General features: G+C 44.5%; 2 protein-coding genes and 2 long non-coding RNA genes across 7 annotated transcripts; 2 read left to right on the top strand and 2 right to left on the bottom strand.

Moving 5' to 3' along the window:
- Window positions 1–1,431: 1,431 nt before the first annotated feature.
- LOC148534569 (uncharacterized) lies at window positions 1,432–105,692 on the bottom strand. The gene is made up of 4 exons (XR_015877649.1): window positions 105,605–105,692; window positions 78,358–78,526; window positions 51,822–51,929; window positions 1,432–1,813 (listed from the first exon to the last, which is right to left on the bottom strand). It is a non-coding gene; the product is annotated as an uncharacterized LOC148534569 (long non-coding RNA).
- An 8,005-nt stretch (window positions 105,693–113,697) lies between these two features.
- TVP23A (trans-golgi network vesicle protein 23 homolog A) lies at window positions 113,698–165,557 on the top strand. Of its 4 annotated transcripts, none has more exons than XM_088466769.1 (7): window positions 113,698–113,745; window positions 127,729–127,808; window positions 137,277–137,421; window positions 150,867–150,956; window positions 151,491–151,619; window positions 159,538–159,666; window positions 161,907–163,221. In XM_088466769.1, the coding sequence occupies exons 1-7, from the start codon at window positions 113,728–113,730 to the stop codon at window positions 161,940–161,942; spliced, it is 627 nt and encodes a 208-aa protein (XP_088322895.1). In that variant the 5' UTR covers window positions 113,698–113,727; the 3' UTR covers window positions 161,943–163,221. The 4 variants fall into 4 exon arrangements, with proteins under 4 accessions (XP_088322895.1, XP_088322896.1, XP_088322897.1 ...); XM_088466770.1 differs by lacking the exon at window positions 113,698–113,745 and adding an exon at window positions 121,428–121,546; XM_088466771.1 differs by lacking the exons at window positions 113,698–113,745; window positions 161,907–163,221 and adding exons at window positions 121,579–121,627; window positions 165,420–165,557.
- NUBP1 (NUBP iron-sulfur cluster assembly factor 1, cytosolic) lies at window positions 165,139–242,657 on the bottom strand. The gene is made up of 11 exons (XM_088466767.1): window positions 242,518–242,657; window positions 242,340–242,444; window positions 240,728–240,861; window positions 195,972–196,040; window positions 194,107–194,139; window positions 189,141–189,231; window positions 183,627–183,781; window positions 180,858–180,968; window positions 174,694–174,796; window positions 168,209–168,292; window positions 165,139–166,497 (listed from the first exon to the last, which is right to left on the bottom strand). Exons 1-11 carry the CDS (start codon window positions 242,546–242,548, stop codon window positions 166,466–166,468), a joined length of 948 nt encoding a protein of 315 aa, XP_088322893.1. The 5' UTR covers window positions 242,549–242,657; the 3' UTR covers window positions 165,139–166,465.
- Window positions 222,877–234,873, top strand: LOC148534567 (uncharacterized). Its single transcript, XR_015877648.1, has 3 exons — window positions 222,877–223,093; window positions 225,938–226,133; window positions 234,636–234,873. It is a non-coding gene; the product is annotated as an uncharacterized LOC148534567 (long non-coding RNA).
- Window positions 242,658–288,358: the final 45,701 nt, after the last annotated feature.

Raw genomic sequence — 288,358 nt, 5'->3', positions numbered from 1 at the left:
AAGTTGGAGAGAAGTTGGCTGGTCTGATCAAAAAGTTGGTTTAGTGTGTGGGGCAGTGTTTTAATTGAACAGACAAGTTGGACGGTTGGTCAGTTGGGAAGTTGGAGGAAAGTTGGTCTGGTGTATGGCCAGCTTAAGTAGGCAGCTTTCAAAGATAACAGTGTCCATAGTAAGCAGAAATGCATTAGATAGAGTCCCAGATTGTAATGGTTAATGCAGGTAAAACTGAGGCGTTAAAAGTAATGACCTGGACTGTGCTGACAAGTGTAGGTACCCTAGGATCTGGGTACAGCAGAATGCATAGGTGAATGCAGTATACTTGCAAATAAACACAGACACTAAGAGAATTCAGGCTTCTTGCAAGTAACACAGGCACTAGAAGAATGCAGGATATTTGTAGATAACGCAGAGCCTATGCAACAGAAATGAGCAAACCTTAGGGTATAATGGCAGGATGCAGTGAAAAATGCAAAACTCAGAGCACAGAATACCAGTTGTAGTCAGAAACTAGGGTACTGAAGCAGGAGTCTGCCACGGTCATCTGACATGGTGTTTCTGACATAATGAACTGGCTCAGAAGGAAGTGAGCAGCCCCATAAATCAGGCGGCCATTTTCCAGATCTGACCGGAACTGCCGATTGGAAATGTCAATCGGTGGCCATCGATGATCGCCGATCCATTGAGGAATCTTATAAAATCTTCATATTAATTAGGCAATTATCCCAGGCTGCAGGATCAAAGACAGACCAAGGGACTAGACAGGATGGAATTTGCTGGATGCCCTACAGGAGAAGGAGGCCCCACTGGAAGGAGTGTAGTAATGCAAGTGACAGAGACAAGTTATTCTCACCTATTGCCCATCACCACCTTAAGAAAAGACAGCAGTTGTAGCTCTCGCATGGTACCGGGTATAGAAGAATTACCCTGTAATGAATAGCTGTTCTTGATGAGATGGCTAAAACTGCTGCCCATGTATTTGTCTAACTGCTTGTTGACCACAAGCTCATACATTTCCGCTCACAACTTATTGTACCCAGGTGGAGGCGGAGGATAAGGACTTGCTATTGCCATTGACATATGGAGGCGTGAGCTCAAACACTAAAGAAATACATTACCGCTCACTGCTTATTGTACCCGGGCGGAGGCGGAGGATACAGGCTTGCTACTGCTGTTGACATATGGCAGCATGAGATCTGATGCTGAAGAAAGTCATCCCTGGCTATTCAAGGCTGTTCTCTTTGCTCATTGAGCATTACATAAACCAAGGTCAGGGTTTGGTGTATCTAATCTCATCAAGCAGAGCTATTCATTACTAGAGATGAGTGGGTCCGGTTCTCTGAAAACCGGACCCACCTGAACATAGGGGATCTGAGTAGGATTCGAGTCAGACTCTAGTTTTCCCGCCTGACTCAAAATCCAAAGTGAGGCAAAACGTCGTCCTCCGGCTGTCAGATTCTTGCCAGATTTTGTATTGTATATAAGTCCCTCCCTGCAGTGATCGGTGCCATTTGCTTGCTGACTCCTAGGCTGTGCGGCTGTGCTGTGCTGTGTTCCATTGAGGGAGGGCAGTGTTGTCAAATCCATGGGTGTGCAGGGGTGTGCTGTGCTCTGTCAATGGGGCTGTGTTGCCCATCCAGGGATTTGCTGTGCTGGGCTGTGTTGCCCAATCCAGGCAGGGTGTGCTATGCTCAATCCAGGGAGCTGTGTTGCCCATTCAGGGGTTTGCTGTACTGTCCATCAAGGGTGTGCTGTCCAGGGTTGTGCTGTCCATCCAGTGTGCTGTCCATCCAGGGGTGTGCTGTCCGTCCACGGGCTGTAAAAAAAAGTAAAAAATTAAATAAAATAATGAGTAAAAAAAAGTTACAAATATTTTATTTTGTGCTGTACTCCACACTGTGGTGCTGTTTACTGTACCCCCCCATGTATCCAAAGCACTGTGACTCTGCTGACCATATTGTGAGTGACACTGTAGGTTCATGATACTGCAGTGTAAAATTCATAAAAAGCATTGTGACGCTGTCAGTCAGTAATACAGCAGTGTAATATTCATAAAAATATTGTGACACTGTAGGTTATTGATACTGCAGTGTAATATTTAAAATTGGCACAAATTGATGTGTGTTCTGTACCCCACTTCGTTCATGTTTGTAGATATGGAGAATGATCAGTTGAGAGGAGAACAGGAACCACATACTAGTGCTGCAGCTGCAGCCAGTGCCACCAGTCATGATGATACTAGCCTGTCTATGTCATCTACTAAAGCCAATGCCCAAGGGCATACAGGGCTTGGGTCAGGGCACCTAAAATCAAAGAAGCAATCTTTTACAGTGGTAAAGAAAAAAAACAACAAAGGGAAAGTTATCTTTAGAAAGACATAAAATTGGCAATATGCCTTTTACCAAACTAAGTGGCAAGGAAAGGCTAAGGCCTTATTTATGACTGGTGGTTCTGCCTCTTATGATGATGTAAGCCCTTCTATCTGTAAACATTAAAAAAAATCAAAATCGTTAAGGCACTGGAACTAACTACGTGCTTACAAATGTCACAAATTCCTGAGGAGAGTCTAAGTGTGTCGGCAGCTGCCATCTGTGAGCCTGAATGTTCCAATATTGTATTCAAAGAGGAGCCTTCTTCCACTACTTGTGTGTCCTCTGCAAATGTGGGGATGAGCAGCACAAGTGAACATGCTGACATAGAAATCGAGGATGCTTCTGTGGAAGTGCACCAGTATAAGGAGGATATTTGTGTAGCTGATGCTAATAAGGATGTTGATGATGATGATGTTGATGAAGAGGATTTGGTTTGTGTAAATCAGGTACCAGTGGAAACAGTTGTTGCCCATTATAAGGAATAGCCCATTGTCATGCTTGGGCATAACAAAAAAACCCCCACTTCTTATGTGTGGAATAATTTCTACCGAAATCCAGACAACAATTGTCAAGCCATTTGTACCCTTTGTAAAGCCAGAGTAAATAAAGGTAGGGACCATAACTATCTAGTTACCTCCTTCCTGTTACGTCATCTGCAGCGCATCCATCAAAAAAGTGTTTGCAAAATTCAGAAATTTTGGCTAAAAAAGTAACAACAAGCAGACCAGTGTCAGCTAGCTACCTTCTCTCTGCTAGATCCAGGCACCTGCCATCTTCACCACCAATACCTTCATCACCAATATCCTCAATCATGAAGCGATTGGTTTGTTTTAGGCCCCCACTAAACAAGCTTCCCATGTGCAGCTGACCTTTTCAATGATCTCTACATTTACAAACTAGCTTTACAGAGGCAAGATGTTGTCGCCATCATCATCCGATTCCTCACCCTCATCAGTGTGTACATCATCTTCACACAATATTAATTTGTCCCTGCTGGAATCCACCATTACAAGTGCCTCTGTAATTTTTTTACTTAACTGGCGGTAAAGGTCTTCCTCGTAGAATTTGTAGTTCATTTTGATGGACATCATCTTTTCCACATTTTGAAGAAGTAGCCTTCTGCGCTAATCGCTGACAAGGTTCCTGGTAGTGTAGACTCTTTTTGAGTACACACTGGAGGGTGGACAGGCTAATGAAAGCAAAGCCATTTTGTGAAAGGGCCTCCAAATTGCCTTTTTTTTCTTACCAGTAGTCAAACGGACTGTCTGACAGGCCTATTTGGATGCTATCATTAAAAATTTTAAAATAGTCCTCAAGCATTCTTTGAATGGTGACCATATCAGATGGAGTCATGGTGGAGGTCTCATTAATTGTAGACAATTCTTTTAGACTCGACCAGATGTCAAAACTTGGTTGTGTTGACTCCTTTGCATCACCAGTGGGTCTTTTGGGAAAGTTTAGTTTTTTCTTGGCAGATGCACTTGCTGAAGAAATTGAAGGAGAAGCCATTGCTGCATCACGTGCCACTTGAGCTGATAATTGCTTAACAACAGCTCTTTGCATCTCTTCTTATCTGTGTTTGTTGGGAAGACACGGCATATGACTTAAACCCAGGATCGAGCACAGGCTCCAAAATGTATTGAAAGATTCTGGCAACCCTTGGATCCTGGTGAAGCGAATAAAAGACATGATCTACAAGTCCGACATACTTAGTGGAATCGCCTCATTTCAGCTCCTCCTTCAGTTTCTCAACCTGATTTTCCAACAATATAATTAGGGGAATTACCTGACTCAAGCTGGCAATGTCTGATTTCACTTCACAGGTGACTCCACTGTGTCATGACCCTGTCTAGTTGTCACCTTTTTGCCTTGGGACTTACCCCTGTCAGCTTCCCCATGGATCTGTGTGTGTAATTTGCCTGGAGGATTTGCTCTGATTATTGCACCTGGTCTCTCCTCTGTCTGTGAGCACTGCTAGCCCTGATTGGAATCACAGGTGTGGTTCTCATTCTCAGAGCTGCAGAGATGAATACTCCCTCTGCATGTTGTGCCTTCCACCACTCAGAATGCTACTACCAGACCACCTGTCCGTATCCACCAATTGCTGCCAGACCCATGGTATATATATCCTCTCCTGATAGCATTCTGGGCCTGAACATCTCGTCTTCCTGTGGTGTATGGTTCATGCATTCAAGTCTGTCCCTGTAACCTGCTACAGCAATCCCTGGCGCTATCCAGAAAACCTGTTTCAGCTGTACCTGGCAATCCAGTAAATCTGCTGGCGGCAACCCCCGGTGCTTCCAGAAAACCTGTTACAGCCAAGCCTGGCAATCCAGTAAGCCTGCTGACAGCAATCTCTGGTGCATCCCGAAATCCTGCTACAGTAATACCTGGCATCCAGACGTCCTGTTACAGCAATACCTGGCCTGTGCTCTGCTGCTAGTCCTACTCCTGGTTGGTCCCTGGCACTCTGTAAACCTGCATCGTGTTACCCTGCCTTGCTTCCTGCTGTGGATCAACTCCTGCCCCTGTTACCTACCTATTCCCTCCCTGAACCTAAAATTCCCAAACCTACCCATTCCTTCCTGAAACCTGTTATTTCCAATTATCCTGTCCAGCCTGCAAATTCCCAAACCTACCCATTCCTTCCTGAAACCTGTTATTTCCAATTATCCTGTCCAGCCTGCAAATTCCCAAACCTACCCAATCCTTCCTGAAACCTGTTATTTCCAATTATCCTGTCCAGCCTGCAAATTCCCAAACCTACCCATTCCTTCCTGAAACCTGTTATTTCCAATTATCCTGTCCAGCCTGCACCTGAGTTCTAGCCTTTGTCATAGTAATTCCAGATTACCCTGTTTAGCCCTCGTCTCAGCATTACCTGACTTCCCTTCAGCCATTGTCACATTCCAGTCCTGAGTCAAGTTCCAAGCTCAACAGTTCAGTCCACGTCATTCCAGTACTGAGTCAAGTTCCAAGCTCATCAGTTCAGTCCACGTTGTTCCAGTCCAGAGTCAAGTTCCAAGCTCATCAGTTCAATTCAACAAGTCTTCCTGCCGGTCCCAGTCCGGTCCCTCCAGTTCCTGTCATTTATCATCAAAGGCAGTTTTCACTGCTACCCAAGTCTTGTAAATAGAGCTATTTACATTATCTGTGATTCCAGTCATGCTGGCCTCCGTTGAAATCCGATCACCACCTGAGACAGGTAACTCGCAGACACCAATCATGACACACTGAGCTTGAGTAAGGTACATTCCCCCTCCTCTTCCTATTTCATAGTTCGCTGTGTAGCTTTGGATGGCTTTTTGCTGTTCCTCCATCTGCTAAAACATATAAAGGCTGGAGTTCCACCTAGTAACTACCTCTTGCTTCAGCTGGTGGCAGGGCAAATTCAACATTTCGTGTAGGTTCTGCAATTTTCTACATGCGCCTGCTGAATGGCGAAAATGTCCAGAAATTTTTCAGGCCACAGAGAGCATCTCCTGCACGGCCCTGTCAATTTGAAAAAAAATTTGCACCAGCAAGTTGATTGCGTGAGCAAAACATGGGACATGCTGGAATTCACCAAGCTGTATATTGGCGGTGTTATCAGAAATCACAAATCCTGAGGAGAGTCCAATCGGCATAAACCATTTTGCAATGACTTCCCTGAGTTTTTCTAAAAGGTTGTCAGCAGTAATCCTCTTAGTGAAACCGATGATACACAGAGTAGCCTGCCTCTGAATGAGCTGCTGTTTCTTAGATGTTGGTGCTGCTGTTGGTGCCACTGAAAGCAATACACCCACCCAGTGGGCTGTTACAGTCATGTAATCCTGTGTTTGCTCTGTTCTGCTTGTCCACATATCTGTGGTTAAGTGGACAGTGGGTACAATGGGATTTTGGAGGGCACTAATTAATTTTTTTTAACTTCCCTGTGCATGCTGGGAATTGATTTTCTAATGAAGTGGAATCTAGATGGGATTTGGTAGTGGGGACACAGGAACTCAATTAACTGTCTAAAACCCACTGCATTATTGGCAGATATTGGACACACATCTAATACCAGCTTAGATGTTATGGCATCAGTGATCCACTGTGCAACTGGGTGATTGCTGTCATACTTGCTCCCCCTTGCAAATGATTGTTTAACAGTCAATTGTTTTTTAAACTACTACTAGTAGTCTTCCTGGTCCCCTTCTGGGATGAAGATCCTCTCCCAGCAGCAGGCATAGTGCTCAAGGATTCTTCTGGGGCAAAGACTGGTGTGAATGATTTAAATATATGTTTTATAATTCTTGTAAATGCCTCCCTTCCCCCCTTATAAATTTGCTTTGGAATAAAAATGTTTAATTAAGTTTACTACGAATGAACCCTTCCTTTCCCTGCCTTTAACTACATACATACTGCAGCTCCCTCAGGCCTCTTGAATAATAAAAACATTTGTTTCCTGATGTGCCATGTTGGAAGTTGAACTGCCACATGTTTGTGCCACCCACTGCTGCTGCTTAGCTTAGTCAGCCAGCTACCTTGGAGCAAATTATGGGCCTAATCTGGATGAAAACAATATTGTGAGCTGTGAGGTGGTCAAAATTGACTGGAAACTGAAGGAACAAAAAAAAAAACAAATTGTGTGATTTTAACAGTTTTTATCAATTTAAAAAAAAAAAATACAGATCCAAAACCAAAACCAAACACGCAAGGCAAGGTTTGGAAAAACCAAATCCAGATCCAAAACACGAAGGAGATACAGATCCAAAACCAATACCAAAACACGGGGGTCGGCGCACATCCATATTCATTACAGGGTAATTCTTCTATACCAGGACAATAGTGTTACTTCATATTGCTGGGTCCTGCACATTAAAATCTATCCATGTGGCAAATGGAGAACTTAACCACCTGGGCATTCCATCTGGTAAATATATAATATTTGTGAAACAACTCTTTTATAGCTTGGAGCCAAAGGTTTGAATTAGTTGTTCCTGTTAAAGGTAGTGGGCCTGATAAAGAGATGGATGCCAGGGGCAATGCAATGTGGTGACAGCGGTGGGCACGGGGCGGTGTGCGTGCTCTCCCATTATAAAAAAAGGGATGGAGGGCAGAAATTTAAAGTTTGCAGGGGGGCACCGAACACCCTAGCACCGGCCCTGATGTATGCAGTGCTGATATTTACACAGATTGAGCGATTGTTTGCTATTGCACATGCATGTAAGTGTTTGGGGAGGTAATGGGAAGTGGTTAGAAAAATGCAGGTGTGTTAGACTGTTTAAACACTTTCTTCTGGGCATCCATAAATTAGCAGGAAAGTTCTGTGTGTCTGGAGACCCGCTGTCTCTGCGGCATCTTAGACTTATTAAGAAGGCTGATGGTTGCTTGATTTGCATTTGATGTTTCCAGTTTTGTGTGACACTGGCGTATGTGAGATGCTTTCAGTGGGCGTCTCTAAGCTGTGGGTGGCGAGGGAGTTATTAGCATATTTTTGTAATTGCGATCCATGAGAAATCACAGATGCGATGGCATTTGCGTTAATCTCTGAATCAGGCCCAGTGTCATCACTTAAGATATAAGTGGTCAAACACCCTCTTATCCAAACATGAAATATGGGCTGCAATTGGCAAATATGGGATGGCCAACAAAACATTGATAATCAATAATCAAATGATTTATTAGTTAGATTAATGGCATCATAATACAACTCACTATTGTAATGGATAAACTAAATTTAAAAATAACACAATTGATTTTGCTATTGTAAACTACAATGGTTAGAGCAATAATTAAAAATACAATAATTAAAACATTATTTAAAAACACAGTATCACAAGTTATAAATCAGGAATAAAAATAAAGCATAAAAGAAAAGAAAATTCTCACTTAAAACTGGGACACGTTTCACAGCACCTGGCCACTTCCTCAGGCAGTGTTGTCCTTGATAAAGGACCCAGTGAGGTCCGAAATGCGTTGGAGAAGTAGGAGAGATTGGAGTCACGCCGAAAACACCCCACTGCTAAGCCCACACTACACCTGGCGGCTGACGTAACATCTGAGCGCCACACGTGGAGCCGAGACCCGGAAGGGAAGCACCCCGTGTAACAGGGAGAAGATCGCTAACTTCGGAGATCCTCAGGTATAGTAAGGGACAGATAGGGCAGGAGTGTTTATAAGGACTGTTACTTGCGGAGTATACTGGGAACCACCGCCAAGCCACCAACCCTACACTTAGGGGTCTATTTACTAAGCAGTGTTAAGAGACAGGGTGAAAAGTGATAGCCAATCAGCTCCCAACTGTCATCTCACAGGCTGTGTTTGAAAACTGACAGTTGGGGAGCTGATTGGCTAGCACCTTATCACTTTCTTATCACTTTTCACTCTGTCTCCTAACACTGCTTAGTAAATAGATCCCTAGTCTTAAAAGACTATAAACATATGTATATGTCATTTGTTTGTTTGTCTGCTCATTAGGCAATTTCAATTTACAAGTGCTTAAAAACCATTTAAGTGTTGTATGTATTTCATCCTCAGAATGTCAACATTTCACATGGAGGCACTAAGATGTCAACAATATGCACATGTCGACATTCTGAAAATGTTGACATGGTGACTGTCGACATGTCAAACCATGTCAACATTGTAGTGTTGGCTACTGTCGAACCATCTGACCAGATACCCAAATGGGAGATCTTAAAATATATTAATAATGTACAACAGGTATGTGGTATCATGTTAATTTATAACTGATTGTATTTGTCATTCTACGTGACCTTGAAAGCAGTAGTGCTACCATAAAATTTCCTTGAAAATAATTATTTAGCATTTAATTAGGAGTTGTGTATGTACTTTGTTGCGCTATAAAACAATAAATATAATACTGTAACACTGCCAAAATCATGCTATGGTGTAATTATGCCATTTATGCCAAGCATATATTGCTATTGAGATGAACGAATGATATGCGAAATATCAATTTAAATTTTGCTACATCTGTAGCATATTTTGCTAGCTCAACCACTGTTCATCTGAATGGAGAGCCTCAGGGTTACTAAAGTTTATTCTGCGGTTCCCACCATTGACTTAAATGGAGGGAGCCGTTCATTGGCTGAGAGAGACGGGGCCTGAAGTCTGGATTTGAGGGCTTTGTCCTAGTATTCACATCGGAACAGCTTTACCCCGAGGGTCACACATTTGGGAGTTATGTCCCATTCAATGCTGTTCTGCAATGCAGAGCAGCATTAAATGGAATTAGCATGAAAAGCCGGTTATCGGGATGCCTCCTGCCAGAATACCGACAGCAGCATCCCGATGGTTGGTATCCCGACAGGGGTCGGGTAAGTATACTTACTCTTCCCCCTAACCCTAATCTTCCCTTCTGGTAGCTTAACCCTAACCCACCTCACCCCACACCATAACCCTTCCCATTAGTTCCTGAACCTAAGTCCCCCTCCTTCGTGCCTAAACCTAACCCTCCCCACTTAGTGCCTAAACCTAACAACCCCAGTGGTGCCTGACCCTAACCCTCCCCACTAGGGGTGCCTAACCCTAACCTCCTCCTCAAAAACCTAATGCTAACCCCACTAACTGGTCCATCTGTGTTCCGGTGTCAGGATTAAGATAGGTATCGGCATTTCGACACCTATCTTAACTCTCTTGTCAGGATATCAGCAACGGTATTTAGATCGGCGGCTTTGCACCCGCCTGTCAGTTGACTACATCCCCATTAAAAAGGTGCCGCATGTTCCAATGTCTTTTATAGTAACTACTTAGAAAAATAGGCCTTCAGCTTTCATGCAATGGTATCCATTTGGATGTTTTTTTCACACCTCTCTACATTTAAAAATCCTAAATAGAGATGTCATGTGACACACATTAGGGCACTGAACACTCCACCAGAGATGTGTCTAGTGTCTCTGAAAAAATAATGGATCAATTTTTGTTGTAGGCACTGAACTCATCCCACAGATATGGAATGATGAAACACAAAGGGATTTCTACATAGCAACAACTAACATTGGCAATTTGAATATTTTAAAAACATGCCGAGGAAAGAATTACCAAAGAGTACATTCTGTTAAATGATAGGTAGAAGCTGATTGGTTGCTACTCTTTAGACAATTTGATACATTTCCCCCTAAATTCTGTACCACACAAATATGCTCAAACAACAGGCTACTTTTGTAAGCAGCCAATTGACAGACAAGTATGTTTATGGACTGTGTGGAAACCAGAGCACCTGGAGGAAACCCACAGAATCAGAGGAGAACATTAAGAGGAAAGAATTACCAAAGAGTAGAGGAGGTTCTGTGGGTTATGACTTGCATAAGTCAGGAAAGCAGGATGATTCTGCACAAGATCTGGTTGTGAATAGTTTAAACCAGAGAAAAATGTAGTAAACCAACAATAAGTGGGTATTTAGTCCCTATATTTGGTGTAAGTTGTCCCTCTAAGGTTGGTGGTATGCCCAGAATCAAATGTACCAAACATGTAATTCCAAAGAGATGAAAAAGAAAGACGCTTTTGTGGGGCCAGTACCAGATTAAGGTCCACATGAGCCTGGAGCTGAAATTGATTGACAAAGGGCCTACAATGTGCTGCCACAGTGGTGTGACCAGCACAGCAGGGGAGTAGCTAGTGATGGGAAGGGGTGTATATATATATATATATATGTGTATACATATATATATATACATATATATAGACAAAATTTTATATATATACACCCATATACATACATATATATACACACACATACACAGTGTGTATATAGATATATATACATATTAATATATATATATACATATACACACAGATCTGCATATAGATAGCATGTAATATGGGGTATTGAAATGAGGATTCCAGATAGGCAGGTACTTGGTAAAGCAGTGTCTTTTTAATGGTAGCAGACACTGCACCTTCGCATACGTGAGGTTAGGCATGGACACACAAAAATTAAGCAAACAACATAAAAGTAAATGTCTCAGCACTCCTTGTGCTAATGTCTGTGGACCTCCAGGTCCTGGCACCCTAATGCTAACCACCACCCTCAGCCTATGGCCTGGCTAGCTTATCCAGCATCATTAGCAACGAGCATCAGGTATGTGAGAGTTTTAAACCCTTCTTGTGCTCCAGTAATTATTCCAGCTGGGTCTGTGTAAATGTGAAGACCTGGAATTCCACACCACCACTGCCAATGCAGAACACAAAGGTTTCAATGCAGCCTCCCTTGGAGGGGGCTGATTCCACTAGAATGTGGGCAATTCAGGTGAGAGACTACCCCTCTCACCACACATCCCCCCCTTTTGCTTTTCCAAGCTTGGGGAAGTGCACGTATTCCTTGGTGACAGCCGACACCCTTCTTCTTGCAGACACTGGGTTGTACTTTTCCCCGCCACTCCATGGACAATGTATCTCTCAAAGAGCCAGTGCAACATCCCAGTGATCTAGCGACAAGTACAGGGTCTGGACTTTCTTCTTGCCAGGGTTTGGGCAAGTTGACATGGTATATCTGCTCTGCATGTTTCCTTCCTGGCTGTCTTGACACGGTAATTTACCGGTCCTACAAGTTCCACCACTTTGTAAGGCCCATGCCAATGGGCAAACAACTTACTTTCTTGTGTCTGCACCAACACTAGAACTTTGTCCCCTGGATGAAACTTTCTAATCTGAGCTGTGGTATCATAGGCTCATTTTTAATGCGCTTGGGCCTCTATAAGGTTTACTCGAACAATGGCCCCTATTTTATACAGTCGTTCATATAATTTTCTAATGAACTCCACAACGTTTGGTTCCTCTAGTTTCTGCTGTTCCCAGCCTTCCTTCAAGATGTCTAGGATGCCTCTTGGTTGCCTTCCAAAGAGGAACTCAAAAGGGCTAAACCCGGTTGAGGATTGGGGTACCTCACGTATGGCAAACAAGAGGTAAAGGAGTACTTCATCCCACTCCCGTTTATTAGCCACGACAGCCCAGCTTATCATAGACTTTAAGGTCCTGTTAAATCTTTCCACCAACCCATCCGTCTGTGGGTGGTTTAGTGAGGTATGCAGTCGTACTATTCCCAACTTCATACACAGTTCTGCCAGTACTTGGGACATAATGGAGGCCCCTGATCTGTAAGGATTTCTTTAGGGAACCCAAGATGAGAAAAGAGGAGCTTATATAGCATAAACACAAAACAATGACCTTGGCGCTGATATCTGTCTTGTGTATCCACAATAGTTTGTCTATATGCTTAAATTGTTAACCATATCTATATATTCTCCAATTGATTAACCAGCTGCAAGTCTAATATTGAGGGTGTGTGAACTCCCAATACAAAACCAAATACTATTCACCGGAAAAAAACTGCACTAATTAATTAAACCTATTGGATTGTGAGATGGCAGAAGAACACACAGCAGTCAGGGCTCCAGATAATTAATTCTTAATTTAATCACATATAAAGAGTTAAAATATACAACATATTCACTGCAGTATATAGTATTGATAATAATAATTAGGCTAATAGTTAACTGTGGTCTTTATATCATACAGTGATAACAATTTGTATCAGAGTTAGGATTAGTATTAATCTTTAGACTAATTTCCCGCAAAAAAGCCTGATAATAAAAAGATAATGAGTTTAATTTGTGTCTTCTTTTGTAGAAAGAACTCATATAGCTCTTCTGTATATTAATATTAATCCATTTAGAATTGTGTTCATATAGGAAATCCTTGAGAAATGGTTTGTAAAGAGTCACATGCAATGCAGTCTATAATTCTCAGTTAATGGATATGACCGGAGATGTAATGGACAAATACCTCGTACATTGTCACAGACTTAAGCCGCACTGGATGAACCTGGTCACCAAAGTCTCTTTAGACGACAGCCTGAGACGAATTGCGCTGCACCAGCAGCCTCGCTTATTCCCTTGTACTCCAAATGATCTGGCCGCTTGTGTCCACCGGAGCCAGACACAGACACAGTGATATTTTGATGGGTAAATATTATATGTGTCCAATAACACTCCACTGTGTATTTGTCACAGGTATGGGTGCTGACGATATCGGGGTCTACTGACGTGTTTCACCCTTAGCATATGAGGGCTTTATGAAAGAGTGACAGTAGTTTGAACTGGTTGTTCTTATATAGCACCACCAAGGAAAAATGATTGGAGCATCTGTTAATGATCATTAGTCTTATCAGGTGAGCTTTCATAAGCTGTTGTTAAATACTATATTAGTCCAAGCATGAGACTAAAAACTCTGGATAGTAATGTGCTCCTGAGGAAGGATATATTGTCTGAAACGCGTTGATGTTGGGGGATTACACCTGTGGTTGGTAAAGTGTTTTTTTTCCGTTTTTGGACCAATATTCCATCTGAGCATTTGCACTTTACTATCCTGGGTTTTTAGTAAAGTGTTTTAGCTTAAGGTCCATACTCCATAGGAACAACCACCAACCATTTTTTGATTGTTTTATTACTTTTAAGTACGTCATGGTTATGGAATAAACATCATCTGATTATCAAGAACAAAAGGAGTGTTTGGTTGATGACTTTGAAGGAATGCTGGTGCCTATACCTTTTTGTGAATGACGCAAGGTGCTTTAAGGTGAGCCTTGTTCCTTAAGACAAGTGTATGAATGATGAACTGAAGAACTGAAGTCCCATGGTGGAGTGGTGTATAAAGAAACCTTTTAAGGAATATATGGTATTGTAATTTGGTTACAGTTACAGTTTATCGCTGGGAAAGAAAACATTTTGAGGGAGACTACACTGTAAAAGAACATTCAAGAAATTTGCTTCTAGTATTGGTATTAAGACTGCGCTTAGGGAAATACTCCAAATTCTTCTTGTATATGACTATTTAGGATTGGTGTTCCTAGGAGTAGGACCAAGCTGCGGTCTAGGGCGCAAGTCATTTCCACCTTTTTTGTTATGTTAGGATAGGCTACATAGCAGTCTGTGCACAGGGAACACAGTGACATTGGTGTGAGTGGTGGGTGAAGGTGCTAAAATACACTGGCCCCCCACAGTAAAAAAACAAACCCACAACAATGGCCCCCACAGTAAAACAAATACCCACAATGGCCACACACTCTAGTTGCCCCCAGCCCCCCACAGAAGACTTACCTGACCTGTCGGCAGCACTGCAGAGTAGAGTTTCCAGTCCCTCCCTCTTCCTCAACCAAGGCAGCAATAGCCAGAGCAGCACTACAGCCTCAGAGATGCAGAGGCTGCCTGAGGGGTTGAGTCTAGTTCCCGGATGCCACATGCTCTCCTGGTGTCCTACTGCCACATCCACTCCAGGGGCCCCACTGTCGCATCCACTCCAGGGGCCCCGCTGTTGCTTCCACTCCTGGGGTCCCAATGCCACATCCTCTCCTGGCCCCAGGAGTCTTCGGGTGGCTGCGTCATCTATGATATCACACCACTGATTGCCATAGCACAGCACTGCCCGGACCGAAAGGTAGAACTGCTGTTGCCGCAAGTCACCCCTGTTTCCCTGCTCTGGTGGCCAGTGTCAACAGGGGCTCGCCCACCCCTGGAAATGGCCCTGTCTGTTCCACAGTGCCCCTCCCAACACTATAATAACACCCTCCTGATATCAGCAACTTTGATATGCAGATTGTATTTATTTAAAAGAATAGTGTAAAAATGTTATTCATTTAAAAAAAACAGATTCAAAGAATAAAGCATAATTTTATTTAGATTAATCTGTTGCTGCCATTAGGAGATGGCGACAGTACAGGGCTACAGGCATTGTGGATGGTAGTACAAGTACTGCATCAGTACTATTATTTGGAAATCTCATATTTGCCCCAGGGCACTGTGGATACTTTGTAGTGCCTTAAAAATAAAATATGATAATTAATAAGACATTAATATTATGAATACCTAATGATCTATACACCCTAATTGTCGCTATTTAGCATTGTAAGTCGCACAAGAAATAATTGCTTTCCAGACTTTAATTGTGGTTCCAAAGCACAAAAAGATATTATTCACCAAAAAGCAGATAGTTACACGCTGTGATCTAAATACAATTAGCGCAAACAAATAATACAATCACAAGGTACAGTCGATACATACGCATGTGCTCTGGATCCACATCCCGGCATCAACTATGAAACCTCCGTCAACAGAAAAGATGACTAACTACCAGATCCAAGGTGCTTGCTTATGTACCCTTGCAGAGATAGGCAATACAATAGAACGAGTTGGCATAATCCCATTGGTTCTTCCTCTTGCTTCTTCTGTAACGATGCAGTCCATAGGCCAGTTTGTACAGTATGGGTCCAGCCCTCTCTTTGTGTGTGTTTCCCTGCTGAAGAACAAGTCTAAACTGGCTAATAAACATTACATTACAGAGTACATTTCAATGCCTAACTCTCTATGATTCATAATTTGCAGACACATGTTGCGATCTCCCTGCCGATGGAACCAGAGATCTGCAAATAAACAGTGGTTTAGAATAGCACCAAACACGGTCTGCTTATCGTGTACTAAACCTGAGATCTTAAATACAGTCGCTTCATTACATAATTAATAATGAATAAAACCTTGAATATTAACCTTAATGCTAGGGAACTGTTGAATCGTAAATAAACCTTTAGTACATTCCTGCCTATAAACCTCTAAGATTCACCTGCCTAGAACCTCTAAGACAAAACCTGCCTATACCTTCTAAAACCATAAGGTGTCGCTAATTAGCGCTGTGTTTAATTATACCATTAATAAAACTCTAAGACAGTTGAATAGCGGTCCAACGCGCTAAAGATTATTATTCAGGTAAAAGTACAGATGTTACCACGCTATGATCTAACAATGAGCGCAAACTAAATTGTACAAACATTAGGTCATAAGGTACAGTCAATACATACGCGTGCGCTCTGGGACCAGATACCGACATCAGTAATGAAACCTTCGTCGAAACAGCATAACAGGAACACCGCAGACTGGCATCCCGTTTCAGAGCACTCACATATATACCCGTACTGAGATAAGCAATCCAATAGAATACGTTGGCAGGTTCTCATTGGTTCCTTTTCTTGCTTCTTCCGTTACGGTACAATTCATAGGTCAGTGCAAAGACTCAACCCAGCCTCTAACAGCCTGATTGTGTTCACCTTCCCGCTGCATAATAAATCTAATCTAACTATGGCATACAACATTTCAAGAAGTTATTCTTTCTAACATTCATATTTCATAGCCGCATGTTCTGATCTCCTCACCGATGCCACCGGAACGCTGTGGGAACAGAGTAGATCAGTACGGCACCAATCACGGTCCAATTGCCATTTACTAAACCATAGTTACAGAAAACATTCATTTCTTTATATGCTGACATTGCGATTAAACCAAATAATAATAATTCCTTTCGTGCTGCTGGACCATTGCTTTTAAATGTGTATGTGGGGAGAAATTACATTAAATTGTGTTGTGCGTTTGAGGGTCTGTGGGGCACTTAGCGACCAGCACTAAGTTGGAAAGGCTTCTGTGTATGTGTGTGAGCATGTGTATGTGTATGTGTTGCAAAGTTATTTTATGTCTGCTAAACACCGTCGGTAGGTGTTTGGGGAAGATTGTGAAAAGGCTGTTCGTGCTACTTTTTAGCAACTTTGCTACTTTTCAAATATAAGTCTGTGGTGATTTTAATGTGTTGGAAAGTTATTTTATGTCTGCTAAACACCGTCGGTAGGTGTTTGGGGAAGATTGTGAAAAAGCTGTTCGTGCTACTTTTTAGCAACTTTGCGTTGTGAGTAGCAAAATTGCTACGTTTAGCAATTTTGCACTGTGGATTGTGTACTATGTATTTTTGACAAAATGGTGCTTGTGTAAGCTTTCTTTTCTAAAATGGAGTCTTGCTGCCATTCACAAGATGGTGTCTTGCGGCCAGTCGCAAAATGGCGTCGTCGCGATTAAATTTTAAACTGAACTTGTCTCAGCCAATTATTCAGCTTCGACAGAACCTTTCTATGTAAGTGTGCAATGTGTAAGGATATTAAAAAAAGATGCTAGTTAGCATTGTGCATCTACGTGTTTGTGGAGTACACCATGGTACGTGTTTTGCAGGATTGTTCATATTATATGTTTTAGTAAATGTATGTACTTATATAATGAGGACTTTTAGCATTGTTCTATTACGTGGGAAACGCACTACGCTAAATAATAACATCGCCGTATGTACTGATATTGTGTGATTCCCTAAAATGGCATTGGGCGGCCATTCACAAAATGGCGTCGTGCAGATTTTAATTTTAACAGATTCTGTCTCAGCCAATTATCTGGCTTCGACAATATCAACATGATTAAGCTTTTACAAACCTGTCTATATTGCACGTGGCACCCACTTAACTTGGTGAGTGGAGACATACTGTACCTCGCAACTTCCTGCAAATCAGGACGAACATGCTGACTTGTGGGACAGTGTGACAGGCTTGCAAATCAATACCCTCCTATTGAAATCTGGACTGTTTTGAGGCATGTTGATTATATGCATACTTGCCGAGTTTCCTGGGCAGTCAGGTCGGCCAAGTTGGGGCGTGGCATGCACGGTGGTGGGCCGTCCGGTGGGGGGGTAGGCAAGATGATTACATGTAATATAACATACATGTCACTGCATAGGAAAAGTGAAAGAGGATTTGTCTTATTTTTAATGCTTCATAATAAAAATTCTACCTAACTAAACTTCTACAAGTAGCTCTATATAACATATAAAGTTATAAGCTATCAGCTTTGAAGTAGTTTGTTGTTCATTGTATTTTTTCCTGACATTTCCTGGGGCAAAGTTTTCCCTTCGGCACTTACTATTTATCTTGGTTATAGTCTAACACATGACCTGCATATTACAGCTACCTGCCAAGTGATAGCTGCATATACTCAATAAATAGAGATGAGCATACAGTATTTTACCGCTGTGATTTTTACAGCTCTCCCGATAAGAGCTGTCCTTTGCAAATGAGTGGCTTCCAGGTCTATGACCCAGAAGTCCCTTTTGAGTCCTTCTGCACATGTGGATCCCTGTCACATCTATTTGCAATTAGATCGCCATAGGGTAACGCCATCTTCAGAGAATCCAAGCCCTGGAATGTATCGCATATGAGAAGTGCGATCAAACCCCGAAGATGCATCACATTTCTGACATTGCTGCTTCCCGATCCCTACTTAGAATAGCGTGCGATGGACTGAGCACATGTTGCTACACCCACGTCCCCTATTGTGCAGATCCTCCGGGGGTTGAGGGCACACCACCATCGATGCAACATCAGACACACATCAACTCATCAAGTAAGTCTTGAGCGACTCAGATTCCGGGTCAACTTTCTCTCTAAAATGGCCGCTGAGACTATGGTTCTGTAATTGGGAACAGAGCCGCGAGCACAGACAGACCTTTGGAACTCCCATAACACGTCCACAGTCCGACCTCCACTTCCACGACTCCACCCAGGAACACCCATGGATTGCAGTGGTCTGCTCAGGACCTTGTGATCACGGAGACATTGCGAATGCCAGGTAAAACTAAAGCTTGCACATGCTCAGTGAGACTTTCCTCTCTGTTTTGCGCATGCGCATTAGCAAAAAATTGCTAAACTGTGTAACAAGCCCTATGAGCAGTTATGCATGTTTTAATGTGCATGTCCCCTTTATACACTATGTACTGTTTGTACACAAAAGTATGTACACTATTCAAAGACTGTAGGAGAAATTTACTTCCACTTTCGAGATGAGTTTGTCAGGCACTGTGTTCTGCTGAAATGGTTGCTAAACAATGAAAAATTATAAATAGGCACATCAATTGCATGCCTGGCCCTAGGCAAAGCTAAACAATACCGCCCCTGTCTTTCAGAGATTCTTTATTCTTGTGGTAGGGTAGGGCAGCCTCAGCTTCTAGTGTCCAGCACCCTAGGCAGCTACCTAATGGTAGTGCCAGCCCTGACAGCATGTTTGTGACTAATGTTGTTTACCAAATGCTGCTATGGTTGTAAAGGCATTAGAGATAGTTATACAAAGCTCACATGATACAAATGGATAAACACCTTAGTATTGCATGAGTGCACCTGGATGGTCTGCCAAGCACAGTTTAGGGTGAAAACATATTCTTTGCTCGTGTGGACCTAGGCTTGAGAGGTGGTGGAAAGTTGTTGTAGCCATGTCATGCTATGTCACGGCCCGTTCTGACCCTGGCGGGCCTGGAACTGATTCCAACTCCACCAATCAGAAAGGGTTATTTTAAAAAAAGGTACCGCCAGCAAGCTAATCATGGCTCACCGGTAGCCTGGGAACAAATGCTTGTGGTGAGCCAATCCGGGATTGCCGGATCAGAGCTCCGCCCCTCATGCTGTTTTATATTGGATGGCTTGCGGTGGCTGAGAGCAGTACAATGGTGGAGGAGGAGAAGGTGGCCCCAGCCTGACAGACAGAAAAAGGAAGACACCAGAGAAGTCGTGGCACATGGAGTACATGGCGTAGGAGACACGGCAACCAAGAAAGACACTGAGGAAGTCACTTGAAGTCTTGAGAAAGCCAAACCCAATATAAAGAGCTAATACCGGCCAATGCCGTCTAAGTGAAGATTGAGGTACCAGCCCCAAAAGTCCTGAGGCAGTGGAGTGAGCTGCATCTCAGGTGAAGACCCAGAGAGCGACTGTGGGGGACCAGTTCATCTAAAGCCTGCAGGACCCGTAGGACTATACCAGTTTCCCATTAGACCACTTTAGACCATCAGGATAGTGGAGGGTAAGGAACATGGAAGGGCACTTGGCCCTATAGTAGTCTAATCAGCCCCACTTCTTAGGAAGGTATTAGGCGAATGGTGCTAGAGGGCACTAGGCCATATAGGTATCTTATTAGCCCCACTGACAGGCATTAGGCCAATGGCATGGAAGGGTATTAGGCCCTATAAACAGTTTATTAGTCCCACTGGTAGGTGGATATTAGGCCCGAGGCACAGGTGGGCTCTATTCCCCATGATAGTATTCTACCTCCATGACTAAGTGGGCACTAGGCCTGGGGCATCCTTGGGTGGTTAGCACAAGAGGACTGGACAAACTGAATATCCCAGCAGCTCTTGGTGTGGAGCAACTTGTTCAGCTCCCACATCAAGTTGAGCACTGGGTGTCTTCATTGTGGTGAAGGAGCTGTTAGGGAAGGTTTACAAAGAAAATCCAGCCAGCATATGAATACGATGTTCACATAGCAATGATTGTGTATGACAATGTATGCTGGTTTATGCTGGTCACTTGTTCTTATCATTGGGCAAAGGGAGAGGCATGGAGGTGGAAAATGGACAGACATTGAGGGGAAAAGGGGAGAGACATGGAGGGACAAATGGAGAGACATGAAGAGGCAAAGGGAGAGACATGGAGGGGGCAAAGGGAAAGACATGGAAGGGGAAAAGTGTCACGCTTGCATTTGTTTGTGGAACCAGGTGGGGTAGATGTCTTTTTGAGTAGCAGGAGGTGTATATGCAAAGCTGGTAGGCCTAGGGAGACCTCTGGACATGTGAATAGATGCTATCCTGACCGGGCATCAAACCCCGGTCTCGGCAGAGAGATGCCGGATCGTACCCACTAGACCACCATGGACGTCAGTGTTGTAGATGGTATGATGTATGTAGCAGAGAAGACTGTAGCAGTAAATTTACCAGGCTGAACTGGGTTGTTCCTTGATATTAATAAAAGTACTCTTCTTACTTGGGTCTGTAGTCCAGGACACTTAAATGGCAGGGCAGATCTTGATAGGAGTATTTACCAGGCTTGGACTCAGTTTTCCCTGAAGTCTGGGAGCACTCTAGGATGACAGGACCGGATACAGACCGAACACTGGAATGGATGGTAGCTGTGGAATAACCTGGCACGGAACCAGGGAGCAGGAATGACTGATATACCTGAGCAGACAGATGGACGCTTTGCACAGGTGTAGCACGGATTCAGCACACTGGAACAAGCTGGAATTACCTGTGCAACTTGAGATGCTGATTGCACAGGAGTAGAATGGCATAGAAAGTTAGTGCAGCTGAAACAAACAGAACTGCACCAGCAGGATAACAATGACAGTAAACGGAGCACAGTTAAGCTTCACTCAGTAGGGACTGAGCTAGACATTGTACTGGCAATGACTGACAGCAAGCAGCTAGAATATATATTCCGGGGTTAGCCAGGATTGAACAAGCAGCGTCAGATGGCCCCGGCTGATTCAGACTGGTTAAAAATTGCTTTCAGACTTTGATTGTGGTTCCAAAGCACAAAAAGATATTATTCACCAAAAAGCAGATGATTACATGCTGTGATCTAAATACAATTAGCACAAACAAATTATACAGTCACAAGGTACAGTCATTACATACGCATGCGCTCTGGATCCAGAGCCCGGCATCAAAGATGAAACCTCCGTCAACAGCAAAGAAAAGATGACTGACTAGCTAGATTCAGAGAGCTTGCATATATACCCTTACAGAGATAGGCAATACAATAGAACAAGTTGGCATGATTCCATTGGTTTTTCTTCCTGGTTCTTCTGTTACAGTACAGTTCATAGGTCAGTTCGTATGATCACAGTCCAGCCTCCAACAGCTCTTTGTGTCCATTTTCCCACTGAATAACAAGTCTAAACTGGCTGCATTACAGAGTACATTTTAATGCCTAACTCTCTATGATCCATAATTTGCAGACGCATGTTGCGATTTCCTCACCGATGGAACCGGAAGTCTGCAAATAAACAGTAGTTTAGAACAGCACCAAACACGGTCTACTTATCATGTACTAAACCTGAGATCTTAAATACAGTCGCTTTATTACATACTTAATAATGAATAAGACCTTGAATGTAAACTTTAATGCTACGGAACCTTTTTACGTAAGTGTGTAGTGTATAAGTATAAGGATATTAAGAAAAGACGCTAGTTAGCATTGTGCGTATACGTGTATGTGAAGTACACCATGGTACATGTTTTTCAGGGTTGGTCATATTATATGTTTATATAAATGTATGCATTTATATAATGAGGACTTTTAACATTGTTCCATGCGTGGAAATCGCATGATGCTAAATAATAGCATCGCCATATGTACTTATGTGTGAGACTCGCTAAAATGGTGCTAGGCGGCCATTCGCAAAATGGCGTCTTGTTGCCATTTGCAAAATGGCGTCGTACAGATTTTAATTTGAACAGATTCTGTCTCAGCCAATTATCCAGCTTCGACAGTCCACCCTTTGATAGCAAACATTATGCTATCACACTCTGATTTAAAAAAATTAGTTTAGGCTTACACTATGACAAATTATTTAATGTTATATTATGGGATGGAACAAGGTGGTTCTTAAACCATCAATAATGTGTCTCTAGGAGGGGACATAAAACTACCCTTATATGCACACTGCGGATCTTGGGAGATCATGGGAAAGATGTGGGGATGCACCAATCCTATAAAGGAAGTCTAGAAGGGGAATAGGGACTTACATTATTTAAGATGTTTAAAACTAAAATTTCATAATACATTTCATGCATGTCTAAATCTTATACATCATCTGATGGTACCTTCTAGTTCTGGGTTGTAATGCCTACATTTACCTCAGTAATCATATTGTTACTTCTAACCACCATCATAATCTCATTCCTTCGATTTACCTTATCTTTACATTTTCCAGATTTCAACACAGTAGGAACACACCTGACACATTAGCCATTTACTAAGATGACAACCAATATAAGGATAAGGTTATATAAGGATGAGTTTACCTATGCTAGCAATCATTCCCTGGACCCACTCTCCTAGACCAGAGAACCATTTCACTGGGTTCAACCAAGAAACCTATTCCTCTACCTTCTCCTCTACTTCAGCCACTGAAGCATTATGGTTCTTTTGAAACTCTCATTTTAACTGCAGAATTTCATCCATCTTCCGGTCTATCACCTCCGTGGGGTCACTGGTATTGTTTGCAATGTATGTGCAACACTTTACACCAAATTGGGTGGCTAAGGTCACACAGTACCCTCCAGTGACAGCTGTTAAATAATTTGAAACTAAACTGTGTTGCACCAGTTCTTTCTTGTAGTCCTGTAACTCCTTACCTGTGTACCTAAATGTGTCATCATACATCTCAGTGATATTATCTATTAATTTAGCAAGGTCTTGGATATATCTAAAATTTAGTGTACCCCGAGCGATCCTGGTGGGATCCAATGCGACTAAAACTTGAAAGCCAGTTGTCTCACTAATTAACTGTGTGGCTTTATGTACATCACCAGGTATCATATTCCTTTTGTCTCTGTGTTCATACTGTGTGTGAAGATATGGTGATGGTGTAAGATATGGTGAGGGTGTGTTATTATGAATTCAAAGCATTTTACCATGTGTAAGGGTCATAACCTCTGGAAGTACTCTTCCCAGATAACAAATCTTCAGAACTCGGATAGAGCCACTTATACGCTTTCCTTCCACATATAAAGTATACATCATCGGGGAGAACATAAGGAATAGAATGCATCATGATCATCCAACACATTTGCATCACAAATGATCCTATCTCAGGTTCTCCCATCTGGCTAACACACGTTTCTGGTTGTATAACCCTGGCACAGTACCCTTCTGGTACTCTGCCAACAATTTCTTTGATGTTACTTAATGTATACCGATACCGGAAGTGTCTTCCATTTAGCCTAATTGTGCATAACAGTTCAAAATTTATAGGCTCATAATCAGCTCTTAGTGAGAAAGTCATTGTCTGGTTACTCCCAGTCATCTCCAACCTCCTGGTTTATTGAAGTTGATGATGTTCAAACACAAAAGTGATTTATCTACTTGGTACAGGTGGAATTTGAAATGAGGTGGTTTGGTGTTAAGAAATTTTCCATCCAGTGTCTTTCCTTGTTGCAGTTCTAAAACCTCAGAGACATTTAATGGAAATGGCACTAACCCTACATTATGCTGTCCCTGGGGCACATGAGAACACACCCAACAGTCAGTCTGGTTTAAAACTTTGCCCACCATAGTATGATAATCCTCTATAGGATACCCACCCCAATACTGCTTATACTTAGGTTGGCACTGCTGGATGCAATTTTCATCAACTAAGGACCCACAAAACTCACAATTACAATAATCCCGAGACAATAGACCTTAACACTGTCTCCGAGTTTCCAACATAACAGATCTCTTAACAATTACTGTACTGGGTTTGCCAGATACTCCCCCAGTTGGTTTAGCACTCCTTCTCCCAACTCCACTCTATTGATATCATCATCAGCTCCCCTCTCCGTCCTCTGTCCTCCATCACAGAAACCAGAGATCCCGAAACAACCCAAGATAATGAGAACTTCTGGGAGAAAACACAAAGATAACCACAGCAGACCAATTCATTGCTGAAAACAAGGATCTACAAATTTCTTTTAACTCAGGAATCTCACTGTAACCTTTAACAGGTCTACATTATCTGCCTCGATTCCATCTTGTCTCTCCACTGGTTGGTTGACCTTCTTACAGTGAGTGGAATGGACCCAGGTATCTCTCCCCGCCACTTTCAATTAAGTTGTATTCATCAGCAACACCTGATACGGACCTTCCCACCAATCTGTCAAACAACCTGAATGCAAGAAATTTCTGATCGTAACAAATTCTCCAGGTTCAACAATTTCAGTTTCTGCTGTTGCTGTTTTAGCTGTTTACTCATTGTTATAAGATACCTTACAGTTACCTCATTGTTACCTTTCAAATCTTCCTCAGACTTATAATAAAATGAGGCTGTCTACCAAACAGTATTTCAAAGGGGGACAGATTGAGAGGGGGTCTAGGAGTTGTCCTGATACTATGAAGGACAAGTGGTAGTGCTTTTGGCCAACCCAGTCCAGTTTCCGCCATGATTTTACTTAATTTATTTTTAATAGTCCCGTTCATCCTCTCCACCTTGGCACTGGCTTGCGGTCGTTAGGGGGTGTGAAGTTTACTATTAATACCCATCAACTTACACATGTTTTGGAAGACATCACCTGTGAAATGAGTACCTCTATCACTTTCAATAATTCTAGGGATACTGTATCTGCATACAAACTCCTGAACTATTTTCTTAGCAGTAAACGCAGCAGTATTAGTGACAGCGTGCACACTAATACATGCTTGCGATTCCTGCAGGGTGGTAATTGGATGAAATCAATTTGTATTACCTGAAAAGGTCCGTCGGTCGGAGGAATGTGGGATAGTTTGGTAGGGATCGTTTTCCAAATGTTTTTCCTCCGCAGGTCAAACAGGACATTGCTCTCTTTTTCGCTTGGGAAGAAAAACCTGGAGTACACCAGTATGCTCTCACCAATTTGCACATACCTTGCTGTCCCAAGTGAGTCAGACCATGAGCTGACTCAGCCAAGCTTGGGTAGTATGCCTTGGGGGCCACTGGCTTACCTTGTCCATCTCTCCAGAGTCCAGAGGACTCTTGCCCACATCCCTTGGACCTCCAGACTGCCTTTTCTTGAATGGAACACAAATTTTGCATCTCAATTAATTTCAACATGTCAATCGTTTGAAACATCATTTGGTTAATTAGCACATTCACTTTTAACCTTGCTGCCCATTTGGCAGCTTTGTCTGCCCTGTTGTTGCCCAGTGACACCGGATCATCCTCACATGTATGGGCTTTACACTTAATTACTGCCACTGCCTTAGGCAATTGGATCGCTGTCAGTAGTCCTTTTATATGTCTGAAATGTGCGATTGGGGTGCCTGCTGCTGTCATAAAATTTCTCAGATGCCATAGAGCACTGAAATCATGTACCACCCCAAAAGCGTACCTAGGGTCAGTGTAAATATTAGCAGATTTACCTTCTGCTAATTCACACGCTCTTCATAATGCCACCAGCTCCGCCACTTGGGCCGAGTGAGGTGGGCCTAAAGGTTCGGCCTCTATGATGTCTTCGTCATCTATCACAGCATAACCTGTACATAACTCTCCAGTGTCAGTTTGTCTATGACAACTCCCATCCGTGTAAAATGTCACATGTACATTTTCTAAAGGTGTATCCCGTATGTCAGGTCTTGCAGTAAAGGTCTGATTCAGATATTCCATACAATCATGTGCATCAATATACCTGCAGAACTCACCTTCCGCCAGTGACTCACCTCTCTCCCCCCTTTGTGTATCCTGTTGCACATATGGTAAATATGTTGATGGATTTAACGTACTACACCATTTAATGGTGATGTTTGCAGGTGCTATTAAAGCTAGTTCCCACTTTGTGAACCTAGCTGAGGAAACATGTCTGGTTTGGGCAGAATTTAGCAAAGCAGATACAGCATGGGGAGTACAGACAATCATATCATGGCCTAATACTACATCCTCATTCTTACTGACCAATAGAGCAGTTGCTGCTACACTTCTAAAACACGTTGGGAATGATCTTGCCACAGTGTCCAATTGTGCTCTGTAGTATGCTACGGGCCTACTGGCATCACCATGTTTTTGTGTGAGGACACCTGCTGCACAACCATTAGCTTCCGTACAGCATAAATCAAAAGGTTTTTCATAATCAGGTATTCCCAATGCAGGTGCTCTTGTCAGACTATCCTTAAGGTTAAGGAAAGCCTGCTCTGTTTCCTCTGTGTGTATGACACGATCGGGCTTTGAGGACGAGACTAAGGGCCTGATTCAGAGCCAGACGCTCTGACCAGAGCGCTCGCTCTGAATCAGGGCCCTCCTACCTAAACTTGGAGCGGCCTCCTGGCCGCTCGCATAGCTGTGGGTGACCACCCACAGCAAATGCTAACGGGCAAAAAAATGGTCGCGATGGTCAAGGCCATCGTGACCATCGGGCTTGCGACGAAACCCTGCAGTAGGGTCTCGGTGACCGCAAGCCCTGGAGTGATTTTGGCTCTATCAGAGCCAAAATCACTCCAGTGGGGCCGGACCCAGACAGTAGGCATTCCCATGGGAACGCCTCCATCTGGCAGCCACGCCCCTGGCACGCCCTCCAAAGGGGGCGTGCTGTCAATCAACATCGACAGCACACCCCCTTTGGTGCGAGACCTGGAGCAACGGCTTCCCCGTCGCTAGCCGGGTCTCGTGCATGCTCACGACAGAGCAGCCTCCATCGTGCGCATGCGCACTAGGGCACCATCGACCCGCTTGCGAGCGCTCAGCACTCGCGAGCGGGTCTGAATCAGGCCCTAAGTCCTGTAATGGCAAAGCCAAAATAGAAAAACCTGGGATCCACATTCTGCAGTATCCACACATTCCCTAGAAGGTAAAGATTTGCTGTTGGTTCTGCGGCAAGTGTCATTGTCTGTATGGCTTGGATTCTGTCATTGGTCATATGTTGTAACCCCTGGGTTAGGCAATGTCCCAAATATTTAACCCTGGACTGGCATGGCTGTAGTTTGTCCTTAGCAACCTTGTGTCCTGTTTGCGAGAGATGAAGCCATAAAAGTTTAGTATCATTTAAACATGACATAAACGAATCAGAACACAACAATAAATCGTCCACATATTGTATTAGAACAGATCCATTGGCAGGTTGAAAAGATTGTAAACAGTCGTGTAAGGCCTGGGAGAAGATACTGGGGCTGTCTATGAAGCTCTGGGGCAATCGTGTCCATGTGTATTGTACACCCCTGTATGTAAAAGCAAATATGTACTGACAGTCAGGATGAAGAGGTACAGAGAAGAAAGCAGAACTGAGGTCAATGACAGTAAAATGGGCTGCATTTGGTGGGATCTGCATAAGAATGACAGATGGATTTGGCACTACAGGGATTTGGCTCTCTACTACCTTATTAACCCCTCTAAGGTCTTGTACCAGCCTATAACCCCTCCCACCACTTTTCTTCACATTAAAGATGGGACTGTTGGCTACACTCGCTGTACGGATTAAAATTCCCTGTTGTAATAACCGCTCAATTATGGGATAAACCCGTCTCTACCGCCTGTTTTAATGGGTACTGGGGAATTTTTGGAGCTTGCCTACCGCTTTTTAGACTTACCATTACGGGAGCTCCATTTGCCATTAATCCAGTGTCCTGTCCATCCTTGGTCCAAAGTGAACCTGGCATTTGGGGTAACATTTGATCTACCTGAGATGGATTTTTACCTGAACCGGTAGAGTGATAAATTAACCTTTGGGGAGTGTCCAACATATCCCTCACCTCATGTGCCACTCTTTCTGGGATATCTAAGAATTTACCATCAGGGGTACAATATATGACACATCCCATCTTACATAACAAATCCCTTCCCAGTAGGTTAGTAGGAGCCGCTGCTGCCAGGAGAAAAGAATGCCTGGTATGCAATGGCCAGATAGTAACCTCTGTGGACTTGGTTAAAGGATAATGTTGTACTTTACCCTTTACACCTATTGCTGGTACTGTCTCGCTGGTCACCTGTAAATCAGCTGGAGATTTTATCACTGATCTGGTCGCCCGTGTCTACAAGAAAAGGATGTTTAGTACCAGCTACATCAACCATCATCACCGGTTCTTCCCTAGTACTGCCAGTTAACCTGACTAGCTGTAGACTACAGGTATGACCTGACCCCTAGCGTTGATTCTCACTCTCCAATACAGCATTTAAGGCCACAATTGGAGTTGGTGACTGTGGGAAATTTCCTGCATTCTGCATATATATCCCTTATGTGGAACTTCTTCACCTTAAAGTTCCTACTTACATGTCCCACTTGGTTGCAGTTAAAGCACCTTCGTGAGTGGGGTGGGTGAAAAGGTTGCTATGTGGGTTGAGTGGTAGAGAAAGATTGTGGGTGTGGATAGGGATTTTGAGGGTAATATGGTGGCTGTGGATAGTTTGGGTTTTGTGTCTGTGTGTGATAAGTGGGGTAGGGCTGTGTTTGTGGCTGAACAGGATTTGTGAGGGCGTTTAGCTGTGCAGGTGTATATGTATCTGGTGGCTGTGATGTTATATTCATTCCTTCTAGAGCTTGAGTGCTAACAGCCATTAGCTTCTCCCTATGGGTCTGTATCTTCTTGAGGATGTTTTTATCATGCTCAATAGCGGACTCACTGAGTGTGTCTACAGTAACTCCCCTCCAGCCAGGAAGAGAGGTTTGGACTCGGGTCTTTAGATTGTCTTTAAGACCATCCATAAGTACCGTGATGACCATTTCCCTGTAATGGGTGCTATCTTTAATATCTTCTATCCCAGTGTACTGGGTGATAGCCTGCAGAGCTCGGGTACAGTAATCCTCTGCAGACTCACTCTCTTTTTGTTTTATGGTAAAAATTTTACTCCAGTTAACTACTACCGGAAAATATACACTCAATTGAGTTATTATGCGGGTAATGTTACCTTGGTTATCCTCGTCTGTTAAGGAACCATCTCCATCCAATACACAATCCATGATAAACTTTTTCACGTCGGTATTGTGTGGAATACACGCCCTTAACACCACTCCCCAATCTTTATTGGTTGGCTCGTGAGCATTACCCAAATTTTTCACACATCTTTGGCATTTTGCTAATTCCTTCTTAGGTTCAGGGAAATCAGTCATTATGGAATTTAGCTCAGCTCTTGTCCAAGGACAATGCATTGCTACATCCCTTGTGGGCACCACACCATTTGCATCCAGATTCTCATTGGGAACAGTTATTGTCCAGATGGGATGGAGACTAGCCACACTGTTACCTTTGACTTTGTTACCAGGCTGGGGATTCAGGGCCTGATTCAGAGCCGCTCGTTCGCTCCGAGCGATGTTCGCACAACTGCGCATGCGTATGGGTTGTAATACGCATGCGCGAACCATTCATTGCGGTCGGAAATTGTGTGCTCGCAAAATAGCGAATGCCTGCTAATTTGAGTGACAGAATGAGGTGTTTGTGGGTGGTAACAGAAGGTGCTTGAAAACGGGGAGTGGAGAACCGAACGCAGGCGTGCCAAACGGTCAAAACGGGCGTTTTAAGGGTGTGCATAATTAACAAAGCAGCGTCATCGACCACGTCACTTGGTTGTCTTTTAGCCTGAACTGCTCGCATGATTGCGGTAGGAAAATCCAACCACAAGCACTGCGAGCATTTCATACGCCTTTTCGATGTACTCGATTAATCTAATAAATAGCGGAGATGACGTAAGATGCGAGCGGCCAGGGGACGTTTAATAAAAAATAGCGAGCGCATGTTTCGTTCGCTCGTTCAGACATAGAGGCGTCAACAGACCGCAAAGAGCGAGCGCTCAATTTAAATATCCGGACCCTTTTTCTGAACGAGTGAGCGCAAATAGCGTCCGGCTCTGAATCAGGCCCTCAGTGTATTACTGCTACGTATAGGGTTAACAACTTCCTCTACGGGTGCAGTGGATGTTATCACTTCCTGTACTACCACTGATGAAGATGGGGCCACCACCCGTGCTCGTTGTGATGGGGCATCTAACATTTGTACGGCATGGGAAATGGCAGACATAACAACAGGTTCATCATCCGTATCATAAACATTTTCCTTATAATTACTCAAGAGAGGGTACAGATTACATGTCAAATTTTTATGAGTTTTTACATCGACTGTACCTCCACCCTCATCCGCATAGGATGGTGGTGGTGTGCGTGAACCACTGACATTACCTTCCGCAACACTACCTTGCTGCACGTGTGCGCTACTTTGTGGCGTGCGTGCAACGCTTTTTAGCGCTGCGTGCGCACTCTCCTGCATCGTGCTCGCGATGCTAGTTTGCGTCGCGTGCACACCCTTAAGCCACGTATCCCCCTCGTGCTGCCATAACTTTAAACAATCGTTATATTTTATCTTTTTCATTCGAGAGTGCACCATACAGATGCTATCTCGGACATTGTTCAATACCTCCTTATCAAAGCTGCCAATTCTGGGAAACTGTTTCACACTCTTTCTCGTCATTTTAGACCATACATCACAGTACCTAGTTGCATAAGCACCGTACCTAGTATGCATAATATGCCGTGCCGATCCAATAGGCATTTCCAAAAGCAGCATATCATCTAACATCTCTACCGTTTGCTTGGCTCCCATCATGGGAAAATAACACTAAACTTTTCAATAGAGATTTAAATCGGTGAAAGAATGTCAAGGCTACTTTCACTTACCTGTGTGTAAGATATTAACAGGATGCGCCCACACAACTATGGAAGAATAACCACGCACCTAAGCCCTTTTTGAGTACTTTGCACAGCTAGCATGTAAGCATTCCAATAACACTTAAGCTGGCCACACACTAGACCAACTTACATCCAACCAGCCAACTTGTTGATTGGTTTGAATGAAAATCTGGTAAGGAATGAAAGCAAATGACAATCAGCAATTTGCTCCCAAACGCCGGAAAATTAACAAAAACTGTTGTTTGTTAAATGTTTGATCTAAACAATTTGTTCAAACTTGTCAGACAACCATTTATCTGTTTTCTGGCATTTAGGAGCAAATTGCTGATCATCATTTACTCCTATTCCTTACCAGATTTTCATTCCAACCAATCAACAAGTTGGCTGGTTGGATGTAAGTTGGTCTAGTGTGTGGCCAGCCTTACTCTTTTCAGTGATTTCATCCACCACTACTCATTTCACAATCACAATATGCACAACTGTGCGATTCAGTCACAATGCCCAATAACCCTAACTGATCACTGGATGCTGCAATCACACTGAGAGCCGATACCTACAACACGACAACAACTACACCTGCTATGTGTATATCTACTACCGAGCCACTAGGCCGACACCTGGCGCCTAGCCCCTAAGGGTCCTACGATACCCCTAGCTAGGGAACATGTTACCCCTACAAACACACATTCACTGTTACACACCCTTTTCCTGCGCAGAAAAATAAACGTTTTCCCAGATTATGTCAACACCGACTAAGATATTTACAACAATGCTATCATGCTATCAATATCACAATGCAATCTCAACGGCTTTGTTTAAACATGCGGCAGCAATACAGGAAATATGTATACGCTATTGTGCGACTAGTCGCATACACAATAATGCGACTGCTACACAAAACGTATTATTATCCTTACACTATTGTGCGGCTTCCCCTTTTAACATGAAATTTTATCAACAAAGTAAAACAAACTTTTCCTTCCTTGTCCTGGGTTCTAATCAGCGCTCCTTGAACTCACACAATAACGGGTAGTGTTCTCTCAGCAACAAAGTGGTAGCAGGTATTCGAAGGCACAATGCGTTCTTTCCTGCGTATGGCGCCTCCACACTTTTGCTGAGAGATCGATGACCGCGTTTTAACGTGCGACCGGTAGAGTGATTTCACTCTACGAGCCCCCAACTATCGATTCCTACCTATCTATACACTCTAAATTGTCGTTATTTAGCGTTATAAGTCGCACAAGAAATAATTGCTTTCAGACTTTGATTGTGGTTCCAAAGCAAAAAAAGATATTACCAAAAAGCAGATAGTTAGACGCTGTGATCTAAATACAATTAGCGCACACAAATTATACAGTCACAAGTTACAGTCGTTACGTACGCATGCGCTCTGGATCCAGATCCCGGCATCAAAGATGAAACCTCCGTCAACAGCAAAGAAAAGATGACTGACTAGCTAGATTCAGAGAGCTTGTATATATACCCTTACAGAGATAAGCAATACAATAGAACAAGTTGGCATGATTCCATTGGTTCTTTTTCCTGTTTCTCCTGTTACAGTACAGTTCATAGGTCAGTTCGTATGATCACAGTCCAACCTCCAACAGCTCTTTGTGTCCATTTTCCCACTGAATAACAAGTCTAAACTGGCTGCATTACAGAGTACATTTTAATGCCTAACTCTCTATGATCCATAATTTGCAGACGCATGTTGCGATTTCCTCACCGATGGAACCGGAAGTCTGCAAATAAACAGTAGTTTAGAATAGCACCAAACATGGTCTGCTTATCATGTACTAAACCTGAGATCTTAAATACAGTCGCTTTATTACATACTTAATAATGAATAAAACCTTGAATATAAACCTTAATGCTAGGGAACCTTTTTATGTAATTGTGTAGTGTATAAGTATAAGGATATTAAGAAAAGACGCTAGTTAGCGTTGTGCATATACGTGTTTGTGAAGTACACCGTGGTACGTGTTTTGCAGGGTTGGTCATATTATATGTTTATATAAATGTATGCATTTATATAATGAGGACTTTTAACATTGTTCTATTGCGTGGGAATCGCACAACGCTAAATAATAGCATCGCCATATGTACTTATGTGTGAGATTCGCTAAAATGGCGCTGGGTGGCCATTCGCAAAATGGTGTCTTGTTGCCATTCGCAAAATGGCGTCGTGCAGATTTTAATTTTTAACAGATTCTGGGCCTGATTCAGACCCGCTCGCGAGTGCTGGCAAGCGGGTCGATGATGGCCCAGTGTGCATGCGCTCGACAGACCCGGCTCCGTCGTGCGCATGCGCGAGACCCAGATAGCGACGGGCAAGCCGTCGCTATGGGTCTCGCTACAAAGGGGGCGTGCTGTCGATGGTGAGCGACAGCACGCCCCCTTTGGTGGGCGTGCCGGGGGCGTGGCTGGCCAAAGTCATTCCCATGGGAATGCCTACCTCCTGGGGCCGGCCTCTCTGACATCACAAGTGATGTCAGTGGGAGTGCTTTTGGCTCTGATAGAGCCAAAAGCACTCCAGGGCTTGTGGCAACGAGACCCTACCACAAGGGTCTCGTCGCAAGCCCGATGGTCGCGATGGTCTTGACCATTGCGACCATCTTCCTGGCCGCTCGCTATAGCTGTGGGTGGTCACCCACAGCTATACGAGCGGCCAGGAGGCCGCTCTAAAATCAAGAAGGACGGCCCTGATTCAGAGCGAGCGCTATGTCAGAGCATCCGGCTCTGAATCAGGGCCTCTGTCTCAGCCAATTATCCAGCTTCGACATCATCATGTCTTCAGGCTCCATGGACTTCCAGTAGACATCATCTTGGATTGTGGTACAGTTTTGGAGATGCTTCTGTGCCGATCTGGGTATCAACATCAGCCTGTCCTAAAAATACCATCCACAGTCCAACGGTCAGATGGAGCAGGCCAATCAGTCATTGGAGCAGTTCCTCTGCTGCTTCATTTCCAAATGTCAAGATGATTGGGTTCCACTTCTGCCCTTTGCGGAATTCGCATACAACAATTCCTGCCATTCTGCATCCTCCATCTCTCCATTTTATTGCACCTGTGGGACACATTTTAGGAGTAGTTAATTTGAGCCTTCTGCTATGGGAACTCATGTCTCTTCTTCTGTGTCAAGGCTACGGTCAGTATGGAAGAAGGTACATCAGGCTCTCCTTCAAGCATCTGGACGATCTAAGGCACGGGCAGACAAGCATCGGAGATCGTGTAATTTCAGATTCGGTGATCTGGTGTGGCTATCTTCCAGGAATATCAATCTGTGCCAGATGTCACAGAAATTGGGGCCAAAGTTCATCGTGACATTTTGCATCATTGCCCAGATCAATCCCGTAGCCTTCAGGCTGAAGTTACCAAAGACCCTTAGAATCAACAGCACATTTCATTGTTCTCTCCTCAAACCAGTGTTCTTTTCTTCCAGGATTACTTCTAGACATCCAGTCAGACCTCCACCAGTTCTCGTCCAGGGGCATCAAGAGTTTGTGGTGATTCTGGACTCTAGATTTTCTCATGGACATCTTCAGTTCATGGTCCACTGGAAAGGATATGGACCAGAGAAGTGTTCTTGGGTTCCAGAAAGATCTCTGCATGCACCCACCTGGCAGAGAAGATTCTTTGAGAACTTTCCGAACAAACCAGGCTCTAGGGGTTCCTTAACCCCTCATCAAGGGGGGGGGATACTGTCACAAGCCACCATGCTGCCAATGCTGTGTGGGGTGGATGCCGGACAAGCGTTTACTGAAGGCTCCTCCTTCCTCCTGTTAGAAGCTGTGGTTAGCAGCATATTGTTTGCAGTTCCAGTTCTGGTTGCTGCTGAGCCTCTGCACTAATTACTGCCTGTCTGTGTGCACTATCAGGTGCACACTGATTGATTCTCCTGTCTGAGCACAGCCCAGGTGCTCAGTAATCTGTCATTAGGAAGACTTGCTCTGGGTGGGCCCTGTTTCTGTTAAATTCCAGCCAGCCTTTCACTTCTTGCCGGTGATAGAGTTTCTCATACTTCCAGTTGTTCTAGTCTCCTGTTTTCCAGTCGAGTTCCAGAGCCAGCCTATTGTTTTTATCTTCTGCCATTTGTCCTATGCAGGTGGCGAAGTATGCATTCCACCTGCTTGTGCTGCTTGTGTCATCTAGGCGGCACGGTGCACTTCCTCCACCTAAAGCATCAGTCTGTGTCCAGCGCCAGTGTCAACCTGGCAACATTGGCCGCAACTCAGTGTCCAAGTGCGCAATCCAGCGCACCATCACCAGTGTCATCCAGGTGACACTGGTAGCAATTCAGCATCCTCAGTGTGCAATCCAGTGCACCGTCGCCAGTGTCATCCTGGCGGCACCGGTAGCAACTCTGCATCCTCCTGCCAAGTCATTCTGCCCTCAAGGCAACAACCAGCCCAGAGGCTGCTACCGGCCCAAAGGGTGCATCACCACTCATAGGCCCTCAGGCCTCAACCAGCCCAGAGGCTGCTACCGGCCCAAAGGCTGCATCTCAACTCATAGGTCAACAGGCCTCAACCAGCCCAGAGGCTGCTACCAGCCCAAAGGCTGCATCACTACTTTTAGGCCCTCAGGCCTCAACCAGCCCAGAGGCTGATACCGGCCCAAAGGCTGGATCACTACTTTTAGGCCCTCGGGCCTCAACCAGTCCAGAGGCTGCTACCAGCCCAAAGGCTGCATCACAACTTATAGGCCCACAGGTCTTAACTAGCCCAGAGGCTGCGACAGGCCCCAAAGGCCACATCACAGTTATACGGCCGCATCTTTCCAAGATACTCCAGCCCTCAAAGCTGTGCAGGACTTTTCCCCACTAGTGACCCCTGTGTCTACACTCTCTGTGTTTCTCAGAGCAAGTCCACAACTGGATCTCTAGTAACACTCAGTACACCCCTGTGTCTACATTCCCTGTGTTTCTCAGAGCATGTCTGCGTCTGCATCTCTACCAATTTTCAGTACATTCCTGTGTCTACATTCTCTGTGTTTCTCAGAGTAAGTCTGCAACTGGATCTCTAGCTATACTCAGTGCACCTCTATGTCTACACTCTCTGTGTTTCTCAGAGCAAGTCTGCGTCTAGATCTCTAACAATTCTCAGTACACCCGGTGTCTACATTCCCTGTGTTCCTTGGAGCAAGTCTGCATCTGGATCATCTCCAGTATCTATCTCAATTCTAGTGTTTCCTATTGTTAATACATTTCTAGGGTTCCCAGGGCTAACTCTTTCTAATATAGTTTCCGGTCTACCTGCCAATCCCAGGTACCTGTCCAGAGGGCTGCGACCTGCTCACTTGGTGTAGCGAAACCCAAATCCCAACTGGAGAGGTCACTGGTGAAGACTACCAAGTGAGTTAGACTCCGCGCATTTGGGCAGTTCTAGCCAAACCTGGGTTTGGCCATAATAGTTGTTCCCTCGCCACCCTAACTCCCTGGTTCTTGTCCTCATCTGAGGAACTTCCTGAACGGATCGTGACATCCTAAGGGTACTTTAGACTGAGAAAATTGGGAACCACTGCACTAGAGTGAAGATGCTTGTCACACGTTTTCTTGCAGTATGCCCCGTGTCAGTGCTGCTTTGCTTGCTATTAATTTTTCCAGGCAGGTGCATACATAGGGCCTGATTCAGACTCACTCGCAAGCGCTTGAGGGCTCGCAAGCGGGTTGATGGTAAGCTCTGCGCATGCCCCGGAGTGAAAGAGAAATTCTCTTGCTCTGTGGCTCACTACAAAAGGGGCGGCTGTCGATGTTGATCGACAGCTTGCCCCATTTTGTAGGCGTGGCGGGAGGGTAGCTTCACAAACGGAGGCGTTCCCATACGAACACCTGCCGTTTGTGGGCGGCCCCACTGACATCACCAGTGATGTCAGTGGGAGAGCTTCCGGCTCTATTAGAGCCAGAAGCTCTCTGGGGCTTGCGGCCGCGAGACTGCATGCCCGATGGTCAAGACCATCGCAACCATCATCCTGGCCACTCGCAATAGCTGTGGGTGGTCACCCACAGCTATGCGAATGCCAGGAGGCCGCACTAAAAATAAAACGCCCTGATTCAGAGCAAATGCTCTTTCAGAGCGTCCGACTCTGAATCAGGCCCATAGTGCAGACAAAACTGATACCTATCCATGCCACAAGGACTAAAATCCTCTCTCCGTAAGGCTTGGGTTCCCCTGGTGAGCATTGTTAATTTTGACAAGGATTTTAAACAGAGCTCGAAATGAGAATTTAGAGGTGTGGGTATGGAAAATTTAATCCACCCCTCCTCTATTTACTCCCCCCCACCCTCCTCTATTTACTCCCCCCCCACTCTCACCCAACACACTACAGCTTCTTCCCTGCCAGACCTCTGACCTGAGGACTGTCCTCCAGGGTCTCCTCGATGGACAGCTTGTCTGTCCTGAGCATGGCTAAGGCTACTTGGAGGGAAGCATGAACTGACAGAAGATGTCCACAGTCCCACCTCTGAACCTTTTGTTTTAGTCTTAGGGCCTGTTTCAGCAAGGAACGCAGTTACTAATACGCATGCAATTGGCTGATTATTGCGTACTGCGCATGCATCGCAGTGCGCGAACTAGCCATTGTGATCAGGACTGCGATCGCAGTGACTACGCAGTGACCATCTCAGAGTGATTGACAGGAAGTGTCTTTTGTGGGTGTTGACAGTGGGTGGTCAGATGAACGCAAGCGTGCCCGTGCATTTGAACGCCGTTGCAGGGGCATGTATAAATTAGCCACTGCGATACCCTACGCAGCCTGAGGCCTGACATTCATGCGTGGAAGTTAGCAATTTCTGAGTATGGTCAGGGCTTGTGCAAGTGTGCGTGAGGCTGCAATGATACTCGATTGTACCAATGGTTTTGCAGACTTGCTAAACATTATGGATGTGTGTAAGGTAAAGTTGGCGTCCTTATGTTGTGCAGTGGAGGCATCGCGATCGCAAATATTACCATACTATCGCAGTTGAACTGCGGGCGTAATCATTATTGCATTTGCAGTTACGTTCCGTAGTGAATCAAGCCCTTAGTCACTTATTTAAAATTGTAGTTGGTTTAATGTCACATTTTAGTCTTTTTGTTTTGTTTCAGTCAAGATTTAGGACCTCATTCAGAGTCTCTCGCAAGCGGCCTATGTTGAGGTGCCCACTTGCACACGTCATCTCCAGGAAGTGTAGTAAAACATTGGTACATCGAGCACCATCGGTAGCGATCGCAGCGCTTGTGGTTGCGTTACCCTGCCGCAAGCACTGCGAGTACTTCAGTGTAAAAAACAAGCATGTGACGTGTACTATGATGCTGCCTGTTAATTATGCACGCCTTAAAAACGGCTTTGAAACACTTAGGCACGCCTGTGTTCGCACCTCAACTCCCCCCGTTATTAGTGTCCTGCCCCTGTTACCACCCACAAACGTCCTCTCCTGTCACTCATTTCACTGGGCTGTCTTTGCTGGGCAAGCGAGTGGGCTGCGCTCGCACAGAGTAGTTCGTGCATGCGCAGAACAAAGCGTGCACATGTGCGTTCGCAAACCATCGGCCTGCTTGTGAGCGCACAACGCTTGCGAGAGACTCTGAATGAGGTCCTTAGTCAGTGTACCTCATTTTTCATTTTAGTATAATTTTAGTCAATGTTTTAGTCATTATTTTTGCCAATAGTTTTATGATACTGTAATGGATTTTACTGAAAACCTTTCCCATTGAACTTGAAGTCAGCATACCTTAATTATGTGTTTAGTAATCTAGGCTCAGTAGGCTGAGTAAGAATGTGTTACATACTGACTTACTGTAGTACTGCTCCCATATATTGTATACAAATTAATGGTTTAAGGCCCTCATTCAGAGCCGTACGCTCTGAGCAGAGCGCACGCTCTGAATGAGGGCCGGGCTCCATTTTCATGGAGCGTCCTCCTGGACGCTCGTATAGCTGTGGGTCACCACCCACAGGCTATACGAGCGTGCATTGTGATGGCCGCGATGGTCGAGACCATCGCGACCATCGAATTTGCGAGCCGGAGCCTGCGGTTGAAAGCCTCAACCTCTATCAGAGCCAAAATCACTCCCACTGACATCACTAGTGATGTCAGTGGGCCGGCTTCTGACGGGAGGCGTTCCCGTGGGAACGCCCCCGTCAGGGAGGCACGCCCCCGGCACGCCCACCAAAGGGGGCGTGCTGTCAATCAACATTGACAGCACGCCCCCTTTGATCGGACACAACGAGCGAAGGACTTTCCTTCGCTCGTCGCGTCTGGCGCATGCGCACGACGGAGCTCCCTCCGTCGTGCGCATGCTCAGTCCATAACATCGACCCACTTGCGAGCGGACAGCCGCTCGCGAGTGGGTCTGAATCAGGCCCTAAGTTTGTTAGAACAAGTGCAATACACTCATATTTCCTTCACATGGGTCATATTTATTTTCTGCATATATCTAGAACACATACTTGTACTTTAAAAATGTAAAGTAATGGTGCATACACACGGTCAGATTTTTCCTTCAGATATGAACGATAACGATTTAAAAATCGTTCAGTCGTTCATATCTGAAGGAAAATCGTTCATATCTGACATGCCTGAACGATGGACGATCAACGATGCGCGTTCCCGATGGTCAGATAACGATTTCTGATATCTGATGTGTTTGCAGTCAGACTTGGACGATTCCATTCATTTTAATGCAGTCAAAAATCGTTCAATCGTTCAAAACTTTGGTAAAATCGTTCAAATCGTTTAATCGTTCAATCGTTCATCTGACAAATCTGACAAATCTGACCGTGTGTATGCTCCATTACTCTACTTCAAAAATAGAATTTAGACCAGTGTTAATATTGACAAGGATTTTATGATTGAGTTTTAGTCTTAGGCGCTTATTTAAAATTAAACACAGATTTCGTCATCATTTTTGTTTGTTTATATTATTGCTATTGTTACAATTTAGTCCTCAAAAAATGAAGCTGACAATTACTTTTAGGCAAAGTTTTCGACAAAATTAACACTGCTGGAGAGGTGTATATTTCTCATCAAAATTAAACTTCCGATTACTTTAGAATCAGGACTGCTGAGCAGAATCTCATGCCCGATGTAGCCGCCTCTTGCACTCAGACAGTCTGTTCAGAAGAAACCTAGAGAGCTGTTACTGTGCCAGCCATCCCCTCAGCTGCACATATAACTTTGACAAAATCTGGTGCTGCACATGAATTCTTGGTAGTTGGGGGTGGAGAGGGGGGGGGGCTGTTACTGTGCAGACCACTCCTCTAGGGAATCAAAGCAATACCTTTCCCAATCCATATTCTGGATAAGTTGGAGTCATGGATGGGCAGGATGGGTCCAGAGTTCATCCTCATCTACTGTAATTGTCATCACAAGCTCCCACCAGTGCAACTGGAAGGTCCAATATGCTCCCCATTAAATGTATAAATGCCTTCCCGGGAGGCCGGGAGCAGCACCCGATTTTCTGGAGGCTCTCGACCAATTCGGGAGGGTAGGCAAGTATGTAATAGGGTCATCTGCAACAAGGGGTATTTTGATTTGAGGCTCGTAACGTGTGTGTTAGTTGAATACATACAGTAGCTCCAGCAATGTCTTCTAGTACATATCGATCAGACAAAGCATGATTTTACATCTGGCAACTCTCATTTTATTTATTATTAAATGAGCTATGCCATGAAAAATGTGTTTTCTAACATTTAAAACAAGGTGATAGGCTATAAGAATAATCAGTACTCCCTCATCTTTGCGGCCCCCTGCGCAAAGATGAGGAAGTACTGGTTGCACTACTTACGTATCTTCACTAGTCAGTGAAGATACGTAAGCAGCGTAAAGATCAGCCAGTGTCCAACGTCATTCCCTACCATCCAAATGGCCATGGAGGGGAAAGATATCCCTATGGCGAGCGAAGCGAGCCACCGTGCCCGCAGCGTGGCGAGAGAAGTGAGCCCGCAAGGGTCCGAATGGTATTTCCTCATTTTTACGCTACTTACATATCTTCACTGACTAGTGAAGATACGTTAGTAGCGTAAGCGGCGCCTCCAGCAGGGAGCCGCAAAGATGAGGAAGTACCGAATAATCTTGCTATGTACTATTTATTTTTGTTTTGTTTCTGCACACTGCTTTTGATGAATAATTATTCTTCAGTGTCTTGGAGTACAATGGCAACAACAATCATATGGCACATGATGCAGTGAGCAAAGAGGCTTTGGAACACTCCTCTGAACTCTTTTTCCACAATGATAACATGCCCCTCCTTCTTCCCCTTCTGTCTACATGTCATTTGTTGACAGTCTGAGAGCCACTGTGTGTGTAGCAAGCTGTGTCTTTGTCTGGCAGCAGGATAATGTGTTTTGTATCTACTTACTGTGACTTCATCACCTTATTATCTCCCCTCTACCATCACATGACATGCTGTAGACCTTTAGCAACCATTATCATTTGCCCTCCACAGAGGTTTTGAAAAGAAGATAATGATTAGAAGATACTTCACTTTCTATATAAAGAAAAAAAACTTTATGTGGGTTTGTTGCTTTAAGATTAAAATACAACTCACATATCTTAATGCTGACAAATATTACAGCAAAAATAGTATTTAAGAGGTTAATTGGGCATAGGAAAACAAATGTTCATGTAGAGGTGGATGTCATCAGTGGAGAATCTGGACTAGTCCTTGTCGCGGCTCCAACCATGACATTTTGTGACATCATCACATTGCGCCTTGCGATGGGTCTGCAGAACTTCGGGGGGTTTAACCTCCCCAATTGGGAGTGCGGGATATCTCTCAACATTCTGGGAGTATCCTATGCATTTCGGAAGGATAAGCAACTATTCTCTAAATGAACAAAGAGAATAGTTGCTTATCTGGTTCATATAGAGAATAGTGGCTTATCCTTCTGGAATGCCTAGTATACGCCTAGAATGTTGCAAATATATCACAAATCTTATGTAAGTGCTTGTATCTAGCAATGACCTTTTATCCAAATTCTTCATCTTGGGGATGCTGGGTAAACACAGAGGTTCTATCCACTTGAAGGTAAAGAGTATGTGAGTTAGGTACTATATCTGCCCTGTGTTTAGGAAAAAAGTCCCCGTTATTATCAATGGGGATTACGCCCCGACCCATATGTACCAAACTTTAAAAGTGAAGCTTTTCAGAGTTTAATCCCATTGGTTTACAGCATTCTCAGATGGCGCAAATAACTTTATACCAATGGAGGCATATTTGGAGGTGAGGGATCTTATGATCCCATTCTTATGATCTTAAGGTCTGTTACAAGTTTATACCTTATTGTTGCCAACTGCATGTGGATATAAACAGGAGGAATTTGCATCCATTTTGTATCTGCATCAGCCACACCAAGAGTATCATTAGTAGCCCAGAGATAAGGGACAATATATTCCCATCTCAAGGGTACTCGCTATTAAAGACAGAACAAAACATGCATACCGTGTGTATGTATTATCACAAGAAAATTAACATATATAATAAATAATTGGTAGACAATCTGGTGTGTTGTTCACATGTTCAATTGAAATTATGACATATCTGTTGATTTCTGCTGTTTCAATGCACCATTTTACTTATATCTGAGTGCACAGGAAACAGGGTAGACAACACTGTACATATGTTATCATTCATCTGGCATTTTTGTGCCAAATGGTGCGAGACACTTTGCGCGACTTCAATGACACACCATGGATAGCTAGTTCTGGACTCTGTAGCATCTTTTTCCTACTGCAGCCGCACACCAGCAGACTTGTAGTGTACTGGTGACTTAGTATTTGCAGTTTTCTCACAATCATGGCAGTGTAAATTCACACGATACTGCATGGCGCAGCTTACTCATATCAGTCCTGGTCCCTTTTTTTTTTCCCCCCCCATATTAGCATCTTTTATGCACAGCTATAGCATGCAAATCAACCAGTAGTGTACAGGGTATACGGACAGTGTTCTTTTGTAGCATTGGCAGTGTGAAAAAGACGCCAATTGAGTAAGTTATTGTTGAAAAAACGCATTGGGCGGCTTAGTCGCATTTTCTTGGTGCCCCAAATGGGGTTACTTGGCGCGATTTGATGGTACATGTATGTCGACACATCTGTATTGTTTGTTTTCTCTTCTCTTGCAACAGGGTGACAACTCAAGAAAAGCTGTACTATAGTAACTAATATTATATCTCACATGATACATCAACCAAATGCTCAAGGGCTCATTGTAATAAAATTGACATAACTTCATGTAATAAACATAACCTATATCACAGGTCTGTTTGCATTCAGTAATTTATGTGGGCACCGCCTTGGTCACGTTGTTTTCTAGATAGAGCTTATCTGGTACATTACGATTATTTAATGGGGATTTCCAAATCCTTTCTAATTACATCATTCTCAGCAATATTTTGTTCACACATTGGATGAATAGAAACAGTTGGTTAGGTATTCCCCTTTTTGTGTTTATGAAGGTTCTACAAACAAAACTTTGCACAATACTGTTTTGTATGCTTATTTCTGAGAAATGTAATCAATATTTTAATCACTTATCAAGCTGTTTTTTGCATAAAATTATGCATATAGGCCCTGATTCAGAGCCGGACGCTCTGACCAGAGCGCTCGCTCTGAATCAGGGCCCACCTCCATTAAAATGGAGCGTCCTCTAGGACGCTCGTATAGCTGTGGGTCACCGCCCGCAGCATATACAAGCATCCAACAAGATGGTCGCGATGGTCTTGACCATCGCGACCATCGGACTTGCGAGTGAAACCCTGTGGTCGGGTTTCTCAACCGCAAGGCCAGGAGTGATTTTGGCTCTATCAGAGCCAAAATCACTCCCACTGAACATCACTAGTGGTCAGTGGGGCCGGCTTCAGACGGTAGGCGTTCCCATAGGAACGCCTCCGTCTGGCAGGCACGCCCCCGGAACGTCCACCAAAGGGGGCGTGCTGTCAATCAACATCGACAGCACGCCCCCTTTGGTGCGAGACCCGGAGCGATGGAAAGTCCTTCGCTCGCCGGGTCTCGCGCATGCGCACGACGGAGCTCCCTCCGTCGTGCGCATGCGCAGTGGGGAACATCGACCCACTTGCGAGCGGACTGCCGCTCGTGAGTGGGTCTGAATGACCCCCATACTGCAGTTTCTGCATAATTTTATGTATTGTTCCTATGTACTAATAGAACAATGCAGGAGATTTCACAGTAATCTCTGTTAAAGTGCTAATTAGCACTGCAGACCGCAGTCCCCATTATTATAAATGGGGACTACGATCTGACCCCCTATGTACTAAACTCCAAAAAGCAAAGCTTTTCTGAGTTTAGCCTTGGTAGTTTACACCATCTTCAGAATATACTGTTTGCCTATGTGCACTCCAGGGGCAGGAGAGAGATCTTTCGATCCCCCCGCAGCCCCCAGCCCGCTCCGGACGATGACGCTGTGCACATGTGCAGTGTCAGCTTCCCTTGGGGAAGTCTTTAACTTCTGTGAAAGACTTCTACAATTTGCTGGAGATATAACTCGTGGGGACAGCAGTTACTGCAACTGCTGTGCTTGCGAGTTACCCTTTGTACATAGTTGGGATATTTTCATAAAAAATTACAATATCCCCGGCGATATGGATAGATAATAATCATGACTGGTCTGTGATTATTAGTACATAGACCCCTTAGACTTGTCATCAAACGTAACTCTTCATGGGTAATTACTTCTACAGTTTTATTCACTTGGAAAATTCATTACATGCAACATTGTAATATTTCTCATCTTAGTGTGTTACCGTTTGGTCTAGAGATTTTAGTAAATTAGTAGCTAGAAATCTGTTGTGATTCCATGCATCTTCATCTATATAATTCCAGCTAAGTTTGTAGGTTTACACACACAGGTACTGTACATGACCATTTCTGTATTCGCCTTCTCTGACATTATGAGGGACAATGATTAGGGATTGGAGAAGTGGCCCGGGAAGCTAGCTATACAAGACGTGCTTGCACATAGCTCCTTACACTTAAAACTCTACCCAGAATCTTACCAAAATTGGGAGCTTCGGAAGTGCCCGAGATTGTGACCTACCTTTGCGCCATTAGGTCTGACACTCCGCCACCAACTGATGCCAACGCCAGCAGCAATAGAAACTATCAAATAATTACCACATACTTTTCATACCTCTGCCCTCCAAACAAGAGAGTATATGAAGTGTCAGATCCACCAAGTAAATTATGTGGTGTTTATTAATGATTATCTCATCAATGGGGGCTCTGTGGTACTAATCTTAAACTGCCCACACACATAGCGATATTTTACCCGATCTGGCCGAACGACAGATCGTGTAAAATATGGCCAAATCGTGAGGAAATCGTGATTCCCCACTCACTATCATGATGCGATGCGCGTCCCCGCTGGTCGTACATCGCATCTTCAGATCTGCCGTGCAGTAGGGCAGATCTGACAATCTAGGAGGCGATGCACTGTAAAAGTCTGACTGCAGGAGAGATCGTTTGAAGATTGGACACCAAATTGTGTGCAGATCGTGTGGAGATCGTGTGCAGAGCTGCCGGGGAGAGTTTCAAGGGAAATCGTACATAAATCGTACACATCGGCTGATCGTGTGCACATCGGTATGTGTGTGGGACCTTTAGTCAATAAGCGAGCCAGGTTTCTGGCCTGCAAACCTGCGGATACACCACCAAAGAAAAAATTGTCATCAGTGCTTGAACCCACTCTTTGCTGGGGCCCAGTGCCACAACCAGCAATGTCTACGTAGTGACAAGTTATGCAGTTTTATGAACTTACATTCATTATGTTGATAATTCACATCCAATTATTACACAAGTCCTACCTTACATAGTATCATAAACTTTGTTCACCAGTTAGTTGTCTTGAAAGAGTTCTACAGTTACTGTATGAAGTTACTAAATGTACTGTTTTGCGTAAAGTTTATCTTGCTATAATACAGATGTTTAGTCTGCTGCCGTCAGTATGGCATATTTACCTTTAATCTTCCTCACATTGTTGAATTACAGGTAAAATAATTATTCCAATGATATTATTGTTTTATAGTCATTTGGGTAAAGATGCACAAAACCACTCCAGGATAACATGGGAGTCCAGCGACCCCTGCTGGTCATACAATTTATGTTAACCGAACCACACAATCCACAGCAGCCCTCACCTCCCTTTCACATATTTAGCAGCTTATCATTTTGAAACTCCTCAAACTATTAACAGAACACCTACCATCTAGGTGCAACTAGGAACCCCTTGCCCTGTATTATCTTTATCCTCTTACAATACCCAAAATAATCTCAAATACTGTCAGTATAAGACCTGATACTATCAAACCTAACAAGTAAGTAGCCCTCATTGCAACCTTTCACTTGGTATATATATATATATATATATATATATATATATATATATATTCAATATTTATTGAACAAATATAGAACTTGTGTTGTCTTAAAACTAGGGGTGAGCGGGTTCGGATTTCTGAAATCCAAACCCCCCCGAGCCCCCCCGATCCGAGGCAGATCCGAGTCAGGCTCGACTTTTCCCGCCTGACTCGGATCTGAAATCGAGGCAAAACGTCATCATCCCGCCTTCCGAGTCTCGCGGGTTTTGGAACCTATATAAGGTACCCGCGTCGGCGCCATTTTCTCACTCGGCTGTGGACAGTGAAGAGGGAGGGTGGGAGTTAGGGCTGGCTGGGCTGTGTAGTGTAGTGTAGTGTAGTGCAGAGTAGTGTTGTGCTGTGCTGTGCTGCGCTGTGCTGCTGTTGTCCACTACTTCAAAGTCCATAGGGGCTGGCTGTGTTGTGTTGTGCTGCTGTTGTTAATAGGGGCTGTGTCCACTACTTCAAAGTCCATAGGGGCTGGCTGGACTGTGTTGTGCAGTCAATTCTCCATAGGGGCTGTGTCCACTCCAAAGTCCTGTGCAGTGTCCCAGTCCTAAAGGGGTGCTGTAGTGTTGTCCAGGGGGTGCTCTGTCCATCAGGGGTGCTCCCCCCAAGTGCTAAAAAAATAATATTTTTTGTGTGTTTCTGAATTGTGTGCGCAGTAGCCGCACGTGCATCAACAAAGTAGTGCCAAGCGTGCGCCTGTGTCATAAGTAAAGGGCCGGCTGGCTTGACCGTTAAAGGGTGCTGTAACCCCCAAAGTACACTCCAGTCCAAACCCAAAAAAAAAATATTTTCTGTGTTTGTGAATTGTGTGCGCAGTAGCCGCACGTGCATCAACAAAGTAGTGCCAAGCGTGCGCCTGTGTCATAAGTAAAGGGCCGGCTGGCTTGACCGTTAAAGGGTGCTGTAACCCCCAAAGTACACTCCAGTCCAAACCAAAAAAAAAAAATATTTTCTGTGTTTGTGAATTGTGTGCGCAGTAGCCGCACGTGCATCAACAAAGTAGTGCCAAGCGTGCGCCTGTGTCATAAGTAAAGGGCCGGCTGGCTTGACCGTTAAAGGGTGCTGTAGCCCCCAAAGTACACTCCAAACCAAAAAAATATATATTTTCTGTGTTTGTGAATTGTGTGCGCAGTAGCCGCACGTGCATCAACAAAGTAGTGCCAAGCGTGCGCTTGTGTCATAAGTAAAGGGCCGGCTGGCTTGACCGTTAAAGGGTGCTGTAACCCCGAAAGTACACTGCAGTCCAAACCAAAAAAAAAATTATTTTCTGTGTTTGTGAATTGTGTGCGCAATAGCCGCACGTGCATCAACAAAGTAGTGCCAAGCGTGCGCCTCTGTCATAAGTAAAGGGCCGGCTGGCTTGACCGTTAAAGGGTGCTGTAACCCCCAAAGTACACTCCAGTCCAAACCAAAAAAAAAATTATTTTCTGTGTTTGTGAATTGTGTGCGCAGTAGCCGCACGTGCATCAACAAAGGAACAGCGCCAAGCGTGCGCCTGTGTCCCATAAGTAAAGAGCCGGCTGGCTCATTTCTTAAAGGCTGGTGTAACCCACAAAGTGCACTACTCTCCAGCAAAAATAAAAAAATATTTTCTGTGTTTAGCTGCACGTATATATCAAATCGATATAACATAAATGGAGGACCAAACTTTCTCCGATAAAAATAAAATAGAGAAAGATCAAGAACCACTTCCTCCTAGTGCTGAAGCTGCTGCCACTAGTCATGACATAGACGATAACATGCCATCAACGTCGTCTGCCAAATCCCGTCTAGATTCCACTTCACTAGGCAGGCGATACCAAGACTGTACAGAAACGTCAGAAAAAGTGTCCTCAGTGTCCTGAAAAATGCCGTTGTACCCAATGTCCACTTAACCATGGACATGTGGACAAGTGGAACAGGGCAGACTAAGGACTATATGACTGTGACAGCCCACTGGGTAGATGTATCACCTTACGCAGCAACAGCAGCAGCGTCACCAGTCACAGCATCTCAGAAACGCCAGCTCGTTCCAAGGCAGGCTACGCTGTGTATAACCGGTTTCAGTAAGAGGCACACCGCCGACAACCTCTTAGAGAAACTGAGGGAAATCATCGCCCAGTGGCTTACCCCACTTAGACTCTCCTGGGGATTTGTGATATCTGACAACGCCACCAATATTGTGCGGGCATTACATCTGGGCAAATTCCAGCACGTCCCATGTTTTGCTCACACAATAAACTTGGTGGTGCAGAATTTTCTGAAAAGCGACAGGGGCGTGCAGGAGACGCTTTGGGTGGCCCAAAAAATTTCTGGCCACTTTCGCCATTCAGCGACTGCGTGCCGAAGACTGGAGCGCCAGCAAACACTCTTGAACCTGCCCCGCCATCACCTGAAGCAAGAGGTTGTGACGCGGTGGAACTCAACCCTCTATATGCTTCAGAGGATGGAGGAGCAGCAAAAGGCCATTCAAGCCTATACATCCACCTATGACATAGGCAAAGGAGGGGGTATGCACCTGACTCAAGCGCAGTGGAGAATGATTTCCGTGTTGTGCAAGGTTCTCCAGCCCTTCGAACTTGCCACACGTGAAGTCAGTTCAGACACTGCCAGCTTGAGTCAGGTCATTCCCCTCATCAGACTTTTGCAGAAGCAGCTGGAGAAATTGAAGGAGGAGCTAAGACGGAGCGATTCCGCTCGGCATGTGGGACTTGTGGATGAAGCCCTTCATTCGCTTTGCCAGGATTCCAGGGTGGTCAATCTGTTGAAATCAGACCACTACATTTTGGCCACCGTGCTCGATCCTAGGTTTAAAGCCTATGTGGTGTCTCTCTTTCCGGCCGACACAAGCCTGCAGAGGTGCAAAGACCTGCTGGTGAACACACTGTCAGCTGAAGCGGAACGTGACACGTCAACAGCTCCTTCTTCATTTTCTCCCGCAACTGGGGCTGCCAGGAAAAAACAGCTATCCTAAGCAACCCGCTGGCGGTGATGCAGGGCAGGCAGGACCAAGTTTGGACATCTGGTCCGGACTGAAGGACCTGGCAACAATTTCTGACATGTCTACTGTCACTACAGGCGTAGGAGGTTGCTTCCACAGAATGTGGAGAAGATGATGTTCATCAAAATTAATTATCAGCTCTTCCAGGGAGACCAGCCTCCAGAACGTACAGAGGGACCTGTGGTGGTGGATTCAAGTGGGGACGAGTTAATACTTTGTGAGGAAGAGTATGTACACACTGAAGAGGGTGAGGAATCGGTGGATGAGGAGGATGAGGATGACATCTTGCCTCCGTAGAGCCAGTTTGTGCAGGGACAGATTAATTGCCAGCTTGTTTTGTGGGGGCCCAAACGAACCAATCATTTCAGCCACAGTCGTGTGGCAGACCCTGGCGCTGAAATGATTGGTTTGTTAAAGTGTGCATGTCCTGTTTATACAACATAAGGGTGGGTGGGAGGGCCCAAGGACAATTCCATCTTGCACCTCTTTTTTTTCTTTGCATTATGTACAGTTTGGGGCCTAGTTTTTCAAACTGCCATCCTGTCTGCCACTGCAGTATCACGCCTAGATGGATCACGTGTTTGTGCCGCCCACTCGTGTCGGTTAGCATAGTCATCCAGCTACCTCGGTGCAACCTTTTGGACATAAAAACACTATTGTGAGGTGTGAGGTGTTCAGAATAGACTGGAAATGAGTGGAAATTAAGGTTATTGAGGTTAATAATAGCATAGGAGCAGAAAAACCTACAAATTCTGTGATTTTAGCTGTTTTTATGATTTTTTTCAAAAAAATACAGATCCAAAACACAAAACCCAGAACCCAAAACACGGAAGGGTGGTTTTGGCAAAACCAATCCAGATCCAAAACACGAAGAAAGATCCAGATCCAAAACACAAAACAAGAAAAGTGGTCGTGCACACCCTTACTTAAAACCACTCAGCCAACAGATTCCGAATGATTCTCATAGCAAATTAAGACATAGGGGGACATTTTTCAATCTTTCTAAAGGGTGGAGACATGAACAAGTGGAAAAGTTGTCCATAGCTCTTTAGAAGGTTTGATACATTTTCAATAAGTATTCTTTTCCAGCATATAACAATGCTCACCCAAAACCGCCACTCACATATACTCTTATCCTGATCTCCCCAGGTTTAACTTTATCGTCTACACTCTATTAACAATTTAGTCTCTGCACTCTTTTAAAATCCATGCTAAATAGTTACCATATTTAAGGCAAATAAACCGTGCCTCTTACTGAGAACTCACTCATGCCGTCATCATGAAACAACCCCTACCATTGGGTATGTCTGTACTCTAAATTATCCTGAGGTGTAGCGAAAAATATGGACTGCAACTTAATGGAGCTTACAGTTCTGACTGTTAATTACCATTCCCCACATACCCCTTAGGAAGCATGTACTCTACCTACAACATAACTCCATCCAGATTGCACTCAGGGCTCAATTCAGACCCGCTCGCTAGATTCGCTCGCACGCAGTCAACAGCTGCCAAAGTATGCAAATCTGGCGATCGCACGGCAAGACATTAACACGCCCACTATGTCTTGGCGTGTGACCGCGGTGTGTATTTAGACACCCACCATCCTGTCCTATGATGCCCGCTTTTCCTTAGTGATACACGTCATCTCCAGGAAGTGTATGCAACAATCGGTAACATCAAGAAACACCCGAACCATATGCAGCACTTGTGGCTGACCATACCCTACCGCAAGCACTGCGAGTGCTTCAGTGTGTAATTCAGCCATGTGAGGTGTATTATGATGCTGCGTCGTAGTTATGCATGCCTTTCAAATGGCGTTAAGATGCACAGACACGCCTGCGTTTGCACCACCACTCCCCCGTTTCCATCAACAAACACCTGTCACCACCCACAAACGGCTCGTCCTGTCACTCAATCTAGCAGGGCGTCTATGTACAAGGGGTGAGTACTTTGCGATCGCATGGACTGCTTCACGCACGTGCATTGCGTCATATACGCAGGCGGCATTCAATATAACATGTCCAAGACACAGCAATTGGTATTTCAACGTTTTGAGACTATTTTATTGTCTAGTCATCAGGATGAACATAGTTACATATACACTGACCTTATAACACCCTCCACCGTCACCACGTGTACTGCCGGGGAGCGGGAACCTCCGAGAGACGCTCTGATGTGACTTCATCATCTGCAGCCCGCTACCGTAGCAACAGATCTAAACAAAAATAGTGCCATATTTACTAACAGTAAGTGTCAAAATCGAGCGTATCACTGGGTGGGAGCAGGCACAAAGGAACGTGGACAATATAAACGTGGTCGTTACTAACGGAGATGCATGCAGTTTCATGATGGCCATACTTATTATTCTCAACATTTGCCCTCCACCAATGATTCTGATGGATAGACAACAAGAAATGCAGGGACAAAAGCAGCGTCGGGAATATACAAGAAGGTGTGGTCAGAGGAAAAGACAGAGGGATGGGACGTCAGACCCCCACTGCCGCGGAGATGATAGTATTCAATATTTCCTCGCATACGTTGACTGACACCAAAATGAAGATGTTGAGCAGGGGTCTATCGTTTGTCCCTACGGCTCAGTTTAATGATCTACAATGGGAGGTTGAGAAGTAAAAACTTGCTCGCCAGTTGAAGCTGCATGAATACTATAAAGGGGCTAAAGCTAGTGTGAGGACTGGAGAGCAAACGGGTACTCAGATTCCTAGTCAGCTGAAGAAATTGCAGAAAAAGAGCTCATTTGAACCAAACTCTAACAACTCATCTATACAAACATTTGCTTGGATGCTAGATACCACTGGTATTGAGTCCTTGAAAAATACAGTATATGACACTAAATTTGCATCTTATAATAATTTTAATAAATTAGAACGTGAAGCCCTGCGGGATTTGTCTAGGTATACTGATATTATAATTCTCCCCGCTGATATTGTTTATTAGACCCGATGAAAGTGCCACATTAATAAAAAGGGCACTGAAACGTTGTCACTCATGCCGTTGATCCTGTGAATATTGTGAGCCAGGAGTGCACCATCATCTGGTGAAGTACATAAAAAACAAAGTGGTTGGTTTTTTACAGACAGACCTCAGTACATTTCTAGATGAGGGCCTACATAGATCCAATAAAACTAATAAGTAATCTTCCCATGCCAGCACCAAAGTGCTTAATAAGTACAGCACCAGAGAGAACTAGGCATATTTAGCATTTGGTGGGTTCTCTATCCATCTACCAGCATCTACACATTAATTTCCTGTACATACAACACTTACTTCAGGACATAAATAATCGGTTGTTTACCAGCAATTACTGAACTCCACCATTTTGGGAAGGCATAACTCAGGATAGGGGGTGAATTTAGACTTGGGGTTTGTTTTATTAGGTAGCTATTGTTCCAGGGTACATGCTTTTTTTGGTTCAGGTAAATTAGAAAGCTACAGTTTTTAAACTATTATCTCAAGAATTTTACCATTGAATAGATAGGAAATTTCAACTTGTGTACTCACTGTGGCTTCACTTGGGTGCACAAAGATGGCCGTCGTTTGTGGGCTTTAGTGGCGGTGGGCTCGGGGGAAGCGGCCGTTAGCTGCAGCGGGACCCGGGGGAAAGGCAAGGTGTGGGTAGCGGGAGTTAGCAGCGGTCCGGACCCGGGGGCGGTAGCGGTCCATACCGGTGGCGGTTGCTGGTGGCAGTGCGGGCGGCGGTTGTGCAGGCGTTGGGACCTGGGGTAGGTAGCAGCACACAGATGCAGGCTCAGATCTGGAAAATCCGTGATACCTGCTTCTGTGTTTAAAAAAATTCCTGTATATATATTAAAAAAAAATGGCGTGGTGCAGTCCCCAAAAAACAACCAGTACCAGGCTTTGGAGACCCAGTACTGGTTGTGCTAAATACAGGGGACAAATGACATAGGGGTCCCCAGTATTAAGCACAACCAGCACCAGGCTTTTTAGAACCAGTCCTGGTTGCAAAAATACGGGGAACAAATGATGTAGGGGTCCCCTTTATTCAGCGCAACAAGCACAGGGTTCTGAGCTGGTCCTGGTTCTGGAAATACAGAGGGAAAAAATGCGTAGTGTCCCCCTGTATTTACCAGAATCAGCACTGGACCCTTTTTAGCGGGGGGGGGGGGGTGATGCCACAGCCAGGGGAGCCCTCTCACCGGGCCCCCCAGCCGAAGCATCATCCCTGACTGCTAGTCAGCCCAGGCTGGGGATCCCTGGGGAGCTGGGGACCCCCCAATAAAAGGGCCCCCCTCTCCAGGGCACCCCAGTCCCAGGCTGATAGCCCGGGGCTATCCTGTGGCTCCCCTGGCCGGTGGGTGCTGGGTTGATTGCATAAAGTGTGGTGGAAAGAAAGAATTAAAATATTGTCTTTTGCAGTTCCCAGCAAGCCTCCCCCACATGCTGGTACTTGGAGAACCATAAGTATCAGCATGCGGGGCATTACGGGCATGCTGGTACCTGTATTTCCACAGCAAAAGCAATATTAAAAAAAACACACAACACACACACCGTAGAAAAGTAAAATTGGATTAAAACTTACATGCACACACTATCTCACATACTCACCTATGTATCCCTGTAGCCAATCTGTCCTCTTCTCCAGTAGGTTATTCAATGGCGTACCTGTAATAAAAAATCCATACTCACCTCCTTCTATGCGTGGATCTGTCCTTTTTGTTCCAAAGTAGGCAATCCAGAGTCTTGTAAAAAAAAAAACCCAGCAAAAACACGGACCCTCGTACATTAGTAGTGTCTAAGGACACCACTACCGGAATGAACGCTCCGTCATGAGATTTCAGTACAGAAATCCCAGTGTGGAGCACTTATTGGCTGAGAGAGGCGAGCCTTCCGCCTCTCAGCCAATGAGCGATTCTCACCATTGACTTCAATGGTGAGAACCACGCATACCCATTTAAAAAATTGCACCTCAATTCAAAGATGGCCGCTGCAAACCAATCACGGCATGCAGCGTCATCACCCCGCCCCCTCAGCTGGCTTATATAAAGCCAGCGCAAGGTGCCGTCCAGTCAGTCCATCAGCTGGGTAGCTGGAGAGAAGACCATCCGAAGCATGATGATGCCGTGGAAGCCCTGGACGGGCGGCGGCCATGCAAAAGAGCTTAAAGGCCAACGCCCGTCCAGGTAAAGACGCCATGGAAGCCCTGGGGAAAGCGGCAGCCATGTAAAAGAACTTAAAGGCTGCTGCACCCCAGGTGAAGGCGCAGAAAAATAAAATATTAAAACAAACTCTTTGTTTTATTTTAATATTTCTTTTGCAGGGGTACTATAGGTACCAGCGGGCCCTTATTGCCCCACCTGCTGGTACCTGTGGTTCTCCAAGTACCAGTTTGCCGGGATGCCTACTGGGACTTGTAGTACTACTGCAAAAGACAATATTTAAATTTTCATATGCACCAGACTACACAATCAACCCGGCACCAACTGCCAAGGGGCCTGGGCCTGGGGTGCCCTGGAGAGGGGGACCCCAGCTCTCTAGGGATCTCTGGCCTGGGCTGACTAGCAGTCAGGGGTAATGCTTCGGCCCGGTGAAAGGGCTCCCCTGGCTGTCGCATCACACCCCTGCTAGAAAGGGTCCAGTGCTGGTTCTGATAAATACAGGGGGACCCTATGCATTTTTTAACCCCTGTATTTCCAGAACCACGACCGGCTCAGAGCCCAGTGCTGGTTGCGCTGAATATGGGGGACCCCCTACCTCATTTCTCCTCCATATTTTGGCAACCAGGACTGGTTCTGAAAAGCCTGGTGCTGGTTGTGCTTAATACTGAGGACCTCTACATCATTTGTCCGCTGTATTTAGCACAACCAGTACTGGGTCTCCAAAGCCCGGTGCTGATTGTCCTTTGGGGGGTGGGGCCACGCCATATTTTTTTGCTTTTTACACAGGGTTTTTTTAAACACAGGAGCACAGACGTTTCTCACTGATACCCTCTATGCTTCTGTGTTTATTTATATACAGATGCAGATATCATGGATCTTTCAGAACCGAGTCTGCATCTGTCCGCTGCTATCTCCCCTGGGTCCTGCCACCTGCACCACCGCCTTCGCTAATGCCCCCGGGTCCTGGCCACAGCTAACGCCAGCTACCCCCCTGGGTTCTGGTAATAACTTACGGCTGCTTCCTTTCCCCGAGCCCACCGCCACTACCGCCCACAGTGACATGCCATCTTGGTGCACCCAAGTGATGCCACAGTAAGTACACCTGATGGACTTAGGCTGCGCAGAAGTCGTATCTCTATAATGGCAGATTCGTGAGATAATAGTTTAAAAACTGTAACTTTCTCAATTACCTAAACCCCAAAAGCACCTACCATTGAACAATAGCTACCTAAGAAAACAAGCCCCAAGTATAAATTCGCCCCCTACCATGAGTTATGCCTTCCCAAAAATCACCCATAGAGAACAGCAGAAAAGTGGTACCAATTGGAAATTTAGATTACTCCCAAGTCCTTATTTTTTCTATTTTTGCCCTGAAATTTGGCATGCAGCACTGAGCGACAGTTCTACCAGCCCATGCCAAATTTCAGCTCTGTACCTCCAATAGCTTTTGAGATGTAGACCCTTAAACACCATGCCTCCCCTCAGGATTTCTCTATGAAAAAAATCTGTTTTTTTTCGAGGGGACCCCTACATCGTTTGTCCCCCGTATTTTGGTAACCAGGACTGGCTCTGACTAGCCTGGTGTTGGTTGTGCTTTACACAGATAACCCCTACGTTGTTTCTTCCTTGTGTTTAGCACAACCAGCACTGGGGCTCCAAAGCCTGATGCTGGTTGTGCTGTGGGGGCACGTCATTTTTTTTTAATATTACACATTCATTTTTTTAAAACAAATCATGGATCTCACTGATACATCCATGCATCTGTGTCTTATTGATTTGATTTTCTCAGGTGCATGCCCAGCACCAGCACCAGTGAGTCCCTCTGTTTCCCACTGATGATTCTGTGCATGGCCCTGTTGCTGCCACTGCCCCACACACCTGCAGCCTGCCCCCACAGCCATCTCGCCATCTGCACCCTTAAAACACCTACTGTGTGCTGTCTGCTCCTCTACCCATGTTAGTGTACCTATTTGTTGTCCTTCTGCCCTGCAGGTGGCCCGATTTGCTCATCAAAACCCTAATGGTTAATAAATGATAAAAAAGTAATGAAATTCTATAGACAAAAAACCTTACGGTTTCATATGTCCCTTTAAGGCTTCTTAGACATGATCTGAAATTTCACAAAACCTACTGAATTTGTGCCACTCAAACTAAACAAAGCAATGAAATTACGATCATTAAGGCTGATGCCTTAATGGACATGTTCTTTGTGCAATACAGATATGGGCCCTGATTCAGAGCCGGACGCTCTGACCAGAGCGCTCGCTCTGAATCAGGGCCCACCTCCATTAAATTGGAGCGTCCTCCTGGATGCTCGTATAGCTGTGGGTCACCACCCACAGCATATACGAGCGTCCAACAAGATGGTCGCGATGGTCTTGACCATCGCGACCATCGGACTTGCGAGTGAAACTCTGTGGTCGGGTTTCTCAACCGCAAGGCCAGGAGTGATTTTGGCTCTATCAGAGCCAAAATCACTCCCACTGACATCACTAGTGATGTTAGTGGGGCCGGCTTCAGACGGTAGGCGTTCCCATAGGAACGCCTCCATCTGGCAGGCACGCCCCCGGCACGCCCACCAAAGGGGGCGTGCTGTCAATCAACATCGACAGCACGCCCCCTTTGGTGCGAGACCCGGAGTGATGGAAAGTCCTTCGCTCGCCAGGTCTCGCGCATGCGCACGACGCAGCTCCCTCCGTCGTGCGCATGCGCAGTGGGGAACATCGACCCACTTGCGAGCGTACTGCCGCTCGCGAGTGGGTCTGAATGACCCCCCGGTATGCCATTACACCCTGTGGTTAACTGCAGATTCAGCACTCTCACAAAGTGAGATTGCTGTCACACACAAAATGGTGGAGCTGCTAATTCACAGAATTGTGTGCTCATTAGAATACACACATGCAGTCAATACAACTGAGGTCTGAGCAGAAGATAGAGCTGCACAGATGGGATAACAGTGGAGTGGATGAGGGAAGAGACAGAGCGGTGTGCATGGGGACATATAGGCGTGGAGAGGGGGTGAAGATTAAGCAGCACTGATGGGAAAAAGCCAAAGTGATGCAGATGGGTGAAAAACAGTAGTGCAGATGGGGGCACAAAGTAATGCAGATTTGTGGAAAACAGTGGTGTGGATGCAGAGGACACAGAGTGGCATGGTTTGGGAAAACACAGCGACATGGATGGGGTACAGAGTGGCATGGGTGCGGGAAGACAGGGCAGTGCAAAAACAGATTGGTATGGATGAGGGAATACAGATTAGCACAATTGTAGAACACACATCAGTAGAGATTGGGGAAGACATATTGGTGCAGATAGGGGGGGGAGACAGATTCCCACGGTTTGGGGGGAGGCAGAGTGGTGCAGATACAGGAATAAAGAGTGGCACAGATGAGGGAAAGACAAAGTGGTGTGACTAGGTGGAAGGTGGTGGTGCAGATGGAAGGAAACAGAGTGGCACGAATGCAGTAAGACAGGAAAGAACGGATGGGGAAAGACAGATTAGTGCGGATGAGGGAATAAAGAACTAGCACAGTTAGACCACACAGCAGTAGGGATTGGGGAAGATAGAGCAGAATGGAGTTGCATATAGTGTACATGCATAGACAGCAGTGGCAGTTCTAGGGGCGGGCTTACAGGGCCATCGCCCGGAGTGCCGGCCCCTAGAGGGAGCCACTGAGTCCCCAGAAGGAAAAAAAAAAAGCAACGCCGGTCTCCCCCCCGCTAGCCACTGCAGGGTGGCTCCATTTGCCAGGTGCCCACTGAGATTTGTTACCCGGGCACCTGGCTGCCTCCCTGCAGAGGCAGCCAAAAGCCGGAGCTCAATCCTGAGCTCTGGCTTCCGGCTCCAGCAGAGAGCACTATGGGAGGGATGTCATGATGTCTCTCCCATAGATCCAAGGAGCAGGAGCTCACTCCTGAGCTCGGGCGCCCACAGAGAGCACTATGGGATGGACGTCATGACATCTCTCCCATAGATCCATGGAGCCAGAGCTCACTCCTGAGCTCCGGCTCCCGCAGAGAGCACAATGGGATGGACGTCATGACGTCTCTCCCATAGATCCATGGAGCCACGGCTCAAGGTAAGTATTGTGTTTGTATTTTAATTGTATTTTTTTTTTCAGAAGCACCAGCACTGGGGACATGTCTATAGGGGGCATTACTACTGGGGTGATTACTATAGGGGCATTACTACTGGGGAGATTACTATAGGGGGCATTACTACTGGGGACACTACTAATGGGGCACTACTTTAGGGGCAATTACTACAGGAGGCACTACTATAGGGGACATTACTACTGAGGGCACTACTAATGGGGGCATTACAACTGTGGGCACTACTATAGAGGGCATTACTGCTGTGGGCACTACTATTGGGGGCATTACCAATGAGGGCCCTACTATAGGGGACATTACCAATGGGGGCACTACTACTGGGGCATTACTACTGTGGGCATTGCCAATGGGGGCATTACCACTGCAGGCACTACTAATGAGGACACTGCATGGGGGGCACCACTACTGGGCCATTGTGTAAGGGGCACCACTGCTGTGGGCATTGTATAAGGGACACTACTACTGTGGGCCTTGTGTATAAGGGGCACCACTATGTGTCATAACATGAATAAGGGACTACTGTGTGGCGTAATTTGAATTGGGGAAAATGCATTATAAAGGGAATTACTGCATGTGGCATAATGTATTATACAGGGCATTACTGCATATGGCATAATGTGTTGTACAGGTTATTACTGCGTATAGCATAATGTGTTATGCAGGGTATTACTGCATGTGGCATAATGTATTATAAAGACCAGTACTGTGTGTTGCATAATGTGTTATAAAGGGCAATACTGCGTATGGCATAATGTGTTATACGGGGCATTACTGCGTGTGGCATAATGTGTTATAAAGGCCATTACTGCGTGTGACATAATGTGTTATACAGAGCATTACATCATGTGGCAAAATGTGTTGTAAAGAGCATTACTGCGTACGGCATAATGTGTTATGAAGGGCATTACTGTGTATGGCATAATGTGTTATGAAGGGCATTATTGTGTAAGACATACTATGTAAGGCGCATTACTGCACATGGCAATTATTTACCACGAGGGGAGAGCTTGGCGGAAGCCCAGCACCTTCGTAAGTGCAGGGCACGCTTCACAGTGTGATGAATTGGGGATGTTCCGCAATGACACGCCACCTTTCCGGAAGCGTGCGCGCAGAGGAACACCATCTAAAAAAAGTTCTTTAATTTGGGGGTAGGGGGGGGCGCAACTGGCAACTTTCATCCTGAGCTCCACATGGTCTAGAATCGGCACTGATAGACAGAGTATGATAGTTTTAGCAATTAGTGACCTGAATGTGTATTCTGAATGAAATGGATGTTTGGAGTAAGAAGTATGTTGGAGCCCAGTGGGACTGTTGTGGTGAATGAATGGGATGATTGTGGGCACCCAGTGGGATGTGTGTGCCACATAACTGCTCAGACCTCAGCTGCATAGACTGCATGTGTGTATTTATATGTGTGCATGTCTGTATAATGAGCACACAATTCTGTCAATTAGCAGTTCCACCATTTTGTGAGTGACAGCAATCTCACTCTGTGAGAGTGCTGAATCTGTAGTTAACCACAGGGTGTGATGGTATACCATATCTGTATTGTGCAAGGAACACGTCCATTAAGGCATCAGCCTTAATGATCGTAATTTCATTGCTTTTTTTAGTTTGAGTGGCACAAATTCAGTAGGTTTTGTGAAATTTCAGATCATGTCTAAGAAGCCTTAATGGGACATGTGAAACCGTAAGGTTCTTTGTCTATGGAATATATATATACAGTGTATATATATATATATATATATATATATATATATACACACATAGTTAAAGAAGATGGCACTCACCAATATAAATGCAGCTTATTTATTCCAAAGTATCAATCTAGGCTTACATACAGGCAGCGACGTTTCGGTCCCCAAACGGACCTTTTTCAAGCAATCAAGCCTTTACTTGCATAGTGGCAACCGAGTACAGCTCCCCTTAGAGTAAGATCCTACTTACCTGGTGCTCGCCTATCCCTTAAATGCTGTCCTCATGGTGCTCTTGCCGCTCACAGACCGCGTGCGTTCCACCCGGTGGAACGCATCACTCGGAAGCCACTCCACTTCCGGTCATGTGATATCCAGCTAACAATGCTGGATTAATCCATACGCGGTGGAACGCATCACCCGGAAGTCTCATTACTTCCAATCAGGTGATCAGCGTACATAGGGGCAAGTTGGATTACATGTAGTTCACAGACTACAACACAGGGCAGCTACTAGCCACACCCACTTGACTATCCAATAACTAACAAATACTAAGGCAGAATATAAATACAAAAACGCCCATAGAGGGATACATAATACATAATGTATCATACATAATCAGAATACATACCAAGGGGTAGCTATGAGGAACAGCGATTCCAGGGATAAGCGGGCATCAGAAACCTTGTAATGCTTATCAAGTATCTACTGAACAATGAACAGATAATACAATTTACACAACAAACTAACATTTATATATATAAAAAAAGATTTGACTATGTGAAGGAAGAAAAAACACACATACAAAGTACATTTAGTGGAGTACTGTATTAGCCCAAAAGAATATTTTCAAGAACTTTTATAAGAATTCCTTTGATAATTTTATCATATAATGGCTATTATGGGATCAAAAATATAGCCTATAATGTCAATGTGATAAATAGGAACGGAGAGTATTGTGCTCATTCAGTCCCCTAGGTGAAATTGTATCCAGTCTATATATCCAACGTGCCTCCAGTCTATGTAGCATAAGTTCACGATCACCTCCTCTTGGAGGAGGAGGGACCCAATCAATCAATCAATCGACGTCTCAGGGCTGATAGCTGGTGATTGTTTCTCTGCCAGTGTCTAGCTACTGGTTTATCGGATGTCCCTGATGCAATAGCTGTACGTATCGAGCTTCTATGGTTCGCCATCCGTTCTCTAAAATTCCGGGTAGTAAGGCCCATGTATGCAAGCCCACATGGACATGTAATCATATAAATGACGTGATCCAATGTGCAATAGAGGTTGTGCAAAATTTTAATCGGTTTGCCACTATGTGGGTGTGAAAATGTCACACCCATCACCATCGAGCGACAAGTCACACAATTAGGACATCTGAAACAGCCCTTCCTAGTTGACTTCAACCAGTTATCACTAAGTGCATCATCAGGCTGGCTGAGCGGTCGCATCAACAGTTGTTTTAGGTTAGGGCCCCGCCTGTAGGCCATCAGAGGTGGGTGCTGCATGTTTTTCTTCAGTATAGGATCTGATGCCAATATAGGCCAATTCTACCTAATCGATTTATTTATCTTATTAGACTTATTGTCATATCTGCTGGTATAGATCATCCTTTTAAAGTTATTACGTTCATCTACCACCGGCCCGGTTGTAAACTTGGATCGTGCTTTTAGAAAGCATCTCTGAATGGTGGACTTAGTGTATCCACGTTCCAAGAAGCGCATTTTCATATCCAGGATCTGTCTCTCTGCAGTCTCTTCCTCAGAGTTTAATCTCAAGACCCTTAGGAACTGTGAGATCGGTAAGCTCTCCTTTAATCTCCTTTAATCTCACTTTTCTGAAGAGTGTTGTACAGAGTTTACCATCTTTCTTGTATATAGTCACATCCAAAAAATTAATGTGATCCTCATTGATGTTTGCAGTAAATCTAATTGGGCTTGATAGTACATTAAGGTCATTTACCATCATCCAGAATCTTTCCTCTGTATCACCCCATATCATAAAAATATTGTCAATGGAACAACTATAATGCAAAATTACATGACCAAATTTGGGTAAGATATTGATACTCTCATAGTTGTGCATATAAATATTTGCATATGCGGGCGCCAAATTACTACCCATTGCTGTCCCCGAGCACTGCTTATAGTACTTTTTTCCATACAAAAAGTGGTTCTCACTCAGTACTAACTCCAATAGTTCCAACAAAAATTCAACAGGTGGTTTTTTTTGTCCTGAGCCATTTCACGTAGTAAATTAAATTGATTGATGGTATAGGAGATGGGATCTTTTTGGCTACATTAGATGTGACATCTCTATATACTGTCATACCACATGAGGAAGGTATGACAGTAGTAAGTGAAATATGGGGTGATTTACTGCAAACATCAATGAGGATCACATAAATTTTTTGGATGTGACTATATACAAGAAAGATGGTAAACTCTGTACAACACTTTTCAGAAAAAAAACGGGCCGCAATATGTTACTTTTTGCAACCAGTCATCATCCCCCGAGATTAAAGGAGAGTTTACCAATCTCACAGTTCCTAAGGGTCTTGAGATTAAACTCTGAGGAACAGACTGCAGAGAGACAGATCCTGGATATGAAAACGCGCTTCTTGGAACGTGGATACACTAAGTCCACCATTCAGAGATGCTTGCTAAAAGCACGATCCAAGTTTACAATCGGGCCTGTGGTTGATGAACATAATAACTTTAAAAGGATGATCTATACCAGCAGATATGACAATAAGTCTAATTAGATAAATAAATCGATTAGACAGAATTGGCCTATATTGGCATCAGATCCTATACTGAAGAAGAACATGCAGCACCCACCTATGATGGCCTACAGGCGGGGCCCTAACCTAAAACAACTTTTGATGCGACTGCTCAGCCAGCCTGATGATGCATTTAGTGATAACTGGTTGAAGTCAACTAGGAAGGGCTGTTTCAGATGTCCTAATTGTGTGCCTTGTCGCTCGATGGTGACGGGTGCGACATTTCCACACCCACATAGTGGCAAACCGATTTAAATTTTGCACAACCTCTATTGCACATTGGATCACGTCATTTATATGATTACATGTCCATGTGGGCTTGCATACGTGGGCCTTACTACCCGGAATTTTAGAGAACGGATGGCGAACCATAGAAGCTCGATACGTACAGCTATTGCATCAGGGACATCCGATAAACCAGTAGCTAGACACTGGCAGAGAAACAATCACCAGCTATCAGCCCTGAGATGTCGATTGATTGATTGGGTCCCTCCTCCTCCAAGAGGAGGTGATCGTGAACTTATGCTACATAGACTGGAGGCACGTTGGATATATAGACTGGATATGATTTCACCTAGGGGACTGAATGAGCACAATGCTCTCCGTTCCTATTTATCACATTGACATTATAGGCTATATTTTTGATCCCATAATAGCCATTATATGATAAAATTCTCAAAGGAATTCTTAGAAAAGTTCTTAAAAATATTATTTTGGGCTAATACAGTACTCCACTAAATGTAATTTGTATGTGTAGGTTTTTTCCTTCACATAGTCAAATCTTTTTTTATATATATAAATGTTAGTTTGTTGTGTAAATTGTATTATCTGTTCATTGTTTAGTAGATACTTGATAAGCATTACAAGGGTCCTGATGCCCGCTTATCCCTGGAATCGCTGTTCCTCATAGCTACCCCTTGGTATTTATTCTGATTATGTATGATGCATTATGTATTATGTATCCCTCTATGGGCGTTTTTGTATTTATATTCTGCCTTAGTATTTGTTAGTTATTGGATAGTCAAGTGGGTGTGGCTAGTAGCTGCCCTGTGTTGTAGTCTGTGAACTACATGTAATCCAATTTACCCCTATGTACGCTGATCACCTGATTGGAAGTAATGAGACTTCCGGGTGATGCGTTCCACCGCGTATGGATTAATCCAGCATTGTTAGCTGGATATCACATGACCGGAAGTGGAGTGGCTTCCGAGTGATGCGATCCACCGGGTGGAACGCACGCGATCTGTGAGCGGCAAGAGCACCATGAGGACGGCATTTAAGGGCTAGGCGGGCACCAGGTAAGTAGGATCTTACTCTAAGGGGAGCTGTACTCGGTTGCCACTATGCAAGAAAAGGCTTGATTGCTTTAAAAAGGTCCGTTTGGGGACCGAAACGTCGCTGCCTGTATGTAAGCCTAGATTGATACTTTGGAATAAATAAGCTGCATTTATATTGGTGAGTGCCATCTTCCTTAACTATATATCTGCTGATGAACCCTGGACCCAGGAGGAACAGCTGGTGTGCACCCCATCGCTGTATTGGTGTTTGGTGTGAGTGCTGGACAGTGGACTTATATATATATATATACATACACAGTCAGGTGCACAAATATTGGGACATTGACAGAATTTTCATATTTTGGCCTCTATTCACCACCACAATGGCTTTGAAATGAAACAAACAAGATGTGCTTTAACTGCAGACTTTCAGATTTAATTTGAGGGTAATTACATCCAAATCAGGTGAACAGTGTAGGAATTACAACGGTTTCTATATGTGCCTCCCACTTTTTAAGGGGCCAAAAGTAATGGGACAAACTAAACAATCCTAAATCTAACTTTCACTTTTTAATACTTTGTTGCAGATCCTTTGCAGGCAATTACAGCCTGAAGTCTGGAACGCATAGACATCACCAGACGCTGGGTTTCATCCCTGGTGATGCTCTGCCAGGCCTCTACTGCAAATGTCTTCAGTTCCTGCTTGTTCTTGGGGCATTTTCCATTCAGTTTTGTCTTCGTGAAGTGAAATGCATGCTCAATCGGATTCAGGTCAGGGGATTGGCTTGGCCATTGCATAACATTCCACTTTTTAGCCTTAAAAAACTCTTTGGTTGCTTTTGCAGTATGCTTCAGGTCATTGTCCATCTGCACTGTGAAGCGCCATCCAATGAGTTCTGAAGCATTTGACTGAATATGAGCATATAATATTGCCCAAAACACTTCAGAATTCATTCTGCTGCTTTTGTCAGCAGTCACATCATCAATAAATACAAGGGAACCAGTTCCATTGGCAGCCATACATGCCCACGCCATGACACTACCACCACCATTCTTCACTGATGAGGTGGTATGTTTTGGATCATGAGCAGTTCATTTCCTTCTCCATACTCTTCTCTTCCCATCACTCTGATACAAGTTGATATTTGTCTCATCTGTCCATAGGATGTTGTTCCAGAACTGTAATGGCTTTTTTAGATGTTGTTTGGCAAACTCTAATCTGGACTTCCTGTTTTTGTGGCTCACCAATGGTTTACATCTTGTGGTAAACCCTCTATATTCACTCTTGTGAAGTCTTCTCTTGATTGTTGACTTTGACACATATACACCTACCTCCTGGAGAGTATTTTTGATTAGGCCAACTGTTGTGAAGGGGTTTTTCTTTACCAGGAAAAAAATTCTTCTGTCATCCACAACAGTTGTTTCCCGTGGTCTTCCGGGTCTTTTGGTGTTGCTGAGCTCTCCGATGCGTTCTTTTAAGAATGTTCCAAACAGTTGATTTGGCCACACCTAATGTTTTTGCTATCTCTCTGATGGGTTTGTTTTGATTTTTCAGCCTAATGATGGCTTGCTTCACTGATAGTGACAGCTCTTTGGATCTCATATTGAGAGTCGACAGCAACTGATTCCAAATGCAAATGTCACATCTAGAATCAACTCCAGACCTTTTACCTGCTTAATTGATAATGAAATAACGAGGGAATAGCCCACACCTGTCCATGAAATAGCTTTTGAGTTGATAGTCCCATTACTTTTGGCCCCTTAAAAAGTGGGAGGCACATATAGAAACCGTAATTCCTACACCGTCACCTGATTTGGATGTAATTACCCTCAAATTAAATCTGAAAGTCTGCAGTTAAAGCACATCTTGTTTGTTTCATTTCAAAGCCATTGTGGTGGTGAATAGAGGCCAAAATATGAAAATTCTGTCAATGTCCAAATATTTATGGACCTGACTGTATATATATATATATATAACGCTGGGAACAGAGCAGCACTCAGAGGCGTTCAACTTCGTGAATCAGATGGTGATGTTTCAATGATCACGAAGTTGATTCACGACGTTGAAAGCCTCTGAGTGCCGCTCTGTTCCCAGAATTGTACATGGAAGCTTTTGCTTTCTAGAGAATGCACCGGAGCAAATATACCCTATGGGCACCGGAGTGCCGGATATTGCAGTCTCTCATATATATATATGTATGTGTGTGTGTGTAGAGAAAACAGAGGGCGCATGCATTAGTGAATTGTAAAAAACACTTTACTGTACTTATATGCTCACGGACATCATAAGGTGCGTACACACCTAGCAGATATAACCTAAGATTGAGTGATCTGCAGATATATGTAGATGATGGTCGTTCATATACACTGAACAACCATCTTCTTCCAGGCATCCGCAGGTCCTGCTGGCTGGGGGGGCGGGTCCACAGCTGACGCTGCATGTGTACGGGTGGTCGGCAGACCGCACGTACACACTTGCTCATGGACAGATATGTCTGTCCATTGGCTGTGCAGCACAGCTGGTGCGATATGTCTGTGAATGACATTGATCATAGACATATCGCTGGTACACACTGGCCGACTGGCACCAGTGTGTACCCAGCTTTAGATAGGAATAACAGGTAAATTGCAAGCTCCTGGCTTGGTATACAGCTCTGATACCATCAGATAACATCAGCAAGCAGACACCGCTTCAGGCTTGATCTTAATAGCAGCTTGTAAAAGTCTGGCAGAGTCTCCGGCCACTGTGAACGGCATGCGACATCACAATGTCAGCGGTCCCATTTGCCATGCGCAACTAGTTTCATCACCAGCAGACTTCAACAGGGTGTGTGAAGATTTAGCAATGATGTCTATTATACCCTCATGACTAATTAGCATATCAATCGCAATTAGCAAATATCACATACAGCATTAATACAGAAAGGTAACACATAAAGAACAGTTGTTACACAGTCTGCAACATATAAGCTACATTTGTTACAAAATAACAATTCTCAAGAAAACAACAATACAATAATATAAAATTAAAAGGTTCTTCATATTAAAAATCACTAAATAAAATAGTATACAAAATTAGAGCAATTCAAATAACCAAAGAATTGTTAAAACAAAAACAATATAAAAAAATGTGTGTCCCTGGCATTGTGAATAGGCATCGTAGATCAAATCAACCTGCAGTAAAATTTCGACCTATCGTGCACGATGTGACACACATCGTATGCTGTTTTGCTTGTTGAAAGATACGATGTACAACTTCTTAAAAAATCCCTGGCCACTCCCCTCCTCCATTTTGTGACAGACGACGTTGGAAAAGAGGCCAGGAAGCAACATCGTCAAGACCGTCTGTGGTGAGCTTTTGACTGTTGAGAAGTGAGTATATACATTGCCTGTACTATACAGTACAACCTCATCGTACACCCTGCAAACCAAACCCCTGGCACAGCAATGTTTATACCACTGACCCACCAATGTTTATACCACTGACCCACCAATGTTTATACCCCTGGCACAGCAATGTTCATACTACTGACCCACCAATGTTTATACCCCTGGCACAGCAATGTTTATACCACTGACCCACCAATGTTTATACCCCTGGCACAGCAATGTTTATACCACTGACGCACCAAAGTTTATAAGATATACATTGGTTTATTGCTTCTAACCCTTAACAACCTTGTCTAGCTTACTTAACTTAAACTAAGTAGAAAAAGGAGGCGGGTTTAACCCCCTATTGTTCCTCAGCACACTGAATAGTACCTGCAACAATATATGAAGACTATATGGTCATAGAAATCAGAGATATTAGTTGCATGCATTTGCAAATACATGGGAAGCTGCTAGGCCACGTCACGGCTTCTCTGTCTCTAGCAGTCCCTAACACTAAGGGGTTCACATCCGGGGCGCAGTGCACCCCGAAAAATGTCCATCCCTGGACCCCCCCAGGGCATCACACGAAAAATGGAAAAAGAGTGACAGTGCAGTGTAAAGTATAGCTGTGTAAGACTAATTAATGAGTGTTGGAAAAAGGGGTTAAAATATATGTGAATGATTACATGAAAAAAATACAAACATAATATGTGATGTAAAAAGCAACTATGTGTATTAAGTGGTGATGCCATGAGGGGGCCCAGCCAGACCAGCCCCGGGGGTCTTATGCCCGAACGCTCACCCCAAATGTAAATTATACCAATTATAAGGCCTCATGATAAAGGCACATATAAATTTTGACAAATGTAAGGCCTCCTGATAAAGGCACATACATAAATGCATCCACATTGAGAGCCAGCTTACCTGGGAGTCACCCCTGGGAACTCCAACTAGCACTACTAGAACCAGCATGCCATACTAATGCTGGCTCCTTCATGCCACTCATACCAAACAAACAAAAAATGGCAGCTGCTCAATCAATCTAGCAGCACTAATCAGGTGCATGAAAGGGAGGGGTCATACTAAGTAGAAAAAGGAGGGGGGTTTAACCCCCTATTGTTCCTCAGCACACTGAATAGTACCTGCAACAATATATGAAGACTATATGGTCATAGAAATCAAAGATATTAGTTGCATGCATTTGCAAATACATGGGAAGCTGCTAGGCCACGTCACAGCTTCTCTGTCTCTAGCAGTCCCTAACAATAAGGGGTTCACATCCGGGGCGCAGTGCACCCCAAAAAACATCCAGCCCTGGACCCCCCCAGGGTATCACACGAAAAATGGAAAAAGAGTGACAGTGCAGTGTAAAGTATAGCTGTGTAAGACTAATTAATGAGTGTTGGAAAGGGGTTAAAATATATGCGAATGATTACATGAAAAAAATACAAACATAATATGTGATGTAAAAAGCAACTATGTGTATTAAGTGGTGATGCCATGAGGGGGCCCAGCCAGACCAGCCCTGGGGGTCTTACGCCAGAACGCTCACCCCAAATGTAAATTATACCAATTATAAGGCCTCATGATAAAGGCACATATAAATTTTGTCAAATGTAAGGCCTCCTGATAAAGGCACATACATAAATGCATCCACATTGAGAGCCAGCTTACCTGGGAGTCACCCCTGGGAACTCCAACTAGCACTACTAGAACCAGCATGCCATACTAATGCTGGCTCCTTCATGCCACTCATACCAAACAAACAAAAAATGGCAGCTGCTCAATCAATCTAGCAGCACTAATCAGGTGCATGAAAGGGAGGGGGTCATACTAAGTAGAAAAAGGAGGGGGGTTTAACCCCCTACTGTTCCTCAGCACACTGAGTAGTACCTGCAACAATATATGAAGACTATATGGTCATAGAAATCAGAGATATTAGTTGCATGCATTTGCAAATACATGGGAAGCTGCTAGGCCACGTCACGGCTTCTCTGTCTCTAGCAGTCCCTAACAATAAGGGGTTCACATCCGGGGCGCAATGCACCCCCCGAAAAACGACCAGCCCTGGACCCCTCCAGGGCATCACACGAAGAATGGAAAAAGAGTGACAGTGCAGTGTAAAGTATAGCTGTGTAAGACTAATTAATGAGTGTTGGAAAAAGGGGTTAAAATATATGTTTGTTAACTTAAACTAATAAATAACGACACAGACAACAAGATCTTGGCTAAAAGGTCACAGCTTTTATTTATAATTAATTAATTAACCTAACCAGGGTGGCAAAGAGACGCTGCAGACTCAGTTCTAGCTTTTACATTGCTCAAATTCTCGGGGAATGACTGAAACGTCCCCCCTCTAGACGCACTAATGCTACGAGGGTCCCACTTCCCTCCTGGGCCAATCCGAGACACTTTCGTACAAAAACGCCCGGGTCCCCCCGCAAAGAGCAGGACAAATTCGCCAGGTTCATCGAGGGCAAGTGCCCCCACAATGTATCTTGCGCCACATAAAGCCACTGAGCTGCAGCGTACTCCCGCCATGCTGCGCCTCCCCTAAATTGGGAAGGAAAGGTTAGTGTAACATAACAAAACACAGTAACGGGTGGGATGGTGAGTTTCAAAGATCCAGAAAAAAGAGGCAGTCTACATGCAAAGAAGCCAATATATACTGATCATCTGACCACTCCCTCAAGCAATATCATTGGCTCACCTCACCAGCTGACCAGACAGCCTTATACTCTGCCCAGCAACAAGGCTGTCATCAGCAAAAAACGTAGTATTCTTATTTATTCTCACGCTTATCCAGCCTTCGCCTACTATACCCATGGCACAGCAATGTTTATACCACCGACGCACCAATGTTGCATATTAATGTACTATGAAAATGTACAGACACTGATTTTTATATTTTTTATGAACACATTAAAAACAGAATAAATTGTCTTGAACACATTAAAAACAGAATAAATTGTCTTGAATACATTAAAAATAGAATAAATTGTCTAAAATAACCCAACTGGTTAAACTTTAAAAATATGTATTAAAACAGTTTATGTTCTGTTTTCTACAGAAATTACAAGTGCTGGAGAGCGTCAATTTGTTACCGGATTGTGTCAAAAGTAAAGATTACAGGAACAAGATCAAGAGAGTTGCTGCAATTGACGAGCTGGTAACATTGAGTTTTCCATAGCACGATGAGGCCTGTCCAAAATGGGTAAAGGCAAAAATCCTAAACCTGCAAACAGTCTATGTGAAGGAGCATAAAAAAGAGCAGGATTCGTAGGTATCTGGAGCGGGGGCAGATGACGTGTATACAAGTGCCATGTAATACTACCACCTACTAATGTTCATCCATGAACAGGAGCCGCAGAAAGCCTCACAAACGCTCATGGTAGAGAGTGTCCCCATGGAGCAGGATGTGGTCAACACAGAGACTGGTCAACCGTCCTCTTTGGATGTGGTAAGTATACATATACACCATGACATTTGTTTTTAAATTGTTCAGGAGTCCATTATTGTTCATATGTGTTTAGTGGATACTGGGCCTGATTCAAAGGCGCTCACAAAAAGTGAGCGCTCGCACTGAATCAGAGCGGCCGCTATTTTTTTTACCCGGCCTCCTGGGCGCTCGCTAAGCTGTGGGTGACCACCCACAGCTTTTGCAAGCGGCCAGGTGATGGTTGCGATGGTCATGACCATCAGGCTTGCGACGAGACACTTGTGGTAGGGTCTCATCCACCGCAAGCACCCAGTGAGCTTCCTGCTCTAATAGAGCAGGAAGCTCACTACTCACATCACGAGTGATGTCAGTAGGGCCGCCCACAAACGGCAGGCGTTTCTTCAGGAATGCCTCCGTTTGACCAGCCACCCCCCCCTCCTCGCCTACAAAACGGGGCGAGCTGATGATCAACATCGACAGCCGCCCCGTTTGTAGCGAGCCCTGGAGCGAGTGAATTTATCACTTACACCGGGGTTCGCGTACATGCATTGCGCATGCCGCACGTGCGCAATGCCCCACCATTGACCCACTTGCGAGTGGGTCTGAATGAGGCCCACTGTCCTCCTGCCATGGTACTGCCCCCACTCCATTAAAGTAGGCCAGGTATTGCTCCCGGGACTGTTTAGCCCGCGCACTCCCTGTAGTCTTCATTACTGTGGGTGTGGCCACAGAAAGCATTTGCTCAATCTCGTGTGGTTTTTCCTGGTCGTTGTCGGCCATCCTTGTGTCTAATGTCTGCTGTTGATTTGAGCTGTTTTTTCTTAAGAAATTGTGTAGGACACAGCAGGCCATGACAACAGAATCAATTTTGTCCACACGAAGGTTTATAGCCGTATGGAATATCCTGAAATGGCTACTGAGAATCCCAAACGCATTTTCAACTATTCGCCATGCCCTGGATAGGCGGTAGTTCAAAATGCGCTTGTCTTTTGTCATGCCCCTTTGTCCATACGGCTTCAGTAAGTGCTCATGTCTCATCTGCCACAAAAACATTGTTCAGGCCATGCTTGGTAACCTCTGTTGATGGCAAATTCAGTCATAAAATAAAGTTTGCTTGAATGACCCACCATCTGAAGCATGCCCATTTTTGCCCACATCTACAAAAATAAATTCCTAATTTGAATTTACCACCATCATAAGCACTATACTAAAAAAAACCCTTATAATTATAATAAAAGGAGCCGCTGTGGGCAGGCGGGGTAATGTGGATATGGTTGCCAGTTATAGCTCCTCCGCAGTTGGGGAAATTCCACCGATGTTCAAATTCTTCAGCAATGGTCTGCCACTCCTCCACTGTTGTTGGGAACTGGAATAAAAAAGAAAAAACAAAATTAGACTTAACAGTATATCAACATTAATCTTTTCTCTCTCTTCTTCTACAGTCTGTTACGCCTGACTTTGACCGGAGTTTTAGCCCGCAAATACCCCAGCGAAGTGAGAGCAAGGTCGAAGCCAGTCAGCCTGCTGCAAAGCACAGAAGATACCAGCGCAAGACCCAACCGCAGCCAGATGCACTGTTGCGACAAGTCGAGCTGGCCCTCGCAAAACCCCCTGACATGTTTGACAACCTGGGCACACATATTTCCAGCAGTTTAAGGGCTATGGAGGAACAACAACAGCTCCATGCAGAGAGGCTCATTTACGATATTGTTGTCCGGGGGAAATTCAAACAGCTGGGTAGGACAACAAGGCTGACCAATGAGCCTCTGCCCCTGACAACGGTCCAGCCATGCTATGGGTCATCCTAATCCCATTCCTACCTGCCACCAAGCTACCAGGCCACACAACAGGGGCCAACCCCATCCCACCCTACACCCCATCCCACTTACCTTACTACCAAATCCACCAACCCCTTCACATCCTCCTCTGATGTTCTTTACAGAGCCATGTTGGTGGAGGATGACGAGCCACTCCAATTTTTACATTTTTTAAATGATACTAAATTTAAAAAATCAACAAGTTTTATCTCTCCCAATTGCTTCTGCATGGTATATGATGCCAATTGGACTGGGTCACTAAATGCATGTCACAAGGACAGATTGTGGAATGCCGGGGCCTCAATCTGGACTTGCACAATGTGCTTCTTGGCCTATTCAATCCGTCATTTGACACATCGTATACCATGCAGCTGCCTAGCTATTGGGAGAGATAAAACTTGTTGATATACCAATTATTTTACATTACTTAAAATATGTTGAGTCCAGAAAAGGATAAAACAGTTTTAGGAAGGTTTTTGCCTTCAGTATCAACAAGTTTTATCTCTCTAAAATAGCTACTGCATGTTATATATGGTGCAGATGATGCGGATTGGACAGGGTCACTAAACAAATGGCGCAAGGACAGATTGGGGAATGCCGGATCCTCAATCTGGACATGCACCATGTGCTTCTTGGCCTATTAAATCCGTTGTTTGACACACAGCTGCGTAGCTATTGGGAGAGATAAAACTTGTTGATATAGCAGTTTTTTACATTTAAAACCATGTTGGTTTTGGTAAACATCAAAAGGAAGCCATGCTGGTTTCGCTTTTAAGTAAAAATACATTTTATTGATATTTACAGCCATGTTGGTTGATTTTTTCCCTCAGTGTGAAAAAGATTAAATAAAAAAAAAACATTTTCTTTCACCAGAAAAAAAAATGCGTAGTGTTGTTACTCACCTTAAAGTAGTGGAACTTCAGGACATTCACAATGGCATCACAGGTGTCCAGGATGATGCGGCCCAAAGCCTGGGCGGAAATGAGGGTCCCAAACTTCAGGTCTTCAAAGGATCTTCCTGAAGCCAGGTACCTCAGGGTAGCCACCCCCTCCCTTTCATGCACCTGAAGAGTACTGCCAGATTGATTTGAGCAGCTGCCATTTTCTGTTTGTAGCCACCAACCTCTCCTCTGCCGGATGGACCCTCCTCATGTTGGTGTCCTGCCTCTGGATATAGGGGGTCACCAGATGCAGCAACTCCTGGAACGTGGCTTCATCCATACGCAGGTAGTTGCGGTAATCATTCGGGTTGTTCTCCCTAATCTCCATCAGGAGGGGCATATAAAAGCGAGTCTCCCTCCTCCTCTTCTCAGCTCCATCACCTTTCAGCCTCAGATAGCCATAGGCTAGCAGAAGCTTATAGCGATTGGAATCCATCTCAAAACCACTTTGTAGAGCCAGGCAAAACAAAGTAGAGCACACTAGCAAAGTACAACACTCAGCAGGTATAAAACCAAGCCTCACTAGTCACAGAGCAGAGTGTGCACAGACCTAAAATGGAGGCTGCCTTTTATAACCCCTAGATAAGACCTCCCTTATTGAGATTCCAGCAGATGCATCGTGAGGTTGTTTACTGCAAACGATGGGTCTTTGATGATTTGCAATCATATACAACACATCTATATCGTATGCTCATTTGTACAATCACTCCATTTGTTGGCACAAATCGTAAAGAATTTCAAGGGAAGAATCTCAAGGGAAATCGTACACAACATCGGAACGTTTGAAAATTGCACCGTGTATGGGCCGCTTAAGACGCTCCCTACAGGAATAATCACTTGCTGCTAACTGTTTCAGTGACTTGATCCCAGGACATTCTAAAATATATATTTACATTTTACCCATTATATTTTTTTATTGGGTCTTTCAGTCTAGTACTGTTCTATTATTACACAGCTGATATGAGATATTGATATATATACATGTTTTACTGTTTTTATTTCTTATTAAACATTCTATGTAATTGTAACTGCTTTGAGTGAATTTACTTGCAACTTCCAGACTCTGTGGTTGTTATTTTTTCTTTTTTAGACAATTAGAAGCAGCCACAGCGAGCCAATCATGGCTCGCTGCGTCATAGCTCTGCCTGGGGCATCTGATGTCAGATGCTGCAGAGCTTTCAGTACAGCGTAGGCGGTCAATAGAATAGAATGTCGCTTGAAGAGCTCTGGTGGCTGCATAACAGGCCAGAAAATGGCTTCGCTGGCCAGGACAGGTCAGCTGCTGAAGAAATAAGATGAGGACCGGAGAGTGCTGCAGGTGGTGTGAAACAAAGAGTTAAACAAAGCACCCCATTGCAGCCTCTCCAAACTTACTGGTAGGCGGCCTTGGCCATTGGTACTTTACCACTCCCCTTCCCTAGATCACCAGGTATTGGGCATTAGGCCTGTAGGTGCAATCGAGCAACAGGCCTGTGGATATTAGGTGGGCAAATTGCCTGGGCTACAAGTAAAAGTAACTGAGCATTAAGCCCAGGTCTCTTTATGCGCCCTAAAGTAGGCAGGCAATGGCCTGAGCCCCTGGTGAGTGGCTGGGCAATAGGCTACACTACTATGTTGCATAATGTTTATAATGAATACTACTGTGTGGCATAATGTGTATAAGGGGTACTACTGTGTGGCATAATGTGAATCACATCCCACCAGACCCCCAGCACCCCATCCCTTCCTTCTCCAGCCTACCCCTCCCTTTCCATCCTACCAAGTCTGACCTCTCTTTCACCAGTGTCTGGAGATGAAGTCATGCCCCTCATCTGGACCACCCCCTTCCACTTACTCCCTTGACCATATCCATTCCCACCTCCTCTGCTACTTCTCTCCTGTTGCCTGTTCCCATCTTGCTCATCTCTTCAATCTCTCTATCTTATCAGACACGGTCCCCTCAGCATTCAAGCATGCCCTTGTTTCCCCCATTCTTAAAAACCCACTCTTGATCCTAACACTCTCTCTAATTACTGACACATTTCTCTCCTCCCTTTTGACAAACTCCTTGAGCGGATTGTCTACAAAGACCTTACTGCCTTTCTCTTCTCCCACTCCCTGCTTGACCCTCTTCAGTCTGGCTTTCTTCCTATCTACTCCCCATAAACTGCCCTCATGAAACTCAGCAATGACTTCCTTGCTGCCAAATCCAAGGGCTGCTACGCTCTGCTTATTCTCCTCAACCTCTCTGCTGCTTTTGACACAGTGGATCAGTCTCTCCTCCTGAAAATCCTTCACTTGCTCAGTCTACGTGATACTGCCCTCTCCTGGCTGTCCTCCTGCCTCTCTGATCTTTCTTTCATCTTCTCCTTTCGTGACTCTACCCCCCCCACACTTCCACTACCAGTTGGGGTCCCCCAAGGTTCTGTTCTTGGACCTCTCCTTTTCTCCCTCTATACGACCTTTTCAGTTGAGCTCATCAGCTCTTTTAGCCTCCATTATCATCTCTGTGCTGCTAATACTCAGATCTACCACTCCTTCCCTGTCCGCTCCCCCCTCCTCAATTGTATCTTTAACTGTCTCTCTGCCATTTCATCTTGCATGTCCCAGCACTTTATTAAACTCAACATGTCTAAGACTAAGCTGATCATCTTCCCTCCCTCCCGCATAACCTAATTTCCCACAATTTCATTAACTATTAATGGCACAAACATCTCCTTTAACACACAAGTGTGCTGTATTAGAGTTATCCTTGACTCATCCATCTCTTTCAAACCACAAATCCAGTACCTCCATCTCACAAATATCTCCATGATCAGACCTTTTCTCATCCCAGAGGCAACTAATACCCTAATCCACTCACTGGCCATCTCAAGATTGGACTACTGTAACCTCCTACTTTCTGGCCTCCCTGCCTCCCATCTCTCTCCACTCCAATCTGTCCTCAATGCTGCTGTCCAACTCATCTTTCTCTCCAAATGCACTACATCTGCCTCCCCTCTCCTACAAGCCCTACCCTTGCTCCCCTTCCCCTTCAGAACCCAATTCAATCTTCTCATACTCACAAGCTCTCACCAAATCGTCTCCCACTTACATCTCTGACCTTATCTCCTTTCACACTCCCACCCGCCCACTTCACTCCACAAATACATGTCACCTCTCCAGGCGACTGATTACTTCCTCCCACTCCTTTCTCCAAGATATTGCATGTGTTGCTCCCCACCTTTGGAATTCTCTCTTTCTCTCTATCAGACTCTCCACCTCTATACTAATCTTCAAATGGGCTCTCAATACCCACTTATTTATCAAAGCTTCCCAGCTCTCATCCTAACCCACTGCACTATGCTCCTTCCTCTTTGTCTCTCCCCTCTGTGTCACCCTTGTTTGTCTGCCCTTTCTATTTAGAATGCAAGCTCTCAAGAGCAGGGCCCTCTTTCCTTACATGCTTCTCCTTCCCTTACATATACTATAATATACACCTAACCCCCACAGCAGCCCTTAACACTTGGTTGCTGACTCCCTGCTACTTATTTAAGTGTTATGATTGCTAGTGCTGAAATGTTTCTAATCCATGTCCTTACCTGCAGTGTTTTGTACTGTTAGTAACTGTTTTCTTTGTCAATGACACATGGATGTTAATATGCCGTTTTGATTATTAATACACATTGAATTACATGTTCCATTGGAGTGCCGCCTTCCTTTATTGTGTGCTGGGTATACACCCATGCCAGAAGGATCTTGTGCTATATTTTTTTAGGAGGGCACCCATACTGTTTTTCTTATTGTCCTGAGTGCCGGGCTCACTCTTGTATATATATATATATATATATATATAAATATATATAAACATCCAAGAACCGGCACTCAATTGGCAGCTGGCACCAGCTATAATTTGCTTGGGTGCCTTCCTCCAGGGCAACGAAGCTACCATGTAATATCCAGAAAAATGGACAGGCGGCACTCCAAGGCTAGTGAATGAAGCAGGTGTATTTCAAATTGATGTTTCGGGGTAATTCACCCCTTCATCAGGACATACATTGGTGAAATAAACAGTGTGAATAAATAGTATACTAATGCTAATCAGGACTTACCCGTCCACCCGCAGGTCACCGGCGTCCAGCACATGCCGCGCCTCCACTCCCGGAAATGACATCTCACCGGATGTGATGTCATTCGAGATAGACCCGGGGGAGCAAGGGTTCCCTGGTGTCAGCGTTTCCATAGAGACGGATGTGCGCACAGTCCTTCCGGGCTGCGCTGCTACAAAAGAAAACAAAGTGTTGCATTAATAATCAAACTCGTGTCACATACATGAAAACAACTGAAAAACAAGTGAGTACATATTTTCACAATATACTGACACCATTGTCATCACAACACTTCTGATGCTCTATAAACATATTAATCAAAAAATCAAATTACATATACAACACATATTGAACCATATTAAATACATAAACAAACAGGTGCTGGTTGTGCTCAGATTCATAAAATATTTATGAACTGTTTGTGACCAAAACATTTTTTTTATTAAAAACCATAAAAATATATCAAATATTAAAAAGTACTCTACCAAAACAAACATCACAAATAATGCACCATGGATGTGTAAATATAAATCTGTGTATGTTTAACGCAAACTACATGTTACCACTATAACAATGCTGAATTCTACGCTGATTACCTATATTTAATCTATAATCTATAATATTGTGCCCATTCATCATTGTCATAAGTATCATAGAATCACTTGCACAATTACTGGTTTAATGAATCACGAATGCCTGATGTACAACTACTCATCAATATATAAATTTTGAAGCTGAACGATATAGACTCACTGTAGTGAGTCTGTGATACATATGTAATATATGATAAATAAATACATACATAATGATCACAAAGCAGTGTCAACACATGCTACAGAAAGCAACTAAAACTCAAAGATTCTTTGAGACCTCTGGGACTCACTGTATCCAAACAGAAAATCCAATTACTTTCCAAATTTAATAATTCCTTCGACCTGTCACCCCTCCGTAAAGATGGGGGTACATGGTCGATCACACGATATCTCAACATGGCCATATTATGTCTAGCTACTGCAAAGTGTCTGGTTACTGCTTGTTCACTAGTCCCTGACACTAATGCAGCACGGATGGCTGCCCTGTGTTGTGCCATCCTCTCTTTAAATTGCCTATCTGTCTTGCCCACGTAGTGCAAACCACATGGGCAAGACAGAAGGTACACGACAAATGTGGATGTACATGTCAAAGGATGTTTAATGGTAAATGTTTTACCTGAATATGGGTGTGAAAATGTGTTCCCAGAGATCATATACGTGCATGTAGCACACCCAATACACCTATAACACCCGCCTTTTTTCCGAAAACCAGAGGTTGTGTGCCAATTAGTAATATCTGTGTGAACTACTAGATCCTTAATGTTGGAGCCCCTTGCAAAGCTTGGCATGATTTTAACATCCTTTAAGCTCTGTAAATCTGGATCTCTAGTAACCAAGGGCCAAAGTTCTTTAGCTCTTTTGCTAGTATAATGGCTTTTATTATTATATTTATTGACCCAAGGTAACACTTTATGTTTCTTATCTGTGATTATTTCTGGCTTGCAATAATTCTACCCGTTTAATATTCTTAGCTTTAAGCATAGCTTGTTGCAATAATTTTTTAGGGTATCCTCTGGCCAAAAATGTTTGAAACATTAACTTCAATTGTGTATCTCTTTCATGCACATCGCTGGTGATCCTACATACTCTCACAAATTGTGAGTATGGAAGACCGGCGATAGTGGATCTAGGATGAAAGCTGTCATATTTAAGAATAGTGTTGCGATCTGTAGGTTTAGAATATAATCTAGTGTGCAACATGCCTGCCTCTATTGAAATGTTGACATCCAAAAAATTAATGTCCGTTGGACTCGTCACCAAAGCAAGTTTAGCTGGACAATCTGAAATGTTATGTTCATTAATCACTGCGACCACAACCTCAGATGAACCATGCCACAAAATCAGAATATCATCTATATATCGATAATATTTGTACACCCTGCTGCTCACTTTTGTATCAGAAAAAAAAAATCCCATTCAATTTTATACACGTATGTATTAGCGTAAGACGGAGCTACGCAAGATCCCATTGCGCAGCCCGTTAGTTGTACAAAAATTTTTCCATCATAAATGAAAAAATTATGCAACAAGGTGAACTCCAATAAATCGATAAAGAACTCAATGAGCCATATTCAATTAGAGGCAAAGTTTTCGCCTGTCCGACTGTTCGCTTCATTCGCCTGTTTCAGAGGCGAATTTATTCCGTGCTCGGCCCCGCTTTTCGCCTAATTCAATTGCAAAACAGGCGAACACGGAAATAGGCGAATACGGAACAGGTGAAAAGTACTGAAAGAATCGGGGAAATCAGTCTGTACCCTAGAAACAGATGCACTAACATAGGGAATCACTATAGATGTGTCCTAATAGCCCTAATAAAACTATTTTGCGTACTTAAGTTGTGTAAATTGCTTGCTATTAGCATTTTTGTAAAAGTGGTGAAGAATGGCATAAAGCTGTATTTTTTGGTGAAAATAAGTAGTCCTGTCAAATTTGGGGTGCTTGAAAATAGGTGCTAGCATGTTTTTATGTCTCTAAAATGAACTTTTAAAAACCGTGAAAAATCCACCTGCTGCATGCACCTACAATCCCCAAAACACCTGACCCATACTTGTGGACCCCCAAGAAGTATTTTTTGCTACTTTTAATGTTTATCCCCCCACTTTTTAAATTTACACCCCAAAAATGACATGTCTTTTTTGGGGTGTTCTTAGGTTTTAGTTTCTGTTTTTTTTTGCGTATTTGTCCTTTGGGGGGCTGTCCCAAGGGGTCTGAGTTGTTTCCCCACGTTTGCACCCCAAAATAAAGATTTTGCATTTCTTTTCACCAGCTATTGATTGGAGAATCATTTTTGGAGAATTGTTTCCACTTAGGCGAAATTGTCCTGGAATTGAATTTGGCGAATTTTTTTTAGGCGAATTTTTCACAAAAAAACAGGCGAATATGGCTTTTCACCTCTAATTAAATTCCCCTCAATATCTGGACCTATGTATTTGGGATTGCCTGTGATAAGCCGTCTGACAGCTCCCAGTCCTCTACTGTGTATTCCCCAGAGTAGAGGACTGGGAGCTGTCAGACGGCTTATCACATTTCTGGTCGTCTGGAAAACCTGGAAACTATGCAGCATCAAATGGCTCAATTTCTGCAAGAGATGTCTAAGCGACAGGATAATTTGCAAACTTCCTTATCCACCCTGAAGTACCAGCAAATACATCCGCTTCAGCGTCTGGGAATACAGGAGGTAGGTAATCTCCCCACTTACATCTCCCTATGCCAAGCAAATTTGATGGCAATCCTAAACTCTTTCGTGGATTCCTAAATCAGTGTGATATACACTTCACTTTACAGCCTGATAACTTTTTAACTGCAAGAACCAAAGTGGCTTACATCGTCTCTCTGCTATCCGGCCTAGCCTTGGATTGGGCTTCACCACTCTGGGAGCGTTCAGATCCACTGCTGGATAACTACGCAGGCTTTGTGTCTTCATTTAGGAGGATTTTTGATGAACCTGGACGTACTGTATCAGCATCATCTAGCATCATGACATTGAGGCAAGGAATCCGCCCTGTCAGCCAATATGCAGTGCAGTTTCAAGTCTTGGCATCAGAGCTCAGATGGAATGAGGAAGCCCTCACCTCAGCCTTTTGGCATGGCCTGTCAGATCGACTAAAGGATGACCTGGTCACCCGTGAGCTTCCTACTAACCTAAACGACATGATTTCACTTTGTAATAAAATTGACCTGCGCTTCAGAGAACGTCAGGCTGAAAAGCACAGAACTGACCGGCAAAGGTCATTTACCCTTTCCTTTCCTACCCGTCCTATTCCTTCTCCTACAGATGAAGAGCCAATGCAGGTGAATCATACCCACCTGTCCAAAGAAGAACGTCAGAGAAGAGTACAGAAAAACCTCTGTCTGTACTGCGGAGAGTCAGGTCACCTGGTGGTCTCTTGCCCCCGTAAACCGGGAAATGCCAAATCCTAACTGACCCTGGGGACATCAAGTTAGGAGTTATGAGCCCGTCCCCAAATACTAAAGATTTGAAAATTACCTTAGCTTTGGATCTCAAACCTAAACCTGTTTTTGCTACTGCTCTACTTGACTCTGGAGCAGCCAGATATTTCATGACTTCCAGTTTAATCGACAAACTACAGATTCCTTGTACATCTCTCAATCACGTGATTTCCCTGACCTCTGTAGATGGACGTCCTCTAACTAATGGAATAGTCACCAAAGAGACTCAACCAGTACTAGTCCGAATTGGGGCACCTCATTCTGAGTTTTTACCGTTCTTAGTGATACCAGAGGCTTCTCAAGAAATCATCCTAGGTCTACCCTGGTTATGCCAGCACAATCCCAGGATAGACTGGTGTTCCATGCAGATTCTTTCGTGGGGTACAGACTGTCAGAAATCCTGTCTTCCAAAAATACGACCTGTAAGAAAGAAAGCTCCATTAATATCCTCAGCCATTCCTAAGGAATACCAGATGTTTGCTGATGTGTTTTCTGAGTAACAAGCAAATGTCTTACCTCCTCACAGAGAATGGGATTGTCCAATCGATCTAATACCTGACAAGATACCTCCTCATGGTCGTACCTATCCGTTCTCCTTGCCTGAGACTCAAGCCATGTCCGAATAAATCTGGGACAACCTGGCGAAGGGTTTTATTCGTCCTTCCACCTCACCTGCTGGAGCTGGGTTCTTTTTCGTTGGCAAGAAGGATGGTGGTCTGAGACCTTGTATAGATTACCGGGGTCTTAATGACATAACAGTAAAGAATCGATACCCTCTTTCCCTCATTACAGAGTTGTTCGATAGGGTAAAGGGCTCCATCATATTTTCAAAGCTAGATCTAAGGGGGGTTATAATCTCATCCGTATTCGTGCTGGTGATGAATTGAAGACCGCCTTTAATACCGGGGATGGACATTTCGAATACTTGGTGATGCCCTTTGGATTATGCAACGCCCCTGCTGTTTTTCAGAGTTTAGTTAATGAGATTTTTCGGGACCTGTTATACGTCTCGGTTGTTGTCTACCTGGACAATATACTAATTTTTTCGTCTTCTGTAGTTAAACATCAAGAACATGTGAAGGAAGTTTTAACTCGTTTGAGAAAGAACCACCTTTACTGCAAGTTCGAGAAATGTGTCTTCAGTGTACCCAGTGTGCCTTTCCTTGGCTATGTCATCTCTGGTTCCAGTCTGGAAATGGATCCCAAGAAGGTACAGGTGATTTTGGATTGGACCCGACCTCAGACTTTGAAAGCCATCCAGAGATTGCTGGGGTTCGCCAACTACTATAGACGCTTCATCAAGGGATTTTCGTCATTACTGGCTCCCATTACAGCCCTGACCCGTAAAGGTGCCAATCCTGCCCTATGATCACCTGAGGCAGTGTCTACCTTCCAGCTCTTAAAACAATCCTTTATTTCTGCTCCAGTCCTTCAACAGCCAGATCTGGATAGGCCTTTTTTATTGGAAGTGGACGCATCATCAGAAGCTGTGGGAGCAGTCCTATCCGAGCGTTATGAGGACAATCGAGTTCATCCCTGTGGGTTTTTCTCCAAGAAATTCTCGCCTGCCGAAAGAAATTACACCATAGGTGAACAAGAACTCCTGGCAGTGAAGTTGGCATTAAAAGAATGGAGATACCTTCTGGAAGGAGCAAAGTTTCCCTTCACTGTGTTTACTGACCATAGAAACCTTTTTCTCAAGAATCTTCAATGTGTAAGTCCTCTTCTGGCCCGATGGGCAATATTTTTTGCCAGGTTCCAGTTCACCCTGACCTTCCGGTCTGGGTCACTTAATCAAAAGGCAGATGCCCTATCTAGGTCTCTCCTCTGTGACGACAAATTATAGAATCAACACAATACCCCTGTCTTGTAGTCAAGAGTGTTCGCCACCTTATAGGTCCAGCCTCCTACTGGGAAATCTTTCGTGGCCCCGGAGTTAAGGAAGCAGCTCCTCACTTGGGCACTCAGGCACCTGGAAGTCCTTGGAGTTTTTAAAAAGAAACTATTGGTGGCCACCCATGAAAGCGGACATATTGGAATTCAGATCTTCATGCTCCTCTTGTGCCCAGCATAAATCTTCTCGACAGGCTCTGGCTGATGAATTGTTGCCACTACCCACTCCATTACGTCCATGGATGCATCTCTCCATGGACTTCATCACAGATCTGCCAAACTCTCAAGGGTTCACTACTATCTGGGTCATAGTGGACCGATTCTCAAAGATGGCCCATTACATACCCCTAAAGAAACTGCCTACTGCTCCTGACTTGGCTCACCTATTCGTTCAACACATATTCCATCTCCATGGTCTTCCTGTTGAGATAGTCTCTGACCGTGGTGTTCAGTTAACTGCAAAGTTTAGGAGGGCCTTATGTTCTGTACTTCAAGTGAAACAAAATATTTCCATGGCTTACCACCCGCAAAGCAATTGCTCCACTGAGAGGGTTAATCAAGACCTAGAGACCTTCCTGAGGATTTTTATGACATTGTCTCAAGATAATTGGGCTGCATTGCTGCCATGGGTTGAGTTCGCACATAATGCCTCCTACCACTCTTCAACAAATCAAACTCCATTTCAGATCGTTTATGGTCTTCACCCCGTTCCTGAATTTCAAAGTCTGCATGTCTTTGATGTCCCAGTGTAGAAGACACGGTGTGGGATTTTGCTGCCATCTGGACTCAAGTGCATGCTGACTCGGTGAAGGCGTCCTCCCGTTATAAAATCCAGGCCAATAAAAAGTGTAGGAAGTTACCATGCATGCATGTTGGAGAACAAGTCTGGTTGTCCACCCGGAACATTCATCTTCGAGTCCCATCTATGAAATTTGCCCCAGGCTTCAGCGGTCCCTTCACCATCATAGAAGTCATTAACCCTGTGGCTTATCGCCTACAGTTGCCCCATACCTGAAAATCCCCAACTACCGTCACATTTCCTTACTCAAACCCCTGGTGCTGAACAAGTTCCACAGAGTCGTGCCTGCTTCTCCCCAAGTCCAGACGGAAAGAGGAGTCGAGTTTGAGGTCTCCCAGGTCCTGGATTCCCGTCTACACAGAGGTCGTTTGCAATATCTGCTGGATTGGAGGGGTTATGGTCCAGAGGAGCGCTGTTGGACCGATGCCCGAGACGTCCATGCTCTAGCACTCATCAGTAAGTTTCATTCTGCCCATCCGGAGAAGCCTGGGGAGTGTCCTGAGGCCACCCAAAAAGGGGGGGTACTGTCACAGCCAGGGTTTCTCGGCATGGTGGTCGGCGGGTATTACCTGTGAGGTCACTATGGCGGGGGGTGTCTGGCAGTGGTGCTGGTGTTTGGCGAGGGGCTTTGGCTGCACGTGGTTCTGTGTGGGCACATTGTCATTCAGGGTTGATAAGGCCTGGCGGTGTTTCCATTCCATTTGACATGGGCGCCGCCAACTTGCCTTCTGATCACGTTATTCAACTGCCCAATCCTGGTGAGTCATGTGTTCCCTCCAGCCAGTCATAGTGCGGCACGGGGTATTTAGGAAGGTCCAGAGCCTTCCTTCATTGCCAGTGCAACGTGTATCTCAGCCTAGCTGAGAGGGAGTTCTCTGTGCTCACCTCTTGTTACCTGTGTAAACGCTACCTGCCAGCCTGCTTGTCAACTCCTAAAACCTGCTGGACTACCCTGCATCCTCCACTACCTTTTCCCCTGCCTGAGTGCCTGAGCCTGCTGACACCCTGCACCCTGCCTCCATTTCACTCCCAGCTGGACTCATTACCTCTGCCTGTATTTATTTCACTTCCAGCTGGACTCATCACCACTGCCTGTATTTATTTCACTCCCAGCTGGACTCATCACCACTGCCTGTATTTATTTCAGCTCACTAACCTGCATACCGGACTGTTCTAAACCTGGACTTTTTGCTTTTGCCATTCCCATGTCTTCTAAGCCACTCATTAAAATTCTACCTTTTTATTTAATCTGCTTCAGTGTTTGCTCCTGTCACCACCCCGGGCCCACAACTAAACCAGAACATTACAGTAACATGTAGCAGTAACATATTAATATAAACTGAAAAAGATATCAAAGCAGAACTGAGAAAAAAAAAAGAAAGAATACATTTTTAAAACAAAACAATTAGGTTGTTGACTGCAACAGTGTCTAAGCTCTTTTGATAATAAGTGGTTGCTTCTGTGAAGCCAAGAAAGTGCGGGAATGGTGATAAATAGGCTGGGTGCCTCCTTGCCCTATTCTGTCCCTGTTCTCTTAATGCTGCAGTCGATGTCCTCATTACACTGCTACAGTACCCCTAGTATTTGTGCTGTCTGATATGCAGGATCTGGGAGACACTGGAACCCATCGTTGCTATAGATGCATGTCCCATAAGCTGCTGAGTGATTGATGCCTCACATTATGATTTGCTGCAGCCCTGAAATAAGGAAATGGAGAAGTTCTTATGGCAAATAAATGATTATAGTGTTTATGAAATTGTGGAAACAGAAGGGGAGCAAATAATGCTGCAGACTCCAGTTCACATTCTAATTTATTCCTCCTGGACACTCTATAGACTTAAACAGCCTCCGTACAAGGGGAGAGATAGTAGGGGTACTGTATTCTGAGAAGTATTATATATGCCAAGATCCCTTTCTGCAGGGGGTGCCAACCACCGGCCTGATTCTGAGGTTGACGAGGACACGGCTGAGTGTTTTGCCGCAGTCACATCTGTGTTTTATGCTACCTCTGCCTCTGCTTTTCAAATAGCTGAGACGCCCACTTGCAGTGTCTTAGGACACTGGATTTCCGTCACTGTGCCTAGTTAGATGCACCATCAGTCACACATTGGTCGCACCATCGAAACTTACACCAGCTTCGTCCGCATATGGCCTCCTGTGTGAGCGTCTTTGAACACAGCAGATTTTCAGCAACATGCCCGCTACATGCGCTGCTTGGCTTCACCACCCCTTTACCTTTCAGGAATGCCCACTAATAGTCTCAGACCATGTGTCCGAATCTGTGCTGCGTCTCTGTGCGCAGACAATCGGTATGCATGCGTGGTTCGACTCAGCCAGTTGGATGATGCGCAGGCTTAAAACAACACCAATTTGCCTGAGACATCGCCACTGCGCCCACTGGACCCATCTGGACTATTCCACCTTCTGGCTCCTTTATGTTTCAGCATGAGCAAGCTAGAGTGGGATTCTCCTATCACTGCTTAATAAGCTGGTAACTTTGCAGTCTACTGACCAGGTAATGATGATGTATGACCTATGGGAAAGTAAAGACTAAAACTATGAAATCACTGTCATTAAATTAATAAATGAAGAAAAAATGACAGACAGGAACTTATAGTAGTAATAGAAAGTAAGATTATCCCATTGCTGGAAAAAAAAGCAGATATAGACTATGGACCTAATAAAAGTATAGTTTCTCTTAACGTCTCGCCTGTTTTTCAAACAAAGATAACAGCGATAAGAGTTTAGGTCAATCAATTTACAGTCTATATAACTCTGTGGATGCAGTCAAAACATTGACAATCTCGACATTCATAATGCCATCACAACAATGCTGAAAGTTATGTAGACACTGGTTTTTTTTTCAATATCTATTTATTTATCGCTAATAAAAATGAAACATTGAAACAGATAGCATCATAACAGAAAATAAAAACAATACAAGACTAAGGTCAACATATTAGAGTCCAGGAAATAACCAATAGTTGACAAAGGGAAACAAAAAGATTTATCCAAATATCAGTCCAGCTGATCATATATAGGACCAAAGTAAAAATCTGTGATATGAACCCGGGAACATAATACAGTAAATCAATATATATTTTATTAGCAATTGAATTGACAAATTAAAATAAACAACTCAGTAATAGTAAAACATAATAATATATGGTCACACAGAAACAATATTACTAACTTAAAATAAAATGGCGGGGGGAAGGGGGAAGGAATGACAGGGAAGGTCTGAGGGTTAAAGGAGGGAGAGCACGTATCATAGATATGATCCCTATAAAAGTTCTCGTAATATTTCAGTGTACTTTCAAAGGGAAAGTGGGTATAACAATCACATTAAATGAGCGTTAAAAAGGAAATAGGAATATCAAGAGGTATTATTCACTGTAGGCATTGATATAAATACCACTCAGTAGACTCAAAAATGTTATTAATATGGGTTTGAGTAGCAATGTCGAGGTGGGAAATGTAAATGCTCCACTTTTTCTGAAATCTTAACACTCGCTTCTCAACAGCTGGAATGGTTGACCGATGATCAAAACATAAAATCTGCAGTAACATGCGTTTGCCAGTCATCAGAAAAGGAGAAGTTTGATAGTCCAGTTCAACAAAATGGCCTTCTTGGCAATCGTCACTCCTACCTGCCCCAGGTGATTTTAATTGGTATTGGTCCTGTGCATTGCAGTACACACATGTAATGGGCACTATTACAGGTAAGTCCTAGATACATTTATACAATGTGTCAGTATTAGGGATGTTAGAGACATACCTGATGAGGTCACCGTGATGAGGTAGGTGGACAAACATCTTTGGCCAAACATGTACTAAGAACCTCTATAGAAAACCATGTTAATTGATATTTAATTATATATATTTTTGATATTTATTATTCTTAGTACTTAGAGTGTGTATCTGCTTCCCCCCTTTTTTCTGCATTAGAACTACAGGTCTCAGCATGGTAGCACCTCTTATTATGTTGAAATTAGGATGTGCAGCCCATCCCCCTCCTTTTTTCCAATCGTCACTATTGTTGTGAGTATCAGGATCAAATCCCTTTATATGTGGGGATCTAAGCTACAGACATCAATATTGGCACGTAATAAAGCCAAAGGATCCCTAATAAGATGGAGTGAGAATGTACTATTAATAAAGTATACTATTTTATCCAAAATTTACTAAATTGTGAAAGAAGTCCGCTTTAGAGGCTCCACATTTCAAACATTTTCCTGATTCTTCTAACACTATATGAGCTCTTTGACTTTGAGGGATATACCCTCTATTAAGTACTTTAAAATGTATTTCTTGCAACCTTGCAGATTATCAGTGGCGTCACAAGGTGGGTGCGGGGGGTGCGGCCTGCACCCGGGTGTCACCCGCCGAGGGGTGACACCAAGGTGCAGGCTCCCCTCAGTGACAGGAGCCGGGTGCTGCACTATAGCATTAAGTGCAGCACTCGGCTCCTGTCAGTGAGGGAGCCGGCACTGCCCATGCCCGCACCTCCTGCACCCCCCACCGGCACCACCCCATTGATACATAATGTATCATACATTTTGTTTACCACAGCCACGGGCCGGGTTTGCACCGTGAAGCCACACCCCTCCCGAAGGTCCGACCTGCGAGGCCATGCCCCGACACAACCCCTCCCGAAGGCCACGCCCCCATTTCGGCGGGTGCAGTGCGCATGGCGTCCCTCCCCGCACCGGGTGTCACTGCGGGGAGGGATGCCACTGCAGATTGTAATAGCTTTATAGTAGTGTCATAGTACTTAAATAAATGGTCAGAAGATTCCAGGTTAGGGATTACTTGTGACCATCTCAAAGCACAATTACTTCAAAGTTTCTCTGTCTTAACAGTTTGCAAATCTGTCATTAAAAGCTTAGTGTGGTAAGCATTAGAGGTCATTGAAGAAAATAGAGAACTTAAGGCATTCTCTGTCTCCGGATGCAACATAGGAGATGGCAAAGTTTGGATAAAATGCCTTATCTGTAATTACATATAAAAATTAGTGTTGGGTAAGTTAAATTTAGTTTTAATTTCCTGGAATGGTAGAAGTTTACCACCAGGATCAAAAACATCCCTGATAGCTGCCAATCCTCTATCACGCCAGCTAAGAAAGCTGGTGTTCTCAAGGCCTGGGCTAAAAGATTTATTATCCCAAAAGGTATTGTATTTAGAACTCTGAGGATTACGTCCAAGTCTGCGATTAATTGCCAACCAAGCCTTATATGTATCATAAAACATAATATTTTCCAGCATCTGTGGATGAAGTAATGATTTAGGCGTGTGTAAAAGACCACTGGGAGAGAAAGGAGCAAACAGATCCCTCTCTAAGTATATTGCTGAATAAGAGTCACAACCTAAACACCAATCTATAATATATCTAAAATGTATCGCATTAGAGAAATCAAATATATTGGGGACACCTAATCCCTCATTTTGTCTAGTGTGTTGTAGTTTAACTAGGGCTACTCTAGGTTTCCCTTTTTGCCATCAAACATTAATAATTTAGAGCAGAGCTTTATGTCTTTTTGAGATATAGCTATGGATAGCATTTGTATTAAATATGACAATTTAGGGAAAATTATGCTTTTGAGTAGAGCAATGCACACCATTAATGATAATGGAAGATTTAACCAGTCATTTAACATTTTAGTTACTTTGGCTTACAATGGGGTATCATTTGCAGCATATAATTTAGATGTGGAAGATGTAATAAAGATTCCAAGATACTTGAGACTAACTTTCGCATGTATAAATTGTGTACAAATCAAGGGCAAAGCAGAAGCTTGAGAAGGATGACGCCAGAGCCGTAACTAGCCAATTTGGTGCCCTAGGCAAGATTTCGGCTGGTGCCCCCTAGTGCATATATCTAAAGATGTACAGTATAGATAGATATTATATTGTTTAAGACCAGCCATAAGGAAATAAGGAAATGTTATATATAAAAGACGGGGGTCAAGTCCCCGAAGCATTGGCAATAAAGGACTTTTATACTTGATTTGCACAAGCCTGGTGAGTGCCGCATTTTTGTTGTTCCACATATATATATATATAATTATATATATATATATATATATATACACACACACACAATATTACATGATACTATTGGCTGCTTCATGAGCTGTGGAATACTACCTCTATCTTTCATTCAGATAAGCTACTTTTTAATATCAAATCATTTGATTGTCATTTATGTTATATATGTCTGAACTTTTATATTAACTTTTTTGGTACGCTATTTACTATATTTTTATTATTGTACTTTAATAAATTGCTTTATTTTTATTTAACTTATTGTACTAGCACTTTTTTGTAATACTCACCTGTCAGGAGCAATTCTAATAATGTTATGAATTTTATATATTATTATTTAATTATGCATGTTCACCTGGCATATACCTAAATCACTAGAAGTATTCAGATTGCAGAATTTATTTAATACACTTAGCCAACTTGTCGCCCAATTGTCAATTTACACTTTACATATATATATATATATATATATATGGTCTGGACTTGATTCTAGGTGTGACATTTGCATTTGCATTTGGAATCAGTTGCTATCGACTCTCAATTTGAGATCCAAAGAGCTGTCACTATCAGTGAAGCAAGCCATCATTTGGCTGAAAAATCAAAACAAACCCATCAGAGAGATAGCAATAACATTAGGTGTGGCCAAATCAACTGTTTGGAACATTCTTAAAAAGAAAGAGCGCACCGGAGAGCTCAGCAACACCAAAAGACCTGGAAGACCACAGAAAACAACTGTTGTGGTTGACAGAAGAATTATTTCCATGGTGAACAAAAACCCCTTCACAACAGTTGGCCAAATCAAGAACACTCTCCAGGAGGTAGGTGTATATGTGTCAAAGTCAACAATCAGGAGAAGACTTCACAAGAGTGAATATAGAGGGTTCACCACAAGATTTAAGCCATTGGTGAGCCACAAAAACAGAAAGACCAGATTAGAGTTTGCCAAACAACATCTAAAAAAGCCATTACAATTCTGGAACAACATCCTATGGACAGATGAGACAAAGATCAACTTGTACCACAGTGATGGTAAGAGAAGAGTATGGAGAAGGAAAGGAACTGCTCATGATCCAAAACATACCACCTCATCAGTGAAGCATGGTGGTGGTAGTGTCATGGCGTGGGCATGTATGGCTACCAATGGAACTGGTTCCCTTGTATTTATTGATGATGTGACTACTGACAAAAGCAGCAGAATTAATTCTGAAGTGTTTTGGGCAATATTATATGCTCATATTCAGTCAAATGTTTCAGAACTCATTGGGCGGCGCTTCACAGTGCAGATGGACAATGACCTGAAGCATACTGCAAAAGCAACCAAAGAGTTTTTTAAGGCTAAAAAGTGGAATGTTATGCAATGGCCAAGTCAATCCCCTGACCTGAATCTGACTGAGCATGCATTTCACTTGATGAAGACAAAACTGAAGGGAAAATGCCCCAAGAACAAGCAGGAACTGAAGACATTTGCAGTAGAGGCCTGGCAGAGCATTACCAGGGATGAAACCCAGCGTCTGGTGATGTCTATGCGTTCCAGACTTCAGGCTGTAATTGCCTGCAAAGGATTTGCAACAAAGTATTAAAAAGTGAAAGTTAGATTTAGGATTGTTTAGTTTGTCCCATTACTTTTGGCCCCTTAAAAAGTGGGAGGCACATATAGAAACCATTGTAATTCCTACACCGTTCACCTGATTTGGATGTAATTACCCTCAAATTAAATCTGAAAGTCTGCAGTTAAAGCACATCTTGTTTGTTTCATTTCAAAGCCATTGTGGTGGTGAATAGAGGCCAAAATATGAAAATTCTGTCAATGTTCCAATATTTATGGACCTGACTGTATATATTAGTCCTGGAGCACATACACTAACCCTCAAGGGTAGAAATACAAGATAGGGGGAGGATGGGGGGTGGAAACAAAGGCATATTGGGAAACAGAAGGACAGTTTAGAGCACAGTAAAGGAACATCAAATGAGACATAGATACCTATAAACATAGGGATGGACAGAGACAGGTAGTGATAGAATCATATACACTGGGAGAGGGGGTATACAAACACATACCTACTTATTTAATGATAGCAGCACGGGGAGAAGGTGGAACAGAGATGTCCAGGAAGTGCATGACTGCAGTGCAAAACAAGGCAGCTGCCAGCCTACCATGATCCTCACAGGAATCCCAGGGGGAGTTGTCAGCAGACTGCTGATGCATGCCCCAGGAAAGTGAACACCCGGCCAGCAGAGAGAGGTCAGGGGGCATAGCATGTGTACCTTACATCGACCAGAAGAGCTGTTCTACTTTCCCTACCCATACATTCACACATATCCCACACACCACTTACCTGGTTCTGGAGATTATGGTGGGCAGTCATGGCCACAGAAAGGAGGGGTAGAGAAGTTTGAAGAAGACTGGTCACACAAGATGGGCACTGGGAGGAGAGGGTGAGATAGAGAGAGCAGGTGCCGGTTTGTAATGGAGTTCAGCTCGTTGGTGGTTGGTCTCATGGGAGGGGCCAGCGGCAGCCATTGAAGCTTAGTACTGGCTAATAAGGGATGGCCCCAGTAATCCTGGACTGCGCGAACTGCCAGTAGGGTGGGCAAGCGGGGAGTGAGCGGGTATTAGGCAGCCGGTGACAGCCATCAGCCAGGCTGTAATAGGAATTTTTTTTTTAATGTCCAACAGCACTGCGGACATATTATGACCTGGCTGTCAGTGACTGTCATCACAGTCACTTGATCAGACACACTGACCGCTGTGCTGCCTGATCGGAGCTGAGCTCCGAACGCGGTTGCTGCACATGGGGGGGGATGCAGAGCCATGGAATGCACTCAGGCATTCCAGATGCCCTAGGCATTTGCTTAGAATGCCTATGCCTAGGGCCGGCTCTGGATGACCCAATGAACAAAGTTCAGAATTGTGGAAATTAATTTTGTATCCTGAAAAGGATCCAAAATGGGAGATAATATCAATGATTGTAGGAATGGAGAGCTCTGGGTTAGATATGAAAAGCATCATATCATCTGCGAAGAGGGCCACTTTGGTTTCCACAGTACCAGCCCTAATTCCTGAGAATTTCTGATATTCTCTCATAGTTATAGCTAAGGGTTCCAGAGCCAAAGTGAACAAAAGTGGGGACAATGGGCAGCCCTTGTGTTGTACCTCTGCAAATGAGGAATGGTTGGGATAGGTACCCATTACTAGCCACATTTGTGGTAGAGCCAGTATAAAGAGTAGAGAGTATCTGTCAAATGATAGGAGGACAGAATCAGCTGAGTCCCCAGAGGATTCCAGTTTCTGTACAAAAGACAGAACTCTTCTTATATTCACTACAGAGTGTCTACCCATGATAAAGCCTGTTTGGTCCATATGGATTATAGAGGACAAGAGCCTTTTAAGTATGTCTGCCAAATTTTAGAAAGGACTTTATATTCGGTATTGAGTATGGGTATGGGCCTATACGAACCTGGCTGCTCCGGGTCTCTTCCAGGTTTCGGAAGTACTCTAAGTATGGCTGCATTAAAATACCGGGGTAAAGTATGTTCTTTCAAAATAGTGTTATATACCGCCAACAGAGACTCTCCGCATCTAGATAGCAAAATTTTAAGGTCTTCCTCTGTGAATCCGTCAGGACCTGGGGACTTATTGGGTTCAAGTAATTTGACTATTTTGGTTAGCTCTTCTAAGGTGAAAGGAACTCCCAGGAGGTCAGATTGTTCAGAAGTGAGTTGAGGTAATTTTAAGTGTTTACAGAAGGCTTCTTTTTCTGTGTGGTCAACTGGGCAATCATCATATAGATCTGTATAAAAAGAGCTAAATATCTCAGAAATCTGTGTACCTGAGTGAATCCAAGATCCATCTGGCTTTTGTAATGATTGAATAATATTTGGAAACCTAGATCCCCATAGTAAGTTGGATAATAATCGGCCTGTTTTATTTCCTAGTTTCTGAAAACGATAGTCTCTAGCATATTGAGATCTGTTGTGGCATTGGGACACTGGCCCTGATTCAGACCCGGACGCTAAGCCACAATCGCTTGCTTCCAAAAGGGGCCGGGGATGCAAATTCCACGATCGCATTGTGTGGCGTAAGGACGCCATCTATGTCTTAGAGAACGATGGCAGTGAGCAGACGCAGGTGTATAAAGACGCCCTCTTTCCTTTCTTAACACAAGTAATCTCCAGCAAGTGTATGATTAATCAGTAACATTGAGAGCCATCGGAGTTGTTTGCAGTGTTTGAGATAGACCCTATCCCGCTGCAACCACTGCGATCAGTGCTGACTGAAATACAACCAGGTGAAGTGTACAATGATGCCTCCATGCTAATTATGCACACCCTTTAAACGCCGTTTTGACACTCAGACATGCCTGCGTTCGCATCACCACTCCCCCGTTCACAAGCACCTTCCCCTGTTGTCACCCACAAACAGCACTGTCAGTCACTCAAGGTAGCGCTCAGTCTTTGTGCTACGAGCACACGATTCCCGATAGCAGTGACTGGCTCGCGCACGTGCACTGCAATGCATGCGCACAATGCGAACCATCGACAGCTACGAGCGAACGCTTCTTAGCGCCCGGGTCTGAATCAGGTCCACTATGTTATCAAAAAATTATTTCTTATTGAGATAAAGATTTTTATGCTCAATAGTAGGGGAAGATTTATAGATTTGATATGCATCAGTTAGGTCATGTTGGGCACTAAGGCCCTCATTCAGAGCCGGACGCTCTGAGCAGAGCGCTCGCTCTGAATGAGGGCCGTCCTCCATAAAAATGGAGCGTCCTCCTGGACGCTCGTATAGCTGTGGGTCACCACCCACAGCACATACGAGCGTGCAGGATGATGGTCGCGATGGTCTTGACCATCGCCAGTGCGACCAGAAGCCTGTGGTCGGGGTTTTCGACCACAAGCCCTGGAGTGATTTTGGCTCTATCAGAGCCAAAATCACTCCCACTGACATCACTAGTGATGTCAGTGGGCCGGCTTCTGACGGTAGGCGTTCCCTTGGGAACGCCCCCGTCTGGGAGGCACGCCCCTGGCACGCCCACCAAAGGGGGCGTGCTGTCAATCAACATCGACAGCACGCCCCCTTTGATCAGACACAACGAGCGAAGGAAAGTCCTTCGCTCGTCGCGTCTGGCGCATGCGCACGACGGAGCTCCCTCCATCGTGCGCATGCTCAGTGCACACCATCGACCCACTTGCGAGCGGACCGCCGCTCGCGAGTGGGTCTGAATCAGGCCCTAAGATCATTTTTGTTGTAATTTTTATTTTATTACTTAATATATGAGATTATTTCCCCTCTCAATACAGCCTTAGAGGCCTGCCAGAAAATTTGTGGCTTGGTTTGGGCACAATCCATATTATTAAATAAATAAGATTGCCAAATTGATTCCAGCATGGACCAAAATTTCAATGAGGTAGCTAGATAATTAGGGAATCTCCTTTGTAAGTAAAGACCCCTGGGCCTGATTCAGAGCCGCTCGCACGATGTGTATGCAAATTGCTTAGGCAGTGCAATCGCACAGCAATGCATTATCACACCCGGTATTTCTTAGAGCACGATCCACCCACCAGCCTGTTTTAAGACGCCCACTTTTGTACGTCATGTCATGGAAGTGTATGTAACCATCGGTACATCGGATGCTATCGCAGCGCTTGAGGTTGACCATACCCTGCCATAAGCACTTCAGTGTAAAAACAAGCCAGGTGACGTGTACTATGATGCTGTCTTATTATTATGCAAACCTCTAAAACGCTGTTGAGATGCTCAGGCACGCCTGCGTTTGCACCTCTACATTTTTAAGGGCCAGCCCCTGTTACCACGAACCTACAAACGGCTTCCCCTGTCATTCACTCTGCTGGGCTGTCTATGTGCAGCGAGTGAATGCATTGTGAACTTTCGCTAAGGTATGCACATGTATACGCATGCGCACAATGCATACACACTGCATACCATTGACAGCAGCGAGAGTATGCATCTTAGTGAATTGGTCTGAATCAGGCCCCCTGTCCACAGAATCAGATATAGAGGGCCTGATTCAGACCCGCTCGCGAGCGCTGAGGGGGAAGAGACTGACACACACACTGGGGGGGAAAAGAGGCTGACACACATGCTGGGGGGGAAAAGAGGCTGACACACATGCTGGGGGGGAAAGAGGCTGACACACATGCTGGGGGTGGGGGGGGGGAAAGGGCTGACACCCACTGGGGGGGAGGAGGCTGACACATGCTGGGGGGGAAGCGGCTGACACACACGCTGGGGGGGAAGAAGCTGACACACACGCTGGGGGGGAAAGAGGCTGACACACACACGATGGGGGGGAAAGAGGCTGACACACACACGATGGGGGGGAAAGAGGCTGACATGCTTGGGGAGAAAGAGGCTGACACACACTGGGGCTGGGGGGAAAGAGGCTGACATGCTGGGTGGGAAAGAGGCTGACACGCTGAGGCTGGGACATGCTGGGGGGGGGGAGAACAAGGCAGAGACACGCTGGGGATGGAGGAAAAATGAGCCCGAGACGCTGGGACTAGGACACACACTGGGGCTGGGGGTGGGATGAGGCTGACACGCTGGGGCTGGGGGGGAAACAGGCTGACACACGCTGGGGCTGGGGGGAAAGAGGCTGACACGCTGGGGCTGGGACATGCTGGGGGGAAGAACGAGGCAGAGACATGCTGGGGATGGAGTGAGAATGAGGCTGACGGACTGGGGGAGAGAATGAGGCTAACACACTGGGGCTGGGACACATGCTGGGGCTGGGGGAGAGAATGAGGCTGACACACTGGGGCTTGACAGACTGGATTTACTGACTGGGGGCAGTGAGGGGTGGTGAAAAAACAAGGCAGGGCAGCAGGACAGACACTGGATTTAATTACTGGGGTGGAGTGAGGGGTGGTGAAAATCTTTTGTGGTGCGGGGTGCCAGGAAAGGGGGGGGGGCAAAGCATGTTCTTGCACCTGGGCCCACCACTCTCTAGTTCTGCCACTGCACAGGCCTCCTGGCCCCCAATGGCTTGCTTAGCTTCACTGGGCTCTCTGGCTGCCACAGTCCCACATAGACTGTTTCCAACAGTAGCCTGACTGTTCTGCCTTCTCATCAGCCCACACCTGAGCTCTCTCCACAGGGCACCCACACATAATCTGCTGCTCACCAACTCCATCTCTGGTGATATTGCCACATATCCCCCTCCCCAACTTGAAACCCCTGGGTTCAGCAACATGGGACGAGGCATTCTCATGATAATGTCCCTCTTCACTCTCCACATGAGGGAAATCCACCGCATCCACGGTCATACAAACTCTTGTGATCTCTGGGGGTCTCATCCCCCAAGTTCCAGAGTTAATTTTTCTCCTTACTTTTTTCCTCACTTTATGGTACCAATGGTGACACTTGTTTTCTTTATGCAGTACTTGAGGCTCACCCTTGGGTACTACATCAGACATTAAGAACTTGAAGTAACTTTTTCCAAAGCGACATACTTCATCTTTACTCTTGGCACCTACATCAAAATCAAGCAAGTTATTTTCCTCAGAATCTAATGATTCAGACCAAGAACAGCTTCTTTCTTGCTTATTTTTCATAGAACAACGGTTCCTGTTGCTTAAACCTCTAAAAGGCACACCTTTCGCCCAACTTCTGCTTGTCACATCTTTAACCTTCATCCTTAAAACCGTGTATTGGCTACTGGCATACTTCACTGATAGCTCCTCTTCTTTCAAGGGGCCAACAGTATCCTGAGAGTAATCAGCATCACAACTTCTGGATCTTGGCTTTATGTCAACAGACCATGTACTGGCACTGCCACCGTCAGATTCCAGACTCTCATGTCCATGTAAGATACCTGAGTGATTACTCCATTGATCCAAAGACTTTAATTCACAGCTTTGATGGCTATCTGCCACTTCATTAAGGCATATATCATTTGCATTTTCTTATGCTCCCACTTTTTGAGCCTTGAAAATAAGATGAACAATTTAAACATGTTCCACCAGCATAGGTTGAAGTTCACTCTCCACAGAGGTCTTTATTTTCAAATACTGTCTACCTGGACTACTTGTTTCAAGCTTTATCATGTGAGACCACTCCACTTCCCCATAGACAAATTCAGCAGCATTGCAAATTCCATCCTGCTTGCATGTAGGCATTGTTTCACAAACATGAGTATTATTCTTCACAAGACTCTCAGAATTAACTTTCTCTAAGAGTCTGCTTCCCACAGCAATACTGTGTAACTGAGTCACATTCTCATCACTCGGCAACAAGAGAGTCTCATCCTTTGAAGCCATCATTATCTCTGTAGACTTCTGTACATCCTGTACTTTTGCTTCACAGGTCATGCGATCACCATCTGTATACGTCAGCTCTTTATTATCAACTTCAGACACAGTTTTGCAATCTGGACCTGTGTCCCTTTTGGAGGACTACATACACTCAGCTATCACTGTAAGCTGAAAGTCACTGCAATGAACCTCATCCACTTAACAAGATGGACCTTTAGGGAATTTCCCAACTCTGATACTTCTGTCCCTTCTTGTATACTGGTATCATTAATGAGGACATCTCTATGGTCCCACTGCTCATCACTCAAAACACTCTGCATGCCAGCCTTTTCAGGATCAACCTGTAACAATTGCTGCTTATTTTTATGTACTTCTGCCACACCGAGTTCAGCGAAGACATCAGACGCCATTTTGGGTCCTGAATCCAACTTCAGAACGTTATTTAACTTATTTTCCTCTTCTGATTTTCCCACTACCATGTGGAACTTTTTCTGAGCCATGGGCAGGGCCATTTACACGCAATTTGGCTCCCAATGCAAAAGTTAAAAATGTGCCCCCACCCCCCCTAGACAGTTTACAGTATTTTTCCTCCTTGTAGTAATGCCCCTTACACATTATACCACACACCGTAATGCCCATTACACATTATGCCACACACTGTAATGCCTATTACCAAAGTGCCACTTACATATTTGCCCCTTGACACCATGTTATGCCCCACAGTAAGGCTTCTAATTACTTTTAAATTACCTGCTCATTGTCAGGGGTCTTATACAGTGCCCCCAGTAGTTCCCCTTATACAGTGCCCTCAGTAGTGGTCCCCCTATGCAGTGCCCCTTATATAGTGCCCCAGGTAGTGGTCCCCCTATGCAGTGCCCCTTATCTAATGCCCCCAGTAGTAGTCCCCCTTATATAGTGCCCTAGTACTAACCCCCCAGCAGTGCCCCCATTAGTAGCGGCCCCAGCAGAGCCTCCATTAGTAGTCCTCCCCCAGCAATGCCCCCAACCTATGCAGTGCCCCCAGTAGTAGTGCCCCACCTATGCAGTGCCCCCATCAGTAATCCCCACCTATGCAGTGCCCCAGCAGTAATCCCCACCTATGCAGTGCCCTCAGTTGTGGTCCCACCAGTGCAGTGCCCCCAGTAGTGGTCCCACCAGTGCAGTGCCTCCAGTAGTAGTCCCCCCCAGCAGTGTCCCAGTAGTAGTGCCCCCCAGTAATAGTCCCCCTCAGCAGTGCCCCCAGTAGTAGACCCCCCCAGCAGTGCCCCCAGTAGTAGACCCCCCAGCAGTGCCCCAAGTAGTCCCCCCACAGCAGTGCCCCCAGTAGTAGTCCTCCCCCGCACCAACAATGCCCCCCAGCAGTAGTCCCCAGCAGTTCCCCCAGTAGCAGTCCCACCCAGCAGTGCCCCCAGTAGTAGTCATCCCCCCCCAGCAATAGTCCCCCCCCAGCAGCAGTCCCACTCAGCAGTGCCCCCAGGAGTAGTAGTCGTCCCCCCCCCCGGCCAGACAGACACACAAAACAAAAACAAAAAAACACTTACTTAGATCCCCGATCCGACATCTGCTCCTCCGTCCGGCGACCTCCCAGACTGGCCCGCTCTGCATGACGCCTCTCCCATCACCCACTGCGGGAGCCGGAAGATGGCAGCCTTTCTTCGGCAGTGGGCACAGCAGCCGATGAGAGTCTGTCTGACTCTCATCGGCTGCTAAAACAAACACACAGCTGCCGGCGCCGGCAGCTGTGTGTTTGTTATACTAATAGTGTAGTGCAGACTGCACTTATGTGCGGTCCACACTACCGCCCTGCCTGGATAACTAACAGATGCTAGAGGTCCAGTAGGACCTCTAGCATATGTCTCCTCCTAGGCGGCGGCCATTTTTGGAAGGCCGTTTTCTGCAGATTTCATGCGGATGGCTAGTCCGCATGGAATCTGCAGCCACTGTGCCCCACAAGCCTCCATGCCCCCAAGCCACTGCGGGGTCTGCGTGGGCGGTAGTTACGCCACTGGCTTTGTGGCTTCTTGAAGAGCTGCGGTAGCCAGCAGCAAGGCCTTCACCACGTCATCCATGTTGTCGTAAAGGGGTAAGAGTGAAGCAAAATTTGACTTGCCTAATAATCATCGGATGACACCTTAATGAGGAACACGGGACAATAGTCTTTTCAGTGACAACAAATTGGGTGTCTGTCACTTTAATGTTTAAATGCTTTTTTTTTTTTTTTTTTAGCACACAGTTTTTAACTTGCAACACTTGCCTTTCAAATTTATACACTTCACAACATAACACAGTAACTGCTTTGGTTGTCACTTTCACCAACTTTGATTGCAATGAACAGCGTATAACAAGTCTCTTTCCCTTTAATTGCAAAAGAAAAAGTCCAAGACACAGAATAGCACACCTTGAAATTAACGAGCAGGTCCTACGCATTCAGCAGACTAAACCACTTTTTCTTGAAGGTTTTCAACATTAGAGGTTACACACCTTTCTCCTCACAGACACAGTATATACTGCATGACTGGTCATTTCAATAAATTTGCACACCTTTAAACCATGATTTACAGGCATGCATACAACTTTTCCATGAAATACTTCAACAGACTAACTTTTTCTCTTTAGCAGAAAATACACTTGCAACTTCACTTTTGCTAAACACTTCAATACTTCTGTTTCTGGCAAACTTTGCATCTCCCATAAGCCAACAAATCTCCAGCAACTTGTGTAACACTTATTTCTCTTACTTTCAAGGAAAAGTGCACACTTGCAGACAATTGTTTTTTGTTTAAACAACACTTCGCAACAGACTTCTCTTCACTCACCACCTTGACAAGCATTCCATCATGCAGGTGCAGTGAGCCTCCTTTGGCTTTCTAGGAGAGTCCAATTATGTAGTGCAATAAGCATCCATATTTCCATTTGTACTCCACATTTTCTGTACTTGCTGTAATCCACTTTTGCACAGATCTGTCTCGTGTAGAACTTTCTTGCGTAGAATCCGGGTGCCCGCATTCTCCACCACATGTGATAACTTGGGGTAATTAGCTTGGTAGATTGGTGTCAGTGGTGCAGTGATTAGGAGCAGAATTAGAGTCCACACATTGCATTCCAGTAAAATAAATGAAAATGGTGCTTTACTTCCAGCATGGTAATCAGGAAACAGAAATAAAAAATAACAAACAACCTAGCCCTCTCTTAGGGCACTAGCTAACTTCTTGAACCCTCTCTATCAAGGTGCAGCTAGTCTGCCAATAAAGTCTCTGCCTGCTTCTCTTCAGGTCTATTGCCGGCTCCAACCTGGCTTGGCAGCCACAGCTATACAAACACCATTAGTCTTGGTGGCCTTCCCTGTGTCCTCCAGGTATACAGTAGGCCCTGGTTTCCTCAGCCTGCAGCCCAGCTGCTTCAATGTTACACAGTCTGAGAGGTTTATGGTCTCCACCTGGCCTCCTGCAAGGGCCAGACACAGGCCCAGGGGCGGAACTAGTGGCGGTGAAGCTGGTGCCTTGCACCGGAGCCCGCTGTTGTGCAAGGGCCCATGGCCGCCTGCATCTGACAGCACTGCTGCCCGCCAACCTGGTTCCCATTAAATGGTTGGAGCCGGAGCAGACCCGTTTGGCCGCTCAGGCTCCAACAAGACAGACACTCGCCATGGCCCGGCCCCTTGTTATGACACAGCGCACGTGACGCCATGACATCAAGTGCGCTGTGTCATAACAAGGGGTCGGGCTGCTGGAAGGGATCGAGAGGAGCTGAAGGGCCAAATACAGGCCTCCTGGCCCCCAATGGCTTGTGTAGCTTCACTGGGCTCTCTGGCTGCCACAGTCCCACATAGACTGTTTCCAACAGCAGCTTGACTGTTCTGCCTTCTCGTCAGCCCACACCTGTGCTCTCTCCACAAGGCACCCACAGGTGTGTCACAACTCAGTATTTCTACCTTGTGTGGGAGGATCTCTCCAACCCCACACAGAAGCTGCTGCTCACCAACACCATCTCTGGTGATACTGCCACACTGCATCAACAACAGGCCGTTGTAAAGTAACATATAGTCGATACGAGAGAGAGAGCCGTGTGCTGCTGATAGGCATGTGTATTCTCTCTCAATGGGGTGAAGGGTTCTCAATATATCTAAAAGATCTAATTGTTTCATGAACAAGGGGACATCCAATCTAGGAGGCTTAGAGATCTGTGTAACAGAGGATTGTTTATCCAGTGTTGAGGATTATATATTAAAATAACCCTTAATATCAGTACAGAGTCAGACAAGGCCTGTAATTTCCTAATCACTTGCAGAAAAGAAGTACTACTATATATTGAGAGCATATATATTACAAATTGTGTATCTGGTGTTTTGAATAGTTACATCTGCAATTAGGAATCTCCCTCCAGCAGGGGCTGGCTGGCAACTTTCAGCCTGGGGGGCAGACACAAACAAAAGGCCAGCTTTTCTACCAGTGCGTGCAACAGAGAAATGGGTGTGGTTTAAATAGCTATTGCAATTTGTGACAAACTGTTATGTAAAAGAGCTACGGATACATCACCTACCAGCCCGGGATCAGTATGATTTTCTAATCCCGACAGCGGAAGCCCGGCAGGGGTGAATTTTCCGACTGCTAATTAAGGCAAGTATAACTAATCTAATTCCCTACCCTAACCCTCCTTTAGGGGTGCCTAACACCCCTCTTAGTGCCTAAACCTAACCCCCCTTCCCCGCAGCCTAACCCTAAGTCTCTTGGGGGGGGTGCCTAACCCTAACCCCCCCTTCCCCTAGCCTAGCCCTAACTTCCGGGGGGTGCCTAACCCTAAGTCCCCCCGGGAGCCCCTAACCTAACCCTCCCCCCCCCGCGGCTGTCCGGCTTACCTTCGATAGGTATGCCGGATGTTGGGCTCCCGGCGTAGGTCTAATGACAGGCGTCGGGATTTCGACACCTGTCATTTGAACCTTGCCAGGATTAGACAGTCGGGATGCCAACGGTCAGCATTTAGACCGTCGGCATTCCGACTGCATCCCACTAGCCCCATCTCACCAATGCTGAGACTATTCTAGTGACCGATAAACAATACATGAACCATTCTAATTACTGATATACAATGCAGGGGCCGTTCCAATCCATATGCAAAAAAACTAATATTACTGAATGTACATGATTTTTATTTTCACCTATATGCATTATGCAAATGTCTCAGTCACAGGAGTTTGTACTGAGACGCCCACTAGCGGTACCTGAAAACCATTGCTTGTATACAAAGATGCACCATCAGTCATACCATCCATCTTCTGAGCAACCCTATGGTCGCTCAGAATGTCCGTCACAACTAAGCACACACCGGAGCCTTCACTGTGTACAAATTCACAATCACAGGTATGGCTTAGACACATCTGCTTCTGCCTCGCCACCCCCCCGGTACCTCTCACAACCGATCCATCCATCACACTGCATCCAAGTCCTCACTGCGACCGTCGCTGGTAATATCACTGTGTGCATGTGCAGTGTGACGCATAGACATGTGCTGTATAACAGGAATTGCTCAATCAGGCCCTATGTAGCATATTATGCCAAATACCTTTACCCTGCAAACCCTGCCTTCATTATCAATATATAGCCTACAGTAGCACACACAGTAACACTACTGACATTATTTCTAAAATCAGAGGTAACATTTATCTGATAGAATATGTGGCCTACAGTAAAAAGTTAAGACTTCAAGAGCATTACAAGTCTCAGCAAAACAACCCCACACACACATACTGTATATCATATACACATAAGCAAGCACTGCCCCCACACACATATATGCATATCATACACATAAGCAAGCACTCCTCTTTCTCCCTGATACACACACACATACATATCATACACACATAAGCAAGCACTCCTCTTTCTCCCTGATACACACACACACACATACACATCATACACACATAAGCAAGCACTCCTCTTTCTCCCTGATACACACACACACACACACACACACACATAATACACACATAAACAAGCATTCCCCTTCCTCCCCCCACACACACACACATATCATACACATATGAGCAGACCCCCCCCACCCTCACACACACTATATATATATATATATATATATATATATATATATATATATATATATATATATATATATATATATATAAACTATATCATGCACAAGTAGACAAGTACTACCCCTCTCACAACAAGCCACTTACCTGTGTTACATGATGCTAATGTAGGCACTGCAGGCAGCCATGGCTACAGAGAGGAGCAGTGAATAGGAGGAGACATGGGTACTGGGAGGAGTCGGGAGAGGATGGAGTGGAACAGAGAAGGGAGCAGGAGAGGAGGGGCCAGACTGAAGGAGCTCAGGTCATTGGTGGCTGGCCCTAAGGGAGGGGCCAGCCACTTTAAAGCCCGGACAGCAGCAGCAGATGAGCTTTGTACTAGTGTAGAATAGACCAGGCAGGGAACTGCTGCTTGTGACTCAGACAGCTCTGCTCCGCCCCCAAAACACTGCATCTCTCTGGTCACACACTCGGAGCAGCCGGGAGTGTAATATACATGTCTCCCGACTGCAGTCTCTCTGCGCAAGCGCAGCGCGACTGCAGCCCACACGGACGGAAAAAATGTACCAGCCTGGGGGGCAGGTGGCACCCTGCTCCCCGGCCCAGCCCGCCACTGCCCTCCACGATCGGAGTAGGAGGAATGTAGTGTGTAAGATAAACGCCGGTGTAAAAGTACCACAACACCTCTTGCCTTAGAAAAAATATTTGCTGAGGCAATTACCTTATATTGTAACATATTAAGCTTAAGTATTTCTGGTTCTAGTAAATGGGTATCCTGCAACATGACTAAATCCACCTTATGTTTACAAAGATATGTGAACACTCTTTTGCGTTTTACTGGAGAGTGGAAGTCCCCAATGTTCCAGGAGCCTAATTTAATAGATGACATTCATAGAGAGCAGGGGTGGGGAAGCTTTTTTCTGTTGAGGGCCATTTTGATATATATAACATTATTAGCGGGCCTGGTTTAGACCATGCCTCCTCCGCATGACATCACATGGGGGTGGGGCCCACAATCGCGGGTGATTACAGCAATGCCCGGATCATCCTGAGGATGATCCAGGGAGTTGTAAGGGCAGCGGTGTGACCATCTGAAGCATCCTAAGGATACTCCAGATAGCACTGCTGCATAGATTCTGGCTGCAGTGTGCCATTCTAGGCACCCTGCTAGCCAAATGAGGCTAGCAGAAAAAAGTTCTAAGGGCCAGACCAAATGATACAGAGGATCTTATAAGGCCCCCGGGCAGAAGGTTCCCCATCCCTGATATAGAGAATTGGTGATAATAGACAATACCATGGTAGTTATCATAAATCCACCTAAGACCAAAATGATCTGTAAATCCAGGACTACGCTGGAGAACGATTGTAATAGTATCTGAGAGGAAAAAGCAAGGGAAAAAGGGGAAGGGAGGGGAAAAAAAAAAAAAAAAGGACAACATACACATAGAAAAACAAACATTTGAAGGGGTAAAAGTCCCCATAGCTACTACGTAGAAGAACCAAATTGTAGTGATAACTCAATAAATCTCCTAGCCCACTGCGGCTAGTTACTGTATATAAAAACATATTCCTTATATAACATACTTTTAATAGAGTAAAGATGCACATCCAGTAGGCGATATCAATGAGCGATTGCACGATTATGACATCATAATCATGCAATCACTCATTAATCATGCACAAATCATGCACTACAATGTTGGAAACGACCAGCGATGCGTTCTCCCTCTGGTCGTTTCTGACATCAATCATTGCCCGAACATGCCAGTCAATCTGCCGATAAGGACAGATTGACCATGTTCGGGGATGAGGGAGGGTGCCTACACTGAACGACTAATCATTCAGTGTAGGCACTGCATGAGATGGGGAACGATGGTACGATTACGATGTTGTAATCGTACTGTCGTTACCCCATCGCCTAGTGGAAGTGCGCCTTTAGGATCCAAAGAATAATTACAAAATGGATAAATATATAAAGCTTCCAGAAAACCAGATACTTCTTAAGTCTAATTTTGCAAATACAAACAAACTTACGATGGCTCAGAATGACATTGAGCCATAAACATTATACATTCAAAATACATGAGAGTATCTCGCAAATCGGAGAAAAAAGGTATATAGGCATCAAACTGCATCTTTAGGAAAGATCATTACCATGACCCGGAGAAGATGACGGCAATGAATGTCTTTCATCAGAGATAAAGGCTCTGATAAAGGCATCTGCAGCCGAGGAAAATTCTTTATAGGAGGACCCATCGAATAAACATATAGCCGCGCAGGGTACAGGAGTGCGAATTTGCGACCGTCTTTAATAAGCTGAGAGCATACAGGTGTGAATTCCTTGCGCGCTCTGGTAACCTCAACTGAGTAGCCTTGAAAAATAAAAAGGTGCACCTCTTCCCAAACCAAGTTACGTTTACGTCTGGATTCCGACCATAGGGCTTCTTTGTGTGTGAAATTTAAACATTTGAAAATGACCACACGGGGTCTATTATTGGTGCCTTCTTTAATCTGTCCTAGACAATGACAAAATCGATAACAAGATCTATACATACTGTATGTCATGGAGATCTAATAAATCAGGGCGCGTGTCGTAAAAAATGAAAAAGAGCAGGAGCTTTCACAGATTCTGGCAGACCGACTATCCTCAGATTATTCCTCCATTACCTATTTTCAAGGTCATCAACTTTATTGCTTAATTGGAAGTTTATCTTTTCCAAATTGGTATATTGCTTTTTAAGTTCCTGTATATCATGAAAGTTAACACTGATTTTGTATTCCATAGTATCTATTTCCTTCTCCAGCTTTAACACACGTGTTTTAACTTCTGCAATCGCCTGGGTGAAAATGGCTGCCTGGTCTTTTAACATGGGACCCATTGTGTCTTTAATAGCGTGCACTACTGCGGTATATGTGACTGGAGTGTCAGCCTCTAAAGCAGTGTGAGCAGCTGTGTTATTACTGGAGTGCAGTGAGCTATCCTCCATATCAGCATCATGGCTCCTTGAGGACTGATTACTTGCCTGCAATTCAGCTGCGGCGGCCATGTTCGATTCCCGACGCTTTTCAGAGCGTTGTTGAATATGTCTGCCCAGCATCAGTGGGGAGAAATAATTCTCCATACAGTGGTGCCCAAATGATCATGGAAGCTGTAGAAGGTAAGGAAGGTGTCGTGGACGGCGGTATGCGGGTGTATAGTCACGTTGGCAACTGAGCTCCGGCGATCAGCTTCCACTTACATGAAAGCTGGAAGCGGAAGTCATGTCGACACTGTTATATATATGTTGACAGGTAAAATGTCAACCTTGTCAGAATAAGGGTTAGGCTGCGGACTGGAGGGGTGGGGTTAGGCTGCGGGTGGCAGGGTTAGGCTGCGGGGAAGGTTAAGGTTAGGCTTCATGGGGGATTAGGGTTAGGCACTAGAGGGAGGGTTAGGCTGCGGGGGAGGGTTAGGCTTCATGGGGGTTAGGGTTAGGCAGTAGAGGCAGGGTTAGGGTTAGGCTGCGGAATGGAGGGTTAGGCTACAGGGGAGGTTTGGGTTAGGCACTAGAGGGAGGATTACACAGCTGCAGGAGAGGGTTATGGTTAGGCTTCATGGGGGGGTTATGGTTAGGCACAAGAGGCAGGGTTAGGGGTAGGCTGTGGTGGGAGGGTTAAGTTACGGGGGAGGTTAGGGTTAGGCACTGGCGAAAGGGTTAGGGCTCAGGACAGGGGAGAAATACTCACCAGAATCCTGGAGGATTACAGCTCTGACCCGGAAGTCCCAGTCACATGAGCACTGGAATCAGGAAGCCACGATGGACTTGTACATCGCTAGGCCACCAGGGGCGATATGTTGACATTCTAACATGTCAACATTTCTAACATGTTTACATGATGAATGTCAACATTATGGCTGTGGACATATCATACCATAGATGCATATAAATGTAATGATTTCTTGGAAAAAAATACAAACAGGTTACTTGATGTTGCCACTAAAAAAAAGAACTTCACAATGTTAATACCAGGCATAAAGCTGTACAGAAAAGCACAGGCTGGTGGCCTGATGACAGTAAAGAAACCATCTGGTGAATAAAGAACATGCATTGATCCTAAACAACTGAATAAAACCCAGAAAATGAATCATTAGCTGATGCCTAAAATATTTGCCAGATAAGTCCTATAGAGCCCTATAGTCAGGGCTACAAAGCGAGCGGAGAAACCTGCATATGTGCTTTCTACTGTATCCCTCTTCCATTGTTAAATGTTATGATGCTGGTTTAGCCTTTAAAAATTTTGCCACTTTAAAAATATGGGGAAACTTACATCCCCACAGCAGATGAAGATCTCAAGTTATATACAATATATAATAACTATTGCTGTTTTTTACAGCACCTGGAATACCGAATGTAGGTTAGCTGGGCGTTGCGAGCTGTTAGCCATGGGGGGGTTAGGTTTAGGCACCCCCAGGAGGGACTTAGGGTTAGGCACCCCCCAGGAGGGTTAGGAGGGGGTTAGGCAGGGGTTAGGCATTACTGGGGGAGGTTGGGGTTAGGCACCCCCACGGGAGGGTTAGGTTTAGGGTGCGGGGAGGGGGGGTTAGGGTTAGGTACCATGGGGGGGACTTAGGGTTAGGCACCACCCTCAGAGTCTTAAGCACCCCCAAAGGAGGGTTAGGGGGGGAGAGGCGAGGGTTAAATATACTTACCCACCGGCATCAGGATTTTGATGTGTCTGGCTTCCAGGGTCGGGATACCCAACTCGTTACAATACGGTGAGGGGAATCGGTATGCATTACCGCCGGACGTCAGCCCGGCAGATGAAATACCGACGCCGGAAAGCTGGCAGATGAAGATCCTGACAGGGGAGGTAAGTAGGCTATCCCTAACCTTCTCCGCCACATGACCCTAACCTCCCCCCCTAGTGGCTAACCCTAACCTCCCCTACCGCACCCTAAACCTAACACTCCCGAGGGGGGTGCATAACCCTAACTTCCGACTGGGGGTGCCTGACCCTAAACCCCCCTTCCCCTAGCCTAACCTTCCCGGAGGGGTGCCTAACCCTAAGTCCCCCCAGGAGACCCTAAACTTAACCCTCCGCCCGCGGCTCTCCGCTCCCGACGCCTGGCTTACCTACATATAGCATGCCGGGCGTCGGGATTTCCGCGTGGGGCTAATGATAGGCGGCGGTATTTAGATGCCTAACATTAGTCCCATGCCGGGATTTCACTGTGTGGAAGCTGGCGGTCGGCATTTCGACTGCTGGCTTCCTTAATACATGCCTGGTGAGGTACTACTCAAAGCTTGATCCGAGATCTCTAATGATCCAGCTGTTAGAACTAGAAAATGTATTTTATTGTTGTTTGCACCTGCATCCTCCTAGTCACAAGGACTGGCTGACTGTGTAAACTCAGCACTTCCTTCTTTCGCTGTGTAATTAAGCGTTTACTTTGTGAACACTCACAAGATCCTTATTGTTCAGATTTTCTGCCAGGCTTAGCTTGCCTTTGTTTACTGGGTTAGCAACTCTGAACAATTTCCACCTGCTCCTGAATTATGAGAATCATATTCTAGTAATTCTAAGTAAAATACATATATGGCCACTAAATCCATTAGCCTTTGGGGTTGTCAATCATTCATATATAGGGATATTCAATATGGAGCGAAAACTAAATTTCTGCGATGTTTTCGCTCGGATTGCGTCATTTTCGCCGCTTTTACTTTTACACCGTATTCAATTTGAAAACTTTTCGCCGATGCGAAAAGTATATTGCATTCGACCCTGCGAAAAAGTATCACCAAGGAATGGGTGGCGAAAAAAAGTGCAGAATTGGGGTTTTGGGGTGCAACATTTCGGAAACCACCCTGCAACCTTCAGACAGTCCCCCAAAGGTAAACTGTGTCAAAAAATAAAAAAAAAAACACCTCAGAAGACCCCAAAACGAGCACTTTCATTTTGGGGGCAAAAAAAAAAATTGGGGGGTGCAAAGTTAAAAACTAGCGAACTACAATCTAGGGGGGTACCCAAGTATGCCCCAAGTGTTTTTTTCATTGCAGGTGTTTGCGGCAGGTGGATTTTTCACATTTTTTAAAACTTCTCTGTAGCAACTATTAAATATGCTCATCCCCATTTTCAAGTACCCACAATTTGCGGGGACTACTTATTTTTAGCAAAAAAACCTTCTAAATACTATTCTTCAGCACCTTTCCAAATCCCCAAAATAGCAGCTATCGAGCCAGTTTAAAGACCCCAAAAACCTTCAGCAGGGCTAATCGGGGGTATCCAGAGTGATCCCCCATGTCATAGCATCATTTTGGGGGTGTTGGGGTGATTTCCCCAAAAATCAGCGAAGTTTTCGGTGATTTCACTTTCCCCGGGTGCCGTTTTCGACGATTTCAAATTGAATACAGGTATAAGCGTCGGCACGCGCGATACTTTTTCGCCGGCAAAAGCTCCGATGTGTGGCGAAAACTTCGACACGCATAGACGGTGAAGTTTACATTTCAAATCGAATACCCCTCATAGAGTAGCATTACAGTTGAATCTGCTTGGATATTAGAAAAAAAACTTCCAGCTGTTGGTAGCCAGCTTTATTTGCCTCTAAACTGTCCCAATTCGGTGGGACAGTCTTAATTTGAGGGACTGTCCCACCATCCCACAGTCAGCTATTTTCCATAGTGAATTCATACAGAATGAAGGTAGATATCCAATGCATGGAGCAATTCAAAGGTGTTATAGGAGGAGGAGAGGGAGCGGCATAGCACTAACATGACATGACCGTCCCTAACATGACATGACCATGCACCTTTATCTGCGGAGGCATTACCATGACTAGCTTTGGAGTTTTTCCAATGTGATTTTATTATATGTAGTGTACACAAAGCACTTTTCTTTCTCACAACACACATTTTATTCTCTTACTTCCCAACACTCTTTCACTACCATGTCTTACCTTGCTTTGGCTTCCAATGGCTTCACAGCAGTATCATTACTAGGGTTGATGGCAGGGTAAATAAACAATGGGACTACTGGAAGACTGTTCTTTAATATTCTAGCTGAATTCTTACTGTCATGATTGGTGTCTGCGAGTTACCTGTCTCAGGCGGTGATCGGGTTTCAACGGAGGCCGGCATGACTGGAATCACAGAGAATGTAAATAGCTCTATTTACAAGACTTGGGTAGCAGTGAAAACTGCCTTTGATGATAAATGACAGGAACTGGAGGGACCGGACTGGGACCGGCAGGAAGACTTGTTGAATTGAACTGATGAACTGAGAACTTGACTCTGGACTGGAGCAACGTGTACTGAACTGATGAGCTTGGAACTTGACTCAGGACTGGAATGTAGCAATGGCTGAAGGGAAGTCAGGTAATGCTGAGACGAGGCTAAACAGGGTAATCTGGAATTACTATGACAAAGGCTAGAACTCAGGTGCAGGCTGGATTGGATAATAGGAAATAAGAGGTTTCAGGAAGGAATGGGTAGGTTTGGGGATTTGCAGGCTGGACAGGATAATTGGAAATAACAGGTTTCAGGAAGGATTGGGTAGGTTTGGGAATTTGCAGGCTGGACAGGATAATTGGAAATAACAGGTTTCAGGAAGGATTGGGTAGGTTTGGGAATTTTAGGTTCAGGGAGGGGAGTAGGTAGGTAAAAGGGGCAGGAGTTGATCCACAGCAGGAAGCAAGGCAGGGTGACACGATGCAGGTTTACAGAGTGCCAGGGACCAACCAGGAGTAGGACTAACAGCAGAGCACAGGCCAGGTATGCTGTTACAGGACGTCTGGATGCCAGGTATTACTGTAGCAGGTTTTCGGGATGCACCAGAGGTTGCTGTCAGCAGGCTTACTGGATTGCCAGGTTTGGCTGTAACAGGTTTTCTGGAAGCACCGGGGGTTGCTGCCAGCAGATTTACTGGCTTGCCAGGTACAGCTGAAACAGGTTTTCTGGATAGCGCCAGGGATTGCTGTAGCAGGCTTCAGGGACAGACTTGAATGCATGAACCATACACCACAGGAAGACGAGATGTTCAGGCCCAGAATGCTATCAGGAGAGGATATATATACCATGGGTCTGGCAGCAATTGGTGGATACGGACAGGTGGTCTGGTAGTAGCATTCTGAGTGGTGGAAGGCACAACATGCAGAGGGAGTATTCATCTCTGCAGCTCTAAGAATCAGAACCACACCTGTCATTCCAATCAGGGCTAGCAGTGCTCACAGACAGAGGAGAGACCAGGTGCAATAATCAGAGCAAATCCTCCAGGCAAATTACACACACAGCTCCATGGGGGAGCTGACAGGGGTAAGTCCCAAGGCAAAAGGTGACAACTAGACAGGGTCATGACACTTACATTAAGCCACAAAATAAACACACACTGAAAACACAAATGGAGAAAACACAAGAACAAGGCAAAACATTAATAAGAAAGTGATGAACTCTACGTGCACATATACACATTGTTGTGTAATGAATATGGACAAAATCCAGAACTAATTGTGAAGTCACAGGAATATACAAACTTCTGTTAGTCCTCATTCCCAAAGCCCAGGACTTCCAAAATTCTTTAATTGCTTCCCTACATCTTATCTGCACATCACCTTTATTTGTATTTCCATTCCTATTTTTGCTGACAGATGATGCAACCCTGTGTCTCCCTCTATACTGAGTAGCAGTGAATCGCATCATCCTTACTCCACCACTGCTCAAAGGTACAATTGTTACATTGAACAGCAGGGGCTGGTGCCATGGTGATGCAATTCTGACCCCTCCAAGGTAAAAGATGGTGGAGTATGACAGAATCAATAAAGTCTGGCCCAGGTAATTTAATATACACTACCCTCCAATTGTTCCCAGTTTTTATTGAAATATAAGCAATTCAATTACAGTGAATAACCTGAAATGATACGAAGGTAAGCGGTAAGCTGCTAGGGTTTAAAAAACAGTTTAGATTAGCAAAATCTAAAAATAATGTTGATTTCAGAATGATAAAAAAAAGGCCCTTTTCCGGGAACAAGTAATGGGTTAATACCTTACAGCTGTCCTGCAGCAATGAAAAAGAGGCTTGACTAGCCAGGAAGCACTGCCAGTGGACTGTTGAAGTCCTTAAGGTCTTATGAACAGATGAATCAAAATTTTAAATCTTAAGCTGACGTACACGGTGCGATGTGCACCGTGCGACGCGATGGGGGATCCGACGTCCGACATATCGGGCGGTCCCCACAAACGGTGCGATCAGGTAACCGACCGCCAGACAGGCCGGCTCCTCCCTTCCCCACCCGCATAGCGCTGCATGGGATCGTATATAGCATCCCCAAGATCGACTGAATCTGCAGTAAGATCTGGGGGTGCGAAGTATGACCCCACGCACCGTTTCATACTTCGCACCCCCAGATCTTAGTGCTTTGTCCCATATCATGCCCATACACGGTACGATAGAGCAGCCAAATCGTACCAATCCATCGGATCGGCTGCTTTATCTTAACGTGTATGGGCACCTTTAGGTTCATCACAGGTTTTTGCATGCTGTCGAGTAGGCGATTGGATGGTTCCTCAGTGTGTGGGGTTTATTTACTAAAAAAAGCCACAGCGTGTCAGTGGCAAACGCAGGATTTTGAAAGGGGGGTTTCCAAATCCTTGGTTACCGAACCAATGAAAATACATCTAGCCACAAATAAATAGATAGACAGATAGACAGACAGATAGAAAGATAGATAGATAAATAGATAGATAGAACCAGCTTACACAGGATTTAGGACCACTACAGTAAAATATACCACTCAGCCTAAGACGGGGTACACACACACTGACTGACACAGACACACACACATCTCTGTCACTAAAAAACATGAATGCAGCAGGCAAATAAATACAGCCAGCATGATTTATTAAATACCCCCCTCCGCCCAGTAGTGGTCCCCCCTTTGCAGTGCCCCCAGTAGTAGTCCCCTTTATGTAGTAGCCCCAGTAGTACCCCTTATATAGTGCCCCCAGTAGTGGTCCCCCCTACGCAGTACCCCCAGTAGTGCCCCTTATATAGTACCCCCAGTAGTAGTCACCCCTTTGCAGTTCCCCCAGTAGTGCCCCTTATATAGTGCCCCCAGTAGTGGTCCCCCCTTTCCGGGCCGGATTAACGGGGGGGCGAAAGGGGCGATTGCCCTTGGCCCCCACATCGGATGGGCCCCCACACCCATCAGGGTTAAAGTGAACCGGAGGAGACGGAACCAGTTCCTCCAGCCAACCTAACCCCGCCGCTGCAGGGAGGCACCATTTGCCATGACATCTCTCCCATGGTGCAGAGGAGCAGCCGAGCGACGTGGATGGCAGCGGGAGCGGCAGCAGGGCTTAAGGCAAGTATTAGCTCTTTTTTTTTTAGTGCAAGCAGCTTTTGTACTGGAGGCATTACTCAGGGGGGGCATTACTACTCTAGGGGGGCATTACTACTGGGGGCATTACTCAGGGGGGGAGGCATTAGTACTGGGGGGGCATTACTACTAGTAGCATTACCCGGGGGGCATTACTATTGGGGGCACCACTTTTGGGGGCATTACTATTGGGGGCTCTACTACTTGATGGCGGGGTATTACTACTGGGGCACTACTACAGAGGGAGCATTACTATTAGGGGCATTAATGCAGGGGCATTACTACTGGGGGCATTTATACAGAGGGTACTACTACAGGGGGCATTACTTCTGGGGCCACTACCACAGGGGGCATGACTAATGGGGGCATTACGACTGGGGGAACAACTACAGCTGTATTACTACGGACGACATTTATACAGGGGGCATTACTATTGGGCACAAACAGGGGGTATGACTACTGGGGGGCATTACTATTGGGGGCACAACTACAGTGGTATTACTACTTGGGGTATTTATACAGGGGGTATTACTATTGGGGACAGTACCACAGGGGGCATTTCTACTTGGGGCATGACTACAGGAGGCATGACTACTGAGGGCACTACTAATGGGAGAATTACATAGGGGGCACCACTCCTGGGGGCACTACTACTGGGTGCACTGCATAAAGGGCACACTACTGTGGGCACTGACACTACTGAGGTCCCCATTGCGCATACCCCCAGTTTGTCACATTTAATAGGGGCCCCTACATGTTTGTTACTTAAGGGCCCCCACAGACCTTAATTGGGTGCTGCCCACTATACAGTGCCCCCAGTAGTAGTCCCCCCTATACAGTGCCCCTTATATAGTGTCCCAAGTAGTAGTCCCCCTATTCAGTGCCCCCAGAAGGGCCACCCCCTATTCTGTAACCCCAGTAGCAGCCCCCCTATACAGTGCCCCCAGTAGTGGCCACCCCCACTATACAGTGCCCCCAGTAGTGGCCACCCCCACTATACAGTGCCCCCAGTAGCTACCCCTTATACAGTGCCCCCAGTAGGGCCCCCCTATGCAGTGCCAGTGTCAATGCCTGTGCCCCTTACATATACACACACAAACAAAAAAAATAAACTTACCTGAAAATAAACTTACTAGCCGGCTCCTTCCATGGACACAGCAGCCAAGGAGAGTCTGTCTGATTCTCATTGGCTGCTAAAACAAACACACTGCCCCCGGGAAGTATAAGCGCACTACCCGGTGCTGGCGGCGGTGTGTTTGTTAGTGGGAATTGGTATGAAATACCGCCGGCCGATTCCCGGCAGCGCCTGCACGACAGTAGCAGAGTTCCCGGCAGCGGAAGCACGACAGCGCTGGAAATCCCGATCGTGGATAGGTAAGTACTAACTAACCTAACCCCCTAACCCTCCTTAGGGGTGCCTAACCCTAACCTCCCCCCCAAGTGCCTAACCCTAATCCCCCCTCTAAGTGCCTACCCCTAACCCCCCCTTCCCTGCTGCTTAAACATAAGTACCCCGGGGGGGTGCCTAACCCTAAGTTTCCCCCGGAAGCCCTAAACCTAACCCCCCCCACGGCTGTCTGCTCGCGGCGCCCGGCATCCCTTCGATCGGGATGCTGGGCGCCGGCCTCCCGGCGTTGGGGAAATGTCAGGCGTCTACATCTAGACGCCCGGCATTTCACCCTCGTCGGGATATGACATTAAGGCAGCCGGCTTCCCGATTGTATACCTGTTAGTGTGTAGTGCGGACCGCACTCACTGCGGTCCACACTACACTTAGTGATCGGTGGGAAGGGGGGGTTTCTGGGTACTCAGAACCCCCCCTCCGTGTGTGCCTGCGTGTTTCAGCCTGAAATTTAAAAGGACAATGCCTTCAACAGCAAAATACCCAGACTTGCACATCATGACTGGGACCTTGAATCAAAATGCAGTAGCCTCTGGTGTATGCCTAGTTGGTCATGGGTTCATTCCTCGTACAGGAAGATAATGACCCATAGCATATCTCCAGACATTAATTTGAATCTGCGCAGACGGAGCTTTATAGAGAGACATTATCTTGTTGATGAAAGCTTCGCCCAGTTCTAAGCGCTCCAATATCATTGCCATAAAACTCCAATCCACCCGATCTAAAGTTTTTTCAGCGTCCGTAGAGAGTAAAACCATAGGTGTGTGTGAGGAAGTGGCATGATGTATTAAATCTAGTAGTATTGTCCTTGGCTTCATGACCTGGGACAGACCCCACTTGATCAGAGTGGATAATGCTTGGGAGGAGAGTCTCATTTTTTAACCAAGTACTGAATCACATTGATCTTCAAATACTCTTACAGGTTATTATTTTATACAGGAATATGGTTGCTCTATATCATATACTGCCTTAATTGTGTTGCATACTAAAATTGTTCCTAGATTTACATACATGATATATTGCACTATGATGATGACAATCTTTTTTGAAGACCATGGGAATTGATGAGCTGCTATTTATGTTTGGTATTACCGTGGTGACTGCTGCTTACTTTCATTAAGGATTTTTTTCCTTTGGAATTTGATATAACTTTATCCTATATATTTTCACCAGGGGATAGTATTGCATTATTTCTTAAGAAAGAAATTGATTATTTTTGCATACAACTTGATTGACTATATAATATTTGTCAACTGTTCCCGATTGGATTTAATATGATTCTTATCATACACATAAATCTGTAGTTATTTAAAGTATACATCTGATGAGTCTGAACCATACACTGTATGTATTATTTCAACAATTATGGGACCAAAAAATTATTCTTAACGATATACCACTGATTTGTGCCATTGTTTGTTTGTGTGTTGTTGTTCCATTGTAATATATGTGAGCTCTTTCTTTTTATCTTTGATATATTTCATTAATAGTTAAGTTTTAGCATATATTGAAATTTACTGATTTAATGTGTTGACTTAGTGCCCCACAAATTAGAGTACTGTCTCTTTCTCCTTACTCCTTATTACTAAATGGGACCAGCATATTGTGGATCCCTACATCAAAGTCAAATCTCCTATCATCTCTTTATTAAATTAAATATCTGGTTTGTTCCTAAAGTACTTTGTTTAGCCTCATTTAGGACTCAAATTGATCATGATAGTGAGGAGATAACAAGACTGTTTTTAGCAAATTCTTCACTTTGTATTTGTGAATATATTTGTTACATTGTTTGTAGTGCATCTACAAAAGAGTTTTTCCACCAAAGTGCAACATTGAAGTACAAAATGGTGCCCAAAGGCCACCACCACAGACCTGGAGCAAAACACACATATTCCTGCAAAGTGAAAATGACAGCGCATCTCTTCGCACAAAAAAGTACTTCCGTAAAAATTCCACGTTCAAACATTTCTTTTTCAATAATCAGTTTCTGCAAAGTGAAATCTCAAGGCCCCCATACATCAGCAATCTGAAAACCACAATTGAACAATTTGAAGATTTATTGCCCGATTTTAGGATTTCCCAATCGAGTAATCTGCGCCCATACACTACAGTTCTTTTTCAGTGATTTGCAGATCGATTGCAGCAAACACAGATCTGGCAATCTTGAAAGGCCCATCATTTTGATAGAAACTGTCTGCAAATCTGCTGATCATGTCCATACACTAGCAATCTACAGCCCCAATCCATCTGTGAAATCCAACATGTTGGACAATCTGATTAAACAATACCAATCACTTTTTGGTTGCAATCTGCGATCTGTGAAGCCCATACATTGCAGATTTTTATACACAATCGATTGCAAATTGCACGATTGCTGCAATCCATCTCTGATGTATGGGGGCCTTAACTTGTGCGCAGCTCCACACAACTAGGTACAGCAAGTAGCTGCAGCCTATGCCCAGGGGCGTTTTAAGAGAGGAGGTGGCCCGTGTGCAGACTCAGTGTGGGCTCCCTCCTCTCTCTAGCTATGCCACTGCCGACACGGCAGCAATCTGTAAACCACAATTAAACAATTTGAAGATTTATTGCCTGATCTTAAAGTCCCCCATACATCAGAGATGGATTGGAGCAATCGTGCAATTTGCAATCGATTGTGTATAAAAATCTGCAATGTATGGGCTTCACAGATCGTAGATTGCAAACAAAAAGTGATTGGAATTGTTTAATCAGATTGTCCAACATGTTGGATTTCACAGATCGATTGGGGCTGTAGATTGCTAGTGTATGGACATGATCAGATTTGCAGACCGTTTCTAGCAAAATGATGGGCCTTTCAAGATTGCCAGATCTGTGTTTGCTGCAATCGATCTGCAAATCACTGAAAAAGATCTGTAGTGTATGGGCGCAGATTGCTCGATTGGGAAATCCTAAGATCGGGCAATAAATCTTCAAATTGTTCAATTGTGGTTTTCAGATTGCTGATGTATGGGGGCCTTTAATCTAGGCAACCTAAGGCTCTCCAGTTTAGTTGTTGTGGAAGTGAACTAAAATTCCCAGGATGCCCTAAAGATAGTCTACAATTTAAATTCAACAGATTTTGCTCAGCCTCTACCTCTTAACTACACATAGGGCCGTATTCAATTAGATGCGAAAAGCCTGTTTCTGCGGAAAAGTATCGCCGGTGACGTCATTTCGCCAGGCGAAAACGTATCCCTGTATTCAATTCCAAAGACTTTTCGCAGGTGCGGAAAGTCAATGCATTGGAATAAGTGAAAAAGTTTTGCATATGAGAGCTGTCGAAAAAAAGTGCAGAATTGGAGTTTTGGGGTGCAAACTTGTGGAATCCACCCTGCACACTTGGGACAGCCCCCCAAAGGTAAACTGTGTCAAAAAAAATTCAAAAAGCTTAAAAACACCCCAAAAAATTAGTTTGAAAAAGGGGGTGAAAAGGTACAAAGTTCGGGGACAAACTTAAAAACTAGCAAAATAGACTCCAGGAGGTCCCCAAGGATGCCCCAGGTGTTTTTAAGTTTGCAGGTACTTGCGGCAGGTGGATTTTTTCGTTTTTTTGTAAAACTTCACTTTAGCAACTTTAAAATATGGTAGCACCCATTTTCACATACCCCAAATTTGCTGGGAGTACTTATTTTCTGCAAAAAAATTGCTAAATGTTATTCTTCACCACTTCTGCAAAGACGCTAATTAGAAGCTATTGAGAGCATTTAAGTACCCCAAATACCATCAGCAGGCCTATTCGGGGGTATCTATAGAGATCCCCAATGTCAGTGCATCTTTTGGGGGGTGTCAGGCTTAAATCCCCAAATATGACAGCAATTTTCGCATCGTCTGAATTCGCCGATTTGTGTTTGAATACGGGGATAAGCGGGGACGAGCGCAATACTTTTTCGCATGGAAAACCAGCGATGCCGGCAAAAAGTCCAGCATGCGAAAAGTATGGGACTTTTTGCACCTAATTGAGTATGCCCCATAGTCTACAATTTAAGTTTAACAGATTTTGCTCAGTCTTCCACCTCTTCACTACACATAGAAGTTGATGCCATTTCATTTTGTGACTACTGTGGATAATAAATAGCAGTAATTTAGTATAGCCCTTTACTAATATGGCCGCGTCTGACTTCACAACAGTCTTCTGGTCTGGACTTGACAGCGATGATTTACCAATCACATACTAAGTTACTCCTCCAATCACAGAGCATGTTTCATAGCAACTGAGTCCCGGCCGTAATTGCATGGCAACATGACAGAAGCAGCAAGAGGGGGCTGTGTCTGTGACTGTGATTGTTGAGCTGCAGCTGGAGGACCAAAGAGGATGAAGCAGGTATATCTCATTGTCCCTCTTTCCCTGCCAGCACCCGGCACAGGCTCCATCTGCATGAGGGTGTGCTTTGAGGAAGGCTGGGTATATAGTAGATGGCATTATCTTATACACAGCACTGAGATGCAATCACCTGTATTTATTACTATATACATTCCCCTAAGTCTATAGCCTTTATTCCTATATGCCTATCACTGAGCCTGTAGCATTTATTCCTATATGCCTCTCAGTGAGCCTATAGCATTTATTCCTATATGCCTATCACTGAGCCTATAGCATTTATTCCTATATGCCTTTCACTGTGCCTATAGCATTTATTCCTATATGCCTTTCACTGTGCCTATAGCATTTATTCCTATATGCTTATCGCTGAGCCTATAGCATTTATTCCTATATGCTTATCGTTGAGCCTATAGCATTTATTCCTATATGCTTATCACTGAGCCTGTAGCATTTATTCCTATATGCCTTTCACTGTGCCTATAGCATTTATCCCTATATGCCTTTCACTGTGCCTATAGCATTTATCCCTATATGCCTTTCACTGAGCCTATAGCATTTATTCCTATATGCCTTTCACTGAGCCTGTAGCATTTATCCCTATATGCCTATCACTGAGCCTATAGCATTTATCCCTATATGCCTATCACTGAGCCTGTAGCATTTATCCCTATATGCCTATCACTGAGCCTGTAGCATTTATCCCTATATGCCTTTCACTGAGCCTATAGGATTTATTCCTATATGCCTATCACTGAGCCTGTATTCCTGTATGCCTATCACTGAACCTATAGCATTTATTCCTGTATGCCTATCACTGAGCCTGTAGCATTTATCCCTGTATGCCTATCACTGAGCCTGTAGCATTTATTCCTATATGCCTATCACTGAGCCTGTAGCATTTATTCCTATATGCCTTTCACTGAGCCTGTAGCATTTATTCCTATATGACTTTCACTGAGCCTGTAGCATTTATTCCTATATGCCTATCACTGAGCCTGTAGCATTTATTCCTATATGCCTATCACTGAGCCTGTAGCATTTATTCCTATATGCCTATCACTGAGCCTGTAGCATTTATTCCTATATGCCTTTCACTGAGCCTGTAGCATTTATTCCTATATGCCTTTCACTGAGCCTGTAGCATTTATTCCTATATGCCTTTCACTGAGCCTGTAGCATTTATTCCTATATGCCTATCACTGAGCCTGTAGCATTTATTCCTATATGCCTATCACTGAGCCTGTAGCATTTATTCCTATATGCCTTTCACTGAGCCTGTAGCATTTATTCCTATATGCCTTTCACTGAGCCTGTAGCATTTATTCCTATATGCCTTTCACTGAGCCTGTAGCATTTATTCCTATATGCCTTTCACTGAGCCTGTAGCATTTATTCCTATATGCCTTTCACTGAGCCTGTAGCATTTATTCCTATATGCCTATCACTGAGCCTGTAGCATTTATTCCTATATGCCTTTCACTGAGCCTGTAGCATTTATTCCTATATGCCTTTCACTGAGCCTGTAGCATTTATTCCTATATGCCTATCACTGAGCCTGTAGCATTTATTCCTATATGCCTTTCACTGAGCCTGTAGCATTTATTCCTATATGCCTTTCACTGAGCCTGTAGCATTTATTCCTATATGCCTTTCACTGAGCCTGTAGCATTTATTCCTATATGCCTATCACTGAGCCTGTAGCATTTATTCCTATATGCCTATCACTGAGCCTGTAGCATTTATTCCTATATGCCTTTCACTGAGCCTGTAGCATTTATTCCTATATGCCTTTCACTGAGCCTGTAGCATTTATTCCTATATGCCTTTCACTGAGCCTGTAGCATTTATTCCTATATGCCTATCACTGAGCCTGTAGCATTTATTCCTATATGCCTATCACTGAGCCTGTAGCATTTATTCCTATATGCCTATCACTGAGCCTGTAGCATTTATTCCTATATGCCTATCACTGAGCCTGTAGCATTTATTCCTATGTCTTTCACTGAGCCTATAGCATTTATTCCTATATGCCTATCACTGAGCCTGTAGCATTTATTCCTATATGCCTATCACTGAGCCTATAGCATTTATTCCTATATGCCTTTCACTGAGCCTGTAGCATTTATTCCTATATGCCTTTCACTGAGCCTGTAGCATTTATTCCTATGTCTTTCACTGAGCCTGTAGCATTTATTCCTATATGCCTATCACTGAGCCTGTAGCATTGATTCCTATATGCCTTTCACTGAGCCTGTAGCATTGATTCCTATATGACTTTCACTGAGCCTATAGCATTTATTCCTATATGCCTTTCACTGAGCCTATAGCATTTATTCCTATGTCTTTCACTGAGCCTGTAGCATTTAATCACTGAGCCTGTAGCATTGATTCCTATATGCCTTTCACTGAGCCTGTAGCATTTATTCCTATATGACTTTTACTGAGCCTATAGCATTTATTCCTATATGCCTTTCACTGAGCCTATAGCATTTATTCCTATGTCTTTCACTGAGCCTGTAGCATTTATTCCTATATGCCTATCACTGAGCCTGTAGCATTTATTCCTATATGCCTTTCACTGAGCCTGTAGCATTTATTCCTGTATGCCTATAGCGCGTATGGTATGCAGTCGGGATTTCGACGGTCTAAACGCCGACCGTCGACATCCCGACTGTCTAATGACAGACGTCGAAATCCCGACACCTGTCATTTTACCTACGCCGGGAGCCCCACGCCCGGCATCCCAATTGAAGGTAAGCCGTGCGCGGACAGGAGGGGAAGGGTTAGGTTAGGGGCTCTCGGGGGGGATTTAGGGTTAGGCCCCCCCCCCCCGGGAGGGTTAGACTAGGGGAAAGGGGTTTAGGGTTAGGCACTTACAGGGGGGATTAGGCACCACTAAGGGAGGGTTAGGTTAGTGAATAGGAAAATACTTACCTGTCGGGATTAGAACCGCTGGTCTTCCAGCGTCGGCATTAGAACCACCGGGCATGCGTCCGGCGGTAAATCATACCAATCCCGCGCGTATTCCTATAACTGAGCCCATAGCATTTATTCCTATATGCCTATCACTGAGCCTGTAGCATTTATCCCTATATGCCTATCACTGAGCCTGTAGCATTTATCCCTATATGCCTATCACTGAGCCTGTAGCATTTATCCCTACATGCCTATCACTGAGCCTGTAGCATTTATCCCTATATGCCTATCATTGAGCCTGTAGCATTTATCCCTATATGCCTATCACTGAGCCTGTAGCATTTATCCCTATATGCCTATCACTGAGCCTGTAGCATTTATCCCTATATGCCTATCACTGAGCCTGTAGCTTTAATCCCTATATGCCTATCACTGAGCCTGTAGCATTTATTCCTATATGCCTATCACTGAGCCTGTAGCATTTATTCCTATATGCCTATCACTGAGCCTGTAGCATTTATTGCTATATGCCTAACACTGAGCCTATAGCATTTATTCCTATACCTAACACTGAGCCTATAGCATTTATTCCTATACCTATCACGGAACTCCTAGAGGTGATGGTAGGATCTAGCTGCAGTACAGAAATTTGATGTGTATAGAGAAGATTCCTTAAACTCCAACCGGAGCAGCCAGGTAGCAGGAAAGTTGGAGTTGTTGCCTAAAGAAAATGTAATTATATCATCCATATCCATATAATAATCTAGGGCAGGGCTTGACAAATGTTTCTAAAATCTAGGAGACAGGATGAAATTGTAGGAGCCAGACCACCGTCTCCCCCCCAAAATTACATGAGTGAGTAAGGAGCACAGCTCTGTGTTATTATTTATTAACAGTTTCTTATATAGCACAGCATATTCCGTTGCGCTTTACAATTGGAACATTAATAGAACAAAACCGGGTAATAGACAGATATATAGGTAGGAAGGCCCTGCTCGCAAGCTTGCAACTGTTATACACACTATACTAGTCCACAAAATGGTCACAGTTGAATGGATACAGTAAAATGGAGGCTCCGCCACTGCCCTGCACAGCTCCCCTGCCCCACCCTCCAGTAATAATGGACCACATTTCACATAAAACAATGGTGCCAGAAAGCACAACAAAACCCCCCTCCCCTAATGGTCACACCACTATTCCTCTGAAGCCGCTCCGCAAACCCTGGCCACGCATACACCCTACTACCGGAGAGCTCTATGCAGCCGGAGATAGGAGACAGTAGACAGCCGGGGACGTACAGGAGGATCAGCGTAGACTGGGACAGACAACAGGGATCAGAGCAGGCCAGGTTGGAGAGGAGTGGTCAGTGCAGGCCGGGACGGACAGGCACAGCAGTCACTCCTGTGCATGATATGAACACCGCAATACTATAGACACAAATCTCCGCCGGAGCTGTTGAGGATTGCTTCCTCCCTCACTGCAAAATCTAGTAGCCAGACAGCAAAATCTAGTAGCCATGGCGACCTTGCCTCCGGGATTTGTCAAGCCCTGATCTAGGGGGTATATTTACTAAAGGTCGATTTTAATCGATTAACATCGATGTTGTGTTACTGGGGCTAAATCACAGAGGGCACAGTACCTTATGAGAGGGAGCGGTTGAACAGATGGGCAAGATGGGAACAGGCAACAGAAGAGAGGGTGACGGGAGGGCAGATAGGGTCAAGGGAGGAAGTGGAAGGGGGGGAAGAGGACCGGATGAGGGCCATGACTACTTCTCCACATACTCGGGAGAAAGAAAAAACTATTGACAGGCAGAGGCATTTAAGGGGCGATGCAGGGACGGCCGGCGTTCCCGGAAACGGGGCCGTGTCCGACTTGTTTTCCAGGAGTGGCAATGCCAGGGGCAGTGTTGACAGACACAGTTTTGTGGCCTCGCAAGCCGGCCAGCCTAAGTAAGCTGAGGCTTACTCAGCTGGCTGGCCGGCTGCCCAGCGCCGTACACCATTGCGACCAATGTTCGTGATTGTTTCCCAGCCTGTAAAGCATTCTGAAAATATTCATGTGTGGGGTTGCTTCTCAGCCAAGGGAGTGGCTCACTCACAATTTTGCCTAAGAACACAGCCATGAATAAAGAATGGTACCAAAACATCCTCCAAGAGCAACTCCTCCCAACCATCCAAGAACAGTTTGGTGACGAGCAATGCCTTTTCCAGCATGATGGAGCGCCTTGCCATAAGGCAAAAGTGATAACTAAGTGGCTCGGGGAACAAAGCATCGAAATTTTGGGTCCATGGCCAGGAAACTCCCCAGACCTTAATCCCATTGAGAACTTGTGGTCAATCCTTAAGAGGCGGGTGGACAAATAAAAACCCACAAATTCTGGCAAACTCCAAGCATTGATTAGGCAAGAATGGATCGCCATCAGTCAGTATGTGGCCCAGAAGTTGATTGACAGCATGCCATGGCAAATTGCAGAGGTCTTGAGAAGGGTCATCACTGCAAATGGGACACCTTGATAAAGGCTTATGAGCTGAAACGCGTTGGTTACCTGTGGGAGCCTACCATTACCTGATCATCCTGAGAGGGACCTGTCATTAAACAGGGAAAGGTGAATTGTTTTTGGGGAAGCAAAAAATAAACCCTATTGCTTTCATACTGTGCCTTTCAGGAAAAGGTTTTTTGTGGTACACTTCCATTTTACTCATTTTATTTACTTTGTTCTATATATGAAAATAAATTTACTGTACTTCACTATGGGAGTTCCCTTATTGTGATTTACTTGGAGGTGCGATTGACACTGAAGGGGTCATTTATACTGGTGTGTTGAAGATCTTTTACCGTCTTGATTATTTACATTGGAGGAAGTATACTAAGAAGAATATTCCATCTGAAGAATATATTAACTTTATTAACGAGACTTTTTTTAACTAACTTTAAGTTTCTGTGCACTATTTTCCCATTAGTGTGAGAATTGACCTCAGAGGAGGAGCGCTCGAGTTTACCTTTCTGTTTTTGACTGCAAATATTGACTCTCTGCATAAACTTAATGTAATTGTCAATAAAAGCCTTTGACACTTATGAAATGCTTGTAATTTTACTTCAGTATACCATAGTAACATCTGACAAGTAGGTCTAATAACACTGAAGCAGCAAACTTTGTGAAAACCAATACTTGTGTCATTCTCAAAACTTTTGGTCATGGCTGTAGTTCCCTTAAAAATCCCTGATTGTATGGCTTGCTTATGTGCCAATGTTTTTTTTTACAGGTTGCTGTAGATGATACGGAGGATGTGTCCCTGGATTTAGGGAATGAGGAAGATTTGGTGTTAAGGAAAGCACAAATCAGGTGTGACAAATGCTCCTGTATAATTCATGTCATGCATTTAGAGAGAACCTCCTATTCACAGGCTGTCGTTGCAGCAAATATTTTTAACAGTTTAACTGCATGACTAGAATGTCTAATTTGAAACCAATATGTATATTTATTTTGACTTTTGTGCATGTGTGAAATCTGCCATGTTGCATGCTGCCTAGGCCCATACCAAATTTACCCTTGTATATTTGTAAACAGAAAAAAATTAAGGCGGCACATAATAGTGACATCCAGTAACTATTTCCTTATGGAGAGGTACTGGAGCACCTATGGACTCTTAGGCGATTGATTTTAAAAATTGCCAGATTATTCAGAAAGATACAGCCCAACCTAACTGCACACCAGCCACAGACCCCTGTTATCTAGGCACATATTTCCGCTGAGTACCGTGATTGAGAATTATGTTATTCCTTGTCTCAGAGCAGACCGTGTACATGCCAAGTCACACTACTGCTGATGAGCTCTGTCTGACTATTTCTACTTCAGGGTCCATAGGGCATCCACAGGATACCTTGGGGTATAGGTGATGACGTCAAGCATCGGGCACCATAGAGTTAAAGCTTTCAGCCTCCCAGGATGCACTAGGGTCCCCCTCCTATACCAAGGCATCTCAGTTTAGTTTGGTGCCCGGCCGGAGTCGGATGCACCTGTTAGAGGGGAGCTTAGAAGAGCCCCTGAAGCTTTCTACAATGCAGCTGTGGCTGCACATCTGGAAGTACAGCATGGACAGTCATTGCTGAAGTCCATGCTGTCTTCCCTACACCCCCGCCGGTATTAGAACGCCGGTACCGATCCGGGGATGCTGGTAAGCATCTGGGGTCACAGCTAGCGGTGACCCCAGATGTTTTGGGACCATGGCCGGATCTAAGGGGGACAGCAAGGTAAGCAGCGGGGCCCCGCGGTGGGACCCTGCTGAACATGGTCCACAGTCCCCAGGCAGGGGGCTCCCTGGGGACTGGCTGCAGCGTGGAGCCAGGTACTAACCTGCGCTTCCACTACCCCCCCTGGGACAGCTGGACCGCGGCTGAGCGGTAGCGCTGCGGCGTCCCAGGGGTTAAATGCATGCCAGGGGAGCGCGCCTTCCCTGTCTCACAGCCGGCGCCTCCCCCGCTGCACACAGCCCTCTCTGCACACGCCGACTGGCCCTGTGGCAGTGCTCCTCCCCCAGGCCGGCCTCCTCTATGCTCCTCGGCGGCCATCTTCTCTGAACGCATGGTGAGCGCTGCTGGAAGCCTGGAAAGGTGGCATCGCGGTCTGGGTCCCCCGGCATACCTCTCCTCCGTTAAGGTTCAGGTCAGTGTATGCAGCGCTGTGTCCTACCAGGCTCCTTGTCTGCGTAGTTGAGTAACAGCGCTGATAGTGCAGGAATTCATTTTCTTTGCATTATATGTGACTTCTGCTAGCGCTGCTGCCTGTACTTTCATTTCTACTGTCAGCCTTTTCACTGTCCCTGATCTTTTTCTGCTAAAGCCCTTGCGGTGCGGTGATTGCAGGGTGCTCTCACGCTATACTAAAAGTATTAGTGTGAGGAGTCACATACTTACCATCATGTCTGAAAGTGACTTTCCTCTCCAGCTTCGGTGTACTACATGTAAGGTACCAATAGCGGAGGGGGAGGGTAGCGCGGAGGGGCTATGTCAGCAGTGTTATTTATTGGCGTGGCCAATTACTGTCATGGCCCCGGTACAGGAGCCGCCCTGAGCTTGTTTCGCCAAAGCACTTACAACCCTGGTGGGCCAGTTAGCTCCGCAGCCTGCGCTCTCACAGATGGGATTGTCACAGCAGTCAGTGGTGTCGTCACCCATGCAGGTTTTCCCGAGACAATTCATGGTACCCCACAGTCTCCCTAATACCCCTCCCCAAGTCTCTCAGGAGCCTGCGTGAGTTAATTCGCTGACAAGTTCTGTACAGCACTTGTCGGACGTGTTACAAGGGGAGTCTGTGTTGCGGCCGGTGGCGTCTCTGTCTGCTCCTTATGAGGATGACGACGTGACGTCTGATGATGGGGAGATTCTGGATCTTTCTGACCAGAAACCTCTCCATACTAAAGAGGTGGACGCTAGGTCCAAGGTATATATTCCTGGACTTATTCGGGCAGTCCGCACAGTTTTAGTGATTGAGGATGAATATCCTCCGGTGTCCAAGTCTAAATTATGCCTTTTTTAAGGATATTAAGGGTGACGCCACAGTGTTTCCTCTTTCGGGTCAGTTAGTGGACCATTTAGAGGAGGCGTGGAAACAGCCTGGCAAACGGTATCAGCCTCAGAGGCGCTTGGCGGTGACATATCCGTTTGCGAATAATTATTTTTCTAAGTGGGAGTCACCTCCACAGGTGGATTCTCATGTGACACGCCTGGTCCGTAGTGCTACGTTGCCCATGCCCTCCATGTCTTCCTTGAAGGATGCTACGGACCGTAAGGTAGAGATTTTCCTAAAGTCCGTTTATTCCCTTGCGGGGGGGGGGGGCAGCTAGGCCGGCTATGGCCATTTGTTGGGTAGCCTCTCTCGATTCAGACTGTTCGGCTGAACAGACTGAGTTGATAGGCAATATCCGGTATTCGGCCACTTATATCAATGAAGCGGCCTTGGATGTCAGTACCCTGGCGTCTCGGATTTCTTCGGCTGCGGTAGCTGCTCGACGCATTTTATGGTTGCGATCTTGGAAGGCGGACGCTGATTCCAAGAAGGGCTTAGAAGCTTTGCCGTTTAATGGAGAAGTCCTATTTGGTCCGGATCTGGACAAAATCGTAGCCACACTGGCGGCAGCCAAGTCGGCATGTCTTCCGTCTGCTGCCGTCCCTTCCAGTTCTGGTAGGTCATCCTTTCGGCCTTACAGGGCCCAGGGTAAGCCTAAGACTCAGTCCTTTCCCAGACAGGCTGGCCCCAAAAAATCGGCCAAGCCCCGGAAACAGGCCTGGAGTACCAGACGTCCGGCCCCTAAGCCGGATGACAAGCCTGCGGCCTGACGGTCCGGGCCTCCCTTTGGGGGATCCCAAAGTGGGAGGCCGCCTGCTGCAGTTCGCCCAGTGTTGGTCGGTTACCACGACAGACACTTGGGTTCACGAGGTGGTTTCTCACGGGTATGCCCTCTCCTTTCGGCACAGGCCCCCGTCCCGATTCTTCACCACGGGTCTTCCATCAGACCAGAACAAAGCAGTGGAACTGCAGAAAGTCTTGCACACTATGCTCCAGGCTGGAGTTATAGTGCCTGTTCCATTCTCCAAGAGGGGCCTGGGTTTCTATCCCAGTCTGTTTTTGGTGCAGAAACCCAATGGGTCGTATCGTCCGATCCTCAACCTCAAAGCACTCAAGTCTTTGCGGGTGCCGAGGTTTCGGATGGAGACCCTACGGTCCATCATTCTGGCGCTGGAACCTGGGTATTACATGGTGTTGTTGGACATACAGGACGCTTACCTGCATGTCCCTATTCTTTTACGCCATCAACAGTTTCTCAGGTCTGCAATCCGCAACGACCACTTTCAGTTCCGGGCGTTACCTTTTGGGCTGGTGACAGCACCATGTGTATTCACCAAGGTGATGGCGGTTATGGCGGCTTCTCTGCGGCTGCAGGGAGTCCGCATGTTACCGTACTTGGACAACCTTCTGTTGGTGGCAGGACCTCCAGAGCTCCTTCTACGTCATTTGGACCTGACGGCACGGCTGGTTGATAAACTGGCAGAAGTCCACCCTGATCCCATCCCAGAGGATTCTGCACCTCGGAGCCTTATTGGACTCCGGACAGCAAAGGATCTTTGTGACGGGGGAAAAGATCTTGGTCTTGCAGTCGAGGGTGCACAGTTGTCTGCAGAGTCGCCGTGTGTCTCTACACTCGGCGATGAGGTTACTGGGCTCCATGGTCTCAGTGTTCGACATGGTGGAATATGCCCAGTTTCACTCCAGACCTCTGCAGCAGTTGATCCTGTCCAAATGGAATGGACTGCCTCAGACTCTAAAATCACAGACAATGGTGCTCACTCCGGAGGTTCGCCTGTCTCTAACCTGGTGGTTGCAGACGACCCATCTCAACAAGGGTCATCCGTTCTGGGTGGCGAATTGGGTCCTGTTGACAACGGACGCCAGTCTTCTGGGCTGGGGAGCAGTCACGGGTCCACACTTGTTCCAGGGCAGGTGGACTCAGGCGGAAATAGAGCTTCCAATAAACATCTTGGAACTCCGAGCGGTTTTCAATGCTCTCCAGCAGGCACATCGGGTCCTCCAAGGTCACCCAGTGCAGGTCCAGTCGGACAACGCTACCACCGTGGCCTACATAAATCGGCAAGGAGGAACCCGAAGTCGGGTAGCTTTCGTGGAGGTGTCCCGGATCCTGGTTTGGGCGGAGCGCAATCTTCCGGCCATATCAGCTGTCTACATCCCGGGATTCATAAACTGGGAGGCGGACTTTCTCAGTCGCCAGGACGTTCATCCGGGGGAATGGTCTCTGCACCAGGATGTCTTTCAACTTCTGGTGGACAGGTGGGGTCTTCCAGAGATCGACCTCATGGCGTCACGGCACAACAACAAGTTGCCGGTGTACGGGTCTCGCACAAGAGATGAAAAGGCGTCTCTGGTGGATGCTCTGTCCGTCCAGTGGACGTTCCGGTTTGCTTATCTGTTTCCTCCGGTTTCCCTTCTTCCACGGGTGATCCGGAAATTCAAACAGGAAGGAGGGACGCTCCTGTTGATAGCTCCCGCATGGCCCCGGAGGCACTGGTTCTCAGACCTCCAGGGACTGTCCATGGACATTCCTCTGCGGTTGCCGTTACGACCGGACCTCCTGTCACAGGGTCCTTGTCTTCACCCGGACCTGACTCTGCTGTTTTTGACGGCGTGGCTGTTGAGACGGCCATGTTAAGGTCCAGGGGGGTTTTCAGCTCTGAAGTGCAAACAATGCTACGGGCTCGGAAACCATCCTCTGCAAGGATATACCATCGAGTGTGGCATACGTTCTTCCAGTGGTGTCGACCGAGAGGTTATGCCCCTCGGGAGTTCCGTCTGTCTAGAGTGTTAGCCTTCCTGCAGGCGGGACTGGACTATGGGCTTCGACTTGCGTCTCTGAAGGTGCAGGTGTCTGCCCTGTCTGTCTGGTTCCATCGTAGGATTGCTGCAATCCCTGATGTGCGCACCTTTATGCAAGGTGTTCTCAGAATTCAGCCACCTTTTGTTCCACCGGTGGCGCCTTGGGATTTAGCTGTGGTCCTGAGGGCTCTCCAGGGACCGCCGTTTGAACCACTGGGCTCAGTGGACCTCAAATGGCTGACAGCTAAAACAATTTTCCTTCTGGGCATTGCTTCGGCCAGACGTGTTTCTGACTTAAGGGCTCTCTCCTGTAGACCCCCTTTTCTGATTTTTCATAGGAACAGGGCGGTGCTGTGCACTCGTCCTGGTTTCCTTCCTAAAGTTGTCTCAAGTTTTCACATCAACGAGGAAATCGTTGTGCCGGCTTTTAACTCACCTGATCTTTCAGTGGGTGAGGCCACTTTGGACGTTGTGCGGACCTTGAGGATTTATGTTGACCGCACTTCTTCGTTTAGGAAGTCGGACGCCTTGTTTGTCCTCTCTGGCTTCCGTAAAAAGGGTTGGCCTGCTTCAAAGCAGACTTTGGCATGCTGGATTCGTATGGCCATTTCAGAAGCTTATCTTCGTGAAGGCCTTCCGGTTCCTTCCTCTGTGAGGGCTCATTCCACTAGGTCTGTGGGTCCTTCGTGGGCTGCTCGACGTGGTGCCTCTGCAGTCCAGATCTGCAAGGCTGCCACATGGTCCTCGGTCCATACCTTTGTGAGGTATTACACGTTTGACACCTTTGCCTCTCAGGATGCTTCCTTCGGGCGGCGGATTCTCCTTTCAGCACAGGAGCGTCCCCACCCTTAAAGAATACTGCTTTGGGACATCCCCAAGGTATCCTGTGGATACCCTATGGACCCTGAAGTAGAAAATATGAGATATGGTAAGACCTTACCTTTGTTATCTCTATTTCTACGAAGTCCATAGGGTTCCACAGGACTCCCGCCCTGTCGCACCTGTACTGCAGATGGGCTTTGCTCTGGTCACCGGTTTTTCCGTCTCCCTCTGGTGAGAATGTGATTCTTGTGTGTGTCCAGATCTTTTTTTCTCTCTCTTTCTTCTCCTCCTCCTGCCTATGGCTTGGTACGTAACTGAGATGCCTTGGCTCGGGGGCGGGGTATAGGAGGGGGACCCTAGTGCATCCTGGGAGGCTGAAAGCTTTAACTCTATGGTGCCCGATGCCTGACGTCATCACCTATACCCCAAGGTATCCTGTGGAACCCTATGGACTTCGTAGAAATAGAGATAACAAAGGTAAGGTCTTACCATATCTCATATTATTAATTGTTCTTCATTGCTGATTACTGTACTCTACAGGTGCTCAAACACTGTAGTGTGCTTAAGTATTTCATTTTCTGCTCAGAATTCCAGTGATAATGGATTGGGTTAGAAACACACAGGTATATAGAACACAGCTCCTGCATGTAACCAGCAGTGTGGGCTGCATTACTGGAGCATAGATCACAGCGTATGTGAGTTTAAAGAGCGCAGGTCTAAGATTATGGGGGGAGAGATGTATCAAGCCTTCTGAAGAGTGGAAAAGTTGCCCATATCAACCAATCAGCTTCTACTTATCATTTTATAGAATGTACTAGAGAAATGCTACCTCACAGCTGGTTGGTTGCTATGGGCAACTTCTCTGCTTCAAATTATTATATTCACATGCGGCGCTCATCCGGACTTCGTATGTTAATCTACAATCAATGATGGTTCTATGAGTATATAAATGAATGACCCAATATATACGAGTATATGAAGACATAAATAAATAAATAGGAATATACGTTATAAATAAATATATAAATATATTGAATTGATAGATGAATAGTCTTATAAAGTCCTGCAATGAAGATCAGTCCCGTACAACAATTGAATCCAATGACTCTGTTTCTATTTATAGTCCAGCACATCAAAAGTCTCGTACAATGAAAATTCCGGAAGTCACTGTAGCTAATCCAGTGTCCTTAATTAAATCCCAAGAATGTGATTCTTATGCCACACTGTTCTTTCAAAACATTGCTCCCAGGGTCCACCTTAATAAATCCTCCAAAGATCCACTCCAACATTCAGCTCCTTCAGTAACAAGGATAGGAACAGTATTACTTTGTTTTAGACACTATGAGTGCAGAGAGGTGATAAGAGTAAACTTACCCAGTAACTCCTTCTCTGCTGGTCTCCTCTGTCCGAGTGAATGGGGGTATGTGGACCTCTGTGTATGCATGCGTTTGGTTAGGTGAGCCAAATGATGTAATACTGGCTAGGTAAAATCAATTTAATTGGTAAAGAAATAAATAAAAGAACATCAATTCAAAACCAAAATACACTGTGTATAAATGTCCAATGTGTCCAACGCATTTCATCCCGTTTACGGGACTTTTTCAACACCCCCATTCACTCGACAGCTGAATCGGACAGAGGAGACCAGCAGAGAAGGAGTTAATGGGTAAGTTTACTCTTATCACCTCTCTGCACTCATATAGGGGTATTCAATATGGGAGCGATAACATCGTTTTTGCGTTAATATCGCACTTATGACGTCATTATCGCAGGTTTTAGTTTTACACCGTATTCAATTTCAAAGACTTACCGCAGTTTTCAGAAGTCTTTGATAAAAAACGGTGATAACTTTTCACCATTGAATAGGTGTCGAAAAAAAGTGCAGAATTGGGGTTTAGGGGTGCAGGCTTAAAAAAAAATAGCCTGCACCCCTGGAAATGACATTTAAAGAAGGACTGTGTCAAAAAAAGTTTAAAAAAAAAATAGGGACACCCCAAAAAATTAAATTAAAAATTGGGGTGAAAAAAATAAAATGGGAAAAAAATGATCAACAATGGGCAAATAGGTTCAGGGCTATTCTGCATGTATGCGGCAGATGTTTTCTAGAATAGATTTATAGCGGCAGGTGCACAAATGCAGAATTTGTAAAAACTTACTTTAGGGACATCAAAATATGCTAGTACCCATTTTCATGTACCCCAAATTTGATGGGACCACTTAAAAAACCAAAAAAAAAAAAAGTGCTCTTCTGCATCACTTCTTCAATGTCGTGAAAAAACACCTGCTGCGGCTATTTAAATCCCCGACTTTCATTTAAAGGCTAAAACGGGGGTACCCATAGTGATCCCCCATGTTTTTACAACTTTAGGGGGGTCCTACAATTTTTTTAAGGAAAAGTTCGTAACTTTACGCAAATCCAACTTCGGAGGCTCCCGTTTTCGTTAATGTTATATTGAATACGGGGATAAGCGGGCACGCGCCCGATACTTTAACGCAGGTAAAAACTCCGATATGAAATGTTAACTTCGACAGTGAAGTTAACTTTTCATATTGAATACCCCTCTTAGTGTCTAAAAGAAAGTGATACTATTCCTATCCTTGTTACTGAAGGAGCTGAATTTTGGAGTGGATCTTTGGAGGATTTATTAAGGTGGACCCTGTGAGCAATGTTTTGAAAGAACAGTGTGGCATAAGAATCACATTCTTGGGATTTAATTAAGGACATTGGATTAGCTACAGTGACTTACGGATTTTTCATTGTACGATACTTTTGATATTTGATTTGTGCGGGACTATAAATAGAAACAGAGTCATTGGATTCAATTGTTGTTGTACGGGACTGATCTTCATTGCAGGACTTTATAAGACTATTCATCTATCAATTCAATATATTTATTTATAACATATCTTCATATACTCGTATATATTGGGTCATTTATTTATATATTCATATAACCATCATTGATTGTAGATTAACAAACGAAGTCCGGATGAGCGCCGCACGTGTATATAATAATTGGAATCAATCATAAGGTTTTGGGATACCTTTTATCCATGCAGGCAGCTGTCTGTTGACTTAAATCATGTGCATTTGAGAGTACTGAGCGCTGGTATTGCGCTGGTATTGCAACTTTCTCAACTTCTCCGCTTGCCCACTCTTTAGAAGGTTTGATAAATTTACCCCTATTGTGGGGTATCCACTTAGCGATTTAAACAAGCGATTGCATGATAACGATGTCATTATCGTGCAGTTGCTTGCAAATCGTGCATGCATCTGGGATGTTTTGGACGGAAGCGATCCGCGCGCCCGCGGGTCGCTTCAGACATCCGACATCGCCCGTACATGCAGGATGAGGGATGTGCCGGGACTGAACGAGTGAACGTTCAGTCTAGGCACATCACTAGCTATACAAACGACAGCACGATTCCAATGTTGCAATCATGCTGTCGTTTGTATATCGCTAAGTGGATACCCCCCATAAGTTTGATTAAGTTAAGACCATTCTAAAACTATAGTTTATGTGGTATCTGTTAATCTTGTAGCATCAGCAAATGTACTGTAATGTCTGTGCCTGCCTCTAAGAGTTCTGGTTGTTTCCATAGGCATCCCCTGGCTACATTTTTTCACCTATTTTTTCGAATTGGTGCTATTGTTGCTTATTTGTTCTGTGACTGGTTCAGCAAAAGCTTTGTCACGTGTTTTGTCACTATCCTGCTCCTTCTGTCCTGTGACTTTTGGTCTGTCAAGGTAAGGTCCTGTCATCTTTACACCAACTACATTTATTTCATTAACATTTTCTGACCCTTACCTGCATTTAGGAACTAATTGGGATTCTCTCTTAACCACACTGTCTGTTAATTGGTGTCATATTTGTTCTGTAACTAAAAAAAACGCATATATTAAAATATTTATTTCTAACTAAAATTAAGAACTAAATTCGCACTTGGTAACATAAAATAAAAGTATACATGCAACAAACATATAAGGTTGGCAGCCTCCTCGTAGTATATACCTGTTCAAGTGCAAAGTTGTTTTTCCAGACAACTAAGAAGACGACAAGGGGTGCCACAAATAGTTACTTCCTAAGTGTTACACTATGGTCACATGTGTTCCCAAACAAGAGTATGTGTACACAAATAATAAGAGCCAAACCCAAGATATGATGATATTTTTCATGAATAAAAATGTTTGATGGATGTGGTATGATCCCAATTGTATTTATGGAACACCCAAGGACAACTCTAGATCCTTTTATTACACTGCCGCAAATTTGCTTTAAGATGCACTGATCTATTTATTGCCATTTATTTAATGCAATTATTCTTTATCACTGTTTTTCTTGTTTGCTCGAGATACATAAGAAGAAATCATTAAGAGGAAAAGGCTCTATATCACGGGTTTTCAACATGTGGCTCTACAGCTGCTGAGGTAATACATATCCCAGCATACAGTGCAACGGTTTTAGCATGCCCTAATAGCAAAACTGTGGCAGGACGTGCTGGGAAGTGTAGTTCTACAGTAGCTGAAGGGCTGCATGTTGAAAGTGAAAAATACTATACCATTTGGTACAAATTATCCTCTCTTGGGATTGGCTCTCATATTTATGTTTTCATGCACTACACCATTTGTGTTTTCTCTCATCTGTTTGGAGGTACTAACATTCACACAGGCTCAAACTCTTTTAAGAGTGCACTATTTGTGGTACACCTTGTCTTCTTGTTGTGTTTCCATATATTAAAATATGTTTAGAAACCTCCTTAGGTGGTAATTGCTGTGGATCGCTGCGTGGACTCATTTCGCTGTGGAAGATCTCCAGAGCATACTTGCCTACTTTGTTTAACTACTCTCCAGGAGAAGCCTAGCTAGGATTTGCAGCTGGAGACTGAGGGGGCGGCCCTGCCCCCATTGCGACATAACCCTGCAAATCACGGGTCTAAGAAGAGAAGGGGGAGCCAAAATTACGCAAATCACGTTATATTGGCCCCGCCCCCTCCATATAGAGCCGCAAATTTTTGCGTTTTACTCTCCCCATCCTGCCCACTTCACTGGGAAATCCATCCACTCTTCTGGGGTTCCAGGGGACTACCCGAAAAATTTGGAGTCTCTCTGACCTTTTGAGAGAGTAGGTATGTATGCATGCTCCATAGTGGTGTGATTTGAGGCTTTGGTGCAGATGGTGCTGGATGAGTGTGGAAGCAAGATGGTAACGCTTATCTATTCTAGTTCTAAAGTAAGAAGAGCACATGTGCATCTCCAGTGTTTACCATAAGCAGCGTATCTGTTATGCACATGTTTGGTAAGCTTGAATGGATTTATTGTTGGGTGTATTAAATTATTAATATCATCCTTCAAGGCTCCTACCAAAATTCGCACTAAACTGAATATCCCCCTGTAATCTTTCACCACTTTGATTAGCAAATGTCTGTCAAATATTTCTATGTTAGTCAGTAATTATACTTCGTAGACTTCGTATTACATAAAGATATACAAAATATAGTTTATTGGTGCATTTAAGTGATGTTCACAAAAACAGCTTACAATTCAAAAGAATAATACTGAAATACTCAGCTTGTAGGTGTGAAAGTTCATATCTATGGTTTTTCATATCTTCAATTGGGTTGGGTACAGGATGTCAGCGCTCGTGTTTCCAGCGGTCAGAATTCCAACGCTAGCATCCCGACAGTGTTAAGATACCGATACTTGTCGGTACGTCTCCTACCCCTATCCCTAAATCTAACCCTTTTATGAACATACTTATGGAAAGTTGGGTGTGTTGTCTTACTAGCAACTATACTTTAGGATCCCACTGCTCCGCTAATCCCAGTGCTAGACACAAGCAGACACTGGAATGTAGTCCTCTTAATTAATGTCCTGTTTGACCTAAGAGGTTACAGTTGGCCATTCCCGGAAACTGTAATTAAGAAGTGTATGTACATATAGAAGTACTTCTTCTCAGTATCCCTATAGGACATTCACTATACTTTTAATATTATTACTTTTTCATATTTTCTTGTTTAATTCACACTTCCCTCTTGCTGGATTATCCAGCCTTAGCATCCTATTTTCTACTGCCTATCCCTTACTCATCCCAGTTGCTCACTCTTTTTTACTTCCTGTGCCTTTATTTTCCCACTTGCCCTTTTCACATAAGGGTCATTGTGTGTCAAATCAACACACTGATTTTACATCACCAGCTCAGATTTTGTTCAAATTTGGTATATGGAGAGTATATATGTAGTCTAAGAAAAATACAAAATATTATTATGTAAAGTTTTTAACAAAATCTGTCAAAAACACACAACCAGCATATTTTCAAATCGACATAGCAGATCTCCTAATTAAGATAGAGAGGTGAGTGTGGTGTCATTTTACTGTGTTTATAATGCCCTTTCCCGTGATCTACAACACAATAGGCTTTTTGTGAGGAAAAACTTTTTTTCAAATTGAAACTGAAATTTTTGATCATGATGGTCTCAAAAAGTGCATCGACAAAAAAAGTTCAAACAATTTCTGGAAATAGTCTATACTAATGTTAAATGTTTGTCACAATTTAAAAGTGGGAGGATAATGAGTTCATAGTTAAAAATAATTTTAAAGCAAGGTAGTTTATTAAGAAAAGCCAGGTGTATTACAAGCAGTAATAGGTAATAATAGATTTTGATAGCTTCATTAGTTTAATTATATAAATCAAGTTGAATAGAAATACATGACATTGTATTAGTCAGTCAACAATGTTAGCTGAAGGTAGTTTGACAATGCCTCAGTGGTTTTTAAAGTGTCATCAGGAGACATGACATAAATTCTTGCAGTTGGAGTGATAGGGTCGGCTTTGCATAAGACATCTATTAGAGGTATCCATAGTACATCAGGCTTCCTTGGATAGAAGAATGATATTGAAAGTCCTGCTGGATGAAGGAAGGTCACTTTTAATTAATCTTCATTATTGTACATCACATAAGCAAGACATCATTCCTTGTTATACACAACGGATATATAGCCATTTATTTGTGTCAACTGGAGTTTGTCTAGAGATTTTGTAACTAATACTGTAGATGATGTTGTAACCTTAGAAAGTTTTCACAGATATTTTTGATGTACTTGAATCAACAGGTATAAAAGCATGATACTGTTGTGTTCCCTGAATCGTTACTGACTGGCTGAAATGATCATTTAAAAATGTTTCAGACTCCATATAGTCTGCCTGGGTGCAGTGTCATAACTTGGCAAGAGCTTGCACAGACATGCTACAAACTGTCCTACAATACTGAGCATGATTCCTGACCATTGATTCATGAGCATGATTCATAAACAATGCATTAACATTATTGAAGATCATTATTTATTTTCTTGCAAGCGTTATTCATTATTTTTAGGTAATAAAGTCATATAGGAACTTTTTATAACTAGGCTTACAATATTTAAATTTTTTTAAATTCTCTTAATTACTTTTTGACTATCTCTGCATGTGAGAATATATATCTATATTCTCACATGTAGATATTGACAAAAGTAATTGAGAATTTAAGAGAATTTTAATTTAATTAAAATATTGAGTGTTGGGCTAATTTTAGTTGTTCCATCATATAATTGGATTTAAAATAGGGGTGTGCACTGGCCACTCTTCGTGTTTTGGTTTTGGATCTGGATCTTTCTTCGTGTTTTGGGTCTGGATTGGTTTTGCCAAAACCACCCTTCCGTGTTTTGGGTTCTGGGTTTTGTGTTTTGTATCTGTATTTCTTCTTCGGGGTCCATGGGGTCCACAGCCATTACGTTGGGGTAAGAATCCCGGTCACCAAACAGTTAATACAAATGAGCTCTCTGCTCCCAGGATGCACCGGGTTTCCTCCTCATATACCCCACCTCCTGCCTCAGGTAGCCAGTTCTTCCTGTTTGGTGTGTTCACCACATAGACAGTGGGACTGCTGGAGCAGTCCTGCAGACGAGTACCAAAAAAAAAAAAAAAAGAGTTTTACTCTCCATCTCAGCGGGTAATCTGAGCTGTCCTGGAAGCAGCCTCGCGCCTGATTGGAGGCGCACCGGCCACGCGCTGCAACTACCTCCTCCGGCGCCGCACCGCTAGCCTCGGCAGGGGATTCGGCAGGGGCTTCCTGGCCCTGGACCGCAACCGGATCAAGGGGATGGCAGGTAAGCAGGTGGTCGCGGTGGCCGCTGATGCCAGGACCACGTGGCGGTCCGGCCTCCGGCGGTGAGACTGGCCGGAGGCATACGGCTTGTTCTCCTAGCCTAGACCGCCGGAATTTGATGTTCCTGACCAGCCGGGGCTTGTGGCGGCGGCCAGGTCAGTTTACCGGGCAGGTCCAAGCAACACAGGGGAGGTACGCTTCCCCGGCGGCCCCTCCCCCAATCCACACGCTAGTTCAGTCCTCTGGCACAGTTGATTGTGGATTTTTCCTTCCAGCCTCCATTTAGGGCAGCCAGAGTGTATGTCAGTTGCTCTCTGAACGCTGCTCCTACAAGAGGGACGCTGGGCAGTCTCCCTGTATACCTTGCCTACTGCTGGTCTAGGTTTTTACAGGGCTCTATCCTACCTAAGCTGAGGCTGATTATGGTAGTGAGAGCTTGTATGCATATGGCTCGCAGAGTATTTATGCATGACATGTGATTGTTGTCTATGGATACTGTTTCTTCTGTAAAAGAACTGTAATTCCTGTATACTGTCACTGTCTCTCCCCTTCCCTTGCTACAGGTGTGTGGGTTGAGAGTAGAAAGCAGCACATATACGCTCAGAACCAGTGGCATAGTGTTATGTCTAAGGAGTCTGACGGTCAGGTGGCAGGAGCCCCGTTGCTGATATCCTGTGCAGCCTGCAAGACAGGTTTGTCCCCACAGGACTTTCTACAAAATGGGCTTTGTGGGAACTGTTTCAGACAGCCACCACACCAATTAAGTTTGCCTATTTCAGGCCCTGAGCCTCCTTGGGCATCATTTTCTCAGGTTATGGCTCAGGTGGAAGCCCAGCTATGGCCACTGCCTGGGTAGCAAGAGCTATTGAGGAGTGGGCCAAAACTCTAACGGAGTCTTTACCAGATGCCTCTAAGGAGCAATTGGATATGATCTCCTGTATTAGAGAAGGGGCCTCTTATTTGGGTGATGCCACCTTGGGTGCAGGGATTCTTTCCTCTAAAGTTTCAGCTAAGTCCGTGGTGGCACGTAGGATCCTCTGGTTCAAGGATTGGAGGGCAGATGTCGGGTCTAAAAAGGCCCTAGAATTCCTTCCATTCACAGGAGGTGTGCTCTTTGGTCCAGAACTGGACAAAATTGTATCCTCCATGGCAGCCTCAAAGACGGCAGGTTTACCATCAGCAACCTCGTCTAAATTGAGGAGGGCGTCCTTTCGGGGGTTTCGGCCACAGGGCAAGGCCAAAGGTCAGCCCTCAGCGAGATTTCCACCAAGAAAGGCAGGACCCAGGAAGCCCTGGCAGAACAAACGTCCAGGATCTAGGGTCCAGGATAAACCAGTGGCCTGATGGGATGGGCCTCCCCCTGGGGGATCCCAGGGTGGGGGGCCGACTGCTTCGGTTCTCAGAGCCCTGGCACCTCACAACGGAGGATGCCTAGGTTCGGGGAGTTGTTTCCCGGGGGTACGCCCTGACGTTTTGGAGGACTCCTCCTCAAAGGTTCTTTTGTGTAAACCCGCAGGTGGGTTCAGAAAGAGCTTTGGCTCTTCAGAAGGCTATTCTTGCCTTACTAGCATCAGAATTAGTGATTCCGGTGCCAGAGAACCAGTTCCGAGAGAGGTTTTACTCCAATCTGTTCTTGGTTCTGAAACCGAATGGGTCATACCGACCTATTCTAAATCTGAGAGAGCTCAACAAATTTGTTCGAGCCCCCGGGTTCAGGATGGAAACATTGCGATCGATTGTGTTGGCAATGGAACAGGGGGACTATATGGTGTCCCTAGACATACAAGATGCCTACCTTCACACAGGCTCATGAAAAATTTCTTTGTTTTGCGGTAGGGGAGGAACATTTTCAGTTCCAGGCCCTGCCGTTTGGCCTGTCCACAGCCCCTCGGGTATTCACCAAGGTGATGGCATGCCTCAGACGCCAAGGCGTCAGGATTTTGCTTTACTTGGGCGACCTCCTGTTGATGGGGCAGTCCCCACAGCAGTTACAGGATCATTTGAGGCTGACAGTATTATGTCTGTACAGTCACGGCTGGATCATAAACTGGCAAAAGTCGTCACCCTGTCCGGTACAACAGATGTGTCATTTGGGAGCGAGATTGGACTCCGTGGTGCAGAGAATATATCTGCCGGAGGAGAAGATCCTTGCTCTACAATCACAAATATGCAGGTTGCTTCGCAACAGGCAAATATCCGTTCTAGTAGCCATGCAGGTCCTGGGGTCGATGGTGGCCACCTTCAGGATGGTGGAATACGCTCAATTCCACTCCAGACCACTGCAGCAATTCATTCTGTCTCGCTGGAACAAGGATCATCGCACGATCAGGTCCCAGCTGCTGCATCTCTCTCCAGAGGTACGGTTGTCCCTGACCTGGTGGTTGCAGACAAAGCATCTCAGGCAGGGTCGCCCATTTTGGGTGTCGGATTGGACATTAGTCAAAACCGACGCCAGTCTTCTAGGTTGGAGGGCGATGACGGGGTCACACACTTTCCAAGGAAAGTGGTCAGTGACAGAAAGCCGGCTACCGATAAATATCCTGGAACTAAGAGCTATATTCAAAGCTTTAGTGCAGGCTCAGGAAATCTTAAAGGGCAGGTCGGTACAGATACAGTCGGACAATCGCACCTCGGTCGCCTACCTAAATCATCAAGGGGGCACGAGGAGTCGGGCCGCCTTGGCAGAGGTATCAAGAATCCTGGTATGGGCAGAGACTCATCTGCCCACGATATCTGCCGTGTTCATTGCAGGAATCCTGAATTGGGAGGCCGATTTTCTCAGTCGGCAAGAGATAAATGCAGGGGAATGGGCCCTACATCCACAGGTTTCTCGGATCCTTGTGGACAGGTGGGGTCTACCATAAATAGATCTGATGGCATCAAGAAGGAACAACAAGGTTCCCAGGTACGGATCCTGGACAAGAGATCCGAGAGCCGAGTTTGTAGACGCACTGACAGTAAAGTGGCTTTACAAGCTGGTATATCTGTTTCCCCCATTTGCTCTTCTGCCCAGAGTGGTCAGAAAGATCAAACAAGAGGGCAGCACCGTCATTTTAATAGCTCCGGCGTGGCCGAGACGGCACTGGTTCACAGATCTACGGTCTCTCTCCATAGACACTCCATGGCCTCTGCCATTGAGACCGGATCTGTTTCTACAGGGTCCCTGCTGGTACCCGGATCTTCATCGGCTATCTTTGACGGCATGGCTCTTGAGGCCTCCGTCTTGAGGGAAAAGGGGTTTTCCGAGTCTGTTATACGGACGATGCTGAAGGCACGGAAATCATCCTCAGCCCGTATATATTATAGGGTTTGGCATACTTTCTTTCAGTGGTGTGAACTGAAAGGGTATGATCCACATAAATTCCTGATATCCAGAGTGCTGGATTTTCTTCAAAGCGGTCTGGAAAAAGGGCTACGCCTGGCCTCTTTAAGAGGTGTCCGCTCTTTCAGTCTGGTTCCAACATAAAATTGCTCTGAGACCGGATATAAAGACCTTTTTTCAGGGGGTGTTGAGGATTCAGCCTCCCTTCGTTTCCCCGGTTGTTCCGTGGGACTTGACTCTAGTTCTGAAGGTTTTACAGGCTCCTCCGTTCGAGCCTTTAAATTCAATAGACATCAAGTGGCTAACAGCAAAGACGGTATTCCTCCTTGCTATGGCATCTGCACATAGAGTGTCGGATTTAGCTGCGCTTTCCTTCCGGGAGCCGTTCTTGATATTTCATCAAGATAGAGCAGTACTATGTACTAGGGAGGGTTACCTTCCGAAAGTGGTGTCTAAATTTCATATTAATGAAGAAATAGTAGTTCCAGCATTTCAGGGCACAAGTCTCTCACAAGGTGAGGCTTCCCTGGATGTGGTCCGTGCGTTGAGAATTTATGTTAAACGCACGAGCAAATGGAGGAAGTCCGATTCACTTTTTGTGCTTTATGGTAGTCATAAGCGTGGCTGGCCAGGTGGATTCGCATGGCAATTTCATTGGCTTATACACAGGCTGGTATGCGTGTGCCGGATTCAGTGACGGCACATTCTACTAGGGCGGTAGGTCCATCATGGGCGGCCCGCCGGGGCGCTTCTGCTGAGCAATTATGTAAAGCAGCCACATGGTCTTCCATCCATACCTTTGTCAAATTTTATGCCTTTGACACTTTTGCCTCTCAGGATGCCTCCTTCGGGCGTAGGATTCTCCTCTCTTCCGAGAGTCAGGAGCGTCCCCGCCCGTAGGGTTAGTGCTTTGGGATATCCCCAACGTAATGGCTGTGGACCCCATGGACCCCGAAGAAGAAAATAAGAGTTATGGTATAACATACCTTTGTTAACTCTTTTTCTTCGAGGTCCATGGGGTCCACAGGACACCCACCCAGACGCACCTGTAGTTCTGGGGGAGGTTTTCCATAGTTTCTTCTCTTGAGAGTCTGGATTCTTAAGTATGGGTCTTTTCTTTCTTACCCTTTGTTTGTCTCTGCCTGCTTGAGCTTGGTAACGAACTGGCTACCTGAGGCAGGAGGTGGGGTATATGAGGAGGAAACCCGGTGCATCCTGGGAGCAGAGAGCTCGTTTGTATTAACTGTTTGGTGACCGGGATTCATACTACAACGTAATGGCTGTGGACCCCATGGACCTCGAAGAAAAAGAGCTAACAAAGGTATGTTATACCATAACTCTTATTTTTTTTTTTAAAAAGCATAAAAACAGCTAAAATCACAGAATTTGTGGGTTTTTCTGCTCCTATGCTATTATTAACCTCAATAACATTAATTTCCAGTCTATTCTGAACACCTCACATCTGACAATAGTGTTTTTAGTCCAAAAGGTTGCACCGAGGTAGCTGGATGACTATGCTAAGCGGCACAAACACGTGGCCCATCTAGGAGTGACACTGCAGAGGCAGACAGGATGGCAGTTTGAAAAACTAGGCCCCAAACAGTACATAATGCAAAGAAAAAAAAGAGGTGCAAGATGGAATTGTCCTTGGGCCCTCCCACCCACCCTTATGTTGTATAAACAGGATATGCACACTTTAACAAACCAATCATTTCAGCGCCAGGATCTGCTACGCGACTGTGGCTGAAATGATTGGTTCGTTTGGGCCCCGACAAAATAAGCTGGCAATTAATCTGTCCCTGCACAAACTGGCTCTACGGAGGCAAGATGTCGTCCTCATCCTCCTCATCCACCAATTCTTCACCCTCTTCAGTGTTGTGTACATCCTCATCCTCACAGAGTATTAATTCGTCCCCGCTAGAATCCACCACCACAGGTCCCTCTGTACATTCTGGAGGCTGGTCTCCCTGGAAGAGTTGATAATTCATTTTTATGAACATCATCTTCTCCACACTTTGTGGAAGCAACCTCCTACGCCTTTCGCTGACAAGGTTCCCGGCTGCACTAAACACTCTTTCGGAGTACACACTGGAGGGGGGGCAACTCAGGTAAAATAGAGCCAGTTTGTACATGGGCCTCTAAATTGCCTGTTTTTCCTGCCAGTACAGGTACGGACTGTCTGACATCACTACTTGGATGCTGTCACCAATGTAATCCTGCACCATTCTCTCAGTGGTGACAGTATCATATGCAGTGACAGTAGACATGTCAGAAATTGTTGGCACGTCCTTCAGTCCGGACCAGATGTCGAAACCGGCCCTTGACTTATGACTTGGAGCACTTTGGGGTTACACCACCCTTCAACAGACGAGTCGGCTGGCCCTTGATTTATGACACAGGCGCACGCTTGGCACTGCTACTTTGTTGATGCACGTGCGGCTACTGCGCATACATTTAGCACACAAACACAGAAAAAAAAGGAATTGTTTATTTTTTGTGGAGCGCACTTTGGGGGTTACACCACCCTTTAACAGACTTATGGGACACAGGCGCACACTTGGCGCTGCTCCTTTGTTGATGCACGTGCAGCCACAGTGCACACAATTCACAAACACAGAAAATAATTTTTTATTTTTGTTGGAGTGCACTTTGGGGGTTACAGCACCCTTTAACGGTCAAGCCAGCCGGTCCTTGATTTATGACACAGGTGCACAATTGGCGCTACTTTGTAGTTGCACGTGCGGCTACAGCGCCCACAATTCACAAACACAGAAAACATTATTTTTAAAATTTTATTGGAGTGCACTTTGGGGGTTACAGCACCCTTTAACAGACAAGCCAGCCGGCCCTTGATTTATGACAAAGGCGCACGCTTGGCGCTACTTTGTTGATGCACGTGCGGCTACTGCGCACACAGGGCCTGATTCAGAGCCGGACGCTATTTACGGGCGGTCGTTCCAAAAAAGGGTCCGGCTATTTAAATTGAGCGCTCGCTCTTTGCGGTTTGTTGACGCCTCTGTCTGAGCGAGCGAACAAAAAATGCGCTCGCTATTTTGTAAAGACGCCCCTTTGCCGTTCGCATCACACGTCATCTCCGGTATTTATTAGATTAATCGGGAACATCGAAAGGCATCTGAACTGCTCGCAGTGCTTGTGGTAGGATTTTCTTTCCCCTAATACTGCGAGCAGTTCAGGCTAAAAAACAACCAAGTGACGTGGTCGATGACGCTCCTTTACTAATTATGCACTCCCATTAAACGCCCTTTTTAACTGTTAGGCACGCCTGCGTTCGGATCTCCACTCCCCCGTTTTCAAGCACCTTCCCCTGTTACCACCCACAAACGGTACATTCTGTCAATCAAATTAGCAGCCCCTCGCTGTTTTGCGAGCGCACGATTTCCGACCGCAATGACTGGTTAGCGCATGTGCATTACGACGCATGCGCAGTTGTGCGAACATCGCTCAGAGCGAACGAGTGGCCGCTTACGAGCGGCTCTGAATCAGGCCCACAATTCACAAACACAGAAAAAATAATGTTTTAATTTTTTTTTGGAGTACACTATGGGGGAGCACCCCTGATGGACAGATCACCCCATGGACAACACTACAGCACCCCTGATGGACTACAGCCTTTATGGGACACTGCACAACACAGTCCAGCTAGCCCCTATAGACTTTGGAGTGGACACAGTCCTTATGGACAACTGACTGCACAACACAGCCCAGCCAGCCCCTATGGACTGAGTGGACACAGCCCCTATGGACAACAGCAGCACAACACAGCCCAGCCAGCTCTAGCTCCCACCCTCCCTCTTCACTGTCCACAACCGGAGTGAGAAATGGTGCAGACGCTGGGAACTTTTATGGAATCCAAAACCCGCGAGATCCGGAAGGTGGGATGATGACGTTTTGCCTCGATTTCAGTTCCGAGTCGGGCGAGAAAACCCGAGCTGGACTCGGTTCTCGACTTGGATCGGGGGGGTTCGGATTTCAGAAATCCGAACCCGCTCATCCCTAATTTAAAAGTAAAGCCTGATTGTTTTTTTGTTTTTTTTCAAACTTAGTGCCTATTATTTTTAACTATGAACACATTATCCTCCCACTTTTACATTTTGACAGACATTTAACAGTATAGACTATTTCCAGAAATTGTTTGAACTTTTTTGTCGACGCACTTTTTGAGATAATCATGATCAAAAATTTCAGTTTGAATTTGGAAAAAAGGTTTTCCTCACAAACCCTACTGTGTTGTATATCATATGAAAGGTCATAACAAACACAGTAAAATGACACCACACCCATCTCTCTAGCTTAATTAGTAGAGCTGCTATGGCGATTTGAAAATATGCTGGCTGTGCGTTTTTGACAGATTTTTGAAAAGTTTACCTAGCCATATTTGGAAACAGCATGAGATATTTAAATAAAATTTAGTATTTTTCTTAGACTACATATATGCTCTCCATATACCAAAGTTGAACAAAATCTGAGTTGGTGAGGTAAACTTTTAACAAAAAGTGTGTTGATTTGACACTGAATGGCCCACAATCTGTTCATGTTACTCGATGACACCTTCCCAACAAGAGGATATTGCATTTACAGTGTACGCAGCTTTCACATCAATTATACACATAGGTGAATTTGTCTCCGGTCTTAGAAACATGCATTATTCGATCATACATAGCCTTCATCTACGTTTTCCAGATCTATCTGATATAACAGGAACAGTGTGTAATGCAAACGGGGGTGGTTCTCTCTCCCTCTCTCTCTCTCTCTCTCTCTCTCTCTCTCTCTCTCTCTCTCCTCCCCCCCCCTTACATTCTAGCAGACTCCTAAGGGTAAATTCACTAAGCAGATGCTTTTACAAACTGCCACTTATCGGTGTGTTTACGTCTGAAACATAATACGGCAATGATGCTAAATGTTATGTTTTGTCTTTAATATTATTGCGGGTATCCAATTTGTGCTCAAACATGGTGAGGAGCAAGCCACCGCTTAGAAAATGTACCCCTTAATCACTAGGAAAGGTTTAGTCCTCTAGTGCTGGCAGCTCTCACCTTTCCTCTTTTCAAGTGCAAGATTCTAAGGGGCGTTGTCCACAAATGATCATACTTGAAGTGAGAGAAACTATTTGAACTCATGTAGATCATTCCAAACGCTATCAAATATTCAAATATTTGTTGCCTCTGGTTCTCCCTTTAAATGTGTGATACTTGGACAGACTCAAGTTTGTGCAAGATAATACTTTCATTGGTCTGCAGGGAGAGCATTTAACAAGGCCAATTATCCTAGCAACGTAAAATGTAATCAAATAATCTGCAGCAGTTGAATAGAAAGGGAAGATTTCCATTCCATCTGGTAATCTCTGTACACTGAAATAAACCTGCACTGTTCCTTGTCCTTACAGCTCATGAGTATGGAAAATATTTTAGCTAAAGGATTGAAACCTTTTTTTCCTGATGTAATAAAAGCCCATCTTCTTTACATTCAAGGAGGTGCCCCATGGGGAAAACCCTCAAAATTACAGTAGGTTCTTTACATGATTTTCATAACCATATAAGTATTTGAGGAAAAAGTGCCTGCCTTAATGCCATGGATATACAGATATTTATTATTTTATTGCCACTTATTGTTGCTCTACTTTGTATGTATTCATGAACGCTAATTATAAAAGTTGTGTGGTTTCATTATAAAAGGCTATTAAACAATTTGGTGGTTCTTACTTTCAGAACGTCACTGGAAGACTTCTGGTTGGCCTACGCTGGTGGAACCAGATTGATGAAGATGGGAGAAGTCATTGGATCTTCGAAGCCAAAAAGGTGCAGTTAGTATGCCTAAAGGGGACTTGTCACCTACACACACGCAGCAGTTTTCTGGGTTGAAATAATATTCGTAATACTGTCAATTCACCAAAACGCTGTAGCTCATAAATATAAGTTAAAGTAGAGCCTCAGTGACGTGTCCAGTCCCGAGAAAATGGTGGACCACAGAAAATGGATTCCTCCACTGTGTGTACTAAATGCAGCTAGTCATAGAGGTACCTGGATTTGAATAGGAACATTTAGATTATTCTGAATGAAAATATGAATTTAATTGCGGGAGCTTGCTCTTCCTTATTAACTTATCAGACAGGCATTTACATTGGTGTCCTCAAATGTGCCCAAACTAAATTGGTCTGTTGCCCCAGGCTTGGTATGGAATCGGTATAGGGTAGGAAGCACTAACAGGAATATCACTGAAGTAATGATGAATGAATAGAGGTCGGGATCCTCCCCTCTACTCCAGGGATAGTGAGCGGAACATGCAGTAGGCAGAATATTACTAAAGATCAACTGTTGCACAATATATTTCAGGTGTTACCAAATCATTCCACATCGACAGAGGTTGAAGCTCGAATCTTCTGGTTGGGTTTAATTATTTGCCCCATGATCTGGACAATATTCTTCTTCAGCACACTGTTTTCTTTGAAGTTAAAATGGCTGGTAAGTTCTCTTTATAGAACAAAATCTGGTTATAGCTTATTTTCTAGGTGGGTGGCCAGTTCATATAGCATTATTCAGCACTTGATATAACAGCTTTATGTATATTATGTATATATTATGCCTGTGTATATAACAAGCACTTTTACCCAGTGTTTCATTCCCTGCATCTCATTTACACTGTAGCTCTAGTGCGGCTGTAACACTCTTCAATAAATGAGACAATACATTGATGAAATTATTTGACTTTGGATTCCGGGGACACATCATTTTAAACATACAGATTTTCTTACTTGATTACCTTTTATATCCATCCTTTATCTTGCTGTTTTTATTTATATGGTAAACTGATCTATATTACACTCATGTGCCAGAAAAACAGAGTACCTAATATTCGCCTGTGGCGGAACCCTGCCCTAGATGGCATGTTGAACTGCATCCCACATGTGTTCTATTGGGTTCAAATCCGGCAAATGAGGGGGCAAACTCATGATGCCAAAAACAAAGGAATGCTCCTCCAGCCATAAACTGGCGGCTACTGACCTATGTGGTGGCGCATTGTTAATGTCTGCCGGTCAGTGATGTCTACAGATGTTTTAGGGGTCCTAATGCGTGTCAGCTGTAATCCCACACTATAACAGAACCATCTCCGCATCTCATCTGTCCATTGCCTCATGGTGCTTTTTCCACATGCGTCCGTTTGCCCCAAAACAGTTGGAACCTTGTCTTGTTGGACCAGGCTACATATTTCCAGTCATCTTGCGTCTAGTGGAGGTGTTCGCGAGCCTAGGCAATGCATAAGAACCGATTAATTTGATATGCTACACTTGTATATCTGTGTGCAACTGAATCTGTATAGGAAGCATTATGGACTTTGGCGTAGAAAAAAGCTGCGACCGCTGCATCGTACAGATTGAGACTCAGTCGCACACAGAGAAGATGCATTTTTTTTTTTTGTAAAAAAGAAGCTCCGAGCAAGCTTGGTCATGCGGGACCTGGCTCACTGAGAAGGGTTGTTTGGCAACACTACACTAATAGTCCATGCTGTCTTCCCTACACCCTGCCGGTACCAGAACGCCGGTACTGATCCGGGGATGCTGGTGGGCATCTGGGGTCACAGCTAGCGGTGACCCCAGATGTTCCGGACCATGACCGGATTCAAGGGGGACAGAGGTAAGCAGCGGGGACCTGCGGTGGGTCCCCGCTGATCACATGGTCCTAAGTCCCCAGGCAGGGGGCTCCCTGGGGACTGGCTGCAGCGTGGAGCCAGGCGACCAACCTGCGCTTCCACTACCCCCTGGGACAGCGGACCGCAGCAGAGCGGTAGCGCTGCGGCGTCCCAGGGGTTAAATGCATGCCAGGGGAGCGCGCCTTCCCTGTCTCACAGCCGGCGCCTCCCCCGCTGCACACAGCCCTCTCTGCACTGTGCTGACTGGCCCTGTGTCAGCGCTCCTCCCCCAGGCCAGCCTTCTCTCTGCTCCTCGGCGGCCATCTTTTCAGAAGCATGGTGAACGCTGCTGGAAGCCTGCATTGGAAGCATCGTGGTCTGGGTCCCCCGCATACCTCTCCTACGCTGTGGTCAGGTCTGTGTATGCAGCGCTGTGTCCTACCAGGCCCTGTGTCTGTGTAGTTGAGTGATCAGCGCTGTTAGTGCAGGAATTGATTTTCTTTGCATTGTATGTGACTGTGCTAGCGCTGCCTGTAACTTTTCTTCTCAAGACTGTCAGCTTTATTACTGTCCCTGTTCTTTCTGCTAAGCCCTTGCGGTGCGGTGCTGCAGGGTGGTCTCTCGCCTATTTAATATATAATTGGTGAGAGGGGTCACATACGTGGTGCCATCATGTCTGAAAGTGATTTTCCCCTCCGGCTACAGTGTACCACGTGTAAAGTACCGTTAGCGGAGGGGGAGGGTAGCGCGGAGGGCCTTTGCCGGCAGTGTTTGTCCATGGCGCGGCCTCTTACGGTTACAGCACAGGTACAGGAGCCGCCCTGGGCTTGTTCCGCTCAGGCGCTAACAGCTTTAGTGGGCCAGTTAGCTCCGCAGCCCGCGTTTACTCCGATGGGTTTGTCCCAGCAGTCTGTGGTGTCGTCACCCATGCAGCGTTTCCCACGACAATTGGTGGTACCCCACAGTCTCCCTATTTCCCCGCTCCCGGTTTCTCAGGAGCCAGCGTGGGTTAACTCCCTGACGAGTTCTGTACAGCACTTGTCAGATGTGTTGCAAGGGGAGTCTGTGATGCGGCCTCATAAACGGCCGGTGGCGTCTCTGTCCGCTCCTTATGAGGATGACGAAGGGACGTCTGATGATGGGGAGATTCTGGATCCTTACGATCAGGAACCTCTCCATACTAAGGACGCTGATGCTAAGTCCAAAGTATATATTCCTGGACTTATTCGGGCGGTCCGCACAGCCTTGGTGATTGAGGACGAAGTTCCCCCAGCAGCTAAGTCTAAGTATGCCTTTTTCAAAGACGTGAAGGGCGATGCCACAGTCTTTCCTCTTTCGGGTCAGTTGGTGGACCATTTAGAGGAGGCTTGGAAACAGCCTGGCAAAAGATACCAGCCGCAGAGACGCCTGGCGGTGGCTTATCCGTTCGCGGATAATTATTTTGCTAAGTGGGAATCCCCTCCACAGGTGGATTCTCACGTGACCCGTCCTGTCCGTAGTGCCACATTGCCGATGCCATCCATGTCCTCCCTTAAGGATGCTACGGACCGCAAGGTAGAAATCTGCCTGAAGTCCGCTTATTCCCTTGCGGGGGGGGCAGCACGGCCGGCTATGGCCATTTGCTGGGTTGCCAGAGCGATGGAGCGCTGGGCGGATTCATTAGAGGCTTCTTTTGATTCCGACTGTCTGGCCGAACAGGCGGAGTTGATTGGCAATCTCCGTGATTCGGCCACCTACATCAACGAGGCGGCTCTAGACATTAGTACTCTGGTGTCTAGAATTTCTTTAGCAGCGGTAGCTGCTCGTCGCACCTTGTGGCTGCGATCCTGGAAGGCGGACGCAGATTCCAAGAAGGGTCTGGAAGCGTTGCCGTTTACCGGAGAAGTTCTCTTCGGTCCGGATCTGGATAAGATTGTGGCCACGCTGGTGGCAGCCAAATCGGCTTGTCTCCCGTCGGCCGCTGCTCCTTCTGGTTCTGGACCATCGTCCTTTCGGTCATCTAGGGCCCAGGGCAGGCCCAAACCACAGTCGTTTCCTCGTCAGGCTGGCCCTAGGAAATCGGTCAAGCCCCGGAAGCAGGCATGGAGTACCAGACGTCCGGCCCCCAAGCCAGATGACAAGCCTGCGGCCTGACGATCCGGGCCTCCCTTTGGGGGATCCCAGGGTGGGAGGCCGCCTGCTGCAGTTCGCCCAGTGTTGGTCGGTCACTACGACAGACACTTGGGTTCTGGAGGTGGTCTCCCACGGGTACGCCCTCTCCTTCCGGCACAGACCCCCGGCTCGATTCTTCACCACGGGTCTACCATCAGACCGGAACAAGGCTACGGAGCTGCGGAAGGTATTGCACACTATGCTCCAGGCTGGAGTTATAGTGCCTGTTCCATTCTCCCAGAGGGGCCAGGGTTTCAACTCAAATCTTTTTTTTTTTGGTACAGAAACCCAATGGGTCCTTTCGTCCGATTCTCAACCTCAAAGCACTCAACAAGTCTTTGCGGGTACCGAAGTTTCGGATGGAGACCCTACGGTCCATCATTCTGGCGCTGGAACCTGGGGACTACATGGTGTCATTGGACATACAGGACGCTTACCTGCATGTCCCTATTCTTTTGCGCCATCAACAGTTCCTCAGGTTTGCAATCCGCAGCGACCACTTCCAGTTTCGGGCGTTACCTTTTGGCCTGGCGACAGCACCACGTGTTTTCACCAAGGTGATGGCGGTCATGGCGGCTTCTCTGCGGCTGCAGGGAGTCCGCATGTTGCCGTACTTGGACGACCTGTTATTGGTGGCGGGATCTCCAGAGCTCCTGTTACGCCACTTGGACCTGACCATTGCCCTGCTGCAACGGCACGGCTGGCTAATCAACTGGCAGAAGTCCACCCTAATCCCGTCTCGGAGGATTCTGCATCTTGGAGCCTTATTGGACTCGGGACAGCAAAAGATCTTCGTGACGGAGGAAAAGATCTCTGCTTTACAGTCAAGGGTGCGCAGTTGCCTGCACAGCCGCCGGGTGTCTCTACACTCGGCGATGAGGTTACTGGGCTCCATGGTGTCGGTGTTCGACATGGTGGAATATGCCCAGTTTCACTCCAGACCTCTGCAGCACCTGATCCTGTCAAAGTGGAACGGGCTGCCTCAGTCTCTGAAGTCCCAGACGATTGTGTTCACCCCAGAGGTTCGTCTGTCCCTTGCTTGGTGGTTACAGACGTCCCACCTCAGCGAGTGACATCCGTTCTGGGTTCCAAATTGGGTCCTGTTGACAACGGACGCCAGTCTTCGGGGCTGGGGAGCAGTTTCGGGTCCACATCTGTTCCAGGGCAGGTGGACGCCGACAGAAGCGGAGCTTCCAATCAATATCTTGGAACTCCGTGCGGTCTTCAATGCTCTCCAGCAGGCACATCGGTTTCTCCAGGGTCACCCGGTACAGGTCCAGTCGGACAACGCTACCACCGTGGCCTACATAAACAGGCAAGGAGGAACCCGAAGCCGGGCGGCTCTCGTAGAGGTGTCTCGGATCCTGGTTTGGGCGGAGCGCAATCTTCCGGCCATATCAGCGGTCTTCATCCCGGGAGTGCTCAATTGGGAGGCGGACTTTCTAAGTCGCCAGGACGTTCATCCGGGGGAATGGTCCCTGCACCCGGATGTTTTTCAACTACTGGTGGACAGATGGGGTCTTCCAGAGATCGACCTCATGGCGTCCCGGCACAACAACAAGTTGCCGGTGTACGGGTCTCGCACAAGAGACGAAGGGGCGTCTCTGGTGGATGCTCTGTCCGTCCGGTGGACGTTCCGGTTCGCATACCTGTTCCCTCCGGTCTCCCTTCTTCCATGGGTAATCCGGAAATTCAAACAGGAAGGAGGGACGCTCCTGTTGATAGCTCCCGCGTGGCCCAGACGGCACTGGTTCTCAGACCTTCAGGGTCTATCCGTGGACAGTCCTCTGCGGTTGCCGCTACGACCGGACCTCCTGTCTCAGGGTCCTTGTCTTCACCCGGACCTGACTCTGCTGTCTTTGACGGCGTGGCTGTTGAGACGGCCATGCTGAGGTCCCGGGGGTTTTCCAGCTCTGTGGTGCGTACCATGTTGCAAACTCGGAAACCGTCTTCCGCGAGGATATACCATCGCATGTGGCATACGTTCTTCCAGTGGTGTCGACCGAGAGGTTATGCACCGCGAGAGTTTCGTCTGTCTCGGATTCTCGCCTTCCTGCAAGCGGGACTAGATCATGGGCTTCACCTTGCTTCTTTGAAGGTACAGGTTTCGGCCCTATCTGTCTGGTTTCACCGTAGGATTGCTACAATCCCGGATGTGCGCACCTTTATGCAAGGTGTTGTCCGCATTCAGCTGCCCTTTGTTCCACCTGTGGCGCCTTGGGATTTGGCTGTGGTCCTGAGGGCTCTCCAAGGACTGCCGTTTGAACCACTGGGATCAGTGGATCTTAAATGGCTAACAGCTAAGACTGTTTTCCTTCTGGCTATTGCTTCGGCCAGACGTGTTTCTGAGTTAGGGGCTCTTTCTTGTAGACCCCCTTTCTTGGTTTTTCATGGGAACAGGGCAGTACTCCGCACTCGGCCCGAGTTTCTTCCCAAAGTTGTTTCCCAGTTTCATGTTAACGAGGAAATCGTTGTTCCGGCCTTTAACTCACCGGGTCTTTCCGTGGGTGAGGCCTCTTTGGATGTTGTGCGGGCCTTAAGGACTTATGTTGACCGCAGTTCTTCGTTTAGGAAGTCGGACGCTTTGTTTGTCCTCTATGGCTTCCGTAAAAAGGGTTGGCCTGCTTCAAAGCACACTTTGGCAGCCTGGATCCGTATGGCTATTTCTGAAGCTTATCTTCATGAAGGCCTACCGGTTCCTCCTTCTCTGAAGGCTCATTCCACTAGGTCTGTGGGTCCTTCGTGGGCAGCTCGACGTGGTGCCTCTGCAGTCCAGATCTGCAAGGCTGCTACGTCCATACCTTCGTGAGGTATTACAGGTTTGACACCTTCGCCTCTCAAGATGCTTCCTTCGGGCGGCGGATTCTCCTTTCTGCACAGGAGCGTCCCCACCCTTGAAGGATACTGCTTTGGGACATCCCCAAGGTATCCTGTGGATACCCTATGGACCCTGAAGTAGGAAATATGAGATATGGTAAGAACTTACCCTTGTTATCTCTCTTTCTACGAAGTCCATAGGGTTCCACAGGACTCCCGCCCTGTCGCACCTGTGCTGCAGATGGGCTTTGCTCTGGTCACCGGTTTTCCGTCTCCCTCTGGTGAGAATGTGATTCTTGTATGTGTCCAGATCTTTGTTCTCTCTCTTCCTTCTCCTCCTCCGGCCTATGGCTTGGTAACTAACTGAGGTGCCTTGGCTCGGGGGCGGGGTATAGGAGGGGGACCTAGTGCATCCTGGGAGGCTGAAAGCTTAACTCCTTGGTGCCCTGCGACTGACGTCACACCTATACCCCAAGGTATCCTGTGGAACCCTATGGACTTCGTAGAAATAGAGATAACAAGGGTAAGTTCTTACCATATCTCATATTTTTAGTCGGCCACAGCAGTGTCCATGCTGGATGTCTTCACTGATGTTGTGTAGTCGCGGTACGGCCGTGAAATTGTTGCATGTAAAAATCCACATTTTGTGTTGGTTTCAGAGATGAAGGGACCCTTCTTTCTGGTACCCACTATCAAGCCTCATACAAAGTCGCTTACATTGTGATACATTGCCATCTTCACTGCGAATTCTACAACAACTTATTGCAGAGATATCTGCCTATAGTACTTCAATTGTGGAAGATACCATTTAATGCTGGGGTGTGGTGGCATGTACTGGAAATGAAAGCGGCTGTCTCAATTGTTCTGGCACATGAATATATTTATACCCTTTTCACACTGAAATCCTGGGTTCGACCCAGGATTTTGAACACGGGTCAGACCCCTCTTACACTGCACTTTTGACACAGGTTATTCCTGGGTCTGCCCTGCTAAATTTGTGATGTCATAAAAAGTGGGTGGTGTATGCTTCACAGCCGCCACTCAGCTCATTTTAGGCATGACCCGGGACGGACCATTTACACCGCCCCCTATCCCTGGTTGTTACTGTGTCCAAGCCTGGATTGTCTGGGCACTTGAAACGGGTTATTTTTCAAGGACCCTTTCACACTGAGCTGTATCGTGGGTCGACACAGCAGTAACCAGGGTTATTTCTGCGCTGTGAAAGGGGTATAAATTAGGTCAAGGAGTAGCACCCCCACAAATAAGTAAATTGCACTTATAGCCAAATTAGTGGGGAGGTCTATAATACCTGAATGTACGGTATCACTGATGCACAATTCCTGTGCAGTTCTCCCTTGTCATCTCCAACTGCTAGAACCAAAGGTCTTGTCAGCGGTTGATTCCCAAGCAATGTATGTTCATCATCTATCCTGGATGATTGGGTTCCTGATAATGTGGACATTTGTTGTGTTCACTGAACAACTGGAATTTGGTCTTCCTTATTAATTTATTGGGGTTCTTAAGAAAATGGCAATTGATAATAGCGTATAATCTGTTTACACAAGGGGGCTTTTTACTAGTAGTGTAAATATGCAGCATCCAGTAGTAATCACTAGTTAGTTCTGGTACAGTTGTACCAGAAGATACCTGGGTGCTACAGCTTCCTGCACATTTGCTCTTTGTTAGTAACTATCCCAAATGATGTATGTTTGTTATAGCACTGAAGAGACATGGATGTAGTAGCTGCCTCTGATTATTAAACGTTTCCTCTTTTGGTGAATACAGGCCCTAGTGATTGCTGGGATTTCCCTCCAGGCTGCAAATCTTTATGGCTATATCCACTGTAAAACCGGGGGCCAACAGAACGTCGGGAAGGTGGCTTCGAGGTTCTTGTCCCAGCAGCTCTTCCAGCGGGTGAGGGTTTTAGGCTGTTCTTAGTTGTCTTAGATTACTTTATCTATACAGAGAATGCTTATTATATCAGAATAGGTCTGACCTCAATTAAAGTAACTAGGGATTATATGAAAAGTTAATTTTGCAATAGTTTTAGACAGTTCATTGTTGTGGGTCTTTCTGTTTTTACTTAATTCTACTAAATAGACCAATAGGGTCATATGTAATTGAGTGCAATTTGGCATAAGTGGCAATTTTTTGGAGATCTTGCCACATGATTTAAAGTAACAATTTTTTGTTTTAAAGGCACAACCGAAAAATTAGCACTTTTGCCAAATCGACGATTTTGTCCCATAATCTAATTTTTGAGAATAGATGCCCCTATCTTTGTTAGTGAGTCGGGTATACTCTAGCTGAGTGCATCTAGAGGTAACTGATGCAGATTAAGACAGGCTATTCTAAAAGTGCTTTGTGTCTATTGCAGTGGTTCTCAAACTGTCCTCAGGACCCCACACCGGTCACCCAGCAGGTGCACAGGTGTGTTCATTACTCACTGACACATTTAAAGATCCACAGGTGGAGCTAATTATTTCACTTGTGATTCTGTGAGGAGACCTGGAAAATATGCACTGTTTGAGGCCTTGAGTACTGAGTTTAAGAAGCTGTGGTCTATTTAGCATAATTTAAACTGGCCGCACACAGGGTAAAGTGGCCGAGGTCCATCGGTTTGGTTCTTTGGATCATGAAACAGCCAGAGCTTGGCACTTACAGCCCGACTTACACATGTTCCTACTGAATTCTCTTCCATGCTTGCAGTCAATTATTAGTCACCTGCTATTTTCTGCCTATACAGTATGTGCTGTGACATTGGGCAAAGTACCCAATATTGGCTGTAACTTCATGTTGTGTATGGTCACCTGTAATGTATTAATAAGAAAACAAAACAAAATCTGCAGGTGTAGCATATAAATCTTCTGTGCCTTTAATTTCCCCATATAATATTTTATTTATTCTTTCATCCCAAATAACAGATTATACATCTGGGGTATCAGGATTCACTGATTAGAGAATGCAAAGTTGTATGTGATTAAAACCCTCATTTTGTTTGTATCATTTACCCCTAATTAGAAAATGTTTGTTCTGCAGCAAACCATGTATTTTTTTTCCTCTTCATACATGTGGTTGCAGACATCTCGCAGTAGCTGTGCAAGTGGAGAGTATATGAAGTATATATATATAAAATTGGGCGCTACCAGGTGTTGTTTAATTCTTATAGCAGCTGTAACAAAAGGGAGTCAGGCCCTAGAAAACAAACAGAGCTACAAAAATGCAATAATCACAAGTCTAAAGCTGCATATACACACAACGATTTTTTTAATGATTATCGTTAAACGATATCGTTTAACGATAATCGATGGCAAAAATCGTTCACTTTCTGAGTCAAACGATGAACGATTATCGTCCATGCGTGTTCACGTTTGTAGTTTGTCGTTCAGTCAGACTTGTCAACTCAACGATTTTCATTAAGGGAATATGCAAAAATCGTTTGTAGTTCATAAAAATCGTTCATGACATTTAGTAAATGAACAACTTTAGTAAACGATTTTAGTAAATATTTTCAAGGGCAAAAATCGTTTACTCAAATCGTTCATTAAAAAAATCGTTGTGTGTGTATGCAGCTTTAGTTGCAACTAATGTAACTTGTGATTATTGCGTTTTTGTAGCGCTGTTTGTTTTCTTTGCACCTCTCGGCAGCTGCTGGCACAATTATATCCTTGTTCCCTTTTCTTTTGCTCAGCGCCTAGCTCTATTGTTTGTATTGCTTTTACTGTCCTAACCTATCCAGTATTTCAGTGTCTTGAAAATAAAGAATATAAACTCCCCCAAAACTATATACAAACTAATGAGTAAAGTTTAAATAATAGAAGAATGTTCTTGGCAACAAATGTACAGAACTAGCGCTGATATTTATTGTACACAAGGCAGAAAATGTTTTATAGGTCAGTCAGTGGCTGGTGTCCCAGTTATTATTAATCTGTTTTAGCTATGTGGCTTTCGACCTTGAAGCAAAGTTTATTTCCTCTCGGAAGTTTAAAACTTCCTAATATGATAATGTTAGACTCTGCAGCTTAATGATATTGTATCATTTCCCTTATACTATCCAAGTAATAGGAATTGTTTCCTAGGAGGGTTTGAGCAGGGCAGAGCTCTCCAAAAAATGTAAAAATCTTCAAACAAGATGGTTTGTGTCCCCTTATTAGATTGGCTTGTGTTCAGCATTTCCAGGAGGATTGTGACCACTAGATGGCGCTGCAGGCTGTGGTTAGAGGAAGTCATTTACAAAGTACAGTACATCATGAAGGTCTATGCTTACTCTGCACAGCAGAAGGGTGCCGCAAGGTGTGGGGAGGCCGAACACAGTATAAAAGTGTAAACAGCACATAAAAGTCCAACTTCCTATCACTTTAAATTAAACAGTTTTTCATGTAAAATAATGCTTGGCATAGCTTGCATATGTCATTTATTAAACGGAAAAAAAAAAAGTGAGTATGGGGATTTGTCCTTACTGTGGCTGGCAATTTTGAGAATGTGACACTTGATATTCTATTACTTGGAGTGCTACTACTGAATATATAACATCTGGATGTGGTTAGCTTGCTGCATTACATTGTCTTTAAGGTGAGATATGTATACAGGGATTTCCATATGAATAGTGTTCAAACCTCTGCTCCATCTGGGACAAGCTAGTTCTGTTTCACGATACGGATTAAAAACTCTTGACTTGTAGCGCTTTAGTACTTCTAAGTTCCTTATTAATTAAACTTTGATTATATTGTTAGATCTGCTAGTTTACTTTTCCAATGTGTGAATAAATGATTTTTATAAGCTTTTTGGAAACTGCCACATAATAAAATAGCCCCAGTAATTATTTTTTTTTATCTGTTAAATGTTATGGCTTGCTCTTTATCAGCCTGCAGTAGGCAAACCAGCAAAATTAGGTGACTTTGACAAGTGAGAGAGCTCAAACCGCATTCTGTCTGGCCAATGAGCACATGAGGAGGCACAATCCACTTATGATTGGCTCTCATTATTTATGAAGGGGGCAAAAAGCATTAATATTTTACAGGGTTAGGGTTACTATATACTTATCTATATAATACACTGAAGCGCCAAAACTCATGGAATAGTAGTATGCAGGGCCGGGTTAAGGGGGGAGCCCCCACTAGCAGCGGTGTGCTGTCTGCACCCGCCGCTAGTATCCCCTCCGCTAGTGTAGACCACGCAGTCCACACTACACAGTGACATACCACAGCCGCCGGCGGCAGTTATGTGTATGTTACAGCAGCCGATGAGAGTCAAAGACTCTCATTGGCTGCTGCACAACAGAGGGAGCCGGCTGGAGCTCACTCCTAAGCTCCGCCTTCTGGCTCCCCCCGCAGCGTGTGATGGGAGAGACTACATGACACTGACGTCTCTCCCATACTGAAGGAGAAGAGCGGGGAACCTGAGCTGACTGCGGCGGTCGCGTCAGGAGTGGCGATTCAGGTAAGTTGTGATTTTATTTTTTTGTGTGTGTAAGGGGGGCCGCCACAGAGGGCACTGCATGGGGAGGGGGGGGGGGGCGCACTTCATGGGGGCACTGGGGGGGGGGTGCTACTAGGGTCGGTGCATAGGGGGACTACTACTTGGGGCACTGCATTGGGGGGGCCACTACTGGGTCTGGGGGCACTATATAAGGGACACTACTGGGGGCTTTATATAAGGGGCACTGCATAGGGTGGGAGCACTATTGGGTCTGGGGCATTATATAAGGGGCACTGCATAGGGGGGGGGGCATTACTGGGGGTCCCCCCTATGCAAGTCTGGGACATTATATAAAGGAGCACTGCATAAGGGGGACTACTACAGTGGGCACTGCATATGGGGGTCCATTACTGGGGGCACTGCTACCAGGGAAATTGCACAAGGGGCACTACTACAGTGGGCATTGGAAGAGGGGCATTACTACTGAGGTGAATAAAAAGAAAAAAAAAATGTTCTTAGGGTGACGAGAAACTGTGGTATATAGGGGCCCCCACAGACCTTAATCTGGCCCTGGCAGTATGTAACGGTGATGGTAGGTGGAGTCACCATACTGTGATGTCTTTGAAATGCCCAGATCTGCATCAGTTGTAATCTGATATCTAGATCTACCTATAGAACCAATAATGATCTTGCCAGGGGTTCCATGTTTCGGAAATATGTGAAAATAAAACGGGAGATATACTCCATTCCTCAAATACAACCAACAGGTCATGTTTTGTGGATTTCTCTAATCGTGCCAGATGACAATCTATTTTGCTTGGGCAATAATTCTCCCCCCTGCTTCCACAGAGAGAAATCCTCAAAACATGACCTGTTGTCAAGCTTTAGGGTTGACAACCACTGTTGGGGGTATCATGAAAGGGGCGAGAGAGTAAGAAATACCAGAAGGTACGTGAACTTGGGTTATGCACGATATGAGGTGATGTACTTTACACCAGATAAAGATATTTTGGGTAGTCCAAAAAGATATGGAGCAGAGTGCCCTCCTGTTTGCCACAACAGCATAAAGGAGACTCTTCTGAACACATTTTATGAATCTGACTAGGAACCATCGGCAGAGTACCTTAGCTCAGAGGTTTCTATACTCCGCCATTACAGTCCAGGTTTTAAGGATATCCATACTTGAGCACAGGTGACTTAATTAGTACCTCAGTCAATTTGATTTAACCATCCGGACTCAAGAGTGGATAGCCTTTAAAACCTGGACTATACTCTGCCTTAGCAGAAGTTTCACAAATGTGTATGCCAGAGTAAGAGGTGGCCATATTGTATCTCAGAGGTTCTCAAACTCTGTCCTCAGGACCCCACACAGTTAATGTTTTCCAGGTCACCCAGCAGGTGCACAGGTGTATTCATTACTCACTGACACATTTTAAAAGTTCCACTGGTGGAGCTAATTATTTCACTTGCGGTTCTGTGAGACCTGGAAAACATGCACTGTTTGGGGTCCTGAGGACTGAGTTTGAGAACCTGTGTTGTATCTGATACAGCATTTTTCACTTTGTTAATGACCTCTGGTGCATGGTGAATTCAGCCAACCTGGTTTGTGTTTGGATCTGTTGCAGTACAGGGGTTTGAGATGTGACAGGTAATGTTGTCAAAACCAGTGTATAGTAAATGCTGGTTTTTAGACTGCAATCTCACATCGATACCCATTGGTTTTAAAATAGAGGGTTAGTAAATTTACCTCTGCGGCGGGTGTGGCAACACCAGGGGCTAGATTTACTAAAGCTTCTAAAAATGAAGTGTGTCATTGTTACCCATAGCAACCACTCAGATTTAATCTAATTTCTCTATAGCATTCTAGAAAATGACAGATCGGATCTAATTGGTTGCTATAGGCAACACCTCCACTTGTCTGTTTTAGAAGCTTTAGTAAATCCCCCCCCCCCCCCAGGTCTCTGCAACAACCTGATAAGCCACAACCAATCAGATGTAACATTCAATCAGTAAGTGGCATAATCATGATAGCATCAAAATGATAGACTACACCCATTTGACCACAAGATTAATTAAATTACCTTGTGGCCCCATGTTATAGGCTTTATCACATTAGGAAATAAGCCTGCTAATAATAACTGGGGGGCTGAAGGGATATGGTCATAGAATACACAGCGTTAAAGACATTATTAATCAAAAATGTACTGAACTAATCATTAACCTGGCTCTACCTGTCTTTTACTTTCCAGACACTATGAAATGATGCACACAGCAACCTCTGTCACCGAGCTCTAAGAAGGACAGAAGATGATAGAAATGCTAGTGCCTTATAGATTTTAGTCAGAAGTTAATATCCTGAGTAATAAATGGCATGTTTTCTAAACAAGTGTCCAGAGTAATGCATCTTATTTCTAGGCTGCAAATAAAATGTACTAGGGTAGGGGGGCAGGTCCTTCAAGCAGTTGAGGCCAACCAGGGATCTCCCCGGCCCCCCACCTGCCAACGCTGACCCTGCTCTCCTTTTGGTGCCATGCATCAACATAACCATGTGATAAAGGGCTCTTGTTACCTTTGGCCATTGGAGGCATTGTGTGAGTTGAAGCAATATTAATGAGGGTGCAGCCCCTGAATTCATGAAGAATCACTGTCACATTTTGGTCATGGAGTGCCTCAGTAATGTATTTGGTTGCTACTGAATTGGTAGACTGCAGTCTCATGAATGTTGCTTTATGACCACCTCTAGCCTGCACAGATGCCATACACTGTGTGACATATGTATCAAAGCTGGGAGAGAGTTAAAATTGTGAGAAATAACTAACCAATGAGCTTCCAATTTACATTTTGCAGACAGTGTTTAAAAAAATGATAGTTAGGAGCTGTTTGGTTGTTAATTTATTTGTTACAATTTTCTCTCTCTCCCAGCTTTGATACATAGACCCCTCTTTCACTACTTCAGCACATGACAAACTCATTCTGCTTATCTGGAGTGGCAATGGAGTTTTGTTGCTTCTGAGTCAGCTGGAGTTGAGCAATGGCTGGAAGAGGATATAAAGTGACTGTTCTTTGGCAGTAACCTGCTTTAAATTCCTTTCAAGGCACAGACAGATTATAATTTCCAATTGAAGATGCATTATTGTTGCCAAGACACTGTCCATATTTAGGTATTGATTAGGGACCACAGCTCCAAGAAAGGCTTTAATAATTTGTTCTTCTAGTATCATTAAACAGTTGTTCCAAAGCTAGTACACATCTGGCAAATGGTAAAATGATCCTGGATAACAAAACTGGTGACTTGTCACTGCTTCTGAACACAAAATTCTTGAATTTCTGCAGGAAAGCCAAACAACAACAACAATGTTAGAAAAGTTACAAACTCTCCAGATTTTACTGTGATCACATGATGTTATATAATTGCGCAAGGCAATGTAATGTGTGCTATCTATCTGACAATATGGCTACCCCTAGCTCCTTACCATGCGTATGTTTGGGACACATTTCGCAAGATCAGATCAGGGGTTCCCAAACTCGATCCTCAAGGCACCATAACAGTCCGGGTTTTAAGGATATCCATGCTTGACCACAGGTAACTTAATTAGTACCTCAATCAATTTGATTTAACCACCTGTGTTCAACCATGGATATCTCTAAAACCTGAACTGTTAAAAAGGTGCCTCGAGGACCGCGTTTGGGAACTTCTGGGAAAATGTGGTTATGAAAAGGATGTATAAATCTGGAAAATGAATGTATTAGTGAGGTGCAGACTTATTGCTGACGCCACTTTGGAATATGACACTACTGAGTTTCCCTCCTTCCAATCCGCAGTCACACTTCTACTCTTCCATTCTCCTACCTTCTTGCTATGGCTGCTAGTTGGCCAATGTTGACTGTTCCTTTCATTCCTGCCTAGATTCATTGAACCCTCCTCTCCATATAAAAAAGCATTGCAAACTCCTTCCTTATGGATTGGACCGTTACTGATGTCGGTGGATTATGTGGTGGTAGGTGGGCTGAATGCACAAAAGACGGCTGATGCAGAGTTACATACAGGTCCAGAGTTCAGACTTGTTTTCAGAGCGGGTGTGTTGATTGAACTGTGGCCTATGCAGAGTTGTGTGCACATGTAATTGTACCTGTTACCAGGCAGATGTTTTGCACCAGGGATAGGGTTAGTTCACGTGCGCTCTAATGATAAAGATGTACGGATAGGGGCTGCCCAGCCACAGAGATGGGTACAACTCTGCATACAGGCATTTCGTTCTGTGCACTCAATGCAGAAACATTAACTGCCAACTTGCATGCAACTCTGAATCAGCCACATGGTACAAGTGACTAGAACAGATATACAAAATATAGCATCCTTCCATGATGAAAATGGCTATTTGGGCCTAACAAATATTTCACTGTAGTGCAATGCTCTGCATAACACAAAAACAGCAATACCCAGTACAGATAGGTGTATGTGAACATATCATTAAATCACACCGGTTAGTGCGCCACAGACTTTACTACATAGCAGTGCCAAATCAGTAATCTTCAGTACCCAGTACACTACATGTGAACCATACTGCTAAGGCTGATTCCCCGTTCTGCCAACGACAATCTGATCCGCAGAACGGCGATCCCTGGGAAATCGCTAAAATACAACATGTTAAAAAATCCCTGACTCGCAGATTCTAATTTTTTTTTATTGGGTCGAATCGGCATTGTCCAACATGTTGGATTTCACCAATGCCTCAACCCAGGCATCGGCAGAATGGGGGGGTTTCCCCGATAGGCACCTAATAAGGCCCATACATCAGGCAGCTGTTTAAGACAGCACAAGTCAGGTCCGATAGGAGCGACCAGCGTGGAGCACAGTTATACTTCATCTGTGACTTTTTATACCACTTTCCTTGCGACAAAGAAACCCTATTCCTAAGCAGGCTACCTAGTACACTTTTGCAAACGAAGACGCAAAATTGAGGAAAAAGTATGATGCATGGGATTTGCACCTGTGCAAAGGTACACGTATCTGCAATGCATTATTATCAGTACTTACTTAGTATTATTGTTCTGTAGGATAAGGTTGCTGGTGAATCTGGAATCTCAGTAAAAAAAGACTTGCCTGTGTCACAGCTCTTTCCTTTGAAGGAAGCAAAAACACATTAAAAAGGTACACACTTATATTCTATGTAGCATTATTTAATGGGCACCCAATCAACATAGAAAAAGGACTTTTTTTTTTTTTATAGGACATTTAATGTGGAGTAAACTACAGCTCATTAAAGAGAAGGAAATTGGAAATTCAACAACCTTAAATGTATTTTCTTTATCTATATTTCTTTGTGCTAACAACTAATGAAATGAATACTGCATTTATCCACCTCCCAGCCAGCTGTTTTCTTTGCAGTGTTTCAATAATTAATCTGAGATGGAAACCACTGAAGCTTAACAAAATATTTGTTTAGTGGTCCTTTCAAATACAATTGAAACAGTCTACATGTTGCTTTGTGACTTGCTCGTTGCTGTGAAAATGGTGGTTGTGTTTATTTTGTGCCATCAACAAATATGAATCAATCTGTCTGTAGCTGTCCACAATTCTTAGGGAAAAATGTTTTTAGAATTCTGGAGCTAGGCAGATTGGAGCATTAAGCTGGATATACGCTAGTAGATATATCGTTTGATCGAATGGCGAACAATACATTGCAAGTGTGTACGCCTGATATGTCTGTAAATGACGTACAGACATATCAGGTTGGCCCTGCAGCACAGCTGACTTATCAAGCAGATATATCGGTGAATCTGGATGGGTGTATGGGCGACCAATCGAGCACCCAATACACTGGCTGCAGGCACCACCAACACTGACATGTCAACTGGGCAGGCAAATTTAAATGCCTGCCCAGATGTGATGTCTGGCCAGACATATCGAGCAACTGACTGGTAATTGTGTATAGCTTATATCATCGGTCGGTGCATGGTAATTGTGTATAGTTTATATCATCAGTCGGTGCAGTGTGTATAGCTAATGGAAACAATGACCCAGGCGCAGGTGAAAATATTAATAAAGTGTCTTCTAGAAAACAGAAAATGTATGAAAGAATAGTGATGAGACAAGCAATACTCAATATTCAGTTCACCCAGCACATATCTGCTCACTTTCAGACTCAAACTGCCGTAGGTATCTGCTATGGACTTGGAATCTCAATCATGACACTATCCCGGCAAATCATACTGTACCTTCATTCCTTGCAGAATTCTCTGCCTATTTTTGGACTGTTATCCCACTTACTGGATAGATTACACCATTTCGTGCAAAAATGAGTTTGCAGATTGTGCATCTAAATAGGCATTCCCAGCTTGGCGGGTCTTGTTTGGATGTGGAAGAAAATAATTTACTAATCAATAAACATAAAATATATAATGTGAACTAGAAAAGAACCCAGTGGATCTAGGCAGTATGTGTTTTTTTTTTTTTTTCTTTTCCCCACTGCCCTTCAGTGTTTAGCCTTACATTGCCGAAGATGTGCGATATCTTAACTAATGCTAGACCCAAGAGCGTTTATACCAGATGTTAGGGATAAAGATACAGTGCTATTAAGGGTTAAATACTATGAAAAATAAAATAGATATTACCGATAAAAATATATATTCAGTAACTAGAATGGAGTGGCTGATAAGAGTGAGAATTCACCATTTATTAACTAGTTGCCCGGGTTGAAGACTGGACCCTGCAGTCTTATTTTGTTTTTACATGGTCCTCACCTATAGCTATGCAAATAAGGAGTAAATGACAGTGCAGGCAGGCGTATTCTTATACCATTTGGAATGGGGTATATAAGGAGCAGGCTGACTTATACACCTTTTACACCGGAGCTAAAATCCAGGTTATTGCGGGGTTAACCCGGGTAGCTCCTTGGTGTAAAGGGGAGAGGGTTGGATCGCCGGTTCAAGTGACCCGGCAATCCAACCCAGGTAACTAGCAGGGTTTAACACGGGAGTAACCCGTGAAACCCTGCAGTGTGAACGGCACGCTCCGGGTCACGATGATCTGAAGCGCACCGCATGCCGGCCGATTGGTCCAGCTTCAGTGGCGCTTAGCGATGACATCACCAAGCGTCCACTTCAATGGCGGAAAAGCCGAATCTATGCAGACCCGACTCCGGCGTGAACGACGCCAACTCGGGAATATCCTTGGTCGGCAATGGCTAAATTCCGGGTCTGATCCGGATTGGAACCCTGATCCAACTCCGAGTCAGACCCGGAATTTAGGTGTAAAAGTGGTATTAGAGAACAGAAATCAGTATAACTTCCCAAATCACTTGAGTTTCAGAAACCACTGCAACACATCCAGGAGGTGATTTAGCTGCAGACTGATATATTAGCAGCTGCGATAGTTGTAATATAGTAAGGCAGCAGGAGGCATCACACCTTCTGCATGCATTACTGATCCGAGCTGCGTCCAAGGTCGCAGCATCGAATTTGCGATCCCTTCGGTCAGCTGATTAACCATAGGGTCACGCAAGCCGGACGCCTTTGGGTAAAAGAGGCCAGGAAATCTGTTAGCCGACGGAGATCCTGGCCTCTCCACTTACCCCCAATGGCAGCGACACGCCTCCGTTTTGGGAAAGAGGCCATCGCCACCGCCTCCCCCAGAAATTGACTGCATGAGATATAGCAGACCTGTACTGCACACACACACACAGTACAGGTCAGGCGCATGCGCATATTCACGATAATCGGGAGTCTGTGTGACCCGTCACTGCATCCACAGCGGAATCACCCTTTGAAATCACTCTGCAGACCAACATTGAAGACCATGTCTAGCAGGGCTGCCATCGGGGGAATATCAGGACTGGAATCCTGTTCCTGGACAGAAGGGCGCTTACCCGCAATGGCACTGTGTGGCTGCGATCAATTGCCCCTGCTGTTTGTAATCTCTGTATGCTAAGCTTTGCCAGGATCGATTGCGGATTGATTATGCTGTATGCCACAGTCCCAATGTATTGAGGGCCTGATTCAGCTTTGGGAATATAGTGAGAAACAGCACGTAACTGATTATCTTGGTGAAACCATGCTGCACTGCATGTGGGGAAGATCTAAAATGTGCAGAAAGATTTAGATTTGGGAGGAGTGTGTCCAAACTAACTTCTAAATCATAGTGTAAAAATAAAGCCGTGCATTATTTGTGGGCTACATGCAAAAGCAGCCAGTATTTACCATACACGCAAAATAAAATGTATGCATTTGTACCCCTTGCATTGCAACATTGTTTGTCCTGGTTCACAGTTACGTGCTCTCTCTCACTATATTCATAAAACTGAATCAGGCTGAGAGTGCTAAGCTGCTCATGAACCTGCCAGGAATAGATGAGTGTGACAGTGTGTGTTTGAAGCCAGCCCCTCATCCCCCAGAACCTGTGTAAATTAAGAGTGACCCAGTCTTATGGGATTGTGTGACACTGTGTGGCCCTGACTAAGTTCAAACCTAGGCAAAAACCTAATCCTGGTCAAACTACACTATATGCCAAACTTGATTTAGCTAGGTACAAAACTCTGGCTGTGCATAAAAGACAGACACACACACAGGCAGACAGACACACAGACCAGCACCGGCCATCTTTCACCTCCTTCAACCACGGATCCACAGCCAAAACCACCACAAGTCATCATGCTTAAAAAGACTATTTGTACAGGAGACGGACTATCTGGACTATTATCTTATATTGCTGGGACTTTAACAGTTAATTTATGTGGGTACAAACTAGACCTGAATTCACGGTTTGCACTAGTATATTGATGTGTATATTTGAATGTATGCTATTTGCTTTTTAATATTCACCATTTATGTGGAACATTTTATTACCTTTTTATTTAATAAATGTTGAATTATCACTCTTATCAGCCACACTATTCTAGTTACTGAATATATATATTTTATTGGTAATATCCATTTTATTTTTAATAGCAGTTAACCTTAATAGCACTGTATCTTTATTCCTACTATACTATAGGAGGTAGACCCCTTCCATTACAGCTGCTTCGGGCTTACAAGGCAGCGTCAGTGTGAATCACTTTCTCTTTTAGCTTCTATACTTGATGGTATACGTTCAGAACATTGACATGGACAAGACGTTAACATTCACAGTGACAAGGTCGACAGCCAATTTTTGGGTCAGAAATGTAAACAAAGACTAAAAAAAAATGTATTGTTAGCATTTCAGCTGTCAACTTTCACAATGTTGATATTATGGAATGTCGACACTTTACACCACACCCTACCCTACTGGATTATTAGATGAAGAAAAATCTTTGCAGGAAAAACAATATCTACAGTATAAAATGGATAGCAGTGCTCCCTCCAAAATAAAAAAAACAGGTTTTGTTTAATGGGACAAATCATTCTTATGAAAATTATTGGAGACTGCATTTAGGGAGGAATTACTGTTTATAGGTTCTGAAGAGCATGCGTGAAAGTATAAAACGACAGTTTTGTGTGATCAAAATAAGCAAATTAGGTTATGACGTTATAATTTATTTTCTTGAAGAACTCCATGGCACCATGACAATGGTAAAAAAAGTTCATGCCCCTGAAAGGTGTATCCCTGGATTCCTCCTTCCCTTTCTCTGTCTTATGTGACTCCCCAAACTGGTTCTGACAGTTATTTAAATACATACATGGGAGGGACATAAGACCAGCCTTGTGTAAGTCAACTGTTGATGTCTGCTCTCTGTGAGCTAAAGAAATTGAGACAGCACTAGTTCAATGCCGTCAATATTTTATTAAACTTCAAGGTCTATCGTCCTGTAGGCCTGAGCAATTACATATCTTATGCCCATTTCAAGGGTACTTTTTGTGGGAACCTGACCTCTGCATGGAACATTTAGGAAATGAAGAGATTATCTGTCTTCAAAATTTGTTCCGTCTTGGCGAGGTATATGGAAATCGCTCATATTAAATCTGGGTTAAGGACACAAAGCTGACAAGACAATTCTCATCATTCAGATAGTCATTTCAAAATTCTAGGAAGGAATTGAGTATTTGTCTTCAGAACGACCATCTGCATAGACGTTTAAGTAAGGCTATTTGCACCATAAAACCTATAGTTCTCCTACAATTGCAGATGTTATATTAACTATAAAAGCAAGTGCCTTCAGAGGAATATGGCAAGGGCTTTAAAAGGTCATCTGTCAGTGTCTCTAGAAACAGATTCAGATCCTATAGTGCTGTAAATGATTTCAGTCATGGTCAAATCCTCTATTGTTTGGGAGAATCTCTAGATTAAATTGTCAGAGATTAATTTAATGTTCAAAAAGACACTTAACGCTAACACTTGGGGACCTTTAGTGTGTTCAGTGCTAGGCCTTTTTGCAGCCCTTTGCTTATATCTGAAGTGGAGAGGCTTTAATCCATTAGACAGGGCTGCAAGAAACAGTGACTGAATAACTGTTTTAGAGCTCTTGGTCACAATGGATAAGTAGCTCCCTAATTTGAAGTGTAGGCAACCCCTAAATTACTACATATTTCTCGACCTTATAGTAAACTTATGGTAACAAGTAACAAGACTGCCAAATATGTGTAGCTGGGTTGGGTATGGGATGCCGACGGTCAGAATCCTGACGCCAGCATCCCGACGGCTGTAAGTAAGTATACTAACCTAACCCCTAAGTCGCCCTCCCAGGTGCCTAAACCTAACCTCCCCCTTAGTGCCTAAACCTAACCCTCCCCACACTCTAAACTTAGCCCTTCCCCTAGTACCTAACCCTCCCCCCTAACCCCAATTCTTACCTTCAGATCCCAGCGGTCGGAATGCTGGTGCCGGTATTCCGATAAGTGTTGGGATTCCAGCGTCAGCATTGTGAAAGTCAGAATCCCTGCTGTCGGGATCCTGAACGTATCCCGTGTAGCTGGCCCTGCTGCTGTAGTATAAGTTCAAAAAGAGAATGCTCAATTCTTATTCTAAAGGTCATCTTTATAAAACCTGATCAGCAGATGGATCACTGTCCTAGGCATGCTAAATTCAGATATTATTACAATTACATAGCAAGTTTCTAACTGCCCTTTTATCAATGGTGAAAATGTGACATACATGTCACTACTTACATACGCTGCATATATTTGTGTTTTATATCCTGTATTTATAGTGAGCATTCTAAACGTTATTATTGACCGTACTATTTAAATTTCCAACTCTGAATATTTATAATAGAATATACTGCATGGCCTGTTTGTTATTTACCTGCGCCTGCAGCTTTTCCAACCTACTGTAAGTGCCCTATCTATAACCTACTGTAAGTGCCCTATCTATAACCTACTGTAAGTGCCCTATCTATAACCTAGTGTAAGTGCCCTATCTAATGCTGGTGCTCTGCTGATTTTAGTCTAGGGTTGCGTGATTATACTATGTAGAAAATCTAGTTACACATTGCTGAAGAATACTTGTAAACTCTTCTGTCATGGTTTCTAACTTGACAGTAAAAGTTCTCCTTAGGGCTCTGTAGGTTATTACAGCATAACAAAAATGTGGGACAACCTGTAGCTCACCTATATTTGGATCTAAAGGAACCTTGCCCAGCAGGGGAATGTTGAGCTCACTGCACATTTTCTCTGCTCCCCCAGTAGTTGGAGGGAAAATTTGTGATTCATTCTAAAAGGAAAAAAAAAAAAAAAGAAGTGTAACATTGTGACAACAAGCCACTCTTCTTCACTACAGCAACATAAGACCGCTCATGTACTAACTGAACTGAAGCAACATACCACTTTACACTGGTGCCGTAATAATTGTCAGCTTTTCAAATTACACCATCAAATTGTTCAAGAGAAACAAATGTTTATTTTATGAATGCTGTCAGAAATATGACTACCCACAGATGTGTCCACATACACTATTGCTGCAGTTGCGCCTAACAGCCATTCTCGGCACGCTAGGTCCCATGTGACTCGGCTTGCGCTGAGCATCTATTTTAATTTGATATGCAACACTTGTATATTTGTGTGCTATGAGTCTGAATCTGTGTACAAAGTGCTATAATGCAGAGGGCACGCCTTCAGACGCATTTCATCCACCTCTGTCGACTTTGTCAAGCTGAAAAAGGTAATGTGCGATAAGCATTGCTGCCCTCATTGTACATTGTAGTCGTACCATAGCTATATTCATTTATGCCGAACAGCTTGAGTGCCTGTATATTCCCGCACAGAGGGCCTGATTCAGACCCACTCGCGAGTGCACAGAGCCGGCTCCGGCAAGCGCGAGACGGGGCCAGCGACGGGCGCTCCGTCGCTACGGGTCTTGCACCAAAACAGGGCGGCTGTCGATTATGATTGACAGCTCATCGGCTGGCCGCTCGCAAAAGCTGTGGGTGGTCACCCACAGCTATGCGAGCGGCCAGCAGGCCGAAACAAAAAAAAATAGAAAACGCCCCGATTCCGAGCTCTGAAAGAGCGTCCGGCTCTGAATCAGGGCCAGATGCCGGCTTCTAGCTTCCGGCACTAATAAGTCAGACTAAGGCACACCTATTTTGGGCTGCACTTATAGGGAGCCTCTAACTGCAACAGCCTCCTGATCGCTGCTGAAGCAGGGAGCAGTGTATTCGCATTCAGTGATCTCAGCTGAGACTTGCTATATCCCGGCCGCGGCACCAGTCACTAGGTGATAACGGACATCAACTGTCTCCTGGGAATTGATCACATCGGGCGCCCACTTGTACATTCTGGACTGGGATATTGGCTGACAGGCAGCTAAGACCATGACTCTGGAACCAAGGTTTTTATCACCTGACCTACTAATACGATACCGAAAAACACACATATTGATAATCAACACCTTGATTCCGTTTTGGATATTTGCTATTACCACACATGAACTATTGGCTAGTTTATCGTTTCCATTACATATAACCTCAGTGGACCACCTAAAGATTTTTTCTAAAATACAAGTTACAATTGCATATGGAACCTCTCTATATCAAAATAGGACTGAACAAAGTTAGATTGTTCAAATACTGATATTTATGAGTGTTCTGTGATACAATGTTCTATGAGGACACAATGCTGGGTACACACTACGATGCGTTTGCCAGCGACGGCAGGACATACCAGGCAGTCAGTACATACTGCACGATCTGGTGTACGACCGTCCGATATACCGTTCCCCTGTCGCATCCAGAAGCATGTGGTGTTGGCCACCCGATCTTCAGATTGGCCTGCACTGCAGGCCGATCTAAAGATATACCGAACGACACACGGGAGAGCGCATTAGTGCATTAACACTTGACGATTTGACGTTCCAATTCGCCTCAAAACGACAAATCTCGTCTATTAAAATCGTCTAGTGTCTACCCAGTTTAAGAAGTTCTCCACTGACACATCTGAGAATATCACTAGAATATGTAACTCATCAGATGACACTGATACTAACAAGATTAGGTTGTGTGCAATATATGTGTTGATAAAATATGTTTGATTATTGTCAGAGATATTTATTGTACCTGAATGCTAATTTTTGTTTTTTTTACACAATTTTTATATGTAATAAATAAATTGTTATATTTAATTAGACTGGTTTGATAGATAATTTCTATGAGGTTGGCAATACCTCCCTCTTTAGCGAAGTGGATATATACTTACATATCTAGGGTACTAATTAGGTGCTGGGTGATATATTTGGTTTATCCTATACATACTTTGAGGTTTTCCATAGGGGGATCTTTACTTCAGCATGTGTGCAACAGGTGGAGTGCTGGGGCCAGATCTCTACAGATGGTCATCTGAACACCATTTCATGTAGAAGTTTGGTTGATAACAAAGATGTCCCCACACTGTAGACGGGCTAAACCATTTTCTTCCAAGAACTTTACATCACTATTAATGTTTAGTTTGGCTGCATTTTGGCTTGGTATGTAGTCACTATGTCAACAGGTTCACAATGTCGACATTATGCATGTCTACACTATGAACATATGAGCGTTGGGGTTAGGCTGTGGCTAGAGTGATGTGCAACCAGCCGATGTGTTGTGCGGCAGGTCCCGGCGGGGGTGCCAGCATTGGCAAGTAAGTACACACTTGCCGATGGCGGAAGTGACGGCGCAAAAACGGGGCCATGCTGCATTTGGCAGCTTGGCCCCTGCTGACGATTCGCCCGTCAGACCAGCATGCAAGTCCAATGGGTGAGGTCGCTGACGACATGCGGGAGCGCGCATAGTCAGAGACATAGCGGGTACACACTGGCCGATGTGGACGATATGTATAATTTCTAAACATCATCTTGTTTATTGTAATAATTTTTTAGGTAAAACTTGCCAAATCTGCACAGCTCCCTAGAATTGCAGGGAGAGACAAAAGGGGAGGCAACAATAGCTTAGCCTCACCTCTCAGACACTGCTTGCAGAGCTGGGGGCAGGGCCATACAACGGCCAGTAATTCTGCACAGAAAGAGAGCCAAAAGAGGCATGCCTCACTGTGGAGGTGTGTGTGTGCATTGTCACTGTGGGATGGGGGTGTTCATTGAGCACTGATAGGCACCTTGGATGTGTCATGTGACCAGAAAGTGCACGGCAGCATCAGAGATTCACCGAAGGTCAGTCAGCAGCAGAAAGGGAGGAAGAGAAGAGACAGATTGTGATGCAGGTAGGATAATCAATAAACACTGAAGCTTAGTGTAGTGAGGGGAGAGTAACAGTGAGTAGGCCTGAGACAGGCTCTCGGCACTCAGACCCACCCCCATGTGTGCCTCCCCAGCCAATAACTTCCCCGCACGTCACTGTTTACTGGTTACTGGTTATAGGTTGTTGTAACCAAACTAGTTCAATATAAACGAAAACATTGTGGGCCTAAAACAGAGTCACACACAATTCGTGTTCAGAAATAAGTGTGGCTATCCACCTGTATCCAGTGTTAGACGCACCGACTCCATACATATGAGTGGTAAAGCAGCGCTGCATCATCACTATTAGCACACATTTGTGCCAGCCCTATGTCACGCTCGGGACCTTAAAAACCACCCTCTTAACTCTCCGGTGTCTGTCCAGGCAAGTGCTGAGGTCCACTCATGCAGTCCATCACTCCCAGATAGCACAGAGGTCCGCTCATGCTGCACATTGCTCCCGGCTGCTGCTGAGGTCTGTCTGTGCTGATCCTGCCCCGACTGCTCAGTGGGCCTGATTCAGAGTCGGACGCTCTGAACGAGTGCTCACTCTGAATCAGGGCGTTTTTTTTTTTTTTTTTGCGCGGCCTCCTGGCCGCTCGCATAGATGTGGGTGACCACCCACAGCTATTGCGAGCAGCCAGGTTGATGGTCGCGATGGTCAAGAGCATCGGGCTTGCGTCGAGATCCTTGTGGTAGGGTCTCGTGGCCGCAAGCCCCAGAGAGCTTCTGGCTCTAATAGAGCCGGAAGCTCTCCCACTGACATCACTGGTGATGTCAGTGGGGCCGCCCTCAAACGGCAGGCATTCTTTCGGGAACGCCTCCGTCTGGCCAGCCACCCCCCCTGCCCGCCTACCAAACGAGGCGAGCTGTCAATCACCATCGACAGCTCGCCCCCTTTGGTGCGAGACCCAGAGCGACTGAGCACCCGTAGCTAGCCGGGTCTCGTGCATGCGCACGACAGAGCCGGCTCCGTTGTGCGCATGCCCAGTGGGCAAACATCGACCCGGTTGCGAGCGCTCAGCGTTTGAGACCGGGTCTGAATCAGGCCCAGTGTCCGGTCACTGAGCATAGATATGGATCTCCACAGCCCCTTATTCACAGCGTGTCTTCTCAGCATGATGGCACATAAGCAGCACGCCAGAGTTCCCTTCAAAACCACAGTATGGGCACAGCCATGGTGGACTCTGCCATCTGACGCTCTTCCTCCACAGAGCACTGTTCCCAGACCAGCTGATCTCAGCATCCAATCCCTGGGGATCCACCCCTATAAATTCCATTTCCTGACTGGCTCGTGTTGCCAGTACAACATTGTTTCTGCTGAAGTTACAGTTCTGTGCTCAGCTCCCAGGTAGTCAAGTCTCCAATTCAATCTAGTACTCCAGTCTGGTTTTACCACAGACTTGTTCATATCTACCTCCATCAGTGGCAGGCGATATCTCCAAATATTGGTTCCATTAGATATCCTCAAACATCGATCTCATCCGATATATTCAACATCGGTCTCAAACCGATCAAGTTCTTCAATTCATCAAAATCGGTCTCAAACTAATCCAGCTCTTCAATTCAGCATCACCAGTCTCATACTGGCTCTACTCAGTAATCCAGCATCATTGGTCCCAATCCAATTCTGCTCATCTCTCCAGTAACATCATCTCCAGTTCTCATTCCAACCTGCTGTTTAACAAAGACATTTACATTACTGTCCTCGCCTTCGGGCCCATTGTCTTCTTCAGTTCATCTACCTCCTCACATAATACATGAGAAAGTCCTGGCTCAAGCCACCCAGCTTCATCCACACATCCCAAGACTCGTCTTAAGCCTCCCAAGTCTGTTCCGAGCAATTCCAAACCTCAGGCGTGACACCCTATACATGCGTCTACACAAAGATCTGACTGCAACACCTCTGAATAGCTCATAATTCTGTTTACATGCACAGAAAACCGATCCAATGTACGAACACCCTGTTACACTGATTTAGCCACAAGTGGAGATGCGGATGGAATGCTTGGGACTCTGAATTGCCCCTTGGTAGTTGCTCAGGTTTGTGTATGCAGGCTCCAACACATGTATATTTCTAAACCCATCAGCTCTGATACTGCTCAGATGACATAATGCTCACAGGCTCAGGCTAAACACCCACAGTATTCTAATGAGAGAATTATCACATGTTAATAAGCCTGACATGTGGGCTTGGAGAAAATAAGTGGATTATGAGACACACACAAATCTGTAAACTGACTTCGTAAATACAAATTTATAAAAGCTAGGCAATGACCTGCTTCATCAAAAGGATGGACGTTGGAGTGTCAGGCTAGAAACATAAGAGAACAAACACCCTGCAACCATAGATGGAAGAACCCAAGCTGGTGATGGCAGCGTTATGGTCTGGAGAATGTTTTCTTGGCATTCTCTGGGGCCCACTCATCCATGTAGAAAGCACCTTCAACCGATTTGGTTATGAATCCATCCTTGCAGAGCAGTTACACACATACATGCTGATGGTCTTCCCTTAAGAGGATGGGATCTTCCAGCAAGACAATGCGACATGTCACACAGCTAGAAATGTCCGACAGTGGGTAGATGAGCACGACCAAGACTTCAAAGTACTTCCCTGGCTGCCTAATTTTCTGGACTTTAACCCAAGTGAGCATCTTGGGACCACTCCACCACACACCCTCCAGCAGCTGTGGGATGCACTGCAGTCAGTATGGCTCCAGATACCTGTGCCAACCTACCAGCACCTTATTGAGTCACTCCTAGCCTGTCTAGCGGCTGTCCGTGCTGCACACGGCGGTTACTCAGGCTATTAGCTGGTGGTCATAATAATGTGACTCGACTATGTAGTTTTAGTGTGCACATAAATCTACTGATAAACAGTCAGCAGACTATTGTCTGAAGTGCCTGGTAACAGGAAAAAAAGAATACTGTATAATCAATTTCTGTTTAAGTATGGGAGGTTTTACATATATTTTTGAAAATATTATATACTACTTTACATGCATGGAGCTGTTAGTCTCCAAGAAAATGATAATGCAATTTAATATTCTGTTTTTAAAACATTCACCTTGCATTTTGGGCAAATAAAACCACTCATATTTTCCACAATGCCTATGATTGGCAATTTTACTTTGCGACAAAAGTTTATTTCTTTTCGGACATCTTGCAGTGACACTTCCTGTTGATTTAACAAAGGAAAAACAGGAAATTATTTATGTAGCATAATTACAAATTAAATAGTCCACAGATGGACACACTACGACTGGCATTATAAAATCATTATGTACAGCCCAATGAAGCCAGCATTTATTCAAATAGTAATAAATGTACAATAACATTTGTTTAAATATCTAATTAACCTACCGGTATGTTTTTGGACTGTGGGAGGGAGCTAGAGCATATAAGGAAACCCACAGAAACATACAAACTGTGGGCCTGATTCAGAGCCGCTCGTAAGCGGCCGCTCGTTCGCTCCGAGCGATGTTCGCACAACTGCGCATGCGTACGGCTCGTAATACGCATCCGCGAACCAGTCAGTGCGGTCGAAATTCATGTGCTCGCAAAATAGCGAATGCCTGATAATTTCAGTGACAGAATGAGGCGTTTGTGGGTGGTAACAGGGGAAAGTGCTTGAAAACGGGGAGTGGTGATCCGAACGCAGGCGTGCCAAAAGGTCAAAACGGGCGTTTTAAGGGTGTGCATAATTAACAAAGCAGCGTCATCGACCACGTCACTTGGTTGTTTCTTAGCCTGAACTGTTCGCATGATTGCGGTAGGAAAATCCAACCACAAGCACTGCGAGCAGTTCAGACGCTTTAATCAAATAAATAGCGGAGATGACGTAGGATGCGAGCGGCCAGGGGGCGTTTTTATCAAAATAGCGGCCGCAGGTTTTGTTCGCTCGTTCAGACTTAGAGGTGTCAACAGACCGCAAAGAGCGAGCACTTCATTTAAATAGCCAGCCCGTTTTTCAGAACGACCGTTCGCAAATAGCGTCCGGCTCTGAATCAGGCCCTGTGAGAACATACAGTCAGGTGCATAAATATTGGGACATTGACAGAATTTTCATATTTTGGCCTCTATTCACCACCACAATGGCTTTGAAATGAAACGAACAAGATGTGCTTTAACTGCAGACTTTCAGTTTTAATTTGAGGGTAATTACATCCAAATCAGGTGAACGGTGTAGGAATTACAACGGTTTCTATATGTGCTTCCCACTTAATAAGGGTCCAAAATTAATGGGACTATCAACTCAAAAGCTATTTCATGGACAGGTGTGGGCTATTCCCTCGTTATTTCATTATCAATTAAGCAGGTAAAAGGTCTGGAGTTGATTCTAGGTGTGACATTTGCATTTGGAATCAGTTGCTGTCGACTCTCAGTATGAGATCCAAAGAGCTGTCACTATCAGTTAAGCAAGCCATCATTAGGCTGAAATATCAAAAAACAAACCCATCAGAGAGATAGCAAAAACATTAGGTATGGCCAAATCAACTGTTTGGAACATTCTTAAAAAGAAAGAACGCACCGGAGAGCTCAGCAACACCAAAAGACCCGGAAGACATGGGAAACAACTGTGGTGGATGACAGAAGAATTATTTCCCTGGTGAAGAAAAACCCAATCACAACAGTTGGCCAAATCAAGAACACTATCCAGGAGGTAGGTGTATATGTGTCAAAGTCAACAATCAAGAGAACACAAGAATGAATATAGAGGGTTCACCACAAGTTGTAAACCATTGTTGAGCCACAAAAACAGGAAGACCAGATTAGAGTTTGCCAAACAACATCTATGTTCTGGAACAACATCCTGTGGACAGATGAGACAAAGATCAACTTGTACCAGAGTGATGGGAAGAGAAGAGTATGGAGAAGGAAAGGAACTGCTCATGATAAAAACATACCACCTCATCAGTGAAGCATGGTGGTAGTAGTGTCATGGCGTGGGCATGTATGGCTGCCAATGGAACTGGTTCCCTTGTATTTATTGATGATGTGACTGCTGACAAAAGCAGCAGAATGAATTCTGAAGTGTTTCAGGCAATATTATATGCTCATATTCAGTCAAATGCTTCAGAACTCATTGGACGGCGCTTCACAGCGCAGATGGACAATGACCCGAAGCATACTGCAAAAGCAACCAAAGAGTTTTTAAGGCTAAAAAGTGGAGTGTTATGCAATGGCCAAGTCAATCCCCTGACCTGAATACGATTGAGCATGCATTTCACTTGATGAAGACAAAACTGAAGGGAAAATGCCCCAAGAACAAGCAGGAACTGAAGACATTTGCAGTAGAAGCCTGGCAGAGAATCACCAGGGATGAAACCCAGCGTCTGGTGATGGCTATGCGTTCCAGACTTCAGGCTGTAATTGCCTGCAAAGGATTTGCAAGAAAGTATTAAAAAGTGAAAATTAGATTTAGGATTGTTTAGTTTGTCCCATTACTTTTGGCCCCTTAAAAAGTGGAAGGCACATATAGAAACCGTTGTAATTCCTACACCGTTCACCTGATTTGGATGTAATTACCCTGAAATTAAATCTGAAAGTCTGCAGTTAAAGCACATCTTGTTTGATTCATTTCAAAGCCATTGTGGTGGTGAATAGAGGCCAAAATATGAAAATTCTGTCAATGTCCCAATATTTATGCACCTGACTGTACATACTCCACACAGGCTGTGTTTGGAATCAAATCCATATCTCCATCGTTATGAGGCAGCAACGCTGTGCTGCCAATGTGTGTTATTACTTTGTACTCCAATATATATTTAGAAAGTGAAATGGGAAATATTGATCCATTATAAAGTGGAGAACATGGGGAAGTACAATATTTTACCTGAGGGGTAGTGATGATCACTGCACCAGTAATATGAGCTGCACTGAGATACTGTACTACCGATAGATGTTCATCAGAAGTACCAGGAGGGGTATCTACTATCAGGTAATCCACTTCTCCCCAGTCTACGTCCCTCAAAAATTGTTTGATCATGCCTAGAAAAGTGAAAACGTGCATCGTATTAGCCATGCTTGAGAAATAAAAATTATAATAGATACATACACAGTATAATGTGGAACATCAAGCCTTACAATATAATTCCCTTGAACAACACACAAACCTATTTAAAACAGGTATAAATAATTACTGGCAGAAATATACTGCAAAGGAATAACCTCAACAATGCAAACCACATGTTGCAAAGAAATACATCTATATGATGCAAACCACATATTGCAGAGAACTGCCAGCCCCACCTGTTGTGGACATGAACATTCCCAAAATCTTTGTGAGGATCTTATCTGTCAGTATGGCAGCTCCATGATCCCTCCTATCACAGCCTGACAGCATCTCCTATGCCAGAGGTTCCCAAACGCGGTCCTCAAGGTTCCCCAATAGTTCAGGTTTTAGAGTTATCCATGGTTGAGCACAGGTGGTTAAATCAAATTGACTGAGGTAATAATTAAGCCACCTGTGCTCAACCATGGATCTCTCTAAAATCTGATTTGTTGGGGAGCCTTGAGGACCATGTGTTTGGGAACCTCTGTCCTATGTAGTGGAAATCAAACCAGACTATGCAGATTATTTGAGTTGAACAAAAGTCCAAAAGGAGAAGCATTCTGTGATAGTCAGCAGCTTGCGCAGGCTCCGGTGAAAGCAATTGGAGACTGCACATGCGCCGCACCATGCATACGTACTTTGACGGATGATACGAGAGCGGACTGTTCAGTCTGTGTATGACCGTTTCTTTTTGCCTGTGAAATGAGAGTCTCCCTGCAGTTACTGTGCGAATATGGAACAAATCCATCATGCGGGAGTGTCGTGAACATGTAGGACAACTTCCTGGCTTGTTTAGGGTGTACGGATGAAAATTGGATGCCTATTTCTGATGGATCCTTTGCACCCAGCATAAGGGTGGGTATAATAGGGGTGGTGCGACCATACGCAAGAAGACTGACGGATATTCGCATCAGCATATGGTAGATATCTTGCTGCCACGGACTTCTGCACTTCCAGCAGTTTTACATCAGACATGTCTCTGGGGCAGTCTTTCCAAGCTCCTCAATTGCACCTACTGTACTGATCTTCCTATCTGTGTTCAGGGCCTTACCTCTTATAGGACAAATTACATCTGCCAATACATATCTTAAAATGGAGAACGACAATCAATGACCTTATGCATTGGATTAGTACTCTAAAGGGTCTTACTATGTGTGGTCACACAAACATTGCCACTGCAGTGGTATAGATCAACCCAAATGTGGGCAAATAAAGCAGAGTTTGCAGAGGTCACAAGGTTTCTTGCTTGGGTGTAAGCCCATAATCATATAACACCACATTTCCACACCAGGAGTGGACAACTAGGTTACATACTAAGGGCCTGATTCATAACAGATCGCAACTGTGATTGCAATAGCGATTACGCACGCAGTCTATTATGTTGTGCCGCCGTCGCAGCACAACATAAGGGCACCCACTTTACCTTACACACATCCGTAATGTTTAGCAAGACTGCGAAACCATCGGTACTATCGAGTACAATCTCAGCCAGGGCCGTCTCTTCCATTGGGCTTGTTGGGCACATGCCCAAGGGCCCGAAGCTTCTAGGGGCCCGCCAACTTGCCCCCCTGCAGCCGCGGCCACTTGCCAAATTCCTCCATATTCCCCCGCTCCTCCTCCGGGCCCGGACACTCAGACAGACAAGGGGGGCCCAGCCCGTTTTTGCCACCCACCCACCACCGCTACAGCCAGTGTTGATTGAAAGAGGCCCCCCGTCCTGCACCCGCACGCCGCCGCTGCTACAGCCAACGCATATACTATATATAGGGCCTCTGGACGGTCCACCCCCCAAGCCGCTGCCGCCGCTTCTAAAAGGAGCCTGGTATGAGAGAGGACCCGGTCCCTTCCGTCTGTTGCCTTTGCTGTGTGCAGATGTACAATAAAGTTTATTCGGCGCGCGTGACGTCATGACGTCACCGCGCGCCACTGAAAGAGAGAAGAGCCGCTATACCTGAGGAGCAGCAGCCTGGAACAGAAGAAACGAGGTAAGTAGTAAGTACTGTAGTAAGATTAACATGGAGGCAAAAGAGGGTTGCAACACTGCTGTGTCTGAAGGGCTGCAGAGAGTGTGAGGCAGAAGGGGACTGAAAAGAGGAAATGTCATAGTGCAGGGCTTGATAGGCATAATATATAAGTTGCTGTTATATATATATATATATATACATACATACACACACATACATACATACATACATACATACACACACTGTTTAGTGTATCAGTATTTGTTTTTAATGGGTGATAGTGTTTGTCACTATAGTAACTTGTTGCCGTCCGTGTTGGAAGGTTCGTCCGCAGCGGGACCGCAACCTGATGACGTCACCTCCCCCGGCCTGGCTCTGGATTGCTGAGGACATGGGTGAGTCTTTCTATATAATAAAGCAGGTATGTTTTGTATGTTATTGGTCCCTGAGGAAAATCTCCAATAAAGGAGATTGAAATGTTGGAAAAGTATATGACTTATGGTGCCCACACACATAGCGATATTTTACACGATCTGGCCGATTCCGACACATTGGAACGACAGATCGTGTAAAATATGGCCAAATCGTGAGAAAATCATGAGTCCCCGCTCACGATGCGATGCGCGTCCCCGCTGGTCGCACATCGCATCGTCAGATCCACCGTGCAGTAGGGCAGATCTGACAATCTGGGACCCGATGCACTGGGAAAAAAAAAAAAGTTAAGATCCACGATAGATCTTAAGTCATATTGGATGCTTTTTACTCCAAATCGTGTGTAGGAGCTGGCAGGGGAGAGTTGAGGGGAAATCACACACATATCGTGGGATCGTGTGCAGATCGGTATGTGTGTGGGCACCTTTTAGAGTTGCACTTTTGTTCGAGTCCTGTGAGTGCTGTATCGATTTGTATACATACACAGTTAATATAATACACCTGGGGAGGGTACCAAGGCAGGGTAATTTACCAGCTATATGCAACAAATTTGGTGGATTGCCAGTCAATCTATGTATGTATATATAAATATATGAATAATCTCTGTTTGGAGGCATTTAATTGGCACCTGTTTGCAGGAATGTCATTGGCATATACTGTATGCTGCATCATGTGCAGATGCAGTTGCATCTTGAAGTGCGTGTATCTCTGCATAGCAATATACAGGGCCGTGAGAAGAGCTGGGTCTAGCCGTCCATGTTGTCGGCTGCAGCCTGCTCTAGTTTTTGAATTTGTACCCCCACTTTGATTTTTTTTTGCCCACTTTTTCAAGTGGTTTTTTTGGAGTGTCCTTCGTGTTTATGTTAGCATTTTTTGAAGCAATTAGCATCAAGGGGGGTGTAAAAAGGGTTTAGGGAGTTGCCACAATTTTGCACCCCAAAACCCCTGCACTTTTTTCCGCCGGGTATCCATTGGCGAAACTTTTCCGCTGGTTACAATGCGCAAACTTTATACACCGGCGATAAGTCCGACAAATTGAATACGGGGATGAATGGAATCAGCGAAAAAGTATCACTGAAACGAACTTTTCGCTTCTAATTGGCCCATAGTGAGTGCCAGGGTCAGCCAAACCTTTCTATTTTTAAATGAAATGTCTGACTGATTTTGTTGAAAGTACTACTAAATCTAAATGTTTAATTTTATTGACCATTTAATTTTTTTTGGCCATAAATGGGTGGGTAGGGGCCCCAGTACATTGCTTTGCCCAGGGCCCACATTGCTGTTAAGACAGCCCTGATCTCAGCCTCACGCACACTTGCACAAGCTCTGACCTTACTCAGGAATTGCTAACCTCGTCGCACACTGAGTATTCAAGCTGAGTATTCAAGTCACTGCGACAATCGGCCGGTTGCATGCGGAATCGCAGTTGCGATCGGTGATGAATCAGGCCCTAAGTTGCAGGAATACAGATCCCAACAAAATGGACTCTTCATCCAGATGGTGTACAATAGAGAATACCTGGCGTGGATCTGATGGCATCTCTCCATAATTTCAAGTTCCCACGGTCTGTAGATCACTATGAGGACCCCTGGCATTGGACGCTGATGCCGTAGTAGTTAATTGGCACTGCTAGCTGCTGTACCTCTTCCTTCTACCATTTGAAGGTTAACCTCTTCTACCTAATTTATTCTCGGATGCCAGGATTTTCTGCATATAAGCCCTTATTTAGGGCCTGATTCTGAGCTGCATGCTATGTTCATGTAGTTGAGTTTTTATTTGTAACTGTGCATGCGCAAAACATTTCTGAATCCCCCTACGGCGCATGCGTTACACAGAGTGTATGCACACAGGTGATGTTGCGATGGAATCAGACGGCGTAAGAAAGGTGGCGGAAAAGGTAGTCCTGGGCTGTGGCTACTAGTGTGTGCAAAAATGCTCCGTTCAGTGGGCGTATTATGAAAGTGTTGTGGGCATGTCAATGCTTTTGATAGTGCGACCGATGGTGGTGTATAAGGACGCATCAATCGGTATTACAGTGTGCACGGGTGCTAAAAGTGGGCGTCTCAGTCCTTGCATAATCGGCCACCCCAATGAACACGAGAAGGAGTTTGTAGGTCATTAGCATAAACTCGCAGATGGGTGACCGCCACTATATGTTGCTGCGTGCGCTTTTGCATGCTACAAACAATCAGACCCTTAGGATATATTTACTAAAGTGCGGGTTTTTACAAGTGGAGATGTTGCCCATAGCAACCAATCAGATTCTATTTAACAGTTATCCAGCCCCTTCTAGAAGATAATAGAATCGGCAGTTCGATTCCCGGCAGCGGCAGCCCGACACTGGAACAGATCCTGTCAGTGGCAGCCCGACAGCGCTGGGAATCCCGATCCTCTAAGTGCCTAAACCGAACCCAACTCTTCCCCGCTGCCTAAACATAAGTCCCCCGGGGGGGTGCCTAACCCTAACCCTCCCTCCCCCTAGCCTAACCCTAACCTCCCGGGGGGGTGCCTAACCCCAAATCCCCCCTGGGAGCCCTAAACCTACCCCTCCCTGCGGCTGTCCGCTTGTGGCGCACGGCATCCCTTCGATCGGGATGCCGGGTGCCGGTCTCCCGGCGTCGGTGAAATGAGCGGCGGCTATATCTAGACACCGGGCATTTCACCCTCGCCGGGATATGGCAGTCTGGAAGCCGGCTGTCGGTATAATGTCAGCCGGCTTCCCGATTGCATCCCCTTTATTTGGTTGGTGTAAATTTGTATCTAAATGAAATAGATAACAATAGTGCTGTGATCTTTTCCTGCTATTTTCCATATTTTTCAGAGAGAGTTTTATTTCAGATTAGACACAAAGCAAAGTCTTGAAGCATTGATATACATGGTGGAGTGTTCAAATACATACCATTTTTTTTAGGTCCCCTCCATATGACTGCGTCATCAGGACTGCCAAGCAAGAAGCCAACAGACATCACAGCCAAATTGTCTTCCACATACTGAAACACAATCATGGGAAATACAATATAATATACAAGCAACATGAATAGAATGGATGTCAAATATATCCTTGTATATGACGTCCAGAAGTGTCACTTATGTAAAATAGAGAAATATTTAATTATTCTCCTCTCAAAACATTCTATGAGAACAGTTATGTGAGACATTGTTTGTTTGTTTACTGCCCAATCTGTACCATTTGTCAGAGCAGCTAAAGCTTCCCAACACCCTGGGTGGATCCAGCAGATATGCCCTCATCGGAGATAAGGATTATTAAACTGAGAAAACATAATCTATGTTAATATTTAGAAGCTACCTCAAGCCATACTATGGGATCAGTTACATGTCTGCACAGGCTAGCAATCAGCGTATGTCTAATGGCTAAGAATGTATTCAGTTATAGATACTATCATCCCAAACCACCTCTGTGGGGAAATATAGATGTGATAATTGGCTCCTATTAGAAAGACAAGAGGTCAGGGATGCCTATCCTAACTATATAACAATGGCTGGTTTAAACCCACTACAAAGCTGCCAAGTGAATTCAATGGGCTACGCAGTCACTTCTACAGGTCAAATCATCTAAAAAACAGATGATGATGATGAGAGCACATATTGCAATTACCACCGGAAACTAACAATAGATTAATACAGCTATACATTGTACCAACACATATCGCGTCAACATGACGTCACAGACTTCAAATACTATCAGTACATCCATATAAGTGCAGGTGCTGACAAGTGTTCAGTTTTTGGAAGGAGGTGTGCTCTTGCACAGCAATTAACTATAGACCCAAGCATGTACACTAGGGGATAGATTTACCAAACAGCAGGTTTCACAGAGATTGGTTATCGGCGGCTTTGACAGCTTGATTAAAAAATGGCAACAACAACTGTAAAGCAGGGAATCAGTGGCTTGTGAACCCACTGTTTATCTAGTAGTCCTAGGGGTATATATATTAACTAAACAAAAATGAAATCCCACCAAAGCAACTTTTTAAAATAAACATTATGTCTTACATACCAAAACCTTTAACATAGATAGCAGTTTCTTCAGCCCCACCTACACTCCTACAACTGGCATATGGAAACAATAATAGCAGAACTTATGCCGCGTATCCACTACGCCACATTACTGAGCGATTGCACGATTATGACATCATAAACGTGCAATTGCTCAGTAATCGAGCACAAATCGTGCACATTAATGTCGGAAACGACAGACTGCCCATGTCGGATAACGACAGACTGCCCATGTACGGGGCTGAGCGACGGTGCCTACACTGAACGACTGAACGTACAGTGTAGGCACAGCACAGACTGTGAAACTACTGCACGATTACAATATTGTAATCGTTTCACAGTCTGCTAGTAGATGTGCACCTTAACATATGAAAAAATTTCATATTAAAAAATAAAAGACATTTGACTGGATAGAATTCCTCTCACACTTAACAGCACAGACCCTATATTACATATGTATATTAAGGTGGGTACACACTATACAGATATATCTGCAAGATTGAGTGATCTGCAGATATATCTACAGATGATGGTTGTTCGTACACACTGAACAACCATCACCTGTGCCTGCCCGCAGGTCCCGACGACCAGGGGGTGTGTCCCGACCCCTTCCCCGCGGCTGCCGCTGTGTGTGTATGGGCGGTCTGCAGACATATCTGTCCATCGGATGTGCAGCACAGCCAATGCGATTTGTCGGTGAACGCCGACATTCACCAACATATCGGGGGTAACCACTGCCCGACGGGCAGCAGATACATTGGCCGATCAATTGATCAGCCAATGTATCTGTCAGTGTGCACCAGGCTTCTTATCTTGTATCTTTGTGTCCTAATATTACTTACCTGGGACTACTAAATTTCCCAGGTTCAAATACAAATTAGACATGCATTGACAGCCTATGTGCTGAGAATACTAGAGCATTGTGACCACTGCTCCAATTTATTATCCATACATTGCCTGCACCAGACTCTGAACTGAATTAAGGAAGTACTAATGTATATTTTTTTCTTAAATACATGTTATGCTGTTCTTTCACTGTTTGAGACTTTTATTGCTAGCCTTTGTTGAATGAGGTTATTAGCGGTTGATTGAAGTCACTGATCACATGTGTTTCTTACCCATATTTGATCAGTGCAGTAGTGGGTAGAAGCCAGAGAGGCTGCATAGTGTTTTATTACAAGTGTAGCCAGACTAATATAGCATAATTCAGAGCTATACTGAGGAGAACACTGTACCTGATATCACTTCTAGTGATATCAGTTACAATGAGGACAAAATTCACCACTCTTCTCACCAGTGAGTTCTGTTGCCCTCCACCTCTAGTACCTGCTTTATATACTGCTTAGATAATCCCTATGTTTAGCTTGTATAAGATCACTGCTGATTATGAGCAGCTTGCACACCTTCACACTCCGTTCTTTTCCCAGGATGTCCACTCTATTATGCTTCATCTGCATCATGTTATTAATCTGTATTACCATGCACCTCTACCCGCACTATACTGGCTCCCCTTCACAAAGCTGCCATCAGGGGGGGTACAGGGGATACTCCTGTAAGTGTCCAAAATGGCACAGATGATCCCAGTTGCAAACTTTTTAGTCACAGGCAGATATCAGTGTCAGTGGGCCCACCCTGTCATACTGATCATCTGCATGACAGCAAAGCAGGAGAGGTATGGAGACAAATGATGTGCAGCCCCCATATAGGGGACTTCAGTCTGGACAACAGTAACCTCAATCTCCTCCTTTATATTCGTCTTCGCCCCAGCTGTTCTTCTCCACCTCCCGTCTGCTCCTATGGCCAGGCTCATTACTATAATGGACTTGGGGCCTTATTCAGCCTGGATCGCACGGCTGCGTTCGCACACAGCCGGTTGATATTTGTTCTCTGTGCATGCGTATGAATCACAGCGCGCCTGCGTGAACCAGCCGCTGTGATCAGAAAGCATTCACAGTGTGCACGCAGTCTAACAGCATACTGATTGACATGATGTGAACGTCTAGGGGTGGAGAGGGGGGTGGATGGCGGAATGTAGACGTGCCTGTGTGTTTGAACGCCATTACAGGGGCATGCATAATTAAGCCCCTGCGACTGCATACGCTGGCAGAGGACTAGATGGTCAGGTCAACCACAACTGTGCGAATGGTTCCTATGTTACTCAATGTTTTCAAAATCCAGTTTGAGTTGGGGTACGCATCCCAAAGCGGGTTCAAAGAAACCTTTATGGTTATATATCCCTATAGCCATTGTGAGATTTGTGTACGCCACCTTTAGATTACCTTAAAAAGATACTTCAATGGGAATATACGCTACCATTATGCCTTGAGTTGGTATATAGCGCCACATGTTATCTTTTCCTATGCTATTAATTTTGTAATTTGTATACGTTTAGATTGTGGTGATATCCATTTTTGGAAAATTGATTACGACGTGGCAGCTTGTGCGCCCATTTGGGAATTCCCCATTATTATAATTTATATTATAAAGGCCGTTTCCGAACGATTGGGACGACATATCATTTCAAATGTGCAGTGTTTGGAGCGGACAACGATGCGATGCGCGCTTATGCGGGTCGTTTGCCGTGGTCGCTGATCTCTTCTACAAGCAGAAAGATCAGCGATCGTTCCGTGTGTATGCACAGTGGAAGATGTGATGGCCGACACAGATGCAAGCACAGATCAGGGAGATCCGTCTGTGCTTCTGTGTTTACAAAAATTAAAACCGGTGTAAAAATAAAATAAAAAACGGTGTGCCCCCCAAAAAAACAACTAGCACCGGGCTTTGGAGACCCAGTACTGGTTGTGCTAAATTACAGGGGACAAACAACGTAGGTGGTCCCCTGTTGTAAGCACAACCACCACCAGACTATTCAGAATCAGCCCCGGTTGCCAAAATATAGGGGACAAAGGACGTAGGTGTCCCCTATATTTAGCGCAACCAGCACTGGGCTCTGATCCGGTCCTGGAAATACAGGGGACAAAAAGTGTAGGGGTCCCCTGTAATTTCCATAACCAGCACCAAACTTTTTGTAGCGGGGGGGTGGGGGCGGGGGGTAATGCCACAGCCAGGGGAAGCTTTCACCGGGTACCCCGGCCAAAGCATTACCCCTGACCGCTAGCCAGCCCAGGACCGGGATCCCTGGGGAGCTGGGGACACCCCAATAGAGGGTCCCCCTCTCCAGGACACCCCAAGCCTGGGCTGATAGCCCAGGGCTATCCTCTGCACCCCTGGAGCGGTGGGTGCCGGGTTGATTGTGTAAAGTGTGGTGCATTTGAAAGAGTAAAAAATATTGTATTTTGCAGTGGAACTACAGGTCCCAGCAAGCCTTCCCCACATGCTGGTACTTGGAGAAAAGCCCGTCATATTTTTTTTTTACATTTTACACCGGTTATTTATTTTTTTTAACGCAAAAGCACAGATGGATCTCACTGATCCGTCCGTGCATCTGTGTCTTTATTTTATTTTTTACACACAGATGAATGTATCACTGATCTCCCTGATCCGTGCATGCATCTGTCTATCGCACACTATCTAATGAATATTCCGGGGAGAGTTCAAGGGAGATAGTTAATGAGATTGAATCGTTAACAACATCGTACCGTGTGTAGGCACCTTAAGAAATACTGTACCCCTTAACTGATATAAAAAAAAAGATTACTAAAGCTCATCTCAGAGTTGCACAGTCTGTACAAAAGTGGCCAGCTTGTGACCCTGTGCATTTACATAGTCAAGGACTACCTTGGTGGCTTCCCAAAGATTTCTATTTTACAACAGATTATATATGGTTTCCATTTTACCAGGACTCAAAATCACAAACATGCATGTCATTAAAGGACACAGATACTTACAACTGGTGACCATCCAGAGCCACTTTGGTGAACCTATGAAAAAGAAAATGATAATATAAATAACCCCACTACCAACTGTATGCCTATACTGATAAGTGAATGTGCAGAGAGAAACTACACGGCAAGTAAAATTAGTAGCATAATAAGACTAATGCTGGGTACACACTAAGCGATAGGTCGTCCGATCCGGCGGATTGTATCGTCATATTGGGCATGTCAGCCAGTGTATACCCGCGCGTCATCAGTGACATAGTTCGCAAGGGCCATGCTGCCGAATGCAGCATGGACACTGCCGTCGCTGCCAGCATTGGCAAGTGTGTACGCACTTGCTGATGCCAGCACGCTGCCGGGTTCTACCACTAACAAGGTCAGTACACACTAATCATCTTCTAGTATGTACTGGCATTAAGATATAGGTATTATTCCGGGAAGCAATCAGAAGCAATCGGGAAGCCGACTGCCTAAATACCGGCAGCCGGCTTCCCGACTGTCTTATCCCGGCATGGGTGAAATGCCGGGCGTCTAGATGTAGACGCCCGCATTTCCCCGACGCCGGGCGCCGCGAGCGGACAGCCATGGGGGGGAGGGTTAGATTTAGGGCTCCCGGGGGGGACATTAGGGTTAGGCACCCCCCCCGGGAGGGTTAGGCACCCCCTGGGGGGACTTAGGTTTAGGCAGCGTGGAAGGGGGTGGTTAGGGTTAGGCACTTAGAGGGGGGATTAGGGTTAGGCACTTGGGGGGGAAGTTAGGGTTAGGCACCCCTAAGGAGGGTTAGGGTTAGGGGGGTTAGGTTAGTACATACTTACCTATCCACGATCGGGATTTCCAGCGCTGTCGGGCTTCCGCTGCTTCGCACTCTGCTCCTGTCGGGCTGCCGCGGCCGGCGGTATATCATACCCATTCCATTATTCCTGACAGTTTTATCTGAATTAATTACAGTGAGCAGCGCATACCCCTTAGGGATTCTTCACTTGAATATTATTCAGCAGCCTATGTATTTTCTGTTATGCAGGAGAAATAAGAATGCACAGGCTATTTTATAGATTGAGGAGTAGTGTACTGCAGGACAGAAACACATCTCACAGACGTGCATGAGAGTTTTGGAGACCTCATTATCAATTGGTTTTAATATATGTAAGAATTAGATTTTAAAGAATAGAGTGGGTTATTCATATTAACGTGTAGTAGTTTTTGTCAAAGAAAGTAAACGTGTTGTCCCATTGTAATATTAAGCATTCCATTTTATCACATTTTGGTGTACTTGCCTTTTTAGTTTACACATGTATTATATTTCCTTTTAAGCACAAAGATAAAATGAAACCAGTCAGCCTTAAAAGATGTGTCTTAAGAGAAACTTTTGCTGCATGGTGCATAAGCTGAGGGTTTATTTACTAAGCAGCATCTTGTAAAAGCGGACATGCTTAAACCCAAAAGTTACAAGGGCAAAGCTTTGAATAGAAAACCACGCCATGTTTTGTTATTAAAGGTATTGCCCTTTTAAATTTCAGTATTAAACACACCAGACAGAAGTGAATTATACAAGTATATAAACCCCATAGCGCTCGTTAGTAGTGTAATGAATGACAGATAAATGTGATGGCCGAAGAGATGACTGAAGCATAGAAGCTAGAAGTATTGTTCAAATGCAGTTTATGAAGAAATGGGAAGTTCATTATATATGTCACTCATTGCTGAAGTATGTATTAACAAGCTGCTGTAGTGAAAAATATGGTTATTTTTGAGGACTTGGATATCAGAGTGACACAAATAATGACATTCCTCATCTAATATATTAAATTTACATGCATCACATTACTTAAAAGCACCATAGGCATGACCCAGAAAGTGAGGATTTAATCACTTACCTGTTCTCCTTCTAGACCCATAATTTTTGGAATAGATGGACCACAGATATCCACATCAAGCAAAGCAATCTGTTAAAAAAAATAAAAACAAATATAAATAAAAAGCTTTGAGCTCTGTATCTGCACCATTTTGACAGGAATTGAAAATCAATAACCATTGCTGTTAAAATGAAGGGGCCTACTTATCAAGGCAGGGTTTTTTTTATAAAATTATGCAGAAACTACAGTTTTGCGATTATTAGTACATAGACACCAATGTTCCTTATTGTAATGTTGTTAGCCTCTATTTATTTTGTGTCAAAATATACTGCTTTACCAATGATTTTTTTCAAATCATTAATTTACACCAGAGCTAAAACCCAGTTATTGCAGGGTTAACCCGGGTAGCTCTTTGGTGTAAAAGGGGACAGGGTTGGATTCCCAGGTCGAGCGACCCGGCAATCCAACCCAAGTAACTTGCAGGGTTTAACACGGGAGTGACCAGTGAAACCCTGCACTGTAAACAGCGCGATCCGGGTCACGATGACCTGGAGCGCGCCGCATGCCAGCCGATTGGCTGGCTTCAGTGGTGCTTGGAGATGACGTCATCTCCCAGCGTCCACTTCCACGCCGGGTCACTACAGACTCTGCTCCGGTGTGAATGGCGACAGCTTAATTCCAGGTCTGATCCGGTTTGGAACCCTGTTCCAACCTCTGGGTCGGGCCCGGAATTTAGGTATAAAAGCGGTATAAATCATGGAGCTTTCAGATTATACTGTAGCTGATACTCAGGAGGACTTTTTTTATGTAAAGTGAATTTAATGGAGAGTTGTTGATTGAGCCAATTAGACAGCTGCAGTTTATCAATATGTGACCAACTAACCACGAAGATAAATGCAGGTTATGTAAACAATTGTACTGCTGACAAGTTGTGTTTTTGTTTTACAGGTTTCAAACCTTTTATTAATAACAAAGGTTATTCATCATAGCACTAATGACTTTGGAGAGGAAGCCTAGAAGGTACATTGTGATTTGAAGAACGGCAGTCTCCTGACTTCAGCTAAAGTTTATGCTAGTGCTAGTAGCAAATGGGTTGAAGGATAACACAGAAGCGTTATTATTATTATTAGTGCAACAGAGCAGCATTCTTTAAACAGTTAATAGAATATATGTTGAACAATGTTTTGCATACTGAAAATCAAGAATATATGTATTCTGTGGCCAAAACGTCTTATACACCACGGCAAATGTTATCGGTTTCCTGGAGAAAACATTTGAAAAAACAAAACAAATCTTCATCTGTCTTGGGAAAAGTCAGGATCTTTAGCTGGCATCAGAAACTAAGAGGTATTTCATTAGTAACAATGATCTTGTTCCCTGGGTTGGATTAACCTTTATGTTTAAACTGTAAAAACAGATGGCCTGTGCCTCTTACACATAAATTAGGGACCTCTCTGCCAATGTCAAAGAAGGTCCATTGTGATCACAGCAGCTGCACTACAGTACCTGCTGTAATAAATGTGAGAAAGGGAGGAAAGGGAAGCAGATACAGCGCTTTCCAGCCTGAAATGTCATTAGTCACCGTTCATCCAAGTTAAAAAACTTACAATTTGCCAAAACTCAATCTTTCACAAAAAGTAATTGGTTATACAATTGAGCTATTTCAACACGTCTAAGCACCTGTTGTCATACTTCATCAGTTGTAAATTAGGAGAGCATTTCCGTGGACTCGAAATGAAGGCAATCAAGTAAATAATGAGTTTGTCCTTAGCTTACCCTGCACTTTGTAGAAAACTAATAAGCACAAAGGAAAGGGAGTGGTAGGATATTGGATGAATATGTTTTCAATTATTGGCTTAAACATAACAAACAGCCCAAGCAATCCATAAACTATTTAACATACCCAGAAGTCTGACATTTGAACAAGAATGACAATAATAATAATAATTTGTATTATTATAATAAAAATGTATAGACCCAAAAAAATTGTCTACATTTTATTTTAGGCTTTTTTTGGAAATCGGTATGTAATCCCGGCGGCTGACTAGCCACCGGATCAAATACGGTCAGGGGTTGGTAAGTACCCAAACCCTCCCTTCTCCCTACCCTATCCCTCCCTTAGTGGCGCTTAACCCTAACCTCTCCCCGTTGGTGCTTAATCCTAACCTCCCCTTCTCGCAACCTAAACGTAACCCTCCCGGTGGGGTGCCTAACTCTAACCTCCCTCTGGGGGTGCCCAACCCTAACCCCCACCTTCCCCTAGCCTAACCACAAACAAAAAAATGGCAGCTACTCAATCAATCTGGTAGTACTTTTTTCAGGTGCATGAAAGGGAGGGGTCATACAAAGTAGAAAAGAGAGGGGGGTTTAACCCCCTATTGTTCCTCAGCACACTGAATTATACTAGCAACAGTATATGAACACTATATGGTAATAGAATTTCAGAGATATTAGTTGCATGCATTTGCAAATACATGGGATGCTGCTAGGCCTCGTCAAGGCTTCTCTGTCACTAGCAGTCCCTACACTAAACGGTTCACATCCGGGGCGCAGAGCACCCCAAAATAACGTCCAGCCCAGGACCCCCCCAGGGCATCACACGAAAAATGGAAAAAGAGTGACAGTGCAGTGTAAAGTATAGAAGTGTGCAAGTAATTACTAAGTGTTAAGAGGTTAAAATATATGTGAAAAATTACATGAATAATAAACAAACATAAAAAGGTGATGTGAAAAGTAACTGTGTGTATTAAGTGGTGATGCCCTCAGGAGGCCCAGCCAGAGCGGCCTTGGGGGCCCTATACCCAAACGCTCACCCCAAATGTAATGTATGCCAATTAAAGCCTCATAATAAAGGCACATATATATTTTTGGCAAATGTAAGGCCTCATGATAAAGGCACATACATAAATGCATCCGAATTGAGAGCCAGCTTACCTAGCCTAACCCTAAGTCCCCCTGGGGTTCCTAAAGCTAACCCCCGGCGCCCCCCACGGCTAGGACCTAAGACACCCGGCTTACCTTCGTTCGGTATGCCGAATGCCGGGATTTCGACGTTGGGCTAATGATAGGCGTCGGGATTTCAATGCCTATCTTTAGTACCAAGTCGGGCTGTTAGTCCTGACTACATCACTTTTTCTGTACTCCGAGCAACATGCCATAGCCTCTATCTATAGCACACTCTAATAAAATGTTACACACACACATATATATATATATATATATATATACATACATATATACATATACACACATACATACAGTACACATACAAGACTATCCGCTATTAAGCATGGCCTTAAGGGGCACATCCACTAGTGTGCAAGTAATCCACTAGTGTACAATGTAATCGTGCAATCGCTCATTAATCGTGCACTATGTCGGAAACGCCAGCGATGCGCGCTCCTGCTGTTCATTTCAGACATCAATCATCGCCCGAACATGCCGGTCAATCTGCCGATAACGACAGATTGGCAGTTTGGGGATGATGGAGGGTGCCTGCACTGAACTACTGCAGAGGATGGGGAACGACGGTACGATTACGATGTTGTAATCGTACTGTCTTTCCCTAGTCGGCATGTTGATGTGCGCCTTAAGACATGATTGCTTTATGGTTACACAATGTAGTAGCTGTAATATCATTGTCTGCTGTGTGCGCGCATGCACCCACACAGGGGTGTCTTTCTTTTGTATACAATTATTAAACCCTTACCGGGCACGATCCCATGAGGCCGTGCCATCCGCCTCCTTGTCCCGGCTGTAAAAGTGTGCATAAGCAGAACGGATTTCCTCCTCTTGCTCCGGCCCTGGGGCAGCTAACCTCTAACATTATCACCAAAATCGCGCCCCAGAATGCCATGTGATCACTACTCAGGGGTGCTTGCGCCAGAAACACAAGTATGAAGAGGGGTCCTTTGTTTCCCCTGTGTACTATTTGGCTGATCTCTGCATGTGCAGAGATCAGTCCCCACTGACCACGCTCCGCTGGGACCTGCAGGGTGTTATGGGGGAGGGGTAAAAAAAACACAGGGGGTCGGGTAATGGTACTGTGGGGTGGGTATTACCCCACTTACATTGGCTTTGGGGCGGGGGGAAGGTGACAATAAGTTAAAGTCTTGCGCTCGCAGTATTGTAGATTCAACACATTTAAAAAAAATTAAAATAAACCACCACCACAATTTGGAGTGATTTTGAATGGACTCAATTAGCCAATTAATAAGTGGTTATCAGTTTGCTAAATGTGTCAGTGTTGGTAGCCACCTTGAAATCAGTTTGCAAATTGACATTTAACAATTTACCATTGTACTTACATTTGCAATGCAGTTCAATGAGAGCTATTGTTCTGTGTTGTCAGCGATCTTTTGCTAAATGAAGCCATTTACTGGATTTCCACTGAAAAAAAGGCTGCTGGGTCCTTCTATGCAATTACTGACAAGAAGTCTGCCATATGCAGAAATAGATCTCCACTCACACTGAGAAATGATGAAGGTTACTACTTGCGCTTTTATATAAGCTAACTTGTATTTGTAGTCTAGTAGCTCTTTAAGTTGAATTTAGAGCAATATTTTTGTGACTATTTCAGGACTGTGTGTAGAGCATTATTATGCAGAAATTACCCATTCACAGAACACTGCTACCATTGAGAGATTTACCCAATCGGCATTGATGTTCAGATACACTAACGCAGACGCTATAAAGACACACCCATTGCTCACAAGCAGAGCTGTAACTAGACTCTTTGGTGCCCTGTGCCAGAAAGGACCATTGGCGTCCCCTCCCCCCATAATAAAAATAAAATGGGCCATGGTCTCGTATCCAAGGGAATCCTACAGTCCGCCTCCTCATAGCCAATCGATGGTCACACTCTACTTTGTTGCTGCGTTTGGCTGACAGTGGTGTCCCTGATGGACGCGGAGGAGCGGGAGTAATTTTCCAATGCACCTTTAAGGGATTCAAGGAAAACTGTGGCCAAGAGGTTCAGACATTCAAACATTTTGCAGATATTACAAAGTATTTATTTTCTCCTGTAAATGTTTTTTTTTTTAGGACGGGGAACTTAATTTCTTACCAAATTTTTGCTCATCTATCAAAAATACAGCTGACAGGGAATACTGGGTCTTGTAGTTCCACAAAAAATGAAGAGCTATTCCTGAGCCCAGTATAAAAATATTTTTACACCTTAGCACCGCATTACGCTACACAAATAGTAAGTAGGAAGACTTTTGTAAAATGTGTACTTAAAAACTTCTAAAATAATATACAATGAAAAGTGATGACATAAAGCTGAAATAAATACATATAACCCTTCTCATGTAAGTACTGCAGTCTTCTCTGGCATCCGTGGTGTTAACTCTAAAACTGACAACTTTTAAAAGAAAAAAAAAAATCAACATATAAAGGGCCCTTTATTGCACAAGGCCCAGCTCACATCAGGTGTAATGCTGGGCACACACGGAACGATCTGTACCACCAACGACTTGAAAGATATCTTTCAGTGAAGTCATCCTGCCGCAGCTCTGAACAGGCAAAGTTGACGATATCGTCCCGATTGGCCTGCATGTACGGACGATCATAGATATCATTATCGTTCATGCGGGAATGCGCATCGTTGGTCGTTCACTGCATAAAAATGAACGATATCGTTACATGTGTATGCACCTTTAGAATGCAAAGCTGTAGTAATTAACAGGTGCTGGACACACACCTGACACACTGCACACTTACCAGGTTGTACTCTCAGGGCTAATAAGACCCCCCCCCCGCCTCCCTTCCCTGACCATTAATGAATGGGAAGAGGAAGATTCATTGTAATTAGTTACAAACATGAACATCCCACAACCTCTAACCTGGCTCCGGATGTTAGATCCTTTTCCTGCAGCATCCTGCAGGGACTAGGCGGCCACACAGCTGCAGACCGACTTTGGAGAATTTCACAGCCAGATGGATTAGCAGCCCCTTCATAGTGGCCAGCTTACCTTGTGTAGTACACAGATGGCTCCTCCAGTGCAGGGTCTGCAGTTCCTCATGCCTCACACGTCTGCTCCTGAAGGGGAAGCAATACCCCTTTCACATTGCTAATGGCGGGTCGCACCCGCTTGAGACCCCTTTCAGACTGGCGGCCTGACCCGGCACTAATGCTGATGATGTCACCGCTATTGCTGCTGAGCCGATGATCTCATCTCCAAGCATCGGCTCGCTTTATGCAGTGAACAGGACCTGGGTCGCCTCGACTCGGGTTACCCGTTCACACCGCAATGTGAGCCAGGTTGAACTCGCGTTCAACCCTGCTCGCTACCAGAGTTGAAATGCCGGGTCGCTCGACCCAGGTTATTTCAACTAGCCCCTTTCACACTGTGCAGTAACCCGGGTTATTTGATGGCAGTGAAAAAGGGGTATAAGAGGCAGGGAAGGAGATGGAGACAGCGAGGAGTCAATGAAAGGGCAGAGGGGAGGGAGAGGGCTCAGAGGGAAGGATTAGTCAAGATCTCCGCTCCGTGGAGCTCCTGATAGTGATATCAGCCTGGCGGAGGGACCAGCTGCTAGAGGTACAGCGCTGCTTGTATATAAGAAGGGGAAACAAATGGAATGTGCACCTGACAGTGTCCCTGTTAGCAGGAGTACTGATCTTAGCAAGGAGCTGCTGTGTCAAGACGACGGCCACCCCTGCCTTGCGCTCTGTGTGTGGCACATACTGCACCACCCTAGTTACGGCCCTGCTCACAGCCTTTCGAATTTTTAAATTGTGACAATATTTGCAGAAGGCCGTGGTCATGATCTGCAATGGTGAGGCCACGTCACTTTTGGATGAGAAGGAGTGGCCCTTCCTGAAACAGTTATCTGCGCTGTCTCTGTCCGGTGGCGCCAGGATCCCATACTGCCGGAGGTGCGATTTCTGATCTTGTGCGTTACTGCACATGCTCAGCCATAGCAGGCATCTTAAGCTCCATCCTCCATAGTGAGATAATGTGCCCCTGTGAGTCTCCATGGCAAAGAGATGGCGTTACAGAGGACAGTGACCCTGCAAGTTCCACAAAGGGCACTACTGTGCCATACTGTGATCTAAGGGGCACTACAAAGAGGTATACTGTGATCTAAAGGGCACAACAAAGTGGCATCATGTGTACTAAGGGTACTACAAAGTGGCATCATGTGTACTAAAGGCATTACAAAGTGGCATCATGTGTAGTAAGGGCACTATAAAGATAAAATCTCCCATTAAAAAAACGTATGTTGTGCCTTCACAATTTTAGCATCTTATTCAGTGTGCCGTGAGTTTAAAATCAGAGCTTTAAAAGGAAAATAAAAAGGTAAACACTGACAGATCAGTTGGCAGAGCTGGGAGTTGTAGTTAAAAGTGATAGACAGTGGCTAATCCTGCTTAAGGGCATAATGTAGAATCATGTACATTTAAAAGCAGAAAACTGATGGTAAATATTTAAGCAATTATAGCGGACTACTTAAATCACTACTCTTCGAGATACTTATATATATAGCAGAAAAGATGGATTAAGTGACAAGTAGAAAGTTCAAAGCAAATAAATAGGCTCTTGTGTAGTATTGAAAATCTTATAATTTACAGGGATGACTTCATTGACAAATGTCTATACTATTCAGAATTAATGCCCTTAATTTTTCCACAGAACAACCATCCTCCTAGCCGTTAAACAGACAAATACAGAGTATAACTTTTTAAGGAGCCAAAAGTAATGGGACAAACTAAACAATCCTAAATCTAACTTTCACTTTTTAATACCGTACTTTGTTGCAGATCCTTTGCAGGCAATTACAGCCTGAAGTCTGGAACGCATAGACATCACCAGACGCTGGGTTTCATCCCTGGTGATGCTCTGCCAGGCCTCTACTGCAAATGTCTTCAGTTCCTGCTTGTTCTTGGGGAATTTTCCCTTCAGTTTTATCTTCATCAAGTGAAATGCATGCTCAATCGGATTCAGGTCAGGGGATTGACTTGGCCATTGCATAACATTCCACTTTTTAGCCTTAAAAAACTCTTTGGTTGTTTTTGCAGTATGCTTCGGGTCATTGTCCATCTGCACTGTGAAGTGCCGTCCAATGACTTCTGAAGCATTTGACTGAATATAAGCATATAATATTGCCCGAAACACTTCAGAATTCATTCTGCTGCTTTTGTCAGCAGTCACATCATCAATAAATACAAGGGAACCAGTTCCATTGGCAGCCATACATGCCCATGCCATGACACTACCACCACCATACTTCACTGATGAGGTGGTATGTTTTGGATCATGAGCAGTTCCTTTCCTTTTCCATACTCTTCTCTTCCCATCACTCTGGTACAAGTTGATCTTTGTCTCATCTGTCCATAGGATGTTGTTCCAGAACTGTAATGGCTTTTTTAGATGTCGTTTGGCAAACTCTAATCTGGTCTTCCTGTTTTTGTGGCTCAACAATGGTTTACATCTTGTGATGAACCCTCTATATTCACTCTTGTAAAGTCTTCTCTTGATTGTTGACTTTGACACACATACACCTACCTCCTGGAGAGTGTTCTTGATTTGGCCAACTGTTGTGAAGGGGTTTTTCTTCACCAGGGAAATAATTATTCTGTCATCCACCATAGTTGTTTTCCGTGGTCTTCCGGGTCTTTTGGTGTTGCTGAGCTCTCCGATGCGTTCTTTCTTTTTAAGAATGTTCCAAACAGTTGATTTGGTCACACCTAATGTTTTTGCTATCTCTCTGATGGGTTTGTTTTGATTTTTCAGCCTAATGATGGCTTGCTTCACTGATAGTGACAGCTCTTTGGATCTCATATTGAGAGTCGACAGCAAATGATTCCAAATGCAAATGTCACACCTAGAATCAACTCCAGACCTTTTACCTGCTTAATTGATAATGAAATAACGAGGGAATAGCCCACACCTGTCCATGAAATAGCTTTTGAGTTGATAGTCCAATTACTTTTGGCCCCTTAAAAAGTGGGAGGCACATATAGAAACCGTTGTAATTCCTACACTGTTCACCTGATTTGGATGTAAGTACCCTCAAATTAAATCTGAAAGTCTGCAGTTAAAGCACATCTTGTTTGTTTCATTTCAAAGCCATTGTGGTGGTGAATAGAGGCCAAAATATGAAAATTCAGTCAATGTCCCAATATTTATGCACCTGACTGTATATACACACACACACACACAAAGATCAGTAAAAGTAAAAAAACGTACTAAATACACATCTGTGACACCAACGTTCGTGACGCACCTGTCCCTTTGTCGAGGTATAGTAAAATGCACCACTCACCTGTTTAAATAAAGAAAAAGCCCGCCAAGAGTGTAGAATGAAGTGCACCACACAGATAGAAATTCTCTTTAGGACCCGTGACTACCGGAAGTGACGTCAAGGCGTTGTCAGGATACCGTAACCCTCGCAGCGTATGAACAACGACCTCGGAAGAGAGTTTTTATCTGTGTGTTGCACTTCAGGCCAATACCACCCCTACAGTGAAGCATGGTGTTGGCAGCATCATGCTCTGGGAATGTTTTTCAGTGGCAGGAACTGGGAGACTAGTCAGGATAGAGGGAATGCAGCAATGTACAGAGACATCCTGGATGAAGACCTGCTCCAGAGCGCTCTTGACCTCAGACTGGGGCAACGGTTCTTCTTTCAGCAGGACAACAACCCTAAGCACATAGCCAAGATATATCAAAGGAGTGGCTTCAGGACAACTCAATGTCCTTGAGTGGCCCAACCAGAGTCCAGACTTGAATCCGATTGAACATCTCTGGAGAGATCTGAAATTGCTGTGCACCAACGCTTCCCATCCAACCTGATGGAGCTTGAGAGGTGCTGCAAAGAGGAATGGGCGAAACTGCCCAAAGATAGGTGTGCTAAGCTTGTGGCATCATATTCAAAAAGACTTGAGGCTGCCAAAGGTGCATCAACAAAGTATTGAGCAAAGGCTGTGAATACTTATGTACATGTCATTTCTTAGTTTTTTTTTTTTTATTCAATTTGCAAAAACCTCTAAAAAAAACTTTTAACATGTTGTCATTATGGGGTATTGTGTGTAGAATTTTGAGGACAAAAACTAATTTATTCCATTTTGGAATAAGGCTGCAATATAGCAACCTGGTTACTTTGAGACATATTTAAGGACAGGGTATTAACACAGCACCTTGTTACATGGTCTCTATCCCCTTGATGAAGTCGTAGAGACGAAACACATTGGGTTTGCTGTACCTTAAATGGACAGATAAGCATCTATTATTTATATTTCTTGTACGTGTGTCTTTTTACCATTTTTTGTCACTGTATTATTAAACTTGTTTTTTAACAAAACTTACCTTGACTGTATTGAAAAGTCTTTCTATGTTACCATTTGGGAAAGAAATGTCCCCCAAAAGGGTCCAATAGTTTTTTTGGGTTGTAGAATAAGAATATACAGTGCTGTACGGTACACACTATGTTGGTTTTCTTTTTTCTCTTTTATATATCCCTTCCTAATGGTCATATGACCGAAGCACATCTTACCAGATAAGTAGTGAATTGATCACCAGTTTGCTTCACTTGTGTGTTGATTTAATTTCTTGACACTAGCAGGCGCTTCTTTTTCTATTATACATACAGTTTCTATACACACACATTTATATATTTTTATACATACACATTATATATATATATACATACATACATACACACACACACACACATACATACACACATACACACACACACACGTGTATCAATAATATAAGTGGCGCACAAAAGCTCAATAGAACACAAAAATATACATATATAAAAATAGTGCAATGAAATGATGAAAATACAACAAAAGAAAAACACCCCCAAAAATTAAGGCGGCAGCCGAAAACTTCCCTGGGATAATTAGATCAGTAAACCATCAAAATGTGAATGTGGGAAAGTTTGTGGAAGACAGGCGCCTTCGGTGTACCGGTCAGTTGGACAAAGTTCACAGAGGATTTTAAGATCACAGGATCCTTTGGGAAAATTCCTGAAGTGTCCTCACATAACGGCCTTCTTGATGTGTGACTCAAAAATAAACAGAAAAAAAGAAGACAAAAAACATAGTGTAGCTGGTAATAAATAGGTGTATAGGGTGCTCATTCACACTGGGAATAGTGACAATGCATTCAGTGAAAAAGCACTTCAAACGTGCTCACAGCAAGCCAGTTTCCCGCACCAATAATATCAGAAACTCGTACCGACTATCTGTCTTTGTACTTAGCATATATTAAATTCTTTAGTTAGCCTGGACTTCCTTCAATTCCATATATATATATATATATATATATATATATATAAAGCACTTTATATATATGGAATTGAAGGAAGTCCAGGCTAACGTTTGAAGTGCTTTTTCACTGAATGCATTGTCACTATTCCCAGTGTGAATGAGCACCCTATACACCTATTTATTACCAGCTACACTATGTCCAAATAGGTCCACACTCTCGTCTTCATATGGGATCACAATAAACCTCTTCATGCAAAAGTAGAAAAAAGGGGGGGGGTAGCACTCACCAGTCTTCTTAAAAACATCTCTTTATTGCATCTCAGTAAAAATGTTACAACATTTCAAAATCCGACATTTCGGTCCTGTGCATGGACCTTTGACATGTTGTAACATTTTTACTGAGATGCAATAAAGAGATGATTTTAAGAAGACTGGTGAGTGCTACCCCCCCCCCCTTTTTTCATATATATATATATATATATATATATATATATATATATATATATATCTCTCTCTATATATAGCTAATGCACAAAACCGCACAACACCTGAAGTTCTGATAACAGGTGCAAGGCCGAACGAATGTTATATATATATATATATATATATATATATATATATTTATATTCACTCTAGCTCCGGTGCGCCCCCAGACAGGGGGCGTGGTCACTGAAAAGGGGGCATGTCTATAAGGCGCATTTCCTTTTCGTCACTCTTGGGGGCGTGCCCGGCACTTAAGGACATGCCGGGCAGCCCCCAAGCGCTGCTAACAGGTAGAATAGATGCTGATCGCATGTGCCCAGCGTCTATTCACCGGCGGTGACCGGGTCACCGCACATTTCCCCACCCGCGGGACACTGTGACCCGCCAGTGAAGATGGCACCCACGGGGTGCTGCGCGGTGAGGGCAGGGCGCATTTTGCCCTCCAGAAGGAAGGCAGGGTGCTCCAGAAGGGGGACAGGGTGCAGCGCCCTGCTAAAACAGCCTATACACACACACACACACTATGTAGACAAAAGTAATTGGACACTGACAGCAGCTAGATCAACAAAATTTAATTGACGTCAGTACTTTGCAGTAATCAATGCACGTGGTGGACCTACAGACACCCTTCTCAGCAAACTGTCCACAAGTTCCTGGACAACAGCAGGCGGTAGGTTTTGCAATTCCGCCATAAGTACAGTGACCAACTGTGACACTGGAGGTCGCATTGGCCTAGAACACACCAGTCACTTCAATTCATCCCAAAGGTTCTCAATGGGCTTAAGATCTAGACTCTGAGCTGGCCAGTCCATCCGGGTTACCAAATTTTCTGTATACTAGTCCAGCGTCGCCCTGGAAACATGACAGGTGGCATTGTCGTCCTGATAAAAACATTCATTGTTTCCATAGAAGTGCAAGTGCATGGGCCTCCTACAAAGTGTTCTGGTCAAAACTGCCACATTAGTGGCTATTTGAAACTCGTGTGCAATGGTATGCACGGGACCAATCACTTTTGTCTACATAGTGTAATTATATATAACTCATTCCCTTATATTAAGGCTGAATAAAAAAAAAAACTGAACTTTTCCATAGACAACTCTCGAGGGGGGGGGGCATGGTGTCTAAGGGGTTACACCTCTGAAGCTACTGGAGGTACAGAGATGAAATTTGGCTCGGGCGGGTAGAACTGTCGCTCGGAGCTGCATGCCAAATTTCAGGGCAAAACTTTTTTTAATAAAAATATGAGTATCTGGGAGTAATCTAAAGTTCCAACTGTCAGTTTTTCCTTTGACACTCTCAGTTAGGACCACTTTCTGCTGTTCTCTATGGGGGATTTTTGGGAAGGCATAAGTCAGGGTACAGGGCGAATTTAGACTTGGTTTTTTTTATTAGGTAGCTATTGTTGCAGGGTATGTGCTTTTGAGGTTCAGGTAAATAAAAAAAAAGTTAGTTATTAAACTATTATCCAGCAGGGGGGTGTACTCAAAGTGGCTTCAATTGGGTGCACCAAGATGGCTGTCCTTTGCGGGCGGTAGGACTTGGGGGAAGGAAGCGGGCGTTCGATGCAGCAGTGTGGGCTGCGGAACCCGGGGGAGGCAGCGGGCATTAGTGGCGGTGCGGGCGGCGGTTTTGCAGGCTGCAGGATACGAGGGAAGCAGCGGGCATTAGTGGCGGTGTGGGCGGCGGTAGTGCGGGGGAGGTAGCAGGCATTGGCGGCAGACAGATGCAGTAAAAAAAAAAAAAAAAAAAGGAAGAAGAAGATGGCGTGCTCCCCTCTCCCCCTCCAAAAAAAAAAAAAAAAAAGACCAACCAGCCCTGGGCTTTGGAGAGCCGGTCCTGGTTCTGGAAATACAGGGGGAAAATAAAAAAGTGTAGGGTTCCCGTGTATTTACCATAACCAGCACCGGACCCTTTCTAGAAGGAGGGGGGGGGGGTAATGCCACAGCCAGGGGAGCCCTTTCACTGGGTCCCCCAGCCAAAGCATCACCCCTGACCGCTAGTCAGTCCAGGCTGGAGATCCCTGGGGACCCCCACATATAAAGGGGTCCCCTCTCCAGGGCACCACAGGCTCTGGCTGATAGCCTGGTATTCCCGGTACCCCTGTATTGTCTTTTGCTGTGGAACTACAGGTACCAGCAAGCCTCCCCCGCATGCTGGTGCTTGGAAAACCACAAGTACCAGCATGCGGGACATTATGGGCCCGCTGGTACCTGTAGTTCCACAGCAAAAGAAATATTAAAACAAACGACACACACACACACACACCGTAGAAAGCTAAAATATACACACACACAAACACTCATTATCTCTTAAATGGCGAGAACCTGCAAAGTAACTTAAGATTACTTTCATGCCCATTTCAAAAATGGTGCCTCAGCACCATTTTTGAAATTTAAAGATGGCTGCTGCAAGCCAATCACGCCTCGCGACGTCATCGCCGCGCCCCATCGGCTGGCTTATATAAGCCAGTGCGAGGCTGCAGCACAGCAGTCCAACGGCGGGGAGGCAGCAGAGAAGAGCTGCTGAACAAAGAAGACGCCAGGGAAGTCCTGGATGGGCGGCGGCCCTCCAGGTGAAGATTTATTTTACAGGGGTACTATAGGTATCAGTGGGCACTTAATGCCCTGTTTGCTGGTACTTGTGGTTCTCCAAGTACCAGCATGCGGAGGCTTGCTGGGACCTGTAGTCCTACTGCAAAAGACAATATTTTAGCTTTCGTATATACCACACTACACTATCAACCTGGCACCCACCGGCCAGAGGTCCCGGGCTATCAGTCCAGGCCTGGGGTACCCTGGAGAGGTGGACCCCTTTATTGGGGGGGTCCCCACTTCCCAAGGGATCCCCAGCCATGGTTGACTAGCTGTCAGGGGTAATGCTTTGGCCGTGGGACCCGGTGAAAGGGTTGCCCTGGCTGTGGCGTTACCCACCCACTAGAAAATGTTCAGTGATGGTTGTGGAATTAACAGGGGAACCCTACACATTTTTTCCCCTGTATTTCTAGAATCAGGACCGGATCAGAGCCCAGTGCTAGTTGAGCTAAATACAGGGGACTCCCTACGTCAGTTGTCCCCTGTATGTTGGTAACCAGGACTGGTTCTGAATAGCCCGTTGCTGGTTGTGCTTAATACAGGGAACTCCTATGTTGTTTGTCCCCTATACTTAGCACAACCAGTGCTGGGTGTCAAAAGCCAGGGGCTGGGCGACCTTTGGGGTGGGTGCACGCCTTTGTTTTTTTTTTCATTAACTTTTAATTAATTTTTTTACACAGATACACGGACCGATCTCACTGATCCATCCATGCATCTGTGTCTTTTATCACAGGTGCTTGCCACACGGATCGCACTGATCTGTGCTGGCATCTGTGTTTTGATGCATGCAGGGATACTAGGTGAGTATGTGAGATAGTGAGTGTGCATGTATGTGTTAATAAGCTTGTACTTCCATGGTGTGTGTAATGTCTTTTTTTAAATATTTCTTTTGCTGTGGAACTACAGGTACCAGCGGGCCCATAATGCCCTGAATGCTGGTACGTGTGGTTCGCCAAGTGCCAGCATGCTGGGCAGGCTTGCTGGGCCCTGTAGTTCTCCTGCAAAAGACAATATTGTTTGCACCGCACTATACACTGTCAACCCGGCACCCACCGCTCCAGGGATGCTGGGGATAGCCCAAGGCTATCGGCCTAGGGTGCCCTGGAGAGGGCGACCTCTTTATTGGGGGGTCCCCACCTCCCCAGGGATCCCAGGCTGAGCTGACTAGTGGTCAGGGATAATATGCTTTGGTCCGGGGGACCCAGTGAACGGGTTCTTCTGGCTGTGGCATCACCCCCCCACTAGAAAGGGTCCGATGCTGGATATGAGCCCCTTTATCCCCCACTGCTCCGCACCCCCGCTGCTACCCCTGTGCACTGCTCCGCATACCTGCAGCCAGCCCCCCGCACCAGTCTCTCCCTCTGCACCCCAGAAACACCTCCTGTGTGCTGTCCCCTCCACCACCAATGCTAGTGTACCATTTAGTTGCTTTTCTCCCCTGCAGGTGGCCTGATTTGCTGCTTCTGTCCTTGATGGTTAATAAATTATAAAAAAGTTAAATTCCATAGACAAAATACCTTTACGTTTCACATGTCCCATTAAGGCTTCTTAGACATGATCTGAAATTTCACAAAACCTACTGAATTTCTGCCACTCAAACTAAAATAAGCAATGAAATTCCGATCATTAATGGACGTGTTCTCTGCGCAATACAGATGTGGTATGCCATCACACCCTGTGGTTAACTGCAGATTCAGCACTCACAGACTGAGATTACTATCACTCACAAAATGTTGGAGCTGCTAATTCACAGAATTGTGTTCTCATTAGAATACACACATGCAGTCTATGCAGCTGAGGGCTGAGCAGTTATGTGGCACATACATCCCACTCAGTGCCCTCAATCTTCCAATTCGGTCAACACAAACAATCCCTACTGGGCAGCAACATCCTTCTCACTCCATACATAATCAACGTACCTACACAAATTGTAATATTTTTGGAGTTATTAAATAGAGCCCAGAAATATAAAAATCCACCGATATCACTTATACAAGACTATTTATGTAAAACAGTTTGTAGTAATGGCAATAAAAGCACTGGAATGGTTAACAGTGACACAGTGAAATACACTGCCAGTAAACGCTCCTAATATTGTGACTGCCTGTTTTCATTAAACTCAAAAGTCTCTGATGTAACATAGAACTAAACATCTGCTCTGAATTACTGGAAATAATTTATTTTCTTTATTATGCTTAACAGCTTAATAGATATTTTACTTGATTCCAAACTATGATATTTGAATATAACCCAACTTTTGGTCATTTTGTTTTATTCTAGAGCTTAATGACATACAGAGCCTCATTAGAATAGACTACACTTTTGTGGCCCAAAAACAAAAAGGTAACATGTGGCCGCAAAACTGATTAAGATGCTTGCAAATGAGAATACCGTGCTAGCATGTGGATGGATCCAGATACGCTAGAAGTAACAATATACAGTAGTTATCATTATCAAATTAATGAGGATTGCTCTTGACCATGGAAAAACACAATGACAGTAACCAATCATTTTTAAACTATGTCCTGATACATTATATAAAGGCACGACTGAAATGGACAGACTAGATGGACTAATCTGTTATTTTCTGTTTAAGACAATAAAGAGCTACAGTCTCAAATTAGGGGGGTTATCCACTTTATTTTAAAAACTTGTATTTCATTATCTTCCGTTCTCCACCACAGACCTCGATTACACAGGTTGTTTTTGGCTGTACTCTATAGTGAGTTTTTCACAGGGAGTTATAAATGTATTTTCCAGTGAAATCCCACTGGTTAAACTGAGCAATAAAACTTAAATGTGATTTTTTTTTTTCTTTATTTTACCATCCCTGACATAACCAACTTCTAACATGGGAAGACCAGTGACCGAGGGCTAAGCCGCGATCGCCCGTCTGTGCATGCATCACAGTGCGCGAACCAGTCACTGCGATCGGGAATCGTATGCTCGTAGCACAAAGACTGAGCGCTACTTTGAGTGACAGATAGCGCCGTTTGTGGGTGGTAACAGGGGAAGGTGCTTGTGAACGGGGGAGTGGTGCTGCGAAAGCAGGCATGTCTGGGCGTCAAAACGGAGTTTAATGGGTGTGCATAATTAGCATGGAAGCGTCATTGTACACATCACTTGGTTGTATTTCAGCCTGCAGTGATCGCAGTGCTTGCGGTGGAGTAGGGTCGACCTCAAGCGCTGCGTGCAGCTCCGATGGTTGTCAATGGTTCTAATCAATCATACACTTCCTGGAAATGACGTGTGCTAAGATAGAGAGCGACGGCAGAGTGAGCTCACGCCGGTATAAAGACGCCCACTTATCTAAGACATAGAGGGCTTCCTTACTCCAGACAGTGCGATCGCGGAATTTGCATACCCGGCCCCTTTTTGGAATGCGACCGCCAGTTCCAAGACCTGGAACCAGCACTGATAAGTTATTATCCCCCTACTAGAGTGCAGCCAAGATCAGAATTGAGCAAGTCTGCTGAGCTTGGAGCCAAGTTAAGCTTCTTATGCTGATGGTCTTTCAGTTACTTTAAAATCTGGAAAGGAAATGTCTAATGGTTATATCCAATTAACACCGATTAGACAATTCCAATAAATATACTACATTTACATAACATGGACTCTGAACCTAAAAACAATTCAATGTAATAACTCCAGATCCAGGGTACCTAAAGCTGCCTGGAGTCAGTGCTAAGCTAATAGAGCTGGCAACTCTAGAGCGCTCTCTCGAGAGTTAGGTAAACTGCACCTCTTGGATTAGTATGCAGTTACCGCACGCGGTTAACCCACGACTAGCCCCGAGGCAGTAGTGAATGTGGTTTTCGGCTCGCACCCTCATGACGATGTGAGCAGAAATGCTCTAGGTGCAGGATTATTGTGGGAGTAGTTGAATAGTTCCGGCAACTTAGCCTAATTTTATTACAACCGTGTTATGGAAAAAAAAAAAACATAAAAGCAACTCAATTTGCATTCAAATCTTATTTATATTAATATATTGGGACTGATGGAGAGTATAGAATACCTTATTTGTCATTAACAAGCACCAAAGAATGTCAACAAAACAATAAGGTATAACACAGCACATAATAAAACAAGCAGTGTTACAACTCTATAAGATTCAGGTTAAAACATTTTGACAATTTAGCACAGCCATAGGAAAAGCTATTATGTAGGCATTTTGAGCATGAGCACAAAGCTCTAAAATGTTGTTAGACGGTAATCTATCAAACATTGCATAATTAGGATGACTTCAGTCTTCCAAAATAGCCTTTGATCTCTTAACAGAGATTTTCTGAGTGCGTGGCAACCTAACACCAAATACTTTACCTGCGTTGCTGCGATTACTACCAGCCATCAATATCATGCCCTATACTAGGTGCAAAGGACATGCCTCTGAACAGGCGTTTTTTTGCTTATGTGTGGGATGCATGAGATGTATATGAGCGAGCATGTTCTTACTGAACTTTTCCTATGTGAGAAGTCCTCGTCCCACCCCAGTTTCGCAGTTCAAATTCATGAGTTATGCAAACGGTGACTGTTCAACTCAACCCTCATTGTGATTAGTGTAAACAATGCCTATGCGGAATAGTACTTTCAAATCTCGTGGACCAAAATAATGTAAATAACACCGTCAAAATGTTGTTAGTTGTTAATAATTGAGCTAAGCAAAGGTAAATGAATTGAATTTCCTTCTTAGGGGTCTATTTATTAAGCCTTGGATGGAGATAAAGTGAACGGAGATAAAGTACCAACCAACCAGCTCCAAATATTTAGAAATCGTTTTGGGGATCTACATTCTCATTAAAAGTCCCTGAAAAAGACAATACATGATGACCAAGCTGTTGCAAACAAAATCAAATAATTAAGGGAGATTATCATTGTATGTTTTTTGGGGTCTTGGGTTGATTAGAAATATATGGTGTATCATGTGAAAAAAGTAACGGCTACAGTAATAATTGTGTCAGCTACTATGCAGTTTCCTTGGTTTTACGGCTGTTCCATAGTTTAAAACAATATGTTATGGCCCAATATTGGCAGCAAGTTTGTTATTTTAAGGTCTATTTAAATGTAGATACCAGAGTGTCTGTGTGTGTTTGAGGGAAGGGGGGTTGTCTGCATTTTCAAGCTATTGTCCCAGGCAACTCTAGTAAATCCAAATTCACTTTTTCTACAAAACTGGCAACATTTCTTTCAACTTCCTAAACTATTACTGCCAATTCTTCTACAGGAAAGGACTCCACCTTCCCCCCTTAGAGAAATAAACCACAGGCAGAGAACATCTACTATAAACAGTCAGGGCTGAATCCCAATATGTAGGACGTTGACCGAGTAAGCCTAAGCGTTCTACTGCACTGCCCCACTACTGTATTAGATTCATTTGCAAATGTTTTTTCTTGCAGGAATTTGACCCATATCTCCTGATCTCATAGGTGTCGCTGCAAACACTGGGTCAGTATCCTGTGTACATTATAAGCAGTACAAACATCAATTTAATTTGTCCTCCACTCATACCATTTCAGCTGTCTGTCATGCAGAGGCAGGAAAAACACCTATAGGAAATCATAAGAACACAACAACAAAATACAACACCACAACTGAAAAAAAAAATAATAAGTGCAGTCACTAGACAATGGAAAATATTGGCTAAAACCATACACTAATTGTGATACCCTGCAGTTGCAAGTTATCACTTAAAGACCTGTCCCACCCTCAGATAATCCGCTGCAGTCAAACTATTACTTTACAGACAATTCTGATGACAGCCATTTTGTGGACAGTGAGATCCTACTCAAATTAGGCCATTTTGGAAAAAGGCATAGAGGCCAGTGCCATTTTTAACAAAGTTAATTGAAAAAAAAAAAAAAAAACATAAAAACAAAAGAGCAGTTGGGAGGGGTGACATTCTAAACTATGGCGAGAGGAGAGCTTGGTGACAACAGTGAGCAGCGTGAAGCAGATGAACTAAGCAGTTGAGAGGGAAATACTGCAATAAGCGGACTGGCTGAGACTTGTGGTTCCACACAGAGTCCTGCTGAAGTGAGAGCTGTACTTAACTTTTGGAGGGGAAGTAGCATTCTGACATTGGTGAATTAAAACCATTTTTATGTCCATAAGCATCCATTGTTGTGGAACAGACATATATTGCGGTTATCATCATAGCGCCAGCATGCGGGGAAGGCTTGCTGGGACCTCTAGTTCTGAAGCAAAAGACAATATTATTACTTCTATTATTTGCATATACATTTACACTATCAACCCCGCACTCACTAGCCAGGGGTGCTGGGGATAGCCCCGGGCTATCATCCCAGGACTGGGGTGCCCTGGAGAGGGGGAAAGGGTTCCCCGGCTGTGGCATTACACCCATGCTAGAAAGAGTCCAGTGCTAGTTATGGAAAATACAGGGGACCCCCCTACTCATTTTGTCCCCTGTATTTCCACAATCAGGACCGGCGCATTTTTTTTATTCCTGTATTTTATTAACCAGGACAAGCTCAACAGAGCCCGGGTCTGGTTATGCTAGTTGGGAGATTGAGGACGCATGTCGTTTTTATTTTACTCTTTTCTTTTTTTAACCACTTGCCTGGCACAGTCGTATCAAATACGACCATACCAGACTGGGCTTTCCCTGACATGGTCGTATCTGATACAACCAGTCAGAAACACACAGTGGGGCTGCTTGCTGGAAGTTAACTTCCAGCACCCACCCCATCTCAGAGGAACCTGCCGGTCCCTCTACACCTACGCTTCCTCCTCCTTTGTGTCCCGATCACTGCTGGCCACAGTGATCGGGCCCCGGCGGCACCCCCCTAGAAGCAGCAGCCACGGCTCACGTAGCCGCTGCTGCTGTGACCCGATCACTGTGGCCAGCAGTGATCGGGCAGCCATTTCAGTAATAGGCAGTAGCGGCGGCTCAGGTAGCCGCCGTTGCTGCAATGTAACCCAGGCCGCTAGCTGGACACCCTCCCGCTGCGGTTCCGGATCACAGTGATCTGGAGCTCTGGTAGCCGCCGCTGCTGCTATGTAGCCGGGCGCTAGCGGGACACCCTCCCGCTGCGGCTCCGGATCACAGTGAGACCACTGTGTAGTCAGCAGCAGCGGCGGCTCTGGTAGCCGCCGCTGCTGCTATGTACCCCGGCAGCCCCTCTCACTCCTTTCCGGCCTCGGCTCCACCTCCCCAAGTCCCCATGTGTCCCAATCACTGCTGGCCACAGTGATCGGGCAAAATATAAAAATAGTATAATATATATATATATATATATATATATATATATACACATATACACACACACGTTATATATATATATATATATACACACACACACATATATGTTTTTTTTTATATATATATATATATATATATATATATATATATATATATATATATGTCACTGAGGCCGGCACTCCATAATAAACAAAAATACTTGCCCAGGTGACATCTGAGGTAGAGAAGACCTGTTAAATAAAAATGCAAAACAGCGGCACTCACGGGGCTGGATAAAGAAGAGTCAGATACACAATAGGTGTATGTGATTCGACGTTTCAGTCGGTGAGGACTTTTATCAAGAACGGGAAAGAAAAAAAAAAAAGAGGAAGTGAGGAAACAATCATTGCCAACAGCACTATTGTACTCATCAGTAGCCTAGGTAAGCCCTTTACATACTAATTGTTCTAGAGTGGTGGGTGCAAAGTTCGAATCTGGTAGGGACAGCCACTATAGCCTGCATCTTAAGCATGTCATCTGAAGCATGGAGTTAGAACTGGATTTGGACTTTTGACTACTTTCTAACCAAAAATTAAGTCATTTCCCAAACACAGTAGCACAGGAATGCTGCCACTCCACCTTCATTCACACTCCCGAGACTGGGTTCGGGTGCTGTCTCATGCTGCAGTCAAATTGAACTCCACACACTGATGGATGCGACAAGTCCACACACTCGAGCAAAGGAGACGCTGTGGCTTTTTGCAGATCACTCTATAATTTTTTAATTTTTGATTAAGCTTAACACGGTTTTTAACTTTATAATGTGATCACCATCATTTTTTTTTCTCCACCTGGACGTTATACTTCCGCTACTTGCACACCCTGCCAGGTGTAACCTACGCAGTGCATCCCAGATGGCTGCCTCGGATGGTTATTTCTTGGGCAGGATGAACAAACACATGGATCTATTAATTCAGTGCAGTGCATTTCATATTTTACATGTTTCAGTCACCCGTATAAGTTATGCCAAACTGCAGCACTGTTGGCTGTATTTACTATTCCCTGTTTTGTAAAATGTACATCCACCCCACTGTATGCTATACTGGTGTGCCATACCTCCACTGAAGTGCATCCTCCATGTGCAGGATGTACTTTACGTGGATCTATTCACACAGGGTATATCATACTGTCACACGTGTGCCAGTTTTCCCATATATTCCTTGGGTCCTTGTATGGTTTATCTCCCACAGAACAACCTTCATAGTGCGCCCATCATGGCTACTTCACCTGGTATACTCGTGGATGGGATGAAAAATACATGGACCTGACTATTATGGTGGGACCCTACTCCTAGCGTCAGGACACTGCAACCGCCCCATTTTGTGTCATCTCTTCTAGGCATAAACTATTCCACACAGGGTAATCCTACGTAGTGCGCCCAAGATGGCTGCCTCATTTGGTACATTTTGTGGGTGGAATATATAACCCATGGAAGTTATTTCCCAAAATGTCTGCACCAACCCTGCAATATGCTTATTTGTGCTCTCTAAGTTTCAGTTGATTTTAATTATCTCTGTATGGTTTTCTATTTTTTGCAACACCAAATCCTTGTACAATGTACCATGTTTTCTGATGTCTGTAAAGCGACTGAGTCCTACGGGAGAAAAGAGCTCTATAAATAAAGTTATTATTATTAGGGATAAATCTCAAATTGGTTGACCTTATGAATAGTATCAATAATCATCAATTGGGTAATAGTGGTTTTAAAAGAAGGAAATACCTCCTGTAGGTCTATGGGAAGAAAAGCATAATAATGAAAAGGGAAGGTTTAGCACATGACACAAAGTTTGTCCACAGCTTTTTCTTTTTCATTTTTTTGAATTGGGAAAGAGATAAGGAATCAGAGTCTTCATTAATGTAGAGTTTAGGAATGAGATTTGGATATTACACACGTAACACCAAAACGGGTATAACTCAATGAAAAAGGTGACAGTTCAGGGACCTATCTGGCAGAGGTAATGTGCAAGAGAAAGTTGCTTTATCTAGGTAAGCACAATAATCCACTGGTGCAAATGAAGGTTTCCTTAGTGCAGTTAAAACAAAATTGTGGTTCTAAAGTAAAACTGGGTACATTAATGTACATCTAATTAGATTTTTTTGGTGTCTGAAAAGAAAACACACACTTTTTACAAGACGAAGCATAAAAAGTTAACCAATAAAGAAAGCTAAACATTTTACTTTTAATAGAACTTCATGAGTTAATTCTTAGGAAAACTGTATGGAATAAAATCCAGAATCTAAGGTATTGTGCATTTTATATGTATTATTGCTTATTTCTATAGTGCTACAATATTTTGCAGTGCTTTCCAGATAATATTAAATCATTTACTTAAGTTCCTTCCAATTAGAGATAACAGTATAAAATATATCCACAAACAATATTATATGACCTATGTTTTTGGACTGTGAGAGGAAATGCATGTAAACTGACCTAGACAAATTTATATTCTCCAAATTATGAACCTTTACTTATTGGACAAATTGTAATGATTCACTATCATCTACTATAAACTTATTATTAGGCTTCTCCTTACCCTAGTCAGTACCAGGGGCAGGTTCACCCAGCTTTTTTCCCCTCAAACACCAACAGGCTTTGTCAATTCCCCAGCCAAAAACCAAGAAGCAATGTGGACAGGTAAGCAGGAGGGGATCGGTATGAAATACCGTCAGGAGAAGCCCGACAAGAGGAGATCCCGCCGCCGCCTGGTAAGTACCCTAACCATCCCCTCTTCCCCCCTAACAATCCCTTAGGGGTGCCTAACCCTAACCCCCTTTCATGCACCCAAAACCTAACCCTCCATAGGGTTAGGCACCCTAACCCGCCCCCCTGGGGGTGCCTAACCCTAACCCTTCCCCCTAGGGGTGCCTAACCCTAACCCTTCCCCCTAGGGGTGCCTAACCCTTCCCCCTAGGGGTGCCTAACCCTAACCCTTCCCCACCGCGTGGCTAACGCCAAGGACGCCCCGGACTTACCTCATTCGGGTTGGCGTACTTTGGCGTTTCAGCGTCAGGATTAAGATAGGAGTCAGTATTCACACCTATCTTAAGTCCTCTGTTTGCTTCTCCTGTCGGGATATAGACCGATGGAATTTAGTCCGCAGTCTATAAACCGCATCCCAGCAAGAGAACCAATCACTAGCGACAATGGATAGAGAGGTGAGCATGAGAACCAATCACTAGCCACAATGAACAGATAGGTGAGAAGAGAAACAAACAAACAAACAAACAAACAATCTCTAGCCACAATGAATAGATTAGTTAGCTCACAACTCCCTTCTGCCACCATTAAAGTGAGGAATGGAAATTATTTGCCAGTTCTGTATTACAGAAGTAGAAGCGTTCCCAGGGTGTTAGCTAGGGGGAAGAAGAGGATTCATTTATAGAATAAGGGTAGCTCAGTTCTAAGTGGTCAGAGGCAGTATCCTTAGATTATGATGTAGAAAAGTAGCAACTCCTGAGGGGGCCTATGTATCAAGCCATTTTTTTACTATGAAATTATGCAGAAACTGCAGTTTCAGCATAATTTTATGTATCGATCCTATGTATAGAAACCATAGTAATCCCTACACCGTTCACCTGATTTGGATGTAATTACCCTCAAATTAAATCTGAAAGTCTGCAGTTAAAGCACATCTTGTCTGTTTTCATTTCAAAGCCATTGTGGTGGTGAATAGAGGCCAAAATATGAAAATTCTGTCAATGTCCCAATATTTATGCATCTGACTGTGTGTATATATATATATATATATATATATATATCTATATCTGAGTTATTGCGTAGGACCCTAAGGTATGGGGTCGAATCTGGCAACAGCCTACGCCAATCTCTATATGGCCAAATATGAGGAAACTTACATAATACCACATTATGGCACCCAGGTAGTCCTCTTTCTCAGATTTATCGACGTTATCTTCTTACTATGGAGAGGTACCGACAGCTCATTTAACCTAATGGTGGAACAACTAAATACATTGAAGCATGCAGTAAGGTTTACTCACCATATTGATAAGGAGTCTATTAACTTCCTTGATATCACTGTATACAGGGATGGGAACAAGTTGGGTACAACCCTCTTTAGGAAGGATACTGACCGGAATATGTTTCTAGAGGCCACAAGCCATCATCCTCCTGCACTGAAAGATAGTCTCCCGATTCCGCAATACCTTAGGGTCCTACGCAATAACTCAGATACAATACGGCAGGACAGCCAACTCCTAGAAATGACAGCTCGACTGAAAGAAAGAGGATACTCACATTCTCTACTTAAGAGCTGTTTAAATAAGGCCAGAAATAAATATGCGAACCCTCGACCTAAATCTACTGAAGGTGACCGTGTCATTTATGTCAGCCAATACAGCAACAGATCCAGACTAACAGAAAGATCAATCCGACAACATTGGCCGATCATCCAATCTGACCCCATTCTACCATTTACCAACACCAAAGCACCTATGATGGCATATAAAAGAGGGCCTAACCTGAAACAACTACTACTTAGGCCATCAATGAACCCGGAAATGACTAACTCTATCATCAAAGTCATGCAGAACCGACCCGGTAGCTATCGATGTGGAGGCTGCGTGACCTGCAGTTCTATGGTTCCAGGCAACACTCTTGCTCACCCCCACACGGGTGTACCCATAAAGATTAGATGGAAGCTCCATTGTAAAATGGACCATATCATTTACATACTCATATGCCCTTGCGGTCTTTACTACGTCGGGCTCACCTCCAGATCTTCAGGGAACGTATGGCTAACCATAGGGCGTCCATCAGAGCAGCCTACAATAGTGGCCAGTCAGATAAACCTGTTGCCCGACACTTTTTACAGATGGGACATCAGGTAGCAACCCTCAAATGCAAACTTATCGACTGGATACCGCCTCCAGAACGAGGAGGTGATAGACTGGCTTTACTTAAAAAATGTGAAAGTCGGTGGATTTACAGACTTGATACTGTGGCACCACAGGGATTTAACGAGAATTGCCCATTGGGTATCTTTCTTTGAAAAATGACTAAATATTATATTTAACATTGCATTTGTCTGTACTGTTCACCTAATGTTAATTGTTTTTTGTGATGTTGATCTATATACTTGCATTGTACTCCCAGGTCCTCTAGTCCCAAGTCCTACTACACACTAAATAACCCTTTACTCTAATGTTTGTAAATTGACCTTGTATATATATGCACATGTATGTGCGGGTAGTGTGTGTACATATGCGTTTATATATGTACATGTGGGTATGCCCGTATCACATTTTTAATGGTTGGATATGTATAATATGCATTTATGGCATTAGATCCCTAATAACACCAGTTTAGCCTTTTTTATGAGTTTCAGTAGCACCAATAGTTGCCCATCACTTCAAGTCCTGCCAGGGCTCACTGACAGCTATTATTATATATATCTTGAGCCACACACAAGATGGCCGCCGGCTACTGCCATACTGCCCCACTTCCTGATTATAACAGGACTCACCTGTGGCAATCAGGACTCTGAGACTTTCCCCTAAGCACTGGGTTTTTAAACCCTGAGCTCAGACTATGCTCCAGCACCAGGACACTCTCTGACAGACCAACACTGAGGTAAGACATCCTTTTTTCTTCATCTTCCAGGGTCCCACAGCCTCCTTATGCATACTGGTGTAATATATACACCTGGGGATTGTACTGCACATACCCCCATGTACTTGGCCTTTATGTATATGCTGTGTGATACATGACTATCTTTCTGAAATTGTCCCTCCACCTGGTTGCTATTATTATAATCTACATTGGGGCGCACATTCGACCCCTGTATTCTCAATACTAGTTGCTGCATAAAGATTTTGTTTTTTTCTACCACTGTGAATAGTCTCTTGCAGTGTGGGCTTCTATTGGATATCATGTTACTGTTATATGAGGCACACCCCTCCCTATATCACATACATATTGATCATGGATTATAACATTTTTGAACTTATGTGTTTTAAAGGACCTGTCAGACTATGAATGCTTACGTTGTTTGTATGTACTCCCTTTTAGTGAACCATTGATGTTTAGAAGCTATTGTGCCTTGACAAAGGTCCATATTGGACCGAAACGTTGGCAAATTATGTTGGTTTAATCATTAAATACTGAATAATCTTGCTGAAAATCTGGAGAGTGTTTTTTCTTCTTTCTTGAAGAGGCTAGACTATTATCTATGGGAACCTCTATATGAATTTCCCTAAAAACACCCCAGTATTTTGAACATTATAAATTGAGAGTGCCGGACTATCTATATGTATGTATGTATGTATGTATGTATGTATGTATATATATATATATATATATATATATATATATATATATATCTCTCTCAAGTGAAAAAAATGCAATATAATGAATATAAAGTGCCAGGTATCGAAAATTCTAAAAAATTATTTATTTTAAAAAAAACAACACATTTATTACAATCATTTCATATAAATACTAAATGCATCATACACAAACATTAAATTAAAAATAAATCAATGAAACACAGGGGTATAAATAATATAAGATAATAAAGAGTAAAATAAAGAATTCAATATTATGTAAAACAGTATCTATTCGGTACCATGAGTATTTAGAGAATGACTTTAAAATGTTTTTTATGCAATAAACAATGTTAAAAAAAATTCTCTTATCTTAGTCTCATCAAGTTCATCTTATGGTGCATACACACGGTCAGATTTTTCCTTCAGATATGAACGATAACGATTTAAAAATCGTTCAGTCGTTCATATCTGAAGGAAAATCGTTCATATCTGACATGCCTGAACGATGGACGATCAACGATGCGCGTTCCCGATGGTCAGATAACGATTTCTGACATCTGATGTGTTTGCAGTCAGACTTGGACGATTCCATTCATTTTAATGCAGTCAAAAATCGTTCAATCGTTCAAAACTTTGGTAAAATCGTTCAAATCGTTTAATCGTTCATCTGACAAATCTGACCGTGTGTATGCTCCATTAGGGAGGCAAGGTTAACTCCCAACCTGGGTCGGCGCCGGCTAAATTCCGGGACCCAGAATTTAGGTATAAAAGCAGTATTATAGATCATTTGCTATAACGCTGAGTAGTGTCAGTTATTTTACGAACACAGTGTTTGTTTTAAAAGCTTAAATGAAACGTAAATTAAGCAAAAATATACTACTATAAAGAAGAAAAAAAAAAAAAAAAAAGTCATAAGACTTGACTACGGTTAGTGCTGGCAACATATACTGGCGATCTTCCCCAACAACTTATCAACAAGTTTCATGCTCCCTTTTTTTTCTCTCATTTAATTACTCTGCATATCCACACCTGATTGCAATGTAGTTAATTGAGATGCACCTGAATGGATAGATTGCAGGAGGAAGGAGACAGGAAAGACAAGAGTTTGAAAGGAGAAAAGGCCCCCCATACATCAGAGATGGATTGCAGCAATCGTGCAATTTGCAATCGATTGTGTATAAAAATCTGCAATGTATGGGTTTCACAGATAGCAGATTGCAACCAAAAAGTGATTGGAATTGTTTAATCAGATTGTCCAACATGTTGGATATCACAGATGGATTGGGGCTGTAGATTGCTAGTGTATGGACATGATCAGCAGATTTGCAGACCGTTTGTAGCAAAATGATGGGCCTTTCAAGATTGGCAGATCTGTGTTTGCTGCAATCGATCTGCAAATCACTGAAAAAGATCTGTAGTGTATGGGCGCAGATTGCTCAATAGGGAAATCCTAATATCGGGCAATAAATCTTCAAATTGTTCAATTGTGGTTTTCAGATTGCTGATGTATGGGGCCTAAACACTAGCCTCCCTTGACACACTAATTATGTGATTAACTACAAAGGGGACATCATATGGTGACCCCCTGATCTATAATCTGTTTATGTTGGTGGTAGTGCACCAATATTCATATTCATGGTACTACAAATAGCTGGAAATAAAAAAGGCATATAAGAAGAAATCAGTGGCAGTGACTACAGAAACTCCTAATCCCTGTGCAGTGCAAGTTATAAAGCTGGAGTCTTGTACATTACCTAAAGGGCTAACCCGCAGATTTTATATTTGATGAATTAAAAGCATGGAACTACTGTAGTTATAGAATACACTGGGACTTATGAACACTTTCAGTCACAAGAAGAAACAAGTGCTGTTTATTTCTGGATGGCAACATTGTTGCATTTTCTCACAACTTTACCCTGCTTGTGAGTCAGTAATGTCATTTGATATTTTATAACCTTGATATCAGCTTTGAATGAAGTTAGTTTAATGGCTGTCACCCTAGCGTCTAGTCAGTGGGAGTCTGAACACAATTAGTTTGTTCTTAATACTATTTTATAAAGTTCTGGGTGGAACTACTTGTGTTCACCCTTACAAGCTGCTTCAGGTGAACTGGTTGTTCAATTTATTAATGTATAGTATATATTATTAGGTCCACAAGCTGGTTAGCACATTTCCAAACAAAAGCTACATTATGAAGATCAAAGAAAGAAGAAAAATTTTATTAAAAAGCAGCAAGCAGAGGATACATAAGAGAAGACTTCCTCAGAACATGGTCAAGTCAATCCTCGAGAAATTGAAAGACAGTATTTTGTATTGATTTGTTACCAAATAAAATAAGAGATATGGTAAGAACTTACCTTTGTTATCTCAGTTTCTGGGAAAGATTTCTGGACTGCACAACCTGACTTTATATATAATGGGAGGTGCTACCTGATGAGACTAATTGCAGGCACAGAAACAGACAAATCTCAGGTGCACAACTCCAAATTATTAATAAAATTATATATATATATATATATATATATACACACACACACACGCAATAAAATTTTGCAATCAATAGAGGTTTTTAGCATAATCATGGCCAAGGTTATTGGCCCACCCACCATGTCCAGGTAACCTCTTTCGGGTAGGTCCCTAACATACTAGGGTTCAAATCCAGAGCGCAGGACCCCCCAAAAACTGCCCCAGCCAAGCCGCCCCAGGGCACCAGCATATTAAGAAAAGTGCAGTGTAAAGAGATAGTTAGTTAGGAGCAGCTGCATATAAAGAATGAAAATAAAAAAAGTGAAGTACATATATATTAAACACACAATGAAGGGTTAAAATGTGTTATAATGGAAAATGTGTTATAATGCAGTGCCCTGAGACAAATCAGCCAACGCAATCCAGGGGGACCCACGCCCCAAAAATGAACCAAAGTTGCACTACAAGTATATAACTTTTAGGACACTGTGTTTAATATATATGTACTTCACTTTTTTTATTTTCATTCTTTATATGCAGCTGCTCCTAACTATCTCTTTACACTGCACTTTTCTTACTATGCTGGTGCCCTGGGGCGGCTTGGCTGGGGCAGTTTTTGGGGGGTCCTGCGCTCTGGATTTGAACCCTAGTATGTTAGGGACCTACCCGAAAGAGGTTACCTGGACATGGTGGGTAGGCCAATAACCTTGGCCATGATTATGCTAAAAACCTCTATTGATTGCAAAATTTTATTGCATTTATATATATATTATTAATAATTTGGAGTTGTGCACCTAAGATTTGTCTGTTTCTGTGCCCTTCTCTCAGTTTCTACATGGTCCACAGGGTTGACCTTGGGGGTATAGCTGGATATGGATCCACACAGTTAAAAGCTTTTGCTACTCCCAGGATACACTGGGTCCATCCTCCTCTATACCCCGCCCCAGCCACAGGCACCTCAGTTGGTAAGTAGCCAAGGCCAGAGGAGGAAAAAAAACAGAGAATGAAGACTGGAACACACAAGAACCATACTCAGAAAGGGAGACGGTGACCAGCCACATAGCCCATATGAAGCCAGGTGCGTCAGGGCGGGCACCCTGTGGACTCTATGGACCTCGTAGAAGCAAAGATAAAAGGTAAGTTCTTACCATATCTCTTGTTTTCTACTTCAGGTTCCATAGGGGGTCCACAGGGTTGACCTTGGGGATGTCTCAAAGCAGTAAAACTAAGGGCGGGGACGCTCCTGCGCTGAAAGGAGAATCTGGCGCCCCAGGATGCATCCTGAGAGGCGAAGGTGTCAAACGCATAGAACCTTAGAAAAGTCTGTATGGAAGACCAGGTGGCGACCATACACAGCTGAACAGCCAAGGCGCCACAGTCAGCAGCTCACGAGGGACCCACAGACCGAGTGAAATGAGCCTTAACAGAGGCCGGAACAAGTAAACCCTCCTGTGAATAAGCCTCACAAAGGAAGCCAACGGGCTAAAGTTTGTTTGTTGGCAGGCCAACCCCTTGTGAAACCAAAGAGGACTAACAAAGAATCAAACTTCTGAATGGAACTAGTCCGGTCCACACAAACTTTGAGAGCACTGACAACATCTAAGGAAGCCTCACTAGCCGAGAGATCAGATGACTGAAATGCTAGCAAAACTATTTTCTGCTTAATGTGGAACTTAGACACCACCTTAGGAAGAAAACCCGGACGGGTGCGAAGCACTGCCCTGTCCTGGTGAAAAATCGGAAAAGGAGAACGGCAAGAAAGTGCACCTAATTCTGACACTCTTCTGGCCGAAGCAATCGACAGGAGAAAAAAACTGTCATCCACTTGAGTTCCACCGACTCAAGAGGTTCAAATGGAGGACCCTGTAGGGCCCGAAGCACCACTGCCAAATCCCAAGCAGCCACTGGGGGAACAAAGGGAGGCTGAATCCTGAGAACACCCTGGAAAGAGGTGAGGACATCAGGCAGAGTAGCGATCCTATACTGGAACCACACAGAAAGTGCAGACACATGAACTTTCAAAGAAGCTAGGCGTAAGCCTAGGTCCAACCCAGACTGAAGGAACGCCAAAATCCTAGAAAACACGAAAACGCATGAGGATCGTGTTTCTGGACTCACACCATTGAAAATAAGTATGCCACACTCTTGGTAAATCCTGGTGGAAGCAGGCTTGCGTGCCTTTAGCATTGTGCTGATGACTGGGCTGGAAAAACCCCGGGACCTTAAGACGGATGTCTCAAGAGCCACGCTGTCAAAGACAGACGACCCAGATCTGGGTAGAGGCAGGGCCCCTGAGACAACAGGTCCTGACGTTGAGGCAGAAGAAACGGAACGTCGATGGATAGACTCTGAAGATCGAAGTACCAAGGACGTCTGGGCCAAGCCGGAGCCACCAGCAGAAGCGTGCCACCGCCCTGTTTGAATTTTCGAAGGACCCGAGGCAGCAGGGATATCGGAGGGAATAGATACACCAGCTGAAATGTCCATTTCACTGACAACGCATCCACCAGGCTTGCGCCAGCGTCTCTTGTCCTGGACCCGTACACAGGCAGCTCTGAAGGGACCATTCCCTGGGATGCACGTCGTGACGGTTGAGGAAGTCTGCTTCCCAATTGAGAACTCCTGGAATGAAGACTGCCAAGAAGGCCGGGAGGTGGCACTCTGCCCAAGACAGAATGTGTGACACCTCCAACATTGCTGCTCGACTGCAAGCCCCCCCTTGACTGTTGATGTACGCCACCGTGGTGGCGTTGTCGGACTGAACTTGTACTGCCCTTCCTTGAAGAGGACAACTGGAAGGCCCTGTACACGGCCCGAAGTTCCAGAATATTGATGGGAAGAACTGCTTCTTCCACCATCCAACGGCTCTGAAGTGAAAGTGGACCAGACACTGCCCCCCAACCCCGGAGACTGGCATCTGTCGTGAGCAGAAACCAGTCCGGGATCCAAAAGGGGAAACCCTTGGTGTGATGAGATGTCTGAAGCCACCAAGCCAGCGACAGGCGCACCTCCGGAGACAACACCAGCATCTGAGTCCTGCTCCGGTGTGGTATCCCGTTCCATTTGGATAGAATCAGCCCCTGAAGGGGCCGGGAATTAAACTGGGCATACGCCACCATGTCGAATGTCAACACCATGGACCCCAGAACTCTCATTGCCAAGTGAACCGACAACTGGGAACTCAGACAACTGCTCACTCGTGGTTCTAGGGAGGAAATCTAGTCTGGAGTCAGAAAGATCCTTTGCTGACGAGAGTTCAGAAGGGCTCCCAAATGAACCATACTCTATGACGGAATGATGGAGGACTTCTTCCAGTTTATCAGCCCCCCATGCGCTTGCATACAAGTGATCGTCAGGTGCAGATGGTGCAAAAGTACCTCCGGCGAGCCTGCCAGCAATAGGAGGCCGTCCAGATACGGCAGAAGCTGTATACTCTGGCTATGCAGATGGGCAGCCATGACAGCCGTAATTTTGGTGAACACCCTTGGAGCTGTGGAAAGGCCAAAGGGCAGAGCCTGAAACTGGAAGTGAAGCTGACGTATAGCAAACTTCAGATACCGCTGGTGTGAAGGTGCTATAGGAACATGGAGGTAGGCGTCCTAGATGCCCAGGGAGACCATATAATCCCCGGTTCCATAGCCAGAATGATGGAACGCAAAGTTTCCATCCTGAAAGTGGGCACTCTGAGGAACTTGTTCAACGATTTCAGGTTGAGAATAGGCCGATGAGACCCATTGTGTTTCGGAACCAGAAATAGAGAAGAGTAGTAACCCGTCCCGCGTTGAGAAAGCTGAACGGGAACAACCACCCCTGGTTTCAGCAAGGACTGTATGGCTTTCTGAATCTGCAAGGCCTTGGACTTGTCCTGATATAGACTTGTACAGAAGAACTGTTGGGGGGGGGGGGGGTCTGTGATGGAAGGACAGGGAATACCCCTGAGAGACCACTTTTCATACCAAAGCATCCATGGTGGTATTGCACAAGCACTGGGCGAATTGAAGAAGTCGGCCTCCCACTCAGAGAGAGACCCGTCCCATCAGGCCGAAGGCTTATCCTCTGGCTTGGAAGCAGGGCGTCTAGTGCTCCAGGCCTGCTTCTTTGGTTTAGGGGCAGCCTTGGTTGACGACTGTCTCGGGAAGGACTGACCCTTGGACACCCACTCTGAGTTCGAAAGGCTGAGATCCTAGCCTTAGAAGGCACAGCTGCTGATGGCAGAAACGCCGACTTAGACTTTGCCAAGGTATCAACAATTTTGTCCAGGTCAGGACCGAACAAAATCTCCCCATTAAAGGGTAAGGGCTCCAGGCCCTTCTTTCCAAGAACGAAGCCACAACGACCGCCGAGCAGAGACCGCTGCCGTCGATACTCGGGAAGTCAGAAGACTGGCATCCAAAGACACTTCTCCAGTATAGGAAACGGCATCCCTCATCGGTCCAACTAAAGCTCTGAACTTCCGGAGCTTCCTCAGGAAAAGTATCTTCCAGTACATTGGCCCAGCTCTCAATGGCTTTAGTCACCCAAGAGATGGCCATGGACGGACGGAGAGAGAATAAATGGATTTTAAACAAGTCTCCACTTTCCTGTCCATGGGATCCTTTAGGGATGAAATGGACGGCATAGGCAAGGTAGCACTCTTGATTAAGCAAGTAACATGAGAATCCACCACAGGCGGGGTTTCCCACTTTTTGCAATGACTTGCAGGAAACTGATAACTAGATGCTAAACGTTTCTGCGGTTGGAACCTCTTACTAGGCGACTGCCAGGCCTCAGCCATATGATCAGTCAGCTGGTCAGAGAGAGGAAAAACAGCCGAAGTCACCTTTGCCTGCTTAAAATTTGGATACTTGGACTTAGGGGCCGGGGCGTCATCCTCTATATCAAGAATTGACCGCACCGCCCGCACCAATGCCGGCACATTAATGGAAGATTTCGTCTCCACTTCCCGAGCAGGGGAATCCGAATCAGAGTCCTCAGGCAATTACCCCTCATCAGAGGACGCATAGGAGTCAGCGCAGACTGAGATCACATAAGTGCGTTTTGACGCCTTCTGAGGCTTGTCACTACACAACAGTTTGAAAGGCTGAAGATGAGGCCGCCAAACTCTGGATTGAATTGGAGAACACATCCACCCAAGGTGGTTGACCCGCTTGCGGGAGACCCTGGAAGGGCAGGACGGACTGCTGCGTCATTGGAGGAGACTGAACATACATAGGGAACCCCGCTTATGGATGAACAGTCTGAGGCCCAGGGGGAGACTGCAATAATTGTGGTACACCCAGAGAAGGGGGATGGCTGTTTGGGGTAACCCCCTATGGGGGAGAGCAGTCGGGACCGCCATGCGGTCCGCGATGGAAGCCAGTACCTGAGAAAACACCGCCCTAGGAGGATCCTGTCCCGAAGTTGGGGGGTTAGAGGGACCAGGTAACTGGCGGCACCTCATACACAGCCCATCCTGTGAAAAAATCCTCCATATTCCCACCTGCAGCGCAGCGTCTGCAGGAGAGCAGAGTGGGAGCCATAGAGCGCTCAACTTCCTCATCAGACATTACCTCAGAGGAGGAGTGGCCGCATGAGGAAGTAGCTCAGCGTCGCCAGACCTAATCGGAAAGGCATGCTGAGCTGAGGGGAGCCGCTAAACAGGGAAGGCTGCCTCCCCTGGCTAGCGATCAACCCCAGGGACGCTGGCTCCAGCTGCCGCATAATTCCCTGGTGGTCTAGTGGTCCCGTGGGGTATGCCTCCGGAGAGGGGGAGCCTGCCGCCACTGCTAGCGCCTCCGGTCCGTCCCCAGAGACCAGAGGCATGCGACTGCATAGACACGCAGGTCACCGCAAGCAGTGGCCCACAGTTTACCTTCCCCCTGGCAGCAGTCGAGGGAGAGCCCAGAGCCTGTGCTAGTATAGACTCTGGGGTCCAGTCGCGATCCCCAGATCTGTACTGGCGTCGCGGCACCAGTAGGTGCGGCAGCTTGGACGTCCAATGGACATTTTGATGCTGCCGCTCTGAAGAGTCAATAAAAAAGTAATTAAAAACTCTAAAAAGCTTAGGGGCTGCTAAGCAGCCCCCCTGCGCTAAGGTGACCAGACTCCGGCCGGGCACCAACTAAAACTGAGGTGCCTGTGGCGGGGTATAGAGGTGGATGGAGCCAGTGCATCCTGGAAGCAGCAAAAGCTTTAACTGTGTGGTGCCCGTGGATCCAGATCCAGCTATACCCCCAAGGTCAACCCTGTGGACCCCCTATCGAACCTGAAGTAAAAAAAGTTGATTCCATTGGAGCAATGGAATTACTGCCTCACAGTACTGAGGTCGTGGGTTCGATTCCCACTATGGCCCAAACTGTTGGGAGTTGTGCTTACGTGTACTCTGGTTTCCTCCCACACTCCAAAAATGTACAGATAGGTTCATTGGCTCCCAACAAAAATTAACCCTAGTGTGTATATGTGCGCACGCATGTGATAGGGAACATAGGCCCTCATTCAGAGCCGTTCGCTATTTGCGGTCGTTCGTTCAAAAACAAGGGGTGGCTATTCAAATGATCCGTTCGCAAATTGCAGTCTGTTCACACCTCTAAGTCTGAACGAGCGAGCAAAACATACGCTCGTTTATTTGTTAAAAACGCCCCCTGGCCGCTCGCACCATACGTCATGTCCGCTATTTATTAGATTAATCGAGTACATCGACCAGCGTATGAACTGCTCGCTATTCTTGTGGTTGGTGTTTGCTACCACAAATTTGCGAGCAGTTCTGGCTATAAAATAACCCAGTGACGTGGTCAATGACGCTGCTGTATTAATTATGCACACCCATAATACGCCCGTTTTGACCTTTAAGCACGCCTGCGTTCGGATCTCCACTCCCCATTTTCAAGCACCTTCCCCTGTTACCACCCACATACGCCTCATTCTGTCACTCAAAATAGCAGGCACTCGCTATATAGCGTACAAACGATTTTTGGCCGCACTGACTGGTTCGCGCATGCGTACTAAAAACCGTACGCATGCGCAGATGTGCAAACATCGCTCGGAACGAGCGTACTGCCGCTAACGAGCGGCTCTGAATGAGGGCCATAGATTGTAAGCTCCACTGGGGCACTGATTGATGTTAATGGACAAGTATTCTCTGTAAAGCACTGCAGAATATGTGTTTGTTATATAAATAACTGGTAATAAATTGCATCATGTTAAAAAAAAAAAACACTATGTAACCAGTGAAAAGATAAAAAAGTGTGGCATCTACACTAATTACATGTTTTTAACTTGTCCATTTAGGTCTGTGAGTTTATTATTCGCTGAGTGGGGAAATTATTTATTTACTGCTACTTTATATACACTTGCTTCTGTTAGCATTGCAATAACTAGAGGTGTATGCTTTACATAAGGTTATCTTCTTGACATGTTTCCCCACTGCCCCCCACCAACACTGGTCTTGGTGTTTGTCTATTACTATAGAATTAGGAAAGGGAGCTTGGTTAAATTCCCAAGAACTTGAACCACTACCGATTGCTATTGCGATCGCAGCTGCAATTAAACTGCCTTATTAGGACATGCGGAGAACCAGTGTCTGCATGACTGGCAGTCATACATTGGGCCCTCTAGAGCAGAAGTGGGCAATAAGCAGTCCACCAGCTGCTGTTGAACTATACATCTCACCATGCCCTGATAGCAAAATTGTGGCAAGGTATGAATGGTCCAACAGCAGCTGGAGTGCCGCTCTTTGCCCACCCCTGGTCTAGAGGGACTTTGAAAAGGAAATACTGGTTAACATTAAGACGTTATAACTACTGTGAAACACTATTAATAACGGGATGGGTACGGGATACCGGCGGTCATAAGCCCGACACCAGCATCACGACCAGGTTACAATCCCGACACCTCCAGGTAAGCCTAACCTAACCCTCCAACCATGCAGCCTAAACCTACCCCCTCCCCCTAGTGCCTACACCTAACCCTCCCGCTAGTGCCGGCCTGGCCAACCTGTGGCTCTCCAGCTGTTATGAAACTACGTCCCAGCATGCCCTGCAACAATTTTAGCATTCCCTAATAGCAGAACTGTAGCAGGGCATGCTGGGACTTGTAGTTTCACAACAGCTGGAGAGCCACAGGTTGGCCAGGCCTGCCCTAGTGCCTAACCCTCCCCTAAGCCTAGTACTTACCTTCGGGATTCCAGCGCCGGTATTCTGATTAGTGTTGGGATTCCGGCGTCGGCATTCTGAACACCGGAATCCCAGGAGTCGGGATTATGACTGCAGCCCAACACGCCTGAAACAGGTTTTTTCGTCAGAATACATTTCGTATTCTTAAGAACCCCCCACCCAATTTGTTTATATGAATTTTTTTTTTTTAAAGACTGATTTATGATTAATGCTATCTTGTTGCACAAGCAGGACCTGCACCAACCCATGTCATATAAAAAGAAAAAAGAACAAAAGAGCGGTTCTCTGGACAAGAACAGAAAAAAAGGTTACTCAAGACATTAACAAAATAGATTTACAATGGATGAGCGAAGTTGCATAAAATGAAGAATGAAAGCCCAAAATAAAATAATAATAATAAGTGTAATCTTTATTAGACAGAATAATACAGCGGTGTATTGGGTATACTCCTCATGAGGATTAAATCATCTTTAAAGTATCCAAACACTCAAAAAAAATCAATAAATAAATAAAAAAAAATGGCCAAGAAACTTCCTGAAGAAATGACAATTGATGTCTGTCACTGACTGACAGGAAGATGGAACCATCAGCAGTGTAATCCCTCTGGTCTTACTTTGGCAGTCATTTTGACTTTCCAGAAATGTGGAAGGAAGACGTACGCGAGTGTGACGCACATCAGAGTCATTGTGAACACCATGAATTATTTTTAATGTGCAGTGTCAATATAAAGTATCACAGGTACACAAGAGACACAATACGGAAAGGAGGCACTTATCTCAGGGAAAAAAAAAATTAGCTAAAACCCCTTTATAATTTCAGCCATCTGTCTGTTGTTGGAAAGATTCAACAAAGGCAACAAATAAGAACAAAAACAAAACATTTTTTTTTTAACTGTACACAGCCCACAAAGTTTTCTAGATTGATGGAGACACAAATAAGGAAAAATATACAGCAAACACCAAGCGTTCTAAAGGTGGAGATGTTTCACACCTTCTAAAGAGGACAAGTGGAGAAGTTGCCCAATCAATCAGCTTCTACCTACAATTTTATAGAATTAGGAAAGAGTGTCACAGGGAGAATATAGAGGTTTTAAAGGGGTAATCATTTAAAAGGCAAAACCAACCTGACGCGTTGCCTTTTATTGTTTGCCTCCTTTAAAACAAAGCATACTTGCCGGAAACTCTCCGATGCCAGCATATCGCAGGCTACTACATTTAACCCAAAGTGTTTCAGCTTGCCTCCCCCTGCTACTGGTTTCCTTTATTCCACTATCCGGACATGTAACTGAATGATCATATCACTGTGAAAGTCCATGGTGACTGGTTTACTGTAGATTATATTGGTTCTAGTTTTAATGTTTTGTACTGAATGATTAACCTTAGGTATTCAATCTTAAATTTAGTAGAATTGTCCTTTATGTCCAGTTAATTTTTTAGATCAAGAAAACAGCATAGTAAAGTCTCTTACTCCTTCCTGCATTCAGAAACTGAAAAGAAAGAAAAATCTCTTAAAGGCGGGTATCCACTACAAGATCTGAAAACGACTGCACGATTACGACATAGTAATCGTTCAGTCGTTTGTCAGTCGTGTGATGAGCCTGCACTGAACGAGCAGTCGTCCAGTGCAAGGTCAATCAATCGTCTGGATACATGCTGAACATGACGATATCGTCAGGTTGACCAGCATGTTGGAAAGATAATAGCGGGCACGCGCATCACTGGTCGTTTTAGACACTTTTGCAAATGATTTGCAAACGATTGAACAATTGTTATCGTTCGACCTAATAGTCTAGTGGATACCCCCTTTACTCCTAAGCCTTTTAAGATGCTGGAGAGGTGAGAATGGAATATCCCTAAAATCTCTACCACACTTATATCCTTTTTAAATCATTGTAGGACACAGTTTTCCAAAAAGGTAGGGAATGAGATTCTCCCATGCTCTGGGATCCGATGTCACTGGCTAGACCTGGAATGGCATTCCAGTTACTAAGGGGAATCATATCTGGCCCTGTATTAAACACACTGGGCAGCACATGTACACGAGTGAGTTTGATTCAAACAAACTCACAAATTTAATAAGAATTGCAGTGATCGTTGTGAGCGTCAAAATTTGTGGGTCCCAGTGACCCACCACTTTAAAAAAATGGGGTCCTACCTGACCATTTCTGGGTCCCATCAAAATGTATGATTTATAGCTCCCCATATGCCTCAGACCTCCCCACATGCCACCACACATCCCCACATGCCCCTAAAATGCAGATCTGATACCCCCAACAGCATCAGATATCCCCACAAGCCTGTTAAATGCATGTTTTAATGCCTCCATGATCTTTCAGGTAATACAACTTTCCCTGTGCAGTGCCCCCAGGAGCAATCCCCCTGTGCAGTGCCCCTCGTATGCCTGTCAGACCACCTATGCAGTCCAATGAAGGTATCTGCCCCCCTAATAGGTGTGAGTGACCTGGGCATTAGGCCCAGGCCACTAAAGGGCAAATAGGTGAGCCCTCTAGTGACCTGGGCCTAATGCCCAAGTCACACACCTATTTGGGGGGCATATACCTTCAATTGGGCCTAATGCCCCCTATGTTGCCTGGGCCTTGTGCCCGCCTAGAGACCCACAGGCCTATTGCCTGAATTTATCCCACGGGCCTAGTGCCCGATAACCCTGGTGGTCTAGGAAGGAGTAAAATACCGGTGGCCCAAGGCCGCCTACCGGTATGGTGGAAGAGGCTGCGGGGGGGGAGCTTCGTTAGCTCTTTTGCTTTCCTCCCCTGCAATCCTCTACGGTCCTCAGCTTCAGTCTCCTGCCGCTGGCCCGTCCTGGCCAGTGGCACCGCCTCTTCCTTCTTGATCACGCCGTCTCCTGGCCGCTTGCACGGCCGCCGGAACTGTCGCTGCGCGGCTCTTCTCTTCGGAAGGTCTTCACTGCTCCCCTCTGCCGACGGACTGAACGCGTTCCCGCTCAGCAGCGTCTATTCAAGACGCCGCGAGTGGGCGGGGCTATGACGCGGCGAGCCGCAACTGGCTCTTCGCGTCTGCCTCCTATTGGCTGCTGGACCGTGAGCCGTGTTTGGCTCGCGGCCAGTGCCAAACAACCGGCGCTGACCGCCGCTACTTGGCTTCCGGGCAGCGAGCTCCGCTTAGCTTCCGCCCGAAGCCAAGCTACTCCTGCCGACGCTGGTCAAAGGGACCAGGCGGTCCCTTCACCAGGTACCCACCGCAGTAGTTTACCCGATGCTGGGAACAAACACACTGTCCCAGCGCCGGGCACGGATGCTGTGCCGATGCTGGGATCAGACACTTGATCCCAGCACGGCTTTCCACAGCAGCAGCCAATGAGAGTCTATCTGACTCTCATTAGCTGCTCTAACAGACAGCGTTGTGTCTGTTACTGCAGGGGGACGCGCTGTGCTACAGCCAGCTTTCAGGGATTGGCCACAGCACAGCGCGTCCACGGGGACCCGGATACTTTAGAAAAGTAGGTCCCCGGTGCCAGATAGCGGGTAAAATACACACTATGGCGCGTATTTGCGAACACTGGAATTGTGTTTGACTGAACCATGTGTGTCCTAAGTGTATGCAAACGTGTATACAAGTGTGTTTACAAGAGTGTGTGTTCAGTCATATTTGGACTGAAAACAGTAGACCTGCCTGTCAGTAGCATGTCTTGTGGTTTGTTTAAATATATTTTCCACACCTTTGCCAGCGGCCTGTTGGCACTTGTAGTTCTACAAGTGCCGCAGGGCAGGCTAGTCCCACTTTGAAAAATATTAACCCTTTAAAATCATCATTACCCCTAGACCCACCGACACCAGGGGTGCAGGCAAGAGTCCTGAGCTTTCAACAGGGCTGGTTAATGCTTGGGAGGCGGGGACCATTTTTTTTTTGGGGGGGGGAGGGGGGTCCCGACTTTCTAAGGATTGCTAGCCCTGGGCTTTCCAGTTCAGGGGGCTGATTTACATTACTTTACATACTGTGTGATCACAGACACTTATGCCGCGTATCCACTAGGTGATTAAAATGAGCGATTGAGCGATAAAAACATCGTTAACATTAAATCGCTCATTAATCGCTCACAAATTGGGAATGAAAATGTCTGAAAACGGCCAGCGATGCACGCTCCCGCTGGTCGTTTTCGACATCAATCATCGCCTGAACATGCCGGTCAATCTACCGATAACAATAGATTGGGATGAGGGAGGGTGCCTGCACTGAACGACATATCATTTAGTGTAGGCACTACAGGAGATGAGGATAGGCACCTTTAGGTAGATATACACAGCCTACCGCCAGCCGTCTTGAGTTCGTCTCGATGTTAGTCACAGCACTGTTTGTGTAGCACCCGGTCCAAAGGCTATTTGTAAAGGCTTCCGAATGTTGCAACCGGGAAATAGCTTGGATGGCAAAAAAACGTATGTGTTTCTCCACTTCTCCAGCACAGCTGTTTCGTCAGAAGGAATATACCAGGTACTATGGGTAGTTAGTAATCTCCAGTGTCTGATCAAACAGTTGCAACTTTTGCCCAGACTTACAGCTTTATAGCTCTATGGTTGTGCTATACATTAAAGTTTTCACCAACCTATCCATGGATAAGTTTGCTAAATTACCAGCACTTTTAACAGCACTGTGCAACTGCGGGATAACTAGCACCTTGTACCGGTGAAAAGCGGCTGGCTACAGCTATGTATATTGCCTTTAGGCTCCGACATATTGAAAAGGAATTGGTCGACTGAGACCTTACGAAATAATCATGTACTCTGCTTCAGGGACTAAGATACCTACACCTTGAGTGTGGATTTTTTTTGTTATTATTATTACTGGATTGAGACATCTACTGCAGAGGTAATCCATATTGATATACTGTGTTTTCTCAGCAGCTTGGTGAATTATTGTGTGTATTATTGTATATCTTGTGTATGATTTTTTTTGTTCAGTTTGGTTTTTATGTATTAAATGCATTTTATATAATTTATGATTAGTGCTCTTTGTCTGGTTGGTCGTTATTTTATTGCATATATACTGGTTTTCTGTATTATCAGAACCTCTTAAGATCATTTATAACAGACCACGTATGTTTCTTATTGGTGGGGTTTACAGGTGGAACTATATTTAAGAGTAGCTTACATAAAACAACTTTTTTTATGTATTATTATCCTTTATTGCGCCTGAATTTTATAATATAGTGATAGATTTCATTGCTAATGATTCTTAGTAAATATACCCATAGGAATGAACAGAAATTCCTTTTCTCTTGTACAGTAGCTCCAGTTACCCTGCTTCCTTTCTATATTTTTCTGGATGTTTTGCTCCTGATCTACAGAGCCTCCATTCTTCCTGGGTTTCTGCTATTTTCTCCCTGAACCTTTTTTTTTTTTTTTAAAACCATACAACACTTTCTAAAACCGTATCTAATCAAGTCAAAATAGATACCAAAATCTTTGTGGCAATACAAACTGAGCTGATTGCTTATGTGGTCAAAACATTCCTTTCCTGTGATATCCATAATACAAAGGAGATCAAGTATGCAGTTAATAATACTCTGACACTTTAACAGTAATATAATACTTGATGATTGGAATATCTATTTCTAGGTCTTCAACAGGAATAACCAAGGATTTTCAAGACAAGTATATTACATACAGCTCTAGGTGCAGGCTTAACCACTTAACTGGCATGGCCGTACGTGATGCGACAGGAGCCAGAAGTTCAACATCTGGCAAGGGGGACTGATTAGCCCTAAAACATATAATAAATGTAATCAAATAAATAATATAGTAAACTTTTTCTGTGCAGTTTTGGAAAAAAAAAAGTGTCAGTTAAGTGGTTAATAGTTGAAATCAGGCATATGTGAAACCCGGATTCGCATGGCCGGCGGTTCAAATTAGGACAGCGGTAGCCCGACAAGGATGAAAATCCTGATCGTCCCAAGGTAAGTATTCACTTACCTAATTCCCCCCCCCCCCCCTAACACTCCCTTAGGGGTGCCTAAACCTCCCCCCTAAGTGCCTAAACCTACCCCCCCACCCCCACCCCGCGTAGCTGTCCGCGCCCGTCTTACCTTTCGATCAGTCGGGCGTAGGGAAAATGACAGGCGTCTGGATTTTGACGCCTGTCATTTAACCCTTGCCGGGATTATACAGTCGGGAAGCCGGCAGTCGGGATTCCGTCCATCGGCTTCCCGACTGTTTCCCGTGAAACCCAGTGCAAGTTTCACAAAGTAAGTGTTTTGGGTGGTTTGTAGGGTTTCTTTCAATTACATAATAAGACTATAGTATTTTTATACTTGCGTGTGTCATCTAAAACAGTACAGGCTGCCACACTTACCTGTTTGCCCTCATCTTCAGCCAACCCATGAGCCAAGTGTGCACTAAATGTGCTCTTTCCAACTCCTCCTTTTCCAGAGAGAATCAGAATCTTGTGTTTCACTGTACACATCTTTTCTTTGATTTCTTCTATTGCTGAAATGACAGTAAGGCCCAAATAAGCTGTGACTAAAGGGGCCCATACACTACCCAAGGATCATCGCGATGTTGCGATCCTGCAATCCAGCATTGCAGGATCGGTGAAATCTAACATGTTGTAAGTGAAAGTTTGAATTTGATATTGAGTAGTATACGAACCAGTGGAGTGACTGCAAGAGCCAGGTAGCAGAGTTAAGGATACAATTATGCACTGAAGATTGGCAAGACAGAAGAGTAGATTGCAGTGTCTAGGCGAGAGATAGTAAGAGTATGAATAAGAGTTTTAGATGCTTAAAAGGGCAAGAACGTGACTCTTAGAAATATGATGGAGTTTGAAATGGCAGGCTTGGGAGGAAGACTGGATGCTGGAGAGAAAAGGAAAGGAAAACATCAAGGATGTTTTCCAGACAACAGTTAAAAAAAAAAAATAAAAATAAAAATCTAACCATATAAAATACTCTTCAACCATATAAAAGGTTTTGGCTACTGTCAAAAACAAAACACAGCTGCAGGTGACTACATACAGTATATGGGGACTGTTCTGTAGGCATTTATTTCCATACATTTTATATCACAGTCCAACCAGTGTCACAAACTCATTCAAATAAACTCTGCCAATCACAACAAAGGACAGTGCTGCTTTGTAACGCCTGCATTGGGCATAAAGCCATTGTGCAGGAAATGGTAGCACGGAGATCGGTTGTGCACTCTGGGTTGCTGTGTTGGCCTGTTGGAACTTGCTGGTATAGGGAGACTACATGATAATAAGAGTGGCAATTATGCAGCTACATGGATGGACAAACGGATGTAATGTAAGCGTACATTGGGCTGTACAGGTGGTCACAGTCTAGCTGGGATGTTACAAATGATACCTTTTGTCCCCCCTCCCCTCCTTTACTGGTATTTGCACACAGTGGTCACTGGTAAATAACTTTCCAAGTTTACAAATCTGAAATGCAGATTAAAAACCTATTTGAGTTAACAAGTCCTTAATCAAGACTACATGTACATCATGGTATCTACAGTATGTTACATGCATCCATCTTTTCTGGGACATTTCATGTTCATCTCTCCCTAATGGCATTGCAGGGAAAAGGTGATTAAAAATAATATTTAAGTCTTGTGCTTACCTGCATATTTTTCCATAAGGCTTGGACATACTGCCCAATTTTGGATTTTCATTTAATTAATTGTATTGTCTGGTCTCTCAAACAAAAACTGTGACTACAACTGTGGTTTCTGTTAGTATGATGTAATATATACTTTTTTGTGATGTAATGTAGTACTCACTAAACAAAGGTCATGCAAAAAATATATATATTAAATTAACAGAATGAAAACAAATAATTTGCCATTCTATGTTAAAATGAAAACATCAGTGACACACACCAGATGTCACCAAGAGAGACTGTAGGCTTGGCTGTCATTTATTACGTACATTAAAATACACCGGTGACAAGCATAATGATGATTACCTGGATCTGGTCCTGTCGCTGCCCCAGAGGCACATGTTGCCTGATTGGGACACCCCTGACATGCAGAATCCTTCCCAGCCTGACTACTGTCTGTCCCAGGACAGTCTGCAATACAATAATCGGATTAATATAAACACACTGCCGTTTGCCCCATGTACAGTATGCCAGCCTCACTTACGCTGCGGCGCATTATCTGGTATATCAGCCATGGGAACACAGGAGCTGCAGCTCACCGCTTTCTGGCTGTACTCCACGGCGTGTTTACTTCCGGTATCTTCTGTGTTTCAAGACTCGTTTTACTTCGACGTTGGATTTTTTTTTTTTACAATAACTTTATTTATATGCTGTCATGATCATGTTTCGAATGAGAGTTTTACCAAGGGAACATTTGCTCTGCCATTTCTTATCCCACTAATTTTCCTAAGTGGACCAGGTAGGAGTTGAATAAATGACAACAGCAATAGTACTAAATATGTCTTTAACAGTAATTACTTTTTTTTTTTATTCCAGGGTCATCCACATGGAAAACAGACTCTCCAACATGTCCCCTTCCACCAGATACAAAATGCTCTGCTTCTGGACTTCCCCAGACCCTCCAACGTGACCTGTTCCATTAGGTACAAAATGCTCTGCTCCTGGACTTCCCTCTTAATTTATGATTGCAGCCACCTGTGCTGAATCACTTGCCTCATTAATTACCTAGTTCAACACAGGTGACTGCAATCATACATCAGGTGGGAAGACCAGGAGCAGAGCGTTTTGTACCTAATGGAACAGGTCATGTTGGAGGGTAGGCTTCCCTCTTCATTTATGATTGCAGCCACCTGTGTTGAACTGATTAATTGATGTGAAGGGTGTTTCAGCACAGGTAACGGCAATGATCAATTAAGGCCCGTATTCAATTAGAGGCGAAAAGTCGGAAAAATGTCCCTGTTCGACTTTCCTCTTCCTTCGCTTGTTTCAGAGGCGGAAACTTTATGCGCGCGTCCCCGCTTTTCTCCATATTCAATTCCTAAATAGGCGATAACGGAAAGCGGCAAATGCGGAACAGGCGGAAAGTACTGTCAGAAGTGGGGAAATCAGTCTGTACACCAAAAAAAGATGCACTAACATAGGGAATCAATGTAGATGTGTACTAATAGCCCTAATAAAAGTGCTTGAGGGTACTTAAGTTGTTTAAATTGCTTCTTATTAGCGTCTTTGTAAAAGTGGTGAAGAATAGTATGAAGCAGTATTTTTTGGTGAAAATAAGTAGTCCAGTCAAATTTGGGTACTTGAGAATGGGTGCTAGCATATTTTTATGTCTGTAAAGTCAACTTTTAAAAAATGTGAAAAACCACCCTCATACATGCATGCGCAATCGCAAAAACACTTGGCCCCTCCTTACAGCAACCCAAGAAGTCTATTTCGCTAGTTTTTATAGATGTCCCCCCACTTTTTATTTTTCGCCCACAAAATGAAAGCAGTTTTTTGGGGCGTTCTGAGGTAATTTTTTGTTGTTGATTTGTCCTTTGGGGGGCTGTCCCAAGGGTTCTGAGTCGTTTCCCCAAGTGTGCAACCCACAATAACGATTTTGCTCTTTTTTTCACCTGCTATTCATAGGAGATACCTTTCCGTCTATTACAATGCATTGACTTTCCGCTTAGGTGAAATCTTCCTGGAATTGAATATGGAGATTCTTTGAAAACAGGCGGAAAGTCTGAATGCGCTGAAACTTTTCTCCAAATGGCACTTTTCTCCTCTAATTGAATCCGGCCCTAAGAGTAAAGCCCAGGTGCAGAGACTTTTGTACCTGGTGGAAGGGTTGGAGGGTATGGGAAAAAAAGAGGCAGGGCCTTAGCCATAACTTTATGGGACCCTTAGCAACATTTTTAAGGAGCTCCTTCCCCTTCCTAAAGAGAAACCCCTCTCCATAGCAGTTGTTAAATGTATGCACCATAGTAGTGCCTTAGTTCACATTATACACACAGTGCCTCCAGTTCATATTATGTCACATTGTAGTTCCCCAAGTCAACAATATGTCACATTGTACTGCCACCAGTACACATGCCACACAGTTCCCCCAGTTCACAATACGCCATGTAGTGTTTAGTGGTGAATTCCGGGCACCTGCTAGACAGCTTTATGACCTATGAGACAGGCCCCAGAGGTGACCCCCTCTAGGCCACATAGCAATGGCACTCCCTGCACTCATTATAGCTGCCCCCATGATAGAAGAGGCCTATTGATCAAATAATGTTTTTTAGATTATATATAAAATAATAACACAATTTATCATTAAAATATTGCTTGTGCAGCTGAGTGGTCTCTGGGTATATGCGAATATGTGTGAGTCAGCTAGTTAGCTTGTGCATCTGCAGTGATACTTGAAGCCTACATTGGGAATTTCAGGTCCACTAATAAAATAAATTTGTAAAATCATTTTTGCCTACTTTCCTGGGATGTCTGGGAGACTCCGAATATAGGGGGCAACTCTCCTGGAGGCTGCCAGTCGCTCTCCACTTCTCAAGTGAAATGGGTGGGCCAGGCTGCTTTACGACCTGATTCGTGCTGAATCGCATCATTGTGGCTCCCCCTCGCTTTACAATTTTGGTAATTGCAACATTGTATACCAGGGGGCGTGGCCACAATGATGCGAGCACGGTTCATGCCCCTGCACTGCCCACTTTACTGGGCCACACCCCCTCATCACCAACCTGTCTGCTCTCAAAGTTGGCAACAATGGTTAAAAAATAGAAAATGTTGAAAATGATGCCTTATTCAGTAATAAAGCATTGTTTTCAATGATTTTCATTGTTATCTCCATCCTGAGATGGCAATAACAGAACAAAATTTGTGGCAATACATGTAATATAGGCATTCTTACTGCTGGGGCTATTTCCTATATTAGGTGAAATGAAAACATGTTTTCACCAGCAACAGGGTTTTTTCTTTGATAAGCCTATGAGTATGGAAAATAGGAGCAGAGATTTTGAGCATACAGTAACTGCTATACCTCTCACTCACGCTGCCATGTCCCCTTCCCGTGCCATTTTGACCTCCACTTTTTAAAATCAAGGTGACGAGGGCAGGGGATGGGGTAAGTCAAGGAGACACCCTACAATTTGAAGAGTCGTCAAGTATGCTTGTCAGTAACTGGATAATACTATAATAGTGGATCCTATATATCATTATTGAGCCTTTTCCAATAAGGGGCATATTTATTAAACTAACTTGTGGGTAATCCCCACAACCGGGAAGCATCCCTAGGATTTAAGAAGGCAGGACCACAACAGACATCTCTGATATCTGCCATGGTCCCTCCATTTCTGACCACAAAAGCATCCCCCATAGGTTTCTATGGAAGCAGCTATGGGGCTGCTAAACTGTCAGATTTACTTCACATTCCTAAACTTGGCCCCAGCAGCTAATTCCATCATCATCTTCAGATGATGTTAGCTGATAGCAGCCTGCTGTTACTTCTCTCTCTCAGTTGACCCTCAGTGACATATATGCAATGGTCACAGGGGCGGATTGTGAAACGAAAGTGGCCCTGGAAAATTTTCAGAAAGTGGCCCACGTCTGCTAATGGAAAAAGCAATCCTTGGATTGTTGCGTGTGCCAGAAAGAAGGGGCGTGTCCATATGAGTAGGAGTGTGTCATGTGAAATATCGTGGCCCCGAGCCACTCCCCTTGTTTTCATCATACTCCGGGCATGCCCAGCGCTCCAGGAGCTGCTGGGCATGTCCCCAGTCTCTCTCTCCAGTGAATAGACACTGTGCGCATGTGCACAGTCAGTGTGTAGAAAGGGCCGTTGAGAGCGCCGCCGGGCCCCGGTAAAGACGGGGCGTGGCCTAACCGCGTGAGACGTGGCCATGCCCCCTCGAAGAAAAAACCACATACATTTGCAGCGACGGGGAGGGGGCGCTGTGAGCCCCTCAGCCCGGCGCAAAGCCAGGGGCGGGCGCGATCAGTATGATCGCTCCCCCCCTCAGGCAGAGATTGCTCGCTGCTGCTAAGCAGCAGCCATAGCAATCTCCCACTGCATCTGCTGGGCTGCTGGGAGATAGTAAGGAGGGAGAGGGGGGCGGCGCTGGGCCCATCTGGAAGCCCGGGCCCGGGTAAATTGTACCTGCTTCTCCCCCCTCTTGGTGCCCTTGTGTGCAGTATCTATTCAGTGGGTGAGAGGGGGCTTCCCAACCTTCCCCCCACCACGAAGGGAGCACTGTCTCACAAGACAAGGATGGTCTCATATTGCGATGCAAAGAGATCCTCCGAGGGCCACTCTGCTTGCTATGACAGACATCAGTACACTGCCTGTTATGCAAGTGGATCACTATTTGCAGGGACGGACCTAGACCAAGTAGAGCCGGGGGTGAAATGTCTAAAACAAAACAAAATATATAACATTTTTTGTGTGTACTAAATAAAAATACTCCTTACCTATATTGTAGTTTCTCTGCAACGGGGAAACCTCTTAAGAAATTGATCCTTCCTGGACAGGCGGTGATGGTATTCACTATTCATGCAGGAGATCACATGGTCCGGAAGCCGCCGGATTGCCTAGGAATAAAGCCAAAGTCATCATCATGCAATAGAGGTTCAACCAGATAATACATAGTAACATAAGTTTTGGGGTAGGGGACAATGTGAGTTTCTCTGATCTAACAATTTTATATTAGTAAAATATATTTGCTAATTGGGTATCATTTGTATATATGGTTTCTAGAATTGGTGTTTTACTGAAGATTATTGTCCCCCAGCCTTGTTTTTTATTTCTACCAGAGGTCCTGGATGCGGTCATAATACCGACCGTGGGGATTCCGGTGGCCAGAATGCCGGCGCCGAGATCCCGAAACCTGTCAGAATCTCGGTGCCAGCATCCCGAAGGTAAGTAGTGGGGTTAAGGGGAGAGTTAAGGATTGGTTTAGGCCAGTGGTTCCCAAATTTTTTCGAATCACGGCGCCCTAGAGTATCAGCATTTTTTCCACGGCACACATTGGCCAAAAGTTTCTTGAAATTCAGTAGAAATTTAAAGTGAATTGTGTTTATTTGCCACCCTTAGGTTCAGTGGGGTGGGCACTGTTACTGGGCTGGCTGTGGGTTTATAAAAGGTGGGGCAATGAGAATGGGGCTGGTTGTGGAGAGAAGGAGGAGACACTGGGATTGGGGAGAGGGTCAGTGAGATGGTGGGGGTTTGTTGGGACACTGGGCTGAAGAAGGGGGGAGACAGGGATGGGAGCACTTACCTGGGGTTGTTGATGTTCCATGCCCAGCATGCCGGGCCCCCGCACACTCACTGGAACAGCGTCCATAGTCACAGCCTCCAGAGCAGCAGCACCTAGGCTCCGGCTTCAGCTGGGATCTGGGAGGCAGGAGCTGAGGTCCAGGAGCCAGATTGACAGTGGAGTGGAGTGGTGGCGCGGCCCGGTGGGGTGGGACTGCCAGGCTGTCAGTTTCAGGCAGCCACCTGAACAGAGGCTGCTGAATTGATTCCGAACCCGATCAGCACTGGCCGGGACACAGTCTAAAAAAAAAAAACAGATAAAAAATAAAGATTTTAGTGGCCCCAACATGATCCAGCCCACCGGGGAAAGGCCCGGTGAAGTCTACGGCCAATCCGCCCCTGGTTGCACATGTACTCCACATTCTTGGCTCTTAACCCGGAAGTAAAGAGATAGCGGTAGCAATCACTGTGCTTGTAACTCTATGCTGGGACTTGGATTTCTCTGAAGCTCTGTCCCAGTACCCCAACCATGATAAATGTGTGCTGTAATATATATTACTGCATTGCAAGTTGGAGGTGTAATGATCACCTTACAACAGCATAAAAATTTTTCGGCTCCAGGCATGTTCCACCTGAGTGGCCGCACGGGGGCGCCATCTACAGTGGTTGCGCCAATTTTCAGCCACTATTTTCCCTGGCAGACCCTGCCACTGTCATGCCGGGCTCTGCCCAGCTCACCCACCCCGCTGCTGCGCTTTTGTCCAGCGTGTCTGCAAACTCTGCACCCTGGTCCCTGAGGCTGAGCAGTGGGCGGACGCGGAGGCCTGGACGATGCGACAAAGGCGTCTGTGTGGAGGAGAGACGGTAAATGAATGCATCACCATGGGCTCATGCTGGCTGCTGGCACTAGCAGGGCAGGCTGTGTGTGTGTGACTATGTGCCGGCATGCCACACCCCACAACAGTGCCAGCAGCCAGCCCATGAGTAAAAAAACGGTGCCGGAGTCTGAATGGATGCTGCGCTCATGCAGGCGGCATCTATTCAGTGACGGTAGAGGGCTGGGGGAAGCCCAGCTAGTGAGGCTCCCCCCAGCCTGATGTTGTTTGGAGGTGTGCCATGCGGGCACGCCTCCAAATAACGTCACATAGGGGGCGTGGTCTATGGTAATTAGGCCACTCCTCCATTTGGCAAACGTGGTTTTGCCTTGCGCGATGTAAAGGCCGCCCTCTAAGGAACCGGCACAGGGTGCTCTGACCTCTGGAGATGGCCCTGTTGTAGGGCCAAATGTAATAGGGTCAGAGTTTTGCAAATGTGTGAGTATAGCGCAATACTGGCATATTTTAAAACTCACCCTATGTAATCCAGATGTTTTGCCATTGTGAGGGTACAACTCGGCCAATGTAATAGAGTGCAAGTTTTTAACTTGCACACTATTACTGACCTAAAACTCGAAAATAATAGACATATTTCAGGCTAGCGAGTATAGTCTGAGCAGGTGTGAGTTACACAGAAACATGCACAGATCAGTGAGACTCCAGAAGGCTACTGTGTTAAAAAAATAGTAACTGTAAAAAAAAGAAATGTTGTGGAGTCCCCCCCCAAAAGCAGGGTTACCTGGCGGTTCCCACCATTGACGATAAGCGCTCAGCCAATGCATTTCTATGGTAGCCACGAGGTTCCGTCCTTAGAAGACGATACATGTCCGTGGGCTCAGTTTGTTTTTTCCTGAAGACGTGGATTCCTACAATGACAGAAGAGGACACAACACAGGGGTAGGTGAGTATGGATTTATTTATTTTTTACAGGTTACATGGATGCTACATGGAGAAGAGGATGTGAATGGCTACAGGCATTGTAGCTGAGTATGTGTAAGTGTGAGTGAATGCATCTGAAATAAAATAATAAAACCTTCGGTGTACGTGTCCTGTGTTTCTTTTAATAATTCTTTTGCTGGTGCTAGTGGGCCCTTAATGCCCCAGATGCTGGTACTTGTGGTTCTCCAAGTATTACCTTGCAGGGGAGGCTTGCTGGGACCTCTAGTTCTACTGTTAAAGACAATATTTTTCATCTATTTTTTTACACAATCAACCTGTCACCCTCAGCCCAGGGGTACCAGGGATAGCCCTGGGCTATCAGCCCAGGTCTAGGGTGCTCTGGAGAGGGGGAATCCCTTTATTGGGGGGACCCCACCTCCCCTGAGATCCCTGACCTGGGCTGACTAGCGGTCAGGTGATGAATGCCTTGGCCGGGGGACCCGGTGAAAGGGTCCCACGGCTGTGGCATTACACCCCTGATAGAAAAAGTCAGATGCTGGTTGTATAAAATACAGGGGACACCCTACTCATTTTGTCCACAACCAGGACTGGCTCACTGAGCCTGGTGCTGGTTGATGAAAATACAAGGGACTCCCTACATCTTTTTTCCCCTGTATTTTCATAAACAGGACTGGCTCAGAGAAGCCGAGTGCTGGTTGTGCTTATTTTTTTTTTTTGGGGGGGGGGGGGAGCACATAATTTTTTTTTATTTATACACCTTATTATTTTTCTTAACACAGAAGCTTTCAGGGATCTCACTGATCTATAAAGGATTCTGTATAACTTGCACCTTTTAATGAAAGTCGCGTTACAAGATGCTAGATTACTAGCAGTTTAACTCACATGCAAGTCAAACTGGGACACTCTAACTCGCACCCTATTACATTTGCGAGTTTCAGGACAAACTCGCACCTTCCAAATGTGTGAGAAGGTCCGAGTTTGTCCCGCTCTAAAAACTCGGACCCCATTACATTTGGCCCGTAATGTTTCTTTTTCTTACTGCTCATGTAACTAGATGAAGGTTTCATTTTCTTAAGCATATACACCCATGTGATAATATAATAAATGTATAGCTAAAGTTTTTTTTAAAACTTAATAGCACCCTATATTTCATATACTGTATTTACTTAAAGTAACCCCTAACCCAGTGGTTCCCAAACTGGGTGCAGTGGCACACTGGGGTGCCTCAGGACACTTGCAGGGGTGCCTCAGGTTGGTGGTCCAGTACCAAATAAAATTATTTTTAGTAAGTGTGATAGGCATAACCAGTGCTAATGGCTGCCAATCAAAAAATAAGTGGACAAAAAGCAGTGCATCCCTGTCAACCACCACATAACTGAACATAAGGGTGACATATAAACACAATTTACTTCATTTCATTTTTGCTGAATATCTCTGTAAGGAACTTTTGGCTCAGGGGTGCCATGGAAAAAATGGTGATACCATAGGGCGCCGTGATTTGAAAAAGTTAGGTACCACTGCCCCAACCTATGTATTCATACCAAGCCACTCCCTACTATATGTAGAAATGGTTAAATATTCCCTTTCTGATTAGTTTTGCACATGTTTTATTTATTAGTAATACACATATTGCTATTTCAGATTTGATTCAACACATAACACCACATTGATGACCAATAAATAACTTTGCTAAATGAGCAAATCCTACTTTTCCTTTTTTTAAGGTAATATAGAGATGTCATATGGTAGCGTCCTTATGAATTCCATATATCCTGCACTTAAAAGGGGTGTGGTCCATTGGTTTGGGATTATGGCCATGTCTGTTGTGCATTGTTTGTTGTGGGCATGGTCTGAATAAAGCAATTTTTGTACTAACTAGCAACTCACCACCGTCTTTGCACGGGAGCAATATTGAATTTACAGCGATAGTCCTTCTTAGCTGAGGTATTATAAGATTGCCTTGTAGAGGACATTATTAGTCGTTTTTCTTCCTGGCGTCAACATGAAAAGATTTCATTTTGACGTGACACATAAAAGGGCCATGTGAAGTTGTCCATGAGAAAAACTTACTCTCCACTTAGGTCAACTCCAGCCATGTTAAGTGCCTGTCCCTGTGCTTTATTTATTGTCATGCCAAAGCAGACTCCTACTGGGAATTGGACTTGTTTGAAATTAAAGAATTGTTTTCCACATAAATAAAGAATGGTAATAAAAGGGAAATACTGACATTTTGTATCAGTAAACAGGACTTACAGAAATTTTTCTGGAGAAACTGGATAATACTATCAATCTCTACATGGTATAAAAATAAAGTCCATCGTTGTGATATATCTTTAATGGTTTAGGCAGCGTAAGCTAAGAAAGCTCTCGGACGTCCATTTTTTCATTGACCTGTTTCACTAAAATCGTCACTGCTCGGCTCCCTTTTGTCATACATATATGTGTCATACACCTTAACTTTCCTCAACAGCTGGTTCTATAGAATAGTGATAACTAACAGGGACTCTATCTTATACTATGTATAGATCTTTATTTATTTATAGAGTAATGGCTCGAGGTATGGTATTAGAATTTTATTGAAATCACATAAAAGGGCTGATTCTTAGTCGGACACAGTATCTTTTTCTGCAGTTGGGCCTGTGACTTTATGCAGAATACTAGCATTAGCACTTCTCAGGTGTACATCCTTGCATCTGAATGTGCAACGACTGAGCCGCCCACTTTGCTCGTCTTTAGACACTAAAATCTCGTTTGACACGTATTTAGGCACAATCATTGGACGCCCCATGCTATGTGCAGAATCTTCATCAGAGTATGGCCTCCAATGTCGACAATTAAGCATCTGAGGTCGTTACCACTTCTGCAAGACGCCGGCAACACTACCATAACACACAGACAAGATGGTACATCTCCGTGTGTCTGAATATCCACTTCCCAGTCACCACCCAGGAATGTCCAATACATTTCAAATACATTTCTGAGATCATTTGTGACCATCGCACACACCACAGGACGCATGCACTGTGCGACTTTTTAGCGACTTAGACACTTGCATTTGAAATACATTCACCATTGGCATTGCGTCTGACTCAGAAACAGCCCCAAAAACAGGAAAAAAACTTTACTATTATTTCTCAATATTTACTTTATTAAAATTTCTGAAACTTCAGATATGTAACCCCAAATTATTATTATTATGATTATTCAATATATTGTATAGCCTGCTAATAATTGTAACAAAACAGCAGAAAAGCTGTATGCTGAATTAAATGAAACAGATGACAAAGAAATAATAAACTGTACAACATCTGATTATTACAGCGGCAACATAAATATTTGTGCTTTCCAAATACTGCACTGTTTATTGCTGTTTGTCTTCTGCATGCAATTATGCTTTTGCCATGTTTATGTGATGTAATGACTTCAACGTGTCAAGATTTTCTGTAAACACTCTGAATGGCCAGTCCCATTTAAATTAACAAATTAATTGGATTCATTGTCTGCATTTCTCTGGTATGTTTTGGACCTTTCCATTATGTCATGTAATAGCAATTTTGATATTTTACATGACAAAGTATGCGAGAGTGGACTCTTTCTACATTCTGCTAATGTGCCAGATGACATGTGGAAATTATAAGGCAAATTTGGCTGTTGAAAGAATTGAGTTTAGGACTGATTCATGATCATGTGATATTTAATATGTTTTCATGCACTGCTTTGTATTAAATCTTCGTCCCATCCCTCAGCTAAGGTCTCATGCTGTCAAAATAAACTTAACAAACAAAAACTATGATGTTTTTAGCACCCAGTCATATACAATTTAAACATTGAATATTGTTAGTACCAGCAGTCTAATGCTGCATACACACAGTATGATTTAAATGAACAATATGAACTATAACGATAACACTCATCGTTAAATCGTTAATTTTTTGCAGCCAACGATGCTCATCATTGGTCGGCCATGCATACAGGCCAACCTGGACGATATTGTTAATTTCCCATAGAGGTTTGTGATCGTTGGTCTTTTGTGTGTGGATGAACGATATTGTTCATCCAACACACCGGTATATTCAAGGGAGATCGTTCAGTGATATAGTTCACTGAACAGATTGTCCCATGTGTACGCACCTTTAGACATCACTGTCCTGCCTCGTACCCACTAATTGTGGTACTTCTAAATGATGCCCCTTTTGCACCAAATTTCTGGGTCCAGCCCGGGTTACTGAACAGTGCACAAGTTACTTGCTGTTTTTTGCTTTATTCCCAACTCAGAATTAGGCCCTTACCTGCAAATGTTGGTCAAAGAATGTCACCCATTACAAAGAGTTCTAAATCATCCCCTCCGTTATTCTCTTCCATGTTCTTCCAATGTATTACTCTTTTGTTCCCGAACTGTAAAGAATATTCTCTTGTTTTCCAAATGTCTATATTGTGTCTCATCTCTGTCACTTTTAAAGCACTCAATCACCCATGCCTTAACAAGGCACCAATGCACAGTAGGCTGGCCTGCCACCACCCCCACCCCATAAAAATTACATCACGTGCGGCGACTAGGACCAGGAACTTGAGTGTCAGACTTGTCCTAAGGACATGTCATGGTAGCTCTCAAGTGGCTTTCCAGACAGTAGGATACTGTTGTAGGCACCATACAAATCAAATACAGGTGTCTCTGAGGGCTGCAATGGTGCAACCCCCTCGACCTTATACCCTGGATGTCAGTACTGCTTGTTACAGCCCTGGCTCCACCTCCTATATCTAAGCACTCATCAGAGTTTTCACTTCCTCTCGTCCTCCTCATTCTTCCTGACTCTCGTCTTGCCTCTGCGTTACTTACCTCCAGCCACTCTCGCATCCAAGACTCACTCCCCAATCCTTCCAGCCTGCACAATTTCAAATGTGCCTTAAAGCTAGAGATTTGTGCAGACCCATGTGTTTTAGTTAAGGTTATAAATCATTGTCATGTTTTGGTTTTAGCAAAACCATCCTCAAATGTTTTGCTTTTAGTTTTGGATTTCTTTAAAAATGTATAAAACAGCTAAAATAATGTAATTTGGACTTCCTATTAACATTAATAACATTAATTTCTAATCAATTTTGACCACCTCACAGCTCACAATATTATTTTCACCCATATTGGCCAACCTGCAATGTGCTGGCTGGCTAAACTACTGTAAGCGATAGAGCAGTGGCACAAACACATGGCAGTTTAAAATAATATAGCACATCCATGAAATATAGTGGCACAGCAGTGGCAGACAGGATGGCAGTTTAATAAACTATACGATGCAATAGAATGTTTTCATTAATCAAGAACTAATAGCCTAAAAGGAAAATCTAGAAGAAAGTTCAAAATATATACAGTATATGACCAAATCACAGATCTCAGGCCAATAGAAACTGATAATTGTAGAAAGTGATAAAATGCAAGCCCACAGTACAAATCCTCTTTCATAACATCCACACACCTACTTATGGACCGAATACATCAGTTTTATAGAAATGTATTGATAACATTTCTAGTGAAGAGTGAGCTCTGAAAAATCCTACCTAGCACCATCACAGATACAATGCAATATTCTAGAACAAGAATGTCTTTATACATTTATCCTTTTAAATATACCTTATATAAATACAATTGCACATACGGTCTGATTCAGAGTTGCACGCAGTCTGCATGCAATGCTGATGTTCATGTAGTTGATTATTTGCAACTGTGCACGAAAAGTTCAGAAAATCCCAGTGACGCATGTGTTACACAGAGTGCTGTTGCAATAGGGTCAGACAGTATGAGAAATAGGTCAGCAAAGTGATAGGAGTTCCTGGGCAGTGACTGGGAGGTGGGCAGAAATGAACGCAAAAAGTAATTCTCATGGGCATGTTATGGGTATTTCAGTGTAAGTGGCGTTCCCAACTGCAGAGCCGCAGCCTCAAAGGTCATGTTCAGACAGAGAAACTGTACCTGCCTTAGGGCTGGTGCAAGTGTCAATGGTGCGCGCGATTGTGCACTGATGGTGGCATCTAAAGAATCACTGCCAGTGTTACAGCATGCAGAGATGCTGAAAGCGGACATCGCAGTGCCTGCACATTCAGGTGCAGGCTACTACACCATGAAAATGGGTGATACTAGCATTTGCATATTATTGCTGTCGCATCTCAGGCAATAGACGCAAGATTATCAAAAAAAGGTCTTGTTATTGACACTACCATAGAGTTTGTCTTTATTACCATTATTATTTGCCTTGAAAATTAAAATTGCCGCGATTGGCTAGTATTTACATAGGGGGCGGGGCCAAATGGCATGATTCGTGCAGAATCGCGTTATTAAACCCCACACCCTACACAGAGACCCGCGATCGGCGCGGAAATTCTCCTCATTCTGCCCACTTCACTAGGAAGTGGGCAGAATGCGGGAGAAATACCTACTCTTAGGGTTGCGGGATGTTACCCAAAAAATCGGGATCCTCCTGCGAAAACATGGAGGGTAGGCATGTATGGCCTATGCTGAACTACTAATCGTTCAGTGTAGGCACTGCAGGGGATGGGGAACGACGGTATTATTATGATGTCGTAATCGTACTGTCATTACCTCATCTGCTAGTGGATGTGCGCCTTTAGGGTCTAGGATGAAAAAGGAGAAATTTCAACCTCTGAATATTGTGGTACTGTACAGACTAGTATTAAACTAAAACTATGCAGGGCATTTAAAATAATGAAACAGATCTGAGTCTTTTTTAAAGAGTTTTCAGGTTTATTTTGTATTAATGTAAAATATTTCTATAATCTTTAACCAAGTGAAAAAGTCTTTCTCGTAAAAGTATTTTCCTAAAGTTTCCTTATCTCTCACAGAAAAATGCTGTCTTCTAGCAGGTCGGTTAAATACCTTCCTATGACCAAGCAGACAAGCTGTCTGAATTATAGTAGAAGTAAATAAACAAAGTCTGTAATCTGTTTTGCAGTTTTAAATGGTTAACAAGGATAAAAAAAAATATCTTTTCAAACCAGAATAAATAAACTTTTGCACTGCAAGAACATTTCAGTTTACATTGCAGCTACAATATCTAATTTTATACCCAATGGATGTTGAAAGCATGAAAAAGGTAAGTACTAAGACAAAGTGCTGTCTACTAGAAGTTGAAGTTATTAGCAGCAGTTTGAAAGTTTATTTATTTTGGGCAGTTTAGAAGCTGTGAGTTTGTTTGTCATCAGACATATGTTATTCAAGGGTTAGTGAGTACAATGTTTGAGAAAAATAACAGGTGCTGAAACCTGAATTGCTTTGATTTATGTTCAAATATTTAGACCTCCATTACTCTTTTATTACATATACCTGAGGAACTAGTAGGTTATATCAGCTCAGAGAACAATGACCCTTTCACACTTTGAAACCTCAGTATCAATGTATAGTTAAATAACTAACTAACTAACATACGGGACAAATGTAATAGCCTGCTAGATTTAAAGTGGCAATTAGTTTTAATGCAAAACCATGTTGGTTTCCCATTTACACTAATTGCCGCTTTAAATCTAATGACTGTCTCACCCAATTTGTGCCAGCTCCTTCAAATCGCTAGGAGCGAACTTCATGGATGGTACCTTGAGTCTTAAATTCCATATGGATAACCCGGCCTGATCCCCTGGCTTTAAACTGGGAACAGCTCTGTGTTTCCTATCTGTGTACAGCAGGTTGCCTGCAAGTGTTAAGTCTCAAACTGGAGAGTTGCTTTAAGAGTTGCAAATTCAGAACTGGAGTCTACAGTCTGGAAGTAATTAAAACTAACAACGTGTGTGGTCAGTTTATGGGAATGGATCAACCAGGAGAGGACTATGGGCATGATTCAGCAAGGAACGCACAGGAGAGAACGCACGCACTTGGCCCATGATTTTTTCTCTGCGCATGCATATGCATTACAGTGCACATGCGCTAACCGGCCAGTGCGATGGAGTATGCGTACGCAGGAAGTCCGCAGCCCCAGGAACAAGTTATTGACAGGAAGTGCCGTTTGGGGGTGTGGTGGGCAAACGCAGGCATGCCTGTGCTTTTGGACGGAGTTTCATGGCGTGCATAATTAAGCATTTGTGGCGACGGACATAGCCTGAAGTCTAGTTGCACACAGGAAGCGGCACAAATCCTGAGTGGTCAGGTCAACCACTTTTATGCTAACGTGTTCGATGGTTCTCTATGTTACCGATGTTTCTGCTGTCTTGCCAGGTATTAGAGGACGCACGTTAAGGGAAGTGGGTGGTATTATGTAGTGCTAGGTGTCTGCTTATTCTGCGTGCGTATGCATTCATTAGCATTTTCTCGCAGCGGACGGGTGCATGGGTCTGCATCCGTGTGTTCCTTGCTGAATCATGCCCTATGTCAATAAATTTACCATATGAATAGAGTTTTGCATAGAAGACTTGTATTTTGTGGAGCTGACTTAAATAAAGTGACTTAAATAAAGTCTGCTGTTGCATGAGAAAACTGTTGAATAAAATACAGAGTGAATTATCCTCTTTAAAAATATCATTTAGACAAGAGGAATTAAAAATAAAGCTGGAAATGAAGGCTCTTAAAGAAATGCTTTGCAGTGACCTTCTTGATGTCTAAAATGTACAGTTCTTCCATAGTGTTACAGTTTCCGATGATAAAGCTGTACCTAAAGTTGGTGATATGGAGTTGCCAAATATATAGTGATCTTCTGCTGAGAGAGTGTTTGGAAAAGTCTTCTGATGGCTGTGTCTTAGGCCTGAGCTGAGATCTCGTACACAACCCAGCTGAGAAAATATGCTAATGTTGCAAAGATCACTTGAGCATAAAGACTCCCACTGCTGCCTTCTTACCTGCGTGTGACAACATACCTGTGTAAATATCGGTAACATTGATGCACATCAGACCTGCTGCAGCCTTGGGAGCTCTTCTGTCACGCAGAGCTGCGTATGGAATCACAGTGGCTAATTTATGCATGCTCATGTAATGGTGTTCAAATGGACAGACACGCCTGCATTTTTCAGACCAGCCCCGTCACCACCTCCAAACGCAGACAATCTGTCATCCACTCTGTAATGGATTCCTCTGTGCGTCCGTAGTAGCAGTGCAATCACTGTGCGCGTGCAGTGCAGCTTATACGCATGCATGATGGCAAACAGTTGCTCGATTAGCATTCGTATTCGCCATTGCGTTCATCTCTGAATCAGGCCCTTGGTCAGCAATGTGCTGCTGCAGAGCTGTTCAAAGCTCGTTAGGTCTTTAGTAAAAACAACTTGCCCTGTTAATTAATATGTTGGAAATAAAAAGAAATTGGAAAGTCTCGACCTACTGTCAACATTTACAGTCTCTGATGTTGCTTCTTTAATTCAAGACATCACAAAAAGTGTGCAGGATGATGATCCTAGCCTCCTGTCATCTGATGGAAATCGTTGAAGTTCTTAAGTACAGCCAAAAAGATATCGATGTGGCTAAAGAGAATGTTGGGCTAAAAAAAAAAGAAATGTAGAAACTTGGAAGATGAGACCACCAAAATAACAGAAGAGTCTGAATGATGTTCTTGAAGGGAAGTGAAGAGGGCCTTTGCCATGAAAAAGTCTTGTCCCAAGTCACTCACACCAGGGGTTGTGATCTGGGGAGGGGGATATGTGGTAGAATTAAATAGTTGGCATTCGTGAGCCACTAATGATCATGGGATCTGCCCATGGAAGTTTAAAAAGGCATGTGACCACACCTTTCTGCTGCCCAGAGGACCTGGAGGCCTGTGCAAGCAGGACTGAGATTTGCATGAAGTTGTGCGCAGCTGCCCTTGATAGGCCTGAAGAAGTGAGGTAGTACCCTGAATGGGGGATAGGTTGTTTCTTATTTTCTGTTACTGTATGGTGACATTATTGTAGCACCAATTTGTTTGTTTTAACCCGGACAGATTGTTTGGTGACCCTTATCTGAGCAAATACTGCACCACTGAGCAAAATACCCCAGAACATATATACGAGGGCTGATTGAAAAGTAATGAGACTGCCTCTGTTTTTCTGTCCCATAAGTAGACCTGGCAACGCTATGCTGGTTATTTAAGAGCTCATACATCAATGTGTCTGAACCTGCGGTTGGACTGCCATAGTCTTCATTGTTTGGTCACAGCGAGTGGAAGATCTTTGTATGTTTCGTCATGGCGGATGAGGAAGACGTGTCTCCAGGGCCGTAACTAGTGTGGTGCGACCTGTGCCATGGCACAGGACACCGCAGGGCAGGAGGCGCAGCTCGGGCCTGTCAATTTTCTGTTTATAATCATTATCACTTGTAGCTTCCTCTTATTTTATCTCCATCATCTCCTGACCTCCCCTATCTCTTCCCTGGCTCTTCCTATTGAAGCCATGGCCCTTTTTCTTGTCTTATGTCCCTATTTTAAAAATTGGGGTGGGTGCCACTACTCTTTCTGGCACAGGGCACCAAAAAGTCTAGTTACGGCTCTGCGTGTCTGTGATATTACGTCAGAGATGTGTGAGTGAATTATGTGTTAAACTTGAAAAAAGCAGAAATGAAACTCATGAAATGTTATAACAAGCATACAGTGGATAAACAATTAGCTGTGCTGCAGTATTTCGGTGATGGAAGCACTTCAAAGAAGGTAATACGCGAGTGACTGACAGATTTTCCAAGTTTAACAGAAAATTCAATCACACATCTCTGATGTAATCTCACAAACATGTCTTCCTCATCCGCCATGACGAACCGTATGAAGATCTTCCACTCGCTGTGACCAAACATAGAAGACTACGGCAGTCCAACTGTAGGTTCAGAGACATCGATATAACCACTTCATTGCTTCACAATAACCAGCATAGCATTGCCACGTCTACCTATGGTACAGAAAAACAGAGGCAATCTCATTACTTTTCAATCAGCCCTCGTATATACAGTACTGTGCAAAAGTTTTAGGCAGGTGTGGAAAAACTGCTGCAAAGAAAGAGTGTTAATAGTTTATTTTTAACAATTAACAAAATGCAAAGTGAATGAACAGAAGAGAAACCTAAATCAAATCAATATTTGGTGTGACCATCCTTTGCCTTCAAAACAGCAGCAATTCTTCTAGGTACACTTGCACACAGTTTTTGAAGAAACACGGCAGGGAGTTTGTTCCAAACATCTTGGAGAACTAACCACAGATCTTCTGTGGATGTAGACTTGCTCAAATCCTTCTGTCTCTTCATGTATTCCCAGACAGACTCAATGATGGTGAGATCAGGTCTCTGTGGGGGCCCTATTTCATCACTTCAAGGACTTCTTGTTCTTATTTACACTGAAGATAGTTCTTAATGACTTTTGGCTGTCTGTTTGGGGTCGTTGTCCTCCTGCAGAATAAATTTGGAGCCAATCAGACACCTCCCTGATGGTATTGCATGATGGATAAGTACCTACCTGTATTTTTCAGCATTGAGGACACCATTAATCCTGACCAAATTCCCAACTCCATTTGCTGAAATGCAGAGCCAAACTTGCAAAGAACCTCCACCATGCCTCACTGTTGTCTGCAGACAATCATTATTGTTCTGTTCTCCAGCCCTTTGGCTCAGAACTGGCAGAAACCAGTGGGACCCAGATACACCCATCTACCAATAGTAGCAGTAACAGTTTTTGGTCATCCACTTTTTGGCTTATCTACAACTGATCCGGTTTCTTTAAATTTGGCAAGGAGTTTGGCCACTGCACTGTGAGTAATGGGTGGCCTACTTAGGTGACGTTGGTTGAAATCAGCTTCTTATCCAGATAGGAAGACAATCTCAACACATTCTGTTTGTGTTAGTGCCATTGACATTAATGTCACTACCTGCAAAAAAAACATGAGAATCAATAAAGATATGTTAAAATAAAGAACACCATTGTTTTTCTTGTTTTATATACTGTATATTAGCACATAACTGACAGGAATGTAAGAATGCAGGGTCTCAGATCCAGAGATGCAGGCTGGGTATTATAGCCCTCATTCAGAGGCAGTCACTCGGGAGCGATCGGTCGCACCCAAAGTGATCGAGAATATGCGAAATGAGCGCTCAATTGCAACGCACATCGTAAGCGCAGAAACACCCATAACAATGAAAGCACACCTCCTATCTCTACGGCCTAATTCAGAGTCGGTTGCAGGCGGCAACCTACGTCAGCACGATTAACACCTGTGAGACTGTTAATTGCCTACAGACATCGATTGAGGCAGAAACCATCGCCTGCACTCGCAATGCTTAAGGTAGACCCTGGGCTACCTTTAGCACTACAAGCAGTAGCATCGTTATTGCAACGAGATGACGTGTGTGATGACTCGCTCAATAATATATGCACGCCCTTAAATCGCCCTTTTTAAGGTCAACCACGCCTGCGTGCGCACCACCACACCCCCGTTCACAAGCACCTTCCCCTGTAACCACCCACAAACGGCACGAAATGTCAATCACAGCTACGACCTCGTAGTGACTAACGAGCAAGAGGATTGCAGTTGGAAAGACAGGCTTGCACACGCGCACTGCTATGTACACGCATGCGCAGTTGAAAAAAACATTGCTCGCTACGTCCAATCACTACGTGCGACCGCCTCTGAATGAGGTCCAATGTGTGCAACTCTGATGGTGCATACACACACAACGATTTAGTAAATGAACGATTTTAGTAAACGATTTTCGTTCATTTTTTCAAGGGAAAAATGAACGAAAATCGTTTACTAAAATCGTTCATTTACTAAATGTAATGAATGATTTTTTTGAACTACAAACGATTTTGCATATTAACTTACTGAAAATCGTTGAGTTAGTCAGTCTGACTGAACTACAAACGTGAACGCGCATGAATAATGATCATTCGTTTTAACTCAGAAAGTGAATGATTTTTTCAACGATTGAACGGTAAACGATATCATTAACGATAATCATTAAAAAAATCGTTGTGTGTGTATGCACCTTGAGCAGTAAGCTTAATTGCAAGCACCTCTCAGTGGCTGGTAAAAGAGCTTCAGACACAAAGAACAGGGTTCCTGATGCTTTACAAGCCAGCCAGGCAATAGGCTGGGGGCTTGGGCTACGCTAGAGACCATACATATCAACTGTGCTTAGAAGATTGTAACCTATTATACTGTGACCTGTGTTGCTGTTTAAAGACATTGTAAACTGCCTGTAATACATGATCTGTGCAACCTGCCTGTGGTGGAGAATAAGGGGTACATTTACTAAAATGAGAGTTTTTGGAAGTGAATTTTAAAAGAGATGTTGCCCATAGCAACCAATCAGTTTCTACTTAACACTTAACTAGCACCTTCTAGAAGATAATAGCTAGAATCTGATTAGTTGCTATGGGCAACATCTCTTCTAAAACTCACTTCTAAAAACTCACTTTAGTAAATTTATGCCTAAAAGTGAGTTGGATTCTACCCTGTCTTGTGTCTAAGTGATGAACCTTGATAGGAATGCGTTGTTAAGAGAAAAACCAGCACAAGCTCAAGCTACTTATTTACGCTGGGTCAATAAGTACATGCAAGCCAGTGGTAACATCAATAATATTTTCAAAAAGTTCTGGCCAATTGTCCAGACTGATCCTGAACTTAAGTTGGGGAGTACTAACTTCATGTCGTGCTACAAAAGGGGCCGCAACATCAGGGACATCCTAGTAAAAACCAGTGTCGGACTGGGGCATGAAGGGCCCATGAGGAAATACAATGGTAGGGGCCCAAGCTTAAGGGGTGTGGCCAGCCATCAAAGAAGGTGTGGCTAGCCACAACAGATGGACCTGGCCAACCATTAGAAAGGAAATGCAAGAACAGGGCCCCTTTATAAAAGAGCAGACTGGGGTATGTCAGCACCACACACTTTGATTTGCAGGAGGGCTAATCTTAATGTAGTTTCCATAGAAACAAATCAAGCACCCATGTTCATCTATAACCCTGCTTCACTCCTAGAGGAGGGGGTGGGGCCCTGAAGATACTGCCTTTGAACCGCTATATACCCCTGCCTATACCTTCTAATATCCTTCCTATAAACCTCTAAGGATGACGCTAATTTGCGTACGCAGTCATCCTGTAAATAAAGACTCCAGACCTAGAACATGTGATTCCAAAGCACAAAGTATTATTCAAGTAAAAGTACAGCAGTTACACGCTATGATCCTCATAATCTTAGCGCAAAGAGATTATACAGATCCAAGTACAATTATACATATGCAGCGCTCTCTGGTCCAGATGTTAGGCATCAGCAAGAAACCCCTCGTCAATCAGCATTCAGCACAAAGACTAGGAACCCAGGGTCATAGCATGTTTATAACCCCCAGAAATAAACAACACAATAGAGAAGTTTGTTGCTAATATCTTTGGTCCTAAAGGAGAGGGCATATGTTACAAGGCATTTAACAGGTTGATTCAAATAGACACAACCCAGCCTCTAACAACTGGGTGGTCTCTGGTTTCCTGCCTCATGCAACATCCTAACAGTTGTTCATATTATGTACATTTTGTTGCTTGAAGTCTCTGCGGTCCATAAGTTGAGAATGCATGATGCGATCTCCACACCGATGGTACCGCAATACTGTTGAAAGAGTACGCATCAGTACAATACCAATCACGGCTTACTTATCATGTATAAAACCTTAGTTACCAAATAATCTTTATTTCACAGCATTTATGCTAAATGAACAAACTTAAATCTTATACTTTAAAGCTTATTAAACCTTTTATGTGAATATGTAATGTGTAAGTATGCGGGGTGTAATGTAAAGATGCTAGTTAACTTGGGGCAGATGCGTGCGCATGAAGCTAATAAACAGCGTTTTCATACAGGATCTTATGCATTCTCTAATATGCGATTAGTTAACAGCGCAATTGTGCGTATTAATGTGTGTATGAGAAATGGTCTACTTAAATCTCACTTAAACTAAGTGAACACCTAGCAGTGTGGAATGCTGAGCATTATAGTTCCACACGCCCCCTCTCTCAGCAGCCCCCACCCTTCCCAGGCTCAAAAGTACAGTCATTTGTTCTCCCAGGTTCTTGTGTAAGTGCAAATTAGCACAGCTACAAGACCCAAACCTCAGATAACACTCTTGGCTTTGAAGGTATTTTATTGTAGGAAGCCTGATAATGTAAGGTGCTACAAACGACCCTCTTGCTGTATTCGAGCAGGGCCACCTGGAGTGAGAGAAGACGTTATGTCCATGAAGCTTGTTTTCACAGACTAGTTGTCACATGGCCATTTGCTCTGTTTAGCTAATGCAATCCAATTTTGACATACTGTACAGCCATTTCTGAAATATATCCTTTAGGGGAATTATAATAATATACACTTTATCCAGAGCATCCAAACTACGTAAAGTCATGAAATGGGCTTTTGGTGAATCGCCGTAACTTATGGCGATGGTCACAGATGCATTTGCATGGTGCTAATAGTAATATCGCCACATGTACTAAAGTGTGAGTTTATCTAAAATGGCGCTTAGGTGGCCATTCGCAAAATGGCGTCTTGCGATCTCATTTCCAAGATGGCGTCTTGCGGCCAGTCGCAAGATGGTGTCGCTGCGATTCAATTTTAAACTGATCATGTCTCAGCCAATAATCCAGCTTCGACAGTCCACCCTTTGATAGCGAACAACCTGCTATTACAATCTGATTTTAAAATATAATTTAGGCTTACATTTATATACTATGGCACAAGGTGGTTCTTAATCCATCAATAATGTGTCTCTGAGTGGGGACATAAAACTACTATTATACGCACACCGCGCATCTTGGAAGATCATGTGAAAGGTGTGGGGATACACCAGTCCTATAAAGGCAGTCTTCAAGGGGAATTGAGACTTTACATTATCTGAGGTGTTTTTAAAAATAACATTTCACTAATACATTCTATGCAAATGATGGTATTTCCTAGTTCAGGGTTGTAATGCAGTTCTGTATTTACCTCGGTATTCATACTGACCACCATCATAATTTCATTCTTTCGTTTTACTCTATTTTTACATTTTCCACATTTCAACACAATAGGAACACACTGGACACATATGCCAATTGTTATGATGACAATCAGTATAAGGATTAAGAATTTGCCTATACTGGCGATCATTTCCTGGACCCATTCCCCTAGACCTGAGAACCATTTCACTGGGTTCAGCCATGAAACCCATCCTTCTATCTTCTCCATTACTTCAGCCACTGAAGCGTTATGGTTCTTACGAAACTCCCATTTTAGCTGCAGAATTTCACCCATCTTCCGGTCTATCACTTCCTTAGGGTCGCTGGTATCATTGGTGACATAGGTGCAACATTTTACTCCAAATTGGGTGGCCAATGTTATGCAATACCCTCCAGTAACAGCAGTTAAATAATTTAACACTAGCCTGTGTTGCACCAGTTCTTTCTTGTACGCTTGCAATTCTCTCCCTGTATACCTGAATGTGTCATCGTACATCTCGGTGATATTAGCTATCAATTTAGCAAGTTCCTAAATATATCTAAAGTTTAATGTACCCCGAGCGATCCTGGTGGGATCCAATGTGACTAAAACTTGAAAGCCAGTTGTCTCATTAATTAACTGAGTGGCTTTGTGCACGTCACCAGGTATCATATTTCGTTTGCCTCTGTGTTCATATTGTGTGTGAAGATATGGTGACGGTGTGTTTTTATGTATACCAAGCATTTCAACATGTGTGAGGGTCATAACCTCTGGGACTACTCTTCCCAGGTAACACAAACCTTCGGAACTCGGGGAGAGCCACTTATACGCTTTTCTTCCACATATAAAATATACATTATCAGGGAGAACATAAGGAATGGTATGCATCATTATCATTAAGCACATTTCCCTTGCAAACAATCCTATTTCTGGGTCTTCCATCTGGTACATGCACGTTTATGGCTGTATTATTTTAGCACAATAACCATCTGGCATCTTACCAATAATTTCTTTGGTGGAACTCAATGCCTAAAATGTCTCCCACTAGATTTAATTGAGCGTAACAGATCATGGTTTATGGACTCATTATCAGCTCTTTGTGAGAAGGTCATCGTCTGATTATTCCCTGTCACTTCCCATCCTCTCTACCTTGGGATTCCTTCGGATGGTAATTGGATGAAATCAATTTGTATCACCTGGAAAGGTCCATCAGTCGGTGGAATGTGGGACGGTTCGGTAGGTATCGCTTTCCCTATGTTCTTCCTCAAGCAGGTCAGACAGGACATTGCTATCTTTTCTGTTTGTGAAGAAAAACCTGGTGCGCACCAGTATGCTCTCACCAACTTGCACATACCTTGTTTTCCCAGATGAGTCAGACCATGTGCTGCCTCAGCCAGGCTGCATTAATATGCCTTGGGGGCTACTGGTTTACCTTGTCCGTCCCTCCAGAGCCCGGAGGACTCTTGCCCACATCCCTTGGACTTCCAAATGGACTTTTCCTGAATTGAACACAAATTTTGCATCTCAATTAATTTCAGCATATCAATTGTTTGGAATGACATAATTTATTCAGTGGGAGAAAACATTTTTAACCCTACTGTCCATTTTGCAGCTTCATCGGCTCTGTTGTTGCCCAGTGACACCAGATCATCCTCACATGTATGGGCTTTACATTTAATTACTGCCACCGCTTTGGGCAGTTGGATTGCTTCTAAAAGATGTTTTATGTGTCGGGAATGTGCAACTGGTGTGCCTGCTGCTGTCATAAAATTTCTCAGATGCCATAGAGCCCCAAAATCGTGCACCACCCTGAACGCGTACCTCGAGTCAGTGTAAATGTTAGCAGATTTGCCTGCTGCCAGTTCACATGCTCGAGTTAGTGTTACTAACTCTGCCACCTTGGCTGAGTGAGGAGGACCAAGAGGTTGAGCTTCTATGATGTCTGTGTCATTTACAACAGCATAACCTGTACATAATTCACCTGTATAAAAAGTCACATCCACATTCTCTAAAGGTGTGTCGTGTATGTCAGGTCTAGCAGTAAAGGTCTGATTCAGATATTCCATACAATCGTGCATATCATTATGTCCGCTGAACTCACCTCCCACCAGCAACTCGCCTCCTTCCACCCTTTGTACATCATGTTGTACAAATGGTAAATACGTTGCTGGTTTCAGCGTGCTGCAACGTTTAACAGTGATGTTTGTGGGTGCGATTAGAGCTAGTTCCCATTTGGTAAATCTAGCCGAAGAGACGTGTCTGGTTTGAGCTGAGTTCAACAGAGCAGATACAGCATGGTGAGTGTAGACAATCATATCATGACCCAATACTACGTCCTCACTTTTACTCACCAATAAAGCAGTAGCTGCTACACTACTCAAACAAGTGGGGAGTGATCTTGCCACAGTGTCCAATTGGACACTGTAGTATGCAACAGGCCTACTGGCATCACCATGTTTTTATGTAAGGACACCTGCAGCACAACCATCAGCTTCCGTACAATACAAATCAAAAGGTTTTTCATAATCAGGTATTCCCAATGCAGGAGCTTTTGTCAGACTATCCTTAAGATTAAGAAAAGCCTGCTCTGTTTCCTCTGTGTGTATGACACGATTGGGCTTTGAGGAAGAGACTAATTCCTGTAAAGGCAAGGCCAAAATAGAAAAACCTGGGATCCACATTCTACAGTATCCACACATTCCCAAGAAGGTACGAATTTGCTGTTGATTCTGCGGCAGTGTCATGTTCTGTACGGCCTGGATTCTATCATTTGTAAAATGTCGTAACCCCTGGGATAGGCAGTGTCCCAAATATTTTAATCTGGATTGGCATGGCTGTAGTTTGTCCTTAGCCACCTTGTGTCCTGTATGCGAGAGATGAAGCAACAAAAGTTTAGTATCATTCAAACATGACATAAACGATTCAGAACACAGCAATAAATCATCCACATATTGAATTAGAACAGATCCATTTGCTGGTTGAAAAGATTGCAAACAGTCGTGCAATGCCTGGGAGAAGATACTGGGGCTGTCTATGAAACCTTGGGGGTAACCGTGTCCATGTGTATTGTACACCTCTGTATGTAAATGTGAATAGATACTGACAGTCAGGGTGGAGAGGCACAGAGAAGAAAGCAGAACAGAGGTCAATGACAGTGAAATGGGTTGCATTTGGTAGGATCTGCATCAGGATGACAGCTGGATTTGGCACTACAGGTAATTGGCTCTCTACTACCTTATTAACACCTCTAAGGTCTTGTACCAGCCTATAACCCCTCCCACCACTCTTCTTCACCGGGAAGATGGGACTGTTGGCTACACTAGCTGTACTAACTAAAATTCCCTGTTGCAATAATCGCTCAATTATTGGAAAAACCCCTAATTCTACCTCCTGTTTTAGTGGGTACTGGGGAATTTTTGGAGCTTGCCTACCGCTTTTTAAACTTACCATTACAGGGCTTACGTTTGCCATTAATCCAGTGTCCTGTCCATCCTTAGTCCAAAGGGAATCTGAAATTTGGGACAACATTTCATCTACCTGAGATGGATTTTCATTTAAACTTGTAGAGTGATACATTATCCTTTGGGGAGTGTCCAACATATCCCGCACCTCGTGTGCAACTCTCTCTGGGATATCTAAAAATACACCATCAGGGGTGCAATATATAACACATCCCATCTTACATAACAAGTCTCTACCCAGCAGGTTAGTAGGAGTCGCAGCAGCCAGAAGGAAAGAATGCCTGGTATGCAATGGCCCAATAGTAACCTCTGTGGACTTTGTTAAAGAATAATGTTCCACTTTACCTGTTACACCCATTGTTGGTACTGGCTCGTTGGTCACCTGTAAATTAATGGGAGATTTTATCACTGACCTGGTCGCCCCTGTGTCTACAAGAAAAGGATATTCAGTACCAGCTACATCAACCATCATGACCGGTTCTTCCCTAGTACTTCCCGTTAACCTGACTATCTGTAGACTACAGGTATGACCTGACCCCTAGCGTTGGCTACCATTCTCCAATAAAGCATTTACGGCCACAATTGGAGCTGCTGCCTGCTGGACATTTGCTGGTCTCTATGCATATCCCTTGTGGGGATGTCCAGGTTTTCCCTGATTTGGGGTTCCTACTCTTTTTACTGTACAGTTTTTCTACTTAAGTGTCCTGTTTGTTTACAATTAAAACATGTTCTTGGATCGGGTGAAGACACGTGTTGTTGTGAGGTTTGAGCAGAGGGTAATGGTGGTGGATATGGGTAAGGATAGGGAAGGTAAGGGTATTGTCAGGTTATGAGGTTTGTGAGTAGTATGGGACCTGTGGTTGTATAGGGTTTGTGGAATAGAGCTGTGTTTGTTGTTGTGTGGGGTTAGTGAGGGCATATAACTGTTCAGGTGTAAGTGTGTGTGCAGATGCGAGTGTGTCTGTTGGATGTGATGTTACTGTCATTCCCTCCAGAGCTTGTATACTGACAGCCATTAGTTTTGCGCTCTGGGTCTCTCTCTTCTTTGAGATGTTTTTATCATGTTCTATGGCAGATTCTATGAGGGTATCTATTGTGACTCCCCTCCAGCCAGGTTGTGAGGTCTGAACCCGAGTCTTTAAATTCTCTTTCAGACCGTCCATGAGTACCGTGATTATCATTCCCCTGTGGTGAGTGCTATCTTTAATATCTTCTAACCCAGTGTACTGGGTGATAGCCTGCAGAGCCCGGTCGCAATAATCTTCTGCAGATTCACTCTACTTTTGCTTAATGGTGAAAATTTTGTTCCAGTTAACTACTACCGGAAAATATATACCCAATTGAGTTACAATGCGGGAAATGTTACCTTGGTTTACTTGGTCTGTTAAGGGAACGTCACCATCCAATACACAATCCGTGATAAATTTTGTCACGTCGGTATTGCGTGGTAGACAGGCCCTTAACACCACACGACAATCTTTATTAGTTGGCTCATGAGAACTACCCAAATTTCTCAAAAATCTTTGACATTTGGCTAGTTCCTTTTTAGGATCGGGGAAATCATTTATGATGGAATTTAGTTCTGCTCTTGTCCAAGGACAATGCATTACTACTTCCCTCGTGGGAACTACACCGTTCGCATCTGCATTTCCATTCTGAACGTTTATTGTCCGAATGGGATGCAGACCTGCAGCACTGCTACCTTTGACCTTGTAACCTGGCTGGGGGTTTAATCTGCTGCTGCTACGTATGGTATTAACAACTTCCTCTACGGGTGCAGAGGGTGTTAGCACTTCCCTTGCTGTTACCGATGAAGATGGCGGCACCACTCGTGATTGTGGTGATGCAGCATCTATCATTTGCACAGCATGGAAAATGGCAGACATTACAATAGGCTCATCATCCACATCATAAACATTTTCTTTATGGTTGCTTAGGAGAGGGTACAAATTGCTTATTAAATTTTTATGGGTATTTTTGGTAACTGTACTTGCACCTCCTTCCACATAAGGTGGGGGTGGTGAGCGTGAACTGCTTGCAATACTCTCCACAATGCTACCTTGCTGCATGTACGTGCCATTTTGCGGCTCGCCTGTATTGCAATTCAGCGTTGCGGATGTATTCTCTGGCAATGCTAGTTTGCGTTACTTGCGCATATTTAAGCCACGCATCCCCTTCATGCTGCCACAACTTTAAACATTCATAATATTTGACCTTTTTCTCTTTGGAGCGCATCAGACTGATGTGATCCCGGACATTATCTAGTACATTTTTATCAAAACTACCAATTCTGGGAAATGGTCTAACATTCTTCATCGTCATTTTAAACCATACATCACAATACCTTATCGCATAAGTACCGTACTTACTATGCATAATACGATGGGCCGATCCAAACGGCACTTCCATTAGCAGCATCATTGTCTAACATCTCTATTATTTGCATGGCCCCCATTCTGAGACAACTCCTATGCTTTTCAATAAAGATTTAAACTGGTAAAAGACAATCAAGATACTTTCACTTACCTGTTTACGATTTAAACGGCAGCGCCCACACACCTGGATAAGATTTGAAAAAGGCAACTTCCACACCCGGATAAGATTTATAAAGGCAACTTCCACACCTATGGAAGTTTAAGTAGGCTACTTCCACACACCTCTCTACAACAAAGACAACATGTACACCTGCTACTGTGTATAGAACGGTAAGCTGCTTACCGAGCGACTAGCACTTAGCCCTTAAAGGTCATACGGTACCTCTAACTGTAGGGAACAAGTTACCCCTACCAACAAATACTCACTGTTACACACTTTTTCCTGTGCAGAAAAATACACGTTAACCCAGATATTGATAACAATTGAAAAATGTAAACCTCAACGGCCTTATTTAAACATGTGGCAGCACAACCGGAAGTACGTATACGCTATTGTGCGACCAGTCACATACACAATAATGCGACTACCACACAACCGTATGACAACTTTTTAGCTGCGTACGCAAAAGTGCATCTTTACTGTGTGAAAAACTGTGACTCAGCCGCGTGCTCAATACTGCGGCACCCCTTTAAACGTTAGGTTCTATCAACAAAGGAAAACAAACTTTTTCCTCTCTTGTCCCTGGATTCTAGTCAGCTTCCTTGGCTCACATGAAAATGGATAGCGATCTTTCAGCACAAAGTGGTTGCAGGTAAACCCTGCATGTGGCCACTCCACCCTTTGCTGAGATATCGATAACCGTATGTGCCGTGTGAGTAGGTAAGTGACTTCACTATGAGCTCCCAACTAAGGATGCTGCCTTTGAACCTCTATATACCCCTGCCTATACCTTCTAATATCCTTCCTATAAACCTCTAAGGATGACGCTAATTTGCGTACGCAGTCATCCAGTAAATAAAGACTCCAGACCTAGAACATGTGGTTCCAAAGCACAAAGTATTATTCAAGTAAAAGTACAGCAGTTACACGCTATGATCCTTATATAATCTTAGCACAAAGAGATTATACAGACCCAAGTACAATTATACATACGCAGCGCTCTCTGGTCCAGATGTTAGGCATCAGCAAGAAACCCCACGTCAATCAGCATTCAGCACAAAAACTAGGAACCCAGGGTCAGAGCATGTTTATAACTCCCAGTAATAAACAACACAATAGAGAAGTTTGTTGCTAATACCATTGGTCCTAAAGGAGAGGGCATATGTTACAAGGCATTTAACAGGTTGATTCAATTAGACACAACCCAGCCTCTAACAACTGGTGGTCTCTGGTTTCCTGCCTCATGCAACATCCTAACAGTTGTTCATATTATGTACATTTTGTTGCTTGAAGTCTCTGCGGTCCATAAGTTGAGAATGCATGATGCGATCTCCACACCGATGGTACCGCAATACTGTTGAAAGAGTACGCATCAGTACAATACCAATCACGGCTTACTTATCATGTATAAAACCTTAGTTACCAAATAATCTTTATTTCACAGTATTTATGCTAAATGAACAAACTTAAATCTTATACTTTAAAGCTTATTATGTAATGTGTAAGTATGCGGGGTGTAATGTAAAGATGTTAGTTAACTTGGGGCAGATGCGTGCGCATGAAGCTAATAAACAGCGTTTTCATACAGGATCTTATGCATTCACTAATATGCGATTAGTTAACAGTGCAATTGTGCGTATTAATGTGTGTATGAGAAATGGTGCACTTAAATCTCACTTAAACTAAGTGAACACCTAGCAGTGTGGAATGCTGAGCATTATAGTTCCACACGCCCCCCTCTCTCAGCAGCCCCACCCTTCCCAGGCTCAAAAGTACAGTCCTTTGTTCTCCCAGGTTCTTGTGTAAATGCAAATTAGCACAGCTACAAGACCCAAACCTCAGATAACACTCTTGGCTTTGAAGGTATTTTATTGTAGGAAGCCTGCTAATGTAAGGTGCTACAAACGACCCTCTTGCTGTATTCGAGCAGGGCCACCTGGAGTGAGAGCAGACGTTATGTCCATGAAGCTTGTCTACACAGGTTAGTTGTCACGTGGCCATTTGCTCTGTTTAGCTAATGCAATCCAATTTTGACATACAGTACAGCCATTTCTGAAATATATCCTTTAGGGGAATTATAATAATATACACTTTAACCAGAGCACCCAAACTACGTAAAGTCATGAAATGGGCTTTTGGTGAATCGCCGTAACTTATGGCGATGGTCACAGATGCAGTCACATGATGCTAATAGTGATATCGCAACATGTACTAAAGTGTGAGTTTATCTAAAATGGCGCTTAGGTGGCCATTCGCAAAATGACGTCTTGCGATCTCATTTCTAAGATGGCGTCTTGCGGCCAGTCGCAAGATGGTGTCGCTGCAATTCAATTTTAAACTGATCTTGTCTCAACCAATAATCCAGCTTCGTCAGCCCTCAGGCAGTAGGGCCCACCGGGGATTTCCCCTGTACCCCTGTGGGCCAGTCCGACCCTGGTCAATACCGATATCTCCAATCTTGGGCCTGAGATGGAGAAGATCGGTAGTATGAAACTGGGATGTTTCAAATGTACATGTATTACATGTCGTTACCTTATTCCTGGCGATAGTTTTTACCACCCAAACAGTGCCCATAAATATAGTGTCTCCAAGTCAAAGTGTAATTCAATCTTTGTAGCCTACCAGATTGTTTGCCCTTTGGCTTATTCTATATTGGTAAGACAGAGAAAACATTCAAGGAGCGTATGGCCGCACATAGATCGGCAAGTAGTACTGCAATAAATTCAGGAAAGACTGAACAACTGGTTGCCAAACATTTCCTTAATGCCAGAAAAAGGGAATACTACTCAGTGGCATTGCACTTCAAAGCTGCAAAGGTAAGTAATGAATCACCAACTCCTGACAATGCAAAACATAAAAATACAACCTCACTTGCGCTTATGAATTTAGTCCCAAAAGTTCATATGGTTTTCAAGTTGCTCCAATACGGAAAATCCATGGTACATGGAAGAAACAATGAAAAAGGAAGGGGAGCACAATAGTGTAATACAATCACTTCTTAGGCGCACACCACCGCAAAGATGTGTATGATGATGAAGACAAGGTGAACAAGGGGATCTTCTCCCAGCATAAAGTGTTCCTCCCTTGAAGAGATATCACCCGAATGTGAGAGAAGAAAAGTATACGGTGAGATTCTCACATGTATGCTTACTTCCAACAACGTAGTACTTGCGTATAAAGGTATCTTTGGGTTGTCAAAAACGTAGTATCCTCACATCAGATAGAATCTCATCCAAAAATGGAAAATTAAAGAAATCAAAAAACCAGACAGTCACCAAGTTTATAATATAATCCAAATCTTGGATATGTTTATTAAAATAGAAAAAACCCTACCATCAAAGATGGTCTAATGCTCATCTCTATATCCTTATCAGAATGAACCCGGGTATAGACAAAAACACAGAGGTAGCATTTATAGATGGTAGGGAAGCCACATAAATTAATGTTGACAGGAAAAGACACTATTAAACGCGTTGCGGCGCATGACTGTCTTATCGCTATTCACGCTAGCATGCCGATTTGTAGCCACAAATTGGCATGCTAGATTACATAGCGATAAGACACTAAGGTACATTCCCGCTCCTCTCCCAATGTCATGGCTTGTTGCATAGTTATGGATGGCTTTTTGCTGTTCCTCCATCTGCTGAAGCATATAAAGGGTGGAGTTCCACCTTGTTACCGCCTCTTGCTTCAGTTGATGGCAAGGCAAATTAAACTCTTCTTGCAGGTGCTGCAATCTTCTGCATGCTGTTGCTGAATGTCGAAAATGTCCCAAAATTTTTTGGGCCACAGACAGCATCTTCTGCATGCCCCTGTCATTTTTGTAAAAAACAACTGCACCACTAAGTTGATCATGTGAGCAAAACAGGGGATGTGTTGAAATTCACCCAGCTGTAACACTTTCACAATATTTGTGGCGTTATCAGAAATCACAAATCCTGAGGCGAGTTCAAGTGGGGTAAGCCATGTTTCTATTACATCTCTTAGTTTTTCTAAGAGGTTGTCAGCGTTATACCTCTTATTGAATCTGGTGATACACAGAGTAGCCTGCCATTGAACGAGCTGGCGTTGTTTGCTAGATACTGCTGCTGCTGCAAGGTCCTATAGTCTGGACCCTGGTTCAAGCGATATCCACCTTTATTCTAAGCTCAAAGAGCTCCTGGATGGTAAACGTTTTGGAAGTGATGACGAGGTAAAGCTTGCAGTCAACAACTTGTTACATGGACTGGAGGAAGCCAAGTACAACAGGGGGATTCTAAAGCTTGTGGACAGGTATAATTAAGTGCTTAAATGAAGGAGGAGATTATGTGGAGAAATAGACTAAGGTACTCTGTGCTTAATTTATATATATTCTGCAGGTCCCTAACACTAGCATATATGCCTAGCACATCATTACATTGCAGTTAAATGTACTCACCTCCTAGATACAGAGGGACACATCTATACAGGGGCTGGCTGTTAGCCACACCCAACTAGGCTTTTTATAGCCTAAATTGAAAGCTGCCATGATAGCACAATGCAAAATTTTGAAATATATATATATTAGGGATGAGCAGTTTGGATTCTGTGGAATCCGAACCGCTCCGAACATGCGATTCACCCACCCAGTGGACTGTCACAGTCATGTGATCTTTAGTTTCCCCACTACCGCTTGTTCACATATCTGTGGTTAAGTGGACAGTGGGTACAATGACATTTTGTAGGTCAATAATTAGGGGTTATTTTACGTCCTGGTACAACCGAGGAATGGCTTTTCGGGTAAAATTAAACCAGGATGGAATTTGGTACCGGGGACACAGGACCTCAATTAACTGTGTAAAAACCACTGCATTAATTGCGGATATTGGACACAGATCTAATACTAGCATAACTGTTATGGCGTCAGTGATCCGCTGTGCGACCGTGTGAGAGCTGTCATATTTGCTTCCCCTTGCAAAGGATTGTTTAACAGTTTTATTAAAGTACTACTAGTAGTCCTCTTGGTCCACTTCTAGGATGAAGATCCACCCCCATCTGCAGCAGCAGGCCTAGCACTCAAGGATTCTTCTGAGGAGCCCTGGAAAGGGGAGGAGTCACCTAGAAATAACAATTTGGATGCCAGACTACCTCTGATCATTACTGGGGATATTCAGGATGAAGGTGTTGGCGGTGGGGATTGCAGGTGCTGGGATCTAGTAGAGAGAAGGGAGCTAGCTGATGCTGGACTGCTAGTTGTTATTTTTTTAGCAAAAGTTTCTGATGTTATCAAATACTTGTCATGAGCTCGCTGCAGATGACATAATAGCGTGGAGGTCCCTAGATGCTTAACGTCCCTACCTCTACTTTCTGTGGTTCCACAACGGCTACAGATGGCTTGACAAATGTTGTCAGGATTTGGGTACAAATAATTCCACACATAAGAGGTGGTTTTGTTGGTGCTATGCCCAGACATGACAATGGCCTTCTTCTTATCATGGCCAAGAGCTGCTTCCACTGGTGCCTGACTTACACAATCAACATCCTCATCCTCAATATCCTCATTAGTGCCAGCATCAGCTACATAAATATCCCCCTCAACCTCTTGCAATTCCATGTTGGCATCCTCAATTTCTATGTCATCAGCAATACTTATGCTGCTCATCCCCACAAATACAGAGGGAGCAGAAACTGTGGAAGGCGGCTTCTCTGAAAGGTCAAGCTCACACATAGCTCTTGTGGACACACTTAGACTCTTGTCAGGGATTTCTGACATTTGTGTTTCTGAATGCACAGTTTGCCTTAGTGGTTTTCAATCTTTTTAACTTCTATAGTCTGAGTGAAAAGGTATTTCATTGTTATGAGAGGCAGTAGATTCCTCACTGACAGTTGCAGAACCACCACTCAGAAATAAAGGCCAAGGCCTGAGCCTTTCCTTGCCACTGTGTGTGGTGAATGGTATGTTGCCAATTTTCTGTTTTTCTGCACTAACCTTTAGAGGTTTGTTTGTCTTTACCCCTGTAAAATCTTTACCCCTGTAAGATTTTTCTATTTCAGATACCCTATTTTTTTAAAGCCTCTATGCCCTTGAGCATCAGCTGTAGAGGATAGTGAAGGACTAGCATCATCATCATGACTGACTCCAGCAGCTGTAGTGCTAGTATATTCTTGCTGCTCCTGCTCTCTCGGTTGGTTGTCGTGATCCATATTGATGAAAACACTCAAGTTGTACAACAACTACTAAGTTACTAATATTATGTATTTACTAATCACCACTCACTGCAGATTCACAGTATTTGTGTGTCATGGACACACAGAGGACTAATGCCCAAGGAGTCAGAGTGCTTGTATACACAGTGGGCTAAGGCCCAAGGAGTCACAGTGCTTGTATACACAGAGGGATAAGGCCCAAACAGTCACAGTGCTTGTATACACAGGGCTAACACCCAAGGAGTCACAGTACTTGTATATGCAGTGGGCTATGGCCCAAGGAGTTACCGTGCTTATATACACAATGGGCTACTGCCCAAGGAGTTACAGTGCTTGTTTACACAATGGGCTATGGCCCAAGGAGTTAAAGTGCTTGTATACACAGTTGAGTACAGCCAAAAGAGTCACAGTGCTTGTATACACAGTCGGGTATGGTCCAAAAAGTCACAGTACATGTATACACAGTGGTGTATGGCCTGCAGATAATATACCGTTCTTTTAGACTTTTGTACATTTTTTATACTTTTTTGAAACTTTTTTTTAACTTTTCTTGTGCTAACATGTCACAGTACTTGTGTGCTATGAACACACAGTGGGCTACAGCCCAAGGAGTCACAGTGCTTGTATGCACAGTGGGCTATGGCCAACAGAGTCACAGTGCTTGTGTACACAGTGGGGTACAGCCAAAAGAGTCACAGTGCTTGTATACATAGTGGGGTACAGCCCAAAGAGTCACAGTACTTGTATACACAGTGGGGTACAGCACAAAAAAACTGTTTTTTTAATTTATTATTTTTTAAATGTTTAACTTTCTTTTTTTAAGTTTTTTTTAACTTTTTTAAACAATTTTTTTGTACACACATGTGAGTCTGGACACAGCCACTTTAATCAGCAGAGTATAACGCAGCATACATCAACGTGCAGTGTGCCCCCTATACACAGTCACCTTGCCAGCACAGTCACTTGTAAGTCTCTGGACACAGCCACTTAATCAGCAGAGTATAGCGCAGCATACATCAGCATGCAGTGTGCCCCCTATACACAGTAACTGTACCAGCACAGCCCTTGTGAGTCTCTGGACACAGCACTTAATCAGCAGAGTATAGTGCAGCCTACATCAGCATGCAGTGCGCCCCCTATACACAGTCACTTTGCCAGCACAGCCACTTGTAAGTCTCTGGACACAGCCACTTAATCAGCAGAGTATAGCGCAGCATATATCAGCGTGCAGTGTGCCCCCTTACACAGTCACTTTGCCAGCAAAGCCAATTATGAGTCTTGGGACACAGCCACTTAATAAGCAGAATATAGCACAGCCTACATCAGCATGTAGTCAGTGCCCCCTATACAGTCACTTTACCAGCACAGCCAGTGAGTGTCAGCAGAGCAGTGAGCGTGTGTCAGAGTTCAGCTGGGGATTGGCCGTCCCTTACCGTCCCGCTGACTTCCCAGGCAGTCAGGCGGCTGGCGTGGCAACATGGGAGGAGCTGAGCATTCACCCTGTAGCTGTGGTGTCAGGCGACCCGGTGAGTGGGGATCGCATTTTCCGTCATGGGCGCCGCCATGACACTTTCCCTATGTCAGTACTTCCTTCCCTGAGTGGCCCGGCTGGTCAGCTGACGCTGAGGGCCTATCAGCAGGCTTCCAGGGGTATATATCCAGCTCCTGTGCTCCAGGTAGTTGCCTGAACAATCATTGTCGCCGCTAGTGTAACTAGAGGAGTCTCGTTCCAGGTTCCCGTGCTTCCAGTGTGTTTCTTCCAGAGCTTCTGAGCTATCTCACCACAGTGCCTTTACTATCAACAGCCTGTGTGCAAGTTTAATCTCCATCTCTCCACAGTGCCTTTACTATCAACAGCCTGTGTGGCAGCTAACCTCCATTTCTCCACAGTGCCTTTACTAATCAACAGCCTGTGTGCAAGTTAACCCTCCATCTCACCACAGTGCTTTACCATCACAGATTGTGTGCAAGTTAACCCTTCATCTCACGACAGTGCTTTTACCATCACAGCCTGTGAGCAAGTTAACCCTTCATCTCATCGCAGTGCTTTCACCATCACAGCCTGTGTGCAGGTTAACCCTTCGTCTCATTGCACCCTAGTGCATGATCTCCGGCCGGCAATCCGGTATATACTTCGTGGGATATCCAGCTGTTACCTCAGCCTACCAATAAATCTCCACACCTCTCTAGCCAGCAACTCAAGTGCCTTTCTCCACCCATGAGTTCTATCCCACTCCCCACGTGCCTATTCCAGGCATTACCCTTGGGCCATGGGTGTTTTGACTCTCTTTTCCCTGCAGGCCTTGGTCACCAAGTCAAAGGACTGCGATCTGCTTACAGGGAGCCGCACAAGCCCATATCCCACTTGGAGGGGTCACTGGCGAACACCTCCTTGTGAGTTAGACTCCGCACCATTGACTAGGTCTAGCCAACGACCAAGACTTGTGGATGCGGAGATCATAGGTCCAGGCCCCTCACCTTCGCCTCCCACAGCCTCAGACCTCGGCTTTCAAAAACCCGCCTCCCAGCGTGACAGTTTGTTCAGGCCAAATGGAAGCCGCAGGTGCCCAAGGTACTGGGACTCTTCAAGAGTTAACAAGCCGTATGGATAACCAAGAGGCGGCACAGCGACATGTTGCTCAATACCTGCAAGAATTGTCCAGACAGTTAATGACCATACAAAATACACTGGCATCTATGTCTACGGCCTCGCCACCTGTCGTTCCTGCTGGTTCCCCAGGGTTACCTCAAGGGGCTACGCCACAGAAGTCTCATCTCCACTTGGCCACCCCTGAAAGGTTTGACAGTACTCCCCAACGTTGTCGTGGTTTCATAAACCAATGTGAAATCCAGTTTGAGTGCCGCCCCCAGAATTTCCCTACCTCCCTGTCTAATGTCGCCTATATAATTTAATTACAGACTGGGGCTGCATTGGACTGGGTTTCCCCTCTTTGGGAACGGGCTGATCCGTTAGTTTCTAGATACGAAGACTTTGTGACAGCCTTCAAACGGATTTTTGATGAGCCAGGCAGACCGGTTTCTGCTTCCTCCGACTTACTCCGTGTCCGCCAAGGTACTCGCTCGGTGGGACAGTACGTGGTGCAGTTTCAGACCCTTGCATCGGAACTTAGATGGAACGAAGAAGCACTCAAAGCAGCCTTCCTCCATGGGTTGTCCGAAAGGATGAAAGACGAATTAGCATCCAGGGATTTACCTACGTCTTTGTCTGAGACTATTTCCCTCTGCATAAGGATTGATTTACGCCATAGGGAGCGGTGGGGTAATAGAGGTCATGGTGATCGCCCTCGAGATTGTCTGGCCTCAGGAAGTCAATCCTATTCCCCCACCTCCAGGGGTGAGGAACCTATGCAAATCAACAGAACCAGGCTAACCACGGCCGAACGCAATCGGCGCTTTCAAAATAAATTGTGTCTTTATTGCGCTGCCCCTGAGCACATCTCAAAGAATTGTCCCCTGCTGGCGGGAAATGCGAGACCCTAGTTGATGTCGGGAGCATTCAATTAGGGGTCATTTTTAAGCACTCCCAATTAACTGACAGTTTATTGCCTGTATCTGTTTCCCACCAGTTCAGGACAAGGGATGTTAAAGCCCTTATAGATTCCGGTGCTGCAGGAAATTTTATTTCCAAATCTTCAATCCAGTCCCTTGGTATTTCGGTGGTACCTTTACCTTACAAATTACTGCTCTCTGGTGTAGATGGTAAAACCGTGCTAGGTGAATCCACATCCTTGAAATCCCAGCCCGTGACCCTCAGGGTTGGTTGCCTGCACCAAGAAACCATTGAATTCCTCATACTTCCTAACTCTGCTTACGAGCTGGTTCTGGGTTTACCATGGTTAAGGAAGCATAGTCCTACTTTTGATTGGTCCAATATGCAAATTGTATCATGGGGACCAAACTGTTTCCATCGGTGCGTAACCCAAGTACATCCTGTACGTACCCACTCTGTGCACCCCAGTACAGGTGCAAAGTTCCCCCGACCGACAAGCCAAAAGATCCCTCTGTCTCCAGTCTACCACAAGCATATCAAGATTTTGCCGATGTCTTCTGCGAGCAGGCTGCTGATCAACTCCCTCTTCATTGGTCATGGGATTGTGGAATAGAACTTCTCCCGGGGAAGATTCCCCCTCGGGGCCGGACCTATCCTTTGTCAGTTCCAGAAACAGCTGCCATGGCAACTTACATTAAGGAAAATCTAGCCAAAGGGTTCATACGGCCTTCCTCCTCCCCAGCAGGTGCAGGGTTCTTTTTTGTGAGCAAAAAGGATGGAGGCCTCCGGCCCTGTATAGACTACTGTGGCCTCAACCAAATTACTGTAAAAAATCGGTATCCATTACCTTTAATTCCAGAGCTTTTCGACAAGGTTCGTGGAGCTAAATTGTTCTCTAAACTAGATCTTCGTGGGGCACACAATTTGATACGAATCAAAGCTGGGGATGAGTGGAAGACCACCTTCAATACCAAAGATGGTAATTTCGAATATCTGGTAATGCCTTTTGGGCTCTGCAATGCGCCGGCTATATTCCAAGGCTATGTAAATGACTTCTTTCAGGACATTCTCTACAGCTTTGTCATAGTCTATTTAGATGATATTCTAATCTTTTCTAAGGATCTCCAAACTCATCGCCAACATGTTCGAGAAGTTCTAGCTCGCCTTCGAAAACACCACCTTTATGGAAAGTTATCCAAGTGTCTCTTTGAACAAACCACAGTTCCTTTCCTAGGACATATAATTTCTGGGGAAACCATTCAGATGGATCCAGAGAAACTGAAAGCGATCTCTGAATGGCCATTACCATACTCTTTAAAAGCTACCAAATGTTTTTTGGGATTTTCAAACTATTATAGGTGGTTCATACCGAATTTTTCCACTATGGTGTCTCCCATTACTAGTCTCACATGGAAGGGCGCTAACCCAGCCCAGTGGCCGGACTCAGCCATACAGGCCTTCCAGAGATTGAAAGAGGCATTCTCTACTGCCCCTATCCTTTGCCAACCCCAACTGCATAAACCATTTTTTGTGGAAGTGGATGCCTCTTCAGTGGGTGTAGGGGTGATATTATCCCAAATTACCAGTGACGGGAAGAATCATCCATGTGGATGCTTCTCTCGCAAATCTTCCTCTGGAGAGAAAAACTATGTGATTGGAGATCAAGAACTCCTAGCTATGCGTCTGGCGTTAATGGAGTGGCATCATCTTTTGGAGGGGGCCAAGTTTCCAGTTACCATTATTACGGACCATAAAAACTTAATTTACCTTCAGACGGCTCATCGCTTAAACGCCAGGCAGGCCCGCTGGTCCTTGTTTTTCTCAAGGTTTAACATTAAGCTTCAATTTTGCCCCGGTAATTTGAACAAAAAAGCGGAAGCTCTCTCCCGGTCTTTTCTACTCGACACACAGGAAGAAGATCATCTGAGATCTCGCCCAATCCTGGATCCTATGGTCTTCGCTTCAACTCAAATATTGACTCCGCCTCCGGGGAAAATTTTTGTGACTCCCGAATTACGGAAAAAGTTGTTAACCTGGGCTCATAGTTCTCTATTTGCTGGGCATTCTGGTATTTTCAAAACATACAAGTTTCTTCAGCATTCTTATTGGTGGCCCTCAATGAGAAAAGATGTTCAAGAATTTATTTTGTCATGTGTAAAATGCTCACAGCATAAAGTTTCTCGCAAAAAAAGCGCAGGTCTTCTACCCCCGTTATCCATTCCTACTATTCATTGGACCTATATATCCATGGATTTTATATCTGAGCTTCCACGCTCCAAAGGACATAACACCATATGGGTAGTGGTGGATCGTTTTTCAAAAATGGCGCATTTTATACCATTAGTAGGTCTGCCATCTGCTCCCCATTTGGCAAAAATTTTTGTTAAAGAGATTTTTAGATTACATGGTCTTCCAAGAGAGATTGCTTCCGACCGTGGAGTCCAATTCATAGCCAAGTTTTGGAGAGCCTTATGCAGCGCTTGTGGAACCAAATTAAAATTTTCATCAGCTTACCACCCACAAACTAACGGGCAAACCGAGAGGGTTAATCAGGAACTGGAGACCTTTATAAGACTTTTTGTGTCCTCTTCACAGGATGATTGGGTGGACTTACTATCTTGGGCCGAGTTTTCACATAACTTCAAGTACCACACTTCCTCCAATTCCACACCTTTTTATACTGTTTTTTGGTAAACATCCCCGGATTCCAGATTTCCAACATTTACCTTCGGTGGAGGTCCCTGCAGTTACTGACATTGTAGAATCTTTTTCAACCATTTGGAAGAAGATCCATGCCTCGTTGAAACAATCATCCAAGAATTATAAAAGATTCGCTGACAGACGACGGGTCGCGGTTCCTCTGCTGAGAGTTGGAGATAAAGTCTGGGTATCTACTAGGAACATCCGACTGAAAGTTCCCAGTATGAAGCTGGCCCCACGCTTCATTGGTCCGTACCGCATTCACAAAGTGATCAACCCTGTTGCATATAAATTGGAACTCCCACCTCAATTGAAGATATCTAATACCTTTCATATTTCTCTATTGCGACCTTTGGTGTTAAATCGGTTCCAAACCACCTCTCCTAAATTACCTCAAGTACAAACTTCTCAAGGTACAGAATTCAAAGTCGGGAAGATTCTGGATTCTTGGTTTAGATCCAACATTCTCCAATACCTCATTGATTGGAAGGGTTATGGTCCTGAGGAGAGGGCCTGGATCAGAGCCACAGATGTTCATGCACCTCAATTAATTCGAGCCTTCCACATCAAATTTCCTGGCAAGCCTGGTGGGTGTCCGGTGTCCACCCTGAAGGGGGGTACTGTCAGAGTTCAGCCAGGGATCGGCCATCCCTTACCGTCCCACCTGCTTCCTCTGACTTCCCGGGCAGTCGGGCGGCTGGCGCGGCAACATGGGAGGAGCTGAGCATTCACCCTGTAGCTGTGGTGTCAGGCGACCCGGTGAGTGGGGATTGCAGTTTCCGTCATGGGCGCCAGCATGACACTTTCCCTATGTCAGTACTTTCTTCCCTGAGTGGCTCGGCTGGTCAGCTGACGCTGTGGGCCTATCAGCAGGCTTCCAGGAGTATATATCCGGCTCCTGTGCTCCAGGTAGTTGCCTGAACAATCATTGTTGCTGCTAGTGTAACTAGAGGAGTCTCGTTCCAGGTTCCCATGCTTCCAGTGTGTTTCTTCCAGAGCTTCTGAGCTATCTCACCACAGTGCCTTTACTATCAACAGCCTGTGTGCAAGTTTAATCTCCATCTCTCCACAGTGCCTTTACTATCAACAGCCTGTGTGGCAGCTAACCTCCATTTCTCCACAGTGCCTTTACTAATCAACAGCCTGTGTGCAAGTTAACCCTCCATCTCACCACAGTGCTTTACCATCACAGCCTGTGTGCAAGTTAACCCTTCATCTCACCACAGTCCTTTTACCATCACAGCCTGTGAGCAAGTTAACCCCTCATCTCACCGCAGTGCTTTTACCATCACAGCCTGTTTGCAAGTTAACCCTTCATCTCACCTCAGTGCTTTTTACCATCACAGCCTGTGTGCAAGTTAACCCTTCATCTCATCGCAGAGCTTTTACCATCACAGCCAGTTTGCAAGTTAACCCTTCATCTCATTGCAGTGCTTTCACCATCACAGCCTGTGTGCAGGTTAACCCTTCGTCTCATTGCACCCTAGTGCATGATCTCCGGCCGGAAATCCGGTATATACTTCGTGGGATATCCAGCTGTTACCTCAGCCTACCAATAAATCTCCACACCTCTCTAGCCAGCACCTCAAGTGCCTTTCTCCAGCCAGGAGTTCTATCCCACTCCTCACATGCCTATTCCAGGCATTACCCTTGGGCCATGGGTGTTTTGACTCTCTTTTCCCAGCAGGCCTTGGTCACCAAGTCAAAGGACCACAACCTGCTTACAGGGAGCCGCACAAGCCCATATCCTGCTTGGAGGGGTCACTGGCGAACACCTCCTTGTGAGTTAGACTCCGCACCATTGACTAGGTCTAGCCAACGACCAAGACTTGTGGATGCGGAGATCATAGGTCCAGGCCCCTCGCCTTCGCCTCCTCCCACAGCCTCAGACCTCAGCTTTCAAAAACCCGCCTCCCAGCGTGACAGCGTGCAAGTGAAATGGTGCAGAGTCCCGGTCACATCACCTTATGTAGAAACCACCTCTCATGACAATCCGATGTCGGGAGGATGACAATCGGCCTCAAAGAAGGATCCAAGTCAAGCAGGAACACCCAGGCCCACCAAGAGTCACAGCGGGCCTGGGTAAAAGTGGGGTGACCTAATCGTGGGAGGAGTGGCCATGCCCTCTTAGGTTCAAAAAAAGTTTTGCAGCAGATCGGCGCTGCGCGCTGGTGAGGGGGGTGCAGGGAAACCCCTCAGCCATGCGCATAACCAGTGGGGGGCGCGATCAGCTTGATTGCTCCCACCACAGGCATAGGAGACTGCTGTGGCTGCTTCTTAGCAGCTGCGAGCAGTCTTCCAGAGCAGCCCAGCACACAGCAGCATGTGCTGGGCTGCTGTGATGTAAGAGAAGGGGGGAGTGGTGCCGGACCCGGGCCCCTGCCAGGCCACTCCAGCAAGCCCAGGTCCAGGTAATTAGTACCCGCTCCCCCCCTCTCAGCGCCCCTGGGAACACAGAGTACCTTAGTCTATTTCTCCACATAATCACCTCCTTCATTTAAGTACTTAATTATACCTATCCACAAGCTTTAGAATCCACCTGTTGTACTCGGCTTCTTCCAGTACATGTAACAAGTTGTTCACTGCAAGCTTTAACTCGTCATCGCTTCCAAAACATTTACCATCCAGGAACTCTTTGAGCTTAGTAAAAAGGTGAATATTGCTTGAACCAAGGTCCAGACTATAGGATGGATGATCAAAAACCTTCCACCCAAAACTGTGACTGGTGATGGCCATCCCCGTCGATCTTCATCATGCACATTTGTTTGTCCATTATTGAACATTTCACACCACTTTCTCAAATTCCTTCATTACCATTATTGAACCTTCATAGTCCATTATTGAACATTTCACACCACTTTCTCAAATTCCTTCATTACACATCACTACACACTTGCTTTAATTGATGATACATTTCAGCAGGTCTCAGCTTCCTGAGCATTCAAGAATTGAATAACACTCCACACTTCACAGTCAGAGGGATTTTGTATCATAGTGTTCTTTTTAACAACACACAACATTTCCAGCAACAACCGTTACAGCACGTCACTCACAGAGTATTTAGAAAACAGGTCAGGGAGTCCACCAACCATGAATTGGGGAGAGTGAATGGCCTGTGCTGCAGGAATGGGAAAACAGTCGTTATATACTGAATATACAGTATATATATAATATATATGTATATATATATATATATATATATATATATATATCTGCGACCTGTATGTGACCTTTAATAGTATAATATAATTTAACTTTTTAAGCTGTGATGTATTCATAACATAATTTTCAGTGTAGTGCTTTGCATTTTATGTTGACATTGTAATTAATGATTATTATTATATAACTTGAGCTTTTTGTATTCTCACACAGCCTCCTGAATTTAGTAAGAAATCCTCGAGTCTTGGCTATTTTATGAAAAGATTACTATTTGACATTTTTTCTGCAGCTATGCTGCTAAGTAGATTTGCAGTGTTGGAATTGGATGACTTTCAGGTCTTTTGTAATTCTTGCTTAACACTTTTTTCCCTGAAATGTATCCATACTGTAAGTGGAACATTTGGATCATATAAGACATACTAAAGAGATACATAAATTATTCTATAAATAGTTTTTGCTAAATAATGTTAAATAATACTAAACGGTCATCATTAGATTTATCAGCCTGTTGAAAGATATACATATGTTGAGCTGACATATGGAGATACGGATGCAATTAGATTAATTTATGAAACTGCAAATCTACATGCCTACAATGCAAATTACAGTTTGTAAAGTCTTGCACTTTTTTGTGTGTGAATACGACCTTTAATATGGAAAAGTGCATTCCAAGATCTGCATCTTATGGAGGGAGTTTATGGGCCTTGATAACTTAGGCTAGGCTCACTCAGTCATCTTATTTTATGCTCACATATTTTAGATGTACAGTACTGTGCAAAAGTTTTAGGCAGCTGTGGAAAAAATACTGCAAAGTAAGAATGCTTTTAAAAATAGAAGTTTATTTTTATCAATTAACAAAATGCAAAGTGAATGAACAGGAGAGAAATCTAAATCAAATCAATATTTGGTGTGGACCACCCTTTGCCTTCAAAACAGCATAAATTCATTTAGGTACACTAACACACAGTTTTTGAAGCAACTCGACAGGGAGGTTGTTACAAACATCTTGCAGAACTAACCACAGAGCTTCTGTAGATGTAGGCTTGCTCATATCCTTCTGTCTCTTCATGTAATCCCAGACAGACTCGATGATGGTAAGATCAGGGCTCTGTGGGGGCCATATCATCACTTCCAGGACTCCTTGTTCATCTTTACGCTGAAGATATTTCTTAAGACATTGGTGTATGTTTGGTGTCGTTGCCCTGCTGCAGAATAAATTTCTAGCCAATCAGACGGTTCCCTGATGGTATTGCATGATGGATAAGTACCTACCTGTATTTCTCAGCATTGAGAACACCATTAATCCTGACCAAATCCCCAACTCCATATGCTGAAATGCAGCCCCAAACTTGCAAGGAACATCCACCAGACAGCCCCGTCCCCTCAACATGAAGCAATGACGTCATGTGCCCAGTGTCATAATGTCAGGTGCTAAGGGTGCTGGCCAGCACAGGATGCTATATAACCCTGTTACAGCGCTGGTTTAATTCAAGTGTATTCCAAGTAAAGGGTAGTTAATAATTCATTATCACTTTTCTAAAATGATTTAATAAAATTAACTCCTCTTTGCAATATTTACAACAGAACATTCAGGTTGTTAGTATGAATATTTTTAA

The sequence above is a fragment of the Taudactylus pleione genome, unplaced genomic scaffold, assembly GCF_031769625.1.
Source record: "Taudactylus pleione unplaced genomic scaffold, aTauple2 ptg000066l, whole genome shotgun sequence".
Taxonomy (NCBI): Eukaryota; Metazoa; Chordata; class Amphibia; order Anura; family Myobatrachidae; genus Taudactylus; species Taudactylus pleione.
The sequence above is the reverse complement of the archived record's forward strand: the minus strand, read 5'-3'. Positions and strand labels throughout refer to the sequence as shown.

Coding starts and splice junctions, on each gene's coding strand:
- TVP23A (XM_088466768.1), top strand. CDS start 121,601: ATGAGGGTGTGCTTTGAGGAAGGCTGG. Junction 127,809..137,276: donor TTAAGGAAAGCACAAATCAG/GTGTGACAAATG, acceptor TTGTTTCCATAG/GCATCCCCTGGCTACATTTT. Junction 159,667..161,906: donor CCCAGCAGCTCTTCCAGCGG/GTGAGGGTTTTA, acceptor TCCCCTTATTAG/ATTGGCTTGTGTTCAGCATT.
- NUBP1 (XM_088466767.1), bottom strand. CDS start 242,548: ATGGCTGATATACCAGATAATGCGCCGCAGC. Junction 196,041..240,727: donor CTGAAGATGAGGGCAAACAG/GTAAGTGTGGCA, acceptor TTTTTTTAACAG/ATTGCTTTGCTTGATGTGGA. Junction 174,797..180,857: donor TTATTTGCCCAAAATGCAAG/GTGAATGTTTTA, acceptor TTTTCCTTTTAG/AATGAATCACAAATTTTCCC.